Source organism: Archocentrus centrarchus, unplaced genomic scaffold, assembly GCF_007364275.1.
Source record: "Archocentrus centrarchus isolate MPI-CPG fArcCen1 unplaced genomic scaffold, fArcCen1 scaffold_26_ctg1, whole genome shotgun sequence".
In the NCBI taxonomy this organism is placed as follows: domain Eukaryota; kingdom Metazoa; phylum Chordata; class Actinopteri; order Cichliformes; family Cichlidae; genus Archocentrus; species Archocentrus centrarchus.
Genome location: NW_022060256.1, coordinates 7,183,226 through 7,471,583, shown reverse-complemented (window position 1 = coordinate 7,471,583; position 288,358 = coordinate 7,183,226). Strand labels below are relative to the sequence as shown.

Sequence of the window (288,358 nt, the reverse complement as noted above, 5' to 3'; positions counted from 1 at the left end):
AGTGGCTGAGCACAAGCTGTAATGATGCACTTATAGGCCAAACACAAAGCAAAGTTTTCTCCTGATGAGTTTACATTCGCTTCATGCCGCCATGTCGTTACAACGTATCGACTAGGATTCTCCTGATGAATCAAACAATCGGAAACAGAGGAGGAGCTCACTGACAGTTAAATGTTTGAGGGCAGCTGGAGCTGAATGTATGAGAGTGCAGTTGACTCAGAGATGGGAAAAGAACAACAGATTGGGGAAAAGTGAAAGAAATGGCAGGGCTTCATGATAAGTTCTGAAAATGCGATTGTAGCTTAATTCCAGCTACCAGCTGGACTTCTCGTCCTATTGGCTTAGAGCACGTGTCAAACTCAAGGCCTGCGAGTCACATCCGGCCCGCGATACAATTATATATGGCCCGCGAGATAATTTCATACAGCTATTATTAATGGCCCGCGGGTAAATGGGCTCCCACCACTTATACTACTAATCCCACAATGCACTGCAACAGATGCCGCGCAGGCCAAGACCTGTGTGCACTAACCCGTTTTCGTTGCCAATGACAGATTGATCAGTGATCAGCAGGTAAAAACATCGGTCAGCACTTTTTACAGTAACATTTAAGCTGCCTGACCCCCAAAAATGACCCAACGAAAAGCTGAAAACAGGGATTTTCCAAACAGATGGGAGGCAAAGGACCTGATCGCTGACATCAGCGGCAAACCTGTGTGGTCTGCTTTCCTCACCTGTGATGTGAGGGGAAAAGAGCGGATTGGTGGGACAGAGGCGGGAGAAGATGCAGAGGGAGACCTGCACAGGTGAGCTGACAGTGCATCACTGCGTCACACAGCAGGAAACGCTGCGCAACAAAGTCCTGAAGACAAAATGCGTCATAAGCACCTTGACACAGACAGTGGACTTTATAAGAGGCAAAGGTTTAAATTCCCAGCAGTTTCAGTCTTTTCTGGAGGAAATAGCTTCTGAATTTGGTGACGTGCCTTATTACACAGGTGAGATGAGCTGGCTGAGGAAATCTGTCAGTTCATAGAAAGTAAAGGAAAAGTCTCAGCAGGGCTCTGGGGTGAAAGGTGGCTGTGTGAGTCAGCCTTTCTCTGCGACATAATGAAGCATCTTAATGCCTTAAACCTGCAGCTTCAGTGACGGGACCGCGTGCTTACACACATGTATGATGCAGTGAAAGCTTTTCCAGTAAAGATGCACCTGCGAGAGGCGCAGATGCAAAAAGGGAATTTATGCCATTTTCCACGTTGCCAAAGAAAATCAGAGCAGGTCTGCACAGCTGTGTTTGCAGCAGCACTTTTTGCTGAGAAACTGGACACAATGTGCAGTTTTCCCAACTTTGAAGCGCAGAAATTCACGTCACAGTTTTTAACCTGAAAAAAAAAAAATGAAAATTTTCATCAGCTTGAAATATTCTCATTTTCCCTGATGTTATTTTTTTTTTTTAAATATAATTTTATATTTTATTTAATGTGTTGAGGAAAACATTTCTGTTTTCTGGCCATTCAAATTTATATTGCTGATTATAATATTTTCAGTTTTAGATGTTCAATAAAGGTTAACTCTGTTAGACCCGTGACTTAGTCTGTGTTTTCAATTTTGGCCCATCCTGTGATTGAGTTTGACACCCCTGGCTTAGAGGCAAATATTCACAGGTTTCCAATACAAGGGGAAAAGTGAACTCAATTCAGTTTTATTTATATAGCGCCATATTCATTTTTTCTCTGTACTGAGCTGCTGTAATGCGCAAATTTCCCCGTCGTGGGATCATTAAAGTTTTATCTTATCTTATCTCTTATCAAATCACAACAGTCACCTGAAGGTGACAGCCCCCTATGAGCAAGCACTTGGCAACAGTGGGAAGGAAAAACTCTTAACAGGAAGAAACCTCCGGCAGAAACAGGCTCAGGGAGGGGCAGTCATCTGCTACGACCGGTTGTAGGTGAGGGGAGGGAGACAGAGATTAATAACTAATGATTAAATGCAGCGTGGCATGTAAACACAGTAAAAAGAGGTGAATGAAGGAAAAAAAACACCTGAATCCAAGCTGGGAGCTGGTTCCACAGAAGAGGGGCCTGAAAGCTGAAGGCTCTGCCTCCCATTCTACTCTTAAGTATCCGAGGAACCACAAGTAAGCCAGCAGTCTGAGAGCAACGTGCTCTATTTGGGTGATATGGTACTATGAGGTCTTTAAGATAAGATGGGGCCTGATTATTCAAGACCTTTTATTTGAGAAGGATTTTAAATTCAATTCTAGATTTAACAGGGAGCCAATGAAGAGAAGCCAATATGGGAGAAATCTGCTCTCTTTTTCTAGTCCCTGTCACTACTCTAGCTGCAGCATTTTGGATCAGCTGAAAGCTTTTCAGGATGCTTTAAGGACAGCCTGATAAGATCCATCCATCCACCTATTTTCTTCTGCTTATCCTGGGCCGGGTCGTGGGGGAAGCAGCCTAAGCAGAGAACCCCAGACCTCCCTCTCCCCAGCCACCTCTTCCAGCTTATCTGGGGGAACACTGAGGCACAAGATATATAATCTCATCTCTCCAGCATGTCCTGGGTCTACCTCGGGGCCTCCTCCCAATAGGACATGCATGGAACACCCCACCCAGGAGGCATCCTTGTCAGATACCTGAACCACCTCAGCTGGCTCCTTTCACTGTGGAGTAGTAGCTCTACTCTGAGGCCCTCTCTAATGACTGCACTCTTTAACCTATCTCTAAGGGAGACGCCAGCCACCCTTTGGAGGAAACTCCAGGATTCATACACCTTTTCCAGGATCAAATTCAAGATGGTAACTTGGTCTAACGCAGTAACCTGAACTATCCATCAAAGTGACCAATCACATTAGGCTCCATAGGCTCCGCCCAAACCGTGAAAAGTTAGTTTCTTCATGGGCGTAGAATTCAGCTCCACACACGTAGTTTCCTCATGAGAGCGTTAACATACAGCAGCGCGTGCACAGCAGACGCTCATATGCACCATGTTTTTTTGTGCGCGCGGCTGCTGAATTCTACACAAGCGCATTGTTGAATTTCCTCGTGAGCAGTGGCGGATCTAGGATTTTTCTGAGTAAGGGGCCATCAAGGGGCCACAGTAGTCATAGAGGGGCCAAGTATTTGTGGTAGATATACGGACCAATAAAAATTAAAGCCATTACATTACAGTTATGGTAAATCTTACCACCATGAGGTGTAAGAATTCAGTGAACTTATGTGCCATTTCACTAAATAACAATATCAGACATTTCATACATAACAGCATTAACTGTTGTTGCTCTCTCTAAATGATTTCTGACCTGATGAAAAGGGACTGGGGGTGCCCTGCTCTTGACCAGCCTCTGGTCTGCTGTGTCCTGCTGCTCTCTCCCTCCTCTCACCCTGCTCATTTTCAGCTGGCAGACTCACTCTTTTGCTCAAAAACTGCTGAATTCCCACCTGAGACCGACCCTTTCTTTTCATATTCTTCTCTGTCACTGCCAAACATTATAGTTAATGTTAACACACAAGTGCAAATTACAAAGAAGTACATGAATTAGTGAAATGCTAACATTCATGTCCAAACACAAGTAGGGCCTCAGTTAACATTACTCTTAACTAACTTTGCTTCTTAATTTAATATTTGTCAGACTTACGCTATGTGACAGCTGTGAGTAAAAAGGGATTTATGACTTATCATTACCAACAAACTCCTCAAAATGTAGACTGGCATCAGTTGTGGATTAAAAAACTTTCTCTGCAAGATCGTTCAAATCTTCTTTTTCTTCTGTAAGCTTTATTGACGCTGAGCATTACTATTTGGCTCATTAATGCTACTGGTGTTTCAGCATTCGGCATTTCAGGGGGCCAATCAGATTTCAGATGGGGCTAATGCCCCTGCTCGTGAGAAATTAATACCTGCGGTCGTGGAATTACATTATTTGCGTGGATTATGTTTTTTCCTCATGCGTGACTTTTGACCTAAATATAATTCCATACTCGTCTGATCCAGAACTGGAATTTGCAGTTTCCAGTCAGCACTCATTAGAACGGCGACTCTGTCTTTGAGGGAGGGGCGGGGTCACAAACAGACTGACAGGTCACATGCAGACATGCAGGCCAGGCCCAGCCGGAGAAATTTACATTTCAGACTCTTTCGCCATCTCATAAGTGAAGTATAAAATCATTTTTTTTTTAAATTAAAAGAAAAAGGCAGTTACAATTTCAAGCAGTTTAAAGCACTATATCCAAAATTCAAGTACTTTTAAAACCTTGAAAGGATATTAAAATCCAAGCATTTACAAGGATTTCCAGCACCCGCAGGAACCCTGAAACTCGTTTCCACCGCTTTTATCTACAATTGCATTCTTTTTGGTCACTATACAAAGCTCGTGACCACAGGTGAGGGCAGGGACATAGAGAAAAACGGAACCAGGTCCGACTTACTGTCGGCAATATGGACCAAGCTTTTGATACAGTTATGAGCCAGACACCCCCTACAACATTCAGTCTTTTCAGATGAGTCACACCCCTCATCCCCAGACTCTGCTTTCTCAACAGGTGTCAGTGAGATTGAGGTGGACCTCAAAGTATTTCTTCCACTGCCCAACTATATCGTCAGTTGAAGTCAGTGGCACCCCACCTGCGTTATACACAGTGAGTAGAGCACTGCTTTACCCATTCTGAGTCGCCTAATAGTTTGCCAGAATTTCTTTGAGCTGGTCTGAAAGACTTTTCCATGGGAGTTGAAGATCTCATGGACTGGGGCCTCTTATAGGCATTCCCAAACACATCTTCACTATGTTTAGGTGCGCCAGGTCTGTCCAGCATCTGTGCCCAGCACCTGATCTAACTCACCACCAGGTGGTGATCAGTTATCATAATCTGACCATAATGAATTACAATAGTCAAGCCTTGAAATTATAAATGCATGAACAATTTTTTCTGCATCATTCAGAAAAGTGACTACAGGCTTCATGGATAGATAAAGCTGGGTATCATCTGCATAGGAATGAAAATGTATGCAATTTCTTTTTGTAATACTGCCTAAGGGAAGCATGTATAGTGTAAATAGAATTGTCCTAGCACAGAACCCTGTGGAACTCCATAATTAACCTTAGTGTGTGAAGAAGACTACCAATTTAAATGAACAAATTGGAGTCTACTAGAGAGATATGATTTAAACCACTGCAGCACAGTACTTTTATTACATACAGCATGCTCTAATCTCTGTAATAAAATATTATGGTCAACAGTATTGAGTGAGGCGCAACTTCACTTTGTGTTTAGTGTGATCGCATATTAGACTTCGTTTTCCTGTCTGCTCAGTTTTGTTTCAGACAAAGACACAGTGAGTCAAAGAATGAGCCCATTTATTAACCCTCATGTTAATCATCATCATCATCCTCTTCCTCGGCCACTGACAGTCTCGTGGCTCGGGTTCATACACAACTCTATCTGTCAATAGAATCTAATAGAAAAATCTGCAGGTTACAGTTAGGACGTCTGTCCATTAGAAAAAAACAACAGAAACCATAAAACCAAAAAGCTCCCTGTGCCCCCTTCAGGACCGGGATCAGGACTAGGAAAATCTATGCCAGAGCAAAGCGGGCGTCATGTCCGGTTCAGGTTCTGGGACGTCACAAGAACCAGACACCATGTCAGCGTCCACTCTGGCGTTAATAAATCTGGGGTGGGGATTAACCCTTTCACTATAGCTCCCCTGCCTTGGAGCTGCCACAGCAACAAGCTGTGGGACTTCAACACGCCTGTGATGACAACACTCAGCTCATCTGGTCCGATTACAGATGTGTTGAAAAGCAACAAAGATGGCAGCATCCAGACAGAAACAGACAAGGAGAAGAGATAGAGACAGTTAGCCTAGCAGTCTTGAGAATATAACACATACTCAGCTTCGGTTAGACACGACGTGAATTAAACAATATCATCTTTAACAAAGTACATTTTAACTGGAGAGCACCCGCCAGAGTGGAAATTTACACAAACCATATCATCACATCGACAAACTGAATATTCATAACAGATTTAAATAGACCCCTGAATAGGAGAACTCATTATTATCGTCATTATTATCATCTTCAGCATCATCATCATCACGCATACAAGAAGCAGAAGCACTGATTCAATTCAACGACAACTAGATCTCCCTCAACAAGACAAACCTCTCTGTGGTCCGACACACACAACGTTCAGAAAAATGCTCCGCTAGCACGCACACAATGCTGAGCTAACATACAAATCTGAGCCAGTAGGCACACAGTTTTATTAAACGCTCAGCTAACAAACAAACTTCTGCTAACAGGCACACAACACGCTCAGCTACACACTCTGCTGGCATACACATATTAACATGCACACAAAAGTTTAGCTAAATGCTCCGGTAACAAATGTATTAAGTTCTTACTAAATGCTTAGATAATTTTCAGCTAAAGTTCTGCTAACGGGCAAAAAAAAAAAAAATGTTAAGCTAACAAACAATGCTAAGACTCACCCAAAGTTTAGCTAAACGCTCTGTTAATGTGTATAAAGTTTTTCCCAGATGCTTAGCTAATAACTTTCAGCTATCAAAGTTCTGCTAATGGGTTAAAAAAAAAAAAAAAAAAAGTATAGCTAACATACAGACAGGCTAAAATTAAAAAAAAAAAAAAAACATCAATGAATGTGAATTTATACACAAAACAATTTTATTGCTAGCTGCATGCTAATGCTAAAGTAGCTAATCAGTAGATTCAAAATCTGGCTGGGTTAAAAAAAATACATTTACATCTGTGCAAGTATAAAATAGCAACACAACAATTGTGCATTTTTGTGAAGTGTAAACCAGCCCTAATATACACACAACATACCCATGCTAAAACGCACCAGCTTGCTAGTTTGTTTGGCTAACAAACATTAAGCTAATGTCGTATTTGCTAACACTGACAATTATTCATGCTAGCCACATATTTAAACGAGACAGATGGACTTTCAGCCTAGAAAAGCTGTTTATTGCCATTTGCTAACACACCAAATTAGATTATTTAGTATTGACAGTGTGAGTGCTAATAATTCGATGTTTAGAAGTTCCTTATCGTACGGTCTCTAGTCTTCTTGCACATCTTTCCCCTAAACAGCCAACCTTTTTACAAAGTCTCCATCATCTGTCTCAGGCTGAATGTTGTTTGTCATTATTTACAGTCTGTACAACACATCATGAGTGCAGCATAAAACTACGTTAGGCTCCAGCACAGTTATTACTATGTTCCCCATATCTATACAGCACATAATGTAAATCTAGAACACATTTCTTAGCCTTGATATTTGCTATATATGACTGCGAGCGAATGCTGGAACATGTGAAAGGGATTTTCTATTCCCTGTATGGCTTTCAGTTAGACTGCCCGACATTTGGGGGAACTTCTTAAATAAGCTTAATGCTTCCTGAGGTGGAAAGGCTTAGAGGTTAGCTTAACTTTAACCCTAACATCATAGAAGCTTAGGAACTAAAAGACCTAGGGAACAAAGTTGGGAACATATGACCCCGGGAACAAAGGAACCTGAGAACAACATTAGGAGTAAAAGACCAGGCCTGGGGGGACAAATTTGGGAACAACTTTGGGAATGCGTGACCTTAAAAATAAATGATCTTGAGAACTTAGTAGCCCAGGAACAACTTTGGGAACATGGTTATGTACACCTATTACCAAATACACCACTCAGTTACCACATTCACTCTACTAGCTAGCCTGTATAAAATGTGTGTATAAAAAAAAAAAAAAAAAAAAAATACCCCACAGCAGCTAATGTAGCGCTCAGACAGCTTTTCCATTAACTTACATTCAGCTAACAGGCTAACGAAGCACAGCTAACAGAAACATTCGCACAGCTGAGGTAACGCACACTTTTGTTTAGCCAACAGATAATCACTAACAGAATCAATAACTTCATTGATCAGCTCCTGAAATTTCCTCTACGAACAAATCAGAAAATAGAAATGCATACCTACGTTACAACAACAATAAAGTTTCACTCTAAGAAAATAGTCACTTCCCCCCCTTTTGGTAATAAAAGTGGAGGTGGGAAAACGTGGCGTCGACTGGAGGTTAAATCGTGTAAGAACACAAAGTGTTTGACCACAGAGAGATCTGGCTTTAGACAACGCAATATTAATCGCTATTTATTCATCATTACATCATAAAAACCTAAAGAAATCACTATAAGGATACAGGAGTAAGAACTATCATCAAACCAAAAGAAAACAATAACGCGTCATTGCACCTCCAAGATGGCGACTAAACAGGTAAAATTAGAAGAAACAGACCCAGTGAGCACGGATTTAGTACAAAAACAATCTGACGGTAAAACTTTACATTTCCATCCGACGCCATTAAAATATTTTTATGCCAAAATAATAATAAAAAAAAAAAAAAACTGAGTCAACTCACACAATCTGACGCATGCTTTAAAACATTATCATAAACAAAATAATATCTGATTTTCATACTCAAGACTGCTAAGCCTTATACCGTTTTCTTATCAGAAAATAAAACTAGACAAAATATAGATTATACTGGATTTTGTTTGTTCAAAGCCACACAGATACATCTTGAAACTCAAGTCTGATAAAAAATAAAAACGAAGAAAAACCAGGTCTACACCGCGGAGAGACCGGAGGCTAGTCCAAAAAAATCTGCCTGACAAAATATCGACTTTGTAAGGTTAAAAAAAAAAAAAAAAACAGAAAGAAAAGAGTTCATGATTTTTCAGTTAATCCTTAGTTTTTCTCTACAAAAAGAAGGAGGAAGCGGCAGAGCGTTGCTAGGAAACCCCGATTCGGATGCCATCGATGACCATCCGAGGCCTTCGCTGGTGAGGGAGGAGCCTCTAGTGATCCTGAGGAGACAGGAAGTGACATCACTGTTTAGATTATTGGACCAGTGGCAGGTGTGGAGTGCTGTGAAGCAGAAGCCTTGTGTTACCTGTATCTGTGTGGGATTCCACAGGTAGGGCTGCTGCTGTCTGTAGTATTCTGCTAATGCTGCAGTGTATTCTGGCACTGAACTCTGCTGAGACGACTGACCTACACACACACACACACACACACACACACACACACACACCATTTCAAAACTTCTAAAGGCCACCTCTTCATCTCAAACAGTACATATATGAAAAGTTTCATGTGGATATCTCATGAACTTAATGTACAAGCGCTCAAAAATGCTAAAAAAGTAAGAATTAAATTTGGACGGCTGTGTGCTTGTAGGGCCTGAAACTCACTACAAAAGTAAAATCTGGTATGCCTTCATTAAATATATTAAAATTATTATAGAAATTAATCAGCTGACACTGAGGAATTTTTTTTTCTTTAAATAAAATGTTCAATGACCAACAAACAGATCTTACTCTGTTTCTTGTAGTAGTCCTCCCAGGCCTTACTGTAGTCCGTCATCAAGCTCTGAGGCTGGTTCTGCTGACCTACACACACACACACACACACACACACACACACACACACACACACACACACACACACACACACACACACACAGATTTCAGAACTCAGGTACATAAACACCACAGTTTCATATTTGAAAGGTCTTTCTATTACAGGTGTGTGTGTGTGTGTGTGTGTGCGTGCGCACTTGCCTAGCTTCTTATAGTACTGCTCCCATGCTTTAGAGTAGTCCATCTGTCCTGTCTGAGCCATACTGTGACCTACACACACACACACACACACACACACACACACACACACACATACACACACACACACACACACAGAGTCTTACCTGCTGGACTCAACAACTGCAGTGTGTGTTTATGGTCTGCATATGTCTAACAGTTAATGTGTTTGGACAAATTTTTGTGCAGTATGTAAAACAAACTATAGCCTAAAAATTCAGACCCTCCCGACTCTGGCTGTCTCAAACAGCCCATGGACTCGTTACTATATGAATTTTACAGTAAAACCCACAGGAAGTGACGTTTATGCTCAGAGTGCCTCGACGTTTGTCTGAAGTCCTTAAACTCTTATTTTTAGAAGGTTTGAAGAATTAACTTTAGTAAGTTGTTTTTAGATGCCATAGCATGAACAGCGTCATGTATAAGAGCAACTGTGTGTGTGTGTGTGTGTGTGTGTGTGTGTGTTACCTGGGTCTTGCTGTCCTGGGTTCTGCCAGCTGGTCTGGTAGGTGTTTCCCCAAACACCAGTGAGGAAGGTCTGTCCGCTACCACAGCTGCACAAAAACATGTGTTTAGCGCCACAGCTTGGCGAGTTACAGTCTTTCAGACAGAAATAGAAACACCGCAGCCACAGCTCATTCACTCTGACCTGTGCATTCATCATCATGAGGATTACACCAACACTAACATTGGCATCTCACCAATCACACTTCATCTCAGCCTCACACCAAAACACCATGAGGCCGTTTGGTATGAGGCTGCAAGCAATTAATGATCACAGCATTTATTTAAGGACAGTTTACACCAACTTCAAAGCAGACTAAATGAGTTCATACTAACGAACCTGGGAGGCCCCATGGCACCCCAGCCCCACCTTAAACACACATGAAAGAGGAGATACTGCTACCCCTCTTACAGACACATTTAACTAAGCTGCTGGGGTCATACTGAACATGTTGCAGGTGGAATCATTGTCTCCATGTTTAAGCATGTGTATGTGGAGGTTTGATAAAGGACACTGACTTTTTATCCACGAATTTTCATTGTGTTCACAGGAAAATGAGACGTAGTTGTAGCTCCAGATGAACGTGATCATTCACTTTGTGTTCGAGTATCAAAACAGCTGATTTTAATCCTCTGATGAAGCTATGGCTGCTGCTTGTCACGCATTAAAACTAGCTTGTTTTAAAATCAATTGCTCCTTGTTTAGTTAACGAATCATCGTCATCGGAGCGTGGAGACTGCTCTGAAGGTGCTGTGGTGCAGCAGACACGCTCCTAAAACTGTCCAACTCTCCTGAAAGGCGCTGATTACTGAACTATCTGACCTTATGAATATGATGTACGATGGCAGTGTGAGCTAAAATCTGAGGACTGTTGGAGTCTTACTTCTGGTGTGCAGCAGGACCCTGGGTGAAGGGACTGAAGCCGAAACCTCCGTTACTCATAATACCCGAACCCTGCGGAAGGAGACAGAGCAGCAGGTCATCAGACTTTCAAACAACCCGTTTATTCCTGGATCTGTTTGTGTGAACTCAGATGTATCCCTTCACAGTTTGAGTTAGGAGTTTATCTACAGAGGTGTGCTTGTTTGGTGTACCCCGATCTTGTCGTCTATGAGCTGGCGAGCCAGGTCCATCTGCTGGGCGGTGCCTCTGATGGTGAAGACCCGGGTGTTGGGGTCGGTGGAGGGGGGAGGATTCCTCTGCAGCTCCACGTGAGCTCCAGACTGCTGGTTAATACTCTTAATGGTTTCTCCACCTGCACATACACAGCAGGTATCATTTAGGCTGCTCCCGTTAAATGAACCGCTTTCTGGACCCATTTAAGACATTTTCGAGCTGGTACCAACAGCCCAGCTGACACTCTGCAATAAGCTTTTTCGCCTGCTCTTAATGAGAACAGTTAGAAGGACTACAAAGAAGCTAAGAAAGAGTAAAAAGAAGCAGGTAAAGTTCATACTGTTTCACCTTTACTAAATGCTGCAGAATAACTCAGGTTAACTTGGATTTGTTGCTCTCCCGTTGTTAAAGCCTACGTTACTTTCTCTTCATGATGGACGTCACAAAAATAAACTTCCTGCCATTTCTCTGCTGTTCATCATGTATGTTCAGAACCAGGATCTGCTAGGTCAGGGGTGTCAAACATGTGGCCCAAACTGGCCCGCTGGGTGGCTTTGGAAAATGGATTGCTGGGTTTTTGTTAGTTTTACAGACTTCTTTTTTTTTTTAAACATATCTTGATTAGTTTTATGCCATTAATAACACTTCCCAAGCACTCCAATATTGAAGAACTGGCAGTTAAAAAACAAAACAAAACAAAAAAAACCACGCATCAAAACAATACAATACAAACATCCATCCATTCATCCATTTTCCTCCGCTTACCCGGGGTGGCATCCTGAGCAGTGGAGCACAGACCTCCCTCTCCACCAGCCTTCTCCTCCAGTTTACCCCTGATTCAGATTTCAGCTGCTACGACGTAACCTACATAAAGTAGCTGATGTTGTTGCTGGTGTTTATACCTGTGCAAGTGCATTGCGTGTGTTAATTACCTTTCGGTCATGTCCCGGTGTTTTACACGCGGTGTCGGCCGAAAGAAACATAAAATGCTGGGACTTTTTTCCCTCCTGGGTTCTAATCTTTGCTGTGGCCAGATTTTTTTAAGGCGCAAACACATTTGTCCTGCTAGTTTTTCGCTTCTTTGGACAAACTTGGAGGAAGTAGCAGGAAATGCAGGGAAGGAAGGGTGTTTCTCAGGAGATGTGCTTGAGGTTACATTATGGCATTTTCCTATAGTGATGTAAGGGCTGCAGCTCCATCTGGGGGCAGATGGCTGCCTAACACTTAGGACAAACATTTACCAGCACTGGGTTAATTAAAACCTTAATTAGGCTAACCGACTAGCACGTCTGATACCAACCGGTAACAACAGCGACGATTAGTCATCTAGTCGAGTAATCGCGCACATCCCTAGTTGTAAGTATTTGAAAAAGTGTTTCTGTGGCACATCAAACTTAGCCCTCAACTCCTCAAATGACAGATTCTGATCCTTATATACATGTTGCAGTGTTGTTATACCCCTCTCAAACCATGCTTTAAACCCCAAGTCTTGCTGAAGTGTTCATTACCCCAGATTGGTGAGAAAGAAGACAGCACAGGGGTATCGCCCAAACATGTATAAAATTCATGCCACAATAACAGTATTCTTTACAAAAGGGTTAACTATATTTTGCTTTAACTTCTCAACAGGTGTAGAGTATAAGAAACTGCTCAGGACCAGGCCTTTAGAGGACAACTTTTCAATCTCTACCCAGGGCAAGTACTATTTAGAAAACCAGAAATTTGTGGCTCTCACCTGGGCAGCCCAATAATACAACTCTAAGATGGGAAGCTGCAACCCTCCTCTATCATAAGGTAGATATAAAGTGAGAGTCTGAGCCTTGGCTTTCTCTTCTTCCAAATAAAATTTGGAAGAAGCTTCCTGATTTTAGGGAAAACTGAATTTGGGGAAGCTAATGGAATTGATTGGGAAAAAAATATAAAAACTTGGGTAATTCATCTAATTCATCTTTATTATGTTTATTCTGCCCACTATAGAAAGAGGAAGAGTCGTCCAACTTGCAATATCCTCTGACACTTTCGCTAGCAGGGGTTTATTGTTGATTGTACTAAGATTGGAAACCTTTGGGGTTATTCTTATACTCAAATAATTGAATCCTTCTGTAGCATTCACAGATGGGTTGCTGGCTTATGTCTGTCATCTTCATTCAGAAACATTAAGGATAATTTGTCTTTATTCACTTTGAAACCAGAGAAAGTACTAAACTGACCAATCAGGTTTAGGAGAGATGAGACAAGAAAATTTTGGTATTATCTGCATACATTGCTATATGATGATCCAGGTCGCCCAATCTGATACCACAAATTGAGGGGTGTGACCTAACTGCAATTGCCAAAGGTTCCATAGCTATTACAAAGAGTAAAGGCGAAAGCAGAGAACCTTGCCTTTTATCTCATAGGAGCTCAAACCACTGTATTCATTCTATTTGTAGATACCTTCGCAGAAGAATCCACAAAAAAATGTCAACCTAATTAAAGAAATAGTTGCCAAATCCAAAGCGCTTAAGCACCTCAAGAACATACGCCCATTCAACACAGTCAAATGCCATCTCTGCATCCAGTGACAAAATGGCAGTGTCAGGGAACCCTTTTCCTGCTTCTAAATTCAGATAAAACTGAAGTTTTTGTGCTCGGCCCCACAAATCTTAGAAACATGGTGTCGAACCAGATACTTACTCTGGATGGCATTACCTTGGCCTCCAGTAACACTGTGAGAAATCTTGCAGTCATTTTTGACCAGGATATGTCCCTCAATGCACATATTAAACAAATATGTGGGACTGCTTTTTTCGCATTTGCGCAATATTTCTAAAATTAGAAACATCCTGTCTCAGAGTGATGCTGAAAAGCTAATTCATGCATTTATTCCTTCTAGGCTGGACTATTGTAATTCATTATTATCAGGCTGTCCTAAAAAGCTCCCTGAAAAGCTTTCAGCTGATCCAAAATGCTGCAGCTAGAGTACTGACAGGGACTAGAAAGAGAGAGCAGATTTCTCCCATATTGGCTTCTCTTCATTGGCTCCCTGTTAAATCTAGAATTGAATTTAAAATCCTTCTCAAATACAAGGTCTTGAATAATCAGGCCCCATCTTATCTTAAAGACCTCATAGTACCATATCACCCCAATAGAGCACTTTGCTCTCAGACTGCTGGCTTACTTGTGGTTCCTAGGATACTTAAGAGTAGAATGGGAGGCAGAGCCTTCAGCTTTCAGGCCCCTCTTTTGTGGAACCAGCTCCCAGCTTGGATTCAGGAGACAGACACCCTCTCTATTTTTAAGATTAGGCTTAAAACTTTCCTTTATGATAAAGCTTATAGTTAAGGCTGGATCAGGTGACCCTGAGCCATCCTTTAGTTATGCTGCTACAGACCTAGGCTGCTGGGGGGTTCCCATAATGCACCGTTTCTTTTTATTCACCTCTTTTTACTTTGTTTATACTTCACTCTGTATTTAATCATTAGTTATTATTAATCTCTGGCTTTCTTCCACAGCATATCTTTTGTCCTGTCCCCCACCCCCACCCCCAACCAGTCGCAGCAGATGACTGCCCCTCCCTGAGTCTGTTTCTGCTAGAGGATTCTTCCTCTTAAAAAGGGAGTTTTTCCTTCCCGCTGTCGCCAAATGCTTGCTCATAGGGGGTCGTTTTGATCGTTGGGTTTTCTCTGTATTACTGTAGGGTCTTTACCTACAATACAAAGCACCTTGAGGCGACTGTTTGTTGTGACTTGGCCCTAAGCAAATAAAATTGAATTGAATTGAATTCACACGTGAATTATATTAAGAACTCTTCTAATGCTATGAAAGCCCTGGTGACGTTGGACAAATCCATTTTGGTCAGAATGTATAATAGCTGGTAAAATCCTCTTTAGTCTTATAGCCAACACTTTAGCTAAGACTTTTGTGTCCGAATTCAGGAGTGATATGGGTCTATAAGAGCCACTTTCAGTTGGTGATTTACCTGGTTTTAAAATAAGAGTGATCAGGGCTCTTTGTAGTGAGCTAGGAAAGCGACCTGTTTGAAACAAATACACAAATAGATCTAACAATGGACCAATTCATTTTTCGTTAAACAATTTGTATAAAACTATTGAAAGCCTGTCAGGACCAGGTGCTTTACCCCCATTCATACTAGCAATGGCTTTGCAAATATCATCTGGATCTAATTTTTTATCTAGTTCAATTTTTGCATTTTCTGAAATATAGGGAATATCCAGTTTGTCCAGAAAACCTTTTTGTTTTACCAGATCCAATAGACAGTCTACAGGGTTTTGTAGTATGAGACAAAAGTGTTATTAATTTCCTCTGGATCTGTGGTTAAATCTCCCTGCTCATTTCTAATAGTATTTATAGCTCTGTCAGAATCCAGTTTCTCAAGTAAGTTACATGGTTTTTCACCCTGGTCATAAAAAGTTTGGTTCAGTCTTATTATACTGTCTTCAGTTTTTGATAAAGACAGCTCCTCATATTCTGCCTTAAGGGCCCGCAGTTCTTGTTTTGTTGGTAAAGAGTGATCAAATATACTCATTCTTTCTAATTCTCTAATTTGGGACTCCAACTCATTCATTCTTTATTTGAATTTGTTATATTTAAAACTAGTGAAACTAATCATTTGCCCTCTAATGTATGCTTTAAATGCCTCACATTTGATGGCTGCAGAAGTCTGATTTGTATTTAAAGAGAAATAAACCTCAATGTTGCTCCCCTATAAATTTTATAAAATTTGGATTGTGAAACCACTTAGAGTGCAGGTGCCAACTAGAACAGCTTTTGTTTGGTTGTGAGTCAATGTAATTGGAGCATGATCCGACAGAACAATACTAACATACATGCAATTAGTTATATTTAGTAGGTATTAATTGATGAAGAATAACAGGAATATTCCTTTTTACATGGATTCTGCATTCTCCAAGGTTCACAGGATTTTAGGTCTTTTATATACACTGTTGTAATTTCTTTCTAGTTTGCGAATGGGAATGTCTGATCCCGACGAGCGATCAAGCTTTGGATCTAAAGTGCAGTTAAAGTCACCTGCCATTACTGTTTTACCTGGGAATGCAGCTACCAGCAGAAACAGATTTTCAAAAAAATGATTGATTGTCATCATTAGGGCCATATACATTAACCAAATTGATGTTCTCTCAAAAGAGTTCCTTGAACCACTAATCATAATGAATCATAAACAGTATTATTAACTTGGATAGGCACAGAAATATGAATCAACACCATAACCCCCCTAGAGTAAGATGAGAAACAAGATGCCAGGACATTACCAGGCTATCTTCGTCACACTTTCAATTAGTAAGTGTGTCTCCTGAATGAAAATGATTCAAGGATATAAGCTGTTTAAGCCTATTAACAACCTGTATTAGTTTAGCCAGTTTAATCATCCCCTTTACATTCCAAAAGGTAAATTTCAAATTTTTATTACAACCGATCTAAAATGTATAATAAAATGGGTTGTACAGCATTTTATCTGTTGCTAGAAGTGAATAAACCTGTTTTCTATTCCTAGATCTTGCATTGAAGGTGTACCAACTGAAACCATTATAGTGTGAGGAATACAACAAAGCACACACCAAAAAACAGAACCTGCTTTAAATGAATCCCCTGAGCTGTCAACCAGACCAGGACAGCCCGAGCAGACATCAGGGAATAAGGCCATGTCAGGAAGAAGGAGAAAAAACAAAACAAAACAAAAAAAAAAGCCAGATCTCAACATCACCTGAAGCTTTACCCAGAAATTAATATAATTACTAGAGGATGATCAATGTCTAGAAGCTTCTTTTAGTTGCTCGGTGTATCAACAGCACGTTGTAAATTTTGGACAAAGGTTTCAGCATCTGCTTGGGATTCAAACTCACATTTGCCCATGTACTGTCACATGAAGTTTGGCCGGATAGATTATTCCATGGCAAATATTAAGTGATCTCAGGTGTTGCTTTACCCCGTCAAAGCGGCTCCTCCGCAGATGAAGCTCCGTCGATAAGTCTGGGAAAAACATCACCTCCTGTCCGCCGCACAATACGTTGCCTTTAGCCCTGGCTGCTTGTATAACACAGACTTGATCTTGGAAGTTTAAAGATTTGATGATGATGACTCTTGATGAGGTGGGCCTGTTGGACAGTGAGTGGCCAGGTAGCCTATGCACTCTCTCAATGATTAGGGATATTGAAAAAGTTTCAGGTCCCAGCGCCATAAGAAGCCACTTCTCCAGGAATGCAATCAGATCTTTTTCCCCACATTTTCAGGTACATTAACCAGTTGCAGGTTCGAATGACGAGAGTGGTTTTCAAGCTTGTCCATTTTGTTAGTAAGAATAGCCATTTGTTTAGACAGTGCATCGGTCTTGCATTTCTCCAAGTTAATTGTGTCCTCAATATTGGTAGCTGCTTGAACCATACGGCCTGAAAAGTCTCTCACATCTCTCTTAACATCCTGAATTGCTTTCAAGACCCCATCGATCTTAGTGGGAAAGTCATTTCTGATCACATCAAGTATCTGAATAACGTCCATATTACGACTCTTTTCAGCATCCATGTCATCCGGCTGAGATATTGGAGTAGCATTACCTGAACAGCTAGATGGGCTATTAGCATGCATGTTGTCATCGTTGTTCTCGGATGGAGAGTAGTCATATCTGGCCTTGTTCTTCACCTTTTTGGTGCCATAGTAACTTTAGCGAGTCAAACAAAGTTGCCACCACTGTTTGAAATGCCTACCCATGTTGATAAAGGATGTTGTACAGGAATTTAATCACCTATTGCCACGAGCTCACACAAGATACATGTGGTTAGTTCCACGCCGTAACGAGGCCCCCGTTTTACAGACTTCTTACCAACAAAGAAGTCACCCACAGATAAACCAGTTATTCCCACAGTGCAGGTTGTGACCTTCTGCTGGGCCAGGAATGTACTACAGGTGGGCAGGTTGCTTAAAATTAAAGACATTTTGTAATTCAGATGATTAGGATTCAATATTTACATTTTAAAAAGTACTTAAAAGTCTTAGATTTCATACTGAGTTGTGACATTCCTAAGTTTGGGAATGGCTGGGATAAACCAGTAAGGGACAGAAAATTTCCTGTTTCTTCAGTATTTATCTATTTTTTTACAGCAGGGACACAGTAAAAAACAGGACTCTCTAAGAGAAAATTTCTGCTTTTCATAGCAGGACAAAGTCCTGAGCTGCCAGTGCTCCTTCTGTCATTTTTTAAACACTGCTGCTAAGTTTCCTTGATTTCCAGCAGCAGCATTTCTCTGTAATGTGGAAAAACAGACGTGCTTCTAAAACTGCTTATTTTTCCGAAGACGTCTCAGGTGTTCAGCACCATGAGTGGTCTATGAAATGTACTTTAATGTATTAATCTTACTGGCCATGATTTTATCTAATTTTTAAAGACCATCTTTGCAAATTTAAAGTGGTTTCTTTCCTATTTCAGCTTCTTTAATGAACTGAAGGGACCCTGAAGGGTTATTACAGTTACAGTCTGGTCCCGGCACAGAGAGGTCAGGGTTAGAGGGGTTAATAAAGTGAACAGCAGCAGCAGCAGGGTGAAGAGGGGAAACATTAACCAGCTGGCAGAGACAGGGAGTTGCTGGACATGATGAAATGTGTTGACTCAGAGCTGCTCGGTTCAACCCAACCTGCTGCTGTTAGTCTGAAACTCCTATCCCAAATGACCCCAACAAGAAGAGTCTAACACTAAATGTAATCCAGATGATTACTTAGCAAAATCAGGGTTTAAATGCACTCTGCACTGATCTGCATGTGTGCTCTGGTGATGCACACAGCACCAGTGTAATGTGGTTTTATGGGATGTAGCTTTAATTTCATTTAAAACTTACAGGGAGTTGGTCAGTCTTACACGTCTTTAGTTAGTCCAGTTTAACCTTCCTGAGCTTTAAAGGTGACCCATTCTGTTCATTTCCAGTTCTATATTTTCATACAGCGCAGCTCTGCACAATTCACAGTTCAAAATGATCCTTCTTTATCTTATACTTAGCCTTGGTGCAGCCCCGCAGTTCACCCTCTATTTACCTTCCTCCTTTAAGGCAACTTTCTTCTAATTGGCTGCATTCACAAACAGAAGTTTTGAAGAGCAGGTAGGCGTAGTTATGACATCACAGAAATTCAAGAGTATGAAAAGTGTGATAAACAGTATTTAGGGCGGTCTGCAGCCTGAACTTTTGGCTTACATTTCTCAGTGAGGTAAGATATCCACAGGTTTCTGGAAGAGCACACGTAGGCTGCCATGACAGATTGCTACTTCCGCTGTACGATTTTATACTTCCGGTTACCCAAAGTCAGAGCCAGAGTTAATGACAAAATTCGGTTACTTTGTGCTGTAACAGGCGGCTTTATTAGTTGGAACATGAGCTCGGATTCAACTTGTGCTGTTGTCGGTTGACACTAAATTAGTCTGTACATTTTTTCAAATTATTTTATTCTGTAAATTTGTTCTTTTCCCCCAAAATTATACTACCCAGTTGCACATCCTATTACCGTATTTTTTCCTTATGTTTTAAGTTTTCCTTTAATGTACAGCCTCTTATTTTTTTTACGTTATTTTATTTATAGTGTCACACTACAGTACACAGCCTACACAAAGCTTAAACAATGCCTGCCTTCTTGTAAACACGTAGCAGTTAGCAAGATGACAGCTGCGTGTCTCCTCGATCACAGCCTTCGGCCAGTCCAGTGTTTCTGTTTCAGTGATCTGAACACTCTGATATCCAGATCAGTGATTTACCTTCCACAGAATAGCTGCAGCATCACTACATGATTGCCCTAATCCGCGATACAGGAACAGCTGACTGTCTCCTCCGCTCCACTTTCCTTTAGCATGACCCATGTTAAGCGCTTATCTTGGCCAACGCTCTGGCGCGGCTCTACAGCTGCTTTAAGGAAAACAACGTTGCCTTGTTTGTTCAGCATTACTTTATTGATTTTATTGCTTTGAAGGTAATCTGGTGCTCTTATAATTACGTGATTCCCCGCCATCAACATCTTCGGAAAAAACAAGGTAACAGATAATGTCGATGTAGCTGACTTTGGGCCATAATTTCATGTCATTTACACAAGTGACAGGTGAGGCTCTGTTACCTCGCTGCTTTTTAAAACATCCTTGCAATGTCTCCACCTCCGATGTGGTACCATTTAGGCCAGGTAAAAGAAACTGCAGTGTCAAAATGATTAAATGAACGGCAAGTGTGTAAACAACAGCGCAAACGGAAATAAACTACCGGCTTCCGCTATAAATTATGGGTAATGGCGCAAAGTCAGGAATACTGTGGATTTGAATGCTGGTCAGCTGGTTGCAGTGTAAGATCATAAGCCACGCTCCTCCATGTTAGATCAGTTAGATTGTAGCTGATGCTACAAAAACAAGTCATGCAGACCAGTGATTATAGCTTTTATTTACCCAGAGTGGGTTTAGTTCTGGTTTGAAACATTTTTACTTTTGATTATTAAAAAAAAAAAAAAAAAAAACCCTCTCTCTTTTACATATAATTCAGATTATAATTCAGAGGTTCATGGCACGAGGCAGATTTCAGAGGTTCAGAGCAGCTATTCCAATACAAACATAACTTTGTGAAGACTCAGTAAACCTAAGGACACTTCCTCTGCTGTTTACAGATTTGCAAAACTAAAATGCTTAATCACACCTAGTTTTACTTCACTACAGTAACCCTGTTGCAGACCTTAAGGACATGGTTCATCTTCTTGATAGTATCACTTATCAAACCATTAAATGAGCTATAGAGGGTGACACAGTCATAGCTGCAGTGTTAGTTTTAACTAACACAATATTCTGATCTAGCCTTTATTTTGTTTTTCACACATACATGCATGTGTAAAATCAGTACAGCATGGTTTCTCCTGAAGCTGCTCGTTCTTGATGTGTTACTGCATGCGATCCAGATGTTCACTTGCTAGTACTGTGCGTCGGCCAGATTTGTTTACTGACTGCTTTGATGCTGTCTTGGGCCAGGTGTCTCTCAGAATCTTTTACCTGAACAAGTGAAGACTTATACTGTATTTTTACTTCAGTGACCTAAAACGTTTTTAACACCTTGTTTACATTTAGATTCAGTTTGCTTTAATAACCTTGGAGATACCTGGTGTTTTCTGGGGGATTTCCCTCTGCAGACGACTGCAGCAACAAATCTGAGCATGAAGATTTGGTTTGAGGAAATCTGCATGAAATGAACGTGATGTCCTCTAAAGTGGTGTGTGTGTGTGTGTGTGTGTGTGTGTATACTCTGCTGAATACGTAAGTAAGTCCTGACAAATAGACCATATGCCGTCTAAACACACAGTACTTGACATTTTTTTCTTTGTGGCTTTTAATTTGGAGGCTGCTGCTCGACCCTCTTGACCTCCAGCGCGCGCGCGCACACACACACACACACAGAGCAGTTGATGGGTTTTAAGAGGTTTTTAAATAGAGTGAATGAGGCACCTCATGAATGCCTGTTGTTGGCCACTGCGGGGTTAATATCTGTTTTACTGATGTTTGCAGGATGTCTGCTGTCGGCAGAAAAACATGTTCAAGACTGAAAAACAAAAATGAGATGCTCAGCTACTGGATAACAAGCTTTTAATAATATTAATCATCCCAGGGAGTGACAGTTCAGGTCTGAGCACCCTATCTTGCCTGCTGAAATGAGCTAACGAAGCCTCGTTCTTGTGGTTTCAAGTGAATCTTCTCTGTTTTATCAGCTTAGTGTGAGCTCGAAATTATGTGTAAAAATTAGGGAAGGTCTTTTTTTTTTTTTTATTCTGTCTGGAAAAATATACCCATATTCAATCTAATAACTTTGCAATCATAAGGGCAAAATTAACATCACTGGGCTCTGTGGATGGATGGATGGATGGATGGATGGATGGATGGATGGATGGATGGATGGATGGATGGATGGATGGGATAACTCTTCCCATTCCGATCAGGAGGACAGGAGGGGATTTGAAACACTCACAGGAAATTTTTCCATTTTCCCCTCCACTTCATTTAGAGAGTGAATAACAGCCTGATAACACAGTCAGTGAGCACACATTTGAAGCGCCACAGTGTTTTACCCATTTTAGTCACAGTATTAGGTCACCACTTTCTTTAGGACAACTGGAGATAAATCATGCACATAATATATTAATAAGACAGCATACCTCTTTTACATGAATGTAAACACTTGTTACACTTGTAAACATAACTGTTTAATCTTAAGTATATTGTGTAACTGAACCAGTTTAATCTAGACGATTAAAGCATGAATTCAGTTTAATATTTTTAACTTTTTCCTCACCTTTAGTTTTCTAATCGTGCTAACCAAGCGGACTCATTCTCCTACCTTTGCCAATGACCAAGCCACATTTGTCAGCAGGGATGGTATATGTCACTTCCTGTAGGGGACCAGGAGAGCCCATAGTCCAATCGCCACGACCTCTGACTCGCCCGCCCCGCAGGGCTGAACCAAAACCATCACGTTCCTATAAAAGCACCAACATAAAGTCAGTGTAAAAGGACCCATGAAAGTAGCATGTGACTGAAGGTCCCAACACAAAAGGAAAACCAGCATGTGTGTTTGTGTTTTACCTGTGCTGTTTGGATGAGTTCGTTGATGAGGTGGACAGCATGCTGACAGCGGTCCGGCTGACCCATCACCATGGCAACACGCTCTGGACTGATGCCATCATCTGGAGGTCAGATGTCAAATTATGAGTGCATCAACACCTTTAATCTGAATTTCAGTGGTGCAAACAGAAAGCTCTTCGCTTACCTGTCGTTACACTTGAGTTAACAAGCTTTATGTTAAAATGATTAATACACAGACCTGTTTAAATAAGCATTAAACTGCTTTCTTTCTTCTGGTTGACAACCCTAGCTTACCTGCAAACAAAAGCTAAAAGGTGGCTTCACAGAGAATTCAAATGGAGACAATGTTAGAGAGCCAGCAAAGGGTACCAAGCTAGCTGCTAAGCTAGCTAAGTAGTTTTATCTAATAAAACCAGTTTGACTATTTTTGTACAGTCTCTTAAAAGTAGATGGACAAATTAACAGTTTTAAATATAAGAACTGAAATATAAAGAAATACAAGGATGAAAAGAACTCATGAAGTTGTAGCTGAATGATGAAGAGAAAAGTCTAGAGAAGGAGAGAAACAGTTCATGACCCAAAGCATAACATCCTCTAACATGGTGGAGGCAGCGTTATGGCGTGGGCACGTATGGCTGCCAGTTGAGCTGGGTCACTGGTGATCATTGATGACGTGACTGCTGATAGAAGCAGCAGGATGAGCTGCGACATGTACAGGACTGTACTCTCTGCTCAGATTCAGACAGAGCAGATGGAAAATGAGCCAACGCATGACGGTGATATAAACAGACCTGCTTTAAACTGGATTCGGACCCCTGCATCGTTCTGGATCTTCTTGATCATTTCTCCATTTCTGCCAATCACGATGCCGACAGCAAATCTGGGAACGGGAACCTGAGAACGGATGGAAAGATCAGACATGACAACGGTCTCTAAAAATGCCGTGATTCAAGGTGACCTTGTTTGTGTGTCGTACATCCAGGCTGGTTCCTCCCAGTCGGGCGCTAAAGTCGCTGCGTCCTGATCTGAAGTCTCCGTCTTTCTCCCGGATCACCTCCAGCACCAACTCCCTTGCTGCCTGGAGGTGGAAACAGGGTCCAGGATTACATTTAACTCAGAGCATGTGGTCTGAGTTGATCTGCAATCCAGTTTTCGCCAAGAATTAAAAACATATCTAATTATTTACAGGCTGTTAAAACCTTCTGCATGACCTCAAGCATTTAATATGTTCTATAACCTTTTCTCATTAAAACAGCAATAATCTTTGAGGAATTTTCAAATTTCTGAAGCTGAGACAGAGTCAAGAAACCAGAACCAGATTGTTAGTTTGGAACTGGTCATGGTTTTTAGTGATAAATCATCATTCATGCACTGTATGGCCAAAAAAAAATAGTCGCCACCAAAAAAAAAAGGTCTCACACTAATATTTTGTTGGACCGCCTTTAGCTTTGATTACGGCGTGCATTCCCTGTGGCATTGTTTCGATAAGCTTCTGCAATGTCGCAAGATTTATTTCCGTCCAGTGTTGCATTAATTTTTCACCAAGATCTTGCAGTGATGATGGCAGATTCTGACCACTGCGCAAACCCTTCTCCAAAACATCCCAAAGATTCTCAATGAGGTTGAGTTCTGGACTCTGTGGAGGCCAATCAATGTGTGAAAATGATGTTTCATGCTCCCAGAACCACTCTTTCACAATTCGAGCCCGATGAATCCTGGCATTGTCATCTTGGAATATGTCCGAATAACCTGGTAATTCAGTATATTCAGGTAGTCAGCTGACCTCGTTCTTTTTTCTCCAGTTTTTAATAATGTGTTGGACAGTTCTTAACCCAATTTTAGTAGTTTCTGCAGTCTCCTTAGATGTTTTCTCTGCTTGATGCATGCCAGTGATTTGACCCTTCTCAAACAGACTGACATCTTTTCCACGACCATGTGATGTGTCTTTCGACATGTTTGTTTAAGAAATGAGAAGCAGCTCATTGCACCAGTTGGGGTTAAATAACTTGTTGCCAGCTGAAAGATAATCGCCCATGCAGTAATTATCCAATAGGAGGCTCGTATCTATTTGCTTAGTTAAATCCAGGTGGCGACTTTGTTTTGGCCAGGCAACACCGGAAACCTGAAAACTGCTCGCCGTGTTTTGCGTACATACAGCGCTTGTACTGCGTATGTACACAAAAGACGCCAAAACACGCCAAAACATGCCATAGCATACGAAGTATGCCATGGCATCTCCCAGACCTTGCTCCGGCACCGAGGGGAGCAACTATCCATCAAAATACCCAATCATATTAGGCTCCACAAGCTCCGCCCAAACGGTCAAAAGTCAGTTTCTTTATATGTCTATGGTAAAGTTTCCTCACGAGAGTGTGAACCTGCAGCACCATACCCACAGCAGACACTCGTATGCGTGATGTTTCCTTGTGCGCACGGCTGCTGAGTTCTATGTTGTTGAATTTATTCACAAGGAATGAATGCCTGCGCTCGCAGAATGACATTATTTGCGCGGATTATGTTCTTTCTCGCACGTGACTTTTGACCTAAATATAATAACATACTCATCTTATCCATAATTGGAATTTGCGGTTTTCATGTGAACACATTAAAACGATGACTCTCTGTCTCTGGGGGCGGGGTCACAAACAGACTGACAGGTCACATGCAGACGAGTAGGCCAGGCCCAGGCGGAGAAATTTTCCTTTTAGACTTTCTGACTCATTTTATTTCTATGTTTCATAAGCAAACTATTCAATCAGATAGTTTTTTTTTTATTCAAAAAAAAAAAAAAAAAGGCAGTTACAATTTCAAGCACTGTATCCAAAATTAAAGCATTTTTCAAACCTCGAAAGGACAATATTAAAATCCAAGCATTTTCAAGGATTTCCAGCAGCTGTACGAACCCTGAACACATCACTCTTCGAGAGTACTCAACGAGTTACCTGCACTTTGTACGGGTCTCCAGAGATGCGGAGAGGTTTGTCAGCCCCTGTTGGCATCGGACCATCCTGGATCATCATCATCTTCACTCCAGCTCGCTCCTGACATGAACACCAAATAAAACCAGTCAGTCAAAGTGGTTCAGAGCTCAGCTGAAATGCTCTGGTTAAATCTCAGACACCACCAACATTTCCTGCTACACCTGATAAAACCTTGTTACTCCACTCTTCCCTGACCAACCTAGACCTATGTGCGGATGTTATTCATTGATTATAGCTCTGCCTTCAACACTATCTGCCCCCATAAACTCACCACCAAGCTGGACCTCCTGGGCCTCAACACACACCTAAACAGCTGGGTCCTGGACTTCCTCACCAGCAGACCACAGACTGTGTGCATGGGGGAGCAGGTCTCCTCCAGCGTCACCCTGAACACCGGTGCACCACAGAGCTGTGTGTTGAGCCCCTTCCTCTTCTCCCTCTATACACAAGACTGCAAACCCACCCATGAGACCAACACCATCATAAAGTTTGCAGATGGCACCAACATTTTTTTTTCTTTTTTTTCCTATCATGTCAGCACCTGGAGGAAAATTTCATTGTATTGTGCAATGACAATAAAGATATCTCATCATACTCAATTTAGCAACTCTGTCCTGACCTAAAACCTTATTGCTTCCTGATACATGCCCGATTTGCTCTCTTTGTAGAAAAAGGGCTTCTTCCCATCCTTGATTTTATTAAGAAACATATACATACATGCCCTAAACATATACACTCTGAGTTTTGCAGCAGTAGAAAAAAACTCCTGTTAATAAACTAAATAAAACAGCTTACAGGACACTGAAGTAAATTCCAGCAGATTGTAGGGCTTAAATTAAATTTTATTTGTTATGAAACAGAAGAAGATTTCTGAAGATTTCTCATCTATGGCACTTTAAAAAAAAAAAAGAAAAAAAAAAGGAGATTTAATTTTTCCTCAAACAGTATGGATTAAAAGATGCCTATGAAGCCGATCCCATCATATATGAGCAAACAGTTTCAGAAAACTGGACCTCTGACCTTTACTTTGAAGTCAAGGTCGCAGAGATTTGAACTCATCCAAGATTTTTAGTAGATGCATCTATGATGTGAATTTGAACATCGATATGGTGAAAGTTTCTGTGGAACAGACACCATCGACAATCCAGCTAAGAAGAATGATATTTGCTTAATGAGTCATTAAATTGTGAACAAATTAATTTGTTTTTATTTAAAAAATTTTTTAGGTGGTATTGTAAGATAAACGTTCCTTTAAATGACAGAACCTGAGGAACCTGTTAATCTAGAACCTTTGACATAAACACTTTGGCCCAGTTTCCCGTACAGGGATTATGTCTAGTCCTGGACTAAATACTTTTTCCTATTGTGGTCTTCATTGACTTTTTCCTTTTAGTCTAGGACCATGCTTAATCCATGACTGGGAAACCAGCTGTTAGTGTTCTACCTGCAGCTGTTTGATGGTGTCTCCTCCTCGGCCAATCACCAGCCCGACCTTGCTGGCCGGGATCAGCATCTCCTGCACTGACGCCCCACCATCTCCATCACCATGGAAACCTGGACCGTTTCTGCAGCGATCCACGATCTGGGCCAGCAGCCGCTTCGCCTGCCTGAAACCACCCACACATGGAGTTTATCAGAACCATCAATTCACCTGCAGCTTCACCAACTCTGGCTTCAGAAACTCACTCGATGCTTTCTGGAGTGCCAGTCAGAGAACACGGCCGCTCCATTAGACCCCCGCCTTCTGCAAGAACACACAGACACACACGTTTTCAGGTAACTTCATCAGGGCAGGGCTGTTTAATTCAATAGGACCAATGGGAAGAGAAGGAGGCAGAAGTTTGGATTCTTCATTGTCTGAGAGAGAAAAAAAAAAAAGAGGATTTAACTCACCAGGAGCGATCTGGATCTTACAGCCTGACTCCAGCTGGATCCTGGTGATCTGTTCTCCTCCTCTGCCAATAACTGAGGTGGAGGAGGACAGAGACATTCAGAGGAACATCTTATCTGCTGCTTCTGTACATGTAGATGTTAAAGACTGTTTCCAAGTAAAGGATTTTCGTTTTGCTGGAAGGGTGAGAAGCTGTCTGAGATCAGACAAGAAGCTTTCATTTCAGGTGAAAAACAGATGTGGCAAACAAAGTAGGAAAATATGCAGAGAGCACAAAGATCTATAAACTTTCAACCTGATTCAGCTGTTCTCCACTCAGATCCTCAAAGAATTACCTCGTTCTCTTAGCTGCTTCACCACTTAAGCTCTCTGAATTAACGTTAAAAAAATGAGACCTTAACAGTAAAATAATGACAAACTGAGCTGGATGTGCAAAGACATGAAACATTTTTCCTATTGAAATACATCAGAATCCCATTTTTCCACCTGAGATCTATAGTTTCTAGGGAGGAGCTGGAGATGCTTGTTCATGCCTTCATCTCCTTCTGTAATTCTGTGCTGTTCACTCAGTAAATCTGCACTGGATCGCCTTCAAATGATTCAAAATGCTGCCATTAAGCTCCTTATGAGGTCAAACAGACTGCCTCATATCGCCTGATAAAAGTGCCCCGACTGGCTCCCTGTTTAGGATCCAGTTTACAACCCTCACCCTAACTTGCAGAGCACTGCACAGTTAGGCTTCCTTATATGTGGCTAAGCTTCTTCAACTCCAATCTTCATCCTCCTCACTCTGATCAGTCTAAAGTTACAGCCTGTTCACCTGGTCTGAGGACGTGTGCTGATGGAGCTGCGGCCCGGTTACAGGTGCCAGTTCTGCTTTTGTTGAATGTGCACGTTCACCACTTTTATTTTTGGCTTCCTTTGAATTCTGTGTCACCTCACCTTAGCTCATTTCCTTGCACTGTGTGCCTCCTATCTGTGAAGAGCACTGCATCCTTGTTGTCAAATCTGTGCTGAATGTAATGGTCCTTTGTGTCCATGAACAGATGGACTGTTTTCATTCATGTTTTCCAGTGAGACCCAATACCACAGCATACAGTGAAACCACTGTGGCTGCACTGGATTTTAGTAACAATAAGTTTTAGACCCAAATCACTCAAATGTTCAGAATGAACAAGTGTGACCTGTAAAGTCCGGATGTGGTACCTCTGTAGATTTAGAAGATTTTAGAAGATTTCAGGTCAGGCAAAACAGAACCGTAATCGTTCCAGGTCAAATTCAAGGTTCTAGATGTTTCTATGTTACATAAAAATGTTCAAGGTGTTCCATCAGACTGAATCTGGAAACGGTGAGGTGATGATTTAGTCTCTGAGGGAAAAATACAAGTTTTGGGTTCTTGAGTTGAAGCCAGGACTTCCTGTTCTGCAGATGTTTGAAGACTGCATTTTAACAAATACCACCCCCCTCTTTTACCTGCATGTCTGCTCAAATGTGATTGGTCAGTATAAGTCAGCCTACAAACTGAAACCAGGAAGCATGTGGTACCAAAAACCTGCAGATTATATCAAAGCATAGGTTACATCAAAGCTCCAGGTCTCACACACAGTTCTAGTTAAACATTCTAGATCAGTTTCTGGCTTAAAAGTAGTAGACAGGGGCGCCTGGGTGGCTTAGTGGTGAAGCCGGCGACCACATACATATGCCGCGTTGCGGTGCGGGCGGGCTCGCGTCCCGGCCTGTAGCCAATTTGCCCGCGTGTCTTCCCCTGTATCTTTCCCCCATTTCCTGTCTCTCTCCACTGACAAGAAAAGCCGCTGTGGCCAAAAAACGCAAAAAAAAAAAAAGTAGTAGACAGCGGGAAAGATGAGCTGAGCCCAGTGGCCAGCAGGATACACTGAAAGGTCAGAGGTCATACTCACTGAAGCCCACCATCCTGTCAGGGACCTTGTAATCCTCTGTGATTACCCTGCTACAACACACACACAGAAACACACACATTAGCATCCTGGTCACTCGTCGGTGTGTGTGTGTGTGTGTGTGTGTGTGTGTGTGTGTGTGTGTGTGTGTGTGTGTGTGTGTGTGTGTGTGTCAATAAGTGATTATGTTGATGCAGACTGCAGGAGGACAGATCTATAACACTGATCCATCTCCATCTCCACACCCTCACACTCATGTGTATTTGCAAACAAGAATATGAAGCTGAACACTCATTACATGCTGCCCCACTGTGTGTGTGTGTGTGTGTGTGTGTGTGTGTGTGTGTGTGTGTGTGTGTGTGTGTGTGTGTGTGTGTGTGTGTGTGTGTGTGTGTGTGTGAGAGAGAGAGATCAATGTAAGCTGCAGGTCGTACCTTTGATGCCCCATGGCTGCTAGCTGGTTACCTACTGGGAGACAGAGAAGAGACATCAGACTGATGTGAATGAGTTGATAATCAGTGATCAGCGAGCTGCTGCTGCAGCTTCTGAGACGCAAAGAAAACAGCGAGAATCGGGCTCACATTATATATGCAATAAACCACTGTCCAAGCTGATCAACACCAGAAATACTGGCTGACTGCAGCACTACGGTTTGTCCTGGTTTTGGGAGGTGATCAGAACATGCATGCTGTTAAGGCAAAAGCATTTTCACCCAACTTCAGTGTGATATTCCTCAGATATGACACCATGGACCAAAGCCAAACGTGCTTTATTACACACAGCTTCTCGCTCTAATTTCCCCCAAATTAATCTTTCAAATACTCTTTATGTATACTTTTTATGGACAGCAGCCAAAGATTGTTTCAGAAACAGAGCAAAGTGTTAGCTCAGGTTATGCCTCTCACTGACCAGCAAGAAGTGTTTGTTTTGACCAAGAAGACAGTGCTAGAAAACAACTAAAAACAGCGCTACCTTCACTGCTCAAAATATTTTTTAGAAAGCTTATAACAACAGGAAGCTGAAATTTTTCATAATTCCTAATAAGAAGTGGATCAAAATGTGATGGTTGTAGTTCAGGTGAAATATCCAAAAATGTTTGAACCTCTTACCTCCATCCTCTCCTGGTCGTTTCTGGCCGGAGTAGTACAGTGAGGGTTCGACACTTCCTGAGGAGCTGTTGAGGTGGGACATAGCTTCTCCACCCATCTTACCCACCATCTGTAAACATGGGGAAAAAAAACAAACTGTAACACCTGGATTTTCAGAGAAATGCCTGGTTAGAGCAGCGCGACAACAAACTATTATTTTCTCATCATCATGAAGTTCAGAAACACACAATGGATATAATGTCCCGAGCCAAGAACAACAAATTCTAAGTCAGAATCAAAGAACTCTAAAATCACATCCTGATTAAATCCTGAGTTAAAAGCAGGACGTTTTAAGGCTTTAAATCAAAATATATTTTCCAGGTCAAGACCTACAAGTTCTAAATTAGATTCCAAACTGGTCCCAGGTCAAGAGAAAAAACTTTGAAATGAAACTGAAATTCAAGACCAACATCAGGATTCAACTCAGGCCCCGAATATTTCCCAAGTCCAAAGTACAGAGTCACAAATAACGTCTCAAATCAAAACCAAGATCTTCCACATCAAGACCAGCAAGGTCCAAGCTGAAGTCAAGCGGGAACGTGAAACAAAACAAAACTGGTCTCAGACTGTCCATGTGACTGGTACACTGAAATTTCATTTTTCCTCACAGTTCCTCATTCAGGACACTCAAGCTTTTGCATGTGTGCACTATAGTGGGAGAGCGGGCCTACTTTCTCCACACAAACTAAAAATAAGAAAATCAACAACCTATAAGAACCGACAATGGCACCTGTACTGATGTTATCGATATCCATCCCTTAAAGTCTGAACGGCCAAAATTAAGTGGCATTTCAAAAACAACAGGTTTCAAGTTAAAGTTGAGACTGGAAACATTCAGAGTGTAGACCAATACATCTAAAAGCACCAAAACTCAATCTGTCAGCTCACTGTTCAGCAAATATTTTAATATTAAAAATGTTTAAACAGGCCAACAAAGGAAATCAGACTTTTGCAGAAGGAATGAACAGAGTTTTACATGAAAACAATGATCAGTGGAGGGAAAAATACTTTTCTGACAAACGCGACTCATCAAAGTTTCTTCACTTAACTCTGTGGCTTTGTTTTCAGAGTCAGAGTAAATGTCAAACACTCGAGCAGAGCACAGCTCACCCTCAACAAGCTCATCTTTCTCCCCCCTTCCTAAACCAGGAAGATTCCTAATAAGGTCTCTTGTTCGGCTGCAAACACACTTGGTTCCTCTGTGTTAAGCAGGAGCTGCAGATGTTCAGCCTTTCAGATCCTACTATATTGCCAAAAGTATTCACTCACCCATCCAAATCATTGAATTCAGGTGTTCCAATCACTTCCATGTCCACAGGTGTACCAAAGCAAGCACATGGGCATGCAGACTGCTTCTATAAACAGTGAAAGAATGGGTCGCTCTCAGGAGCTCAGTGAATTCCAGCGTGGTACCGTGATAGGATGCCACCTGTGCAATAAGTCTAGTTGTGAAATTTCCTCGCTGCTAGATTTCCACATTCAGCTGTTAGTGGGATTATAACACAGTGGAAGTGACTGGGAACACCAGCAACTCAACCACAAAGTGGTAGGCCACATAAAATCACAGAGTGGGGTCAGCAGATGCTGAGGCACAGAGTGCACAGAGGTCACCAACTTTCTCCAGAGTCAGTCACTACAGACCTCCAAACTTCATGAGGCCTTCAGATTAGCTCAAGAACAGTGTGTAGAGAGCTTGATGGAATCAGGCCAGGCTATTTAAGGCACGCGATCACACTTGCACACCATTGCACGCCGAAACATTTGTTACCAAGAGTGAAAAATTGCAGTCGCACATCACTGTTTATTAGCGCACCTCGCAGCAACCTTTATAAATGGGAAATCCCCACCAGCAATCAGCTGGTCATGCTAAATGAGCGCGCAAACAAAAATCCCTTGTTGTTGTATTGAAAACTTTGGTCATCTGCTCCAGCGTAGTAGCATGCTAGGTGATGCGCAACTGGCCGTTCTGCAAAATAGGCCATTCTGCCTGAACCAGACCAGACACTGTGGAGAACCTCATAATCATCAAAGTGAATGAACATGTGTGGACCACCAAACAGAAGGATGAAATCATTGAGGCAGTGCTGAGGAAATTTAGAGAGAAACAAAGAAAAGAAACCCTTGATGAAGGAAGCAGGTTCAACACAATGAAACCTAGAAAAAAGAAAATGGAGAGCAACTCTGAGGACAGTTCAGATTCTGTTTTTTTTTCAGGACAGTGAACTATCTGATTTTTATACACAACCAATCGCACAGTCTAACATAAGAACTGTGCCTTTGTACAGGAGACTGTTAGGTGCTATGCGCTCAGCTACTGGGAAAATTTACACTCCTCACCTTAAGCCAGTGATTTTCAAAGTGTGTGGAGCAGCTGGGGCGCAAGTGACCAAAGAGTAAAGTCCTGTGGAACTAATGTTTAACATCAGAATAATTTTCATGGCGGAACAAAGAAATCCACCTTGGTTACATTAGCACAGCAACAAGCAACAACTCTAGCGAGTTTTTCCCAGTGACTTTGTCGACTGTTGGGGACAGCCACAGTAGCCAAAATCCTCTGCCATCACCGAGTTTTGTGTACATAGAGGATGAGTCTGGGTTTGGTGGTTGCCAGGAAAGTGGTAGTGTAAAGCTTGGTGGAGGGGGGATTATGGTGTGGGGGTGTTTTTCAGGAGTTGGGCTCGGCCCCTTAGTTCCAGTGAAAGGAACTCTTTATGCTTCAGCGTACCAAGACATTTGGGACAATTTCATGTTCCTAACCTTGCAGAAACAGTTTGGGGATGGCCCCTTCCTGTTCCAACATGAGTGTGCACCAATGCACAAAGCAGGACCATAAAGACATTAATGAGTGAGTTTGGTGTGGAAGAACTTGACTGGCCTGCACAGTCCTGACCTCAACCCAATAGAGCACCTTTGGGGTGAATTAGAGCACACTGTGAGCCAGGCCTTCTCATCCAACATCAGTGTCTGACCTCACAAATGTGCTTCTGGAAGAATGGTCAAAAATCCTCATAAACATCCTTAACCATTTGGAAAGCCTTCCCAGAAGAGCTGAAGCTGTTATAGCTGCAAAGGGTGGACTGACATCATAATAAACCCTGTGGATTAAGAATGGCATGACACTCAAGTTCATATGTCTGTGAAGGCAGACAAGGAATACTTTTGATGTATTTCTGATTGACACCGAGCTGTCCCGTTCATTACATTTTAATCGCAAAGTATTTCCTGTCTCTGTAACAAAAAAGACCCTTTTGACTCATTTTACAACTGGTTTCATATTTAAATGTGAAACAACAAAAAAATTATGAAAGAAAGAAGAAATAGATAGACCGATCAACTTTAAAGGTGAATAACATACATATCAAAGCTCCACCTGTGACGAAGCTGCAGAGCATCATAGTCTATGTTAGGGATGTGCACGACTAGAAGACTGTCACTATTGTCCCGAGAAACACCCTTCATTCCTTGCATTTCTGGCTACTTCCGCCAAGTTTGTTCAAAGAAGCAAAAAAACTAGAGGGACAAATGTGTTTGCACCTTAAAAAACTGACCACAGCAAAGAGTAAAACACCGGGACACAACCGAAAGGTAATTAACACAAGCAATGCACCTGCATGTGCATAAACGCCGACAACAACATTGGCCACTTTACATAGGTTATGTCATAGCTCTACAAAGACCCAGAGCAACAAGCATTGTTCATAATGCATGGCACAATGCGCCACACTTTTAAGTCACAATTTGTTCGTTTTTCGAATGTTATTTTCTCATATTCAATGATGCATATTCAATGAGGCGTAAAATTTAGTTTGATATCTGAGTGTTTCTTAGTTTTAGACTAGTTGGCTATTCTAATTTTTTTTCCTTGGTTCGTCAACTAATAAATTAGTTGCCAGGAACATCCGTAGTCTATATAGTGCTGATGTTGCTACTTCTTAAATGTACCTGAGTAAAACCATTTAACTCGGTTCAAATTATCCTATACGTAAAAATCAAAGTATATGATCTGAGGTTGTTGTCCAAGTGTGCTGATTAGTGGGAAAACAAATCACTGTGAGCATCTCCAGACTTTAACCACCAACACAGACAAACCAATCAGATCGTCTCATTTCTGTAAACGAACAATCAGACCAATGACCAAAGCCTTCCTCATCACCACCATCGGCATCATTGTCAAGGTTTTTGCAGAGCCTTGTGGAGTGCCAGGTGTAATCATTAAATTTTTTTCGACATGAGACAACCATTAAAGTTCCTGTTCTTTCACAAAAACATCCTGAAAAGGTTCACTGAACTAAAAAAAAGCTAAAAAAAAAAAAAAAAGCACTTTTCATACTGTTTTAACACTATTTCAGCTTACAGAGGACCTATTCTCCTTATCCTTCCCGTCATATATCTCCTGTTCCAGTGGTGGATATTCATGTTAAACACGTTCTTATTAATGAGTGTACAGTAACCAATGTGAGCCCAGAGCTCCGCTGCTCTAAATACTCAGTTTATCAGTTTTTCTACTCATGTGACACTCATGTGACAGCAATGTCACTCGTGACATCACAGCGATGTCTCATGAGTGACATTGCTGTGATGTCACATCCTTATATGGTCCTCTCAGGTACATAAGCACCATCATTCAGGAGCTTTCACTGGTGTGTGGATTATACCATTTTTTTTTTTTGTTTTTTTTTTTAATGTAAGCACCATGCACCTACAATTCACAACACATTCACAATACAATTCAAGCCTTCCATTTGTGAGGGGGCAGGCAATCAGGAGAAAGTGGTCATAAAGGGGGAGGAGCTAAAACAGCTTGTTCAGACAGAGGATGAGCTGAGGGGCCGCAGCGAGGCCCAGTATGTGGCATGTAAACGAGGCTAAGGTTGATCTGATGCTCTCCTTGCTCAGACCTGCACTCAGCGTTCTCCTGATAAAGACATGCTCTCTGTAGAAACAGTCAGACAGGATGAGTAAGTCTGCTGATGCACCTGCTCACACCTGTTTATGGTGCAGCCTCGCTCTGAAGACATGACGCACAACATTACCTGTAACAGGTGAGTCAGAGAGCTGCAGGTTGTTAGCAATGAAAATGAACTGATGACTAACAATTTTAAAATATTTCTTTCTCAAATGAAACGTGCAAACTTTAACGGCACAAACAAAATGGATTGAAACCTTCCTCTGCCAATCATCGTACGAATACCTTTATTAGTCCCACAATGGGGAAATTACAGTTAACAGAACACCCATCCAAGAAATACAAACATAGAGACAAACACAAACAGTGGAATTTTAACGTTAAATCATCATATTTTAAAACCTATCCATCCATTTCCTTCCGCTTATCATGGAATTTTGTTACTGCAATGCACTACAGTAAGATATGGGGGCAGTACTGCCTCCACTGTCTGCCAATAACAACAATACCAACAAAGAACAAAGTAACGTGAACAACATGACGATGGTGGAACAGAGAGGAGGGTGGAGAAAATGAAAGAAAATGGAGACAGACTGTCAAAGGTGTGGGAGCATTTGACAGAAACTAAAATAAAGTTGAATGCAGACTGTGCAAAGCAGAGCTTTCCTTCCACAGCAGCATCGCTGCAATGCTGAGCATTTAAAACGCCGGCACCCTGGAGCTGAGACGTCAGCTCTGGATGGGTACATTAATGCATTGTTGATACCTGTTAATGTTTGTACAGGTATGTTTCTGTTTACCTGTCGGAAACAAGCTCTCATGGATGATGTTTGCTAAGCGCCACCATTTCAGTTATGTTAGCTAATGAGTGAAAGACAATAGCAGCAGCTATGTTGGCTCCTATTTTTTTGTCTCACATTGATATCAGCGTTCATTCTGAATAGTAAATCTCTTCATGAACTGAATCATCTGTAAACTTTTCAGGTGTTTTGGACCGAAAAATGTTTTTGATTTACTTTGAAGTCTTATTTGAACTTTTGGACAGAGGCCATTTTTATTTACTTATTTGCACATTATATTTTCATTTAAGTATATTATGATATTTACTCTGATGGTCACATTAATGTTAAAAATACATTCGATTAGTTTCAAATTCGTATTTTTATGGGTCATTACTTTAATTGTGAGTGTAGACAACAAGGTGATGTTAACAGGTGGGCAGGCTTGAACAGGTGAGATAAGATTGAAATAATCGTTGACTAATCGATTAATCGTTAAAACAATTATTATTCGACTACCAAAATAATCTTTAGTTGCAGCCCTAGTGTCACGGTGATGCGTCTATAGCTCAGACAATCTTGGCGAGTGCATTCAGAAACACAAACCGACAGCTGCAGCTTCAGGTTACAGTTTGTCATCACCGATTCGTACACCAAACACCAGCAAGTGAATTAAAAGAAGCCACATACATGAACGCTTCAACATCGGGAGAATCCTTCCCTCTGCGAGTGTGTCCTGTTCCCGCAGCAGGAAACACTCACCGCTCCTCTGCCACCTCTCCTGAGGGTGAACCCTCCATCCCCTCCATCTTGATCTGGTGCTGGCAGCCTGAATACTGCTCATGAACCACTTCCCCACCTGCTGCAGGTTCTGATCTGAATCACCCTCCAGAACAGTACCAAGGCACTATCATGAGCTGCAGCCCAGCACGGAGGAGGAGGAGCCTATGACAGCAGGATGAGAGGCCGCTGATGACATCAAGGACCACCGTGACTTAACCACTTACCAGGGATAGCTGGTTAGCAGCAACTGATCTTTCAAAATAAAAGCGAGCAGACTTCTCTAGGGATGACCACAGCGACAAATTTACTCATCAAGAGAAAAATGCGAGATTCACCAATGAGTCTAAAAGTAAGAAAACACTAACAAAGTAAATACTGACCACACAAACACTGCATGTGTATTTAGGAGTCCCGTTCCCCAGTAAACCGATCGTTTTTTAAATGTCTCTCAGATCTGTGGCACCACATCAACAAGTTAGTAGAGTGTAGCTAACATTAGCAGTGCTAGCCACAGGTTAGCATCCTCTCCTATGGCATCTAACCTGTGGCGGCATCACGGTAGCATGAGCCAAGCTAGCTGTCCAATAGTAACTTACAACAGGCTGGTTTCTCACTGCAACAATCAGTGTCTCTTTTGTTGTGATGTAACCCTATGTCGTCACACTGCACAGGAAACCACCTCGCTGCCTTGACAAAAACACAGTTCAGCATGGTAATACCACTTCCTAGACGAGAGATGAGAGAGTTGAAGCATGTGAAACCTGCCCAAGGTGGCCGGATGACACAAAGGTCCACTTGGCGTAAATTTTATCATTTGACAGAGAGGACGGGGCCCCACACGGTGACGACAAACCTTCTGCCTGACTTGAAAAAAACGTCTAAGAGGAAGTTAGTCCATGCTGTGTGCAGCAGACACCGCAACACTTAATGTGTGTCCACGACTGCTGCATGGATGATAACTTGTCTGCAAACAGTCACCAACTACTCGCCGAGTGAAACTGAAAAATGGCTCACAAACCACAAATGGAGAATGTTCGCTTTCAAAGTAAAAGTTCCAGCCTACCACTAAAACCCATGCGTTTCAAAATGTGTAGCTTTTACTTTGAAGGTGAACATTTTACATTTCTGGTCTGCGTCACACTTTCACAGTTTCGCTACTGCTTGGCGAGTAAAAACCACTGGTGACCCAGCAACTGGCTAGCAATCAAAGCAATTGCAAAGAGGTTTTTGGTCCAGTACCGCTTTGTAAACAATTTCACCTAGCACCAACCAGCAACCACTCACACACATAAGTGCCTTAAGGCGACTGTTTGCTGTGATTTGGCGCTATATCAATAAAATTGAATTGAATTTTCCCTAGTGACCGGTGGTTGCCAAGCAGTTGCCAAGCAGTCGCCAACCAGTCTGTAGGTCTGCGTGATGGAGGACTTAGTGTCAGATTAGTTTGGTCTGCCCGAGGAGAGTCTATGTGCCACGAAAGGCAAAGGCTGGATGTTGGCATGCATTTACCTGCACCAAGTACGCAAGTCACAGCGATGGCTACAAATCAGAGGTCGGTAAATAAATTAGTGTGTTACCTCAGTAACCGGATCCTGGAATATCCACTATTGACCGACTGTCAATGATAAAAAAGTGAATAATGCGGATCGCATTATATGTGGACACTGTTTAAGTGTAACAGGAAGTTACACATATGTGATGTCTGCACCTGTCCAAGTATAATTCCCACCTTGAATGATCTCAGGAACCACAACGGCAGACCGCACAGGACAGGAAGGGCCAGGGTAAGCTGGTTAGCACAAAGGGAACTTTCAAAATAAAAGCAAGAAGATCATTCACTAATGAACTCATTGCACTCTTGTCTAGGACTGAAAATAAATTGCAAAATATACCTGGGCAACCACCACGAGAAAAGTCTACGTGCTCCATGCAGACAGGTAAGCTGCCCGCAACTATGCAGGTGTTACCTGGTTTAAGTGTGTGTCAGCAGGTGTGTGCATGTTTTTGGTGGAGTGTTACAAAAGGTTTAAAGACACAAAAAACACAGCCACAGAAAATAAATCTGAATTCTCCACTCGCCTGTTCAGATCACTAAAAATCCAATGTCACGCAAACTGGATGCAGCTCAAACCTGAAGTCACCACAGTAAAACCTAGAGGAACACACCTGTAGCTCTGACTTGTTTCCAGTCCAATTAAACAGACTGATTAACAGTAAAAACATTCATCACACAAATTCACTGTTATTTTGTGAGCTCTAGGAACCTCAGGTGTGATTTACCTGTCTATGGAGGAGTTTTTCAGTCATTATTGGGGGCACAGGCTGTGAGGATGCCAGGTTGGAGTGGAAGTCAGAGGTCAGGTAAATGCTGCCTATTTACCTGAGTCTGCTTCTTACAGGTGGGAATGAAAACACAGAGCAGGAAGTGCAGAATGAGAAAGCTGCAGCTGGGTGCACGCCGACACGCAGGGGAGGGTAAACCTGTCTGTCTGTCTGTCTATAGGCACAGACACACCTCTTGCCTGTATATGGCTCTGAGGCTGTTGCATAACGCCAGCCTACTTTCTAACCAACTTACAGTAAACAGCAGCCTGTACGGGGGGAGGGGGGGGCCTGATTAACCGCTGGGACACGGTGCAAACACCCCCCGGCCTGCGGGTACCATCCGCGGGGGGAGAAGGCGCAGTAACCCACGGTGACCTGCGTCCTTTCTGCCCCTCGCAGCCCAACAGGTTGCCCGCTGGCGGAGTGACACGTGTGGCCAAACTTCTGTCCGCTCCCCCCTCTCTCCGTCCGCGGTCCCACCGCGGTCCCCTCCGGGTGACAGCTCCACAAACTCCCCCCAAACTAACTCCCGGAGCGTGGCAGTCCGGGAAAAGTTTCCAGAAACGGCCACAAGTCCCACTCCAAGCTGCTTTCCAGCTAGTTAGCATGCTACGGAGTGTGTGTGAGTGTGTGAGTCTGTCTGTGTGTGTGTGCGTGTGTGTGTCCGTGTGTGTGTGCGGTATAAGTTCGGAGTAGCAGCAGCAAAACACGGAGAATTCCAATAAAAGTGCTTCGGCTCGATCTAAACGGCCCGCTTCGACCTGGAACGGGTGTGGGCTGAGCCCCGGCTGAGTTGTTACCTGCCGGGCCCTCTGTAAAACATCGGCCAGGCCCTCTGACTTCAGCCCCGGCTGGTTCATCGAGGCCTGTCCCTGCACCAGCTCCGCCATCATAGCGCCACTAGCAAGCCGTTAGCCGTTAGCTGTTAGCCGGATTAGCTCGCGCTGTTAGCTGCGCTGAAGAGAGAGGTAGAGGTATCACTCCGAGAAAAAAAAACTAGAGCCAAAGCTGCCCTAACCCTAACGCTAATTAACCTCCAGTTAAACTTTTATTAAAGTGTATCTAAAAACAGCAAGGCAGGCACAGTCCATCCAAAGAAACACACCTTTACCCCAAAATATCACAATAGAAGCAGGGCAGAAAATAATGAGGCGTCAGTTATGGATCTTATATTACAAAATCTGATTTTAAAAGCTGAATGTGTCAAATAAAATAAAATAAATGGACCTCAAAGACACACAGCACAGCTAAAATTACAGCCAGAAGTCCCAGATGGCTTTAAAACGATATATATCAGACAACTTTACCCAAAAAATGTCAACACAAATGATGTGCAGAGACTCACAAAATAACACAGCCAGCCAGCAATTAAAGAATGTTTTCAGGGCTTAGCCGATCATATTTTGGAGCTTTGCCACAAAATATCACCACAAATGACCTCAGAAACTCACAAAATACCAACGAGGAGACTTAGTGATGCCACAAACATTAAAAGTCCTACAATTTACCAAATAGGATATCTTTGTGCTTTCTCTCTAACAGTTCTGTTCTCCCGTGTCGCCCACAGACACGCAGTCAGTGGGGTTAGGTTACCTGGTGACTCTAAACTGCCTATAAGTGTGAATGGTTATCTATCTCTCTGTGTCAGCCCTGCGACAGACTGGTGACCTGTACAGGTATACCCTGCCTCTGACCCTATGGCAGCTGGGACAGGATGTGTCGAAAATGTGTTTGAAGCGAAGACTGTTCCAGAAACGTCGCAGATTTCTGTTTAAATCCCTGAAAATATTTTAAAATCATATTTCGCTGTTTCCTGATATCTAACAGCCGATTTATCAGCGATCAGTCAGATTTTGTAATGAAATGATAAATCGCTGTGAGTGTCGTACAGAGTTGGGTCCGGCTGCTCCGCTCCGAGCGGCGCATCATAGTCTAATAGCAGCTATGATCAGCTGCTCAGCTGTGCAGCGCTGCGCTGCACCGTTTCCGCTTCCGCGTTGAATCACGTGTCGGAGCCAGCTCCACAGGTGGAGCGGAGTGAAGTTTGAGCAGCGGCAGAGGAAGAGGAAGAGGAGCGTGTGTGCAGATGATTAGCAGAGGGATCAGCTGTTCCCATGTTTTGTGTGTGTGTGTGTGTGTGTGTGTGTGCAGAGAGATCTCTGACCTTTGACCTGTGTAAACTGTTGCACTGCACATGAAAATATAACGTGGCTTGAGTATATAGTCCACAGAAATGAGGATAAGAATGAAGTAATCAGATTACTGCTCTTGTTGTGAATGACTGAGGCGATGGGGGCGGGGTATGCCACAGGGGTCACTTTTGGAACCCATTTTGTTCTCCTTATCGGTTCCCCCTGCTGGCATGTGATGGTTGCTCACAGGTGTTCCTGCTACCTGCCCTCTGTTGCTTCACACCCCAACCGTCTGCCCATGTTTCACATTTAACACTGAGGCTCAGCGGTAACCTGCGGAGAGTCTTAAGCTGTTTGTTTATCTGGTTAAAAAACAGGAAATGAAGTCATGAAACTTAGATTTTTTTCTGTTTAAAGAACAAAGTTACAGGGAGTTTAAGTGGAACTACAGAAGACGACAGGATCGCTGTTCAGTTTGTTGCTTTATGAAGAAACTTAATTTTATTTTTCACTCACTTAGCTCCTCAAATGCACGCACACCAGCTGAAAACACACATTATACTGTGTTCATTATTATTCATGGTTGTGATTTTTTTTTGTACTTGCACCGCATCAGTTTATTTTTCGCACACATCCTTCATTAAACCCTTTGTGACTTTCAGACGAGCCGTGTTTGTTCTGCACTGCAGACATGAAAAATTTACAGACAATCAAACCCTGAGGAATGATTTATTTATTAGTTGTGACTGTGCGGTTTTCTCACACACACACTTGGCCATTTTGAATTGTAACTGCTGTCATGCCCCCCCCCAGTGTTTTTGGACAACCACAGAAAATGGTCATCCATCCAAACACCAGTGCTTTTTCTATTACACTCGCTATTCATATGAAACAATCCAGGAGTACTCTGATGGTGTACTTGTAACCCATCTATCCATCCATGCATCCATTTTCTGCTGCTTATCTGGGCCAGGTTACAGGGGCAGCAGCATAAGTAGAGAAGGTCAGGCCTCCCTCTCTCCAGCCACCTCCTACAGTTCATCCGGGGAACACTGAGGCGTTCCCAGGCCAGCCGAGAGATATAATCCTAGGTGTCTGAGGTCTGCCCTGGGGCTCCTCCCAGTAGGACATGCCTGGAACACCTCACCCAGGAGGCATCCTAGTCAAATGTCCGAACCACCTCAACTGGCTCTTTTCAAAAAGAGTCCTCGTAACCAATAAACATTTATTTAGCAGAGAAACCCAGAGACAGCCTCATGTTCTGTACATGTGTATGCAGACAACACTAATTTCCAACTCCATGCTCTGGGTAATATGTGGACCTGTTTAAATTTATTGTTGTGTAACTAACAACTGCCTATAAAACAAAAACAAAAATTAGAACCTTAGAAGGACTTCACCGCTGCACAGAAAAGTTAGGATAAAAAAAAAAAACACTCACAGCTTCAATGAAATATTGGGTGTTGTGCTGAAAGGATCAATATGAGTTTCAATAGATGAATGATGATAACTGACACTATGAGGACACTTCCTGTGTGGGACAAAAAAGGTGAGGAAATGTGTGTGTGTGTGTTTTACTAACACTACGGGGGCATTCATGTTAGGACATTTTCTTTTGGGGACAGCAGGTCGCCATAAGGTAAGAAACTCATTCAGTTTAAGATTGTGGGCTCCATGCAGTGTCCTGTGATGATGTAGTGTGTGTATTATGTGTGTGTGTTTTATTTGTGTGTATAAAGAGCTCTGCAGAGTGGAAAATGATGGCTTCTGAAGAGGTTGTTGCTGGATGTCAACAGGAAACACTAATAGCCTTAAGTGGCATTAAGACTGTGTGTGTGTGTGTGTGTGTGTGTGTGTGTGTGTGTGTGTGTGTGTGTGTGTGTGTGTGTGTGTGTGTGTGTGTGTGTGTGTGTGTGTGTGTGTGTGTGTGTGTGAATCAATTGAAATGTTTGCTAGCAGAAAGCTCCAGTTTAGCTCAGAAGTACATGTGGTTATAAATCAAACCTCCTGCAGCTGCTGTCCTTCCTTTATTTAAAGCTCAGTAACATCAGAGCACCTTGAATAATGGCTCCAGAGGAAGGAGGCACCTGGGATTATAAATTCTTTTACATAAATTACTCAGATTATTTACTGTCACGATAATGTCAGAAACTGAAAATACAGTTTGCTATTTACACATTTTGACAATGAAGCTCCCAAATCATGAACTCTGAAACTCTGTAAGTCCATTTAAACTCTTCATTTCCTGTTTCTGCTGCATCAGTGAACCAGATCTGATGATTCTGACATTTAAGACTGTTAATTTCCTCAAACCCTCCCCCCACCAGAGATTCAGACAGAGGAGGAGAAAGCAGGTACTGCAATGAGACATCCTTACCTCTGAGCCTTATTTTAAAGCATATGAAGTGTGGCACAACTGTATCATAAAGTGATTCTTATAGCTCAGCAGCTTTAGCTGTATTTTCAGATCTCAGTTGTAACAGGTTTTATATATTTAAGATTTATATTTGGCATTATAACCTGTATTGGACAGGATTGCAGGAGGGGGAATGACACAATCTAAGTCTGCTCAATTTAAAATAAATGTCTAATTTTATGGTTGTTTCATTTTAATGAGAGAGACAGAATATCAACCAAAAATCCAGATAAACACTTTACATGTAGGTAGATGTGCTTTGTACACATAAGGAGTTGAGATCAGGACAAACTTTGATTGATTGATTGTGGCTGGGTTTTATAACTTTTATGTAATGTGTTTTTTCAGGATTTTTGTTGATATTCTGTCTCTCTGCATTAAAATGAAACAGCCATAAAAATGAGAGACTGTTCATTTCTGTGGAAGAGGGCAAACTTACAAATCCAGCAGGGCATCAAATCATTATTTCCCCCGCTGTAGCCTCCTCTCGCCTCTCTCCTCTAGATGCATTTTAGGAGCTCAGACCTCCTTCAGCAGAAAGTACCGAGACTGGTTTGAGGTCACAGGAAGGAGAGCAGAGGAGACGAGGACGTACAAATGAGAGAAATGAGAAAATCCCAGGGGAACATGGGAGGTCAAAGGCAGAGGGGAAAACCTGAGGGCTCAATCCAAAACTCCTGGGACCTCGACAGAAATCAGGATTAAAAACTCTGAATAAATAAAGAAATGATAAAATAGTGAAAAATAAACATACGTTTTCAAACAGGAACTGGAAAGCAGCGACCAGTTTGGTGCTTCTATCTGCTTTTTAGAAAGATCGTTATGGTTATCAGTTGCTCTGCTCTCTGTTTACCACACAGATAATTTGATTGATAAGATCAACTTTATTTATTATTCTTAGTGTGTCACAGCAGCCAAAACACTAAAGACAACTTAGAACAACATAGCTTAAATAAAGCAGATAGCTCATTAAAATTAAGACAACATTATGAGATAAAAATAGCTCAGTGTGGTAAAATAACACAAGGAGGTTTAAATGATTTACTCCACTGAGCTCCCGAGTTAAAGGACTGGAACTCAGAGATCCTCGAGTGTTTTGACATCTCAGATATTCTGGGCAAAACTGACGGATGAATTTGAGCCACTTTATCATTTAAATTGTGTAAATACTTTCATTTGTATGAGGCTGTATCTTAAAGAAGCAGCAGCATCCTGTAAGTTATTTAAAATCTTTCCATCTGAATGTCCGTACACTTTTGGTCGGTTCGGCTCAGGAGGTGTGTGTCGATGAATCTTATTGCCGATCCCAGCGGGGGGCAGAGAGAGAGAGATGGGGGGTTAAGGATAAGGAGGAGGGGGCGCGTGAGTATTAGAGTCAAATGGTGCGTGAAGTGAAAGCTCGTCTGTCTGAGTGTCTGCAGCTCAAAGAGGTTTCTGCTCTAATCATGTGGATAATTTCTGTTTTTCTTCTTTTCATCGATATTGAACCAACCGAGTTCCTCACAGTGACGACGGCTCTGTTGTTCATGTCTGACATCTGGAAACATGATGACCTCAATATGAAGGAGACAACGGAGGCACGCGGGGATGATCTGTTGCTTCACTGGTGATGGAGGCGTACGGTGGCCCTGAGCCAAAAAACACAAAAACCTTTTGTGAAAAAGTGGAATTTTGTTGCACCCCAGGGTCACCGTGACGCTTCCAGAGGTCAGTATAAACTCCTCCCACCTTTTGACACTCATGGCAAGTGTTCCGTGAGCCAGATGTGGCCTACGACACACCTGACACCTTGCCTGTAGGAGGTGGGCCTGTGTCTGAGTTTAGGTAGCCAGGCTCACCCTGTGCAAAGGCCAAAGAAAACTGTGGGCCACATCATTTAAAGCTCTCTGTTCTCAGTTGCCATGATGATGCATCCCTGCTGGACACCCTACCTGCTCCCCACATCAAATATACTTCAATAAATTCAACACATCAGTTTCAAAGTCGTGCTGGCTCTTGTGCAAACACATGAGAATTTACGTCCACCTACAGTGGGGAAAATAAGTATTTGATACACTGCTGGTTTTGCAGGATTTCCCACCTACAAAGAATGGAGAGGTCTGTAATTTTTATCGTAGGTACACTTCAACTGTGAGAGACAGAATCTAAAAAAAAAAATCCAGAAAATCACATTGTATCATTTTTTAAACAATTACATTTGCATTTTATTGCTTGAAATAAATATTTGATCCAATAGAAAAACAGAACTTAATATTTGGTACAGAAAATTTTGTTTGCAGTTACAGAGGTCAGACATTTCCTGTGGTTCTTGACCAAGTTTGCACACCCTGCAGCAGGGATTTTGACCCACTCCTCCATACAGATCTTCTCCAGATCTTTCAGGTTTCGAGTTTCAGCTTAGTTGCCCTGGCTGTGTGTTTCAGGTCATTGTCATGCTGGAAGACCCAGCCACCACAACCCATCTTCAGTGCTCTTACTGAGGGAAGAAGGTTGTTGGTAAAATCTCACGATACATGACCCCATCCATCCTCCTTTCAATATGGTGCAGTCGTCCTGACTCCTTTGCAGAAAAGCACCCCCAAAGTATGATGTTTCCACCCCCATGCTTCACGGTTGGGACGGTGTTCTCGGGGTTGTACTCATCCTTCTTCTTCCTCCAAACACGGCAAGTGGAATTGATAGCAAAAAATACCACGTGACCTTCTCCCATGCCTCCTCTGGATCATCCAGATGGTCACTGGCAAACTTCAGACAGGCCTAGACATGTGCTGGCATGAGCAGGGCGTCTTTGCGTGCCCTTTAGGATTTGAATCCATGATGACATAGTGTGTCACTAATGGTCAACTTTGAGACTGCGGTCCCAGCTCTCTTCAGGTCCTTACCCCACGAGGTGAGATCTTACATGGAGCCCAAGACCGAGGAAGACTGACAGTCATTTGTGTTTCTTCCATTTTCTAATAATTGCACCAACAGTTGTTGCCTTCTCACCAAACTGCTTGCCTCACCTGAGGATGTGAGGGTGAAGGTGAGGGTGATGGACTGTCTCATATGGGGTCAATATTTTTTTGTGATGAGCTTTAAAAATGATCAGTCAAATCTTTAAATTAATTCTGAAATGATACAGAGAGCTCACAATCAGGTCAGTGTGTTGCCATCTGGTAAAATGAGTAAGAAGTTGGAGGATTGGAAGCAGTTTTTGTTTATAACACGGAGGAGGGAGTCGCCGTAGTCAAGTTTTGAGAAAATAAATGTGTGGATGGCTGATTCTGATGGGAGAATACTGGTTTGTTCTCCAGATGTCTTTATTCAGAGGAAGCAGAACTGGGCAACTTTTTCTGATGTGTGGTTCAAAGCTAAGAAATAAAAAAAAACTGCACTCCCAAATTTCTGCCAACAGGCTTTACAAAAGTGACAAACAGTCAAAGGAACTCTCAGCAATGATGATGATGATGATGATGATGATGATGGCAAACTGAACATTGAGAGTCCTGATTTTGAATAATAACTGAGACAGTTTAAAACAAAAGCTTGACTTTCTCAGAGAACAGAATAAAGATACAGTAGGAAGGTGGGGTGGTGGCAATGCCCCCAGGCATAGGACACTAAAGGTGAAAGAGAATCATCCAGAATAGAGAGCGGGCACCTTGGATTACCTTCTTTATACAGTTAGGTCCATAAGTAATTTGTTTCTTTTTTTGAGTCTGTACACCACCACATTGATGATGGTGTTTAGGAATTACAGCCATTGTTATACACAGTCAGAGGTAAATGGACAAAATAACATAATTTTAAACACAAGGAGTGTTTTTAATATTTGAATAAAAATCCTTTGCATTCAATGACTGCCTGACAGTGGACATCAGACCACTAACGACTCATCTAGGGTTAGAGATTTTTAAAATAGAATTTTAATACCTGTTTGGGACACTCAAAATCTGTATAAGGCTTGATTTAAAAGGTCATCTCTGCTAGTTTCTGAAATGTACCTATTTAGCATGTGGCTAAAACAAAACCCAACTCTGACCAAAGACTCTTCGATGGTGATGGCTGGACGCTAAGAGGAAGTGAATAAATGTGATTTTCTTTATGTGTGGCTGCTTGGAGTTCTTTTTCCACATGAAAATTAGTGTTGTAGTCAAGACCACCTAACCCGAGACCGAGACAAGACCAAGACCAGAGGGTATCGAGACCGAGACAAGACCAAGACTTTTAGGGTCCGAGACCAGTCGAGACCAAGACCGAGGGGGGGCGAGACCGAGACAAGACCAAGACCAGTGCCTGACACTACATGACACAATAAAATGTGAAACATGATCAAAATCACTTCTCAAATTGATCTGAAAGATCCGCATTCCCATAAAATTACCCTGATATTAAAAACTCACAGCTCAAATAAATATAACCATCTTTATTTAATACTCCTGGGCATTAAATAAAGATCATTTATCACAGAATGTAAAACAATTATTCATAGTTCATCACAATAGTCTTAACTTTTCTCTGCCTTTCATAAACAATACATAAAGTTGTGTTGTTTTTAAACCAACAACCTTTGTAAAAATGGGTGCTTTTTCAAAACCACATAGCTAAATGTGTAAAACTGAAAAAATGGCAAACACTCATCAACAGTAAGAACTAAAGCCTTTAATCTTATACAGATTAAAGCTGCAGGATGTAACTTTTATAAAAAATCTGGTTTTTACATATTTGTTAAAACTGTCACCATGTCAGACAGTATGAGACCGATAATCTGCGAAAAAAATGGAGCTCCTCCACCTCCTCCCTGAACCGCTCCCAGTCAAAAACAACCAGTCAGAGCCAGGAGGAGGGTCTTAGCACTGTCAATCCCTCCTGGTGTATGCTGCTCAATGTAGTTGTGTGCAACACTTCATAATTTGGTATCGATCCTATGTAAAGTAAACACAGGGCCATTATCACCGATACTGATACCAATACTTTTTAATAATTATGAAGAATTTCCATGAAGTTTAATTGGTTTGAGATTTTTTTCCTTTGGATCATTAATTAGTTAAAACCCAGAATAGAATTGGGCAAAGTTTATATGTAAGTAGAAAATACTTTATCAAAATAAAAGTAATTGTTCTGAAACAATAGAACAAAACAATTTTCCCCATACATTGATGTCTGGAATTTTTTTTCATAAATTAAGTGTACAAAATCATCACTCAAGAACAAATGCAAACTTTTTTCCAGGTAGATTTTTCAGAAAGTATAATAAAAAAATTTAATAAAAAATGTTCCTTCATTCACTAATTTTCTACAAATTTAAATTTAAATTTGATTTAAATGTTTCATAGCAAAATCCTTTTTTTTCCCAAATAAAATATGTTATGCATCACATGACAGTATAACAAAACACTGTGGGGAGGGGAGGAGCAAAGTGCTCTGTGCTGTGACAGGAGCGACACTTAGACAGTCAGCTCGCATCTTTGATGAAACCTCAGCACTGCATACAGGAGAGAAACTGAAGCCAAAGTATCGATCTCATTACACTGATATTGATCAATACCAATACAACGTTGGCATCCATATTATCGATATTAGGATCAATCTGCCCACCACTAGCTCAATGTACTGATGGCGGAGAAACAACTTACTTACTTCTCTGCTGTTACCATTGGTGGTGGCCATGGTAACTTCCGGGTTCTAGCAAGAAATATTTCTCACCCCAGCACTAATGCTAATGCTAATTAGTAAGCTAATACTAACCACCAAATGCCGCTCCCACTTGTTAATTGAGTGATGGGGCCTAAGACATAACCAGAAAGCAGTAATCAGTTTTTTTGGACGTGTAGTTACATTTCTCGAGGTGCATGTCAGGTTTGGTTCAGAGAGGATTTTCAGTTATACACAAAGGATCAATGCAGAACTCTAAATCAGGCCTTATTAGATCGATAGAATGATCATTTTTGCATATAATCCAGAAAAGTTACATTTATACATCAAGTATTTAATGTGTCCCAGAGTGCCGTTTCCTTCCACTGTGTTTGCAGAAATCACATAAAAAAATACACAACAAAAACATAATCCAGATTCCTCAGCTGCTAATAGCATTTCCTACATTTGAATATCAGCCACCATATTGTGAGCATAAACTATCACGTTTTTAATGCAACAATAGGAAGTGACATCATCTTGCTGGGAACTGTAGTATTTTATTCTTGAAGGCCTCTCATAGCTCTACTGGTGCTGAAAACTAATGTTTGACTATGGCTTTCTGAATACAAGTAGGGCTGCAACTATCAATTATTTTAGTAAACAAGTATTTAATTGATTACTCCGTCAATTAATCAAGTAATTGGATAAGAAATAATTTTTCATTTTAACAATTCATCAGCATATTTTAACTTCCGTACTGCAGATGTTTCTCTGTGTGAAACAAACAGGGTGGATGGAGCAGCTACAAAGTTCTCTGTTCTTCATGTTGCTGATCAGGTGGTTGATAAAAACATTTTGACGGATCCCCTCTGTACTGAAGGGGGTGGAGGGGGCACCGAACGATTGCTAGTGCTAATGGCAGCCCCCCTTTCCCCAGTACACTGTGGTTATAGATCAGTTCTGGTGGCTACAGCTGACGTAAAGAAAAAAATAACAGCTGACATCCTCTGCACAACACATGCGCACATTCAAACATGCGCACTCACAGCACAGAGAAGTAGGGGCGTGAAAAAACATCTCAGCGATCCACTCGCGTTAAAGGCTCGTTTTTGTTTTTTTTGGAAATGCTCCGCTTACACGGAGACACCTGAGCTGCAGAGCTGATACGAAACATCAAAGCCACAAATTTGTGTCGAGGATTTTTAATAATCGAATTGCGTTATTCCAAGAATCGTTGCAGCCCTAAAACTTGCATTAAATTTTTAGTTTGTGTATCAAAATACATGAAGGTTGGTATTTACCTTTCATGCTGGGATTTTTTTGTTGAATCGGAAGCCTGAAATTTTCCTTTGATCGTCATTTTCCCTCTTACTTCTCTTCGTGTTCATGCGGTTATTTCGATTTATGCAGCACACGCATGACCATAGTGAGATCAAACGTACACACTGTGAATGAAACTGTCCGTGCTCTGTGGTAGATTGCAAACTGCGGTGAAATGATACAGGCGTAAGCAGCGATAATAGCAGCGACCTAGCCGGGGCGGAGTCTGTGAGGTGCGCTCCTTTGAGAGGCAGAGGAGCGCAATCTTTGTTGGATTTGAATCAGTACGTTTTGCATCCAATAAAAGCAAAGATGTTAACAAATAAATTGGACAGTATTCTGGCAATTTAGTGATATTTCCACAGCTGTGGTCTTGACTGGTCTTGAAATAAAATCCCGAGTCCGCAAGGTCCGAGTCCATGACAAGACCGAGACCAAATGCGGTCGAGTCCATGACAAGACCGAGACCATCAAAAAGCGGTCTCGAGCCCGGTCTCGAGACCAAGACCGATCTCGAGTACTACAACACTAATGAAAATACCCAAAACAGAATAAATTCAACCCCACTGCCCCCACCTCACGCATCCTTTCCCCCTCATACAGTCCAGCAAGTGGATATTAAAAAACAAGCCACAGTTATGGTGCAATATTTGTTATTGATCCCATGGGGGGACCTTTTCAGTCACAGCAGCAAAATCAGAGTTCAGATTTGCAGAAAAGTCAATTTACTGGTTGATCTATCCCTACCCTCAGCTATGGTCACGAACTCTGGGTAGTGGCCGAAATAATGAGGTCACGGATGCAAGCAGAGGAAATGAGTTCCCTCATTTAAGAGAAAGGTGGCTGGCCTCTCCCAATGAGCTGGCAAAATGAGTGAAACATATGGATTGTGTATATAATCTGTGTAGGATGTATATGTACAGAGGTTAGTGTAATACTGATGTGATCCTCAGTGTTTGGAAGAGAGGCTCTAAATGAACATCTCCTCTCTGAATCACTTTCTCTGACAAACTCCACGCTGCCTCTTTGAGCTCATCATCATTCAAGGAATAAAAAGCTCTTCCTGTTGAACAGCATGTCCACATATTTCTGGCCATGCATCGCTCAGATAAGTCTGATTGAAGTGTGCAGAGGAGGGCTGGAGGCACACACAGATGATCAGAGGTCTGTATTACTGCGGCCTGCTGCTTTTAGACAACTCATTACGGTGGCCTCCTGCAGACTCAATCCATTACACATTACTGAGACAGGCAGACGCCCACTCTCAGCTCAGCACATCCAAATGCAGGGAGCCACAAACTTTCCCCCTGGAACTAGAGATTTAAAGTCATTCAGTCAACTGAGCATGCTCCAAATGTTCAGACTGCATGGAGACTGGAGGTTATTGGATACACAGCATCTGAAGTCTGACGTGAAGAAATGTTTAAGGGTCTTTAATGGATTACATAAAAACTAAATGAGTACTTTCCATGAATGTTGGTGGAAACCATGGTTTCATGGTTGTTGGAAAGGTGACACGTGCGGCAGAGTAAAAAGTCATCAAAATGGTGAAATCGAGCACTGAGCTCAGCTCTGAATTTACTCTCTGGGGACTCTTTTAGTTGTTGTTTTTCTGTCTTTTCTCATTTTTGGTGTTTTTTTTCCTCACAAATGAGATATTAGATCCCTTGAATCAAGTTCAAAGCATCCTATGTGCCTATCTGCCATAAAATTTCAGATTGTCACCAGCCTGGCATCAGGGTGGACGACACCATCATCTACCTGCTGCACAGATCCCTCTCTCACCTAGAGCAGGTGGGGAACACTGTGAGGGTCATGTTCTTTGACTTTTCCAGCGCTTTCAACACCATCCAGCCCGCACTGCTGAGAGGGAAGCTGGAGGGAGCTGGAGAGGACAGGCAGCTGACTGCATGGACTACTGACTACCTCACTAACAGACTACAGTATGTGAGGTGCCATGAATGTGTGTCTGATGTGGTAGTGTGCAGCACGGGGGTGCCGTAAGGCATGGTCCTCTCTCCCTTTCTGTTCAGTCTGTACACTTCAGACTTCAGGTACAACTCAGACCACTGCCACCTACAGAAGTTCTCAGATGATATGGCCATCATTGGATGCATATTAGATGGAAACAACAAGGAATAGAGGGGGGGGGGGTCATCAGTCATTCTGTCGGCTGGTGTGAGACCAACAGCCTCCAAATTAACGCCAGCAAGACAAAGGAGATGGTCATACACTTCAGGAGGAAGTCACCCCCTACAACACCAGTGAACATCCAGGGAAAGGACATCGAGACAGTGGTCTCTTACAAGTACCTGGGTGTTCACCTCAACAACAAGCTGGACTGGACTACAAACACAGACGTCCTGTATAAGAAGGGCCAGAGTTGACTCCACCTGGTGAGGACACTGAGGTCCTCCAGTGTCTGCAGGACTCTGTTAAATACTTTTTATGACTCAGTGGTAGCATCTGCCCTTTTCTATGCAGTGGTCTGCTGGGGGGGTGGGGGGGTGCAATGAAAGGGACAGGAGCAGGATTGACAAACTGGTGCGGAGGTCGAGCTCTGTGCTGGGATGTCCTCTGGAATCTGTGGTGGTGGTGGGTGATGTTATCAAAGCTGACATCCATTATGGACAACCTCATCACCCTCTGGATGAGACCGTCGGTGCCCTGAGCGGCTCCTTCAGTCAGAGACTGAAACATCCTCGCTGCAGGAAGGAGCGCTTTCGCAGGTCATTCATCCCAACAGCAGTTAGACTGTACAACACATCATGATGTCATGAGTCACTTGAACAATTTACTCTACTGTCATTACTTATGCACACAGTGTACCTTTACATATAGTACATATACATTTTATTTATTTACACTCCCACCCATAATGCATACTATGTATGCTATGTACAAATTGCAAATTACTGGCTACAAATGTATATAGTGTTTTTGATATCTGTATATAGTGTTCTGATGAATATGTGTATTGATTTTTATGTATGTAGTGTTTTCTATTTTATTCTATGTTATTTTATTTGATCCTTCTCTGTACTGCTGTAATGTGCAAAATTCCCCATCGTAGGATCATTAAAGTTTATCTTATCTTATCTTATCTTATCTTATCTTATCTTATCTTATCTTATCTTATCTTATCTTATCTTATCTTAAAGCTGGCAGAGATCATCTTGACTTCATATAAAAGCTGGATGTGGCCATCATAATGTCAGTTAGTGGTCTGCATTTTTATTTATTTTTTACAGAAAATTCATTTTTTCCAAACAAAAAGACTATAAAAATACAAGTTTAACATAATTCCATGAATATGGCACAGTTATTTAAAAGATAAAACTGTTAAATTGCAGTTTAAGATTATGAATACATATCTGAAATTTGATGCACTGAGTATAAAATGATTTCTGTCATTTTACAAGGATTTGTTCATTAAATAACAACTATGTTGTGTAATTATGGACTCTATCAACACAAAAATGGTGGGGATAATAGTATGAATGTTTTCATGAGTATATAGCATCTGCAAGTATTAGTAAACTGTCAAAAGGTATAATTATGGTAATTTCACAGATGTGTATTTTATATTACCAAAATTGGTATTTTACAAAAAAGTTATGAAAATAGAAATGTATATACTACTTTTTTCTTAAGGTATCCACAAATTTATTTAATGCAAAGAATAAATATACAGTCACATCAAGACATTCCTGCAGTCGATGTGTGTCATCTGGTTTCATGGATAGATAAAGCTGGGTATCGTCTGCATAGCAATGAAATGGTATGCAATGTTTTCTAATAATACTGCCTAAGGGAAGCATGTATAATGTAAATAGAATTGGTCCTAGCACAGAACCCTGTGGAACTCCATAATTAACCTTAGTGTGTGAACAAGACTCCCCATTTACATGAACAAATTGGAGTCTATTAGATAAATATGATTCAAACCACTGCGGTGCAGTACCTTTAATGGCATGCTCCAATCTATGTCTAACAGGACAAGAACAGAGATGAGTCCACTGTCAGAGGCTGTAAGAAGATAATTTGTAACCTTCACTGATGAATTCTGAAACCTGACTGAAACTCTTCAAATAAACCGTTCCTCTGCAGATGATCAGTTAGCTGTTTTACAACTACTCTTTCAATAATCTTTGAGAGAAAAGGAAGGTTGGAGACCTATAATTAAGACAGCTGGGTTGACTGATGGCTTTTTAAGTAATTACTGCCATCTTAAAAGCCTGTGGTACATAGCCCATTAATAAAGATAGATTGATCATATTTAAGATTGAAGCACGTCACTGAGCAGTCTAGTATGAATGGGGTCTAACAGACATGTTGATGGCTTGGAGGAAGTAACAACTGAAGTTAACTCAGAAAGCTCTATCAGAGAGAGAGTCTAAAAAAATACCAGCAGTGCTGAAAGCAGCTGAACATTAAAAGCTCTTTGAGATGGTTATGAATAATTTTTTTCTCTAATGGTTAAAATTTTGTTTGTGAAGAAATTCATGAAGTCATTACTAGTTAGAGTTAAAGGAATACTTAAACTGACTCTTTGTCAGCCTGGCTACAGTGTTGAAAAGAAACCTGGAGTTGTTCTTATTTTCTACAATCAGTGAAGAATAGTAAGTTTTCCTAGCTTCATAGAGAGATTAAAAAAAATAGAGCAACAAACTCTTTTTCCAGGCTAAATGAAGGTCTTCTAAATGAGTGAGATACAATTTCCTCTCCAGCTTACAGGTTATCTGCTTTAAGCTGCACATTTGTTAGTTATACCAGGGAGTCAGGCCCCTCTGATTTGAGGTTTTCTTTTTCAGAGGAGCCACAGTATCCAGAGTCATACGCAGTGAGGATGTGAGACTACTGACGAGATAATCTATCTCTCTGTGAACAGATTTTAGGTAGCTGATCTGCACTGTCTTGGCACATGGCACTGAAGAGCACAATAATAGAGGAATTATATCCTTCAAGTTAGTTACAGCACTTTCAGAAAGACTTCTACTGACATGTATTCCCCACTGCTGTGTAATCCATTGATGCTGGCTTTTGGTGGTCTGGGAGCACACACAGTCTCTAATGGGGATGGGTTTCTGGGGTGATGACAGGAGGAGAGAAGCTGCAGAGAGGCGTGTAAGACTGCAACTCTGCTTCCTGGTTTCAACCTTGGATAGTCACATTTTGGTTGGTTTCCCCAGAAAGTTTCCCAATTATCTATAAAGCTCAAATTTTTTTTTCTGACACCACTCAGACAGCCAGCGATTGAAGGAGAACATGTGGCTAAACATGTCACTCCTGGTCTGATTGGGGCCCAGCGAAAACTACAGAGTACATTGTTTTTGAAAAGTTACACACAATTCAATATTAACTTTAGTGAGCTCCGACTGGCATAGCCGGGTGTCATTACTGCCAGTGTTAATTATTATTTTACCAAATCTACATTTAGCCAGTAGTTTCAGATTTTTATATATGTCGCCTTCTCTGGCCACTGAAAGACATTCAACTATGGTTGCTGATGTCACTAGCTTTATGTTTCTCGAAACAGAGTCGCCAATAACCAGAGTTTGTTCCTCAGTGGGTGTGTCACCAAGTGGGGAATTACGGTTAGAGACATGAATGGGTTGGTGGTGTACCGAGCTTTTCTTTAGGACTACAATTCCTCCTAACAGTCACCCAGCTGGCCTGATTTCCTGGCTGCTCTGGATCTGCTGGGGGAAAGCTAAACTAAGCTACCTTGGCCCGCGCCGACTACAGCTACAGAGACCAAAGAAGTTTCTGTATCAGGCTGTAAACCTGTTTATTTCTGCTGAAAAGTTTTAAGATGGGAGTCTGTTGGGACTGACTCACTGTGGCGCCTCTGCTGGATATCAGAGGAACTGCAAGCTTTGGTTCTTCCATTTGATTCTTGCTTCAGTCCTGGCTCAGTACTGTATGAATTGTAGATGTTTATCAGCCAATGGAAATCAGCAGCAAAGCTGCAAATCAAGAAATAAATTCACATCGATTTTTAGGAAGCAAAAACTATGTGACCAGAATTAGACTAACCGGGGGCGCAGTAACCAATAACTGCTGATGTCTTTAACTCAAACAATTGTCATGTTTTCTGCCACATGTCACGGAAACGTACCCTTCTTATTTCCCGTTATTGAGGAAATGTTCATGTAAATAAAGAAATTTATCATTTATACATTATTCAGTCCAGATGTTGTCTTCAGTTAAAATTATTATGGTGCTATGCTCTGATGGTTTTGTGTGTGTGTGTGTGTGTGTGTGTGTGTGTGTGTGTGTGTGTGTGTGTGTGTGTGTGTGTGTGTGTGTGTGTGTGTGTGTATCTGTAAGTCTTTTGCATATTGATCTGCCCAGGGACTATAAATGTACACTGAAACTATTAGTTTTGCTAAATCCTTGCATATATATTTATATTTTTATAGAGATATACATTAACATGAACTGTCCCTGTTAAACAAATATTCATGTATTAAATGCATAAAAATGAATAACTTTGTTTTACATATGTTTTATGTAATATCATCTTTAAAAGCGGATCTAGGAAGTGCAACTTTCAGAAAAGTAAAAGAAATATTTTCTAGCAGTTTAAGAAAAAGTAATATGAAAAATACTTCAAACTCATATGCAAGTACTTTACTCAAGTAAATGTATCTAGTTACATTCCAGCACTGCCTGCTGATGATTTTCTGAATCAATGAACTGAATGAGGTGTGAATGTGAGCATGCTGATGGAGTCAGTGTGGAGGATAAAAAAGAGGACAGAAAGAAAAAAGCAGGATGAGGAGTAGGACGAGGTGATGAAGAGGGATGTCAAGCTGAATACAAACAGCCTGATTTCACCCTCCTGTGTGTCTAAGTGATAATAAAGTGCAGTAAAGTCCTTTCTACCTCCTGCTGGGAAAACTCACATCAGCTCCAAACACAAAATGTCATCTGTGTTTCAATCTCCTCCGAACGCTGCCACTGAGAGCCGAGATGGAGTCAATAACAACAACACCGCTATTACAGCTTCAGGAAAGATCTGTCTCTCATTCTGTCTGCTTTCACTTTTATTTATTCTCCTTTCCCAGCATGCACACACAAACACGTCTCACCATTACTGTCATTAACTCCTGCACCAGCTGCTTCCTTTAATTCTCTTACAGTCCCTTATTTTTATCACAAGACAAATGGATCTAAAATTGGGAAAAATGTCAATGAATTCTGGCACAACCTGATTAAAGACTGTATGTTGACCTGCATGTGTCGACAGAAAGAATATGTTTGTGTTTATTAATTTAAAGCCTGTAGAGTTTTGTATGATGTTTGGTACTATAAAAAAAAACCTTTAGAAAGTCAGGTGAGGAAGTATAAAGAGATACAAAGTCGACATTTGGCATAAATGGTTGAGACATGAATCACACTCAGGTTCTCTGACCTATAAAATTTTATAAATCTGTACTTAATCAGGCAGTCTCACTGAAATTTAAATATCTCTTTAAGAGAGACCTGTGGACAGTAACTTAATCAGCTGATGGGAACAGGTAGAGGTGGAGAGTATAAAATAACCAGGAGAGGTGACGCATTCCAGTGTGTACTACCGAGAGAGGGTGTTTCAAAAAAAGAAGCTCAAGTATTTCATATAAAATGCTTTCGTTGCCGGGCGCCTGGGTGGCTTAGTGGTGAAGCCGGCGACCACATACATATGCCGCGTTGCGGTGCGGGCGGCGCGGGTTCGCGTCCTGGCCTGTTGCCAATTTGCCTGCGTATCTTTCCCCTATTTCCTGTCTCTCTTCACTGCTAGCAAAAAGCTGCTGTGGCTAAAAAAAATATATATTTTCATTGCCAACATTTTATGTAAACTAGGCAAATTCTGACAATCAGTGCAGGTCAGGTCCACGGCCAGGGGATTTTTATGCTTCTATGATATTTTTACATATTTAGTTCAGCTTCACTAGCTGATCGGAAACAAGTGGAACAACATTTAATCAATAAAAAAGCCCTTCAAAAAGCCATAAAAGCTAAATAAAGCTCTTATTTCATCATAGTAACAGCACCTACAGAAACACTGGTTATTTAAACCATTAACCAGTCCTTTCGTTTTTTGGTGAGGTTTAAGGAATTGCAACAGCACTGAAACAAAGATCTGATCGAACAGAGTCAAACTATGACTTGTTCAATCAGTTCCTAATAAAGTGATTAATTTCATCATGTAATAATCCACTGCAGTTATCAGACTTAAATAAAAATCAAAGATGAGAGAAAGGTCCCTGACCATAATCGTAAGCACTTGAGCAGAAGGATTGAAGACGTCTCTCAGATAAGAAGGTTAGGGTCTTAACATCTTCGTGAACCAAAAAGACTACAGTGACTTTGATGAATGAGGTCCTACACAGAAATACGTCCGAGATCATAAATCATCTCTCAGATTTATATTGTGGACCTTTAGGGGGGCTTGAGCTGCAGAGCAGAGTGAAGTCTAAATGAAGTGGTATGAACCAGTTCCATGAGTGGACGGTGTGACCTGAGACAGACAGGCAGTTAGACAGTCAGACAGGCAGCTTTAAGCCTCATTCACACTTCATTTATTTTAAGTTTTAATCTAATTATTAACCATTTGGCGGTGGTTGTGTGTGTGTGGGGGGGTGATTCTTTGTCATGCATCAGGCCGGGTGCTTAGGGGGTGTCACTGACAAAGCTCCTCATCCAAAAACATTTAGTCCAATGTTTTGGTGTCATTTAGAGGTGCTGGGGGTTGTTGGCGGTCATAAATACAAGCAGCAGCAGCAGCAGCAGCAGATGGATACCAGATTAGCGCACCCGTCATTCTCCATTCTCCACACCCTCCACCTTTCTTCTCACTCTCCACCTCCACAAAAGTTTCTCTCTTGTCTCCCTAAACCCACCCTCCATCCTCCCCCGACTCCTGTCACCCCTTCCCACCTCCCATCACCTCCCTAAGCCTCTTTTATTGCTCATTTCAGCACGATAAAGACGAGGCAATGCGCCTCCTCGGCCAGAAAGCAGCACTAATGAATTCATGGGCTGTAAAGGCCTTGATCCCCCCCCCACACACACACACACGCACTGCCACCAGGGGAGGGGCGCTATTGTTTAGGAGTATATAGGCTTGTCTATTACCCGCACACACACACACACACACACACATCCACACACACTGCCACTGAAAAGAGCCATTTATTGCCAAAGAGCCATTTCATTGCCCCCCTCCCATAAACACACTTTCATTCATTCACTGTTGCACAGTTACAGAGCATGACAACAGTAGCAGAAGGTGGCAAACGGCGACAAAGACAGGCCATGAAATTCAATTAGCAGTTCTGAATCTTTGGCGTGTGTGTGTGCTCACTTGTCTACCTTTGTGAGGACCACCTTCAGCTTTCAACCAGTGCTGTGAGGACAGTTTAGACAGGCTTTCAGGATCCAGGTTTAAACCACAGTTCAGTTTCAGGAAGAAACATTCAGGTCCTAAATATCAGTGAAAGTTACAGCTATAGTGCAGAATATCTGAATGTATAATTTCATTTGTATTTAATATTGTAAATTTTAAAATTTCTCTTGATGGAGACCGTGAAACTGAGCCAGTGTTGGAGACCGTACCATAAATGTCTTTCCCTATGGACGATATAATGTAATCTGTAATATCAAGTTACTTTTGTTTCTATAGCATATTTAAAATCAACAGGAGTTCACACAAAGTGCTTTCCAGTCTATGCAAAACTATACAGGGTACACAGTAACAATGCTGCATTGCAAAAGATTGAGAGAGACCTACAAAACAAAATGACCACAAATCATGAAAATCACAATAAAAAGAGAAAAAAAATTGCAGGGAAATATATAAAAATAATCAGAAGTGAATAAAAAAACAAAGCAAGATGAATATTAAATGTAAAAACAATTCCAGATAAAATTAATAAGTAGTGCACCAAAGTTGTGACAGTGGGTAAATTGTAGGGTATAATGAGCTTTAGAATAACCTTTCTACTTGGATCATTACGGTTAGAAGCAGGTTTGGGGTTTGGTCTTTGGAAAGCATTATGTTGATCTGGGTCCCCACAGTGATATTAGGACAAACGTGTGTGTGTGTGTGTGTGTGTGTGTGTGTGTGTGTGTGTGTTGCTCAGTAGGTCTGTATCACAACTCTCTTCACCGGCCTCATATCAGCTGTCACATGTGTGCTAATGGGTGAGCTTTTCTCAGCTGCTGACCTGTGGGAGACGCGTTGACCTTCGTCTTTCTTCTTTTTCATAATAATGTTAATAATAATGATTTCAGTGGTGAAAAGAAAGTCCTCTTCCTGAATAGAAGGCTTTCAGGGTGAAAATTAGTGCTCGTCAATCTCCGCCTGGCTGTGGAGGACAAAGTCATGTGGTTCCATAGCGTCACTTTCCCTGAAAAATATTCATCTCTTCTTTTTTGTGTGTGTCGAGGCTGCAAATGAAACTCTGAAAGTGGAAACCTGCTGATTTTAAAGAGCTTCAGGTAACAGCTCAATCTGATGCCTTGACAAGTCAGAAACAATGTCTGAATCCTCACAGGACAGCCTCCCAGGTGCAGAAAATATATAAATATTACTCTGAAGAAAATTGGCTCATTTATTATAAAACTTCTGGTTGTATCATGAGCAGGTTTAAAAAGACTTATGTGATAAATCAATTATAAGGTGCAATCAGATGGTATGTTACCAACCATCACTAATGCTATACAGAGCTCACGGGTTGCCAGACAGTGAAAAAAAAAACACATCTTAACAATGCTCTCTTTTTTTTAAAAATTAATGACAGAATCTCTCGTGTGGACTGTTTACATTATTGGCACTAATATCCATTCATAAACAGCTTATTTGTCTTTCTTTCATTATTTTAAATGTCAATATAATGTTAAATGTTAGAGTAAAAATGTTTTATCACAAAACTAAATATTTTTAAGTTGGCAAACTCTAACAAGTCAAATGGATGCAGTTTGTTTTTTCTCATTTGCTTTATTATTGTCACTCTCTTCACTTCATTGCCCACATTTCTGTATGTGAAACAGTTTACAGGCGCACCACTGCAACTTTTCTAATTTGTCTTTGTATTCCATTCCTTTGAGTTATAAGAACATGAAAAATATTCCAAATATAAAATTACGGCCAAAGCTAGTCTTCAAACAAATAATGCCTTATGATTATTATTTTTCACTGACTAACTGAGTTGACATCCTGAGGTGTGGGACTGCTATGTTGGAGGGTTAATGCCTTCACTAAAACAATTAATTTGAATTGCACAAATTTTCCAAGATGTCCAACGAGCTGCCGGTCAAGAACCCTGAAAACTGAGTGCAGATGAACTCACTTTTATGGACCAAATTTCTTTGCAAAAGAATCCTGCAGTGAAGCTCTGGTGGTCTTTATATGTGAGTAAGGTTTGACCAATAAATGTGACAAATGAGTGTTTTCATTAAATGATCATTAGAAGTCTTGAAAAGATTAAGAATGCACAGAGGCCTCCTCCTCCTAACATGACTGCAGCAGCCACTAAATACCAGCTGCTCTTTGTCCTGCTACAATACAGACTGAGTGCGCCGTGTTGAGGGTCGTCCGGTAAAAACGTGTCCATCTGTTTGCAAGAACTCCCACAGCTGTGGCCTCACAGGGAGGAGCCTGAGTGTTGGTCTTGACTAATGAGGCTTCATTGTGTTGATGTCCATTAGAAGTCACGGTGTGTTAGCTGATCCACAGTGTGAAAACAACTCGGGAGTCAATTATGTACCAGTTACTCTGTGTGTGTGTGTGTGTGTGTGTGTGTGGTTTGGGTCGGGGTACTGGGTAAGTTTTAGCTGTGATGGTCAGCGCTGCGTTCAGGTCATTTTGGAGGGAAGGCAATAATGGAAATATTCCCATGCTTAGGAAGTCTGTTGTCCTAGGCACTGTGCAACACCACATTAGTACATCCAAAAGCTTTAATGACAAAGATTTTACAGAAGAACTGGGGCACATATGTAACTTGTCTGATGACCTAAAGAAGACCTACAACCAGTTTAATACCAGTCTAAAAAATTTAAAATAAATAAACAAAACTAAAATTCTGAACTAAACTAAGTCCAAAACCAGAATACTAAACCGGTCTAAAGCCAGCACTAAACAAATTCAAAATCAAGTCCAAAACAAACAAAAATCTGTAAAAATCTGGAACTCAAAACTTGTTTTCCTCATTTTCCTTGATCAGAATTGGAAAACTATATAAACCTATATTAATCAATAAAATTATTAATTACAGTTCATTAAATATTGATCAGTTGTCTAATCAGAAGTTGTAAGGGCCAAAAAGATGTTTATTCACACTGAATCTTTAGTGAAGTTAAATGACCTTCGTTTGTTTCAACAACGACTCCTCCTCCTCCTCCTCTTCATCATTCTTATTTTTCTTCCATTTGTCATAAACACACCAGAGCTCGACAGGAAGCTCTTTGTGTTTCCTGCCTTTTGTTCCCCCATGATGATGAAAATGCGATTTCTTTTGTCTTCATTCGGTTGCAGTTTGTGGTGAAAAGACCCTGAACACAAACACTACCCTTTCTCTCTGTTTGTCCTGTGCTTCAGATCAGGAGACAAGCGTCTCCTCTCTTACTGTCTGCTTCTTTCTCCACGATAAATATGCTTTGTGTGTTTTCATGGAGAAATCTGTTTATGGCTGATTTTCATGAAAACACATCTGTTCAGAAATAATGGAAGTGCTTGTGCTTCTGTCATCTTCATCAAGATGAGCAGGGAGGAGGACGTGCGATTGGTGAATTACATTTGAATAAATGGAGGTCGTTTTTTTATTTAAGGAAGAGATGATTACAAAAGTTTGCCTGGTCCAAATTTGTGTCCCTGTGGGTGATTAAAGAGATGAGCTGTGTTCAATGGGCATTGCTGTTCATATGTGAGCAGATTATAACATAACTTCAAAAATTAGACCTGCCCCTGAGTCTCTGGTTGCCTCTAGAAACCTGTAGAATAATTTCTGTACTGTTTAACTGTAATCATGATGTTAAAGACTGGTTAACACAGAACTTTCTTACTTTAAATGAAAACAAGACAGAAACTATCCTGTTTAGAGGTCGTGTCCCTGTGGATAAGCTAACTGATATGCTTGGCCCTCTTGCGTCTTACTGCTCCTTGGCTGTCAGAAACCTTGGAGTGTTTTTTGATAGTTTGTTTAATTTGAGAAGCAAGTGAACACAGTTGTAAAGACTGGTTTTTATCAGTTACGGCTAATTGCCAAAGCTAGATCCTATCTTCCTCCAAAGGACCTTGAAAAACTTATTCATGCTTTCATCACCTCTAGATTGGACTACTGTAATTCTCTATATTTGGGTCTTGAGCGATCATCTCTCCGTCGTTTGCAGGTAGTCCAAAATGCTGCTGCACGTCTTTTGACAGGTACTAGAAAGCATGAACACATCACTCCTTTTTTAGCATGTCTGCATCCCCTCCTGACCCTGACCTTACCCACCATACTGCTATCCCGGCTTTATATGTGCAATATGCTTTTGCTGAGGTGTTTTTTGGAACCTCGTAAGGTGTTCTTTATGAACACAGTATGAGATGATTTTTTTGAACCTAACTATCCCAGTGTATCTCTTTCTGTCTTTCTGCTAAAGGTAGCGCCGCTGAGAAACGGCTGCATGACCTCAGACATCTGTCCCCCCTGTCTGTATTATGTTTATGCTTGTTTTGGATGGATGTTCTGTTAACTGCAATTTCCCCATTTGTGGGACTAATAAAGGCATTCTTGATTCTTGATTCTTGATTCTTTACGCTGGCTCCCTGTCCAGTCTCGTATTGATTTTAAGATTCTTTTACTTACTTTTAAAGTCTTAAATGGAACGGTACCCAGCTATTTGGCTAAGCTGCTCAAACTTTATAACCCCAAGAGAGCACTGAGCTCATCTAGCCAGATGCTCTTAGTGCAACCGAGGTCTCATTTTAAACATAGAAGGGATCGGGCTTTTGCAGTCGCAGCCCCTAGACTGTGGAATAATTTGCCACTTTATATTTGTACTGCAGAGTCCTTACAGTCTTATAAATCCTCTCTAAAAACTCACCTTTTTACCTTGGCTTTTAATTCGAGTTCAGTTTGAGTCCCATCAGGTTTTATGTTGTGGTGTCTCTTGTTTTAGTGTGTTAGTTTTAATTTGTTTTATCGCATTATATTTATTTTATTCCTTGTTTTTTATGTTTATGTTTTATTCTATTTTATTCATCCATGGAAATTTCTTGCTTACTTTGATCTTGTAAAGCACTATGGTCAACAATGTTGTTTTTAAATGTGCTCAAGAAATAAAATTGATATTGACATTGACATTGAAGGAATTTTCCATTAAAATATTCAAGTTCCTCTCATGCCCAGGAACTGCAGCTCCTGTGACGGCCAGCAGAGGCGCCACAGTTTGTCTGTCCCAATAGACTTCCTTGTTAAAATTTTCCAGCAGAAATAAACATGTTTACAGCCTGATACAGAAACTGCTTTGGTCTCTGTAGCTGATTTCCCCCTTCATAACAGCTGTAGGGGGGGAGAATGTTTCTATAGCTCACCTTTTTAATTAAGTTTGCATTATCAGGGGCGTGGCCTCTTTGACTGACACGTGGATGGTGAGACAGGCAGCTGTAACTGCTAGCTGTCTGTTAGGCTTCACTTCAGCTAACTGGAGTCAATGAACTGGACATTTGAATCGTGTTTGTGCTTTTGGAGCCTTCAAAAAAGGTCAACAGAACACAAAACAACACAGCAGCCAATATGTGAACACTAATTCCAGAACCACAGTGGTTCTGCCACAGTGGCTACAACCATTTTTTAAAAGATATTTTTTGGCCTTTTGTTAGAAGAAGTGAAAAGAGACATGGAAGTGGGGGAAAAGATATAGGGGAAGACAAAATAAGGTCAACAGGAAAGGGCCACAGGTCAGAAATGAACCAGGGCCACCTGCACCACAAGCACGTGGCATACGTGGTCATCACATTGGTGCCTGCTACATCCATTTTTTAAATTAAAATATGTATGTACAGACATTAAACTGCCAAAAGTATTTGCTCATCTGCCTTCACATGCATATGAACTTAAGTAACTTCCCATTCTTAATTTGTAGGGTGTAATATGATGTCACCTACCCTTTGCACCTATAACAGCTTCAGCTCTTCTGGGAAGTCTTTCCACAAGGTTTAGGAGTTTTTATGGGAATTTTTGACCATCCTTCCAGAAGCACATTTGTGAGGTCAGACATTGATGTTGGATGAGAAGGCCTGGCTCACAGTCTCCACCCTAATTCATCCCAAAGGTGTTTTATTGGGTTGAGATCAGGACTCTGTGCAGGCCAGTCAAGTTCATCCACACCAAACTGGCTCATCCATGTCTTTATGGACCTGCTTTGTGCACTGGTGCGCAGTCATATTGGAACAGGAAGAGGCCATCCCCAAACCGTTCCCACAAAGTTGGGAGCATGAAATTGTCCATAATACCCCCTCCACCAAACTTTACATTTGGCACAGTGCAGTCAGACAAGTACCATTCTCCTGGCTTGCCAGACAGAGAAGTTTGATTTGTTACTCTAGAGAACATGTGTCCACTGCTCTAGAGTCCAGTGGTGGTCTACCACTTCATGGCTGAGTTTCCATCATTCCTAATGACTTCCACTGTGTTATAATCCCACTAACAGCTGACTGTGGAATATTTAAGAGTGAGGAAATTTCATGACTGGACTTGTTGCATAGATGGAAGCAGTCTGCATGCCTAGGTGCTTGGTTTGATACACCTGTGGCCATGGAAGTGATTGGAACACCTGAATTCAGTGATTTGGATGGTGAGTGAATACTTTTGGCAATATAGTGCAGCTGTGAAAAAATGCTGTATTTTACACTCTGGGTATAAAAAATGTGCTGGAGGCAGACAATTTGCTGTGGCAACTCCTAACAGGAGCCGCCAAAACAAGAATAAAAATGTGTTGGATGACACATCCACAGAGGAAAACGTGTCAGGTGGGAAAGACTGGAAAGCATAGGAGACTAAAAACAGGTTAAAACAGATTTTAATGCATCCTTGTGACAGCTCTGCTTTCCTGATGAAGGTTACTGCTGTTGCATACATTATGAAAGGAATAATCAGGGCTGTAAAATCTACTTAAATCTAACTTTTAGTTGATTTTCATTTATTTTCACTTGAAAAACCTCCTGTATTTCAGTCAGTAACACCTTCAAATGTTTGAGGCCACAGTGATGAAACCTTGGGCTCTGAGGCTCAGAGACGCTTCACCATCTCTGAGTCTGCATCACCAGAAAAACTGCAAAAACAACAGAGTTATCAGACAGACACTGTAAAATTGAACACAGCTGAATGCAATTCACAAATGATTTAAAGCATGAAAATAGCACAAAGGTGATTGTCTTGAAAAGAATCTTCTCATTTTGAATTTAATACAGCAACATGCTTCAGTGACAGTTGTTAGAGGAAAACTAAAGACTGTGAAGTTGTGTATTTATTAAAAAAAAAAACAGCTGGAGGAACATCTGCCAACTATTGAGGTTAATTGGTGACATGACTGGGTGTAAAAAGAACATCTGAGACAGGCTGAATGTTTCAAAGGGTTTGTTGGAGTAAAATGATTAGAACTGTTAAAAAAAAAAAATCAGAGAAATGTGAGCACACAGGGAGCAGCTGCAGAGCTGCTGGATGCTGGTGATGTTCAGACCCTCAGACCTCATTATGTGCTGGAAATCACTGCATGGACTCAGGAACCATCAGCAGTGAACGCAGCTCATCACTGCATCCAGGAAGTTCAGAATATACCATGCAAAGAACCAGCAGAGGAACAGGAAGTTCAAACAGAGAAACCAGATCCAGAAACACCGCCACCTTCTTGGACAGCTGTAAAGACCCCATTAATGCTGAACCATATGTCCAGGTTTAGGAGCAACGACATATGTCTCAGGGAAGGAGCAGGAAAAGTGCTGCTTAACTTCACCCACTGAAAACATCTGGAGCTTCATGAAATTAAGAACAGCTGAAGTTCAACACGAGCAGGAAAGGTTTGACTTTAAACTGCAGCTCACAGGGAAACACTCCGTATTTGTTCTGTTTGCTGAAATGAGTCAAACTGAGTAACAGGAAGTGATGTCATGCTCTAAATTTGTCAAAACTGACATTAGAGGTTGCACCAAAAACACTTCATTTAAGTCTTCATCGTTAGAGTGTGGCTGCAAATTCACAAACTAATCATGGACACACACACACACATACATACATACACACACACAGATAGATGGACAGACAGACGGAGAGTAGTCATTTTGCTCTGTGGGGTTCGGTCATTTAAACGGCCTCCTTAGAAATGACACAGTAATGAATTCACTGCCTACCTGCTCCATTAGTAACCCCTACTGTGACACACACACACACACACACACACACACACACACACACACACACACACACACACACACACACACAAAGGTGGGGGTGGATGTTTCTATCGCTCTCAGGGCTCTCAGGTCAATTAGCAGCTAATTGGTGGACAAGCTCTCATGTTTGATTGGATAATTATCCAATTAGCACTCTGAGCCGAGAGGACAAGAAGTGCAGACATCAGCCTGAATGTTGATTATTCAGCTACAAATCAATCAATCAATCAATCAATCAATCAATCAATCAATCAATCAGGTAAACACCAAGGAGCTGTTCTGAGAACAGATTATGAGACAAAGGCTCCTGGACTACATGTGAGATGTTAATTTATGCCGAAATGTTCTCCTGGCGTCTCATACTGATCCACTGTCAGTGTCACATTATGATGCACTCGATTCACTTTAATCAGTGTGCTGCAGTTCAATAGGACACTTCATTGTTTCTTTAGTGTTTATTTTGAATAGTTGTCATGATGCCCTGAGTCAAGAGAATATATCTTCAATCGATCTGTTGTCATCACTTTTATACAATTTTTTTTATCATCTTGCATCTCTTTTTGATTTCAATAAATGTGCCTGAAGTGTAATTATCCAGTCTTTATTAAGATTTGATTCGGTCAGGTTAGCTGCAGCTAAACATCCATCCCTCATCTTCTTCCTGTTATCTGGTCGCAGGAGCAGCAGTCTAAGCAGAGATGTCTCTCTTCCAGCTTTTTCTGGGGGACACCGAGGTGTTCCCAAGTCATCCAGAGACATAATCTCTCCAGTGTGTCCTGGGTCTGCCCCATCACCCCTCACCCCAGAGGCATCCTGGTCCTTTTCTCTCCTGCTGCTTCCTAACAAGAAGCTCCCTCCAAAGTCTTCATCTGTGAAGCCCCGTCACCCTTTGGCCTGAGTCCACTCAAACCTTTCAGCAGTCCTTACTGAACCTTCAGCTGGTTGAAGCAGGTTAACAGCCTGTTCTCTTCTGCTGATTCATTCACGTCTCTTCATGTTGTTGATGATGATGATGCATCAGCAGTGCAAAGAGGCCGACTGGGTACATGTTACTGCTGATACTACACCCATGAACATCATGGATCTGACTCCTTCTTCCTGTATGTCATCAGTACATCTTACACCTTTATTCCTTCACGGCTTATCTGACACCTTCATCACATTTATTTTTCCTCAGCTCTCTCCTCCTCCTCCTCTGCTCTCTCCTCTCAGCAGTGTGTTAATTGCAGGGTAGCAGTGGAGGGAGCGTTGGATTTGCTAAGCGGGGTGTCCAGGAGGAGCCAACCCTGTCATTTAGCTCTCTGGCTCTGAGCTCAGACCGGCAGGGAAGCTGAAGATTTTCCCAGCACGCCATGGGCCAGAGTGGACCGAGCTGCTCTGCGGTGGGCGCCTAATGGCAGCTCACACACACACACATGGTTACACACTGCAGTGGGCCTTAATGACAGCTGCCTTTTAATGCTGAGTGGGGAGGTTACCTTTGCATGTGTGCGTGAACCGCGGGGGGACGTGTCAGCCTGAAGGGGGATCATTTTGTGGCTGCTTTCTCTCTGAATGTGAATGTGAATGAATTCTTTGTGCTTCATTTGAGCAGCAGGTTGGAACCTGACAGGAAACACTCAGAACAAGTGAATTACACCTTTTTCATACGGCAGAGGTAAAAAAAAAAAAAATGATGGCGGCACTTAGCAGAGAATCAGCACGTATGAAATTTGTGCACAGCTTCATTCTAATATGGACGTTTATTACAGATTTCAGGAAAGAGGCTCCACCATCACATGCTGTCATTGATGGATTTAAAAATACAGCTCAGTGGCTTCAAGAGAACTCACAAGAACGTCCGCAGAGTGTTTGAATTAAGAGCAGGTTTAATGTGGACAAAAATGGGGGACTTCCCCGAGTCGTTCACTTCAGCCCAAGCAAATGATTCAGCTTCAGCAGGACGGAGGCGTTCCTCAATGACCAGGACTCGGTTTGAAGCTGATCATCACAGGGTCTTGAAAATGTCTCCATAGTCAAGCAGACCACCCCCGGCTGTATCAATTGCTGATAAATGATTAGTCTGTAAGGCGACCAGATCTGCAGGTAGTCTGATTACTCTGATTTATGTTCCCATCCTTCCAGCAGACCCTGATTACTTTGCTGATGATGCTAAACCAGCTGCAGTATGAACACATCTGCAGTTTTCCAGGACAGATTTCTCCTGGAAAATGTTGACAATCAGCTTCAGAAAAGGAAAGCAGAACCATGACTTCCAGGTGTTTAGCAAAACTAAAAATCCCTTTCCACCAGCTTCACCTGAGCACCAGGTTCCCCCAGTCTGTTTTTGGTTGTTTCTATTAAAATGTGCAAAGCTTGTGGCCTTTTGGTGACTCATAATCAGTGCTGGGTGTAATGTTTTACTGTAATCACATTACATTTTCCAGTAACAGTAATGTGAGGAGTTACTGTAGTAAAAGGAGTAATCACATTATAGTTACTTGCATTAAAAATGTTCTTCAGTTATCTGCAGGCCAGGTGGACAGAAAGAAAAAAAAACATCAAATGTGCTTTTTTCTTCCTGCTACAATCAGCTGATCTCAGGTCATGTGCAGGGAGGAGGACGTGGTGGAGCATCTACAGCTTCAGAGGAGCGGAGACACACTGCTTTTTTTTTATTAGCACGAAAGAACGAGAGGGAGATGTTGAAGTGCATACTGCGTCCAGGACAGAAACAGCTGCACTGCACTTTCAACACATCTGCAAACATCTGCACAGACGGCATGCTAACACAAAGCAAAGAACCCAAAGTGATGTTAAAGCCGAGCGTGCGCTGACCCCAGACCAGCAGCAGAGCCCGACCTTCAGCAGGTAGCAAAGGTGGTGACGAGCGGTCGGCCCAAAGCCTCCGTTTCCACCTGTCGCTCTGAAGTCTCTGCGCTGGTTTCCATCTTTGCTTTGTGTTGTTGTAACTCACAGAAAGCTCGCGTGTGTGTCCTCATTAGGATCGGGGTGTGTGCTGGTGTGCCTCAGGTCTGCATTGTTAACTGGTAAGTCTGGTGTATGAGGTGGTTTACAGAGTAACAATAAGTTACTTTCTTCAGCAAGTAATTAAGTAACGCACTGCCTTGCCTCAAAGAAAAGTGTGATACATGAATTTTTTGAGAAATGACCCCAGCGCTGTGCCCATAATTCATGCTTAGGCAGCAGCAGGTGGCAGTTTCATCTGAGCTTGGTGCATGATTACAGCATGATTGCAGTGCTGAGTGATGAAAGCTAGAATCAGTCGAAATGTAGGGCACTGTCTCAGTATGTGGGCTGAGGGACACCTGGAAATCCTCTTTATGATGATGAGATCATCGTGCTGGATATGGACCTTTTCTGGAAGTGGTTTTAGAGGTGTTGTACTGGTTTTTACTCCACATGTTGGCCCCTGCTGATGGGCTACTGCAGTCCTGAATGCTCCCAGGTTCACAGGAAGGCAGCAGCTCTGAGAGAAGAGCTAGAGGAGCAGCGGTGTGAGCTCCACTGACTGGGATCAGAGGGAAATCAGTTGCTCTCCTGTGGCGGAAAAAGGTGCCTAATTGTGGTTTTCTTGGCTGACGGGTTGACGTGTCCCTTTTCACTACATCCATGAACCTCCTCTGAGGGCTTCCTCTTTTCCTCCTGCCTGGCAGCTCCGTCTTCATGATCCTTTGTCCGGTATATCTACTATTCCTCCTCTGCACATATCCAGACTATTGCAACCTCGCCCCTCTGACTCGGAGTTGTCCCTCTGATGGACTAATTTCTAATCCTGCCCATCCTGATCACTCCCAGTGAAGATTAAACATCTCAGCCTCCTGTCATTCCTCCTATTGGATACATGAGTGTCAATCAGGCTGACTGTAACACACCGCTTTTTCATCAATATTTCGCATTTTCATGAGATGAGGCTGGAGTGTCATGATTCCACAGTTTTACAGTTTTTCACTTCTTATCACCTGTAAATGGACTTTTTTCATCCTAGTTCTGTTTTTGTGGTTTTGCAGCACATACAACTTCGTTCACGTTTCCTTAATCTGTTCATCTTACCACAGTGTTTTTGCTCTCTGATAGAAATGACAGGGAATAAAATAGAATAGAACACCTTTATTGTCATTATACAGGATGTACAATGAGATTGGAGGCACGTTCATGCAAGACCAGGTGGAAGGAGAGCTCTGACTTGAACAGGGTCTGTGTGAAAAAAAATCCTATGAATAACAACTGTGTGCGTTAGAAGTGATTTTGTCTTCATCGGTTACCTGTCTGAATCGTCTGTTTCTTCTCCTCATCCTCATCTCTTCTTAATATTCCTCAGCGCCTCTCTCCTCCCATTTCCATCTTTTCTCCTCTGACTGACAGAATGACATTATAAGGCTGTTAGACACTCAGTGGGTAGAAAATACTGGCTAATTACACACACACACACACACACACACACACACACACACACACACACACGGGCAGGTAGCAGAACAAAAGCTTGTCAGACAGAAATAAAACACAGACAGAAAGTGACTGAAGGAAGAAAAGGAAAACAAAAAGGAAACAGAGGGGAAATGAAGGAAGTGAGGGAAGAAGAAAGGTAAGAAATGAATGAGCAGGAGAGAAGTGAGTGAGAAATGGAGGTATGGAGGATGGGGAAACGAAACATGGCATGAAAGAATGAAAAAAGAAGAAAAAAGACTAAATAGAGGGAGAAATGAGGGAAATAAACGGGAAGCTGGAGGAAAGAAAAACAAGGAAAGAAAGGAAAGACAGCTAATGTTTTGTCATTAATTAAACATAAAGAGCGATTTAATGCCACTTCAGGTTCAGACATTAACACAGACTTAATAAAACTTTAAAAACAATGAAGTGACTCCTGTGCTGAATTAATCTGCTGTGATGTCATTTAACTTTTGATTTAAAGTTTTATTTTCCCACCTTTGACCACCTCAATAACAGCATGTACGTCACTAACATCAGTGAGGCTTTAATGGGATTATTTTATAAACTGCAGCCTTGCTCCTTTAACAACACAGCACACCCACGGTGCACGTGCATGGTTACGTTGTGGCTCTTTCTAAGTCTGTACACACGGTGGTAAGTTTAGATGGATTAATCAGCTAGAACTGAGCAGGTTATCAGGTGTACTGACGACTATCAATAGATCATAAAGTCATCTAACTTACCTCCATCATCTTCCTCCCGTGGATTTCTCTCTTTGCTCTGATTTATATTTATTTTTTTACACTTACAGTGGTGTTTGATGGGGCTCCACACGAGGACCTTTTTAGTTGTACACTGTGAGAATTCCTAATTTTAAGGTAAATCCCCGTTTATATGCAGATGACACAGATTTATGTTCCCATCTTTGCACTGAGAGCTTTATGGACTAATTGAAGGATTTTAAAGGTGATTCTGTGTTGAACTGGCAGCCAGTAAAGTGCCCTCGGTGCTGAGGTAATGAGGTCAAATGTAGCTATGAGGACTCTGGCTGCTGCTTTCTGAATGAGCCGAAGTCGTCCTGCTGATGATTTGGAGGGTCCTGCAAAAAGAGTGTTACAATAATCTAACCTGCTCGATATGAAAGTATGGACCAATTTCTCAGAGTCAGTTTGAGAATTTTTAACATTGTTATAGTTTTAAGCAATAGAAAGCAGTTCTGGTGACCATATTAGTATGGTTATACAAACTGAGATGGCTGTCCGGGATGATGCCAGGATTCCCGACTCACTCACTGTGTCTCAGAGACAGGGATGATAAATATGAACGATTTCTGTCTCTGACTTTCTGGACCAACAACAAATATTTCTGTCTATGTTATGGTTCTTTATGACAGCACCAGGTCAGAGCATGCAAAGAAAGGAGAGGTTGGTTGAGGCTCTAAAAGCCTTTAGTTTGTCCAGGATCAGAAGCACTTCAGGAGTCTGAGCTGACTGACTTCATCCAAGCAGAACAGAGTACGGGGACGATACGATCAATCACAGAAACACGTTTTTGTATTTTTATTGAACAGTTGCAGTAATGAGCTTTTAATGTGGTTTCATTTGTTCTCAGCTTTGCACGAGTGTTTGAAAAAACACTCTTAAAGGCCGGACCTCCCTGTACGCTTTAAGCAGCAGTGTCACTTGTGTCGGTGAGTCAAACCAAGTAAATTAAAGAGCCTCCCTTTGAATGAAAACAAGATAAAGATCCTAGACAGTGTTGCACTGAGGTGACCCCCTAAAGTAAATCTTTTGTAATTATTGCTGTGTTTGATGTTTTGATTCAGCTGGAAGCTTTTAAATCTCCCATGGCATTTTACAGAAACAAAGAACACATGAAACAAGTTCAATATCTGCCATTAAAGAGAGAGAGCGACGTTAGAGAAGCAGAGCTGCGTGGAGGATTGCTATTAGCATCGGGACGGTTTGCTCTCCATTACGGAGTAAAGTGACTCTGAAGGACGACACATCTGAATGTGTGTGTTCTCGTACCACTAACATTATGGGGACATGCATCTGTTTATTTAGGTTACTGGTCCCCATAGAGCATAATGCATTACTGTACAGACACAAGTCACCCCACAAACACAATACATATACAGTGCTTTTGATTTTAAAGAAAAACACTTGGATTAAAAAAAGATGGATGTAAAGGGAAGCAAGCAATGGAGGAAGTAGAAAAGGCAAAGGGAAAGAAAAAACATTTAAGGAAGAAAGATGGAATTATGAGAAATGGAAAAAGTGTAAATAAATGAGAACAGATAGGAGGGAGGAAAGATGGAGGGAAGGAATTAAAGAAAAAAGCCTGAAAAACAGTGATGAGGAAATAAAGACATGAAAGTGAATGAAGAGAATAGTGTAGGTTGAAGAAAAAGAGGCTGAGCAGAAGTGAAAAGGAAGAAAGGTGATCGGAGAATGACAGAAACATAAAAGTGGACAAAAACACAGGAAAGACAGCGTGAATGAGCTGAAGCCGTCCTGCTGATGATTTGGAGGGTCCTGCAAAAAAGAGCAATACAATAATATAACCTGCTCAATATGAAAGTATGGACAGGGTGATGACAGGTGATGGAGGGAATTACGGGAAATATAAGGATCAGAACTAAGGAAAGGAGGGCAAATGTAAGGAGACTGCATAAAGAAAAGAAATGATGAAAAATGTAGAAAAAAAATGTGAAGCGAGGAAGGGGAAAAACTTTGGAAAAAGAGGGAAGGAAAATGAATAATAGGAGAAATATATGAGGCATGAAAGATAAAAGCTAAGAAAAGGATAGGAGGAGAGGGACTCTCACTATAATACCCAAATCTGTTTATTTCTTTGTCCTCCTACAGGATCAAGAGCTGAACAAACAAACCTGTTTCACAGGCACATCATAGGTCCCTGAATTATTAACCCATGTAGGAGGCATTCATACCTGTGCACCCTGTGTCATCAGCAACATGTAGTTAGGTACATTTCAAAGGGAGGTTCAGGTCAGGTCATTTTCTGCTATTATGCACCTTCGACACCTTATGAAACCATCCCTTTGTTTTACTTTCAAGACCAATAGCATGAATAAGGAAAATAATGCTGTAGCATCAGCATGTTCTAGTTTACAGAATTAAGAGAAAGAGAATTAAGTGAAAGAGAAAATAGGTTGTCATATTAAAAGGAAGGAAGGCAGAAAGAAAAGAAGTGAGGAGGAAAAAGTTTACAAGTGAAGACATTATGAAAGTAAACATCATAAGTAGATGAAAAGTAAAAAGAGAAGGAAAATTTCCCCACTGGGAAATTACTGTGAGGACGGTCCCCGCAGAGTGAGAAATCTAAGGAAAAGTGTGTGTGTGTGTGTGTTTGTGTGTGTGTGTGTGTGTGTGTGTGTGTGTGTGTGTGTGTGTGTGTGTGTGTGTGTGCTTCACAAGGCCAACTCCTATGACCTTGTATGTAATTGTTTGTCGTTATTAATGTTCCTCATGATTGGGCTCTACATTTAGGAACAAACAAACACACACACACACACACACAAACACACACACACACACACACACACACACACACACACACACACACACACTTGCACGTTTACCTGCAGGTCCATTCAAATGCAGATAAACCAAATTAAAAGCATCAACGAGGGCTCTCGGCTCGCTCTGGCCTTGCATCAGAGCTGAGCAGCAGGTGGATAAATGCAGCCGAGTTTTTATCTTTGTGAGACTTCAGCTGCAGGACGAGCCACGGGAGGCCAGAACATTCATGTACAGTGTTTTTGAAACAATAAAGTTATTCCATGTTTAACATAAGCAAAAAACAAAGACAACAGCAAACCATTCCTCCTATCACACCCACAATTCAGTTCAATTTTACTTACAAAGCACCAACTCATGACAACAGTCACCTCAAGGGCTTAAAGTAATCCACATCCCAGCAAGCAAAATGACATAAGAAAGAAAGATACTCATCATTCAAAAAACATACAAGCAAACAAACAAACAAACAAAAGCCATATTTCAAAAAAGGCCCTCAACCCCAATTTTGTTTTTCAACATATGGCTCAATGGAGGGTCTGACATATATCTTATCTAGCAGATAAAATTTCATTATTCTTTTTTAATTATTATTTTTTGGGAGGTTGTTTAATGTTTGTTCATTTTTATCCATCCACTCTCTGAACCACTTCTCAAATTCATGGTCGCAGGGAGTCTGGAGCAGTCATAAGGTGAAAGGTCGGACAGGTCAGACTCAGGGCTAACACAGAGGGACAGACAACCATTCACACCTATGGGCAGTTCAGAATCACCAGTTAGCCTGACCCAGGCAGAGAAACAATGCAGACATGAGGAGAACATGCAAACAGGAAGAACCCAGCCAGCTGGATTCAAACCCAGTACCTTCTTGTTGTGAGGCCATAGTGCTGACCACTGAACCACTGTGCCATTTTTGTTATATTTAATATTATTATGATCTTTGAATATGAACCATATAGAAATACAGACCTGAAGGTGTGATATTAATCTGTTATCATTGAATTATATTAAAGTATTCAACATTTGGCAATAAAAATGTGAACATGGTAAAGATGATATTTATATGCAGTCTATGGCGAAATAGACTCTGTTACTGGATAGGTGGTTATTAGTGTGTTCCTCTCAGCATGACGTCTATAACTTCAATATTATAAAGGTTATTAGACCAACCCAAAAGAACCATAATATGAGCATATACTATAATTTGTAATTTTGAAAGTTACAAAAACATATTTTAATAGCCAATATTCATGACTAATTTTTTCAAGTGGTGGGAGGCCAAAATAACAATAAAAAAATCTGGTATCAAGTGAGAAAATGTTTAAATTAACCAAACTCTCTGTCACAATATCTCCCAGAACGGCAATTTTATGCCAAATGAAGCACAGATACCACATTCAAGATCCAAGAACCAACAGCTGCAGTTCCTCTGCCATCCAGAAGAGGCACCACAGTGAGTCAGTCCCCACAGACTCCCATGTTAAAACTTTCCAGCAGAAATAAACATGTTTACAGCCTGATATGGAACCTGCTTTGGTTGGCTAATTTCCCCCTTCATAACAGCTGTACAGAGGGAGAATGTTTCTATAGCTCACCTTTTTAAATAAAGTTTGCATTATTAGGGGCGTGGCCTCTTTGACTGACAGGTGGATGGTGACACAGGTGGCTGTAGCTGCTAACTGTCTGCTAGGTGTCACCTCAGCTAACTGGAGTCACCAGGTTTGTGTTTTTGGAGCCTTTTGGAGCATTTTTAATGCAATTATCTGACCAATAATATGGCTGCTGTGCTCCTCATTGGACTAACAGACTGTCCACAGAGGCTGTGCTCCAGTTTGGTGCACAGTGAGATTCGAGGACTTTATTTGGATGTTTCTGATTAACAGGTATCTGTGTGTGTGTGTTAAACACCTGTACGGTTTATGATAACTAAGCTAGCTAGCATTAGCTGATAGTTTAGGACTCAATGGTCTCGTTAAACATGGCCACCTCAGGAAATAAAAAACAACAACATGGTGGTAGGCACAGTGGTGACATTAAAACTGCAGTGACAGCACTGGTTCAGTCTAACACTGAGTACAGTAGGAATGACCTGAGGTGTCAATGCTACAGATTAAAAATACTTTCAGTGTTCAGATTAAAGTCTAAAACTAAAATTTCTCCTCATCCTGAGCATGTTCCAACAGTGTTAGTGTCAGGATGGCATGGCAGAGGCTCTGCAGGTTTAAAGAAGTATTAAAAACTCATTTATCTTAGTGACCTTATCAGTTTCTTTTGATCTCCCTGTGAGAGTTTTTTGAACTGAGCCTGAATCTGACTGATGGCAGCTCGTCCTGCTGGTAACTTCATAGCTTCACTCTCCAACTAGCAATGAAAAGAAAATCAGAGCGAGAGGCCGATGGGGGAAAGCACCGCCATCGCCGCCCCGCCCTGCTTCACCTCAGCCTCCCTCTGAAAGGACTTTGACAACATTTAGTTCAGTCTGTGGGAGCATCGACGGTCACATTTCATCATCACCATGTCTCCTGTTTGAGAATCAATCAGACACCTTCACAGATCAATAACAGCCGCTCACACCCCCAACATCATCATCATCATCGCTGCACACAATCAGACCGCAGGCAGGCAAATATCTGCAGTGCTCATCAAGAGTTGTCCTTCAGAAGATGTAAAGATATTCAAACTAAAACTTTATTGAATACACTGTGACTCCAGGTGCCTGTTCCCATTGATCAACCAACCAGCAGGCTGAAATTATTAGCTGCTTAATCAATTGGCAGATAATTACATGGAAATTGTCTTGGAAATTGATTTAAAGTGAACATCTAGGAACATAAAGTAATTTAAAAGTAAAAACACTGTAAATAATCTTCTAATATACTCATATTTTAACAGTCTAAATGTAGCTTCTGGCTGTGAAATAAATAAATAACGTCAGTGTTTTGCCTGATTCTGCACAGCTGCTGTTCAACGCTGTACGTCTGTAAACTAACTAAAGCTGTCCGATAAATGCAGAGCAGGAAAAGAACGACATTTCTGTCTGAAGGCTTTTACAGCCGCGAGGCAATCAGTGTGCATCAGTGTGGGAATGCTGGAGGCCGTTCTCTAAGATGCTTTGATTTGCTCTGTCTCCTCACACCTGAGTGCAGCTGAGCTCCGGCAAATTTCACTTCTGCAGAGGAACAACAGACTGACTGCGTCAGTTATTGCTACACAAATTGCCGAGCAACCTGAAATTTGCTGCCAGACAGGAAGCCCTTCCAATTCCCTCTCATTCCTTCACAAGCCCTGAATTGTACACTGCTTTAACGAGAGGTTCTTCAGTCTTAGGGCCGCTCAGCAGCCTCTGAGGCTGGTCAGCTCATGCGCAATACCAAAAATATGTAATGTACAACCTTTTTAATATCAATGAACATTATTTTAAATCCTCTCAAGCTGTGTGAGCAGTACTGCAAGCTGCTCTTCATCAGTTCATGGAGGCTCTGATAGGATTTTTTTAATGCAAACTTATTTTTGGAGGACGTGTATCACCCTGTTTCATTTAGCATTTAGTTAAATAATAATAATCATATTGAACTTTATTTTAGATGTTTGATGGATGTGACTGTATCACTGTTTATCTTTGTTTCTGTTATTATTGCTGTACCTGTTCCTGCCTCCAAATCGACGGGAACAGAAGCTGAAACTGAGAAAATATAAATCATAAATACTGAAATATAAGAGAGAATAAAAACATCATTCTCACAGACCTGACAGACAGAAATGTAAAAGAAAACATAAATCATGCAATGGCAATAATAGTGCAATAATAACTATTTCTAATCCCAAACACTAAAGATTTCAGTGATAGTCCTGAGCAAAGTGACAGTCTGAAACTACAGGAGCGCCATCTGCTGACGACATCTCTGAGCTTGTGCCGCTCACTCAGCCAGCTTCCCAACCCCAGCGTCCTAATCCCAGCGTTCCAATACCAGCTTCCCAGATCCAGGCTGAAATAAAAGCTCAGTGAAGATCTCCTTTAAAGGAGTTTAGGTTTAGTCTTGAAAACTGAGCTTTAAGGTCTGATACAGAAAAACTGACTTCAGATTTCTGAAAGTTACTCAAAAGGCTCACACACACACACACACACACAGATTTGGTTCTCTGAGGATTTAGACTGCTCATAGTCAAATGTCTCAGTAAAAAAACAGCACTGGAATTCTTGGAATTAGAAGAAGTAATCCTGGTAAAATGTTGCAAATAAAACTGATCATTGACAATAAAGCAGCGCTCCAACAAATGTTTTTTTTTTTTCTTTTTTTTTTTAAAAAAAGGGAAGAGCCACGCGGCCACTTGCCTCTCCTTTTAATTGCACTATAGTCATTATAATTCACAACACATACACACATACTACACGATACACATAGGACCTTTGGGGCAGGCATGTTACACAGAGGTTGATGAGATTCAGATCCTCATTTCTGTCTGTCCCCAAATTTTATTTGCACTTTAGACAGGGAGGGTTTTGTGGGGGCAGTGTGGGCGAGCACTGACATCCAGCAGTTGGTGCTTGTGGCACAACTGCACCCTATACACCTCATTCATTCACAACATAAACACATACACTTACAAGTTGGGCGGGGGGAGGGGGGTGGGTCATCTCACACACCGATTTCTTACACCTCGCCCGGGGTGGGGGTCGGGTGGTTCCTTGGGGACCGGGCTGGCATCGTCTTGGGGTCACTGTTGGCCCTGGGGTGGTTTCCACTCGCCCCATCTTCAGAGGGTGGGTAGCTATGGATGAATGTGTGTCTTTGTATTTGTCACAGTCTTCGTGAGTATGGGTGGGCGAGTGGATGTGTACGTATGGTGTATCTATGTTTATATGTGTGTGGGTGAGTGTGTTTGTGCATAAATGTGTACACGGGTGTGCTTGCGGGTGTGCGTGTGGTTGTATGCTTGGCTGGACCTGGGTCTGGGCCTGTGCCTTGCCTCCTGGCTGCTCCTTGCTGGTTGCCTCTCCCCCTCTGCCCCCCTGGGGTGTGGGTACCTCCGGGTTCCTGGGTGGGGCTGGATGTTCTGATGTGGGTGGTGACCTGCTCCCCTGGGGGCTGCGACACGGGGCTGCATTGGCTTCTTCGGCATGGGGGGGGCTCTGTGGGTGCTCAGTCAGCCCTCGGGCTCCGGGGGCCCTGGGGCCCTGCTGCCGGCCGTGCAGGGGGCTGGCCGCTGGGGGGTGGGGGGTGGGGGGGGCTGGCTTCTCGTTGCCTCAGGTTCTCTGGTGTCCTTGCTCCTTGATTGCGGGGACTCCATCTGAGACCTCCCTCCCCCGTCTGCTGGGAGGGGTGTACGGTTGTCTTTGGAATGAGTGGCCGCGGGTCTTCGTAGGTCTTGATGGGCTGCTGGTGGCCTGGGCTTCCTGGGGCTCTCTTTGCCTGCCTCTAGCTTCTGATGGGCGGGGCTGCGGCTTTCTGCCTTCATTGGTAAGCACATTTCATGACACAAACACATACACCCACATAATAACACAAAATGGTTGGTTTGTGTAACTATGCTTCTTCTTTTATTTTGTTTTCCCCACATAATCTTTAATTTTGCAAATATTGTCAGTATCTTATGTTTAACAAGTGACGAACTATTTGGTTTACTTACTTGCACTCTTTCCTGTTTCTTTTTTCTATTTTTCTCTCCTTTTTTTTCTCCTCTCTTCTTTTTTCTTCTTCCTCTTTCCCTTTCTCTTTTCTTTCTTTTCTCTTTTCTATTTCTTAAGCCTGTCATTTCTGGCACAATTTGTTAAATAGCATGTTAAAAATAATTCAAATAAAATAAAGGGTCACACAGTAACAAGAGGAGCCTATAGAGAACCTATAGAGCTCATCTTGAAATAGCAAATATGTTTGGCACAACAATGCATTCAGATCACAGTTCTGTTTGCAAGATCTGCCAGACATGACAGGCTAAAAAAAAAAAGGGAAGTGCATCTGATAGAAAATGGGGGATGTAGTGTTTTCCACGGATTCTTATCCGAAGTAGCGATCCATCAACAAGCTTCAAATTCCCACTCTCACTGGACAAAGCTGGTGAAAAAGACAGATTCAAAAGATGGAAAATGACTTGTGTGTACGTGCATCGTCTGGGTCAGATCTCCACAAAGTAATTTATATCATGGGACTCTTTCTATAAAAGTTTTTATTAGTTTTAGCTTACTTCGACATTTTCTTGTAACTTTTAGCATTTTTAGGCCCGAGCCGACGAAGTCTCGCGAGGAGCCTATTGGATTCGCTATGCGACAAACCCCAAAATGCGCAAAAATCCCCAAGGTCGCATGGGACGCGGTCGCAAGTGACCCCGGACCTCATGGGGACGTGCGTCAGGTCGAGACGTTTCCGAAAAGGTCAATATGAGGGTGAGTGGAAAAGCGCCTAATTGGAATCGTAAGCGTTTGTCATTATTATTTTTTTTCTTCCTTTTCTTGTATATCACCCTGATCAAAAAAGTCAATCAGACCCATGCCTCATTTCGCACGCCACCCCCGTAACCACGCCCTCAATTCCCCATTGGTTTTTCAATGGAAAACCTAACATTTCTGCATGACACTTTATTCACATCTTTTAAGCTGTATATTGACCAAAAACATTTCCAGTAAAGCCCATGATGATGTTACACTGCAGAGGGGCGTGGCCCTGGCACCATGGCGAGCTTCGATCCTTCGCCGTGACATTTCGATTGCCTCTCACTCTCATGTACTTTGTCCAATTGCCCTCAAACTTCACAAGTGTGATAAGGACCCACCCCTGAACACATCCACATAACATTATTGAATGCAGGTATAGCGCCCCTAGTGGAACAAGGAAGTTGCTCTAATTCAAACACTCATTGTCCAATCTGCACCAAACATCACAAGTGTGCTAAGGACCCACTACTGAACACATGCACATGACATTATTGAATGACAGTTGCAGCACCACCTAGTGGAAGCAGGATCCCAACAACACATCCAATCTGCATCAAACTTCAAAATTGTGATAAGGACTCACCCCTCAATACATATGGGGGCTCCATATGACATTTAATGCCAAGTGCAGCGCCACACGTACAATAACAGCTCTAACTCAGGTTTTAGAGCTGTGCCTTGCAAACTGGGGGTTTGCAAGGCTTGCATGCATCTCACTGGGGGAGTACGAGGCTCACAGGCGGCTCGCTGAGGGTTTGCGGGGCTCGCAGGCTGCTCGCGTGGGGTTCAAGGGGGCTCACAGGTGGCGAGGGCCTTTAACGCCGCTTGCGGCTTTAATTAGTTTTGATTTTTATTCTTCACTACAGTCACAGTGTGTTTTATTGATGGCATAGCTCTCATTTTAATAATTTACTGTCAGAAATCTTTACAGGTTAAAACCAAAAGCAGCAAACATCCATCCATCCATTATTTGTTGACTCCAGATTCCTATAATTGCATTCAGTTTAAATCTGATTACTTTGTTTTGTTTGATGGTTGCAGACGTGTTTAATCCCATCCTGTGTCCAGTGAATCTGCGAAGTTTCTATATCAGAGCTGATTTTAACACTAACATGTAAACTTATTATTTTCCTCAGGACGGAGGCTTTCTAAACGTCTTGATATGACAGTTTGCACATTAACGGGAAGCAAACGGCTGTTTTCTGTTGGACTGAATGACCATGAAGAGAGAGAGCATGTGAGACTCTGGTGTTTGTACAGAGTTTCTCTTGTTGTTGCAGAGAGTTTGTTTAAAAGGCCACACAGAGAAGGAATGAAAACAGTTCATTATTCTCTAAAAGCAGGAGAGGCTGTGCAGCACCTGTACTGCAAAAAAAAAAAAAAATTTCTTGACTGGCTTCAAAATATCTGCAACATGAAATGAGCCAAGATTTAAAAATCAATCTGACATCAAACTGCTGAGTCTCATTTCCAGTGAAATTTTTTTTTCCCCAAAAAGAATTTATTAATTCAATTAAATTCAATTAAATTCTATTCATAAAGGGACAAATCACAACAAACAGCCACCTGAAGGTGCTTTATATTGTAAGGTAAAGACAATAATTACAAACATTACAGCCCTTAAAGCTGAAGCAGCATAAAATGTGTATTACTTTTATAGACATCAATAAATGAATTGAACGGTTATCAAAGTCTGCTGAGATGAAAACCTGTCTGACAGATTTGACCAAGACAGCAACAATACAAAAACACAGGGACTCCAAATGCCACTGAAAACATTTGAAAGAGAAAATATTAAATACTGAAAGTGATGTTTCACTGCAGTTGGAAAATATCTTCTTCTTTTGAAGTTCTTATCAGCACTGTGTTTCCCTCATAGCTGCTTCAGCTCTTCTTTAACTTTCTGTGTTCAAACTGAGGAGACCAGCTGCTGCAGTCTGAACTTTCTCTTCTTGTTGATGTGGGACTCCAGCTGCTTCTTTGTGCTATTTATGGTTTTGTGACGCTCCAGATGTTTCGGTGGGTGAAGGTCTGGACTGTATTCAGGTCAGAAAGAACTTCCCTGAAACAGACATCCTGTGGATGGCTGTTGCTCCTACACCTGGAGATATGGTGCAGCATTAATGGGGCCTTCACATGTGGCAGGTTACCCCCACTGTGTGCTCTAATGCATTAGCCTGGAGGAGCATCCATGATTTCCAGGCAGAAGCTCAGCTTCTGATCGGTCAGATCGCAGGACGGTTTCCACCTGGCCTCTGTCCAGTTGAAATTAAAAATTGTCTATATTGTCTATACTGTCTACATTGTTTATACTGTCTATACTGTACACAGTGTATACAGTTTTTTATTTGTATATTCTGTATTTGTATTTTCTTATTTATTTTTATCTTTTCATACTTTCTTATTGTGTTTATAGTATCTTATTGTGTCTCTGTACAATAGCTTATCACTACTACACTGAAATTTCCCCATTGTGGGACAAATAAAGGGATTTCTATTTCTAAATGAGCTCAGATTAGGTGGAGGTGTGTCTGGATCTTGTTCCTCTGTTGGTTCTCTGTGTGGTGGAGTCTGAGCTCACTGAGTCTCATTATCAGGCCTGAGGGTCTGAACACCACCAACATCCAGCAGCTCTGCAGCTGGTCCCTGTGTGCCCACATTTCTCTGAGTCTTCATCAGATCATGAACCGGAGATGATCAATTCTGACAAACATTCCTCTGAAAATGCTGGACTGTTAGTCCTCACAGTCTTTCAGAGCTGAACTCCACATCTTCACCTGTGAAACTCAGTCTGTGTGTGAGGATCTTTTAACACCCAATCACGACTCTAACTCTCATTAATCAAATTTGCAATCACTTTCTTTTCTTTTCTTCTTCTTTTCAGATTCAAACAATTCAGGGATGGGGCTGTATATTTTAGTTTAGTGCTCATATGCAAATCTTTTAGAAGGAGCCGCTCGAATTCTATTGAAATTTATTGTTATAGCATTGTGCATATATTCAAAAAACACTTGCAAGTACTTCATGAGTTACTAACAGTTGCACGGCATGGTGCAACTGCATGATGGGGGGCAAAATAAAATGAGGCTGTATGAACTAAATCAATAAAGGTAAAAAAAGTTTAATTAGATTTATTCACTGACTAATGCAATTATTGCAAAAGTAAATTTTGCACAGTTCAGAAAAAAAACTTTTATGAATAACAAAACTGTAAAATGTGATACTGAGTCTAATTAATGAGGTAACCTGTAAATCAATAACATGAACTATACATAATTTTAATCATGAATTATTCAAAACAAAATGTCCATTTATGTCCCAAGGAAAACACACTTCTTTTGTTTGGAAATGCAGAGAAGGTAAAATAACCAATAAGATTTTACTGGGACAAGTGTAGCATTGGCAGGAGAGTCTGTTTCATTGTTTGAATGTGCAAAGAAGAATAATTTAAGAAAACCCCCACTGTATTTATAGCCAAGTTAAGAATAAAAGATTAAAAACCAACAAAGTTTGAGATATTTACCAGAGCCAGCTGTACAAATCAGAGTCATCAGCCTATAAAATTATATTTGCCTAACTTATCATCATCAAAAAATTTAATAACAGCGGTCCTACTACAGAGCCTTGTGGGACACCAACTATTTGTATATGTGCCAAAACTTGACAACATTGTTTTAGCAAAAGAGATAACTTCATCATTTCATGCTTTTTCTGCTGCCAAATTATCTGATTGATAACACAGAAACTATCACCATCCTCAAAGTTTCTAACAGCACAAAACTACTGAAGGAAAAACCAGACAGGGATGGTATTTTAAGGGTTAAAGAAAATAAAAGTAAAAATCAATCTGAGCTCCATGAAATACGATTTTTGATGTGAAATCACATTCTAATTTGAAATAATTCAGCAGAAGGGAAAAGTCCTTACAAAGTCAACTTTCCCAGATTTTGCTTTTTACAGTGTTGTCCTTCACATTAACACACAGACAGACAGTGACCGGGGCGCTTTGTCCAGCTCCTCTAATAACCTGCAGCCAAGGGCAGCACCTGAACACACCGCGCACACACACACACACACACACACACACACAACAAAAACAAACACATCCAATTATGAGCTATTGATTTCTCTAAAAAGCAGCTGTAGCTGTCAGGTGTGTGTGTGTGTGTGTGTGTGTGTGTGTGTGTGTGTGTGTGTGTGTGTATTGTTGTGGGGACTCGACTTCCTTTTGGGGACAAGTCTTCATAAGGTAAATCAATCAGAAAACTGACTGAAGGTTTGAGGTTGCAGGAAATGAATGGAAGTCACTGTGATGTACTCTAACACAAACATCACTGTGTGTGTGTGTGTGTGTGTGTGTGTGTGTGTGTGTGTGTGTGTGTGTGTGTGTGTGTGTGTGTGTGTGTGTGTGTGTGTGTGTGTGTGTGTGTGAGAGTGGGCATGTGTGCATTTCCAGCTGCTGCCACTTTAATTTCCATCAGTATTGGATTTGACTGAACCTGAAGGTCCACGTTTTATTTCCTCTTTCAGTCCTGTGGAGGGTGGCACTTGGTTTAGGTGTGTTTGCAGCCTGGATGGGAGTGCGTACTATCAGCAGGAAGCTGTTTCTACTCCTGTTTATATTTAATTTGACTTAATTAAGTCCACTCATTACATTTTCTGACTGAGGACAGGAAACTATAAAGACCAGTAAAACAGTTTGTGATTTATTTTGAAAGGTCTACACGTTCAGAAGGAAACTTCTTACTAATTTACATGCAAGCAGAGGTTAGCCATCTAGCTGCTATGTTGGATATCCAACTGTTCACATTAGCAGGTGGGAAAGAAAAACTCCCTTTTAACAGGAAGAACCCTCCAGCAGAACCAGGCTCAGGGAGGGGCAGACATCTGCTCCTGTCACCGGTTGGGGGACTATAAAGAGTGGGCCCTTTTTCTTTTCTTTTTTTCTCTCACCTTCCTATTACAGAGGAGGGGGGAGGGGGCGGCTCGGGAGTGTATGAGTGTTAAGCTGAGATGTCTGTAGAACATCGGGGAACTCTGTGTAGTATACGCTCAAAGCAGGTGTTGTTTCCTCCCAGTCCCGTTGGGCCTATTGGATTTTTGCTTCTAGGAGATCTTTTTTCTTTGTGTGTGTGTGTGTGTGTGTTGTTTTTGTTTATGTTTAGATTTTATTGGTTCTGTTGAAATATGGTTATTTGTTATCACTACTTAAGTTTGCATTGTTGGCAGAATGTTTCGGACTGAGCAAATCTGAGTTTTTCTTTTTTTTATATATCTGGCGGTGGGTGGGGGTGGGGGTGGGGGTTTGACTTTTACTGAGCTAATCAGCATTACCACTTTCTGTTTGCATTGTATGTATGGAATGACTTTCTTTATTATAATACATCAATGTCACAATGAGTGCAACTAAATATATCTCTTTAAATGTCAAGGGAATAAACAATGTTATCAAACGCAATGAGATACTAACCTGGTTACAGAAAGAGGAGGTTAATATGGCCCTTTTACAAGAAACCCACCTTACCAATATAGAGTATGGAAAGCTTAAAAGAGAATGGGTGGTACAAGTATATTACTCATAATTTTCATCTAGCAAAAGGAGAGTAGCAATATTAATTACTAAGAACACACCGTTCATTAAGGATGTGGAAGATAGGTATATACTCATCACAGGACTATTATATGGTGAAGACATATTAATAGTTCTCTGCTATTGCTACAGCTTTTAGTGTCCTAGCAGGTGACTTTGATTGTACCATGGATCCCGGAGCAGACCAGAATCCAGCGACTAAGAATATTTCTAATAAGATGAGAGAGGCCATGAAGGACATGTGCTGAGATTTACAATTATTTGATATATGGAGAATCTTACATCCAAAGGAACAGGATTTTACATTTTCCTCAAATCCACATCAAAATTTCTCCCATATTGATTATTTATTTGCAACAAATACAGTTTTGGATAGAGTGCAGTCATGCGATATTGAGACCCGGGTACTTTCAGATCAGTCAGATGTTGGCTTAGTTGTCTTACTGCCTAATTTGCAACCCACTTCAAGAAGGTGGCGACTTAATACATTCCTTTTAAATAACCAATCCTTTAAGGACTTTGTTGAAAATCAAATTGAACTTTTTATCATAACCAATAATAATGAAGAAACAAACCCATCCATACTCTGGGAGACCCTTAAGGATTTTCTGAGAGGAGCCATAATTTCATATAGCACAGCCAGGAAGAAGGAGCCCCTTACACACCAATTTGATCTTGAAAGAGAGCTTGAAGAGCTGGAGAAACAATTAAAGACTAACTTCAACACAACTTTACATAAAAGGTAGAAGTTACATGAACTGCTCTGAAACAACTTTTGATGCAAGGGCAGAGGCTAGTATTTTTTATTTCAGGCATAGACTATTCGAAATGGGTGATGAACCAGGGCGACTTTTAGGTCGTATAGTTGCAGGGAGATGTGAGGCTCAAGCTAATTCATCTCTTAAGTATGAAAAAGACCGAAATTACTATGAGAATAAAAAGCTTGTTTCTATAATGGCTAATTTCTATAAAAAGTTATACATATTGGATATATCACCATCAAAAGATCATATACACAGTTTCCTGGAGAAACTGGATTTACCATCTTTATCAGTTAAGGATCAAATTGTTCTTGGAGCCCACATAGTTAAAGAAGAAGTGGTGGACGTGATTAAAATTCGAGTGTAAAGGCTGGTGTGCCAGATGAATATGGCCCAAAGTTCTATAAAATATTTCAAGATCTGTTAGTGGATCCTCTGCTTGAAATGTTAAAACTTTCGAAGCAGAAAGGGTCTCTCCCATGTTCCTTGTATGCAGCAAATATTTCGTTAATACTTAAAAAAGATAAACCACCGGATAAATGTAGCTCACACTGCCCAATCAGTCTAATAAATGTAGACAGTAAGAGCTTCTCCAAAAGACTGGCAAGGAGACTGGAAAATTACTTACCTATATTGATTAAGCCTGACCAGACAGGTTTCATTAAGAATAGACTTTCCTATACTAATATGAAGAGGTTGCTTAATGTTATCCAGCATGCTAATTTTACCAAAACACAAGGCCTTCGCTCGGTGCTGAAAAGTCCTTTGATCGTGTAGAATGGCCGTACCTGTTCACTGTCATGGCAAAGTTTGGCCTGGGGCGATCATCTCAACAGAGTGATCCCATATCTCCACTTATTTTTGCATTGGCAATTGAACCATTTGTGGAGGCTATCACGGGGCATCAGGAATTAACAGGTTACCAACTTGGAGCCACGGAACACAAAATCAGACTTTACGTTGATGATGTCTTGTTATTTGTTACTAACCCTGATAACTCCATACCAGCTATAATGTCAGTCATACAAACCTTTGGGACTTTCTCAGGTTACAAGGTTAATTATGATAAATCTATAGCAATGCCAGTAGGTGGTGGTGAGGATCATAATGTGTTGGCTGAGTTTCCATTCTCTTGGTCTGTTTTGGGATTTACATATTTAGGAAATTATATAACTTCAAATATCAAGAATATCTTCAAGAAAAATGTGGACATAGTGTTTATAAACATTAAAAAAAGACCTTGCTTGATGGATGGATCTCCCTGTTTCCTGGATGGGCAGAATAAGTTTAATTAAAATAAATATTCTGCCACGTCTCCTCTACCCTATTTAGATGTTACCTATTTACTAAGAAAGCTGTCAGAGAAATCGAATAAAGTCTATCAAAAATTTATATGGAAAGGGAAAAAATCAAGATTGAGCTTAAAAACTTTAAAATGACCTAAAGACAAAGGTGGCGACTTCTAGTGGAATACCTGCCCTGTGATCTGCAGGATACTATTCAGAAAGGAGGTGATAGGTTGGTGTGGCAAGGACATGGAAGAGCTGCTTCAAAGTAATGAAAAGGAATGTGTATACCCCCCCTTTTTTTCTTTATTGTAAGCTCAGGCTGCTGTATGTTTGTGTTGTAAAATAATAAAAAATTGATAAAATATGTTAAAAAAAAAAGGATAAAATGGGGCCTGATTATTCAAGACCTTGTATGTGAGAAGAATAATTTTAAATTCTATTCTAGATTTAACAGGGAGCCAATGAAGAGAAGCCAATATGGGAGAAATCTGCTCTCTCTTTCTAGTCCCTGTCAGTACTCTAGCTGCAGCATTTTGGATCAGCTGAAGGCTTTTCAGGGAGCTTTAAGGACAGCCTGATAACAATGAATTGCCATAGTCCAGCCTAGAAGTAATAAATGTATGAATTAGCTTTTCAGCATCACTCTGAGACAGGATGTTTCTAATTTTAGAAATATTGTGCAAATACAAGAAAGCAGTCCAACATATTTGTTTAATATGTGCATTGAAGGACAAATCTTGTTCAAAAATTACTCCAAGATTTCTCACAGTGTTACTGGAGGCCAAAGTAATGCACTGCAGAGTAAGTATCTGATTAGACACCATGTTTCTAAGATTTGTAGGACCAAGTACAATAACTTCCGTTTGATCTGAATTTAGAAGCAGGAAATTAGAGGTCATCCAGGCCTTTATGTCTTTAAGACATTCCTGCAGTTTAACTAATTGATGTGTGTCAACTGGCTTTATTGATAGATAAAGTTGGGTATCATCTGCATAACAATGAAAATGTATGCAATGCTTTCTAATAATACTGCCAAAGGGAAGCATGTATAATGCAAACAGAATTGGTCCTAGCACAGAACCCTGTGGAACTCCATAATTAACCTTAGTGTGTGAACAAGACTCCCCATTTACATGAACAAATTGGAGTCTATTAGATAAATATGATTCCAACCACTGCAGTGCAGTACCTTTAATACCTATAGTATGCTCTAATCTCTGTAATAAAATGTTATGGTCAACAGTATCAAAGCTGCACTGAGGTCCAACAGGACAAGAACAGAGATGAGTCCACTGTCAGAGGCTCTAAGAAGATCATTTGTAACCTTCACTAATGCTGTTTCTGTACTGTGATGAATTCTGAAACCTGACTGAAACTCTTCAAATAAACTGTTCCTCTGCAGATGATCAGTTAGCTGTTTTACAGCTACTCTTTCAAAAAAAATTTTTTTATTTTTTTTTTTTTGGGGGGGGGCTCATTTAAACTAACATTCATCCTCTTGTAACCAGGTTTCTGTAAGGCAGAATAAATCAACATGTTGATCAATTATTAAATCATTTACTAACAGGGACTTAGAAGAGAAAGACCTAATATTTATTCATCCACATTTAACTGTTTTACTTGTTGGTACAGTTCAGGATGCTATATTGTTCTATCTTTGTGAATTTTTATGAGTAAATAGTTTTTCACAGGTTTTTGGTGGGCTGGGAGCAGGCACTGTCCCTATGGGGATGGGGTGTTGGGGGGGGGGGGGGGGGGGGGGGGGGGGACAGGAGTAGAGGACCTGCAGAGGTAAGACTGCAACTCTGGTGACACAATACCACAGTGAGAGCGCCACATCACTTGGTGTTACATTAGCTTTGTTTCTGCTCAGTTTATCTTCAGGCTGAATATGGTCACCTCAGTTTCGCCTTAATTCATGTTTCAGGGACAAACACTCCTCTGTTGACCTGGTTTCCTGAAGTCTGTGAGAAAATGAACGCCCTGCTCAGTTGATCTCTGAGCTCAGATGAGTTTATGGTCTTAGTCACTGCTTTCAGCTCTGATCAAATAAAGCTTCGAGCTGAGCCGTTTTAAGAACAACCAACAGGTGACTTCATGGTGGCTGTGTCCATCTTTTTTATACAGTCTGTGTTTAAACTGCATTTTTCTCTGTCGATTCATTCAGCTGCGAGGGTCGAGACTGTTGGCTGATCAACAATTAATCCGATTTTTTCCATTCCAGGTATTTAATAGCTGTAACACTTTCCCCACATTTGCCTGACAGAAGCAAAGTGCAGGAAATATTCTGTAATTTACTGCAAATGATCAGAAAACTGAGGAAGACTTCAGAGAACTGAGCTGGAAATACAGAAACCTGACACACACTGCCTGACCTGCATCTGATGATTTAACTGTTTTCATGTGTACATTTTCTTTCACAGCATTCACATTAAACACGAAAGTCTTCTTAATGCTGCACCATTTATTAAACATCTCCTACAAAAACACAATAGAAAATTAGTTCTCTGTCACAATTTTATAAACACTCAGAGACCGAAGACAGACAGACTCGTGCTGTTCACAGAAAATTGAATCAATTAAAAAAAAAAAAAAAAAAACACACACACACACACACACAATAAACCCAACAGACAAAATAAAAGTAGGTTTTTGTTTCAGCTTGAACATAAATGAGGAAACTGCTCCTCCTGCAGGACACATTCAGTCATTACAGCCTCCTGATGATTTTCAGTATTCGAGCTGATCAGTGTGATCGATTTCCTGTCAATCTGCTCACCTGCTCAGGTAGCTTTATCACCTCTGACCCACCTCAGAGCTGCAAGCATTAAAAAAATAATTTTGCCTCCATTTTTCTCATTTCAATCACAGATTAATAGAGAAACTCCTGAGCAGACTGATTAATAATGAAAATATTTTGGTCCTTTAAAGCTCCTTTGAGTCAAACATTTATTCAGCACATGATTATTAATTGTTTATCTACAAAATACAAAAATTTAAAAATAATTAGGTGACATGTTTTTCTCCACACCTTCCCATCAAACAGGCTGAAACCATCAAATGTTAAAGATTTCCTAAAAATTAAAATAGTTTGATACAGTGGCAATTAATTATTGCAGGAAAAGTCCCAGAATTTTAAACTTTGGGAATGAAATGCACTTCTGTATGAAATGTTTGGTCGTTATTGAACAGTCAAGAATCAGAAAAGCACGACATTAAAGAGGATATAAAAATGGCTCTTCCTGTTTTTAAGAGAGTAAAAGTCTTAAGTCCCTCGTTTCCTGTAGTTATTGATTTAAAAAAATCATTTTTAATAAAATGTGCTTGGAGATCCATCTCTGAAGCTGAAACCTGAAAAACATCATGACAGCAGCCTTCATACAACAAAACATCACGTGACACAAAGATGAGCTCTGATTGGTCGCTCTGAGTGTAAAAAAAAGGAAAATAAATAGAAGAGGCAGAGGTGCGGCTCCTCCTCACCACTCCTTTTTCTTCTCGTCCATGGAGACCCCCCCTGGCCCCAGGGCCACCACCAGCAGCAGGCCCCCGATCACAGACATGGTCTGGAAGAAGTCGTACTTGAGGAAGTCGTGCATGGGCTTGTAGGAGGGGATGCTCCAGAAGGCGTTGAAGGTGAAGTTGATGCAGAGCAGCCAGGCCACCAGAGTGAGAGCGGCCAGCTTCGTCTTAAAGCCCACCACCACCAGGACCATGAGGGCCGTCCCCACCACGTTCTGCAGGAACTAAACAACAACAGGCCATCAGACCGCACGTACGTGGACAGAGCAGCATGCATGCAGTGCTACAAGCTTTAATCACTTTTGTCTCGAGCGTCTGACGCGTGCTGAGACTCACGCTGAGCAGGCTGAGGTCAAAGTGCAGCAGCGTCATGAACATCAGGACGAGGAACACCCGACCTCCGAGCTGCAGGAGGTGCTTCGGAGAACTCTGATGTCCGAGAGAAGGAACTCCTGCAAACACGCTGCGCGCCTCCCCCCTGCACTCCGCCAGGAGGAGGAGGAGGCCTCCAACCAGCGCCAGGTTCCTGCAGAGGAAGAAGAAGTGAATGATTGTACATCACACTTAATACTTTTATATCTTTATAGTCCCAGTTAAAAAAAAATCTTCAACTTGAATTCAAACATCGGCTGCAGAGTGAGTCACTTCCTGTATGTCCTCCTGCTTTTGATACACGAGGTTAATAAACTTATTTGAGAAAAAGATGGAGACTCACCTCATGAGAAACTTGAGGTCCCACAGGATGCTGTAGGCCACCATCTGCAAGTCAAACAGATTCAGATCATCTGAGTAAAACGCAGACAGAACAGCCGGTACTCACACAGCAGCACCCCCTGCTGTGTCAACGCCTCATGTGCAGCTCTGAGTACCAACCAAGAGGCGGGTCTGCTGCTGCTCTGGGGTCAGCACAAGTCTGTTCACATCTTATTACCTTTAAAAAGGTGTTGAAGATTTTCTTTCAGAGACAAAGAAAATCACTGAAAAGTTTCAGGTTTTCATCCAAACAGTTAAAATTCAGTCGTACGTCATATAAAGCGTTGAAACGTGAAGCTCTCATACGTACAAACAGAAAAAGTTAAATCAGTTGTTCCTGGTACCGTCCCCAACAACTCCGGAAATTCTCACATAGCAAAGCCGTTCAGAATTTTCTGAGTTATCCTGCTAACGGACAGACAGACAGACGAAAACATCACCCTCCACCGATCAGTGTGTAAAGTAATAAAAGTGTTTGATGGCCATGACGCAGAACACAGGTGTGTGTACGTACCTGCAGAGCGATGATGCCGAACAGAGTGCCGCAGGCGTACTGAACAAAGTTCCTGCTGAGGATCAACACGCAGCAGCCTGCAGGCACACAGACGCTACACGTTTAATCTCTGTAACTGAAAGCTTTCAATGTTAATATGAACATATATGACAACCGATAATCAGAGACTGGTGGAACAATCTTAAAAAACATAAAGCAAGTTATTTCTGTTAAAGAGACGGACCTTCTGATCTAGGGTCAGTTACAGTTGCGACCCTGTATAAACAGACTCACAGTGAAACAGCACGCCTCAGCTTTTTCTGGACTCGCAGCTACTAAAATGTAAGACAATAAACATCTGTCAATCCATCTGTTTGATTTAAAAAAAAAGCATTTCCTGGTGGCTTGGAGTCACTGTTGTTTAAAGATGATCTGTTCTGCTTATTCCAGCTCCTGATGTCTGTGTAGGTTCTCAGTCATCCAGGTCAGAGTATCTCTGGAGCTTGAAGAAAAAAAAAAGGGCGACTGGACTGCTTTTTGTTTCTTGAAGACGTTTCACCTCTCAAACAAAAGGCTTCTTCAGTTCTTAAACCAAAAGGTGGGGAGACACAGGTATTTACACCCCAGTGGGCGTAGTGCCCTGGAAGTGTTTGTGACTGACTATTGTTCATGTGTATAATTACATGCGCCAAAGTGTGAAAGGAGGTGTGGGGTGATCAGGACCCTTCCACAACAGGCAGGAAATGTTCCCTTAAAGGCAGAAGAGAAGCAAAAGGTACACATGCATGTAAAGAAAGCCCTTAAAACATGTGGTTATCTCAACTGGGCCTTCATCAAATCAGCCAAGATGCTCAGGAAAGGAGGTCAAACACAAACTAGGAAAAATAAGAATGGCAAGCGGAACAACACTGTCATCCCTTACGTGGCAGGCTTGTCAGAGAAACTCAAAAGAATTTTCTTCAAGCATGACATCCCAGTATACTTCGAGCCAAGTCACACTCTGAGGCAAAAACTGGTCAAGGACAAAACTTCCAAACACAAGATAAGCGGCGTAGTGTCTGCAGTTACTCTTGGAGTCGACTATTGCAGCTCTGCATGAGTCACAGATGGAAATAGTCCTCTCTTTATGTCACACTGGGCCTGTCTTAGCTCCTCCCCTTTTAGGCCACCTTTCTCCTGATTGGGTACCCCTCGCTAAGAAAAGCTTTGAATGGTAGGTAGATAGGATGTCTGGGTCTGAGATGATCATATAAGGACATCCCCTCTCTATGACACGGATCCAAGAGTAGAAAAAACTGATATGAAACCCACCACAGGCCAGCAGATACTCCGTCCCCACATGTGCAGAGGTGTGTGTGTGTGTGTGTGTGTGTGTGTGTGTGTGTGTGTGTGTGTGTGTGTTACCCAGCTGTCCCAGCAGGTTGATGAGGACAAAGAGGTTGGCGAGGAAGAATCCACAGTTCCAGGTGGAGTCGATGTACTCGCTCTGCTCGCTCCACTGGCGCCACATCCTGATGCCGTCCTCCAGGAAGGTGCTGACCAGGCAGAGGCGGGCCACGTGGGGGAGGTAGTGTTTGGTCACACGCAGGAACTGAAGCAGGAGGCGGGTACAGATTTACTATAGCACTTAGCTGTCTTACACAAATTAGTTAAAATTAGCCTGTTAAAACTTTCCAGCAGAAATAAACATGTTTACAGCCTGATACAGAAACTGCTTTAGCCTCTGTAGCTAATTTCCCCCTTAATAATAATTAAGGGCGTGGCATCTTTGACTGATAGGTGGATGGTGACACAGGCGGCTGTAGCTACTACCTGTCTGCTAGGCTTCACCTCAGCTAACTGCAGTCTCTGAACTGGACCTCTGGATCGTGTTTGTGGTGTTGGAGCCTTTTGGAGCATTTTTAATGCAATTATATGACCAATAATATGGCTGCTGTGAGCTTCATTGGACCAACAGACTGTCCAAGAAGGTTGGCTCCAGTTTGCTGGGTGAAATACTGGGATTTTGATTGGATGTTACTGATTAGCAGGTGTCAGCGTGTGTGTGTGTGTGTGTGTGAGACTGACGTCACAGAGGACATGTTATATATACTTTTATATACAGTCTGTGTTTTAGTGTAAAGCAGCATTTGCATTTTTAAACTGACTCATTCTCACATCAGACCTCAGCGCGCTCAGAAACATCACAAGAAAAAAACCCCAAATCTCTCAGTTTACTGCAACATGAACATTTATAATTCCTCCTCTGCCACACAGACTGATAAAAATGCAACTTTAAAACAAACATAACAGATTAGCTGATTATCATCGACTCACAGGCTCTGAATGTTTTAATATTTTATCTTTTCCTAACACAGGGATGAGCAGCAGCATCTGACAGCCCGGTTATTTAAATGAGGAAGCTGCTCATCATCATCATCATCATCATCATCGTGTCTGATGGTGACGTCAGCCACACAGCTGTTTTCTTCCTCTGAGTTAAAACAGACCAAAACCCAATAAAGTTCTGTCGAGAAGGCAGTTTTCCTGTTGCTGGAGTTTGAAGGTTTGAACATCCGCTTTAAACGCTGTAATTTACGCCAAATAAGCAACTTTTATTTTTCGCATCGTTTCTGGATCATTTCAGAACCGCTAACTTCCGGTCAGAGCGGCCGCCCGTTCGCCGTTCCAGACTCCATTAAGAAATCTTTAAATTTAACACTTCCTGGCTCATCGCGATGGTTCACTTCACAGCTCCGTCAGAATCCGCTCCTCTGTTCCGCATATGTGTGACCCACCAGAACCCGTTTACACGTATTAATCTAGAACAGACTTAGAGGGTTTTTTTTTTAAAGCAAACTTAAAATGTAATAAAATATTTAAATTCACAACACTTAATAAACTCACAACACCCCTGGAAGTCAAACATGATAAGTCAGAGCTCCCCTGATTTATATCAGCATCTCAGAGAAAAGCCTGATTTCCGTTTTCTTCCAAGCAGCGAGCGTTTCACCAGACTCCGTTCAAAAACATGTCGTTTTTTAACTTTCCTTCATTCTCAGCACATGCCGCTGGTTTGTAGAAAGTATCCGAACCTGCTCATCCATCCTGTAAAACCGCTGCCGACTTCGGCAAACAGGAGAACTCAGTCAACCAAATCTTACTTTTGGTGAGTTAGTGACAATGAACCTGCGCGGCGCTCTTTCCTGTTGCACCCAAACTGCGGCTCCGCTTCAAACTTCATAAAAGTTCCTTTGAGACCAACAAAGTTCTCAAAGAGGGGAGTTCATACTCTGGTTTTCTAGCAGATTACATTTATTTTCTAGCAGTAATCACCGAGCTTTGAACTGCCAGATGTTTGACACATCCGCACCAAGTCCCAGCCCAGAATGTGTCCGACCCAGCGTGCGCATTTCCCGGGGACAGGAGCTCACCTGGTCCGCTACATCCTCCGCCTGGCTCATGAGGTCTCCGTGTCCCATCTCCGGCTCCGACGATAAGGCACTTCAATGCGGACAAACAGCTCCGAGCTCACGTCCCAGTCCGGCCCGCAATGATGATGAAGATGCCCCGCTGATGCTGCTGCCTCCACCGACCCACAATCCACTGCGCTGAGAGAGGAGGCGCCCCCTGTGGCCGTGCAGGGCGCAGCATGCCACGTGGACCCGCTTTAAACGTTCGTCTTGCGTGTGTGTCTCGTCATTTACCTCATCACGACTTTGGTGCTCAAATTCAATGATTAAAGGGTCATATGAATGTTTTATGCATCTCTGGAAATTTGTGAAAAATACTGAAAATGTTAGAAAGCATAAATCCTAAAGGTGGGCCAGCTGTGCCACAAGGGGGCGTTATAATGAATAAATATTTAATGCAGATTTTTAAAGGTGCAATATGAATGTTTTTCATAGTCATAATAGACTGACATCACATATGAAATATTATTTATTATTTTCACGTGTTCTGATCCATGAATGGCAGCACTCAGCCATAAGTATTATTCTTCTGCAATATATAAAAAAAGAAAAAAAAAAAAAAAAAAAAAGTCCTTCAGGAAGCTCAGATGCATTATGGGAAACTGAGCTGATCAGGTCGGAGCAGCGCTGCCCTTTTCTTCATCTCTCTGTCCTCTCCTCCTCCTCTGAGTGCGGTGGCTCTAAAACAACAAGCAATAGTCAGCTGGTTTACCTGTGTGTGTGTGTGTGTGTGTGTGTGTGTGTGTGTGTGTGTGTGTGTGTGTGTGTGTGTGTGTGTGGAGGTATCAGTTAAACCTGCAGGTACAGGTGAGATGTGGTCATTGGGCTACAGGTGAGTTTACTCAGAGGCATCAATGCACCTGTATGAAGCTTTTACAGACTTCAGTGCAGCTTCTGTTCTCCCAGCATCTTTTCTTTTATAGTCATATTTTTATCAAATATTCTCCTCCATCTTCTTCATGCTGCATTATTAAATGTGGGGAAATAAACCAAACGTGGCAGCGCTGAGATTTCAGTCAGAGAATGTGTCCACTTACTTTTGACTGCCTAAGCTTTGGCCTGTACCTGCACTGATGTGAACCTGCTCAGGTTGAAGCCTAGTACTACTTATACTCTGGACTGTTCATTAACACACTTGTTAGGACAAAAACAAAAATGTATGTTTTTTTTTTTTAATTCATTAAAAATATAAAATCCATTTCAATTAAAAAAAAAAAAAAAAAAGCCCCGAATCAGCTCTGAAGCAAGACGACGTCACAGAGGAGTACCACAGCTCTGTGTGTGTGTTACCTGCAGGTGGAGGTAGTGTGTGTGTGTCCTGCAGTGTGTGCGTCGAGCTGCAGATTCACTGTAGAAGAACTTCTTGCAGAGTTGACAAACGAAGCCGCAAACAGGAACCACAAAACTCCTTCCTGTGGAGACACAGACAGTTTTCATTAACGCCTCGTTTACACGAGAACGATCCAGTGGAAACGGTGTCGTTTTCCAACGCGTTCACACGGAAACACAAGACACTGTAATTACCACGCCAGGCCACAAGTTGGCAGTGTGGGTATAGGAGTCGCAGAGCTCCATCAGCACGTTTAATGACCTCCTGAAACGGGGACGTACCGTATGTGGCGTTGGAGTCGTATTCTCCGCTGTCCTCCTCCTCTTCCTGCCCTGCGATCTGAAACCATTTTAACTTGTCAGTCCTGAATCATCTGACTTAACTGGTGACATCACAGAATGTCCAATTTTTACCTCTGACGCCTCCTCCTTTGACTCCTCTGTTCCTGCATCCTCCTCTTCCTCAGCTACATCTACTTCTTCCTCCACTACCTGCTCCTCTTCTTCTTCCTCTTCCTCCTCAAAGCAGCCGACAGCATCCACAGTGATGAGCTCCTCCTCCTGAGCCTCCTCCAGGTGCACCTGGGAGGAAACAGATTAAACAGGTTTGTTCTGTTTGTGCAGGAAACCCCTGCCATCCCACAGAGGAGCGATGGTGCTGCTCCTGCAGCCGTGCAGCATGCTGCCTCCACCGCTGGTGGAGCACAGGCTGAGTGAGGAGCTACAGTCAGGGCCAAACGTTCTGGCAGTGGCACAAATGTACTGTTTCAGACACTTTCAGCTTGTGTTGATGACTTTTACATCTTCTATGATTCAGTGAACAGTATCAAAGACTTCACTGGCCAGTCAGTCAGATGAGTGCAGAGAGGCGGTCGTCGACCCGTCTTCTCTACGGCATGATGGAGCTCAGCTTCTGATCAGCTCCCGATGGATGGAGATCCTCTCCTGCCTCATCAGGAGCTCCAATCTGATCAGTTTGTGGTCTTCTGCTGTCTAAAGCGTGACCAAACCAAAATCATCCTCACAGACCAACATCTTTCCAGCATGATGGAGCTCAGAGATCGTCAAACAGGAAACTCCTCAGATCTGAATCTGATCAAGAATCTGTGGGCGGTCCTTATAAAGCAGGTAGATGAAGGACGAACGCCAGAAACACCGACTCTGGATGCGTTCGCTACATCTGCCAATGAAAGTCTGACCGTTCTTCACGGAATCAGAAACATCTCAAAACCTGAAGCACCTCGTTTGTGCAGTCTCGCAGCAGCCGCCATCGGCCACTTTCACCCGTCACCTGACCCCTCGGTGTGTTTCGTTGACTCCACGCCGCCCCCCCCACTGACCTGCTGTTTGTGTTCTGGTGACTTCATGTGCTCCACAAACTTCCTGGGCGTCCTGAAGTGACGTCTGCACACCGGGCAGAAGGGGCGGCACAGCTGTTTGCACATCTGGATCACACACACAGACAGATGTTAGCTGAGGAGGTGTGCCAGTGCTCATCTGCCGTCATCACGTCACTCGCCTCTCACCTTGTGTTGTTTTGTCTGTCGGTGGATGATGACGTCACCACTGAAGTGAGTCTGACAGGTGTCACACCAACGCTGCGCTTCAGGTCGACACCCCCTGCTGGCAGAGTAGCACACCTGAAGGTTTTCAAATTAAAGTCAGAGTTTCTCTGTTTTACACCCCGTGGGCCAGGTTTATCTACACCCAAAAAACTGACCTTTGACCCTCAATTTCTTACAAACCACCTTGCTAACCTTCTCTTCCAACTCTTGCTGTCTATGAGCAGTCACATTTGTCCATATGAAACCTGTTTCCAGGCACTCCTACAGAGCACTGATGACCTTTGGTGTGTGTGTGTGTGCTTGTGTGTGTATGTACCTGTCCTGCAGTGTGCGTGTATTGAGGTGGATGGAGTGTGTGATCTCCTGCAGCTTCTTCACGTGTTCAGGTCCTGACATGTGCTCCTGAAACAGCTAGAAAACACACACAAAAGCAACATTTAAACACAAACACAGACCCCTGTGAGGACCTGTCCACACCTGCAGACACCGCTACCTGGTGTCACATGGGCTGACGTCCACAGCAGTCTACGTTCACAGCTGGTCTTACAGCCGACAGGTGTGTAGACTGAGGTGTGTGGGGACACTTCAGAATGTGTTTACTGAACGTCTTCTGTCTCCAGGTTAGAGCAGAGCTGTAATGAAGCAGCCTCTGTGGATGAATCCACCTTACTGGTGAGGATTCATACACTGAGCTGCAGGCCCGCCCACACCCAGTGGCCCGCCCCCTCTGCAGGTCATCGCTCATAAACAAAACGGAAAAAAAAAAAAAAAAACACCTGAGAAACCAATCAGACTTCAGGTCTGGGCGGACAGAGGTCTCTGAGGCACCATCAGACTCGGTTTAACAGGTGTGCTGTTGACACCTGACAGGTAACACTGATAAAGGCGGAGAGAAAGAAGTGCCGAGTGTGTTTTACCTGCAGAGAGCGACAGGTATGGTTACAGACGTGACAGTGCAGTCCACCCGTCTGTCTCTCAGCTGTCCTGTCCGTCGGTCCAAACTCTCGACTCTCACTGCTCTGCTGGATAGTGACCTTCAGTGACCCCACACCCTGCAGCTACACAACATCACAACAGGTCACCTGATGGTCTCCATCATTCTCTGGTTCTTACTGCTGATGGAGTCATGCACAGGTGGAACCACATTTAGTCTCAGAAACTGATGGTCTTTGACCGTAATGGGGAGTTTGCTGAGACTCCATCAGAGGGAATTGTAGGACTAACAGTTGGAGGGAGGGGGCTGACCTTTGTGGGCTGTCAGTGTTTTCTGTGAGGAAGTAAATATGTCCTCAGTGTGTCGCATCATTCTTTACCTCAGCTGCTCTGCTGCCCTCGCTGTGATCTGCTGCCCCCTGCTGTTCCAGATGAGGAACATCTGGTAGAACAAACAGGTAAATTTTACTAATCCACAAATCAAAAAGTCTGAACTATGCCGCAGAGACACACCTGTTGCTGGATCACATGACCCGGGGCCTCTGTCTCTGCTGGGTGGAGCAGCCAGCTCCTCCGTCCTGTGAAAAACACCAAAAACACGCCGATTTTACTCAAGTTTCTCAGACGACAGATGGCGATGTCTGTTTGTTTGAAGCAGACCGACCCCTCTGTCCTTGCTCGCTTCAAGTCCGGTTCCACCGAGCCTCCCTCCAGACCCGGAGCTCCGGGCCGGCTCGGCCCATCGGCACCTCTTTCTTCTTCTGTGGTGGTGGAGCTGCAGCGTGGCCGGCTGTCAGTAATCCCTATTCCTGACCCCTGAACAAAAACATGGCATTAAAGCAGTAGACGGACAGGGGAGTGGGCGGAGTTTGTTTTATGTACCTGCTGAGGTGGAGGCGGCCTCCTCTGAGCGGGACTGACAGGGAATCGAACCCTCGCTACACTGCTTCCTACAGCAGGTAGAAAACACCTGCAGAGATAATGGAGCAGGTGGAGACCGACATATAAAGTAGCAGCACCCATAATGCATTTCACCTTTCTCTTAGCGCATCACACCTGAGGAGGGTTAAATCAGTGAAACAACGAAGACACTGCACACCTGACAGAGGTAACAGCAATGCTCACCTGTCTGTCCTCTGTGGCTGTTTGACCATGACGAAGGCTTGGTGACCTCTTGGCACCTGTACCTGTAGAGATGGCGTTTCTCCACTAGCAAACACTACCTGTAGGAAGAAGTAAAGCAGTGTGAATGTCACATGTGCCATATTAAAAACGGGTTTCTGCAGGTTTATCACGTTCAGCAGGTAAACAAACGAGTGATTTTAATGTGACCGACGGGCTTCGGCCGGTAAACAACCCAGCTTTAAATCAGCACATTTTAACTGGAATCTGGACTTACAGGATAAGCAGACGGAAGAAAGCCCGATCCTTTCCAGCCCGTGGCGGATATTAAAGGCTGTGTGGAGGTCGTTCAACGCCGGTAATCGCGGTGAATGGCGTCGTCCTGCATAAACTTTAACAAACAGCAGAGAGTTAAGGTTGTCTGGTACTCAGCATGTAAGCCGAATTAAAAGCAGCCTTTGACCCACTCGTAAAATGTCTTCATTGACTTAATATCAGAAACGTGACTCAAGTAGCAGCGAATCACACATTAAATAAGCAGATTTTTAACAGAAACGTCGCCCGACTAGCTGTTAGGCTAACGCTAACAAGCTAAAATAACGTCTCCAAACAAACGTGGTCTGACTTTAAACTGTTTCTTCTCTCGGCCTGTTTAAAGAGCTAAACGCGGGCTCATAATCAGAGTTTAAACATTTAAATGTAACTACAGATTCATTTAGTTCACCTGAGAGCTCAGCGTATGCTAACGCTAGCTCAGTTACAGGTAAACATGACGCTGTTTGTGTCTTCTGTCGCCCCCTGTTGGCGCGGAGGAAGACACGCGGCGACCTGAGGAGCTGCAGGTTCAGCACATCCAGGTACGTTTGTCACCTGGATTCTCTAAACCTAACATTGATGATCACACGAAGCTGGTTGTCAGCTCTCTAAGGTAACCCAGGGTTTAACGTTTCAGTAACGAGCTGCTCATATAAACGTGTCCCCAAGAGAGTCTGCATCACACTGAGAACGTGCTGGAAGTAAACAAGGCGCTTCCAGCTGATTTTAAGCTGACACTCTGAACATCACCTGCTGCTGACAGTTTGGTTTTCAAAATTAAAACAAATAAATATTTGAAATATATTAGTCTGTGTGTAATGAATGAATATAATATACAAGTTTCACTTTTTGAATGGAATTACTGAAATAAATCAACTTTTTCATGATATAATTTTATGACCAGCACCTGTATGTAGGTCAAAGGTCAATGAGCTTACTAAACAAATTTTGTGTTCCAATAATTAGTGCTAAAGGTATTCAAATCAATAAAACGACAAGGGTGCCCAAACTTATGCACCTGGCTAATTTTGTTTAAATAATTATTGCACACTTTCTGTAAATCCTATAAACTTCATTTCACTTCTCAAATATCACTGTGTTCATCTGCTATATGATATATTTAACTGAAACTGCTGATCTGAGCAACCAATGATTTATAAAGGAAAATCATGAAAATTATCAGGGGTGCCCAAACTTTTCAATACCACTGTATTATACAGCTGGTTTTTCAGATTCTCCTCAGCATCTTTGGAAAATGGTTCCGGTTTTTCTGTTTTTCTATTTCTTCCTAGTGACCAATAAGCATTTCAAAGATCAGCACACAGACTCTGGATGCAGTCGTTTATCAAATAAATTCACTTAACGGTAAGAAAAACAAGTAAGTTTAAGACAAACTAGACAAATTAATTCACTGAAATAAAAGAACAAATAAAACCAGCATCTTTTCTTTTTTTTTTAATTATAGGTTTATTTTATTTTTTATTGATTTTAAATGCTGTGCATAAGAAATAAATTAAACTAAGCAAAGAAAAATAGAAAAAAACTGGTATCCATGTTTCTTTTTTTAGCTTTAAGTTCCTTTTATTGTAAATTAGTTTTTGATGACCCTGGTGATCAATGTGCATCATCCCTTAAAACAAAATCAAATTTGCATTAGGGCTATATATGACTTATATGATTAGAAATCCAATAAATGTAGCAGTAGTCTCCTCTTTCCTTGGCTGTGTTTCCTGGCCTCTGATTGGCCCGATATTTGTGAACCTGCTGGAATGTCCTGGAGCCACAGACGGGAAGCATTCCTGAGATGGTCTCCAGGACCGCGAACGAGCAAAGTGTTAAAGCGAGCGATAATCAGTGCTGACAGTACGGTGGCCCTGAGGGCTCATCTCACAGGGCCACAGACTGTAACCACAGACTGTGACCATAAGTGTTGCTCATTGAGGATCATTTGCAGGTTACTCAGAAACCTTTGCTTATCCTTTCCAGCAGTGCAGGTGGCTGCACAGATACACCCCAGGTGGGGCTCAAGCACCTGCTCTTTAGGCCACTTATTTGAAAAGTGCCCTTTTTTTACTAGTTATTTTATAATTTTACATTTCATTTTCAAATTTGGGCCATAGCATCAATCCCTGCACCATCCACGCCCCAGCACCACATACCCTCGGAGCACCCTCGGAGCAGCATCACATCTCCGACCTGCTTTTGTTGGACTGGACGGACGAGTAACCATAGCATTTGCCCACTTTGTCATCCATCCATCCATTCGCTTCCGCTCATCCTGTTCAGGGTCACGGGGGGGGCTGGACCCTATCCCAGCTGTCATAGGGCGAGAGGCAGGGTACACCCTGAACAGGTCGCCAGCCTGTCGCAGGGCCAACACAGAGGGACAGACAACCTTTCACACTCACATTCATGCTCTCATTCACACCTATGGGCAATTTAGAGTAGCCAATTAACCTAACCCCAGTAAGTGCATGTCTTTGGACTGTGGGAGGAAACCGGAGTACCCGGAGGAAACCCACGCAAGCACGGGGAGAACATGCAAACTCCACACAGAGCGAGGGAGAGGCCTGGGCCAAGGTGGAATCAAACCCAGACCTTTCAGATGTTATTCTGACTGTGAGGCAGCAGTGCTAACCACTGCACCACCGTGCTGCCCACACTTTGTCATTGTTATGAAATTAAAATACTTTGAAATGAGCGGTGCAAGCAAAATGAAAGAACACAGAGTTTGAGAGCCATGAGGGGCAGCACGAGGTGTGTGTCTGTGTGCGACGTCCCACTGAAATATCACCACACATTCAAAACCTGAATGTGCACCTACAGTCAGCTCCAGGTCACTTAGTTTCCTTTATCATTTTTCTCCTTAAATATTATAAATGAGTTGAGTACAGATTAACCCTTAATTATCATGTACAATACTGATTTTGCCAACTGCAGCAAAAGGCCAGAAACAGAAAGAAAGGGATGAGCAACAGCAGCAGCAGCAGCAGCGCTCTGCTGCCCGGGATCAGCCGTCCAGCAGCGAGGACGGGGAGGGAGCTGTTTAATCAGCCTGCTGAGGAACGCCATCGCCTCTGTGTGAAATCTATTCATCTGCTGATGAGTAATCTGTTTGATCTGATAGAGCCCTGCGTGAGTTGACAGAAATAAATTAGTATGTGCACAAATAAAAGATGAGTGTAACTTATATTTTTTTCATGAATACTTATTTTCCTTTTTTGGCTTGATCTCTGCTGTGAGGCGCAGACAGATTCAGACCTGTAACCATGCGCTCACTGAAGCCCGGCTTACCGATGCCTCAGAAACACAGAACATCAGTGAGGACACGCATGAAGATCAACGGCTTCCACCTGAGCTGGTTTCCGGTTAAATGACCTTAAATGTAACACACACTAACACAGACTTCTTTGGGTGGACCGCCGTCCGATACCTGACCCGCACCCTTCAACTCCAGGCCTCGAGAGCCGGTGTCCTGCAGGTTTTAGATGTGTCCCTGATCCAACACACCTGAATCAAATGGCTGAATTACCTCCTCAGTATGCAGTCAAGTTCTCCAGAGTCCTGCTAATGACTTCTATATTTGACTCAGGTGTGTTGAAGCAGAGACACATCTAAAAGGTGCAAGACACCGGCTCTTAAGGTCTGGAGTTGAAGACCCCTGGTCTGGACCATCAAACAGCCCTTTCAGATCGGTCTCAGGCTGAGGACCAGACAAGTCTAAGACTCAGACCTCTCAGACACACACAGTATATGAACCGCCGCCTGCTGCTGATTTTTCTTTCATCTTTCACAAGAAAATCTGTTTTTCATTCTGGCTGCAAAATAAAAATCCTCTGAAGAAGAAACCGATACGCTGCAAGTCCAGAAGTCTGCAGACAGATGCGCGCAGTTTCAATTTATGCCTAAAAAAGTTGAGTGAAAACTGTAGAAAATTATTCTCATGTTCATGTGTTGTAAATCTGGGAAGCCCTCTGCTGCTCTGATGTCCTTCAGTGCAGCCAAAATATCTGGAGAAGCACTTTCTGACCATCGCATTCAAACTCTGATGGCTGCATCTGGGACAATTTGGGCTTCGGTATTTTAGACGAGATCACTTCAGCACGCAGGCTGGAGGTGGTGGGGATTGAACCGCCAACCGTCCTATTAGAAGGCAGCACACGCCACCTCCTGAGCCGCAGCCACCCCGTGATTGGTCACGAAAACAAAAATAGCAGCACCAGAAATCGTGTCCTTACTTGAAAATTCTGCACCTTCAGGAGCAGATATGTTTGCAGAGGTTAGTGTGATGGAAATGTCCTCCCTGCGTTTGATGCTTTCTTCAAACAGAGGGCGACAGCGCCCCCTGGAGGTACTTGCTGGTAAATGTTATGAAATTCATGTGCTGAAATGGGTACTGCACCCCTTCAGCCACAGCCTGTTATGGTTATAGCATTAATGCACACTGTTACTCAACACCTCAAATATGTGATGTTTTGTTTTCACGAACAACCTCATAGCACATCGCTATGAATTATGGGATGGCATTTCCTCTGCTCTGCTGTCTCCTCTGCTAAACGAGGTAATAAAGGAAGCACTGACGCTCCTTCCCTTCTTATTTAGAGAGTTTAACCACCTCTCCCCACGGCTGCAGAGGCTTCAGAAACTAAAGAACTCATCACCCATGACCTCATCTCAGGCACCTCCTGTAGCTCATTTTCATGCTTCTCACAAAGTCCGCTCCATATTTGAGCTGTGACGTCAACTTCAGGAAAAACTTGGTGAGGCGATCAGATTTTTGCATTGAAGAATAAAATTTAGAACATGTAAACACACTTTTAAGCCGTTACATTTCAATTTGGTCTTATTTGTTTCAGTTAATGAACTTATTGTTTCTGGACCATCATGTCAGCTTATGGTGCTGTGATGCAACCACAGCTCACTCAGAGTGATGAGAACTACAGAAGAGGTCATGCATGTGGAAGAGTTTCAGTCACCCTCATCCTGCTTTCCTTCTTACTCTTCTCTTTATCGGTTATCTGTTTCACTTCATTTTGTTCTAACTGATAAAAGGAGAAGATCAAAAGTTCTTGAAGACAAACTTTCCTTTGTTATGAAATCCAACAGTGATGTCCAGCAGAGGGCGATTTCACATCTCCAACATCAGCACGACTTTGACCAAGATCGAGAAAAGTTGCTGAAATGTGTCAATCATGGCAGAAAAGGTTGTTTTGCTGAAAGTGTTGCTGCCTTTTTTAATTCCTTCTCGTATCTCATAAATTATCCTTTGCTCCCTTTTAAATCATTTTTAAAAATGATTGTGTGATCATCACTTCCAGAATGTTGGCCCTCCATGCCAGCAAATCAAAAGATTGTGTTTATTGTCATATGCACAGTAAAGAAACACTGTTTCCCTGTACAATGAAATTCTTCCTCTGCTGCCCACACTGGATATTAGAATACCAAGAAAATAGATCAAATTAAACATGCAATAAGAAAAATGATAATAACAATAATAATAATAATAATAACTAGAAGCACTCAGAGAGCACAAACCTCCGCCAAGGCCATAGGGTCACTGACGCTGTAATACGTGTATCTAAATACTGTGAAATAATCTTTCATCTTTCCCAGACAACAATAACCCCCTATCCCGCAATAGTGAAGAATCCTTAAAAAAATTCCTGGATCCAGAGCGTGATCCGGATCACTGCCAAAATTTAATCACTTCTTCCTCTTGTCATTTCCAACCACTCCACAAAATTTCAATGAAATCCGTTCATAACTTTTGGGGGTAATCCTGCTGACAATCAAACAACCAGACAAACAAACAAGCCAACGCAACCGAAAACATAACCTCCTTGGCGGAAGTAATAAAAATAAAAATAAATAAGTCTCTCTGAATAACAAATTATGTACATTGTGCATATGTGCTATATTGAAATAGTCCATGTAGAAATGGTCTGAACATACAAGTGCAGCTGTATGTAGACAGGTAAACAGTGACAGGAGTGCAGCGGTGTCTATGAGGAAGATTCCAGCTCAGCCGTTAAAGAGTCTAATGGCTGTGGGAAAGAAAGAGTTCTTTAGTCTGGTAGTCCTGCATTTCACACTTCTGTGAAATGCAAATGCTCTCCCACAGAGATGATCACATGTTCTTTAGATGCATTTAAGATGAAACTGCTGAACAATATAAACATGATGTGTAGCTCCTCAGCCTGCAGGACCTCCTCAAAATGAGCCGGACTGAACCAGATTTAGATCCCTGGAAGTTAAAGCCCCTCTGAGACCAGCAGCAGTAATGAAATCCTCTCCATCCATCCGTCTGACATTCACAGGAAACCGAAGCAACATGTGGCGAATCTATTAACCAACAGAAATGCAACAGCCGAGCTCCAGCTGCTCTGACGCCTCAGACTCCATCCACGTTCCTCAACACTCAACCCTTTGTTAGCCTCAGATGGCCCTTCAGCTATCAGACTGTGTCAGGCAGTCCTGCTGTTTCTGCTGCTGCAGATTCAAACCTGATGATGGTGATCGGCTCCTTTATCACCACTCAAAGTGTACTTTACGCTGATCCTATATACATTATGCTGTTCTGCTACTTTAAGAACTCACTACAAAGGAAATTACTAAGAACATGAAACTCTCTAAACCTCCAGGGCTGAAACATGAATCAACACAGCTGCAGTTTCTCTGCAGTCCAGCAGAGGCACCACAGTAAGTCAGTCCCCATTGACTCACATGTTAAAACTTTCCAGCAGAAATAAACATGTTTACAGCCTGATAGAGAAACTGCTTTGGTCTCTGTAGCTAATTTCCCCCTTCATAACATCTGTATGGGGGAGGGTGGTGTCTTTATAACATACCTGTTTAAATAAAGTTTGGTTTATCAGGGGCATGGCCTCTGACTGACAGGTGGATGGTGACACATGGGGCTTTACCTCAGTTAACTGGAATCCCTGAACCGGAACTCTGGACCATGTTTGTGCTGTTGGAGCATTTTTAATATGGCTGCTGTGCAGTGCATTGGACTAACAGACCATCCAAGAAGGATGAGCTCCAGCTTTGCTGAGTGAAATTTGGATGTTACTCTGATTAGCAGGTACACATGTCTGTGTGATGCTCCCATACAGTTGATGAATGCTTGCTAACTTGCTATCCAAACAAGTTAGCATTAGCTGATAACTTAGCACTCGAACTTCTTGTCTATTTATGGCGACTATGGCAGCAGGCAAACTACTCAAATACCCATTTTTACGTTTAACTGGGCAAGCATTGCTTGCCTTGCTTGTCCTGATGGAATGCCACTGCTTTACAGACATCAGAAGACAAAGAGGAGGCACAATCTGGCTGTAACCTCAGTTCTATGAGTAAAAGCATGAAGATCTGTTAGCAGGCAAAACCTCGGGTGTTCTATGTGAACACATTTATCTGTATGTCAATGAAATGTCTCAAAAATCATAAACTAAAGTTAGTTTTTTAAACCTTTATTTATAATAAAAACTTTCACACTGACAGATCTGACAAGAGACTCAGGCTCAAATGCCCATAGAAACACTGAATTTCAATATCACTGCCCCATGTGAGGTCAAAGTAATGTTCGCATACACAGAGAAGAAGAAAAATCAATTTTTTAGTGTTTATTAGCTTATCCTCAGAGCGCTGTCCTCTGGTTACATCACAGACGGCAAAAGAAAAGTCTCTGCGTCATCTCACCGTGATGCAGCATTCACTGTCTGCCGCATGGTAGAAGTGACATGATGAGGGTTAGTAGAAGTCCTGGTCATAGTCTGTGACGTCCATCAGCTGTTTCCTCTCAGAAACACTGTTAGACAGGTAGGACGACAGCTCCTCTGACAGAGCCAAAGAGAGACACATCAGAGAGACAGGTCCAAACAGAGAGAGACATCAGAGAGACAGGTCCAAACAGAGAGAGAGAGACGTCAGAGAGACAGGTCCAAACAGAGAGAGAGAGACGTCAGAGAGACAGGTCCAAACAGAGAGAGAGATGTCAGAGAGATGGGTAGAGGACACAATTTTGGGTGTTTCTTTCAGTTTCTCTTCATTCTGTTTGAAACACCTGTCTCACCTGCTCCCAGTACTCCCAGTGCAGCTGAGGCTGAGGCCATTCCCAGATTGTTACGAGCTGTGCAGCGATAGGTCCCAGAGTCCCCTGGCTCTGCCCCCTCAATCTGAAGCCAACTGGAGAGCTCGAACTTCAGAGGACCACCTCGAGACTGCGAGACAGAGGAAATCAGACGGGTACTGAAATCTGTCATAGAGGGGCGGAGCTACAAGTTGAGGTGTATGTGCACCTGAACAGATATGTGCGGGTCGTCTCCGGGCAGGATGATGTCTCGTCCCTCCTTTGTCCACTCGACTAACGCCATTGGAAATGCAAACACCTCACAGAGAAACACGAGACTGCTGCCCGTCCCATTCACCTGACTGTGAGGAGGGACCTTAATGACCGGGACTGGGACAGGTGAGAGGGAACAGATGAGAGAGACAGGTGAGTCACACAGGATCTTATAAAAGGTCAGAAGTCAAGTTACAGCTGAAGTGTTGGTTCAGGTCTCAGACTCTAATGACCACATCAGGTCCAGGCTCAGTCTGTTCAGGACCCAAAGTCCTCAAACTTCGAAGATCTGACTGATGCACCTCCAGACCCCCTGCTGCCCTCCATCCACTGACTCAACCAACCCACTACAGTGAACCAGAGACAAGAGATTGAGGAAGACTGAGCAACTTGAGTTTCGACATGGCCCCAGCAAATCACGTGACTTCTAAGGCCACCATTTGTATTTGTCTGTTGTGTGGTGTTAGGCTCAGTGTGTTTTGCGTTGAGTGTCCAAATGTTTCCTGAATGTCTGTGAGAACGACCACCAAAGGTGCTCGATTTTGCTGGGTCATCAACTGCAGCAATAACAGCAAGACTTCCACTGACCCCAGGACAGGTCATAAGTACAGATTTCATCAATTTCCTCCCGACAAAGACGTGAGCATCAGTGCTGTGAGTCACTGAGTCAGTGTGGATTGTGATAAACAGAGATCAATCTAATGATGAATGGAGGAAAATATGACCCAAATGAATTGCTCACATTGTTGAGAGTGGGAGCTCTCGTCTGTAGGTATGCAGTAATTATTAGAATGGGTGTTTGCTGATTTCAGAAATGTTTATGACACATTATTTAGATTCACAGGATCACTCTATCAGTTCAATGTATTTATACTCAATACTCCCAATACTGCAATAGCATGTGACTTCAATGCTTGAAAGCTCTGACATAAAACATACATAAAGATGCTTTATTCTCGATATGGTCGCAATTACTGCCTCTGATAAACAGTTTGATTACATTCTCACATCGTATGAGAGTTTATCTGCTCTGTGTCTGAGTGCTTAACAGCGTTAGATCCGCCTCAAATAAAGTTCCATTAACGCTGGCTAACAGCAGCTAACTGTGCAAACACAGCACACAGTACTGACAGAGAAGTCCAGGAAATTCTCAACACCTCACCTCAGCATCGCTATCATTGGACAGATGTGAGCTGCTCTCAATCATCGACCTGTATCGACCTCCTTTCTATGGAAGCTTGTTTCTGCCACTAAAAAAAAAAAAAATTGCCATGCATAACTCAAAATTTCAAGTTATTAAATCAAAATTTTGAGTTATTTTCTTAAAATTTCAAGTCTTCTTGAAAATTTGAGTTAGTCAACCGAAATTTTGAGTTACGTATCTCAATTTTTCACATTAATAACTCGAATTTTGACTCAACGCTGCCAATCAGAAAGCTCCGTGATCCATGCATCATTTCCTTGTTAACCGGAAGCAGGAAGCTGAAGGTATCAGCTGTCCAACAGATTGACATGAAAACATTGATTCCTTACTTTTTATGCAGCTGTTTTTTTGCCAGAAGACATTTTGACCGTTGATTGTCAAAAACATGCCGACAATTTGTTCACGTTTACTAGAAACTGCTAGCTCACTGATACTGTTGCTACCCCATTTTGAGTGTGCATGCACTGGCAGCATCTGCTTCCAAGTAACAAGGAAATTACCTCTTTCTTGTCGCTTCCTGATTGGTAGTGGTATGCCAAAATTTTGAGTTATTAACATGAATATTTAAGATACTTAACTTTCAAGTTATTTTCTCAAAATTTTGAGTTATATTCTTGAAATTTCGAGAAAATAACTCAAAATTTCGAGTTACAGATGGCAATTTTTTTTTTTGTGGCGAAAACAAGCTTCCATACCTTTCACTGAGTTTTACAGCGTAAAACTTACATAAACGTACTTCACAGTATGCCATCATGAGGTAAACTCTGGCAGCACATTATGCCTGCCAGAGTGTTTGAGGGGATTCTGAGATACAAACAGAAAATATCACAAAATATTTTCACATATAAGTGTTGATATTGATAAAATGTTAAAATAAAGTGTGTACAGAAATGCTTTTATACACAAACGGTAGTAGAAACATGCCGGTTGGCCACAGCTGCTATTGGATACAGAATGTTATATAACAGACAGACAGATAGAGACACACACACACACACACACACACACACACCATGAAAGCGACACGAGCATGGCTTCTGCCCTGAAAGAAAACGAGGTGACCTCTGACCTTCCGTACCCAAACAGCCCTGCAGTTTGGTGGTTTTAGGTCAAGTTTGGCATCTTGGGTTTTGGAGCCCTTGGGCCCCCACAGCGCGTCAGTGATGCATCCGTGTGGATCAGGACCATTCCCGAGCAGCCATATCCTGTATGCTCTAAGAGTTTTCCAGGAGGGGAGGCAGAGGAACACAAGGTCATCTCTCACTGGAAATCTGTTGTGTTTCCATTTTTAACTGAATGCCACAAAACTGTGAAAAACACCCGTTTGGGTTTCCACCGACTGAGCTGCATCTCAAAATAGATGAGAAGAAATCAGCAAGAGCCTGAAGAAACCAGCAGACGGCTTTAAAGGGACAGTCCACCACAAAATCCAATGCACACACTTCCTGTCTGTCCTGTGCTGTTCCAGTCTGGAGACGTCAGCCTTCTCTGCAGCATACTGCAGCTGAGTGATGCTCAAAGCACCAAAAAAAGGACCAAACTACACCCATTAAGCTGAGCTGTACTGTTAGCTCCCTGCGTCTTTTGACTGGCGGATGTAGACGACAGGAAGAAAATAGATCCTGCATGAACCTGCGCAAGGTTTCTGGATTCTTTTTTGTTTGTTTGTTTTGAGTAACCAGATCATTATTTCTGCAACGACACATCGCTGATGAGCTTTTCTCATCTATTTTTGGTACTCTGAGCTGCACAAGGCTCCATTACACTGTTGAGAAGGCAGCTGAAATGTCAGCACAGGCGAGAGGAAAGTCTGATTTGGGGTGAACCGTCCCTTCAAAAGTTATTTCCAGGTTGTTTTCTTAGCAACGCCACTGAAACAAAGCAGAAGAAAAAAACACCATTTATAGCTCGCGTTATGGATGGGCGGCAGAAACAAGCGTCCACAGGATGAGAACTCATTTCTGTGGAAATATTTAGATGTTTTTTCAAGTCCAGGTGTTTTTACACTGATCAGGAGGAGGAACAGCTTTGAGCCGGTCTGTGTTCCCTCTGAAATCTGAAGAACTCAGAATATTCTGTTTGTAAGGAGAAAAGACAAAACTAAAGGAAACTCTGCTGTTCTGAGAGGCTCTAAATGGAGAATATGTGATTCATTAATCTCTGTCTCTCTTCCACAGTGTGTCTTTTGTCCTGTTGCTCTCCCTTCAGTCCCAACCGGTCACAGCAGATGACTGCCCCCCCCCCCCCCCCCCCGAGCCTGGTTCTGCTGGAGGTTTCTTCCTGTTAAAAGGGAGTTTTTCCTTCCCACTGTCACCAAGTGCTGCTCATAGGGGGGTCGTTTTTACTGTTGGGTTTTCTCTAATTATTGAAGGGTCTTTACCTTACAATATATAGCACCTTGTGATTTGGCGCTACAGTATATAAATAAAATTGAATTGAATGTTTTTCTTTACAAATGATGAGACAACAAGCTGATTATCAGAATATCTGCTGGTTATTGTCAGCTGATTACTTGATTGGCAGTTAAAGTGGTCCCCATGCCCCACCTAAAACTAGTTCCATCCGTATTTTCAGAACTGTGCTGGAACCAAAGATGAAAGCCAGAACTTCCTGCTGAAATGTGGAACCAGTCCTCGAAGCAGAACTGGTTCCACATCTGCAGTGATGGGAAAGAGACATTTTCTCTCTGCACTGTCTGGAAAAGTGGAAACTGCGGTTCTTGCAGCAGGTCTACAGGTAACCTTCAGCCAGGTGTTCCTACCTGTCTTACATGGCCCCCTCCCTGCGGTGTGGAGCTCCGGTTTAGAGAAGGCGGCCTCTCTGAACTGACACAGGTTCATGTAGGTTCTTCCATCACTGCCGCAGACCGGCTCCTGCTCCTCACATACGCACACCTCCTCCTCCTCATACTCCCCTCCTCCTCTTCCTCCTCCTGCGGACCAAGGGTCCGCCTGACAACGCAGCCCGGTCCCGCACAGCCCGTAGAACACACTTCGGTTCCCGGGGTCGCAAGCCTGCCCCTCCAGGTTCCCGCACTCCTTGCAACAGCCACAGGGGTCCAACACCAGACCAGCCCGGCAGCCGCGGGTCTCCGGGCACAGGTCCGGCTCGCACGGCCCGCAGCCCCCCGCCCCAACGGTTCCGTTCCAGCTCCCAGCGTCGCCTCCCAGCGCCTCATCCAGCCGGTCATAGTCCAACAGCGGGTCGGTGCTGAGGCCGGGTAGCTGCCTGGGGAAGGCTCGGCACATGTGGAGGGTCAGACACAGACCGAGGAGGACCAGAATCCGCATTTTAACCCGCTCCGTGGTTCCACTCAGTTCCACAGACACTGGACCGGTAGTACCGGGTCGGCCCAGTTCTCTGGCCGGGAACAGGACCAGAAAGAGAACCGCAGATCCGTCTGTCTGTCCGAGGGGTTAGAACGGACAGTCACATTCGTCTCAGGGAGAAACAGCGACAAAAAGACGGGAAGAGTCCCGGTATAATCTCGAGTAGAGTGATGGGTAAACGGGGTAAAGGCGCAGCTGCGCCGCTCTGAGAGTCAAACCCAGACAAACTTTATTTCCTGTCCGTCTGCAGGTTTGAACAGCTGAGCCGCTCGCGCTACTTCACTGCGCACACACACACACACACACACACCGTTAGGCGTGTCAGAACAACACGCACAGGTTCCGGTTTCATCTTTCAAAATAAATCCTGCCAATATGCGCTGTACAGAAGCCGCACTTTGATATTCAGGCCATTAAATTTGGAATTTAGCACCAATAAAATTAAATTGTCCAACTTTACAACAATAAACATTTTTACAGCCTGATTCAGAAACTGCTTTGGTCTCTGTAGCTAATTTCCCCCTTTCTTTAAATTCCCCGATGGAATCTTCCTAAAGGGATTAATAAAGTTTAATCTAGCAGCTATAGAAGGATGTTTCTATAACTCACCTGTTTAAAGTTTGCATTATTAGGGGCGTGGCCTCTTTAACTGACAGGTATGGTGACACAGTCAGCTGTAGCTGCTAGCTGTCAGCCAGGCTTCAACTAAGATAACTGTAGTCCCTGAACTAGACCTCCGGACCGTGTTTGTGCTGTTGGAGCCTTTGGAGCATTTTTAATGAAATTGTCTGACCAATAATATGACTGCTGTGCGCTTCACTGGACTAACAGACTGTCCATGAAGGCAGAGCTCCAGTTTACTGAGTGACAGGAGGATGTGAAAGGTGCAAGGACCTGTGTGTGTGTGTGTGTGTGAGTGAGAGAGAGAGAGAGATGCTCAGTACAAATATGGTCACTTCTGGAATGACAAACAAAAACATGGCAGCAGCTGAAGTGTTAAATGGAGACTTCTAAAGGATTTCACAAACCAGCGAGTCACGTGTCAGCAGCTGCGTGTTTGTGTACGCAGGTAAAAAGCAGCATTTGGTTTCACTGACAGAGAATGTCAGATTCAGTCTGCAAGAAAGACTTTAAAGAAACACTCCTAACATGTTACAGCCTTTATTTTGAAGGTGCAGCATTCTGACTTCCTGTCTCACTTTGTCTCACCTGACAGCCTCTCAGCAGCTATGCAGCCAGCCTGTTCCCCCCCATAACACCAAAAACAATGCCAGCTGTTAAACTCATCCTGAGGCTGAAGCTGGAGTTTTACAGTATGGAGGCTCCCAGGGTCCTCCAGGAGGTTCACAGGGAACCCTTCCGGTTCTCCAGGAACCCTCAGAGGTCACTGAAAAGGTCTCAGAAAGCTTTAAGGGTTCTTGAATGTGGGCTTGTGTGTTTGGGGAGGTTCCTGATGCTGCGATCTCCCTGGGTTTCCCCGTGAGTCTGCTCGTTTGTCACTTGCGTGGCTTTGCCTCTTCACAGGGAAGCTCTGAAAATAAACGAGCAGCAGCGGTTTTGGCAGGGGTGTGACGCCAGCCTGTCAGACAGGAATAGTGCAGTAATGGAGGGTTTGAAACAACATGTCTGCAACCTGTTTTTTGGATGCTTGCTCTAACACATTTCCCGAGTTTGTGTGTGTGTGTGTGTGTGTGTGTGTGTGTGTGTGTGTGTGTGTGTGTGTGTGTTAAAATAAGCTTGGATGGCCCACAGTGAACCTGGTCATTACCTGAGCAGGTATTCATATTCTAGTCTGAAGAAGAGGCTAAGGTATGTGTAACCTGTGGGTGCAGCCTTTCACACAGGAACAGGATACTGCGGTGCTTTTACTTTCTTCAGCAGCAGCTGCTACAACAGACTTTATTAAGCCCCGCCCCCTTTAAGACAACTTTCTGATTGGCTGCCCCTCACAAACAGGAAGGTTAAACAACAGGGAGACCGACTCTGTCTGGATAACTATATAAAAACATCCCCTCTCTATGGTATCACATAGATTCCAGAGTATAAGACCCTGTGATAACTGGAGTGTTCAGAGCATGTGAAGCTCAGCGATTACGGAGCAGGAATATGTTTAATATGAATGTTCTCCTCAGGAGCAGGAGATAAAGAGGAAGACAATGTGCTCACCTTAAATTTAAATTTACTTTCATTTACTGACCAGCTCTGATGCAGTAAAAGTAAAAAAAAAAAAAAAAAAATGTTAATGGGAGAGAAATTCGCCCCCTGGTGGCCACTGAACAGAATGCAGATCCATCTTTTATATGCTGCTTTCATTATTAGGTCACAGGCCACGCCCCTTCTGCATAACCTGCATAGGTTAAAAAAGAAATAAAATCTGATTTCTGTCATACTAACAGATGGCAGCATGCATCATTTTAAATATTTAAAATGAGTGAATCTTTACAGCGACATCACATTTTTGAAATTATTCTGTTTTCACAGGTGTAAAATTTTTTTGCATCATAAAAACTGAAAATATTTGATGTGTTTGTTTTTTAATTATTATTAATAACTTGTTTCACAGTGTTGATTTAGCACAGCAGACAGAAGAGGACTGGATAAGTCAGACCAGCTTCCCAGGTCTCCAAGTGTGACCAGGTCACGACCCCATCTCCCCCACATCTCCCCCTTCCTCGTAATCCTCCCCCGGGGGGCAGCAGAGGCCGGAGATGAACAAACAGTGGTAGTTCCACAGCAACAGCAGCACCATCAGCAGCAGACTGCAGAGCAGCAGGACAACCAGCAGGGGGAGACGGCGTGACGCTGACAGAGAGGGGGGGCTGCCACAGCTGACGGGGAGAGGAAGAGGAGGAGGAGGAGGAGGAGGGGGGCCGCAGCGATGGAGCCACAAACAGAAACGTTTGAGTGCTGATGGCTCAGATGTGCTGAGAGATGAAGACATGATCCTGAAGAGACTGAGGAGGTGAGAGGTCCAGGAGGTCCTGCAGGAGTTTGGTGCTCAGGTGGACCTCAGCTGCAGATTAGAAACAGAAACATTAGTAAAAGCCAGAAGCTCCACAATACTCTGCATCAGTGGACTCCAACCTGAGGGTGGGGACACACAGAGGGTCACTCAGTAGATCTGAGTGGGCACTGGAAAGGAAGGGGGAAATATGAATCTGTTCACAGATTAAAATTAAAAACCATCCATGAAAAATGGTGCAGAGAGCACGTTTATGTCATCAGGTGAAGGGCCACAATAATTTCAACCATTACATTATTCAGAGCCTGCAATATGCTGGTGGTGCATTATGTAACTGCACTTTGTCTTAAATTTAAAATATTCATTCTCATTAACAACTATTACCCCCCCACCCCGCCAGCTCTATGTCTGGATGAAGGGATGGGGTGTCTGTGGGCAAATTTATGTTCAGAAACCTGAAGATAAAATCCACCAAAGTTCCAGTAACTGCACATTTTTTCAATCGTATTTGGTGCCCCCCCCTCCCATGAGTCTGAGAGGAGGTCACCTGCCTGATGGTCTCTCTAACGTGATCATTGCTGAAAGTCGCACTTTAACTCAAACTACAACTTAATATCTAAGCCGGTCATAGCAGAAAACTGAAGATAAGAGGAAAGGAAGCCTCTCTGGTTGAAGTGCTGCAGATGAAGTTCTTGCACTAACATTGTGTCGGAGGTTTCTTCCTGTTTTTCTCCCCGCTGTCTCCAGGTTTCTCTGTGACCCCGTCAGGGGTCAGGAGCCCTGCAGATGGATGCAGCCGTATGAAATTAAACTGAACTGAATTGAACTTCTTCGAAGTTGAACTTCTGTTTGCGGAAACCAGCAGCTCTTCCAGCAGCAGAACGCAGGAAGTCTCGGACTGGATTACCCGACAGAGCGGACTGAACTGACACCCTCTGAGTGTTTTTATTTCTGAATTATGGAACTGATTTTACTTTTTTGTTGAAAATGAGCCTGAAGTGACAAAAAACAGAAATAGATGTGTGAGTAGAAACTGCAAGAACTCCACAACAACCTTTAAAGAACATAAAAACCCGTCAAAGATAAGGAAAAACCTGGAACCTTTTCAACATGCTCCATGGAGGAGAGAGAGAGCCTCCTCCTCGTCTTCCTCACTCCTCCGCTTCATTACCAGCTCCAGAAATAACACCGGGTTACCACGGCAACCGCCGAAGGGCTTCAGGGTTACTGTGACGACCACCGAGAGGAGGACAGGAAATACCCCCCCCACACACACACACACACTGTGTCTGACAGGATTATTTTACAGGAACCTTAAACCAGAACAGTCTGAAGGCAGATCCCAATCTGAGGGCAGGCCCCGTGGAGGGTCTGCATTTTTTTTTTGTGAACAGAGTTGCTGGTTTGTTTGTTTAGTTGCCATCTTGCAGACACCAGGTTTCTGACGCAGGAGGCAGCGAAAAGCTCGTAAGTGACCGTTCATATCATAAATTCAGATTCTGACTCACCTCTCTGCTCCTTTTCGTCTTCCTCTGCGCTGGAGACCAGACACCTGGAGCCTCTTCCTCTGTCTGTGTAGCTCCTCACACAGCCGGCCCAGCCAATCACAGCAGGCAGTCAGAGGCGATCGGCTGAGTTTGAGTGGACGCATCACACCCTGACCTTCAGACTGAGAGTCAACAATCAGGCCTCTCACACTAAACACACCTGCTGAGCTTGGAGCTGCAGCCACAGACAGAAACTCACAGCAACAAATACCCCCAGATCCCACACACACACACACACACTCCTAAATCTCTCAAGGCTCCCCCTACTCTTGTCCATTTGCTGCCTTTCTTTGCCAATAAATCCTTATTTAACAACATATTTATGATGATTAATCATTTATCTGAGAGACTACAATACCCACAACCCCCTGCTGTGACTCCAGTTTGAATGCAGAGTCAATAACTGAAGTTAAAGTTCGTGTTGAAATGGAGCCATAACCTGGTCTGACTCTGAGCCCAGATAAACGTGCAGGAGAAACATCAAACAAAAGGAGGAAGGCCAAACCAAACAGTGAGCGGAGACGTGACTGAGACACCGGATCAAACTGGTTTATTACAGTTCAGCCAACTCCAGGACTCAGTCCTGAGATCAACTGTTAGATGACCTTTAATAAAAGTACCAATACCCCACTGCGGGTCAGACCTCAGCAGTGAACATCCTGATGATGAACCCATCCTAATGCAGCTGTCGGCAGTATGCTTCACTGCAGTGAGATGTCCCTTGTGACTGATGATTAGCAGCACTTTCCTCTCTGAGCTGTTTGATCTCATTTATATTCAGTCAGTTTAGTTCAGTGGGCCCCTGATAAATCCAAGAGGCAGTGAGAGGATCAGCTGAACCATGCCAAGAAAAAAAATGGCTAAAAAATATCACTCCTACCCCGACAAAATACCCTTTAACTCCATAACTCCCCAAATACCTCTAAAACTCCCCACCAAATACCCTAAATACTTCTGACACTATGCCAACAAATATTCCTTGAACTCCCCACTAAATACCCCTACAACTCTCAAATAGCACAAAAAATTATCCATCCCCAACTAATATCAGCCAAACCATTAAACTGCCCCACCAGCAGCCCCATGTGAAACCACAAAACCAACCTCCCATGAGTTACCTCCAAAATACTTCCCTACCAATCACTCCCAAATCCCCACCAATACCCCCCCGAGTCAAGATTGAAGTACAGACTTTCAGCTTTAACTGAAGGCGTTTAACTAAAGTTTAACTGTTCAGGAAATACATTTTTATAAACAGCCTCCCATTTCAGAGACTCAAAAGTAACTGGACAAAGTAACAGTTTTAAATATGAGCATTATTTTTAATACTTGATGACAGTGACTGCCTGAAGAACCACGGGCATCACCACATGCTGTGATGCTCTGCAGGCCATTCCTGCAGCACCTTCAGCTGCTGCTTGTTTGTGGGTCTCTGCATTCAGTTTTGTATTTAGTAACTGAAAAACTGCTCGTCTGGGCTGAGATCAGGGGACTGACTCGGCCATTGAGGATCATCCGATTTCTTTGCCTTCACAAACTCTTTGGTTGCTTGTGCAGTTTGCTTTGGCTCATTATCATCTTCTCTGTGGAGCTCTGATCAGTTTGCAGCATGTGTCTGAATCTGAGCAGAGTATAGCCCTGTACACTTCACAGTTCATCCTGCTGCTTATCTCAGCAGCCTCATCATCGATAAACACCAGTGATCTGGCTCCACTATATGCCCACACCATAATGCTGCCTCCACCATGTTAGACAGATGATGTGCTGTCATCAGCTTTATCGCTCCATACTTCTCTTTAATTTTCCTGCTTCATCCTGATCGTCCAAAGATTTTTCCTCAGACCTGTGCAGGGTCTTTAGAGGTTTCGTGGTAAAGTCTAATCTGACCTTCCTGTTCCTGAGTGTAACCAGAGGTTTGTAAACTCTGTGTTTCCATCCATGAGGGCGTCTCTTGGTGGCAGAACTTCACAGTGATACTTCTGCCTCGTCCAGTGTTCCTGACTTGGTTAGATGCTGAAGTTTTCCTCACCATGGAAATAATTCTGCCATCGTGCACTTCAGCTGCCTTCTGAGGGCTGAGGGCCTTTTGGTGCTACTGAGCTGCTCAGTGCAGTCCTTCCAATCAGTGAGTTTCTGCTCTCTGATTGGTTTATTTGAGATGGCCTCCCTCACCTACACTGACTTCATATTTAAAGTTACAGTGAAAAGCTATAAATACCAATTCAACATGTTCAAATCAACTTCAGATATTTTATCTGCTTCATGGATTCACCTGGACATGAAACTGCTGTCAGTCGACGGTCGACTGATTCTGGGGACAGTGTGTAAAAATGGCTGGAACAGTTCATGCAGATGTTTCGTTACATCTCTGAATAAAAGCTAAAGTCTGTGCTGCTGCCCAGAGGCAAGATTACAAAAGCGGTTTCTCTGTCCAGCACATTATGGACCCGACCCGTATTCAGGTTTTTTCAGGGTAATTAACAGATCTGTATATTCAACAATCACAGAAGAATGAAAATGCATGGATCCACAGGAAACAACAGAGACGTTTAAAGTCAAATATTTGTTTATTACTGAAAGTGTCGGCGGCAGATCGATGCTGTACAGGTGTGACGGGTCGGCAGGTTAAGCTCAGTTACACAAACATCGACTCATTTCATGGATTCAAACATGTTCACGTGATGACGCGGCGCTGCTATAATCTGAACCAAACTACACGCCAAGCTTTACAGCAACACCTCGCTTCCTGTCTGACACAGGAAGTGTAACAGAATAAAATCGCTGAATCTCGACTTGACTCGAGTGGCTACATGTCTCAAAATACCTTCAGACAACCAAACACCAGCCGAGCTGAAGGAGGTCAAAGGTCAACAGAGGGGGAAGGGAGGGAAACTTCAACAGTTTCAGTGTTTATGATACAGGAAGTAAAATGTGAACACAAAAAAAGACCCTTCCTCTTTTTGTATAGAGCCGCAGATTATCAAAGTGACCTCCATTCAGTTTACAGGTGAGACAGCAGTGAAGCCATCATCATCATCATCATCATCATCATCATCATCATCACCATCATCTGTACAGTGTGTTTACATCGGAAACAAAGTAAAGAAAGCATCAACAACACAGACGGTGACATCACAGCATGATGTCACCGTCTGTGACACAGTTTAGGCTGAGCTGCACCAACACTGATCAACTTTTTTGTAATATCAACAGAACTGATAAATAAGTTTCATGTTTAAAGTCTTTTATTTTGAAGTTGCTCACCAACTTCAAAATAAAAGATAATTTCTCAGCATCAGCTGTGAGAATATGTTTGTGGCTTTAACAACTTTTAATCTTTTATTCTAATAAATAATATTTAAAATGGTTACATCACTAAAGGTATAAATAATTAAATGTTTAACTGGCATCAAATGCTCCTGTTTTACAGATGTTTGATAGGTTTTAAAACATTACCTAAAGCCAGGAGAACCTGAGCAACAGCTTAACTAATAAACGGTTTTACCTGAAGCTTTTCTGAAAGAGCAGAATCTGTTGGACATCCAGAGTTTTCACTCATTTACCCCTAAATTCTTAAAACATCAAATGATCAACCTTGACAGCACATTATGTTTAATGACGAGGGACAGGAATAAGCGATCATATCCTCGTCTGCTGGGGAACATATTTATTGGAAATATTTAGTTCCTGCTGTCATTTTTAAATCTCAGAGGACTCGAGTCGACAGCAATCTGTGAATCTGTGTCTGTTTCAGAAGTGCACATTTATTGGTGCTGGAAGTCTCTTCCTGTTCAGTGGGAGTTCTTCCTCCCCAGTCAGTTTAAATAAATCAAAATAAAGCGCCTTTATGTTTCTCAGATGTAAACACTTATGTTTCTGGATATTACAGCATCACATTTAAACTATTTTAATCTGTCAAATTAAAGTCTTCAACTGACTGAGAGCCTGAGAAACAATTACTTCTAAAGTTTTATGTTTAGAACTTCCTGTTGTTCTGGATTTGTTGTTGTCTTTGTGTATAACAGTTTGCATATTTTGCTGTCTGCTGTGAGCTGCAGAGCATCTCCTTCAGCAGTCATGTTTCTCTATTTAAATAAAAAGAATGAGCTCATAATCTGGTGACCTGTGTTAAACTCTCATCGCTGAACTGAAACCTGATTTACTGATGCCATTTTACTGATGTGATCCAGGTGTGAAGTGACTGGTGCAGCTCGCCTCTGATTCAGCACTGGTGTGAAGCCGAGCGTCACTGAGAATGACAGCGTGAAGCCATCTCAAACTACAACCAGCGTTTGTTCGACTGCTACGCGTCAGCTGATCAGAGTGCAGAGTTCACGTCGGATCAGCAGATTCAGAAATAAAAGAGAGTCTCAAGAGAATCAGCCAGCAGAGACACGGCAAGGGACAACCTGAGATATACTCTGCTGATCTCTGGGCAGTTTTAAACAGCTGGAAATCAACCAACATGAAAAAGTAGACACAAAAAAAAAATCAGATCTGAGAGCAGAAGAAATGTTCATATAATCCCAGTCTGCTGCACTAAGAGGAACGTTCACATTAAACTAAACAAAAACTACGAGGAACAAAAAGATCTGTACATCTATACGTTCAACTGTTTGGGTTCATTCCTGCTGCCTCACTGCTGTATTAATTCCTAAGCTTTAGTATGTATAATAATTTTCAATAATCCTTCATTTCTGGAAAAAAGGTGTGGCCAAATACAATTCTATCAGTGCTCTTATTGTGAAGGACACAGGAAGTAATTTATGTAGTCTAAATTGTAAAAAAAAAAAAAAATTGTTAAAATTATATTTTCATTTGTTTTTAGAGACAAAGAATTAAAGAAAATGAAAAGGTGAATTAGAGATTTGAGTGACATTCCTTGTGGGGACATTTCTGCATTATGGAGAGCTTTAAAATTAAATTATTGATCTTTATTAAGTAAAAGAGGAAAAAAAAACATGCAAACTTTTCATAGATGAATATTTTTTGTCTTGTTTTAGATTTTTTTAAACAAAATGTGAAACGTAATATTCTGTGACAGTAGATTAAATATCTGTATCTGTAATTAAACCATAAAAACATTTCTCTCTTTGAACTCCATATAAAAACATAATCTCTATAGATGTGATGCTGTGCCATAAATATATGGTCATTAACTGTATATTTGTGATCATGACACAAACATATATATTTTATAAATGTGCTTCTAATACACTTTACACATCTGCACAGAAGAATGGGATGTTGCATAAATGTGTGTTGGTACATGAACACAAGACAAAGTACTTTTATATAAGATATAATGAAATCACTTACAGTGGCTTTTTGAAATGAAATGTATGTGAATGCACAGTTCCTTTATTCATCATTTATTCATGTCACTATTAATTCCCATTAATGTGGACACATGAGACCCTTAAAAATTATCCCTAGAATTAATAAGATGTTTACTTTGTTCTTTCCTTTTTTGCTTGAATATTCTAGTTAAATTTAAAGCTTCATTAATAAATTAATAAATCAATTCAGTCTCTAATTTTTTAGGTTTGTGGCACCTGTTGCTCCTGCAGACTGTTTGTATTCTGGTCAGAAAAACGGAAAAAACTGTTTGACCACAGAGCGACAAACACTGAGACATGAAGTCTCTGCAGGGCGATTCTCAGGCATATAAAATGAAATCAGCATTAACGAAGAAAACGGTGATGTTCAAACACCTGAATGCATTCTCAGTGACACTCTTGGCTGTTTGTTTTTTTCTTAAATTAGAAACAGAATACCTTTATGCGTAATATTATTCGTCTAATGTTACAACAACGTGAAAACCTCCTAACTCCAGCTGGCTCAGAGAGGAGTTAGCAGCTTTCCACAGGACATCATGTTGGAGTTACAGTGCCGTGGAGGTAGACAGAGACTGACATCATCCGCAGGGACACAGTGGAGGAGGAGGCAGTGACTACATTTCCCAGCATGCACTGGGACTGTCAGGGTGGTGGGAGGAGCCTCTGAGTCAGAAAAAAAAATCTCTTACTTATACAGTTTTCAAGATGGTCTCCATGAAACGTCTCTGTATTATGGGGACATTTCTATACTATAAGGATATTTCTGAGTTATGGGTACCTTTCTAACTTGTGTAGAAATTTATGCCTTATAGAGACATTTACAGGTGCTGGTCATTAAATTAGAATATCATGAAAAAGTTGATTTATTTCAGTAATTCAATTCAACAAGTGAAACTTGTATATCATTAGCCTAATAGCATAATTGCCTAAGTCATATTTTGGCACATTTTGAGACACCTACCTAATTCTACTCTGCTAAGAGTGTAGATTCATTTAGATAGATATCTCAATTTTGGCCAAAATATGACTTAGGCAATTATGCTATTAGGCTAACAATATTATATTCATTCATTACACACAGACTGATATATTTCAAATGTTTATTTCTTTTAAATTTGATGATTATAACTGACAACTAATGAAAACCCCAAATTCAGTATCTCAGAAAATTAGAATATTGTGAAAAGGTTCAATATTGAAGACACCTGGTGCCACACTCCAATCAGCTAATTAACTCTTAGTCTAGTTCTGTAGGCTACACAATCATGGGGAAGACTGCTGGCTTGACAGTTGTCCAAAAGACGACCTTTGACACCTTGCACAAGGAGGGCAAGACCCAAAAGGTGATTGCTAAAGAGGCTAGCTGTTCACAGAGCTCTGTGTCCAGCACATTAATAGAGAGGCGAAGGGAAGGAAAAGATGTGGTAGAAAAAAGTGTACAACAATTGTGGAACAAAGGCCATTCAAAAATGTGGGGGAGATTCACAAAGAGTGGACTGCAGCTGGAGTCAGTGCTTCAAGAACCACCACGCACAGATGTATGCAGACATGGGTTTCAGCTGTCGCAGTCCTCGTGTCGAGCCACTCTTGAACAGAGACGGCGTCAGAAGCGTCTAAAGACAAAAAGGACTGGACTGCTGCTGAGTGCTCCAAAGTTATGTTCTCTGATCAAAGTCAATTTAGCATTTCCGTTGGAATTCAAGGTCCCAGAGTCTGAAGGAAGAGAGGAGAGGCACAGAATCAACGTTGGCTGAGGTCCAGTGTAAAGTGTCCACAGTCAGTGATGGTTTGGGGTGCCATGTCATCTGCTGGTGTTGGTCCACTGTGTTTTCTGAGGTCCAAGGTCAACACAGCCGTCTACCAGGAAGTTTTAGAGCACTTCATGCTTCCTGCTGCTGACCAACTTTATGGAGATGCAGCTTTTATTTTCCAACAGGACTTGGCACCTGCCAAAGCTACCAGTACCTGCTTTAAGGACCATGGTATCCCTGTTCTTCATTGGCCAGCAAACTCACCTGACCTTAACCCCATAGAAAATCTATGGGGTATTGTGAAGAGGAAGATGCGACTGTACATGCTCATACTTTTCATGTTCATACTTTTCAGTTGGCCAACATTTCTAAAAATCCTTTTTTTGTATTGGTCTGAAGTAATATTCTAATTTTCTGAGATACTGAATTTGGGGTTTTCATTAGCTGTCAGTTATAATCATCAAAATTAAAAGAAATAAACATTTGAAATATACCAGTCTGTGTGTAATGGATGAATATAATATACAAGTTTCACTTTTTGAATGGAATTACTGAAACTTTTTCATGATATTCTAATTTTATGATCAGCACCTGTATACACCGTAAGGACTTTCTGCATTATAGAGACATTTCTACCGTGAGGGGGCTTTCTATACTGTGGGGACACTCTAAATTATAGGGACATTTCAGCCATGTTATAACATTTCTAGTTCATGGGGGCATGTCTGCATTATGGAGCCATCAAGACATTAGCACTAACAATTAATTAAAATGTCTTCATGTCCACTCACAGCTGCACTGAAGTATCTTGAAAACATTTAACAACTCCTTATTTGACGATTGTGAAGTAGATTAAATGACGGGAGAACGGTTTAAAGAAAGTTTTACCAAATTTTCCTTAACACAGAGCAACAAATTCTCTGAATCACTGAACCAAAATGATGGAGCTTCCTGCTGACAGGTCGCTCATTACTGTTAATTATGGAAAACTACATTACCCATGAGCCTCAGCGGGATGACCCCACACTCTGTGTCAGTGATCCAAGAGAAATCTGTAGTTCTATGTAAAGGAACAACTTCCTGTCCTAGAGGCTCCACCCACCTGCCAAACTGATCAGTAATTGGGGAGCTAATTAATAGATTCCCATTCGACAGACTGTTCCCGTTAAGCAGTGGTAGATTTTATGAGTTCAAGAAGAAAGAAAGGCGTCGCCAGTTATAACTAGTTAAAATGGTTCTAAAACTGGTCAGGACATTTGCTAATTCAGTGCGATCAACAGGAAATAGAATAAACTGTACAACATCACAGACATCCACCAAAAGAAAACCAGTCTGAAAGAGTTCTTTCAAAATAAAAGACCCTCTGGTGGGAGGAGGTGGATGGCTACAAGCAGAGCAAGGCAAGTGTGTTTGTATAGCATGTGTTCAATTTCTGTGTATATGTTTGCTTTACATGGTGGGGGTTAGTGTGACAGATGGTGTGGTTGTGTGTGTGTGTGTAAGTAAAAAAAATTTGTGTGCATTGTATAATATTTGTATATTCTCCTATTGCCATCTTTGTGGGGTCCAATGATTTAGGCAAATTTTATGGCAATGCACTAAAGAGACATTTCTACACTGTGGGGACATTTCTGCATTATGAGGACATTTCTGCATTATGAGGACATTTCTGCATTATGAGGACCCACTTCAGCATTAGTTTTAAGGTTCCAGATCAGGTTTGTGGTCCTTACAAGGACATAAAGGTGTGTGTGTGTGTGTGTGTGTGTGTGTGTGTGTGTGTGTGTGTGTGTGTGTGTGTGTGGGCACTGTGGGATGTTGTCCAAAAGCCCTGCTGCCATTACATCCTCCTTCCTGTCCATCTGTGTGCGTGTGTGTGCATGTGTCCAGAGGGTCAGTGTGTGTCTGTGTGGCTCAGCAGCAGCAGTGAAGCTCGCTCGCTCTCGCTCAGACCACGGTGCTGACGGAGGGATCTGATAGGTTGAGCTGGCCGGTGATGTCAGTTGGGTACGGCTACAGGCAGAGAGAGCAAACACACACGTTAGTCAAACCATTTTCACACACTCTGATTCTGAGTCTTCATTTCAAATTGTCCACCTTGTTTTAGCCCGAGATTTCTGTTTTCTTCTGAAGTAGTTATTAGCAGTGGTGGAGGAAGCATTCAGTGGTTTTACTCAGGTAAAGTTATTCACAGTAACTTGTAATTGCTGTTTGCCCGTGTGTGAGGAGGTTGCGCAGACAGAGGAGTTTTGAAGATGTAAAAATTCTTCCATTTGGAAAAGATGGCTGGACCAATGAGGATCTGATCAGCCACTCTGGGTTTACTGATGCTGACTTTGCATTTTGCACATTTTTGTTGCATTAACTAAGGGTCAAACAAATTTTTAGTAACTACACACTTGGCATCAACATATTTACAGTTGATTTAAAACATTTCAAACTTTAATCAGAGACACAAAGATTCATCAAATCTGATTTTAAAAAGTTTCCTGAAATAAAACCTTTTGATTCACTAACCACCATATGGAGATCTCAGTTTTGCCAGTAATAATGAAGCATATCATTTGACTTCCTTTAAATATCAAGATAAATCAAATATAGTTGAAGTACTTGCTGCATTTCGAGGTCTTGATCAGTGGGGAAAACACTTGACTACCCTGCTATCACCGTAGTTTTTCAAGCATCCCAGTAGTCCTTTGAGTCACCACTACTCCATAAATAAGCTGTTCTCTTTGTTTAATGTTAAACTTTACAGAAATATTTTTTATTTTATTTCCACTGTGAGTTCAAATTTAAAGGATTGTCTGTTTCAGTTTGTGAGCGTGTGAAGGTTTCAGGCTGCTGTGGATGAATTAAACATCATCTTCTATCATGTGAACAGAACTGAAGCTCAGCTCTGCCACAGGCAGCATTAAACTTTCATGTGTGAGCAGCAGCAAGGCAAGGCAGCAGCGCTGACTGGGTTGCTGGTTCGACTCCCAGCAGTGTCAGACGACTGTGCTGTTTTGATCAGTTAGGATTTCCTCCGTGCTGTAGCAGGTTTTATAGACACAGCCACAGCATCAGCATTAGCACAACATAAAATACATAAAAAAATACATAAAAAAATAAACCCTGAAAGTTACATTGATTTTCCTTACAGCACTGTTGAAAAACAAAAAACATACAGGTGATATTTGGCATTATAAAAAAATTAATTAGAGCATTTGTGTTGATGTTAATGTTTTATTAGCAATTAGATTTGTTACACAAACTTTAGTTTTTGATGCTACAATAAGTTCTAATGTCCATATTGTGTTATTAATATCAATTTTCATGTAATGTTTAATGCCAATATGATTTTTTTATGCTAGTATCGATCGTTGTTGCCAACATTTATATCAGTTTTTCATGTAATGGTAGATCTTATTGATTTTATTGATATATTGATATATTATTGCATTTTATTATAAACATTTTGTGCTAATCTTGACATGCTAACTGTAATCTGCTCTGCTCTAAAAACTGTATAAAGTTATTAATGTAATGTCACATAAAAATTTTAGGATAAAATATAGGATGATGCTTCATTTAAAAAAATATTCTTTACAGTACTGTCAAAAAAAGTGCAAAATGTTAATGTTAGTTCTTGTCATGCTAATAATATTTTGCATTTATGCTAACAGTAGTTTTTTTTTTTTTATTTCTATTTCTACACATTTTCAGAAGTGCAACTATACAGTGATTTAATGAAACGTGTAAACATACATGTAAATACAGCATAGGAGGCAAAAACAAAGCTTGTACAGTTCTAACAAGCTTGAAAGTCAGTATTTGCTGTGACCTACTTTATCCTTCAGCACAGCCTGAACTCAGAGGCAGCTTTTTGTCTTTGCTTTAAGCAGTCTTCAGGAATAGTTCTCCAGGTTTCTTGAAGGACATTGAAGCTCTTCTTTGGATGTTTCGGCCTTTTGTTCTGTTCTGTGGCAGGATGATTTCACACTGCTTCAATAATGCTGAGGTCCTGGCTCTGGGGAGGCCAATCCATCCACACCTGGGTTCTTCTGTGTTTTTCTATCCAGGGATGCTTTTACTGCATTGGCAGTGTGTTTGGGATCATTGTCATGCTGAAAAATGAAGCTGCTGCCAATCAGAACCATTCCAGATAGCACTTCATGATGGTTCAAAATCTGATGGTACTTTTCTATGTTCATAATTCCATTAATTTTAATGAAATCTCCAACACAACTGGCTGAGATGCAGCCCAAACCAGAGCCTCCACCGTGTGTCACTGATGGCTACAGACACTCACTGTTGGACCTCTCCTGACCTCCTCTGTACATACTGACAATGATTTTTAACCAGAAATGTCACATGTGGATCCATCACCCCATCAGACTTGTTGCCACTGATGTTCGGTCCAGTTCTTGTGTAATGTGGCATACCTCAGCCTTTCCTCCCTGTTTCCTTTCCTTAAGAATGGCTTCATTACAGCCGCCCTTCCACTGAGAGATTTCTGTTAAGGCTTCAGTGAACAGTAGATGGATCATCGGACAGTCCAGCTGCATCTCTCAGGTCCTGTGTCAGGTCTTTGCTGGATTTGTTCCTGTTTCTTAAAGATGCAACTTTCAGATCTTGTTGTTTGTTGGTTAAAATTGTTATTCAGTTGTGCTTCTCTTTGGTTAACCAGGTGTTTTTTCATTATACTATTGTACTTTGGGCCTGAGTACACACTTTTACACCACCTTGCAATGTCAGGAAAGGGAAAATCTTGTACTATTCAGACGCAGCTAAAGCCGGGCTTATTGGCCTCGGCGTCTGAGCCGCTAGCTCCGGAGGTCGACCCCGCTTCAGCGCAGGTGAATCCGGATGCCGAAGCCCTAACACTCGAGCTTATGACTTCCTTGAAACAACATATCGCCGGAATTATTAAGAAGGAATTGCAAGAGGTTCTCGGAGATCCGTTGCCATCCATTAAAACTGAGCTACAAGCCGTGAAAACGCAGTTAGCGAGTGACTATGCTGTTACCGATGCTAAGCTGATTAAGCTAACCGCTACAGTGGGGGATGTGGAGGAGGCGCTCACGGGCTGTACTGATGACATCTCCGGTATGAAAACAACTCTCGAGCAGCTTACGGCAAAGGTTACCATGTTGGAAGATAAGTGTGAGGACTTGGAATCAAGATCTCACCGTAACAATGTCAGGATTATCGGGGTAGAAGAGGGCGCTGGCTCCTGCACCCCTACCGCTGTCGCCGCACTGCTGAAGGAAGCGTTCGCGCTGGAGAAGGAACCGCTGGTGGACCGGTCTCATCGCTCTCTTCGACCCAAACCTAAGCCCGGTGACCGACCACGAGTAATTGTGTGCAGGCTTCACTACTATAGCGATTGTTTAGATATTTTATGGCATGCGAGGGAGCGCCAGCGGATTAAAGTCAGAGCCGGGACTATTTCGGTCTTTCCGGATCACACTGTCAAGGTTGCCCGGGCCCAGGCAGCCTTCAACGAGGTCAAGCATCTACTTCGGGACATCGAAGGGGTCAGGTATGGACTTTTTTACCCCGCACAGCTACGCATCACTTACAAGGGGGATGAGAAGGAGTTTACCGCACCCAAGGACGCCAAGCAGTACGTTCAGACTTTGATTTCTGGGTGAGCTTGACCCTGACCAGAGACTGTATGTTTACATAAATATATATTTGTTTACTGCTGCTCAGGCTTATTTGTATTACTCAGACATTAAAGGCCTGACTCTTTATTTATGTTTGGTTAAATATTAGTAACCCTTGGGAGCGTCTATAAATTCCACTATCACCTTTTTTTTTTAATGTAACATATTTCTCTTTATTATATAGATGTATTCCTATTCTCTGTTTTGTTTGGATGAGGGTTACAATATAACTAAATCGTTTTGAAGTAGTGAAACGCACACACTATTGTTCTGATTTTGAAAATTGGTAGGAGTTATTAACCTTTAACTTCCGCATCTGTTCACTCTGCTTTCTCTCCGAGTTGCTCACATTTTATTGTGGATAACTGTTTCCCGTGTATAACACTGCTATCCCCATTGTTTCATGTTTTTATGGGGACTCTAGGTGTTGTTCTGTTATGGGTTTGTTTTTTGGTAAAGGGGGGGGGGGTGCATCTCAGCTCTTTATGGATGTTCTGTTTTTGTCTGTTTCTTTTTTTTTTAATTTCTTAAATGGTTAACACAACTGTAGACCCTGCCATGGCAGGACCGGGCATGGGAGGACCAGGCACATCTCTTCGTTTCATTAGTTGGAATATCAAGGGTATGGGTCACCCGGTCAAAAGATCAAAAGTTTTTTCCCGCCTGAAACAATTAAAACCTTCTGTAGTGTTCTTACAGGAGACTCATCTTTGGATTAAGGACCACAAAAGGTTGCTCTGCCCTTGGATGAGTCAAGTTTTTCATTCAGATTTTAATTCCAAATCAAGAGGGGTTGCTATTTTGATTAGTAAAACAGTACAGTTTTCACCCACGGATGTCATAGCTGATAAATACGGTAGATATGTGATAGTTGCTGGAATGTTAATGCAGAAAAAGGTTCTTTTGGTTAACATATATGCTCCAAACATTGATGATGCCGAGTTTGCAAGTAGACTATTGAGCAGCCTCCCGTTTTTGAATTCTCATTTGCTTATTTTAGGGGGCGACTTAAATTGTGTTATTGATCCAACATTAGATAGATCCAATTCCCGTAATCTAAATAAATCTTTAATGGCTCAAGCTTTTTCTGATTTCATGTTGCAGAATGGTCTTATTGACCCGTGGAGATCCCGAAAACCAACCAGTAAAAAAATTTTCTCTCTTTTCCAAGGTGCATCATTCTTACTCAAGAATCGATTATTTTTTTATTGACCAGACTCTCAATTCATGTGTAGTTTCTTCTGATTATTTGAGTATAATAATATCAGACCATGCACCAGTGGTATTAGATAATACACGCACTCTTTTCAATGTAATCTATTCAAAACACTCTTCTGATTTACCTGAAATGGTAATTTCCCTCAATGCTGAAAAAGCATTTGACAGGGTGGAGTGGGAGTACTTGTTTATGGTTTTGAAGAAGTTCGGATTTGGTGATACATTTGTCTCTTGGATTCGCCTCCTCTATACATCCCCCAAAGCTAGTGTTCATACTAATGATACATTCTCGGACTATTTTCCTCTTGGACGTGGAACACGCCAAGGCTGCCCGTTATCGCCTATGCTCTTCGAGCCTCTTTGAGCCTTTATCCATCGCATTGTGTGCTTCCCCCTCATTTAGAGGGATTTTCCGAAATGGGACTGAATATAAATTGTCTTTATATGTGGACGACCTGTTGTTATATGTATCAAATCCTGTTAATTCTATCCCCATTGTCTTAAATATTCTAAATAATTTTAGCTCCTTTTCAGGCTATAAATTGAATTTGGAGAAAAGTGAATGCTTTCCCATAAATGCTGCTGCTTGTTGTCTCCAACATTCAGACTTACCTATCAAACTTAGTCTCACAGGATTTAAGTATCTTGGTGTAAATGTGACACGTTCTTTATCTGGCCTCACTTCAGCTAATTTCTCCCCTTAAATTACAAAAATAACTTCTGATATCCAGAGATGGAGCAATCTTCCTCTCTCGCTCTTGGGTAGGATTAATGTGGTCAAGATGAATATTTTACCTAAATTTCTTTTTTTGTTTTAGTCTATTCCTGTTTTTCTGCCAAAAACCTTTTTTGATTCTTTGGATAGCTTAATTTATAGTTTCATCTGGAATAGGAAACCACCTCAAGTTCGAAAAACATTACTGCAAAGATGCAAACTTAGTGGGGGGCTTGCTTTGCCTGATTGATCAAGCATACTATTGGGCTGCTCATATACAAAAAATTAGTTATTGGTTAAAATCTTCCAGTTCCCCTTGGTGCAGATTGGAACTATCATCTTGTACTGGGTCTTCATTATCTGGTCTAATATTTTCTTCTTTACCTATAAAACCCTCTTTATATATTAATAATCAAGTTGTTCTTAACACACTGAAAATCTGGTTTCAGTTTAGAAAGCTTTTTAAATTTGTTGCTGCTTCTTCTATGTGTCCTCTGATTAACAATCATTTGTTTCCTCCATCTCTCTCTGATCCATCATTTTCAGTTTGGTATGACAGGGGTATAAAACAAATAAGAAACCTATACACATTGGGGGTATTTAAAAGTTTTTCTAATTTATCTTTTGAATATAACTTACCTGGTACACATTTGTTTCGTTATTTACAAATTCGGAATTTTGTTTCTAAATGTTTCCCAAATTTCCCTTCTGTACCCCCTGAACAGCCCTGGGAAAAAATGCTCTCATATAATCCACGTCAGAAAGGTCTGATATCAAAGATCTATAATTTCATTTTAACTTTAATATTGATTCAAGTATTAAACAATCTTCTTCCTCTTGTGCTCGTCTTAGCCTGATTCAATTTAAAGTGGTACATAGGGTTCATTTCTCTAAATCTAGGCTCTCTGAGATTTACCCTGAAGTTGTGGATATATGTGATAAATGTAAAGGCTCTCCATGTCATCTGAGCCACATGTTGTTTTTCTGTCCTAAACTATATCACTTCTGGTCCAGTTACTTTTCAATTATTTCTTCTGTTCTCAAAGTGAATCTGCAGCCTTGTCCACTTGTTGCTATATTTGGTATCCCCAACTCTTCTTTAGTATTAAATCCCACTCAAAAGGATATTATTGCTTTCACATCTTTAATTGCTAGACGTTCTTTATTGTTACACTGGAAGTCTGATAAATGTCCCTTAATATCTCAGTGGGTTAAAGACATGATGTTTCTTTTAAAGCTCGAGAAAATTAAATAAACTTTACGTGGTTGTACACAAAGGTTTTACAAAAAATGGCAATGTTTTCTTAACTATTTTTCAAACTTGGAGGCTCTGCCCAATTGAATTTGTCTGACCCTCTAATCTTTTGCTTTGGTTTCAAATATGGGCATATATACCTGATGAGGTTGTATTTTTTTTGTGTTTTTTTTAGTGTTGACCTTAGTGAGCTGAGATGTACGGGGGGTGGGGGGGGGGGTTGTTTTGTTGTTTTGTCTTCTAGTTATATATTTATTTATTTTATTTTTTACTTTGATTATTTTTATTGTTTCCTTTTGTTATAAAAAAAAACTAACTAGTGCACAGTATTGAAATTTTTGATGCACTGTTTTGTCAGTTTTTTATTAAGTGTGGCTATAGGTGCATATGTTAATAAGAATTATACATTTATTGTAATTTCATTGATTCACTCTAATAAAAATATTTTGAAAAAAAAAAAAAACGCATACCAAAATCAACACAAAATCAATCTATACTCTGAGTAAAAATACTTAGTTACTTTCCACCACTGCTAATGTGACTGAAGCAGGTCAACTGATGGAGTTTGCCTGCAGAGAGGCAGGGTAAAACTGGAGGTCTGGTTTTGAGTGCGGGTGTGTTTTAAGCCTACAGTTGGTCGTGCTTGCAGAGGAGGACAGAGGCAGTGTGTGTGTAGTACAGCATGTAGTCTGGACACCATTCAAATCCACTGAGAGAGAAAAACACTCATATAGAAAATAAAGAAAGATGGTCACAAAGAGAAATGAGTCAGATTCTGCCCCAACACCCACTTCAATATGCTGGGTGTGATCAGCGGCTGTTTCTTCTGTCTGCTGCTGAACATTAAAGCATTTTAATGAGCTCTCCTCACTGAAACGGTTTAATGTGCAGCAGCAGTTTAAATCCCTGAGATGACACACTTTGGCACCATTTTGACTCCCTTTACATTAAAAAACAGCATATTTGGATTGAGAAGGGATTCAAAATGTGCCTGAATGCTGCAGATTTTAAGACACATCACAGAAGATTTGGCACATTTCAGATTGTCTGACAGGAGAATCATCAATGCTGCAGGAAAACAAACCTCAGAAATCCTGCAGTTTCACTCAGATCTGAAGTTGAAAACAGTGAAAGAGCGAAGCAGCCACAGACAGTAAAATTATCAACACTGATGACAGAAGAGATTAGGATTTATAGATTTTTAACAGAGCCAAGCCTTAGACTGGAGTCCTGTGGGAACAAGAGTGGTTAATTAGCAGAGAGAGTTTGAAAACCCCAAGCAGCCAGAGAGACGCTGAAACAGAGATGATTTAGAGGAGACAAACGAGTCTCTGCTGGTTGACCTGTGAGGCGAGAGGTGGCGGTTAGTGGGAGGAAAAGACAAAGTGTGTGGGGATATTTGGAAATGAAGGGACAGAGAGATGACAGGACAGGAAGGAGAGGAAACAAACAATCAGAAAGACAGACATGACGAAGGACAAGACGTAGGACAGGACAAAGGACAGGACGAAGGACAGGACAAAGGACAGGACGAAGGACAGGACAAACACAGGAGAAAAGAGACCACACAGTCTGACCCTCTTCACTTCTCCTTTGCAAGAGGACGATATGAACGGTGTGAAAGGAAAACCCAACAAACGGAGCCCTGACCTGCCTGGGCGGATCGAACTGGACGTTTCTTTCTGTCCTCAGTCTGTCTCCTTTTGTCTGTCTGTCTGTCTGTCTGTCATAGTGGGACAGATGAGCTGATGGAGGCGGGAAAGCAAAGATGGCTGACTGACAGGCAGGCGACCATGATGAGTCAGCAAGGAGATGATGGAGCTGGAGATGAGAGGGCGAGAGAGACACATGACAACTCAAAAAAACTGGTGCTGATGGAAGAAACCAAACTAGAGATGAGAAGAGTGAGAGAAGAGAGAAAGAATAGGAGGAGACAGATAAAAGATGGGGTGAAGCAGAAGACACATGGAAGACAGGAGGGAGGAGGGTTGGTGGTCTTCATCTCCTTACCGTGGCGTCCCCGGAGGCCCTACGACGTTTGAGGTCGGAGGTCGAGGTGATGGACCTAAAAGAGGTTTTCAGTTTGGGCTCGGGCTCTGCTCTACCACTTTTCCTATCCTAAAATAAATCATACGATAGGTGCACACACACATTAACACGCAGCAGAGACACTCAGCTAGCTGCATGAAGACACACCTGTGTGTGGAGGAGGCTGTCAGGTAGTATAATGTAGAGTGAGTGTGTGTGTCTGTGTGTGTGTGTGAGATGTAGAAGACGCTGATCAGCCACATCATTAGAATCACTAACAGGTTGTATTGTATAATAATTTAGTAGAAAATAGAGTCGATAGAAAGCTCTTTGTTGGAGTAAATAGAAGCTGATCTGCAGCTTATGTACATTAGTGATTTGTCATGCAACATGAGCATAATGAGGAGAAAGTCAGAACTACAGCTGCGAACGTTATTGTAAACTTATCAAGAATCAAAGCTGCACACTTTGAACCGAGTCCCTCCTCTCGCCTCAGGATTATATTTACTTTGTTTCCAAAGATTGGAAAAGACTTCAAGATGATAATTTAGTACTGAGGAGTTATGTTGCCATTTCTCAGTGGTTTCTTGTAAGTCTATTCAGCTTATCTAATCTAATCAGTAATATTATCTCGTCACAGCAGCACCTGTCAACTAGTGGGATTTAGCAGGAAGCAGGTAAAGAGACACTTCTTACAGTTCATATCTGTATCTGAAATCACTCATTCTGAATGCTGATTAAGTTATTTTCTTCACAGTGTTACATTCATTATTGTTGCAAAATTTAAACATACCAATATAAACAGCAGCTAAATAAATACCAGCAAACCCTCCTGCAGCCTTTCTAGTCTCATTACTTTTGGATGCCTGAAAAAAGTCAGGCTTGGTGGAGCTTTTAGGAGCATGACCACCTTCCTTTTGTTAAGCTCTGTTTGTTTTGCTTCTATGAAAGGCCTCAGTAACAGCCTGGAGGCTTGTTGATTCTGTTTCCCTTTTCATCTCTGTCTCATAAGATATTGTTGCATGAGGAAATCAAACATTTCCATAACAGGCCCTTGTTAAAGGCGGTATAAAGGATGCACAGCGGTTGAATCAGTGACAGGGTCGTGAGTGCCTGAGGCTCATCGATGCCTTTGGGGTTTAAGGCCTGGCCATGTGGTCAGATCCCACAGAAAAGCCACTGCAGCACAAGCTAATGCTGGCTCTGATGAAGGAGACTGAACACACAAAGCATCACAGCTTGCTGACCTCCTTCCACAATGTATGAACTAACTTGATGAAACAGATGGTTTCTTGTCCAGCACCATCTGGGAAATCATCCTTTGAAAATGTTGGAAGGGATGTCGCTTTCAAACATTTAGCACGTAATCAGGACACTTAAAACTCAACAGAAGCTGCTTCCTTAAAGCCCAGTACTTCCTGGGTAAGCGCTTTGAGTGCTCATATCTGAGTAGAAAAGCGCTATATAAGAACTAGTCCATTTACCATTTACCATTCCTCATAGGATGCTAACTGAACAGCTGAAGAGTTTAAGATCTGATCCATGGAAGCTCACCTCGCAACTATCAGGACTTAACTTCAGTTATGATTTTGGCTTCCAACTATTAGAAAAACTAGATCATTGTGATAAACTTTCCATTTCTCTGGAACTTGATAAAAATTGCGACTGGATTTCTTTGAGTTTTTGAAGACGTTTCCCCTCTCATCTAAAAGGCTTTTTCAGTTCTAAAACCCAAAGGTAGAGAGTCCAAGGTATTTAAACCCTAGTGGGTGGTATCCCCTTAGAGTGGTCACTGACCCAGTATTGTTCATGTGCATCATCACATGAACCAAGGTGTGAAAAAAGGCACGGGTCATTGCCATCAGGAGTTTCGGGTGAAACCACTGTGAGACCTTGCCCTACCCTATCTTGTGACCTATTGAGACCACCTGAAGTAAAATTGTGAGTGGGTCACCTGGATGATTGAGAACCTACACACTCTTTTCCAATCATTTTTGCTATAAATCTCTCATTTTGATAGCTTTGATGTTTCCCAAGGCATGCCAGGCAGCTGTCACCTGGGCTCCTGTTGCCCCCATCTGTCCCTGCAGGCATCCTGCATTTGAGACCAGCAGGGACTGGTAGTTGCACTTACAAGATAGATGGTCAAAAACATCTACAAGCAATGGTCCAACTCCCTACCGCCAACACCTCTTATTATTTGAGTTATATTTAATATTTAAATTGAAATTGGTTAATTTAATTCATAATTGTGTTCAACATACCAATTACTGACCTGAGAAGTTCTGATGATGTCTCGGTACCAACAAACTCCTCCAGAATTCTGAGGGCTTAATGCCTCAAAGAGTCAGAGCTGTTTGGGTGGTTTTAATGTTGTGGCTGATGGGCGTATCTGTGTTATATGTATAAGTGGTGGTGTTCTTGGTGCCGCAGGTAAGTCACTCGTTCAGTTCAGTTTTATTTCTATAAAAACTGTCTCAAAACGCTTTACAGAAGCCAGAGCCTGAACCCCCTACAGCATTCACTAAGATTCCTGTTTCAGATGAAGTGATGTTTCAGTAAAACAGAGGAGCATCGTCGTGTTTTACTGCCCACACAAACACAGCAGCAGGGAAACAACAACGTGAGGCTCAAACACGGGAACACGACAGGAAATCAATCTCATAAAGCATAGGAAACATATTCGGTGGGGGGGGGAGTGGGGTACAGGGGAGGGGAGGAGCGTGAGGAGGGGGAACAAAGATGGCGGATGAGACCTGAATGAAGTCGGGAGCACATCGGATCATTATACCAACACTCTGCTGTTATAATGTCATCTCTCCTGGAGAGGGGTGGGGAACAAAAAACAGAACGGGGGAGGAGCGGCGGCACACGGCTGATGATCACATGATGTCTGACCTCTAACATCATATAAGGATGTCATAAGTTTGACCTTTGACCCGTTACAGTGAGTTCAGGTGAGAGCTGGGTATCAACATTGAGCTTCAGATGTTTCTGCTAGTGGAGTTCGGTTCCTCTTGCTGTCAACAACCCATACAAGGCAGTAAAAACCGACAAGCTAGAGGCAAAACCAGAAACCAGAGTACCAAGAACCACTGATGTCAGAGGCTGGGGGCAGGACAATTGGGACCAAAAAGACAAAACGTAGTGGCCACCATTTTTAAATGAAAAATCTAGCAGAAAATCTAGTTTGCCCATTTCAAAGAAAAATAAGAAAGCAATGTTTTTTTATGATAATGTAGGTTTGCAAACCCCAGCACAGCACTTGAAATAGTACAGATTGCCATGGTGGTAAAATCAAGACATAGATGTACACATACAGTCAGGTAATGATGTGGCTCTACGGTGGTTTGTTTGTTACAGAAAATCCATCAGTTCTTAGAGAGTTTGTAAGTTGAATTCAGGCCTGCCTAGAGATAACAGCTGATTAAAGGCTAATGCTAATAATATGCAGCTGATGCACTGCCAAAACATCACAGATAAAACCCTATGCTGTAAGTTACACTGTAACCTGACATACACCTCTGTAGAAATGAAACTACATGTCCCATCAACGCAGCTCCCAATGACCATGATTGGCCCATTCACTGCTGTGATATAATTCTAAATATACATTTCCAACTACTTCTTCCTTTGCCAGCATTTTTTGAATCAACTGGAAAAGACTGGATCAGCTCAAAAAGAGAAACTCTACCGCCAACTAGGGTTTGGCAGTGGAAGTGCAAAGCAGGCGCACTGTGCACAGGTAAATTGTGGCAACAGTGTCAGTCACATGCTACATCGTGTGCTGTACAACGTAGAAGGATAAATCACACATTATGTTGCATTTACAATAAACGTGAAGTTTGTTGACAAGAAGAAAAACTGAAGCACATCAAATGGGAATTTATTTAAATTTCTAACAATACCCAGCTCTCATTTGGATTCTCAAAAACTGTCAACACATTCAGTTCAAAACAAAAAAACCCAAAATCAATAGAAAAAAATAATCTGACATTCAGGTTCAGCCTAAGGCCCAAACTGGGTGTCAGACTGGTTAAACTAGACAGAGATGCTGGTCCCAGAGAGATTTTTCTGGGCCCATTAGCAATGACAGAACAGTGGAAGACTTGGATCATAGCAGCAGTCAGTAACAGCACATAAAAAATAAAAAAAACGCTATCATCACGGGTTTGAACTCATTCAGTCATTAAAGTCACTCACCACAGGACTTGAGCTGCTGAATTAAGGTAACCTCTAATGCCAGAGTGCACTTTAATTGCACTCTAGTCCCCCCCCCCAAAAAAGGAAACAGCATTAACCACACGAAGGAAAAGCTGTGCTCATATTAAGTGTCAGCGTAAAAGATTTTAAATCACTGATTATGTGCACATTTTCTCTTCAATAAAAATTGTTTAATTAGACTCCATCCTAGTGCTGTTATTCAAAGTAATGAGTCATTTTATGCAGATGACATTTCGCTATACTTTCCTAAATATTTCTTCAGCTAAATTTTGATAAAACCGAACAGCTGAATTTAAAAGCTGTCATGGTTCCAGGGTTTATTCTAGTGATGACTTTCAGGTTTTGTGATATTGTGTTTCAGTTTCTGTCTTTCTGCTCTTTTCCTTTGTAACATCGCCCTTCTGTCTTCCCCCTGAACTTGTTCACTGATGTTTAGCGTTTGCTTCATTTTTCACTTCCTATTTTAGTTGTGTGCTCCTGTGCCTTGTTTTTGGTTTTACTTGCTCTTTTTAAGACCATCTGCCCTGTCCTCATTGTCTTTATCTGCACATTTTGCACCAGCTGTTCTACTACGGTGATCAGCTCAAAGAGGCAACCACCATCGGCTTCATCACGCCTTGAGGTGACTGTTTGTTATGATTTGGCGCTGTATAAATAAAATTGAATTGAACTGAATCATCAACTTTGGACAAACTTCACATACAGCTGTTTAAAAAGTCCCACCCCCCTGAATGAGTCTTGTTGCCCTCCTGTTTCTCATTCTCACTGTCCTAAGTTCCACTTTGTCAGATCATCTGTTTGTCTGCCATCCGCTCCACTGTTTGTTCTTACCAGCTAAATTTAGTTATTTTTGTGATTTAGTTGAACTGTCATTTGGGGCCTCTTCAGCAAATACTCAAAATTTTAAAATTTTCTCAAAAGTTAGGTACAAACTTGTTTACAATGAAAAATATCTGGAGAAGATTTCAGGATAGGGAAATAGTCAGGGGAGTCCCCAGGATAACAGCAGTAAGATGTGGGCACCCACACACACACACACGCCCCATATCTGCCACTCTCTTCACTCTATAACACCCCCCCCCCCCCCCCCCCCCCCCCCATCCCCCATCACCAACTGCACCACCATAGCCCCACCCTCACCATGCCATCATTTCCCATCTGGTCTCTTACCACTTCACATCGCTGCCTTTTGCCCCAGTCACCACCTTCTCCTTGACTGCTGATCAGGTGAGAAAGGAGCTAAACAAGCTCAAGACCAGAAAACCAACAGGCATCAGCTCCAGACTGCTCAGGGACTGTGCAGATCAGCTCTGTGGGGGTGGTCATGAACATGCTTAATCTGAGCCTTAGTCTGGCGAAGTGGACATCCGTGGTTTGGACAATGCGGTGGTAGAAAGGTACTGGGTGTTCACCTTAACAGTACACTGGACAGGTCGGATAACACTCAAGCTCTGTACAAGAAGGGCCAAAGTCAGCTTCATCTGCTCTGCAGGCTGAGGTCTTTTGGGCATTACTGAGGACCTTTTATGACACGGTGATGGCTTCTGCAATCTTATGCAGCTTTCTGCTGGAGAGGTGGCAGCACGGAGAGGGACAGGAAATGACTCAACAGAGTGGTGAACAGGGCCAGCTGTGTCCTGACCAGTTCCCTAGACTCCATTGAGGAGCTGAGTGAGAGGAGGATATTAGCCAAGCTAATGTCCATTATGGACAACACCTTTTACCCACTGCATGACACTGTGGAGGCCTTGAGCAGCTCCTTCATCAAGAGGCTCTAACAGGCTAGGAGCGCTATTGCAGGTCCTTCATCCTGACAGCAGTCAGACTGTACCGTATGCACACATGATAAATACCTGTTAAAAATACGCGTGCATATATTATCATTCCCACTGCACTTTATGTACATATAAAAGATCTCTGTGATGTGTCTATAGTTCCATTTGTACATAGTACAATTTACTCTTATACAGTAGTTTATTGATTCTGCATTTTTAGCAGATCTGGCTTTTTTTTTTTTTTTTGTACATTATTTTTCTATTTTTATTGTTTTCTAATATACCTCTAATTCATTTTTTCTTTCTGACCCTTATGCTGCTGTAACGCGCTAATTTCCCCAGTGTGGGATTAATAAAGTCTATATTGAATATCAGTCCGATTTCAAACACCTCTGAGGTAGCTGAGTCGTCTCTCTGCCAGCTTGGGATCAAAGGTAGAACCTGCATTTAGTTTTAGAGACACTAAAGCTATTACTCTGTAATTCCCTATTCCTACAGATGTCTTTATTGCCACTAAATCAATACTGGATGGGTATTACAATTCAAAAAGAATTATGGGTATCCTCAGCAGATTAAAAAAATGGTCCTCAAAACTGGGTCAGAGGGTGTGGTCACTGAACTTCAGGCCACACTCACCAAAGTCTGCTTACATGCTCAAGTCTGCTTAAACCATATAAAGATGCATCAATATATTTTAATGCTAAAATATAATTATTGTTATCCATGAATTTTCAAAGCTGTTTTACAAAAAAAAGAATAATATTAAAGTATATTAATATTTTTTGATTATAATGCTAAATTACAGTTATTTACTTGTTTCCCGAAAAGAACACAGAGATTATTTACTTGACATAAAATATTTAAAATCAGAACAGAGAAATCTGTTCACCATGTAAAAAAGAAGAAGTTACATTTCAGGAGGTGCATGATTACATGAACAATGTTCTCTCTGTCAGAGCCCACGTGAAGGAGCTGGTCAGGTGAAGATGCTGGTCAGGTGAAGATGCTGGTCAGGTGAAGGAGCTGGTCCATGTGGACTGTGTGAGCTGCTGGCTTAAATCTTGCTTCAGAGTCTAACGCCTCTGCTAACTCTTTGCCTTCGGTCAGAGCTGTGTGAAGTGCTAATCATCCTCAGCTAGCTGCTCGCCTGTGGCGGCTGGTGTTTGAAGTGCTAATCCCGGCAGAGGAGCAAGGATTATTCATGTGACGGCTGAGCCCAGCTCCTGGCAAGAAAACATCTGGAACAAAGGAAATGGGGAGCAGATTTCTTCTGCTTTCTGATAATGCAGACGGAGAGCCAGTGTTCTGTGTTTAGGATGATGAAGAATATATTTATGAGCTCATTTTAATCTGTTAGCTACAGAAAAACTAAATCAAAGAATATAGAGGCAGACGGTTGGAACTGTAACTGAATTAATCATGAAGGGGACAGTATGAGCTCAACAATATTCCCTTTTATTTTGATATCAAAGCCTGTGTTGCATCTTTAGTATTCCAGGACTAATTTTAAGTGCAGTGAGCTGCAAACACACCACATATTCTAACTCTTACATCCTTTTACATTCAGCATATGTAAGCAGGCCATTTTATTAACACTGGACCTACTTTGTACATCTTTTGGCTTTGAAACATATTGATACTGTTTAATCGTACAGTAATATGAGTTCTGTGTTAATATCTGTTATTCTAACCCAATTCAATCAGTTTATATTTTGAGGGAACCAATTTACATCGACAGTCATCAGGAAAAAAAATCCCTCAGTGCAGCGCGGCCATGTTTCACAACAAAACTCACCTCTGAATAAATGAAAAGTAATTTTTTGACCCAGCACAGTACCCTAAGATCAACTTTACTGCTGTTTCCAAACACTAGATCAGCTTAATTACTTTATGTATGGTCTTAAGCTATGAAAAATACAGCCCAATTAAGTAAATTTATATTTTATGCTATAAATCTCTATATGAAAATAATTATTTACTAAATGGAGTAAATGCTTTGTCACATTTACATGTTTCTCATCATCAAACACATTTTAATATTTGACAAAGATAACCTAAATAAGTACAAAATTCTGTTTTTAAATGATGATTTTTATTTATTAAGGGAAAAAAGCTATCCAAACTTACCTGGCCCTGCATGAGAAAGTAACCGCCCCCTCATTAAATCATGAATTAACTGTGATTAAACACGGTGAAGTGAAGTAGGCTAAAACATCTCAAAGAGCAGCACATCTTGCCATGATGAACCAGCTGAAGAACAAAGTCACTGACATCTATCAGTCTGGGAAGGGTCACGGAGACATTTCTAAGGCTTAGGGACTCCAGAGAACCATAGTGAGAGTCATTATCTACACGTGGAGAAAACTTGGAACAGTGGGGAACCTTCCCAGGAGCGGCCGGCCTACCAAAATTACTCCAAGAACGCATCGATGACTCATCCAGGAGGTCACAAAAGAACCCAGGACAACATCTAAAGAACTGCAGGCCTCACTTGCTTCAGTTAAGGTCAGAGTTCATGATTGAACAAAAAGAAAGACTCTGCAAAAATGGCCTCCATGGGAGAACTCCAAGGAGAATCCCATTGCTGACCAACAAGAAGACAAAGGCTCGTCTCACTTTTGCCAACAAACATTTCGATGATCTCCAAGACTTTTGGGAAAACATTCTGTGGACTGTCGAGAAAAAAGCTGAACTTTCTGGAAGGTTTGAGTCCTGTTACATCTGCATAATCTAACACAGTGTTTCATAAAAAGAAAATCACACCCACAGTCAGATGTGGTGGTGGTAGTGTGTTGGTCTGGGGCTGCTTTGCTGTAATGGATGGAACCATGAATTCTGCTCTCTACTAGAAACTCCTGAAGGAGGATGTCCAGCCATCAGTTTGTGCCCTGAAGTTCAAGAGCACTCAGATTATGTAGCAGGACAATGATCCGAAACACACCAGCAAGTCCACCTCTGAATGGCTACAAAGTCAAAATCTGGACTTAAATCACATTGAAATGCTTTAAACAGGCCATTCATGCTGGAAAACCCTCCAGTGTGGCTGAATTCAAACTATTCTGCAAAGAAGAGTGGGCCAAAGTTCCTCCACAGTGACGTGACAGACTCACTGCCAGTTATCACAAAAGCCTGATTGCAGTTCTTGCTGCCAAGGGTGGCACAACCAGGTATTAGGTTTAAGGGGCAATGACTTTTTCACACAGGGCCAGGTAGGTTTGGACAGCTTTGTTACCTGAATAAATAAAGCTATCATTTAAAAACTGATGATCTGAAACATGTAAGTGTGACAAATATGCAAATCAGGAGGCAAATACGTTTTCACAGCCAAAAATGAAGCCTTTCGTAGTACGAATCTTTCACTCGCCCTGACAGTCTCTAAGGTGTTAGGGCTGATTTAAAGGCTTTATTAAAAATCCCTTAATGACTTGGCTCCCACACAGAGGCAGACTGTGTTTTAAATGGCCTGTTTGCCATGTAAGGTCATCAGCTCTGCAGCACTCACAGTAAAACCAAAGACAGGGTTTTACGATCCAAAACTGTGTCAGACAGAATTAATCAGCAAACAAATGCAGACTCTTTAACATCTGCTGTATTAAAGATTACTGCGCGCTTCAGGAACATTTCATTGTTTAAAATGCTCTCATTTGCTGCATCAGCAACCTCACCCACCTCAGATCATGTGACGGAGTAAACTGAACATTTGCCAGGAATCCTCCAGATTTGTCTTCCTGTATGCAGGTGTTCATGTATCTATGATCAGGACTCATGCTCACAGTGTCCTGATGTTTGCAGATTTCCCCGCTGAGTTCAGTTCCCGCTGCCCTCCGTTCACCCTCAGAGAACAATAAAGTTTGATTTGAAGCTTAACAAGCTCTGAACCTGCAGCATTTTAACAGCGCGTAATCACTCTTGAAGGAGATGGAAGGTCATCTGGAGAGCCTCAATGTGCTCTAACTTTCCACATCGCTGTGAAGCTGTACACTGAACAGTTAACATAATACTATATGCAACATACACAGTTATACTATAATACACTGTACAGTACTGCATTATAAACATTGTGAATTGTACTATACTATTTTGTTATACTGCAGTACACTATGTTGTACACATCATACTTTACTATATTGTACACAATTGTACTACATGCAATTTTTACAGCATTATACAATATTTTACTGCATTACAGTACATGAAATATTATCATATACATCACTGTACTGGATGTACTGCAGTTTATCCTGCAGTGAGTGCAGTAGCTCTGTGTGTGAGTCATTGAGGTGCTGCTCTGATCACACGTCAGTCTACAACAGTAAGTCATTAAAGTTTAACAGGAAACAGAAATTAATCCACGGTGAGTCACACACAGAGCATCCATCTGCCATATGGTAAAGCCTAGAAATTCTGTCTGTAAAAATAATGAACAGAATAGGTGACACAGGGGAGCCCTGGTGGAGCCCAACACCCACCGGAAACGCATTCCACTTATTGGAGGCAATGCAAACCAAGCTCTCACTATGGTTGTATGGTCCATAACAACAGGCCAGACACCCCATACTCCCGCAGTACCCCCCCACAGGATACCCTGAGGAACGCGGTCGAATGCCTTCTGAAAGTCCACAAACACATGTAGACTGGAGGGGCAAATTTCCATGCACACCCGTTGAGAAGCTAAAGAGCTGGTCCAGCGTTCAGTGACCAGGACGAAAACTGCATTGTTCTTCTTGAATCCGAGGTTCAACTAACGGACAAACTCTTCTTTCCAGCATCCTTCCCGAAGAGGCTGAGGAGTGTGATCCCCCAATAGTTGGAGCACACCATCCTGTTCCCCTTCTTGAAAATGGGAACCACCACCCCAGACTGCCAATCCAGTGGCACCGCCCCAGATCTCCACGCGATGTTGCAGAGGGATGTCAAACAAGACAGCCCGACAACATCCAGAGCCTTCAGGAACTCAGGGTGAATCTCATCCACCCCAGGGGCCATGCCACTAAGGAGATGTTTAACTATCTCAGTGACCTCAACCCTACTGATGGATGAGCCCTCCCCCTTGTCCCCAGACTCTGCTTCCTCTACGGAAGGCGTGTCAGTGGGATTAAGGAGGTCCTCAATGTATTCCTTCCACTGCCCGACTATATCCTCAGTTGAAGTAAGCAGCACCCCACCCACACTATATACCATGTATGCACTGCTTTCCTCTCCTGAGTCACCTGACGGTGTGCCAGAATTGCCCTGAGGCGGCCCAAAAGTCTTTTTCCATGGTGTCACCAAACTCCTCCCATATCCCAGTTTTTGCTTCAGCCACCAACCAAGCCACTTGACCTGGTGGTTCCTGTCAGCTGCCTCTGGAGTCCGGAGTCTGGAGGATGCTGGACAGACCTGGTGCACCTAAATGTATAGTGAGGGTGTGCTGGGAACACCCGCAGAGGCCCCAGTCCATGAGATCTTCAACTCCCACCTTCGGCAGAACTTTGACAGCATTTGGAGGGAGGCAGAACATACATGTGAAGGTAATTCATCCTGAGAGAGGTCGCTTTAATGGAACTTTCTTTTTTCACAACATTATAGCAAAATGAGCTCATGTGAGTTGAATTAGGTCTGTTTAATCTGAATTCAGTCTTGAAGTTGATCAACACAAAGAAATGTGTTTTTAAGGTTAGTTTTTTTTCTTAAATAAAGTCCTTATTCCAGTGGCATGTACATCATCATAAATATATACAGTAGCTGAATAATGGGACAGCAGCCAAATTAAATTCACTTTTTGTTTTAGGAAACAGCTGCTGAACTTTTATCACTGTAGAAATCAATAGACCAAATTTATAGTGTCGTAATGATGATTTTATGCGCCTAGTTCCTTTCAGTTTTACCTCATATGCTATGACACATTTTTCATTACAAAGGTGAAGTGGACCTGTTCTTTCTCTGATTTCCTGTCATATACCCATTCATATGAATGTGAGAGTGTGTCCAAACTTTTGACTGGTACTGTATCTCCATAATAAACACAAAGTTTCTTATAATGAGCTCAGTGTGTGTGCAGTAATCCCTGCAGGCTGCTCTAACCACTCAATTTCACAGTTTTTTATATTCTTGTATCTGTGTCATAGTGTGGGGATGTCCTTATATGGTCATCTCAGAACCAGACATCCTATCTATCTATCATTCAAACCTTTTGTTAGTGAGGGGTAGCCAGTCAGTAGAAAGTTACCTTAAAGGGGGAGGAGCTTAAACTGTTTCAGAGGATGAGCTGAGAGGCCCAGTGTGAGATAAAAAAGGATTATTTTAAGCTGTGAATCATGCAAAGCTGTGAAGTGAGAGTCCAGGAATAAAAACGTGGAGCTGGAAATGAGCAGAATCTGTTACTGTTAAAGTTTGTTAAAGCTGAAATCATCACTGAATTTATTAAGTCTCACTGGGAAACTTGTCACGTTGATCTATTTGTGTTTTGATGATCGTTAAATAAAATTTTCCATCAAGCTTGCTTCAGCTTTTCTAATCTGAGGATTTCCTGCCTTCTTCATTTTTTTGTAGTGACTAATTAGTCAGCTGACTTTATTTTTCCAGGAAAATTGAATTTGCAGCCTCTGAAACAGGAAAATGGCCCACTTTTATGTGTTTATGGGGATCTAGACTATAAAGGTGATTTTTTTTTTTATTTCATATTTTGGTCATAGTAACAGAATAGACCACTAATCAGGCAATCAGAAAACAACCTGAGGTTTATTGAGCCATCGGATTAACAGAGTTCAGGTTTATAAAGGATGTAGGTCAGCCTGCTGGAGACTCTGATAAGTTTGTAAAGTCTGCTCACGTTTGATTTGATTTAGGTGATAATAAACCTAAAATCTGTCATTGTCATCTCTATTCTAACCAAATGCCAGTCCAAACAGGCTCCCCACAGATCAGCAGATCAGTTTAATGATGACTGTTTGAACAATCCTTCATCTTGTTTTCTTCAGCAAGCTCAAAACGTCTTTTTTTCTACGTTGAACAACAAAGACACCAAATTTTTCCTAAAAAAAAACGTAAAAACAAAAGCATGAGCCTGAATTTGTCCTGAACTCAGCCCTTCTGCTGGCTACAGCCACAGCCGAGCAAAGCAACAGAAAGTTCATGGTAATAAACCCAGGAAAATGAACTAATTACAGGTTACCAGTGCCCCTCCCTGCGAGGTTCAACAGCTACCGAGTATTGTTCACTTGAATCATTTGCCTCCTAGAAAATAAAACAAATCACAAAAACCAACAGGAACAGCAGCGCAGAACAGAAAACGAGCAGAGAGAAGAGCTGAGCGCGTTAAAAACACACAGATTCAGCGGAGTTCAGGAAACTAAAGTAGCAGAAAATAGAGTAATGTAGAGTCGTGTACCTGCAGGTTCTTCCTCCAAACGTTCACAGCAGCGAAGGCGAGCTGCATCTGTTTCCTGCGGGCGTCTTTGTGCCGTTTGTAGGCGATCTCGATAAAGATGAGGAAGATCCCGGCCACAATGCCACCAGCAACCAACATGAACACACCTGAAGAGGACAGGTGACGAGAGGCGGCGTGAAACCTATTTCACTGAGGTGTACAGTATTTTTAAAAAAAAGAGCTTAACAGGTATTTAATAATTAGCTAAAGCAGACATTAACATCTGTCAGAACCAACCATCAGCCTACAGGGATGAAGCACCAAACCTGCAGTTCCTCTGCAGTCCAGCAGAGGCACCACAGTGAGTCAGTCCCCACAGACTCCCATGTTAAAACTTTCCAGCAGAAACAAACATGTTTACAGCCTGATACAGAAACTGCTTTAGTGTGTGCAGCTAATTTCTCCTTCATAACAGCTGTACGGGGGGGAGGATGTTTTTATAACTCACTTCCTCGGTCAAGTCCCTCTCTCTGTGATCGATGTTTCCCTGTCTTATATTTAGTCTTACTTCCCTTGTGTTGTTACCCTTGATTAGTTTCAGCTGCTGTTGTTTCCCAGGTGTTTCCACTCCCCCTCATTGTGTCTCTGTATATACAGCCCCAGCGTCCCTCTGTCTGAGTGTCTGTTTCCCTTTCCTCTGCTAACCTACCCTCCTGTTTTCCTGTGCTGTGTTTCTGTTCGGGATTTTTTTCTTCATTTACGGACTTTGGCATTCCACCCAATAAAAGGTTGATTATTCCTGTGTCTATCAGTCCTCTGTTTGGATCCTTCCTGCCCATCCTCGACAGATTTGATGGTGTTTTAATGTAGAAAATAAAAATATGGTTGTTTGCAGGCCGTATCTCTACCAGAGTGTTGTGTAATTTCTTTCACCCTGGAAAGAATGCAGGACTCTGCTGTTACTGCTGCTAACTATAGCCACACTCTGATTTTGCTTCCTGTAGACAAGTTCATTAGTTTAAATCTAAACGTCCACACATGCCCGTCCACAGACTGTTGCAGGAGGAGCAGAATCCTCTGAATCTGAATACTCTTTTTTTTACTAGTTACTCTTTTTTTTTAAATTGAAAATCAAAACTTTGGACGATACCATCCAAGCTTAAGCAGATGTTCCCAGAAACAGACTCCTACCTGCCATGTTCTCGAAGGTGAGGGTGGCGGGGGCGTTGCTCCTGGAGTCACACTCCTGGTATCGAACCCACGTCTTATCGAGATCCTCCATGAAGCCGTTCTCGTGAGAACTGTGGAGAGACAAAGAAGCGTGCGCAGAACAATATTCTATCATTCAGATGTTTCTTTGTTGCTCAGGCGTGTGGAAATGTGTCTCTGCCTGACATCCTTCCCACCCACAGCAGTGATCGTTTAATGTGTGTAAAGCTGAAATCAAGAATATGTTCAGTGCAGTAAACTGTGGGTGCTCAGGAGGTGAAGCAGGTCATCTACAAATCAGAAGGTTGGTGGTTTGATCCCAGGCTCCTCTAGTCTGTGGTTTGAAGCAGCCTTGAGTGTGTGGGAATAGTAACAAAGCACTTATATCAATGAATGAATGTGTGTGAATGAGTGAGTGAGGATTAAGTGATTAAACAGAGTAGAAAAGTGTTATGTAAGAGCCAGCCCATTTACCATGCCAGGAGGTAAGCTGTAGTCAGCAGGGTATCAGGGAGAAATCAGGGGTCACGGCAGATGGCTGCCCCTCCCTGAGCCTGGTTCTGTCGTAGGGGGTTGTTTGGATTGTTGGGTTTTCTCTGTACTTATTGTAGGGTCTTCACCTTACAATACAATGCGCCTTGAGGCGACTGTTTCTTCTGATTTGGCGTTATAAATAAAATTGAAATTGAAAGTGAAACAAGACCCCACACCTGATCCTAACCTGGCATTCTTAGGCCGAGCTCTTTGTACAGTGTCCTTGGGTTTTTTGAAGGGCGCTATATAAATTATTATTATTATTATTATTATTATTATTAAATCATCAAAGGAAAGCAGAAAATACTTTTTTGGAAAAAAATTAAATTTTTATCAAATATGCACCAAAAAAGGAGAGAGCTTTTGATAGCGTTAGGTCATCACCGATGATTGGACTGCAGTGGGTTAAACTCAAATTTGCTTTAAGTAGACGTTTCAGTACCAGTGAAGTCTCACTCAGTTTACTTTGATCTTCGCCCCTCTATTTGCTCCAATTCAGAAATCAAAACATTAGCAGGAGAGTGTCTGCTAGGCTGCAGCCATGGCTGCATGTAGATTAGCACTGCAAAGACCAGGCTTAGTTAAGACGAGGCTTTTAACGAGTAAGTAGGGTATCAGATTGTTTTTGGTGGGGTATTAGTAGGGCACCCATGAGTGGGAAGATTTAACCTTGTAACTTCCACCGTGTTGCCACTGACATGTTTAGGGTTAGGCCCTTTTATATGTGATTTTCATCTATTCGGCATAATGGAAAAGTAACAGGAAACCTGTGATGCCTAAATGTACATAAGATGATTTCAGACTAGCATCTTCTAGTTTCTGAAACTCTGCTAAACTTGGTTAGCACGTGGCTAAAATTTATGAGGTGTGGGGCAGACACAGTTCCAAAGGAATAGGAGAGTGATCTTCACCTGTGACAGCTCCATAACGCTAACCATAACTGTAACTGCAACCGCAGTCTATCGGAATGGGTCTTTGGCAATTTGGGAAAAAACATGAATAGTTTTGTTCTGTGTCACTTACAGTGATTATTTTCCCTAAGAGTAGATTTGGTCTTCTCACAAATATCAGGCTGGAGTTACCACCTGTGATGACTTAGACCTCAGAGTGTTTGTGTCCACCGGGTCACTGGCAGCCCACCTAGGGTTAGGATTAACCCCAACCCCCTTTTATAGAAGTTATGAATGTTTGGAGCACACAGATGAAAAAACTTAGATGAAAAAATGTAATACCAAATTTCAGAGGTCTGAAGGGTGACATCTTTTAGCAGGGGGCAAAAACAAACCCATCCTAACCCTAACAGGATGGACTGCTGGTAGAGTATCTGAGGGTTTTCGTGAATGTTTTCTGTACCTGAGAATAGCCAGAGACACATTCTGTTTCCACGGGCTGTCTTTCCTCATTCCAATCCCGAATCCAGAGCGGAAGAAAAGCTCTCCTGTCGTCACCAGATCGCACTTCTGCGACGCCTCAAACTCCAGCACAGCGCTGTCCCAGATGAAGGCGTGAAGCTTACTGCATGAGGACAAAGACATGTTGACAGAGAGACACTCCATAGTACGACAGGTATATTCATGACAGGTATGATGGCTGATCTGTGCTGCCTACTTGTCTCGGACAGCTTGGATGGCCTCAGCGGCGCTCTCGTAGTTGTGTTTCTCCATATGCCGGTACATGGTGCTCAGCTCCACCTGCCGTCTGAAGTAGATATCCACCGAGCTCTGCTTCACTGTGGCGTAGATGAACTTATCTGATGGGTTACGCAGCTGAAAGCACCAACAGATGGCAGAGGGTCAGAAATTCAAAATAATACGTGGATTATTAGATTCGTCTAACATCTCCTGTGGGAGGATCTCTTCCACACCTGTACTTCAGCTCATTAATCCAGAGCTGACGCAGCTTCACACAAACAAACCGACACGAGTAAAGACGTTTTTTTTGTTCCTAAATTCATGAACAAAACAATTTAAAAAATGCACTTATCGTACAGCAAGAGGAGGCTCAAACATAAGACTGTAATTCCTCTGTGAATCAGGTTTGAAAAAGCAGCAGCTGTCTTCTGTCTCATGCAAGGAGGAGGGAAGGATACGACTGCCTGTGCCACGTCATTCCCAGAACAGCCGATGGTAAAAATCGTCAAGGCCAACGGGAGCTCTCATACTGCTGAATATGTGACGGTCACTCGTAGTCTGATAATACTTAGCTATAACCAGTCTGCCCTACAATGAAACCGGCTCTCGGTCCAATCCCTTAATCCACCGATCCCATAAAACAGCACAGAATCACACACTGAAATGAAACTGATCAAACCTGTGCCGTGTATTAACATCACAAAGACACCTCTTTCTGTCCTTTACTCAGACTACATACAAAAGCTCTCAAAGAAATGGGACTTTAAAGATGAATTCAGCCAAATGTGGGCCTCTGAATTTACTCCAGAGTGAACATCTTCTCTAAGAGCAGTTAATCCTGGAAACGATCCTCAATCAGAGGTGCTGGAAGCCTTCCACAGAGTACAGCTGGATGGTTTCCAGGTTTGGTGAGTTGTTTTTGGCCTACCTGGATCCAGACTGATGGCAAACTATCAAATGACAGACTGTAATCATGCTGTCATGAACAGTCACAGACCAGGAAGTGGCCACTTGCAGAGACTGGCCACTTCCTGGTGTGGAGCACCCTGGTGAGTGTGAGCCATTTGCTTCTGAAGTTTGACTTTACAGACTTTTTAGAAGGTCCCCGGAACACTGGACCAGAGATCAGAGACCACAGACAGATTTACTGGATTAGTGCTCTTCTTCTTATCGACTATGATGTCATCATCTGAAGAGGTCCTGGTTGATTTATGTCCTCACCCTGGGGTCGTTGATGCCAGTGATGCGCTCCTCAGGCCGGTCCAGCACCAGGAAGGCTGCCAGGTTGGCAGTATACGATGCTACGATGATCATGGCGAACCCTGCCCACACCATACCCAGAATCCTGGCTGAGAAACTTCTGGGAGCTCCTGCACACAGAGCAGCGAGGAAACACCGCAGTGAGTAGACAGCAGCACACCGCTGACAGCTTTAACTTCAGCTTCTTCTTACCTTCTCCTATCCCAGAGTTCAGCAGTACTCCCCATGAGAACCACATGGCAGAGGACAAGGTGAGGGCGTCTTCCTCTTCTTCTTCGCTGTTCACTTTAAACCTTCCAAACGGGCTGCACACACACAGCTGTATTAGAGTCTGAAGAGTTCACTGATACACCACTATTCAATGACTTTAGCAGTGCAGAATAAAAGCATCAAATCATCAAAGAAGAAAAAACCCACAGAGGCAGAAGTATTATGCTTCTTATTCAGACTCAATAATGGTGCAGAAACGAGAATGGAGCTTTATGCTGTAAGTTAAAGACCCTACAATAACAGAAAGATATTTTTATACATTTAATATATGAATATACTTTTAAGAGATATAAAATTCAGAAATATTTACACTGACATTTGATGACGAGCACTCTTGGCTCTGCCCCTGCTCTTAAGCCCCGCCCTTTACCTGAATGTACCAACACTGAATAACACATCGTGATTAATGAACAGTAACAATAACTACAAGTTTTGTTCCATCCATCTATTTTTTAACTGCTTATCCAGTTCAGGACTGCAGGCGGGCTGGAGCCTATCCCAGCTGTGATAAGGCGAGAGGCGGGGTACACCTGGACAGGTTGCTGGTCCACAGAGAGACAGACAGCCATTCACACCTGCAGCTAGATCCAAATCGCCAGTGAACATACTGTGGACTGTGGGAGGAAGCCAGAGTACCCAGAGAGAACCGACATAGGCACAGGGAGAACCTGGTGGGTCCAGACAAGGAACCCTCCTGCTGTGATGTGACAGCTCTGATCCGCTACACCACAGTGCTGCTCTAAGCTTTGTTTTATAGATTAAAAAACACAAAAAACTAAGTACACATTACTTTAATGTTAGCATTAAATGTGCAGTAAGAGACCACCAGTTTGTTGAGTGATGCAAACAAAACTCTCAGAAGGAATCTTTTTTTTTTATAAGCTTTAACGCATTTTTACAACAACCCTCACACTCCCATGATGAGGGGCTCAAACTTGTGACAGAGCAGAAAAACAAGAACATAGTTCATGCTAACAACAGCTACTAACGAGATTTGTGGATTTTTGTGATTAACTGGGTGAGGATTTCTGCAAAGTTTTTTATGTATTTATTTTAAAAAAGTGAGCACTATTCAGGTCCATTATACTGGAGAGAAGACGGACGCCTCTGCAGCTGATACATGTTCACACCAAAACAACCTGTCTGGACGAACAGCTGCTCGGAGGACACGGACGCAGTTTGGATCGGTGACGAGTGGTGGGACGTAGCTGTGGAGCTGTCGGAGCAGTTCTGGAGCTGCTCAGTGTCGTGTTGGTTTACCTGAACCGGTCTAGTAGGTAAAGCATCACTGCCACCACGTGGACCGACAGACCGACTAACAGCCACAGTGTGCTCTGGAACGGCTGCATGAATGAGTCCAGAGTGCTGCGAGGGATTTCCTGGAAGCACAAACAGACAACGTGCATATTCACACCTCAGTCAAATCAAGTTTATTTGTAACACACAAGATTATGTGAGACACAGTTAGGAGCAGGAACCTTTGTCTTTTGTCTGCTGTTTGTCAGAGATGGTTTAGCTGGTAAGCCACCAGCACCTTGAATGTTGTCGTCTTCTTTTTATTTAAGATGTTTTCTTGAAGGTCTTATTTTTCTATGAATAAACGGATACACTGAAAGTTCCTGCAGGGAGAGCTTGTTTGTGGCGTGGCCTCGTATCAGCACAGCCGGTGTCGGATACAGAGCATCATCGATCGGTGCGCTTCTTCTCTGAGAAGCTGATGTTTGACATCAGCATGAAATCAATAGGGAGTTCTGTCCTGAACTGTGCTGTTTGTCTGGCTCAGCTTACACCATGTGAGAACGAGAACATCGTTAGTTCACATGCTGATCGGCCGGACGGTAAAGCCTCTGATCCCCCTGAATCTGTAATATCTGCTCTCACAGAGTGGAAACATTCACGGAGCAGCTTCTCACTTCAACGGCCAATCATAACTTTCTCTTTATTGAAATGACAAATGTGCCCGCTGGCGGCTCATATCAGCTGCCGCTAATTAACGAGGATTCGTGTTTTTCTGTACAACACTGCGACACGTCCGCTCTTCAGTTCAGCTGCTCTCAGATTAAGAGAAAGAATCACAGATGATCACATCTGAGCTTTTATCCACATGCTAAACAAACACGTTGTGAGAAACTACAAGATGTTAGCTGGTACGAATCCTCCTGCAGCTGCCGTTGAGCCACACAGAGGTGCAGCATGACCGTCTGACCCAGAATAAAAGCGGAGCTCCAAACACAGCATGAAATCAGAACCTGGATCAGCTGCAGGAGGCGTGATGGAAATCATCGACCCGCTTCCCGTTTCTGTGAACTGGGTCGATCTGACCAAAAATATCCCAGACACCCCGCAGAGCAGCCGGACCCTCCACAGACAGCACAAACCTCTTCCTCTCTGCAGCTTTTAGTTATTTTACCTCAGTTTTTCTCAGTGATGGTTTACTCTCATTTTTTAGTTTTTATATCTTCAGAGCATTTGGCGATGACTGCTATGACTGCTGTCTCCATCAGGTTAATGTTAAAGTATCAGTGTCCGTGTGAGCAGGGAGTTTCTAAATACCCAATAACCCACTCTCTGGAGCTCCAGTTTCATAGGGGGCGCCGTGTGTTTAAAAACTCACAGTGTACTGGACACCAAATATCTGAATGTTTCAGAAAGAATCCGGCTCAGAGTGGACATGAACCTGAGGAACAGCACTTTTTCACACCCAGTACTCCAAACCATGCAGCAACAGATTCCCTCCTGCCATGTGATGGCGTTTGTCTAGCCTAACCAGAGCTGGCCTGAGGTATAAGCAGACTAAGCAGGAGAGCGCAGGAGTCATACAGGTCATACATACTCAGCTGATCCTAGTGCCGGGCTGATCCTCATTTGTTTGAAGCACAAGTTGTCTTTTGTAGACTTGGCTCTGATGAGTGTTACATTATGAACATTCATCACTTGGGCCTTTTCTTCAGCTGACCCTAACCCGGCTCAAACACTACACATCAACTAGCCCAACTTCACTAACTCTCCCTACACTGTCCACCATTTTGATTTGAGGTGTGAAGCGAGAAGCAACAGAACACGTGTAGCAGCAGCATCCGGATAGCATCACCTTCAGCCACCAAAACCAGCTGCTCCTTCTGGAAGATCCTGCTGGGTTTTAACTCTCCTAACGTCTGCTGGAGTCGCTGCTGGGATCATCCAGCGAGTGGATCATCTCTGGAAGGAAATTAATCCCTACAGCGTGATAACAGAGCTTCTCTTGAACTTTGTCGCTCACTCACCTTCTTGACGAGGATGGTGAGCCCCTGGTATTTGAAGGGTTTGGAAAACTCGATGTACTGTGCGCGCTCGTTGTTGATGGTGAGCGGGGCGACAATCATGTCGGCGAGGCCTCCCAGTAGCTCCCCCATCATCCCGTTCCACTCTTTCTTGTTGCTGTTGTTCACCTGCAAGAGGGAGGAAACACGTCTGTTTATTGCACGTTGTTGTGCCAGACTGCGATATGTCACATGATCTTCCTCAGCACGCTGATTATTTCACACGACATTTTATGTTACAACATTTATAGGGGCTAAAAAATAACACAGTCTGTTTGGTTAAAGCAACCTTTGGTGTTTTTGTCGTTTCCTGCAATCCTGCCAACAAAAAGACAAACACAGCTGATCACATGACCTCATTGCTGGAGGTCATCACAAATGGCAGATGAAAACGTAAAAGTCCACATCAGCTGCAGGACTAACTGATGAAGACTGTGAGACATGCTCTGAGAGAGCACGACACATTACTTTATTGATTTAGCTTCATCTATCCCAACTTTATCTATCCATGAAGCCAGATGACACACATCAATTAGTTAAACTGCAGGAATGTCTTAAAGACATAAAGGCCTGGATGACCTCTAATTTCCTGCTTCTAGATTCAGATAAATCTGAAGTTCGTGTACTCGGCCCCATAAATCTTAGAAACATGGTGTCAAACCAGATACTTACTCTGGATGGCATTACTTTGGCCTCCAGTAACACTGTGAGAAATCTTGGAGACATTTTTGAGCAGGATATGTCCTTCAATGCACATATTAAACAATTCATTATTATCAGGCTGTCCTAAAAGCTCCCTGAAAAGCCTTCAGCTGATCCAAAATGCTGCAGCTAGAGTACTGACAGGGACTAGAAAGAGAGAGCAGATTTCTCCCATATTGGCTTCTCTTCATTGGCTCCCTGTTAAATCTAGAATAGAATTTTAAATCCTTCTCCTCACATACAAGGTCTTGAATAATCAGGCACCATCTTATCTCAAAGACCTCATAGTACCATATCACCCCAACAGAGCACTTCGCTCTCAGACTGCTGGCTTACTTGTGGTTCCTAGGATACTTAAGAGTTGAATGGGAGGCAGAGCCTTCAGCTTTCAGGCCCCTCTTCTGTGGAACCAGCTCCCAGCTTGGATTGAGGAGACAGACACCCTCTCTATTTTTAAGATTAGGCTTAAAACTTTCCTTTTTGATCAAGCTCATAGTTAGGGCTGGATCAGGTGATCCTGAACTATCCCTTAGTTATGCTGCTATAGGCCTAGTCTGCTGGGGGGGTTCCCACAATGTACTGTTTCTTTTCATTCACCTATTTTTACTCTGTTTATACCCCACTCTGCATTTAATCATTAGTTATTATTAATCTCTGTCTCTCTCCCCTCACAGCAGATGACTGCCCCTCCCTGAGCCTGGTTCTGCTGGAGGTTTCTTCCTGTTTAAAGGGAGTTTTTCCTTCCCGCTGTTTCCAAGTGCTGCTCATAGGGGGTCGTTTTGACTGTTGGGTTTTCTCTGTATTATTGTTGGGTCTTTACATTACAATATAAAGCACCTTGAGGCGGCTGGTTGTTGTGATTTGGTGCTAAATAAATAAAATTGAATTAAAATTATTGATTATCCACCAGTGCTGATCACCTGGAGAGGAACAGGAAAAAAACACTGAAATACTAATTAAGATTTGTAGCTTCTCATTTTGAATACTAAAATAGGATCAGGTTTTTCTGAACTGGGCTCCGAATTTAATAAAACATGATGAAGAAAGATGCTTTTGGTATGAAATATGTCAGCTTTTATCGGATCAGACAAACAGGAAACAAATCATCCATCAGGAGCTATTTATATGTGGAAAATAAAGCAGATTTCAAGTGTGAATAAATCTGTAAGGAGACGTGAGTGGAGGAGGAGGAGGAGGGAGCTGACAGACTGGAGGGAATACAGAGCAGAGAGGAGGTGATGAAGGAGAGTGAGCAGCAGCAGAGAGAGAGATGAATAAACGTCTCTCGGCTTTGGCAAGGTCGGAGTCAGGGACAGAGCGGTGGTCGCCATGGCAACAAGCCTCGGCGACGTGCCGCCGGTGTGGGTGAAATCAGTAAGCAGGTCAGAGAGAGCGAGACGGCAACATCATTGGACACATAATGACATCATCGGTCCGCGGATAAACACACGTGAGACGGAAGCTGTCTGCTTACTTCTGAGATGTCCTGAAGCGTTGAATCAGAGTCTGAACTTTCATTACATCCTGATGTGTCGCTTCAGATCCACTGTGACGGTGCTGAGAGGCAACGTTACCAAACTAAATGCCACCATCCAGTCACCGAAAGCCAGATTTCCCCTTTACATTAAATCACTGATAAACATGGAGTGTGCAGTGACTCAGCAGGGAAGTGACTCAAAGCTGTGAATGATTCCAGAGACCAACAATACACGATGAGCAACATCGGCCAGGTGAAATCACCTGAAGCTACACATTCATGACAGAGAAACCCCCCTCAGCAAACAATAACTGCACAGTCTGTAGGTAAAAGATGGACAGAACCACTTAGCCGTCATCGTTGGTATTAAGGTCTCAACGTTTGTGTTTTGGTTGTTGCTATATCATTTTTTGGTTTCCAGAAGTGACCATTTTTGGATCAGAGTTATCATCTAACGCTAGCCAGCTTAGTTATCAGTCTGCATCCACAGACTGCATGCACACAGATACCTGCTAATCAGTAACATCCAATTAAAATCCTCAAATTTCACCTACCGAAACTGGAGCTCAGCCTGTTAGTAAAATGAACTGCACAGCATCCACATTACTGGTCAGATAAATGCTTAAACTCCATAAATATGAGTATTTAAAAAAATCACAATGAACAGAATGGATCTAATAATGGATCTAATATGAACAGAAGCTTGCCTTTTCTAATGAAATTCACTTCAATTTGGTCCATGGAGTCAGACCTGAGGTGCATCATCCTGAGATTGGATGGAAAGGTGATTTTAATGTGTGTGAAACAGTCAGCAGGTTTGGACTGTTTGAAAGAATATTCTGGAAATCAAATTTCAGCTCTGACCTGCAAACTGCGGTTTCTGCAGACCTCCAGTCATGCTGTCACAGATCACACCTCCATCATCCATCAGACCGAGCTCACCTGAGCTCCACGCTCACCTGAGCTCCACGCTCACCTGAGCTCCATGCTCACCTGAGCACTGCTCCTCAGAGCCCACGCTCACACAGCCACATATTCAAACAGCTGAAGGACCGAGCTCCACCAGTTTTCTCCATAATTGGATTTTAAAACCAACCCTCAAAAAATGATATTGGAAAATGTCCAGAATCAGCCCAGCCTTCATCCCTTACATTAGAAAACTAATGACAACCGGGAGCTGGAATTTTCCATATTTAATAGGTTAAGAAGTGGATCTATCTTGCCTCTGGAGCTTATTCAGGCTAATCTGGAATGGTCAGGTGAAATGGTTCCAAACATTCAGATACACTCAGAGCCTGTATATTAAAGATCAATGCAGCTTCTGTTTCAAATTTTGTTTTTAATTAATTTCTTCTATATTCAGTCCTGGAGATTTTATGGTATTTATTTAAATAATAACTTTAAATTAGGTTTTTATTTTAATCGTGTTGTTTGTTTATGTGTGTTTGTATTTCTGAGATTGGGAATGTTTGGCTTAGGTCGACTCCTTTTTTAATCTGCGATATAAATAAAGGAACTGAACTGAAAAGTGAAGCTGGTGCTGAAGCTTCTTCTATTATCCAGCAGGGGGCGACTCCTCTGCTCTGATTGTATGGAAGTCTACGGGAAAAGGAGCGTTCAGCTCAGCTGATCTCGGAGCTCAGTGAACTTTTTCCTGATGAGTTTCTGGTCTCAGTCTAAAATATGAAGTTCATTTGGGAAACAACGGTCCTGTTAGCGTCACAGAGGAGTGGGAAGCAGGGGAGGGATTAGGGCGGGGTTTCACACTGATTGACAAGTTGCTACCCTATGAATACGCAGTGTCCTCAGTTTCTCTGTCAGCTCCACCACTCATCGTCACATCTAGTTCCAAAAAGACTGAAATGCTAAACTTGACAAACTGGTGAGTTAGGTTAGGGTTGGTGAGGCAGATCAACTCAACACTTCTGAACAGGAACAGATTTAATAAGAATGCACAACGTATGACAGCAGAACGGGAGTCGGACATTTTCTCCTGCTGCAGTGAGAGAGTGAGGGAGTCACATGACACTTACTCGCTCCTGCGTGCCAAACTTCCCATCAGCCACCAGGTGAACCTCATAGGTGAAGTTCATACTCATGGCCAGCTTGATGAGCAGGTCGATGCAGAAACCATAGCAACACTGAGGGACAATGGGCTGACCTGGACACACAGACAGCCTCATGTTATTAATTAAATTCAACTTTATTTATACAGCACACACACACACAGTAACACTCCTCTTCAGGTGCTTTATAAACCCAACGATCATGATCACTATCAAACCCACATAACTGACCGGCTGTCGTCCTCCCACACCACAGACGTGTCTGACCTCATACGAGAACAAATCACATCTTAGGGGCTTTTCAGGGGCTCACCTTGTCTCACTGGCATCTGACACTATTCACCATTTATTTTGGTATTTTCAGCTTGTCCTTCAGGACAGCAGCAGTGTTGTGACATCAACTATGCTGACACTTAAATTAAAGTCAAAAGACGGACCATCGAAAACAGGGGGTCAGTGTCAGGTAAAATCTGGGTTTGGGAGGATAACGCGTCAGCGAGGGTGCTCGGTGTGTCTGTGTACCTGGTATGGTCCCGTTGGGCCCAGTACAGATCACCTTCTTGATTAGGACTCCGTTCACAGTGTACTCCTCTTTACACGTCCCGTCGCTCTTCGTTGGCTTCACGTAAACAAACGGCTCCTGATGAATCGTCACAATCTGAACGCACAAACAGCAAACATTAGAGACTGATCCGACAGAGCCACTCTGAGACACGCCCATCACAGTGGAAATAAACGTTATTACAGCATCTGAGGGCTAAATTGGAACCACTTCCTTCATTATTATTTTCTGGGGGGGGTTAAACGTGCACAGAAACTCCTTCAGTTTTGCACATGTTAGAAGTGGTGAAAATTTACATATTTCACAGGTCTTGGTCATGAGGGCTGCAAAGTGGCTCTATAGCGCCCCCTACACTCCTTATCTACACTGTTGGACCCACGTTCCAAACCCAGGATGTCTGCCATTTTGAATTTGCTGTTCTACACTGGTGCCATTTTGCCATTTCCAGGTGATGCAGTACAGTACTTCAACAAACTCCTCCTACAGAATTCATCAGACGTCATCATCGTCTCGTCATCATTAGTTTCACGGATCTTTGTGACACTTAATTGCAAAGCTTTTGATTTTCTGTTTAATTGCTTGTATATCACAGTGTGGTGATTGTTGATGTTTTGCCAAAAGGTTGTTTTAACTCAAGTGCACATTTTGTGACGTATCCTCATCTGTACATCCAATACTACAGTCATAGTACCACCTAGTGGTAACAGGAAATTAATTTATTTATAGTGTCTCCAACGTGTTACACTTGGAACAACGAATTAAATATATGCAGTTTTTTTGTGTTGGGACCTTTGGACTGTAGTTTTTTTCCACAGACAGATTTCTCCCAGATTTTTCCAGAGGTTTTACTTTACTGATTACCAAAATCCTGCAACTTGTGTGATCCTAGAAAAATTGGCGTAATTTCTTTTTAGAGTTTGGGTCAAACCCAGACTTTGTTTGCAGTAAGTTGTTATAAGAGGAATGACTTCTTCATTTTCTTTTTTCTTTTTTTAATTACTGCCGCAGAGAGGATGCTAAACTGCATTTCATTGTTTTAACATTGTTCTTAGCATTGTTTTTTTTAACAGTGACAATAAAAACGCTATTCTATTCTTTCTAAATTTTTAAAATAAATATTTCTTTTAATGAAATGGGAATATCTCTGCTTTCTAAGAGCAGAGATATTCTAACATGGGTTTAACAAAGAGGCTGTGATCAAAGTAATCTTTAATAGGTGCTTCATGGGTGAAAAATATTCTCTAAAATTAGGACACTCAGGTTGACTTTAAAATCTAACTGACAGGTTGCTTGAAATTTTATTGGCACAGGAAGTGATATCTTGTTTGTTTGTGGAGCAGCCAATAAGAATGCAGGCCTTAAGGCATCCACATGCCCGTAGAAACCCCTCAACGGAAGCACACCTTGACATGTGCCCAAGTATCACAGCCTATTTATTGCTTGCAGATAACCTTCAGCACTTCCTTTCAAACTCTAAATTTAAATGTAACCCTGAAACCCAAAAATCTAGTTTTAAAACTCTTCACTGAAATCTGAGTGTCATCTGCACAGAAACTGACATTTGTCTTACTTCATTTAGGATGTTACCCAGTGGACCATATATGCACACAAGGACCGAATACAGACTCCACCATTTGTATAAATAGAAAAAATAAAAATTTACAGAGCAGAATATGAAGCAGAAAAGATTTGAAAATCCTTTTTTTCATGCTCTGGTTCTGCTTTACATGATCTGACTGATAAACCACACAGCAACAAACCCCTACTCATCATCATCTGCAGATCTGAGATCATCCAAACCCTCCAACATGAAAGAAAGTGCTGCTCTGAACTTGACCTAAAACCATCATATTTCTGAGACGATAAACCGAACGGACACGCAAGGCTGTGGTTCCAGCAGGAACAGTGCTACCTTCAGTCTGGTTGACATCTGGTATCCGACTGGCTTCTCTGTCTCTCCTCCAGGCCAAATGATTTTCCTCTGAGGGTTCATCACAACCTGAAGCGCACACAGAAACACACAGTGAGGAGCAGATTCAGGTTGTAATGTTGTTGCACGCAGGTCTCGCTGTGACAGGCTGACTAAATGACAGCATCAATACTGCATCTGTGCATTCATATTTAAAGAGGCAGGAGGCTCAGAGACTCACTCACTACACCGTGTTTCTTTCAGCAGCTCAGCTCTGACGGGCGTCGTACTCGTCACTGAACTAAACATTCACCTCATCTAATCAATAGTGAATTACTACAGAGGCTGTAACTGCAGCACTTACTGATTAAGGTGAGATTTGAAAGTTTCAATGTGCTGTCCTCTCTGTGTTTTATTCAGTAACGACCAGCATTAATTTTTGTGATATTTTGAATAGTTTTGCCCTTCATGTAGATACACACCAGTTTTCTGGGCTGACTCTTATTTTTGTTTTTAGATTTTTTAAGTCTGATCTGCTGATCTCTCTGAGAATTGTAACTATAACTGATAGTTCTTCTGTAATCAAAAACATAATAGGGTGCTGAGAGAGGAACTGTGGTACTGCATGAGGAACTCAGGAGTGGCAGAGAAGTATGAGAGGGTTGGTGCAGGACATGTATGAGGACAGTGAGACAGGTGTGAGGTGTGTGGTAGCAGTGACAGATGGGTTCAGGTGAGGGTGGGATTACATCAGGGATCGCCTCTGAGCCCCTTCTTGTTTGCAGTGCTGATGAACAGGCTGACAGATGAGGTCAGGCAGGAGCCTCTGAGGACTATGATGTTTGCAGACGACACTGTGATCTGTAGTGAGAGTAGGGAGCAGGTGGAGGAGAGCCAGGAGAGGTGGAGGTATGCTCTGGAGAGAAGAGGAATGAAAATCAATAGCAGCAAGGCAGAGTACATGTGTGTGTGAATGAGAGGGAGGCAGGTGGAAAGGTGAAGCTGCAAGGAGCAGAGGGACTGAAGGTAGAGGATTTTAAATACCTGGGGTCAACCATCCAAAGCAACGGACAGTGCACAAGAGATATGAAAGAGAGAATGCGGGCAGGGTGGAGTTTAAGAACTTCACTGGGAGTGTTCAGGATGGACAGGATTAGAGTCCATCAGAGGGACATCTCAGAGTCAGAGAGGCTGAGATGGTTTGAAAATGTGCAGAGGAGGAAGAGTGGATATACTGGACAAAGGATGTTGAAGATGGAGCTTCCAGGCAGGAGAAAAAGAAGACCTTTTTCAGAGGAGGTTCGTGGATGTAGTGAAGTAGGATATGCAGAGGGGTGGTGTGACAGAGAAGAATGCTGAGATAGGGTAAGATGGAGGCAGATGAGCCACTGTGGCACCCCCTAAAGGGAGCAGCCTAAAGAAGAAACATTCACTTTCTTTTAGTTTTTCCCTACTGGTAGCTTTTCCCAGGCAGTTAAGTAGTGTGTACTAGGTGTAGCAGGTGTATAAACAGGCATAGCAAGTGCATAAACAGGTGTATAAACAGGTGTATCAAGTATATATACTGATATACTAGGTGTATAAACAGGTGTAGCAGGTGTATAGACAAACAAAGCAAGTGCATAAACAGGTGTAGCAGGTGTATAGACAAACAAAGCAAGTGTATGAACAGGTGTATAAACAGGTGTATCAAGTATATATACTGATATACTAGGTGTATAAACAGGTGTATCAAGTATATAAACTGATGTACTAGGTGTATAAACGTGTAGCAGGTGTACTGTACCTGTGTTCCGTTGAAGACTCCAACCTGGACGAGGCGACCTGGTTTCTGCTGGTAGTTAAGAATGCTGTAGGTAGCGAAGCGTCGGTCGCCATCGTCGTTAAACTCAATACGTCCTGTCAGGCCATCGGGGTACTTTGATGACATCAGCACCCTGTGGAGCCAATCAGTGCACAGAGGAGTCAGAGTCAGCTCTCAGGGAGCTGATTTTGGTTTTTATTCCTGTTTGGTGTGACATCATCTTGTTGATACATAAACCCATCAGGTGTCTGACTTCAGGTGACACCAGGTCACATGATGCTGCAGCAGTGGATGCAGCATCATAAATAATCCTGATTCAGAGTGACTGATGGTGTATATGGGTCACGCAGAGAGGAGGAAGACAGCCTTATTATCCCAGTTGTGTCACCCAGACTTGAAGATGAATCCATTTCAGCTCAGTCAAGCGTCGCCCTCCAATTCTCACTTTCATCCTCAGCGGCCCGCTCTGACATCATCAAACCCAGACGGGTTAAAGTGGGACATGCACAGCGGTCACGCAATGCTTCTATCAAATTCAAACAGGACGGAAGAGCGAGGGTTTCACCGGACAGCAGCGAGAGACCCAAGTAAAAAAAACAAGCACATCTCCATCTCTAACTACAACACAGTCTTTGACCTCTGACCCTGCAGCTGTGGGTGGTACTGACCGTTTGAAGAGTGGCCCGGTCCTCCAGATGTTGGTGTTTCCCACACAGCCCCGTGGTGGTTCTGTAATGTTCTCCTTCTCAAACAGCTCCTGCAAAGACTGCGCCACCACAGCCACTGCGTCCGCGATGTGCGCCGACTCGTTCTTACCATTAATCAGCTGGAGGCCCAGCAGGCCTGCGCCACACACACGCACACACATGCACACAAAGCAGGAAGTTAAACAGGCTGCAGACTGAAAGCTGCACTCATTCACACACACACACGTTAATTAAACACACACACACACACACACACACACACACACACACACACACACTTTAATTCAGCAGAGGTAATTACACAGCGCATCAGTGTAATTCAAACACACACACTTGGGGCTTCAGGCGGCAGGTCAGTGTTCACTGCGACCAAACTGCATGCTGGGAGTTCACTCTGACAATCACAGCCGCGTGTCTCCGCATGAAAGCCTCACCGAGATGTCATGAAGAGTGCGTGGTGTTTTCCTTCAGCACAAAGTCATCATGCGGCGGAGCAAAGTGTCTGCACCTGTCCCCCTGCCGGGCCCAAACACCTGGCTAACACTGTTAGCATCCACCCAAAAAAACTACACAACAACTAACCAACAGGCACCTAAAATTGTCTGTACCCCCCAAAAAACTACACACAACAAACAGGTAGCTAAAACTGTTAGCTTTCCCACCCCCAATTTCTAAATTTTCTAACTAATGGCACTGCCAACAGGTAAGATTAGAAACTGTGCGTTAACGGTGCGATGTGATGTTTTTTGGGAAGCCAGGTGAGGCTGAAGCTCCAAAGGGACCTGATGTGTTTGGTATCGTTTGAGGTTTCCAATAATGAGGTAAACGTGAAGCTCAGGCTTCAGGGTGCTCTCAGTTCCTTCCCTCTATTCTCAGGTCTGTTTAAATGCTCATTTTACACATACGTCCTCCAAGTCTGCAGCATACTTATGGGTGCTGCCCCTCTGCAGGCTTCCTGAAGTTGGCCAACCACAAGAAAGCCATTTTTCAGGACATGGGCCTTAAAGAGCCAGGAGCTAAAGCAGTTGGGGTACACAGATGATGGACTGAGGAGCCAGCAGATTTCTCTAATAGATAAAAGCAGAGCTGGAAGTGAGCAGATGAAGCTGTTTTTGACCCTAATGGACTCTGACAGCAGCATTATTGATCAGAAAGCCCAACGTGTCCATCTGTCATTCCTAAACGAAGCTGAAGGTAACAGCATCTGTGCTGAGGAACACCGCCTGCAGACTGACGAAGCTGCAGATGCAGAAACTTTTCCCTCATAATGCGACAAGAGTCCGGTGAAGGAAAACACCAACACAATCCAGAACGTTGCAGTACTGCTTCACAGGTTTCTTTGCAGGGGATCGTTTCAGGGGGGGTGGACACAATAATGGGAACACCTGTGCCATCTGATGTAATCCTACACAACAGGCCTGCAGCTCCAGCCTGGAGATGTTCTCACTCTGTTATTATGGGTGGTGTTACATCTGGGAGGCTGTGCCCTGAGCTCCATGTTGTACTGGGTTATATTTTAGTTACAGCTGTTCACATTATTCTGTCCATCTGTGTGTGTGAGGGGCCGATGATTATAGTAGCTGCGCACCAAGAATTTCATATGAGCTCAGGCTCAGTGCGAATGCCATAAAATCTATAAAGTTTAAAATGAACCCTTTCTTTGATCTGATTTCAGTGAGTTTCAGCAGCGAGCAGAGGGTCTGTACTCCCACAGTATGAATGTTCATGCTGCTACATGGGAATAAAATCACTGACACTTTATTTTACAGCTCCTGCATTTCCACACAAACTTTTCTTACAATTTCCAATAAATTATAAGAGTATTTCCAGAAAATGTCCTACTCAGCTGCTAATTTCAACAGAAAATATTCCACTTATGAAATTTTTATTTACTTAAAGAAAGCCAGGGGTGCCAGTAGATCCACCAGACTCCCCTAACATTTAATTTCGTCATTAACAGCTAAACAACAGCTGATTTTTTTTTTTAGAAATCAAAAGAAAGCTTTCAGATAGCTGCTTCACAGAGACATGACCTCCTGACTATTTCTGAAAAAAATGAAGCAGGAATAATCCAGTGGCTTTGTTAGACTGAAGCGGTCTCCCTCAGAAAAGAAACCTCCACCCTTGTGCAGCAGAGACAAAGCGGCTGAGGATCGTTTCAGAGTGCGGGCTCGCTGCACTTTTAAGGAAATGATGGATCATTGTTCTGACACATCTGCCGCTCAGAGGAGGGCGGCGATGTGCAGAAAACCACGCATCGTTTTTAAGAGTGCAGCAGCCGGCCGGTGAGGATGTTTGTATAAACAAAAAGCCACAGCAACAGAGCGGGGAGCCGATTACCCAGCAGCCAGAGGGGACCGCCACGGCCATGATCCCCGCGTTAACTACAGCATCATCAGCTGGAGTGTGCACGGGAATGGTGTCATCACTGAAACGTGTTTTTGGGTTTCATTTATTTATATTTATGAATACAATTTTCAAGTTCGTGTTTAAACTAATGCAGATCGGGGTTGGTCTGTTCGAGGGTCGTGAGGGTAAAGCTATGTTTATATTATTGTATCTGCTCTGTTTCTGTCGTTTTAGCTCTTCAAGGCTGTTAAATATCTTTTAGCAACTAGTTAGAGCTGTCACGACTTCAGATTTTCACTCTGATTATCTTAAATATTGATCATATCACATTTTATATATACATATGGAAAATGTTGAAGAACATAATGCTATCAGTCAAAATCATCCTCAACTTTATTTTATTTACGTAACTTTAATTTAGCCTACTAATAAGACAAATGCTAAATTTACAAAATAAATAAGAAGTTGGTGGACCAGTATGTGCGTCAGTCACAAAACTCCAAAAACCAGCACCAACAAAGCACATGTAAGTCAAGGTGCAGGAGAAGACACCATTAATTAATTAATCGCTCTGACCTGAAGCTTCCTAAACCTGCATTCTTTCTAATGTCCAGCAGGAGGCGACTCCTCTGGTGTATTCATTTATTATTCTAATAATTTTTTATTTAATCATGTTTGTTTATGTGGATTTATATTTCAGAGATGGGGAATGTTTGACTTTGGATCGTCTCATGTGATTTTTACATTTTAAATCAAAGTGACGACTAAAAATCACAGACATGGACGCAGTTCCTGATTGGACAAATGAAGCCAGAGCCTTAAACCTGTGTTCTATCTGAAGGCAACCAGATGGCGATAGCTGTGGTTGCAAAAACACTTCCGGTCCTATAGAAGTATGGGAAAACGGCTCTCTGACCTCTGACCTCTGTAAACACTTCCCTGCTGAGTTTCTGGGGTCAGTCACTCAGTTTGCGGCTCTGGTTACAAACAGACATCTGTGAGAAAATGATTCGACTGCTCACCTGATGTCTGTCCTGCCAAGTATATGGTCTCAGTCTCTTTGAATAAAACACGATGTTCATTTTGGAGGGCGTGGCCTGTCAGAGGCTCAGAGGAGCAGGAAGCAGGGGGCTGGGCTGTGCCCATCTACTATATACAGTCTGTGCTCTAAAGGGGTGTCCACATACTTTTGGTAAAGATAAACACGCAATCTGGCTGGCTGAGTAATCCGCTGAATAAACCCCGCCCCTGGCTCCACATTGCTGTGGGCAGGGCCTCTATTGGCCATTTGCAAAGGGCAAAGCATCAAGCAGGTAACAGGAAGCAAGGGCGGCATCTTACCAGTTTTTGACTGGACACACGTCACGGTTACCGCAGCAACATTTGCTGTTTTTTAACCCCCCCACCCCACCTCCACCCGCCCACATTTGACTAATAAAGCCCCGCCCCTCCCACCCCCTGTCTAGTAGCATGTTATTGTTACTGTGAGAATGGGCAGACGGGCGGGCGGGCGGACGACACACACTATAGAAATGAAACAAACAAAAAGATGTTAGACACATTTAAAGCCACACAGTTACAATGAGCCCGGAAAGAAAGGAGCGGTTAGGAACCTTTAAACATGTCTCCACCTCCGCCCTGCAATGTTTAAACGTTCAACCGGCACTCCGAAGAAACCAGAGAGAGAAACACACCAGGACGCTGAGAAGCTAACAGACTGTGATGAAGAGTAGCTTCCTTCATCCGCGACCTACCAGAAACCGTGCCAGAGAGAGAGAGAGAGCTGCGCTTCCATCCAACCGTGTTAAAAATGACCTTCATTCTACAAATCTGCTGATGCTCTTAAATGCTTTTTATTTCCAACGTCTGCACAGCAAATCAAAACTGAGGCCTTCCTGACTCCCTGCCTGCCTCTAATGCTCTGGGGACCAATTTCTATGTGAAGGACTCAGGATGAATTTTCCACTGAAATCCAGACCATGTAACGTTGACGCGCCGAGTGCCTTAAAGCCTCACGTCTGCTCCCAGTTCTGTGGAACCAGCAACACAAGACTTTTGGTCGTGAACAACTCCTGACTCAGCGCTTCACGGACAAACAGAAAATCTGCCCCTGGATCGCTGACATGCTGGAGGAAACCTGAAGCAGCTTCTGAACGGACTTTTTGTCCGTTTTCTAAGGATATCTTCAGAAGGTAAAAGTCACAGAGAATCTTTAAAAATGTTTCCTGTCTGAACTCAAACCCAGCTGAGCTTTTTAAGCTAAGTGGAAACGGGCATCCCAAACACCCCCTTCACCTCCCTGCCAGCATCCCAAACACCCTCACAACCACTGCCTAAAGTCGGAGCAGCCTTTACGGACAACAATGAAGTGAACCTCTGCTGTGCTGCTGATGTGGTGAATATTTATGTCGCTTGACTATACTGCCCCTGTTCCCGGATAATAAAAGTTTGGTGTGTTTTTGGCGTCTTCTTCCTGCCATACGATGCAGATTGTCTCTGTCATCAGGGCCCCTCAAGACAAACATTTAATTTAATTGACAATTTGGACCGTTTTTATCTCTCAGAGTTTGATTTTCTTGGGAAATGAAGGACCATTTGGTCCCAGCAATGGTTAATGATGTCCGACTTGAGCTGACAGAAAAAAAGAAAGAGCCTTTTGATCTATTTCCTCTCTGCAGGTGACAGGTTTGTTTTGATGCTTCATGCCTGCTATCTGCACATGTGTGAATTTTCCTTCTCTTCAGACTTCAGTTTGCTGGTTGGATGGAAGAAGAGCTGCTGACAGATAGAGAGGAAGGAAGAAGAAAGGAGAAAGAGGAGGTAAGGGCTTGACGTACCGTCTGGAGCTTCACTCAGAGCCTTGCCGGTCATCTCTCGCTCTCCGACCAGCCAGACGTAACCAGAGCCGGTCATGTTGAGCTGCCGGGCTGCTTTGTACACCAGCGCGGCTTCATCCTCACTGCAAACACACAAACGCACAGCAGGTAAACACTCACCCATGGCTTCTTGTCCTGGATGCCATTACAACAGTCTAGAGACCAAAGAACCGGTTAAAAAAAAAAAAAAAACATTCAGTAAACAGTCGGGAACCCCTTCAACACTAAATTCACCAAACAAAAAGGCACCTAAACACCTAACTACCCAGTCACCACATGGGAACTACTTACTCAGGTAAACACACTAGTTTACCCAAGTAACCTTTACCCCTTTGAGCTCTGCCCCACCTCAGGGTTCCATTAGGCACATTTGGGTTATTTGGCTCACTTTGTAGTTTCATAAAGGAAATAAATTATTCATACTGTCACTTATGTGCGCTCACTCCACAAAAACAGTAAAATACACCGCAGGAAACCTGTTAAATTTACATTTAAAAACAGCAGTGTGAGAGGCAATCTTGTATAATTAATAAACCTAAATAAAGGGCCCCAACTTCCAGGATTAACAACCTACTTTAAAGCACATCACAAAATTGTATGCATAATTGTATTGTATGCATACCTAATGATATTCATATCTTAAAACCTGTCTCACCATATCAAACATTGCTATGGACGCACAGTCTGACCCGTGCTCGGGGCGCTTCTTTCTGAGTTTAAATCTTCCAAGCATCTCTTTAAAGACCCGATGAAGGTTTGGCTGATTCTCATTTAATTAAATAAGTCAGTGCAGCCAGTCCATCAGACCTTCGGATACCCCGGCAGCTCCACAAAAACACCACAGATCAGCCTCGAAGTCGTTTTCAGTTTTGGACTCGGCTGCAGATGGTTCTTACAGAAGAGTCAGAATTTAACTAGTGATGATACACTGATACGTAAGGCTCAGTCACAGTAAAAGGTTTTTGCCAAGTCGTGGCAAGAACAGATTCTAAAAGCACACCACTATAGGGACACGCCCTGGGGTTACAATTTCTTTTTGTTTTAATCATTGCTGGAAGTCAAAATCTTAATTTAAACTAAGATTTGATCAGTCTTTTAACCCTGTTACAGCCTAACTTGGTCTACATCCAGTGGAAATCACAATCGCACAACAACAATATCCAATCAAAAACCTGGTCATGGAAACCACCTTCCAGCTACCATGGTTGCCTTGAATATTGCACAAACCTGGCAGAGAGGATGATGACTCGGGCCTCCAGGTCTTTGGCCTCCAGCAGCAGGGCCGTCAGGTTGGTGTCCTGGCTGAAGAGCAGCACTTTCTCAGCCTGGAGGACCACCAGATGGACACGAATGGACGGACGGGTAACACCGGAGAACATTGAGAAACACGGCAGAACAAAACACCACAGAACACATCGTAGGACAGGCATCGTTAGCTCTGAACATCCAGAACCCCCTCCCCAACCGCCCACAACCCCAACCTCGACCATGCTCCCTCTCACCCACGCTACCACCGGAGGAGGGGGGGACGGGAGCAGAAAATGGAGACAAAATGTGTTCAAGATCTGCTGAACTAAAAAAAACTCAAAGTCGAAGCTGGAATACAAAGAAGGAGGGGCAAAAAGTTGTGCGTGGTGTGGTGGCACATGCAAACTGAGGCGCTTTCAAGACTCCAACCAACCAACCAACCAATCGGGGACGTGCATGTTAGAGAGCGCTGATGCAACCGCAAATTAAAAAAAAAAAAGATTCAAGTGAAGAGAGGGAAGAAGGGGAGGAAGAGGAGGGGAGGCGGGGAGGAGAAGTGGTTCATTTCCAAAAAGAAAAAGAAAAGAGGAGTGAGAGGATCCTGGTGGGCGGTGTTCCTCAGAAATCTGCAGACAGAGCCAAGCGTCAGCCTGGCCGCATGCAACCCTTCACAGGGAAAAAAAAAAAGGTGGGGGGGAGGAGGAGGAGGGAGAGGAGTGGAGGAGGAAGAGGAAGGGCGTCTCTCCTGCGAGTGTAAACCCATTCCCGATGTGCAGGAATCATGAAAAATCAAAAGAAAGAAAAGAGATGGTGGAGAAAAGACGTGCCACCAGGATAAGAGTCTATCTCTGGAGCTGGGTTGGATTTTGGGCGGGCGGGCGGGGCTGACTGGTGTTTGGCTACTACTGGGCGAGCTCAGAGATTGGTTGGGCGGCGTGCATCATTTGACCATGCAAGTTTATACCTTGGGTGTTCTCCTGAAGTCAAAGTTCTGTTGGTCGAGGTTTTCATAGTTCCTGTTTTTAGTCTGATGGGTAATGTGCACAGAGAAAATATGCAGACACAGAAGAAGATTATAGACAGTCAGAAAAAATGGGGGGGTGGGCAGCAAAGCATCCAACAAATGATTGATTTCTTCTGCAGGAGTCAGACGCAAACACATCGCAGACTGTCCACCTGTCTGTCCACCTGCTTTCTGATTTTTCTTCTTATTAATAATAACCTCTGTTTGTAGCGCCCCCCGGTGTGTGGATGACAGTTAAACCACAAGTTTATCAGTACTGCTGTGATTTGAAAAGTCTTCTTAGGTGCCATTAACCATGGTTGTAAAACAATTGTAATTATTATGTTATTAACACATTACGCATTTAAAAAAGCCATTATCACCTGAAAAGCCATGATCAACGAGCAAACGACTAATAAAGACTCCACATATTCACGGGTGGAGTAATTTCCAGTCTAAAGCATCTTGAGATGATTATGGTTATGAGTATAAACTACAAACTTTTGGTTTTTATGTAAAGAAATCAACAGATATGAAACTGCTACTACATCTTAGCAGGAACTGTTCTGCTCATTTAACTCGGCAGACCAGCCTGAAAACAAGCTGCTTTAACTCCTGCCTCTTTAAACCCCCCTCCATAAACAAGCCCACTCTTTTCCTGATTGGCCAGCTTCTGGAAGCCTGCTGAGCGGCAGCTGAACTGCCTGGACTGGGTTGCCGTGCTGTTTCCCTTTAGCAGCCGATGGACACAGCTGTGCCCACAGTTATGGAAAACTATGGGCACAGCTGTATTCATCGGCTGCTAAAGGGATAAAGCTGTCCCCATAGTTTTCCATAGACGATGTATTGGCTAGGATATATAAAGATTTGAAAATGTTCATCAGGAGTGCTTCATGTCTAATAACTCTGTTAACAATATAATTGTAATAAAATAAATGTTTTTCAATCTATTGCCTTTGTAATAGTTTGGAATATTGCATGAAAAGCATATTTGAACAAAGATTTCAAATGTATAAAAGTCCAGTCTTATCTGAAACAGAGTTTTCAGTATGAGGGTGACTATCTTTACCTTAACAGACAAGAATTTATGAAACAATATTTTTAAAATCGTTTTCAGGTTCTGGAGTACGGGTAAAAGGGTAGCACCAACCACAGCACACAGCAGCTGAAACATCTCATAAAGAGTCCCTTTAGATTCCCGAGCTGGTCAGATCTCATTTTATGGTTTAAAATTTGTTTTTCTTACCCGCACAGACGCTGCATTTTATTACCCGAAGATCCTACAAAGCTGTCACTTCCTGCCACCGGCAGCTCCACCCACAAAATACGTCACTAAAATGTTAAGAAAGGCGTATAAGGGCCCCTGTAAACAAACAGCATTAACTCTAATCACAGCAATAATACTAACATCATCATTAGTGCTTCTCAGTAGAATATAAAGAGAAGTGGTTCATGCATGAAAGCTGTGATTTTCAGATGTGATTAAAGAACAGGTGCTAATTAACAGCCAGCGTGGAGTCTTACGCTGTGACCTGTTCGGTTATATTTAGTCTGAGGTGTAAATCTGCTCCTGAAGCCTGCCTGCAGGCGTGAACACAGACGGTTTATTTTTAGAGAACAAAGAGACGCTCTGACTCAGAAACCTGTCAAACTTCGCAGCTCAGCGATGATCAAACAGGCTTCACTTCAGCCCCTCACAGGATGAAACGTCTGCTGAAGAATTCAAACCTGAGTCTGAACCTCAGCACAAACCCGTGTGATTTTATCCAAACTGAACCGAGCTGCGACTTCCCTCTCTGCAAACTTCCTGTGATGTTAATCCACTGTGGCGGCGGCGCGTCCCATTAGTCCTCCACTCGATCCGCTCCAAATGTTAATCTCATTAAATTTACATCCAAGCACAAAGTCCCCGAACAGCACAGACTCGCTGAAACTGCTTCGCTTTCTCTGAACGCTGCTTCAGCCACGACCTGCCAACACCCCAAGGTCACACACATAACCCGAAGAAACGCCCACTTTTTTACGCCTTCAAAACTGAGTCCAGTCTGCACGGCTTCATCCTGCTGCACAGGTTTTATATTCACAGCTTCAGACCCACAACTGCAAAGTACAAAATACAAATGGAGTAATCTGGAAAGCACCGACAGCTTATATTTCCCTGAAACTATATTGTGGTATTTTCACGTTTTTACCCCTGAGTAATCTCAACACTCTGACCGCCATTCATGTGTAGTGAGTGTTGGCTGTCAGTCTGCTGTTTACCTCCGATGTTAATGTGTGTCCACATCTATTTACTCTGGAGGAGGCTGTAAAACTTTGTGAAAGAAGTCCGACACGAGTCGATGAGTCACTTCTGTCCGGTGACAGCGATACTGAGCCGAGGACATCCTGAACTTTTCTGTTGGTAAGTGCTGCTGTTCCACTGGTCTCTACCCACATACATAAAATGTGATTAGGTGGACGACTATACCCATCTCAGCCACTGTATTCAAGGTAGTGGAGTAACATGGTGGCTTCCACAAAGCGGCGTTGCACCTGTGTTTTTTTTAATAGATTAATTCTAAGTTCATGAGAATGCATCAATTTGTGGAAGATGTAATTACACACTAATCAATGTATGTGTGAGTAGTTTTTTTCTATTAAATAACCTCAAATAATGCCTGATTGTACTTCTGACTGACCCTACAATAATTACAGAGAAAACCCAACAATCAGATAACCCCCTATGAGCAGCACGTGGTGACAGTGGGAAGGAAAAACTCCCTTTTAACAGGAAGAAACCTCCATCAGAACCAGGCTCAGGGAGGGGCAGTCATCTGCTGTGAGCAGTTGGGGCTGAGGGGAGAGAGACGGGACAAAAGACACACCGTGGAAGGGAGCCAGCGATTAATAATAACTAATGTTTAAATGCAGAGTGGGGTATAAACAGAGTGAAAAGAGGTGAATGAAAAGAAACACTCAGCAGCCTAGGCCTATTGCAGCATAACTAAGGGAGGGTTCAGGGTCACCTGATCCAGCCCCAACTGTAAACTAAGAGTAAAAACCCCAAAACATATGGAAATAAAAGCTCAAATATTTAGTGTTTAAGGTAAATCTGCAGTTTTACTCAAAAATTTGTGACCATAGTCTGAAGAATTTCCACAAACTTTTTCTTTGGAATATTTCCCCCTGTTCTGGTGTTTTTTTAAAGGTACCAAGAAATAGCTGGATAAACAAGTTCTGGATCTGGTTGCATGCAGGTAAACAGTCAGTGACTGAAACCACATTTTAGTTTTTCATTCGATTTTTTACGTTCATCTGTATCCATCAACAGCGATCGGCAGAGGAAACAGGAAGTCCTGAATTAAACATCATCTATCCAGATATCCTGGCTACACTGGAAGTACGGCTGCGCGATTATGGAAAAAGTCATAATTGCGATTATTTTAGTCAATACTGAAATGACAAATATTTAACACGATTACTCACTCACTATAAACACACTGCATTTATTTTACTTAAACAGTGAATACCTTGAAATCTAGTGCATTTCTATGATCTCTTGAAAATAAATACTAAATTAATAAACAAAATATATAAATACATTATAAAAATATTTATATAACTAAATTGCAATATAAATAAATATATTATAAATTAAACAAATAATAAATACATAGATAAATAAATAGAAACGTAATGACAGTCATCACGACTAATACTAGGAAGAAACCAAGTTATTTAGAACAAATGAACTGGCTCACATTTTCATGCCACAGCAAACTGACAGATCCTGTACACGTATTCAAAGGGTTTGGTATTAACACTGGTAGGGACGTGAGTCAAATCGGTTTCCGGGGCGGGCTCGATGACGAATCAGGGTCCAGTGCAGTGCTAATTACACCCGTGGAGCAGATGTTGGTAGGGACATCTCACTACCATCCCTTGCTAATTGTGCCCAGTGATTGGTAGGTACATAACGGAAGTTATTTGATATTTCTCTGGAGGTACAGGTCAGGTTACAGCGTAGATTTACTGCTTTGTAATTAATGATAATTAATTAATGCACCTGCACAAGCATAAGTGCCAACAACTTCACTGGCCACTTACGTAGGTGACTCAGCGCTGCAGCATGAATCAGGGTTAGGAGTAGGTGGAGCGTAATCTGATAAAATAATTTTAATAATAATTGTTTTTTTTTGTCGATTGCACTGTTTTTGTGATTGTTTGGAGTCAAAGTCGAAATTGAAATCAAATTTCGATTAACTGCACAGCCCAAACTGGAAACCCTGAAAGAACTGCCCAGTTCCCCCAAGAAGTGCCTCTGATAAACCCTCAAAGCAGTGTTGGGTAGAATTTAACGTGAAACAGAGAAGTATAACAGACACTGTGAAGAAGCTCGATATGATTTTGTGGACTATATCTCATCTGTGAATAATTTCTCACACATAACCAAAGCATCAAAGAAATGTCTTTAAGTTTGGCTGCAGCTTAAATGTCGGTCAAAAGCGACTAAGCTGAAGTAACTTGATGTAATAACAGAAAAAAAAACAGTGTATTTCAAAACAAGATGCTTGGTTTCAGGCTTTTATTTTGAAATGTGTGTGGTATATAGCAGGTTGTTGGTGCTGCTGCTGGTTATTACAGGATGAATCTCATCAGCTGGTTATTTAAAGCAGGAACAACACACGGCAGCCGCTGCTGCTCTGTTCACCTACTTTAACTAATGTGCTGTAATATTCATGCGTCTCCCACTTAGAAAAGTCTCTCCTCTAATATTCATGAAGGTCTTTGACTCAAACTGAGAGGCGCAAAGGCACATTCAAACTTTTCTAAAGTCTCATTTGGACTCAGGAAGATTCATTTTTCTTCCTCACTAAACTCAACATTTCTACTTTTTTTATTTTGTACTATAATTAGGCTGCAACTAAAGATTCTTTTGGTAGTTGACTAATCTGTTGATTATTTTATCGATTAGTCAACGATTATTTCAATCTTATCTCACCTGTTTAAGCCTGCCCATCTGTTAACATCACCTTGTCTTCTCACAATTAAAATAATGACCCATAAAAATACGAGTTTGAAGCTAATCAAATGTATTTTTTAACATTAATGTGATCATCACAGTAAATATCAAATAAAAATACATATTAAAGTGACCGCAATTTTTATTTTTAAATGAATGAATATGCGCTTATAAATAAAAATGGCCTCTGTCCAAAAGTTCAAATAAGACTTCAAATTAAATCAGAAAAGTTTTTCCATCCAAAACAGCAGAAAAGCAGATGATTCAGTTCATACAGAGGTTTCTAATGCTAATGCTAATGGATGCTAATATTAATGCGAGAAAAAAAATAGGAGACAATGTAGCTGCTCCTGCTGAAAAGGTGCCGCTTAGCAAACATCATCCAGGAGAGCTTGTTTCCGACAGGTAAACTAACAGAAAGATTAACAGGTATCAACGACGCACTAACGTACCCATCCAGAGCTGACGTCTCAGCTCCAGGGTGCCGCTCAGCACTGCAGCGATGCTGCCGTGGAAGGAAAGCTCTGCTTTGCACAGCCTGCATTCAGCTTTATTTTGGTTTCCTGTCAAATGCTTTAATGGCATTAATGGCAGCTTTAATGCTGAAACGCTTCTCAAAGTCCAAAAATACAAAATACAAAACTCCCAAAATCCAAGGTCATACAAAAAAAAAATGACACACTTGGAAACTAACAGGGATGCACACAGTGGGCAGAGTACACAGACAAGGAAGCAACAATGAACAGAAGAAAACTGAGGGCTTAAATACACACAAGGTAATTGGGAGAGTGGAGACAGCAGGGAACAACAGGTGAACCAAATGAAACTAATAACACAAAGGAAGCAAAACCAAACACAAAGCACAGGGAACACAGGACACAGGAAACAGGAAGTGACCAACCACGACGCACATGCTGACTTGACAGAACACGAGGAAAAGAATGCACGAGACAAGAGACAAAGAGACAACCAGACACCTGAACACAGACGTGGGAAGGACAACACAGGGAGCAGGGATTCAATATAAATACCAGAAACTAATAAGGTCTATAACCTAAAATAAAGTAAGAACCAAAACCACATGAACACTAAAACACAGGAATCTCAAATGAAAACAGAACCTAAAGAAACACAACACAAAATGCTGGGCATGAGGCCCGGGACCATGACGAGTACGCGGTTTTAGAATATGATGCGTCAACATTAAAATTCCACCTCAACTAATTTTTGAAGTCGATGAATCGTTGCAGCCCTAATTATAATGTTACGATGTTCACACTACTCATGAAGCAAACTCCATCTTACAAATTAAGCTCTCAGAAATGTTACAAACATATCATATTAGAAGTTTATATGCGCTATTGCTGGTTTGCCATTAATTAAAGTATCCTCTCACCCCGCTTTGCTTACTCTACTTTTCATTTATTGTGTCCTATTTCCTGCCTTCAGCGGTTCTTTGCCGTTTTGGGTTGTTGTAAACATCACAGCACCACAGCGACCGGCCTCATCTGAAGGAGAAACGACTAAACACAATTACAGAATTTCTCTACCTGCCTAAAAATTGAATGCAAAACTGTACCGTTTTCTGCTTGATTTAGTGTCTTTTTCGGTGAATTACAAAATGCACGCTCACCCTCTCACCACGGTGCCAAGTCCTGCCCGAATGACAGGCTGAAAGATTCTGAAAGGCTCAAAAATGTCAGACCTCACAAAAGCAAACAAACAAAAAAAGGAAAAGAAAAAGAAAAATGATCAATTACTTCAGGGGCTTAAAAACAATGTTAACCTTTTACTGTTAGCAGAGCTGTTTGCAGTGTCCATCCATCCATTTTCTTCCATTTATTCAATTCAGGGTTGCTGCCATAGGGCGAGAGGTGGGGTACACCTGGACAGGTCGCAAGTCTGTTGCAGGGCTAACACAGACAACCACTCACACTCACATTCACACCTATGGGCAGTTTAAAACTCCAATTAACCTACCCCCACTAACTGCAGGTCTTTGGACTGTGAGAGGAAGCCGGAGAACCCGGAGAGAACCCACGCAGACACGGGGAGAACATGTAAACTGCACACAGAAAGGCCCTGGCCAGATGTTGGAGTCAAACCCAGGACCTTCTGGCTGTGAGGCTAACCACTGTGCCACCGTGCTGCTTTTTCCATTATTTCAGGTAAACGAAGGTTGGCCCGTAATGAAAAGTGTAGAGTGCGCAGAAGCCTTGCCTTTACAAAAAGAGCTCTTCATCATCACAGATCAACTTTAATTAATTTCTCTGTATGTGTTGCATAATAAACATATTAAAATGTCTGTCAAAACACATCTATATACATGTGCTTCAGACACATCTGAAGTCTGTTAGATTTCACAATAAAAAACTGAGGATGTTGCAGAAACACTAAACCTCTAATGTCCAGTTTGCTTCCCACAGATGGCGGCGCTTCAGATTCTTTCCTTTGACTTTAATGAATTCCTACAGCTTCAGAGAGCCTGGATGAACAGCTGCAGTTTTCTTTTTCTTTTTTTTAACAGCAGCATCTATTTAAATAGAACAATTTGTGTTTATAAGTGTAACTGTCTTCAGATTTATCCATTATCTGTGATGTTGTGATATTTACATTAGGAGCTTCTTAAACAGTGAAACCAGTTTATGAGGTTGCAGATTATTTGCCAGTTGGCCTGAACTCTCGTGTAGAAACTCTGTACATCAGTCACAGAGAGCGACACGAGAGGGGACAGTCCCTTTGACAGTGAGTCAGGTCGACAGCTGTGACAGTAGCAGCTGAGATGTGTTTGCATGATTCCGACTCCGATCTCCGTCAGAGCCAAGGCAATGTGAAACCAGACGGAGGTGAGGAACCAAAAGGATGACATGGACGGACAGATAGGAAGAGAGAGAGAGCGACAGGAAGAGGAGAAGAAGAGGAAATGAACTCAAAGTTAACTGAAGATAAAACAAAAGAAACTAAAAAAGTAGAGACAAAAATAAAATTAAAAGCACCGAAACCTCCACCAAGACAGAAAAATATTCCAACAATAGAACATTAATTTTCTAACAATACAGAATGATGGAAAACCATGAGACATTCACGAGCTGCAGCTCATCAGCAAGTCCAGAGTCAAGACTACTAGGCCCAGCGTCATGACTGTGGGCCCAGAATTAAGAATGGCAGGTCCAGAATCATGACTAACAGGCCCAGAGTCCAGACTAACAGGTTCAGAGTCAAGACCAGCAGGTCCAGAGTCAAGAGTGATTGGCCCAGAGTCCAGACCAGCATTGTTTAGAGTTAAGACCAACAGGTCCTGAGTCAAGACTGGGAGGTACAGAGTCAAGACCAGCAGGACCAGAGTCCAGACCAGCAGGTCCAGAGTCAAAACCAGCAGGCCCAGAATCATGACTAACAGGTCCAGAGTCCAGACCAACAGGTCCAGAATCAAGACCAGCAGGCCCAGCGTCATGACTGTGGGCCCAGAATTAAGAATGGCAGGTCCAGAATCATGACTAACAGGTCCAGAATCATGACTAACAGGACCAGAGTCTAGTCCAACAGGTTCAGAGTCAAGTCCACTAGGTCCAGAGTCATAAGTGATTGGCCCAGAGTCCAGACCAGCATGTTTAGAGTTAAGAAGAACAGGTATAGAGTCAAAACCAGCAGGCCCAGAATCATGACTAACAGGTCCAGAGTCTAGACCAACAAATTCAGGGTCATAAATAACATGTCCAGAATCAAGACCGGCAATCAAGACTGACAATCCCAGAGTCAAGACCAGCAGTCTTGAGTCAGGACTAGTAAGTCCAGAGTCGAGACCCAGAGCCAAGACTATCAGGCCCAGAGCCAAGACAGTCCAGACCAACAAGTTAAGAGTCATGACTGGCAGGATTGTGAATCTCCAGCAAGTCCAAAATCAAGCTCAGGACCCCAGGAGAACTAACCGGCAGGTCTAGAGTCCAGAGTCAAGAAATACAGGTATTTCCAGAATAGAGACTACCAAGTCCTGAGTCAAGACCAGCAGGTCCAGAATCACTTCCAATACCTCAAAGGTAAAGACTGCCATGTCTAGAGTTCAGAATCAAGACTGACAGGCAGGTCCAGAGTCCAGACCAAGAGGTCAAGAGTCAAGACCAGGAGGTACAGATTCAAGACCAGCAGGTCCAGATTCAAGACATCCAGCTCCAGAGTCAAGACCTACAGGTTCAGAGTCAGGACCAGGAGGTCCAGTCCAGAGTCCTGATTCACAACCAGAAGGTCCAAAGGCCAGCGTCAAGGCCATCAGAGCTGAGCCTAGAGCTACTTGAATTGTCATCATTTTAAAGGAACAGTTACATCAAATTAGTGCAGACATACTTAAAATCTCACAAAACAAACAATCAAAGGCAAATGATCAGGTCTTCAGGTGTGAACATCCAGGTTCAACAACATTTTATAAAATTTGACTCTTTTATTAACTTTCTTCAGATTTCAACAGAGGATGGTGATGTGAAGATGGTTCCAGCTAATGTGCTCATTACAGCTGTATATGAGATGACGACACACACACACCTCTTCCTCATGATGTAGCATGATTTGCATTTTATGTTGGAACCCAACGGGAACGATGCCGAGTCAGAGTCCACTAAAGTCAAAGACATAACTCCAAGTCATGTGACTGAGTCCAAACCTCTGTTGTCACAGGATTTAGGAATGATGGAAGTCCTGGATCCACACTCATTTCTACACACATGGGTGTCGTGTTTGATCATGTTTGCGATTCTTATCCTGGTTTGGATCACACGTGGGCTCAGATGTTTATTCAGAACATAAGAAACCCGGGTTAGTGAGCAGCTTCAGGTATACATGTTCTAAAATACATATGTAAAATATTAACAATAAAAACCAGAGTAATCATTCTACTTTATCTGTTAAAGTCCTGAATGCAGGTTTCTTTATGGTCCATGTAAACAGAAAACCTGTAAAACCTCTTGGTGGAGATAAAAAAAAAAGAAAAGGAACATAATAAAAAAATAATAAAGAAAAAGGAGTGATGAAAGAGTAGCTGCTTTGAAGCATCTGGCAGAAAGAATATTAAAGCCAGGACCATGTAGGAGCGATGAAGACGTAATGAAGGAGCAATAATGGAGCAATGAAGGAGGGACGATGGAGGGATGAAGGACTAATGATGGACGCATGAAGGAGGGATGAAGGAGCAATACTGGAGCAATGAAGGAGGGATGATGGAGGGATGAAGGCCTCTCACACACACATAGCTCATTATGTTGCATGCAGTTAAACTACACAGACCTGAATTTGAACAAAGTGTGCACACACACACACACACACATGCTCACAATATGCAGCACATGTATTTTCATACTTTGTGTTTCACACTGTGTTTGTGTATATCTGTGGTTATGAGCCTATATGTGGCCGTGTCCAGGCTGACCTTGGTCTCTCGCTCCTCCAGCAGGGTCTCCAGTCGTTTCTGGGCGGCTCGACCCTCGTGGTCGTCGCTGACGATCAGGATGATGTGGTTCCACCTGAACTCCCTCATCAGGTCAAACCAGACTTGTGCCTGGTGGGAGTACGGAGGCACTGTCCTCAGAAACGACAGGTGGATGCTCTGCAGAGGTGGAGGTGCAGGTTAACTCAACAGGCTCTTCCATTAATGTACCTTTATTTCATCCAGAAACATCCATCCATCCTTCTGAACAGTTTATTGGTTATATCATAACCAACCCTTTGGTACAGAGAGGAGGCTGTTGTTGACAGTCAAAGAAGACCAAAAGCCAAAATACAGATGATGTGATAATGTGTGGGAGCATAAAGGTACTTAAAAAAACAGAAAGGTTATATAAACAAAATTATGTATTTTTTAAAAGGGAACCAAGATTTCCTTAACAAATGAACATAAATTCATCAAATACTATACTGCTGAGTAAGTCCAGACACCTTCAGCAAAACAAATGTACTCTGACCTGCTGCAGCTGCCTCCACCTAAAACATGTAAATATTTCATCTCTACTATAAATCCTGGAGCGCTGCTCACTGGGAGTGGTGGGATATTCTGGGACTGATGACACTGAATGATTTCATTAATATTGTAAACCTGAGAGGTTGCTGGTTCAATCCTAAGTCTAAGAGTCTCTGAACTGGGACAAACAGAACTAAATATTACTACAACCTGCACTTACAAGACCCTGGAAGTAACACAGGACAGTAGTACAGAACATAATGTCTAAGGACACCTGTGGTGGTTTGTTTCCATGTAAAGAAACTTATTCAGTAACCAAAGCTGAGGTCTGTGTCATACATGTCATACATATGTGAATACAACTGATTCTCAATTCAATTCAATTTTATTTATATAGCAACAACTCACAGCAACAGTTACCTCAAGTCATTTTATATTGTTAGGTAAAGAATCGTAAATGACTGGTTCTTGTGCAGCGCTTTTCTTCTCGACTTGAACACTTCATACAGCACACACACATATTCATACAACATTCACACTCCGATGAACACATCGCAAGTAACTCAGGGTTCAATATCTTGCCAATGTATATTTTGACACGCAAATTGGAGCAGCCAGTGATCGACCCACCAATTTTCCGATTAGCAGATGACCTGCTCTACCTCCTGAGCTACAGTCACCTCCAGGTCCATACAATACCCTACAATAATTACAGAGCAAACCCAACCCTCAGGGAGGGGCAGCCATCTGCCACGAACGGCTGGGGGTGAGGGGAGAGAGACAGGACAAAACACACACTGTGGAAGAGAGCCAGAGATTAATAATAACTAATGATTCAATGCAGAGTGGGGTATAAACAGAGTGAAAAGAGGTTAATGAAAAAGAAATACTCATGCATTATGGGAACCTCCCCAGCAGCCTAGGCCTATTGCAGCATAACTAAGGGCTAATAATAATATAATAAACTGATAATACTGACTTACAATAGTCCAGCCTAGAAGTAATAAATACATAAATTAGCTTTTCAGTATCACTCTGAGACAAGATGTTTCTAATTTTAGAGATATTGTGCAAATGCAACAAAGCAGTCCCACATATTTGTTTAATATGTGCATTGAAGGACAAATCCTGCTCAAAAATGACTCCAAAATTTCTCACTGTGTTACCGGAGGCCAAGGTAATGCCATGCAGAGTGACTATCTTGTTAGACATCATGTTTCTAAGGTTTGTAGAGCTGAGTACAATAACTTATGTTTCATCTGAACTTGGAAGGAGGACAAGCGGAAGATAATGGATGGACGGAAATTAGAGGTCATCCAGGCCTTTATGTCTCTAAGACATTCCTGCAGTTTAACTAATTAGTTTGTGCCATCTGGCTTCATGGATATATAAATCTGGGTATCATCTGCATAGCAATGAAAATGTATGCAGTGTTTTCTAGTAATACTGCCTAAGGGAAGCATGTTTAGTGTAAATTGAATCGGTCCCAGCACAGAACCCTGTGGAACTCTGTGACTTAAGAAGACTTCCCATTTACATTGAATATGTTCTCTGTCTTTATTACACACAAATCAATATATAGATATTTTTTAGAACCAAAATGAAAGGGTTCATGTGTACATTGTGCTCTAAGTCTCTAAAATCTCTATTCTATGATGGGATGGTCACGTTCTGCATCTGTAAGATGAAAACAGATTAACGACCTCTTATTCCACGTCAGTAAGACCACAGCTGCCCAACTGTTTGCGCTTTTCTAGGCTCACCTCTGGAAAGGTGAGGAGGACACTACTTTTTTTTCCTGCTCTTAAGGATGAGACTTGCTATCCCCTCTCCTCTCCAAGTTCTTCTCTATGTCTTCTGCAAACTGGCACCAAGTACTCCCCCCCCCCCCCCCCCCCCCCTCCTAACATTAGTGCTACTCTGTTGAGATGGCAGGTTAAGAGGTTCACTGAGATGTTTTGAAGCAATTTGTGTTCAGCCATTTCATGCTCCAAGTGTCTTCTTTAAATCACTTGCCATGATGTTTAACTGTGCCCTGTTACAGGGCAGGAAGCCTGGCTAAATGGTTTGCATGGGTGTAAATACATCTTTATCGAACTGATATAATTTTTAGCATGTGTAAGAAAACCACGTAGCCTATAGCTGTTGTAGTTACCACAGCAAGAGTCCTCATTAATAATGGGACTGTTTTGCCTTGTACACTGGCTACAAGTAACATTTCTGTTTGGACTGAACAGACTGAGTGGAACTTTTTGTGATTTTTTTCACTAATTCAGTAGATTTGGATGTCATCTGCATAAAAATTAAACTTTCCTGATTTTGACCCCAGTGGAAGGATATACAGAAAAAAGATGAAAGGATGCTGATGGAGCCCTGAAGAACATGATAATAAAGATGGGAAAGCAGAAAGCTGTGTGAATAATCCAGATTCAGATTCTTATGTGAGTGTTACAGCTAACACTCTGTACTCAGCATTTTGCTTGGGCACTGTAACAGGCCGATTGAGCCAACCTTGTCAGAGTAGATGGACATGCGTGTCGTCAGGCCGACCACAGGGATTCGGTAGAAACCGGCAGTGTAGGAGACGGGTGTTGGAGTCAGGTGGTCATTGGACTGTGGAGGATGGCTGACCAGGATGGCGTACACCTGCAGAGGAGGAAAAAGACAATTCAGTCCAGATATTCATGTCAGTCTGTGGTCATTTTATTTCCCATTTATAATGTAGAATGGTGACATTGAGTAGAACTAGATTATATAGTGCATTTTTTTTGACAGATTTTTGTTTTAAATCAATGTTTCACGTTAGACCTCTACAGAAAAACAACAGTGGACCATGTTACTTCACCCGGGTTAAAGTTACTGGGAAACCACCCTGGAGCCAGGCCCGGGATGGATAGATGGATGTTTCATGTAATAGTGACATGACAATGTAAATGCCTAATTTCAAATGACTGCGGCTATAAAGTAGACACAGGGTTTTACCTACAGTACAAACACGGCACACATTGCAAAGCAACTTAAACCAAATGGGAAAGTGGCCGCAGAAATTTTTATTCTTCATAAAGTGGTCCACTTTTACCAGTGTGACTTGTCATGGAGGATGTGTGTGTGTGTGTGTGTGTGTGGGGGGGGGGGGGGGGGTTGGGGGGGGGGGGGGGGGGGCAGAGCAAGATGTATGTTTTTGTTTCATTACAGATGCAGCAGTTGGTGAGCTGTTCTGCTCATTTATTCCAGCAAATGAATCTTGGACCTTTTCTCCCCTTTCTTTTCTCACTCTCTCTTCTCCTTCCTTCTATCCTGCCAGCTCTGCCATTGTTACACAATACATATATTAATGTGAATAATAAAAAAAATAATAAAATAAATCAAACTGACTAGTGAAAGGTACCTATAGAAAGTTTATAAAGATCTTGGCAAAACAGCTGTGTTTGCTACAACAGTGCTTCCAGATCATGATTCTGCTTGCTAAAGCTGCCGGACAGAACAGTAAATAAATAAATAAATATCAAATCTGAATTTCAGAAGTCATATTGAATCAGTTACATTTTACCACCTTCATTATAATCTCAGGGATCAGAGTCCTTGATGTGAAAACATGCTGCAGAAAAACTTTTAACTCCTGCAGGCTGTTTGTAGGTTTAAGACAAAAATCAGACAGCGTGAGCTGATCCCAGAAGATGCTAACACTGTTGGAAGAACGCTTCATTTCTCAGATTACTGCACCTGCTACTGATCTCTCTCAGAATAACTTTGTGCTGAATCACTGAACAGTTTCGGGTCGTTTGGTTCTGGATTACAGGCAGTAAACATTATAAAGATGTATTTCATTTAATGTTTCATGTCTGCACCAAACTCATTTTTTCTAACTTCATCTGATGGGAAAACCTAGAAAATACAGCCTTAAGTAAATGAAGTAAACACTGGAAGTGTCTTAATTTGGATACTTCTATTATTACACTTGTATTGTACTGTATATATCTGTGTAGTGTGTGACAGGGTAATGTTGTCAACCCTCCAACTAAACATTTTAAACTCTTCTATATTGAAAAGAAATTATATTTAACACACAAACACTGTACAACGTCACATGACAGCACCTCTCCATCAACCAAGGTAATTGCCAAGGTGATCAGAAAGAGTAAACATATCTTTTAAGATGGCAAAGTGCTCATTTACTTGATCTTTCTGAGATAATGTCAATAGTTAGTTCCTCCAAACCATCAATGAAGCCCAACCATCAACTGATGCTTCAATCTTAAATATGATCAATCAGTCTTTATTAGTTGGCTATGTACCACAGGCTTTTAAGGTGGCAGTAGTTAAACCATTACGTAAAAAGTAATTAGCTAATTATAGGCCAATCTCCAACCTTCCTTTTCTCTCAAAGATTCTTGAAAGAGTAGTTGTAAAACAGCTAACTGATCATCTGCAGAGGAACTGTTTATTTGAAGAGTTTCAGTCAGGTTTCAGAATTCATCACAGTACAGAAACAGCATTAGTGAAGGTTACAAATGATCTTCTTAGAGCCTCTGACAGTGGACTCATCTCTGTTCTTGTTCTGTTGGACCTCAGTGCAGCTTTGATACTGTTGACCATAACATTTTATTACAGAGATTAGAGCATACTATAGGTATTAAAGGTACTGCACTGCAGTGGTTTGAATCATATATATCTAATAGACTCCAATTTGTTCATGTAAATGGGGAGCCTTCTTCAGACACTAAAGTTAATTATGGAGTTCCACAGGGTTCTGTGCTAGGACCAATTATATTTACATTATACATGCTTCCCTTAGGCAGTATTATTAGAAAGCATTGCATAAAATTTCATTGTTATGGAGATGATGCCCAGCTTTATCTATCCATGAAGCCAGATGACGCACCTACAAACTGCAGGAATGTCTTAAAGACATCAAGGACTGGATGACCTCCAATTTCCTGCTTCTAAATTCAGATAAAACTGAAGTTCTTGTACTCGGCTCCACAAATCTTAGAAACATGGTGTCAAACCAGATACTTACTCTGGATGGCATTACATTGGCCTCCAGTAACACTGTGAGAAATCTTGGAGTCGTTTTTGACCAGGATATGTCCTTCAATGCACATATTAAACAAATATGTTGGACTGCCTTCTTGCATTTGTGCAATATTTCTAAAATTAGAAACATCTTGTCTCAGAGTGATGATCCAAAATGCTGCAGCTAGAGTACTGACATGGACTAGAAAGAGAGAGCAGATTTCTCCCATATTGGCTTCTCTTCATTGGCTCCCTGTTAAATCCAGAAATGAATTTACAATCCTTCTTCTCACATACAAGGTCTTGAATAATCATAGTACCATATCACCCCAACAGAGCACTTTGCTCTCAGACTGCTGGCTTACTTGTGGTTCCTAGGATACTTAAGAGTAGAATGGGAGGCAGAGCCTTCAGCTTTCAGGCGCCTCTTCTGTGGAACCAGCTCCCAGCTTGGATTCAGGAGACAGACACCCTCTCTATTTTTAAGATTAGGCTTAAAACTTTCCTTTTTGATCAAGCTTATAGTTAGGGCTGGATCAGGTGACCCTGAACCCTCCCTTACTTATGCTGCTATAGGCCTAGGCTGCTGGGGGGTTCCTATAATGCACTGTTTCTTTTCATTCACCTCTTTTCACTCTGTTTATACCACACTCTGTATTTAATCATTAGTTATTATCAATCTCTGGCTCCCTTCCACAGCATGTCTTTTGTCCTGTCTCTCCCCCCTCAGCAGATGACTGCCCCTCCCTGAGCCTGGTTCTGCTGGAGGTTTCTTCCTGTTAAAAGGGAGTTTTTCCTTCCCACTGTCACCAAGCGCTGCTCTTAGGGGGTTGTTTTGAATGTTTGAATTTTTTCTGTATAATTGTAGGGTCCTTGCCTTACATATAAAGCACCTTGAGGCGACTGTTTCTTGTGATTTGGTGCTATATAAATAACATTGAATTGAACCGAATTACTTGCTAAATCAATTCAATTTTATTTTATTTATATAACACCAAATCACAGCAAACAGTCACCTCAAGGCTAATGCTAGCCCTGTTACAGATGGTTACTGATCTCAGAGCAGTGAAAGCTGCAGCAGCTTGTCTGATATGCTAGTCTCCCATCAGTCTCTCATAAAAGACCAGAAAATGCTGCTGCCTTAGCTTGATAACTTCAGACTTTTGTTAACACAAAAACTTCACTCAAAATGACAGAAACCATAGATTCCAGTGGAATCACAGTTAATCACAGCCTGCTACCAGAGACAATAGCCAACAGTGACCACAAGATGGCAGCAATTTATAGGATGGATAGAAACAGTGAATATGAGCATTTTTACAGGACAGAATTTTGTTGGACCTGTAAGAAGAGAGATGCCTATTTTTTAGACTTTACTGGGCAAACACTGCTTGCCTTGCATGTCCTGACAGAATACCCCTGTGTCTGGTGGTACCTGTTGAAATGTGATCTGTTCTCTGCATGTGTGAAAGTGCTCATACTTCTTGTGTCATGGTCCCCAAAGCTCTACCTGGCTGGCCACCGGTTTCCTTTTGTTTTTCTTTGTTGTCCTGCTCCCCTCCCTGTTCTGTGTGTTGGTGGGCATATTTTGTGGGCGAAGATGTCCTTCCTGTGGCAGGCTTTCCAGCTGTGAGAGATCACCTAATCGGTGCACCTGTCGCAGATGGAAGCTCATCAGGAGTGGACTATTTACGACGGGAGAAGCTCCACAGTCACTTCCAGATCGTTATATCCGCAAGCTGCAGTACTCAGGCTCCAGCTCAGTGATTTAAATTCGGTTCAAATTCCCTGCTCTAATCCTTGTTTCCGTGCAGACCCAGCCCCTTCCAGAAGATGTTTGAGCTAAGGAAGTTTTAGTATGTATGTGTGTGTGCCCACAGATCCTCTGACCCAGTACCAGAGGACACCCCAAAGGGAAACTGTCTTTTCTTTCTCCCAATTTGCGTCTGCCCCACAATAAACTGTTTGTTTTTCTGGATTCTGTGTTCTGCAAGTGAGTCCTTCCTCCATTCAGTTCATGACATCTTGTCACGCTACAGTTTCAAATAATTATTTTTTTCTCACAGGTGTTGTATTAAAATTAAAGTTATGGGACATCTCTATACAGTGTTCACATTGACAGCAGTGTTACATAGAAAACAAAACTCAATTTACCATGAACATTTGAAGTCATAGTTTAAGTTAATAATCGATACATTTTTTTGAAACACATACTGTCCTACAATCTGGTGCAAACTACTTCAGCATCCTGTTGTTTCACCAATTGCTTCCTTGTACTGCAAGAGTACAAGACAATCTAGGGCTTTTACTGTGAAAGGCATGGAGAGGAAGAGGGCCTTTTTGCACATGGACAGAATAAATTAGGTTTGTGGTTCAGACAAACAGCCAAGACAGCGACCACTCAGGGTGAGTAATTCTGCTTTACGGGTACTCTGTTCGAGTCCTCGTGGAGAAGGTATGAGGTCTGAGACACAGTAGTGGATTTTAATCCAAACCTCAAGATGTTCTCTCTAACCTGCCCAAACAGCAACTGAACATGAAAAATAAAAAGAATACAAATGTAGTTTCCCACTTCCTCTCTGCTCTGAATAACTTGTTGTTTTGACAAACTTGAAGCCAATTTGGACCCATGTTCATGAAGCAGTAAATTCAATTTCACAGCCTACCCTCAGACTGTGCTGGATATAAAGCAATGTGTGTTGATTTCCACAGGGAGACCTGAACCTGTTAACAGCTTCTTTTCACTGTGAACGATGGATACTGACGTCAGTTTATCACATTTTCACTTAACTAAAACCAGTAACTGCAGCGAGAAGCACTTTTTCCTTTTTCTTTACAATCAGCACCAAACACAGGACCTGCGACCACATGAAACCACCAGCAGCTGCTCAGAGATCACAGAGACGAGCCGAATGAACCGAACAAGCCTGCAGCAAAACACACTGTTAAAGGCCTGTGTGTGTCTATAATCCCTCCATCTCTCTTCGGGCGGATTACATCTATGTTCCTGCAAACAGAGAGCGAGAGAGAGGATGATAATCTGACGTCCATCTCTCTCTCTCGCTCTCTCTCTCTCTCTCTCTGTCCGACACATCGACGCCATGTTGGCCTCATTTCTCCACAAAGGAAACATGTTACAGGGTTGATGTTGGATGAATGGTCTTTTCTCTGCTGGTTGAACATAAGAAGATGTGAATATTTCTGTTCTAACACACTCAGTTTGTCCATGAATGACTGAAAAATTTAACAAAACCTGTTTTCATACAAAGTGCAGCTTTTTACTGATAATCTCACAAATTTTTATTTTATTGGATATGTTTAAAATTATTTTTAACACCTTTTAAAATGCGACAAAAGCCTCTACCTCTTTATATCTGCTCTTTATTTTGAGATGCCTAAATGTACTATAACGGACCACCACGTGCTTCCTTTACATGAACATATTTAGAACAGGAGGTATCGCTGATGCAGAGTCCTAGGCCATCAATGGCAGATCTAACTGAGCGTGTTTTTCGATGGTGCAGAAACCACGAGAAACATGCAAATCTGCCCGGGTTTGAACCCAGGGCTGTCTTATTATAAAGTCAACTGATTTCTTAGCACAAAACAACAGATTCAGAACAAAGTGCTGCACACCTAAAGAATGAGACTGGATTAAAAGAATGAAAAACATAAAAATAACACAAAATCCAAGTAGAACTCAGACTGGTTTGAAAGGCTAAGAATAAAAACGGTCAAACATCCTGATGTGAAGATTGACCTTAAATTCGAAGCTGCTGAGACTGGCCTCAGGATCGGTGTTGATAAGTCAGAGATCATGAACATTCATGTCACGACCCAAAGAAGGGGAGTGACGACTGAACCGAAGCAATTGGAAGAAGTGGACAGATTCACCTGCCATCCATCTCCCTTAAAGATGAATCTGCACCTCCTTCCTTCCGTTGCGATGCCTTTGAGCATCTATGCTTGGGAAACCTGGGAGTCAGAAAGTATCAACAAGAAGCTTGATGTCTATCAGCAGAGTTGCCTGTGCCAAATTCTCAAGATCTGATATGAAGATAACAAGACCAGCAAAGGAGTGAATGGTGCAAACCCCACACCGCAGTCACTCACAGAAAACTCCAACTTGTTGGATACATCCTTTGAAGATGGCAATGACCCGGGTGCCACCCAGCACCAAAAACAAGAGGACACCCCCGAATATTTGGAGAAGAACATTCATACGAGACCTAAACTGAACATCAGCTGGGATGAAGCCAAGACCTGTGCCAAAGACCAGGACTAGAAATGTTGGAGAATGCTTGTTGTCTGATATCCTATGTAGCATGGGAGGACCCAAGTCTGAGTAAGTCTGATGTGAAGATGCAATAAGACAACCATGAACATGACCTCCATGATCAATGAATTAAAATCAAGCGAGAAAATCAATTCTGAAGCTGACTCAGAGCTATGTGTGGTCCTGCTTTGGTGAGTCAGTTACGAGCTGTGAAACAGACTGATGACAGCTGAGTAAAAACTGTTATAGATGTCCTGAAGACTGTGAAGGAAGTCTTTGAAGGATAGCAGCACCTTCAGCATGAAAGAAGCTACCGTTAACATTATTTAATCAATCAAAAAGAAAATCTTAACGATCACTCTCCAAAGGGTTTCATGTAGATCCTTAAAGGTCGAGATCACAACCATCATGGAGGTTAGATGTTCCAGACAATCTAACTTCTGTTTTCTCCATCCATCTTCTTCCGCTTATCCTTTTCAGGGGAGCTGGAGCCGATCCCAGCTGACATATTGCGGGTGGGGTACACCTGGACAGGTCGCCAGCCTGTCGCAGGCCCTGTGTGAACGTTAATGTGAAAATCCAGCACAGTCTTACAGCAGTTCATGAATAGTCAAAGCCTTTCATCTACAGATTTGTGTCCCTGAACACGATTTTTCATCAGACTACTTTCATATCATCTGATTTGTGTCCATTTACACAAAGTGAAGATTTTCCTCCTTTAAGGAAGGGTGGGGGGGGTTCACATTTGGAGTGTTTGCCATGTTGAAATATTTCACCACTCACACCAGACACAACAGTTTGAGTCCAGCAAAGTCCTGGGTTAGGTTAAGAAAAAGATCAGTTTGGGTTCAAATAAAATGGATACTATTTGAAATACAACACGCTAACTGAAGAAACTGGACAATTTGTGTCCATGAACAAGAACAAACAGAATATTTTATCATGAATACTTAAGATTTTGTTGTGAGACCAGTCTGAAAAATGTGGGAATAATCTGGAATAATCCCTTATGTTCACGTTTTATTGAGCTGTCACCTGTTTTGGTAGGTTTTTTTGTTTTCCTTTTATAAATAAAAACAAAAAACTAACCAAATGAAGGAAATGAGATGTCTGAAAATGACCAGGAGGAGAACCCCAGAGCCTCTGAGAGAGCTTCATGTTCTCTGGTTTCTGATTATTTACAGATTTTCTACACATATTAGCAAAGTCAAATTACATGATTTTCACATATTAAAAATGGTGTTTGTATGAACCCAAAGAGCTGAACATCAATATAAAGTCCCCAAAGAAGCCTGCCTCCATCGTTTGCTGTTACCTGACGCAGACGTGGGTGAGATGCCGGTGAGAGGCTCTGAAACGTTAAGCACGGCCAGTTGCTCAACAATCAAGAAAACCTGCAATTTCTGGAAAAATTCAACTAAACGAACCTTCTTATAAATCATATTTATGAATTTATATGACGAGTTCACTGTAGTCTGACATGCATTTGTAGGTTTTTACAGTTGTTAGAGATGTTAAATGAATTGATGAAACAGAAACATTAAACTGAGGTCACTTTAACTCAATAATTAGTGTTCTAACATCAGTGAAATTAGAGAGTTTTTCATATTAAAAGGCTTCCTTTTCTCTGGTTTCAGTTTATTTACAGATTTTCTTCACGTATTAGCAAAGTCAAACTAGATGATTTTCACATATGTTAAAAATGATGTTTGTATGAACCCAGCGAGCTGAACATCAACATGAATATTATTCTGATGTTGCTCTCAGTTTACTCTCACTCTGATTATAATTATGAAACATGAGGCCATCCAACACGAGCACATCCACCCCCACATTTCACTGCACATACTGAAACGATCAGTGTGAGATAAATAAATCTGTGACCCCTGAAATTTGAGGTTGGAATGAAAAAGAGACGTTTAACCAAACAGGACTGGAATCAACAGCCACAAAACTGAAATTCAAAATGCATCAACAGCCACAAAACGTGAAAATAGCCAGAAAATATTTAAAAATTTTGACATTAGAACCGCCAAGATGGTCATTTAATCCCTTGGCATTTAAAAAAATCCTCATCATCTCATGTTTCCCTAACTTTTCCTGAAACAGGTTTATTCATCATAGTGATGTGAGTGATGTTTTGGTGTGGGGGGTAAGATGTAGATAAGATGCAGAAAAAACTACGGCCGTTTATACCTACAACCACTGAGGACGTCACGCCGGGCTCCCTAGCAACATGAATTTAGATATGAAGGCTGCGTAACAAGGATCGGTGGTGTAGTGGTCAGCACCGGCATCTCACAGCATGAAGGTCCTGGGTTTGAATCCAGGATGGGTTCTTTCTGTACGGAGTCTGCGTGTTCTCCACCGGGTTTTCTCTGTGTTCCTCCCACAGTCAAAGACATACGTGGGGTTAGGCCGACTTCTAAATCGACTGTAGGTGTGAATGGTTGTCTGTCTCTCTGTGTTTGCCCTGCGACAGACTGGCGACCTGTCCAGGTGTGCCCCGCCTCTTACCCTCTCACTCAAAGGTGAAATCCAGGGCAGCTGAACTGGACGAGTTTCAGGAGGGCTGTGGAATGAGGGGGAAATTATGGTTCAGCGGTGGTAATGCTTTGGCTGCCCTCGGGCAGCTTAGGGTGTCCCGTCTACATGCAGAGAACATCTGTTGCCAGATGGGGGCAGTGTCAAAAACGTGCTACAGCCCGTGTGTGGGTTGTGCACACTTGTGTTGTTGTTGGTCCTTTAGTCGTGGAGAAGAGTGAAGTTCCAACATCCAAAGAGCTGAAGCAGAGGTGAGTTAAAAACAGGGAAAAGTGTCCAGCCTGTCTGATCTTTGATACGTTTTTCCTGCTTCTCCTGTTCATGGTGAACATCGCTGTTGCTCCTTTCCCCGTTCGGTCCACTTATCAACCAATCAGCATTCGACCAACCCACAGCATCATCCACGTCTAGCCCCTTACATCAGGAAGCACGTCTGCAGTGGCTGAAAAACTTGGGCTCTACGCAGGGAAATACCTCGGCAAACAGACACCAACGCGGTGCTGGAAGTTCACCGTGAGGTGGAGCAGAGTGCACTCTGTGATAAACTCTCACTGCTCCACTTTCACGGTAATCAGTGCATTAAAATGTGTTTGTCATTGTGCTGTAGCGGCTGTGAGGCCAGTTTTAAAATGCAGACAGTGAGCTGTTCGCTCTGCTTCACAGCTTCAGGCTCTGGTTTGTATTTTAGTGTAATTAAAACCATGCAGCATCCAAAATCCACTTATACTTTTCTTCTTCTACAGTACTTAAACTATTCCAGTGCTGTTGCGTTGTTTGTTGCACTCTCTTTCTATTAGTGAATTCTAAAATATAGTTTAACTTCATGATCTGTAATGAAATGATGGAAATCATTTGTAAAACCAATCAAACACCTAAAACTTGAATATTTATTTTGTCAAATCTTAACTTGAAATCATTGCAGTTCATTTTCATCTACTTAGAACAAGAAGACCAAAATTAACTACTTCATTTCTTCAAGACATGATTTCTTTGCGGTTGCTGTTGTTGCAGGATGGGGTCATGACCTTATGCTCAAATCCAGTCCTCGTGGCCCAGTGTCCTGCAGGTTTTAGATGTGTCTCTGCTTCAACACACCTGAATCACATATAGAAGTCATTAGCAGGACTCTGGAGAACTTGACTGCATACTGATTTGGTAATTCAGCCATTTGATTCAGGTGTGTTGGATCAGGGACACATCTAAAACCTGCAGGACACCGGGCCACGAGGCCTGGATTTGAGAACCACTGCGCTAAGCTAAGCTAAGATGCTGCTGATTCAGAGAGACAGAAGATCAGGTTCGTGTGACAGTCATGTGACAGCAGGGGTGCTCACCTGGTTGGAGATGAGGTCCTCGCAGACAGACAGGGCCATCTGGATGGCGTTGGGCTTGTGTGTGACGGAGATGGCGTTCATCTTGAACTTTTCCTTCCCGTACAGAGCGTTGGCCTGAGTCACCGCGTCCTTGAACACCTGCTCGTAGCGCTTCTGACTCAGGACGGCGCCCACGTTCACCAGCCGCGGCTCGCAGCCGCACAGCGCCACCGAGCAGCACTGCAGCACGGCCAGCAGGAGCACGCCGCGCAGCTCCACTGCAGGGAGGAAACAGGAAGCGTGTTAATGACAGTCAGGACGAGCCAATTCATCTACAGTCAGGCGGTTTGGTCCCAACGTGGGGCTCGGGTCCTTCAAGAGGACCCCCAGATACACCTGAGATTATTGATGGTCAGATTATTGATGGTGAGGAAAGACGATCCACAAACTGTCATGCTCCCGTTTTCTGCATTTAAATTACTGATGTAAAAAAAAAAAAACCTGGAAGAAATCACAACATGGCGATTTCATCTCGTTATCCTGACTTCAGCTCATAATCTAGATTTTTAATCCCATAATCTACTTTTTTTTCAACAGATTTTTATGTCATAATCCCACTTTTTCATCCTATTATTAAATCTGGATTCTTTTTAACTGGTTCGCCATCAGTTATGTCATCTTTCTTTTCTAACAATCATAAATGGATTTTTTCTTTCTGTTTCTTTTAACTAATAAATGTGAGTTTTTATCCCACATACTGGGTTCTGTATTTCGTTATGCTTTTTTTTTTTATTAATTATGCAGAATTTTAACATATAATATTGAATATATTTAATCCCATATTCTAGTTTTTTAAATACTCAAAAATGTGTTTTATTAGTTTAATTTCTCATAATTTATAGTTTTTACCCCATAATCTGGATTTTCTACCTCATGCTGAGTTATTTGAGCTCTTAAACTTTTTCATGCATCATGAATTTTTGTTTTTTATTCAATCATTTGGATTTTTCTCTCATGAAAATTTGGACCATTTTTTTCATAATCAGGACTTTATTCTCATAATCTAGATTTCTAATCTCTGAACACAGTCTTGTTTCATCTCAGTCTGAACTTTGATTTGGACCTTTAACCCGATAATTTTTTATCTCATGACTTTTTGTTTTTATTTTGATCCTTTTAATTTGAATTTTGAATTTATGTTTCATAAATTTAACCCATTTGGTGAAAAACTGAATGACATGAAGAAAAAGTGAAAGCTCTCACTTGAAAACACCGCAGATGAATCAGCGCCACAGCCTGAAGCAAAGAGTCTGAAGGGCAGAAACTGATTTTAAAGTGAACAAATGTAGAAATCTGTCAGCGAGTGCAGCGAGGGCAGACCGGAGTGAAATCTGGGACGCTGGGACATGAAGGTGTGAACACTTTGAGGCTGCAGGTTTATTCTGGGCTTTTTTGTGTGAAATCTTTGACGTTCCCTCATCTTTGAGCCTCAAACGGGTTTTTAAGAGGACGAAAACGGCTCTGGTGAGGATTTAAAAAGTGACGCGTCACCAGGTGAAATTAAGGTGAGTCGAGGTTTGTCGTGTGCGTTAATGACGGAAGGAGCAGAGCCTCTGACTGAGGTCTGACTGCTGCAAATTCAATCAAATTACTGTAAAGACCCTGAAAAATAGTCAAAATAAAAAGGCAGAGTGACAGGAAACAGCTGAAGGGGGAAAAAAGAGAGAGAAAGCAGAGGTACGACACAGACTCACACAAACACAAAAAAACGAACCTGAAAAAAACAAACTGACAAAAACAACTGCAGAGTCACAAAATGGCTCCATGATGAGAACGAGACCAAACTAACACAAAGAGACACAAAATGTCTCAAACTAGCGATGCAAAGAGCATAAACCACAACAACAAGGAGACTGACGTGCTGAATAAGATGAACACAAACAGGTGTGAAACCACAAAGAGACCAACAAACCACAACAACTGAGAAGCAAATGAAATGTGACACAAAGAGCCACAAAATGATGACTGCATGCTGCAAAACAAGACAGAAAACGAAAAGACCCTCAAGAGACACAAAGATGAACACAAACAGAACTACAACAGCTGCAGAGACGCAAAGTACACACACACAAAACAAGCACAAAGAGGCTCAAAATGAGACAAAAAGACACAAAACTGTCAGAGACAGAAAAATGAAAATGAAAAAATGAAAACAGAAGAAATATCTGAGAGAAAGTGAAGAGAAATAAGTGACACACAAAGACACACAACAGCATGGCCAACACAAAGGAACAGACAAATGCATCAAAACACAAACACACAAAACAACCAAAGTAGCTCCAAACACCCAGAAATCACCCCCGGTCCAGCTGTGAGTCCACCCCGAGTCTACCCTGGATCCACCCAGGGTCCAGCTCTGAGTCCAGGACCCCTGTCTCATGGACCGTCCACAGTATTTGTGTCAAACTTCAGCCTGAAGGGGACTTGGTTTCCTCAGAACTGCACCAACAACTACTCAAGTATCTCTGAGGATTACTCAAGTAAAAATACTCAGTTACTCTGCAGCTCAGAGAACAGGAGACTCTCTCTGTCTCTCTCTCACACACACACACACACACACACACACACACACACGCACCATAAAAAAAGCAGTCAAATGTGGGTCTAATATAACACTCACTGATCGGGTTCTGTAGGTTCTGTAAGTTCGGGTTCAGCTGCAGGTTCTGGTCCTGGGCTCCTCTGGTTCTGGATTCCGTTACAGTCTGCGTCTCCTCGGCCTCCTGTTGATTTCACCGTCTGTTTCCTCTTCCCTGTGTTTCCGGTCCAGCACCCGGGTGCTCTGGCCCGGTTCGATGTCTCGTGCCTGTCTGTCGGGTTTGGGGCTCTTGCTGTTTCTTATTATTATTTTAACACGAATCACGGAGACCCGGGTAGAACCCGCGGCTCCGCTCTGCGGTCTGACTCTGACACCGGGGATCACTGAGGTCCGGGTTCGGGTCGCGTGTTGGGCCGACGAGAGGTGGTTTTCCTCGGGTCTGTGAGTCAGGACACGCGGACTCGGTGACGCCGCTGCCGCGTCCTGTTGATTCAGCTCCGGCTCGGTCCCGGTTCATCAGCCGGAGACCTCCCCGCAGGTCTGGGTCTCCTGCGCTGGGTCCGCCTCGGTTCGGACTCGTGATGCTCGCAGACTTCCAGGTGACCTGATGCTCGCGCGCACCGCCGCGCTGTCCTTGGATCACTGACGCTCGCTCCCGGCGTCTCGCGCGTTCACTGGCGGAGGAGAGGAGCGCGCGGTCACAGGAGTGCGGGCACGAGCGTCAGAAAGCCCGCCGCGTTTACGTCTGTCTGTCCTTCGTCCATTCATTTATTTAAACTGTTTACTGTGACACTGATGCTAAATAAAATGACAACTGTGACGTGTCACCACTTTATTGGCTCTCAGAGGCTTTTTTCATCACATGACCTTCATCAACAGATGGAGCTGCTCCATGCTGAGCTTCAGGATGGCATTAAACAGGCAGACTTGCTGATTTTTATGACGGATGATCACAAATCAGCAACAGAACACAAAAAAACACCCCAAATTAAAAAGAAAACCAGAACCAATCAGTACTGGTCCAGGACTGACACAGCACCAGATGCAGCATGAGCAGAGTGAGAGAGAGACAAGCCCTACAGCAATAATCAATAATCATCTGTAAAATATTTGCACAGCCTGGATAAAAAGGATGGACACATTGGTTTCCCATTGTGCTGAAAGCTGTACAGCCAGAGCACCACAGGCAGCGCTCTGCACTCAGGAGCAAATCGAGCTAAACGACTAAAACAATCATTTCCAGCTGCTTGTATTTCAGTTTCCATAAATCCAGCATGGAAAGCAGGAAAAAAGCGTTCCAAACTCCAGAGACAGTCTGTGCATAATAACAGCAGAAGAAGAAACCCTCTCACTCCTTTCTTCTTCTGTGGTTGCTTCTTTATTTTAAATCTTGTTTGCATCTCTGTCAGTGTGCATGACAGTTACCGCAGCAACACAGATGCAACTCCAGACCTTTAATGTGGTTTCCATGGAAACATGCATCTCCAACCCCTCATTAACCCCCCCCTCCCATAATTAGTAACTTATAATTAACATGCACGTGCAGAGTGATGTCATCAGGTGTGTTCGCATCAGTCCATCTGCTTCAGCAGCTAAAATCGTCAGACAACCGGTGACTGTGCTGTTGAAGCGAAAGCCCTTGGATGCCTTTCCATTAAAACTCACTCAGGTGCCTCCCACCTGACCACTTCAGAACCTGTCAGCAAATTAATTTCACACCAGCAGCCAGAGTGTGGAGACCAGCGCTGGTTCTTCTGAGCAGCATCGGTGTGGTGGTCCGCCACAGTCTGAACGATCCACAGCGTCTGGATGTTCGATCTGCTTCTGATCATTCACTGCAGGAAACGTCACAAAGTGCATTCTGGATAAACTTTCAGGGCTCCATCAGCATGTGAGATCGCTGCTCAGAACATGTTAGAACATGAGAAATGCTTTTCACCCACATTTAATACCAGGCTCATCTTTGAGCTGTGATTCCTTCTGTAGTCAGAATCATTTTCTAATATCATGAAGGTGAAATGTCTGCATTACTCTAGAAGAAATATCAGGTGATCCTGAGGAGGTCAGGTGGGAGCCTTTCTCCAATTTGATTGAATTAATATGGAATGATCCATATTATTTATTTATGTGGAGATTATGCACACGCGTTATCCATCCATCCACACACTCTGTCGCATTAGCACGAGTCAGTAAGTGCTTAGTAGAAGAAGAGTGATAAGAAGCTCCCGTGGCGAGCAGCCAGCCCCTCGCCTGCTCACACAACTCTGCTGCTTGTGCTTTACGGGCATGTCAAATATGATTTCACAGTTTAAAAACAAGGACATTTCCCAGGACAGCTCCAGCAGGGACAGGCCATCCATATAGGGATGGTCCCCAAATAACGTGATAACCTATGTGAGTGTAAGCCTCTCTTTTGGCTACTACTCTTTGTGTGATGTCACTGACTGGTCCTTGGAGTCTGACCTCAGCTGCAAACACAAAGCTGACCTCAGTGTTTCATTTTCCTCTCTGGTGTTCAGGATCGCGAGGAGGCTTCCCTTCAGCTTCCAGGCCACTGAGTCCACACACACAGACACACACACACACACACACACACACACACACACACACACACACCCACCCATGGGGACCCAGCGGGCTACAAAAGAGTCCCAGCATGCATCTCTCTGTTAAAGTCAGCTGGAGTGTGTGTGTGTGTGTGTGTGTGTGTCTGTATTATTGATGCTGTGGGGATATAAATCTGTTCACACACTCGCACTGTGGGGACTCAAGGTCAAAAAGCTGGTCCCCACATTGTAAATCATGTATTATGAGGGTGAAGTTTGGAGGTGTGATTAACTCTCTGAAGGCTGACTCACGGCTCAAACTTCTGTCAGAATCCACAGACTGAAACTGTGCTGTGACCTCACAGATTATCACACCGAAACATGTTCCCGTCTTTTATTGCTAACAGGACAAAAATCACTGTGCTCAGACTGAATGTCCATGTTTATTCTGTCCTTTGGTGAGATTAAATGTTCATTTTAGAAACAGCATCCATCAGTCCATCCATCTCCTTCTGTTTATTCCATGGTTGTGGGGGGTGGAGCCTATCCCAGCTACCACAGGGTGAGAGGCCATCCTGTCGCAGGGAGAAACAAGGTAAAAAGGAAAGGAAAGTAGGAGAGACCTGCAGCAAACAGCTCCAGACCAGACTTGAACCTGAGACACTGGAGTTCAGTCCTGAAGCCTACAGTCACCTGCTCACCATATGAGCTAATTTGGTATTCTTCATGTACCATAATCTGTTTATTGTATTTTGTTAATGTGCATCTTTTAAATCTCATTATTTCCATTTTATATTCCATAATCTGGAATTATTAATCTCACCTCAGGTTTTATCTATTAATTTCAAGTCCATATCAAATAATCTGGAGTTTTGCATTTAATAATTTGGATGTTTTTAACCCATAATTGGAACCAGTTAATCTCATAATTTTGATTTTATGACTCATTAACTGCCATTTTTAATCTCATAATTTAAATATGTATCTCATCTTTGACATCTATGACTTTTTAATGTCATAATTCCCACTTTACATTCCATAATCTGTTTTTTTTTTTCAATCGAGGTTAATCAAGAAAAAGTATTTGTTCTCTGTGCCCTCTGAAACCTTACATAGACCAGGATCCCCACAAAGACAGCCATACCAGTGTGTGTGTGTGTGTATATGTGTGTGTGTGTGTGTGTGTGTGCGTGCGCGGTCCGAGGTGTCAGGGAGTATCAGTCATACGACCGCCCAGGGATGAAACACCGAACCAGCTTCCTGTGAGTGTCCTGTGCAGGTTAGCGCTGATGCAGGTTTTCAGTTCACATGAAACTGCTGCTTTAACGTCTCCTCTTCTTCACAGTGTGTTTGTGTGACACATCTTTGCATAATTACACACAAAAACACACTGAGGACAGCTTTTATGGTCCGCTCCTCTTACCCTCACTTAGACTTTAAACATCATAACTTAAACCTAACCTTAATCCAACCTCTGTTATAATCTCTGTTCACCTCCCAGTTTTCCTCTCTCGCTCACTGCGAGTTCTTCATTCTTTGTTTCCTTAGATTATCTTTAGCTGCAAGCTTTTATTTTCCACTCCCTTTAAGTTTGTTAAAGATTTGTGCTCATTTGACCTGCCTGACCCCAAACCGGACTCTTACATAACCTAAAACTCATGTGAATCCAACCTTAAACTAACCTCACCAACCGACTCCAAAGAGTCTAAAAATCTGCATTTAAATCTGAACAAAGAAACACACACACACGTGCGCACGCGCGCGCGTGCGCGCACACACACACACACACACAGGGAAGTAACTGAAACTAAAGGCTTCACACAGATTCCTACATGGGAGGATGAACACACATGAGATTCAGCACATCCTTCTGAGCACCACTCTGATGATGATGATGATGATGATGATGAGCTCTGTGATGATAATAAACCAGGTGATGTGCTGCCCCCTGTTGAAGAAAACTGCACATCACAGCTTCATGTAAAAGAAAAATAAATCCTGATCTTATTTTAAGATGTACATAAATAAATACATAAATGGTGCCCATGGTGCTGCATTTGTTTTCTGACAGTCAATATTAATTTCAGAGACAGCAGGAAGAATCACCAACGACCAACTATTGAAGGTGACTATGCTGAAGCTGGACATTATGGACAGAGATGAAAACATTGGTTTCATACAAGAAAGGATGACCATCGGTCTCTATCTGAGCCTCACATAAATCCCTGTGATGTCATTTCCTGTAATGTTTTTCCCTGTTACCTTGAAAAGCTTATTCCTGAACCTTCTAAATTTATTACTTTCCATAATGCTCATGTGTTGTATGGAGTTGCCCAAAGGCCTAGCAGCAGACACTCATCTTAGCTCAGTCAACTTTGACCTCACATATGCACAAAACGAGGAATGATTACCTCATGAGGGGTAAAAATTTAAATGTAGAGTTTTCGTGTGATAACTAATTTTTGTCAGAATATGATGAGAGGACCCAACACAGGATGCAGTAGGCAGAATAATTCAACAAAAAGCTCTGACGTCCAACAAACCGAGGCGGCAGAGGGTTAGCTCCGGTTTCTGTTTGAATAAAAAATCATAGTCATCATTTGGATGCTACAGTTTTATTTTATTGACCTCACAATAATACAGCTGCAAATATTCCAATATATTAAATTGTGAAAAAAGGCCCCAGACTTGCTTCCACTAACACCATCACAACAGCATCCAGCATTCAGGTAAAAGCAGAGAAGACTGAAGAAAAGTGAGTCACACGAACCAACAGGTGAAAACTAGCACAGAGCTCAGAGAGATGCGTTCACACTGAAGAAGGTTCACACCGGTTGGAACTGTATCGGTTCCACAGCTCATAATTAATCTTCACAAAGTGCCCTCAGGAAACATAAAAAGATCAATCACACCATGAGCAACAGCTCATATTAAAAGTTATTACTTATAAATAATTCTTTAAAATTAACTTTATTGACCTTTTACAGATTTTCAGACATTTCTATCTCGTCTATGCCATTTTTACCATCACATTGTTGTACGGTGAATCCTGATGCTGCCCTCTAAGCTCCTCCCCGAATTCTGGCTCCTCTTCACTCTCCTCCACCTCCTCCTCCTCCTCCTCCTTGTCTTCTTCTTCTTCTTCATTGGTGTTTTGTGTGGCAAGAAACGCCCTCTGGGCTTGTTTGGGCACAGCGTAGTCATCAACACGGGGGTTATACGGGTACTCGTGACCTTTGGGGTCAGCGGCTGTACCCATAATTCTCCAGGCATCTCCTCTCATCTCCTCGGGGTCATCGTACACTGAGGTGAAAGGGGTGGAGTTCTGTCCTTTGGGGGCAGCACAGCCTTCAGGCTCATCATAGATGTGCTCCAGTGTCTTCGTAGCCTTGCCTTCGCTTGTGAAGACATTTCTGATCTTCATCTCGTCGATGCTGTCGTACAGCGGGTCGGCACCCGACTGGCTACTGTCAGTATGATGGCAGTTCAGGATGTCGGTCATGACGTTCTTGGCGATGGTGTCGAAGGGCAGTGAGTAGTCCGGGTCATTGTTGATCACAGGAGCGGCACTGGGCGCAGCCACGTTGCCGCTCCTTTTCTCCCTCTTAGTGCCTCGCTCGGTCGACATGGTGATCTGCGAGTACGTCTGATCCGGCTTGGCGCTTGGTTTGGGGCTGAGGCGGGCGCCGGGGGCTAAGCTGGGACCGGTGCCCAGATTAGGGCTGGAGTCGGGGCTGGCGTTGGGCAGGGGGCAGCTGGAGATCATCTTGACCTGATTCTTTCGAGGTGCCGGGAGACGAGAGTCCAGATTCAAACTTTTCACTCCAGTCAGAGTTTTGTCAACTGGAGGCTCAAGACGACACTGAAAACATGACAGGAAATCAGTTAGTGATCAATATTATCTTTCTTAATCATTTAATTAAATAGCGATCAAAATATGTGATAATAACATGAAAGGGCATCATGATTTAAGGAAATCATTCGTTTTTAAAAACAAATGGAGCACTATAGCCACACGAGGGATCAAATAAGTAAGAAGGTGTAGTTGTCAGGTGCAGTCCAGAAGAAGCTGCAGATGATTCAGAAACATCTAAAAACACAGAATGAAGGAAGATTTCAAACTATTTCTTGTTCTGCAGTCAGACTGAATATGACTGGCATCATAGGATCGTAGCTGTAGGAGAAAACATCACGGTTGTTTTCTCCCTTTGAAGCAGCGTTCAGGTGACACTGCTCAGAGGCTGGTTCAATAAATCCACCTGCGGCTGCTCACCTGTCAGAAACATGACTGTGCCTCCACTCTGCAGCAGTTCCTCATGTTGTTTTGGCTCTGTTACATTAATTTGATGCTTTTTAAAAAAAATAAATAAATCTTTTGTTGCATTCATTTTATCTTGTGTTTGACTTTGTGTCATGCTTTACCATCCAGGTGTTCAGCAGCAACTGTAAGCACTCAGACAGCCAGCGGATGGAGCTGTCTCACATTAAAACACATTTCTATCCAAACCAGCACTGAACGTACCCACCAGCATGTGCCCTGAGTGATCCGCTCCATAGGAGCATTAATCTGCTGCTGAATATAGTCCTTTTCACTGAGCAGCTGTTTTAAGAAATAACCTAAAGAAATTTCATAATACAATCTGTGACTTATGGGGTAATTTCCCAACCTTCAACATGTGATTTTACTAATAATTTATTTATGTGGCTCTTTTAATTGAACTGAGACTGTAATTTATAGTACCTAAAATGACCTAGTACCTAATAGTACCTAAAACACTGTAATCATACAGTACACACTGCAGGCTGTGGCAGTGATCATGTTCACAGGTGCTGGAAGCTCGTAAAGGATGAGGGTTCGAGCCTGAACCATACGTTTCACATGTGAAAAGATTTCTGGAGCCGTGCTCTGGTCTAAAGAGCAATAATAATCAGAAGTGACTTTCTTCTTCACCGGGGTCACTACAGCAGGTAGCTCCACATGTTCGATTTGACAGCTTTGCACAGCGGACGAGCTTCCCGACCCAACCCCACAGGGATTCACGGCTCCTCTCAGAACTGAACTGGGATCTTTCAGTCGTGAGGTAAATGTGTAAACTACTACACTATGGAGCCAAAGGCAATGACTAACTGACTAAATGAATAAAATAAAAATAGTGGGGCAAAATATGCCCATCACACGGTATTAACTCTGTTCACTGTCACATGAAAAAGAAAGTTTTAATAATTATGTGACCTTGATTTTTGACCTTGACCTCCAGGAGAGGATTTCTGCATAATGTCTTCATGTGGAAAATAATCGTAAATGGTTTCATCAGAATCCTTCATAATACTTCTTAGATATGAAGTGGACATAAATGAAATAAAAATGTAACCATATGACCTTGACCCCAGAGACCCCAGTGACCCCACATACAGTCCCAACCTTGCTTTGGTCATGAGCTATCTAGCCATGAAGTCTGGTAAGCGTAGGCCGAACGGTTCTCGAGTTATTCACCAAACACTTGGATAGAAGCCGCCCGCCCGGCCTCCAGCGGGATCCCACTTCCAAAGGCCGTACAATAACACGAGTAATCACCCAAACCAACATCAGTTTTTCAGCAGACTTATGGAAACAAATGCTAAACAGATGATTAATAAATATTTTTCTTTACTCTAAACTTTTTAATTACATAATGAACAGCTAAAAATAACCGGCCATAAATCCTTAATAACAATCTCAAAACTAAACAGTGTTAAAGCTTCAAAAAGTGAAATTCCGATATTGTTTTTATTGTTGTTTACGTTGTAGACCAGGGCGGGACTGAAACATGCCGTCAGTGTCGTCCCTGAGTGAGCAGGCACACCAACGCTCGCACCTTAAAAGCTGTCAACACAACTCAGTGTGTGATATAATAACACGCCTTACGATAATCTATAACACAGCCTAGACTGCAAAATAATGTGTAATTAATCACGTTATAAGGTGAGCAGGTTAAAATGGTCTTTAATGCAGTGTATACCCTAAAACTACAATTATAATATAAAGGGCTGATTAGGTTGCTCTGTAATACCTAGAACACAGCAGTGAGTTATATGAGTAACTTGGTAAATTTGGAAAATTATGCCATAAGTCACAGATTGTATTAAGCTGTCCGAAATGCTACCAACAAATAAATGAGTTAACCAATTAAAGCTGCTGTTCAGTTTTATTTTAAATTTGAGATATATAATTATTTAATGTTTTATTTAAATTGATTTTTATTTTTACTTTATTGGCTTTATTTTGATTTCAGAGGAATTTTTATCTTTCAGTATTTTTCTATCATATTGCATTACTAACATCCATCCATCCATCCATTTGCTTCCGCACATCCTGTTAAGGGTCGCGGGGGGGCTGGAGCCTATCCCAGCTGTCATAGGGCGAGAGGCAGGGTACACCCTGAACAGGTCGCCAGCCTGTTGCAGGGCCAACACGGAGTGACAGACAACCTTTCACACTCACATTCACGCACTCAGTCACACCTATGGGCAATTTAGATTAGCCAATTAACCTAACCCCAGTAAGTGCATGTCTTTGGAATGTGGGAGGAAACCGGAGTACCCGGAGGAAACCCACGCAAGCACGGGGAGAACATGCAAACTCCACACAGAGAGAGGGAGAGGCCTGGGCCAAGGTGGAATCGAACCCAGGCCTTCCAGATGGTATTCTAACTGTGAGGCAGCAGTGCTGACCACTGCACCACCGTGCTGCCCAACATATTGTATGTTTTATTGAGCCGCATATTCTTTTACTTATTTAAGGTGTTTTGTTTTATTTATACCTGCTTAAACAAAAGAATGAAATTTAGCTTCCTTTTGTATGAAGTGGTTAAAGATGGCTAATCATTAGATTTAAATGTGGCTTATTATTTAGTTGTCTTACTAATTCTTTCTTTCTAATGTTATCTGAGCAGTGTTTAGACTGTTCAACTTGTATAAAAGGTGTCATGTAAATAAAGTTTGACTTGTTGAATTAAATTGTGGTTCAGCAGTAAAGAAATGTGTCTCCTTTTTATTTATTTTTTTACCATCTGGGGGCGTTGCTGCTGTTGCTGTGAGGCGTTGCCGCTCTCTTTGTCTTTGTGATGAATCATCTGAAGGTTTGGAGGTTCAGCCACCATGCTGTACACATCGTCTACGGCCTGCAGGCAGAAAGCAGTGAGGTTTTAACAGCACTTAATCATATGGAAGTTTGATATGATATGATCTGTAATCTGTGCCTATAAACATTTTTAAGAACTGAGGAGTGAGCTTACCTGAGCTGCAGGGGGTTGTGGCATCAGGCTGCGGGGCTGAGGATGTGGCAGCGTCCTGCTCTGGGTAGGCAGCAGGTTGAGTGGTGGGAGGGGCAGGTTGAAGGTCTGGGGGGTGTCCGGACTCGCCTGGCCTCCCCCAGAGGTCTGTCTGGGGGGCGGGGAGATCTTCTGCAGATTGATGGCAGCTTCCACCGCCTGGAACAGGACGTTCCCCTGTTTGGTGTCGAATTCAAAGCTTCCTTCCCCAGAGTCACACCGCCGCCCCGCCTCGAAGGAGAAAGTGGACTGAAGGAAGCAAAAAGATCAGACCAGAGGTCGTTCATTTTTCTCTCAGTTAAGCTTTTCTTTTAGCATTTTCTATCCTTAAAGTCCTGAATTTAAAGGCACGCCGATGTGTGAAAACAACATTGTGACGTTTCAGGGCAGGTTGAGTCAGACTATTTCCTGGATCTGAGAAGGTGAAAACAGCAAACACATCAAGAATGCGTCCTCTGTAATAATCGCCTGCAAAACCACAGCATTTCACTTCTTACACCTTTCACATATGAAGTGAAATTCAGGAGGTACATTCAGACCTGTTGCTCGGTGAAACTGTCAGCATTAAGTCCAGTTTGGTGTTTGTCTTGAATTTTCGGGCAGGTTTTCTTTACATCATTCTGCAGCTTCTGGCTTCATTTTGATCATTTTGATTTTATACTGAATTTATCTAAAAAATCTTAATTTATTTAAACAATCAAACAATAATTTCCTGACTTTATTCTTAAAACACAGATGTTTTTGAAATCTACTTTTTATTAAAATGATGATTGACTTTGAAAATCAAATTTTTATTCAGACTGCTTTTTATATTCACACTCAAAAATCCTGATAATTTCCAGGCTTTACTTTCAAATCTTTGGCTTGATTTGAAAATACCCAAATTTTGAATTGTTCTGAGAGTTTAATCAATTTATTTATTGTTGACAAATGTGAATTGTTTTTATTATTCTGGCTTTGTGCTAAAACTGATAAATGGACTAGTTCTTATATAGCACTTTTCTACTCTAGCTGAGCGCTCAAAGCTCTTTATACAACACGTTTTGTATTTACCCATCTGCACACATTCATACAAGCACTGGTTTCTATTTCAGAGTTTTTTCTATCTAACATTCACACTCTGACGATTGCATCAGAGAGCAACTTGGGGTTTGCTATCTTGCCCAAGGAAACTTTGGCATGCAGAATGGAGCAGCCAGGAATCGAACCATCAACTTTCCGATTAGTAGAAGACCTGCTCTGCTTCCCTACTGCCTGTGTGTGTGTGTGTGTGTGTGTGTGTTTGCGCGAGAGACAGAAAGAGAGGTACCTTGTCACGTCCAAAGCGCCGCAGGTATCTGTATGGCCAGGTGTACAGAATGTCTCCTGTCTTGTCCAGCAGGTGGAGAGCGTCCATGTCAGCCCGCAGGACGCCGTCCCCTTTCAGCCTGCAGCGATCGGATGCCTCTGTCCTCCGAATGGACACTCTGAAATCACGCACTGGAATAAAAACATGGACTGAATGAGTATGCATCAGCAGAACAGGACATTATTTGAGAAGAGAGAAGGATAATAAATGACCTGACTGCTGTTGTTTAATTGTCTGTTGGCATCACTGAGTGTCCAACATAAAGTGGCAATATTGCAAAGTTGCTTATTTGCAGTTTTTCATGTTCAGTACTTATATTGTGATGTGAATGTGCAGCTGTGGTTGTCAGTATTCATAAATGTCCCAGTGAGAGATGAAATGATATCATTTCCTGCATTTTTGTTTTTGGTTTAATGACCACATTTCACTGATGAACAGAACAGTCCCAAAGTGAAGATCAGACAACATGTTCTCACTTTGCACACAAGTCCTCACATGGTCTGAGACCTACACAGGTCCCCACAAGTATACATGTACCCACACACGTGTGTGTGTGTGCGTGTGTGTGCGTGTGTGTGCTGCAGGTGTTGGAGGATGTGGGACAACAGTAGCAACTATGGGAGGTGCTCATTACAACCTCAGTGATACATAAAATGCTCCAAATGTGGTAAAACTACTGCAGCTGTAAAGTACTATTTATAGTCACCTTGCTTATATAATGCTATTTCCTGTCTCTGCTGTTGATCCAAACCACTGTGTGTTTGAAGATCAGAACTTTATTTACTGTACGTTTTACTGAAACAAAGCTCTCTGGTGCAGAGCAGTCTTACTGATGCCACTAACAGGAAATATCAAACACTGCTGTAAAGTTAAAAATAAAAAGGTTCTGCAGAGGGAAATGATACTCGCAGCTGCCATCGTGCAGTGTTTTTCTACCTCAGAGAATCTGACCCACATAACAAGATCTGTGGCTGACTCATCCTGAGATCACACTGTCAGGGGTGACCAGATGAGACCCAAAGAAAAGTGCAGACACGGATCACATTTAACCAACGATTCGTGTGCTGAACAGATGATGAACGGCCTGAGATATCTTAGGAAAAGGTTTGTACCTTAGGTCAGTTGGACCAAAATGCTGTGACTCGATTAAGTAGTGGTAAGTAAGACAGTTTATGGGGGTTATAATTTATTTTTAAACATTTCTTCTTCCTCTCATGCACCTGTTGTTCATTCAGGTGTGCAGATATTTTGAACCAGTTTTAAGAAAAGTGATTGAAATCAGGTTTGGGTATTTTCCCCAGTTTCTCTCATGCAGCTCTGAATATAAGTGAACTGCAGGGAAAGTGTGAAAATAGCTGAAGACCATGGTTAATCCATCCATCCATCCATTTTCTTCCGCTTATCGGGGCCGAGTCGTGGGAGTAGCAGCCTAAGCAGAAAAGCTCCTCCTCTCCAGCCACCTCCTCCAGCTTATCTGGGAGGACATATGTGATGGGTGGACGCTGGTGGACCGATCCCCGGCTATTGAGGCTGTTTGTGAAACTAAAAACGTCTGGACTTGCAACATTTTGGTGTAAACTACAGTGAAAAGTCCAAAAATTCAGCCGTCTTTTTCTTCACAGTTTGCAAAACCGTCCCGATGTTCTGGCCTGCAGGACAGGTGTCTATCACCCTGCTGCAGGGCCACAATATGTAGGAATAGGTTGGAATGGATGACCGTGAAACATTGTAAATGGACAAAAAAGTCCTTAAGATTCTACAGTTCTGATTTCAGCTCACTGTGATTTTTTTCTTGAGGCAAACCAACTGTTTCTTAACCAGAACAAAGTTTTTCTCCTCTTCATTTTTTAGTTTATTTAAGCTTTTTTAACCAGGATAATCTGACACTTAAAATACTCCTTTACAAGAGTCCAACAAACACAACAGGGAGTAATTAGGGGTATCTGGGTAGACTAGTAACCCACACACAAATACACACAGCAAAAATAAAAGAGATAAGTATGCCAATGTAAAAGATTAAAACAAAAACCACCCAAACTGTATGAACTTCCACACCAACAGAGCCTGCAGGTCATTTAAAATGAGGTGGAATTCATTCAGATGTGCAGCTCCTTTCAGCCGCTGGCTCCAGGAGGAAGGAGCTGCAAAGCTGCATCCAGTGAGAAGGAATGAGTCTGGAGAGCGAAGACAAAAACCTCCTGCACTTTTCTGATGAGTGACAACAATAGCTTGTAAATAAAGATATGTCGTTCATTGAGTGTTCCTTTTGTCTGCCTGCCAAGTGCTTGCTCATTTTGATTGTTGGGTTTTCTCTGTCATTATTGTAGGACCTTTACCTTAAAATATAAAGTGCCTTGAGGTGATTGTTTATTGTGATTTGGCGCTATAGAAATGAAACTGAATTGAACTGAATCCTGTGTAATAAGAGTAGGCCATCAGACCGGAGCATACGATGGTGGGAAAGAGCTTTAAGTTTAGTGCTTCATGATAGAATCCAGTGTATGAATAATCCAACACATCTCTGTCTCCTCAGAGGACTGACAGGACCCAACAGTTTGAACTGTTTCGTGCATGGATTTTGAGAGAGTGTTTTATTCCTCTCTAGGCATGAAAAAAACTCCAATACTATTGAGATTTTGTTTATCAATCTATTTTTCATGGAGTTACAAACATGTCCGCTCAGCTGGATACCATGTGTTTGACTTTTAAACTACAGAAATATGTATTTAACAAACCAATAACAGAAACTGATATTGTATCCTGTGACCCACTGTCACTACTGCTAGCACTGACTAATCCTGATCCTGTTAATTACATTTAAATTACAAATAAAAATAACAAAAAAAAAAATGCCATGACTGGCAAATATGTAGCAGTGTATGGACTTTAGTTCTGGGTGGAGTCTTCCTCTATTAAACCGCTGATGTGATTCTGCGTGTACAGTTGAACTTAAAATAAAGAACAAACATTCAGTGCAGACTGCTGGTTGACCTCAGCACTTTATAGTCACCACCTGCTAAAAAAGAAACCCAACAACCTCAACTGCAGCTCAGGTAGAAACCAGCCAAAGATAAATAGAAACACCAAGTGTAAAACCAGAAGTACTTTCATTCAAATACATGACAGATTTCAGCTTGTCCTCTCATGCAAATTTCTATTATTGGTAATTAGTTGACCTGAGAATTCAAACTTTAAGTTGCTAACTTGAAAAACCTGAGAAAAGAGCGAGTCTCACACTTGATTTTCCCTTTTAAAATCTTATTTAACTGGCAGTTATTTCTTCACCCTTGTCACAAATGTATCAGTGTCTAATGGCAGCAGGTATGAAAAAACTTCATATTGACATCATTATAAATGCTCAGACTCCTACTATATACTCCATGCTCATTCTCATACCTGTTATGGAACCCCACAGGGGACGTGGGAGGGGGAAAAAAAGAGGAGGAAAAAAAAAAGATGTACTTTTGTGAGCGCTCACAAAACTTTTGCGAGATCTCGCAAACGTTTTTAATTTTAGGCCACGTGCTTCCGCGTTAATCTTGATACGGCAGCATCTGTCAGGACGTTGAAAGGATCGACAAGAGATTGCCAGCGAAAGTCACCTTTAATTTATAATTCAGTGGTTACGGTTGCGTTTACCTCACCAAAACTGTACAGGCATGAAGGAATGAACCTGACTGACTGTCTCGCTCTCACACCATCACTGCTTCAACTGATACCCCCCCCCCCCCCCCCACACACACACACACACACACACACACACACTGAATATGAATCTCTCCAATGGGTACGTGTCCTCCATCACTGCGGCTGTTTATGAGGTGAGTGGCTGAGAAAAGAAGGGGGACGGCGCAGCGTTGTGTGTATTTGTGGCTTCAGTATTAAGGTGCTGCACCAGCCCAGAAACATCACTGCAACTTATTGCTGCTAAAGGAGGCTCTACAAGCTGCTGAGTCAGGGGGTGGACTCAGTATTTACAGGACTGCAGAGAGTCACATGATGATCCAAACCAAACCATGTGAGATCCTCCGGTGTTTCATTTTATGTTCCAGTCAGTCCTCTCAAATAGTAATAATGGACGTTTATAGAGAGCTTTTTATGGCATGTTACAAAGTGCCTTAGACATAAAACGGGAAGCTCACAGGATCTAATAAACTAAACAAACCTGCTGGAGAGCATTTAAACAGAAATGCAACAAATTAAAGCAGCTCAAAACAGCGAAGGTTTCCCAGTAAAGGATTTATGGGAGGTCACTGACTCTGTCGACCTAATTTCCTTATTAAAATTTGCCCATGCGAGCAGGTTGTATTGCCCTAAACCAAAAAACAACCAGACTGCTGATGTCTGAACAGCTAATCTGCTGCCTTTTGAGTCTTTTCTGTCCCTGTAGATCATTTTACTTATAATTTAATTTTTCTCATCAAAGATAGAGTAACAAAGTCATTCAATTATCAGTCTGCAGTAAGGAAACTGCTGAGTTCCCTTACTGCACTGCTCTGTGTGAACTTCTTATCTGAAGCCACACACATTTTAATTCTCTCTCGCCACTTTTCTCTGTTATTAAGAAAAACACGAGGCAACAGCAGAGACGAATAACTCAGTTTTAAGACTCTTCAAATTTATACGAAGCTACAAAAATCTGAGCCTTTGTCACACTGCTGTACGGTTGAGTCATTAACTTGTATCAGGAACACCTTTATGTTTATCTCTATATATGATATGATGCTATTTTTACCTTTATATCATCTTGAACTGTGCAGCTTTTTTGTATCATAGTTTCCAAACTTTCTTTTTAAATAATTGCACCACATGATCCACAGCAGTATTTACCTTTCACTTTGCACGTTAAACTGATCCACTGATAAAAGACATAATGCATTGCTACAGACTGCGACTTAAACCCTTGATCAGGTAGTAGGACCAGCCGGCTCTACAGTCATAAAAAGGATTTAGGTGTTTTAGCTCGCTGGCAGCAGCTTCCTGTTTGTCTTTATCTTGTGGACACATAAAAAAGACATTCACATGTTCAAAAAAGAAAAAAGGTGGAAGGAGCAGATTTAAAAGAAAAATAGAAAACCCACAAGCAAAGTAAAAAACACTAAAGAAAGGGTTGTTTTGGGGTCTCGAGCTGAGACGGCCGAGGCTCAGTTCACCGCTGCCCAGATGTCGCGCACTTCCTGTTGAGAAACAGCAGAAACAGGAAGTTTTGTCCTGTGAAGATAAAAGCTGAGGTCGTCCTGCAGCCGCTGGTCACTGCAGCGATGCAACACCCTGCGACACTCCTCACCACAGCAGCAACCCGCATGCACAAGTTTCCACTACACAGAGTGTAATCATAGCGTCAGAACGAGCTGCAGAACCACAGTGGAAACTGTCAGGGCCAATGAAACAAGTTCACACAGAGCTGCACAAAGAAAGATTTTAGCACGAAACTGTTGGTCACGCGGCTTCCTGCAGGCCAAACCCCAGAAGACAAATCAACACATTTTAAAATAAATCGTACTCGCACAGATATTTACTATGCATGAAGTCCACTCACTGCAGTCAAAAACTGAACTCAGCTCTGTGATGAAAACACAGTTTTGCTGAGGTGTTCTGTTTGCACAGGAAAAAGCTGCAAACTAATACAACGCATTTGCAGCAGATGCCATCGGCTGCTTCTCTATCACTCATTCTCTATGCATGTTTGTGCTGTGTCAGATAATCCATAAACACAATATTAATTTCCACTGTTTTGCAGATGACAGGTTCAAGCAGACCCATAAATAAACCCTCCAGCCTTTAGGTTTGTCTCTCTGGTGTTAAATGCTGAAATTAGAAACATCCTTTCTCAGAGTGATGCTGAAAAGCTAATTCATGCATTTATTACTTCTAGGCTTGACTATTGTAATTCTTTATTATCAGGCTGTCCTAAAAGCTCCCTGAAAAGCATAATGCACTGAGTGTGTCTTCTTCACTCATCTCTTTTTACTCTGTTCATACCCCACTCTGCAGTTAATCATTAATTACTATTATTAATCTCTGTCCCTTCCCCTCAGCACCATCCGGTCACAGCAGATGACTGCCCCTCCCTGAGCCCGGTTCTGCTGGTTCTTCCTGTTAAAAGGGAGTTTTTCCTTCCCATAGTTGCCAAATGCTGCTCATAGGGGGTTGTTTTAACTGTTGGATTTTCTCTGTATTTTTGTAGGGTCTTTACCTTTACCTAAAGCACTTTGAGGTGACTGTTGTTGTGATTTGGAGCTATAGAAATCTCCCCATAGAAATTGAATTGAACATCATGTTGTACAGTTGTTGTTGTACAGTTTATTTTTATTTTTTATCTCATTCAGACAAGTAAAAGTTCTCTAATTCCCTCTGATCGGGTTCATTTCCCACTTCTAGCTTGTTCAAAACTCATCTGCCAGACGGCTGACACATTTAAAGACACAAAACCACATCACCACCTTCAGTATACAAACCCTACCGGTTAATCATAGAATCAGTTTTACACAGCAAGTTATTGCTTACATGTTATTTTAAAAAATAAGTTCCAGGTCATTAAAGAATCTCAAGCATTTATTTAAAAATCCAGTAAAGGAAGTGATCTGATATGAAGCTGTGCTTTGAAAAAGCTCTATTCTTTGATTTGAACCACAAACATCAGGTCAGATGATCTGGAACATAAACTTCCAAGAGTTCTGCAAGATGTAAGGATTTAAGGATCTAAAACAAACTTTAAGATAGACTCTAAACTGAAACGGGTGAATGAGAGTCACATTTTCAGCTCCCAGATAAAGGTGCTGCTGCTGTAAATATCATGAAACATCTGTGTGGCAGGCAGGAAGGAGGACCCCAAAGCAGGACACGCCAGGCAAAACGTAAAAGGTAATTCCGCTTTATTACCGGTGCTTGAACAAAAGGCCGGACTAGGAAGCGCTAGTGGCAAAACTCAATACGAAAAAAATACCAGACTTAAGCAGAACAGGACACACAGCAGGAGACGTAGATGACAACAGGTACTGAAAACACTGGACTTAAATACACAGGAGGACTGATGAGGGAAGAGGAAACAGGTGGGAACACAGGTGATGCTGATAACGCTGACGAGACCAGGGGAAGCAAAACTAAACACAAGAGACCAGAATTGGACGATTATCAAAATAAAACAGGAAGTAAGACGATGGAACAGAGACGCAGACCTGACACAGAATACAGAGAGAACACCAGGGACTAGAAATAACAATTAAACCTCACAACCAAAAGAAATCCCGAAACAGAACAGACAAAATGAAGCAAAACAAAAACACACGGGGTCCTTTGGACCCCGGACCATGACAGTAAAGGTGCGACAGGTGACATTAAGATGAACACAGAGCGAACAGCAGTCGAGTCAATGTAATGAACTCATGGGTGACTGTCTGCATGTCATTAAGAGACAAATTGTTTCATGTTAGATGGACTAAAATTGCACCTGGATTTCTTAATGTAGATTTAATATGTTAATGTGTTTAAGTTCCAATCAGGGGAGCTTTTACTGATGTTTAGGTTCTGAAGGTTTAAGGACATGTTCCAGGTTTTTTGGAGCACGCCTGCTGAAAGTTTGAGTTGTTGGACTTGTGAATAAAACCGTATCATCTGCATGGCTTGTAAAAGCTTTCTGAACAAAGATCCGAATGGGAGCAAATAAGAAAGAAAGAGGACCATTCCAGTGTCAGGGGAGTGGCTGAGAAACTTCTGTTCTCCAAGTAAGATGGAAACCACCTGAGTGTCTTAGATCTACGACGTGAAAATCGGCAGATAAACAGAGAAACCATCATCACAGCATCCCTTGTGTCAAGTGATGATAAGGTGTTATGAAAACCCTGTAAAAGAGCAGACTCTGTGACGGAAACCAGATTCAGATTGCCACCAAATTATTGCAAATTAGGAACTGATTGCAACTTCACAGTCTCAGATCAAAATTATGGCTTTGAGAGGCCTGAAACGGCACAAAACACACAGCCATGAAGAAGGCTTTAACATATGAAATGACTTTATGAGGATCAAGGCATGTGGAGAAAAAGTGGAGGCTTCATTTAAGAATTAATCAAAGATTTCTCATGCTTAACCTTAAAAAAACTCAGCAGAACTTTCTCAGACTTTCTGAACTGTTTTTCCTAATTAAAGAGGGTGTTCGTGTTCATTTTCCCAGTCGGAGAAGAGATTTTCTGATTATTCCAACACTGAGTGAACGAGGATGACGTGAGAACGAGCGTAGCTCAGCATGGAGCCAGGAACCAGATCAGCTCGTGTTGAAATCAAAGGACTTAAGATGTGAAGCCTCTAGTTTGAGTTACCTGTCTCTCTCTCTCTCTCTCTCTCTCTCTCTCTCTGCATGTGTGTGTGTGTGTGTGTGTTGCAGCAGCTGAATGTGTCATTTCGGTTGCAGGCTGCTAAATTTAGCCGCAGAGGGAAAAAAGAGTGGAGGAAGTGAGGTTTGGCTGAAGGTGCAACAGAGGAAGTCCTGACAGAAGGTCACACTGAAAAAACTGCTGTAAGAGCTCGGTGAACACCACAAGAAGGAGGAGGAGGAGCATATTTTAGAAAGCTGACTGTCTGTTTTGTGTTTTTTTTTTGGTCTGTCCCATTTTTGTTCTTTTTTTTTGGTTGTCCTTTTCTAAGCACATGAAGCAGCAGATTTTTACCAAAGTGCTGCACAGCTAAAAGAATAAGTTCAGAATAAAACTACAAAACACACTGAAACATAAAAGTTATGTTTCTGTACAATGTAAACTATCCACATGAGGTTCCACATTCTTCAGAGCAGTCACGATGAGTGTGAGTCATCTGCATAGAGAGGAAACTACATGCTTTTAAAGACTGAACTCATGGGAAGAACAAGACGGAGCTGAGAATGGACCCCTGAGGGACCCTGCCTGCTTCTGCCAGGTAACATTTAAGCCATCGTTTCATTGCAACACAGCGCTACAACCAAGAGACAAGCAATCATCCATCCATCCATCCATCCATCCATTCACTTCCGCTTATCCTGTTCAAGGTCGCGGGGGGGGGGGGGGGGGGCTGGAGCCTATCCCAGCTGACAGAGGGCGAGAGGCAGGGTACACAATCAATGCAATCAATGAAAGGTAATTTCAAACTTTTAAAGGTGCAGTTTCTGCACTGTGATGTGTTTTAAAACCACTGAAATATTTGCAGTAATTTGCGTTCTTGAACAAAGATTTTAATCCCACAAGACTTCCTCCTTTGTGTCTGTTAATGGCTCCAGCAAAAAAAAACATTTAAATATACATGTTTGAATGACAGAATCATCTGATTCCATCAACACCAAGACAGAAACTGTGGCTGTGTTTGAGAAGAGATGGTGCTTTAAAACAAGGCGGAAAAAGAGCAGACAAACAGGTGGACAGACCTGTCTCTCGGCCGCTGTACAGGGAGTTGTCCTCCATTCCTTCATCTTCATCCACTCTGTTTCCTCTCTGCAGGCTGCCTCTCTTCACAGCCGGATCTACCCAGTTCATCTGCACATTCAGGAGAATCAAACCGTTAGAGCTGCAGCAAACGGCCGTTTTCATCACCGATGATTCAATGACAACACGTAAAAAGTTCAAACACTGGCGCATCTTAAAAAAACCGCCTCCTGCAGGTTCTTTATGAACTATAGGAGCTTCAGAGTTCACTGGGTCTAAATAAAGTTCGCACAAACAGGACGAGCTTCTAATGGCAGCAGCAGAAAAACAGCGTTTTCACTGGTCAACAAGTTAAAAGACTTTAAAAATTAAAAAGCTGGCATGCCTTCATTCTCAAGGAAGGCTTTGTCAGGTTGAACAATGCTGTGCAGTGAGTCACGGCAGCTATAGTGTTCATAGAAACAGAGGCCCTCAGAGGTTACATTTATTTATCTGTTTTTTCCAAAAGTGATTGAATCCAGGAAGCTCGAATATTTTCCAAGATAAAAGTCTTTTTTGATCTGTAAAGCTCCATTTCATTTAAAGCTGTCGCAGGAGGACAGACGACGTTCAAACCTGAAAACAAAAGGCTTTGTTCCATGAAAAGTGGGTCAGACATGTTCATCAGCAGCAGCATGCATTTAAATCCTCACTGCACATAATGGCTCAAAACATAGGCAACACACCAGGGTGGTGGGTTATAGCTTAGTAATAACGCCAAGCAAAAAGATCAGACTCAGACTGAGACTCAGCTTCACTGACAGTTTCTCAGGTCTCAATGTAGGACAAACATAGGATTAATAGTAATATACTATAGTGTAGTAATAAATAAAATAAAATTTAAATAAGTACAGAAAAATAAATAAACAGATAGGTAAATTAGGATAAGTAAAAATAGAATAAAAATACACTAAACAAAAACTAAAAGCAGCTACAGCAGCATAGCAGAAACAACTTCAAATGGTCTTGAGGTTCAGTGGTGAATAACAAATAGAAGCTAAATAGCAGGATGGATTTTATTTATTTATAAATTCTAATTTAAGATTGAAGGGCACAGCTGTCGATTTGTGCAGTTATTAATGACACCCTTTTACTGGGACTTTAATCCATGATTTAAAGTTTACTGTTTTTTTTTTTTTTATCATAACGTGTACGCACGCAGTGGTCTGTGGAGGCCACGTGTTAAAGCTTGGCTTAAACTCTGGTTTAATGGCTGTCACACGATGATTTTGTCTTGTTTTTTGTTCCAGGAAGTGACCATATTTGGAAGATATAATGCTAGCTAATAATGCTAGCTAGCTTTGTTATCATAGACTGCACATGCATCACACAGACTGCGATACCTGTGAATCAGTAACATCCAATTAAAATCCTCGAATTTCACTCAGCAAACTGGAGCTCAGCCTTCTTGGACCATCTGTTAGTCCAATGAAGTGCACAGCAGCCATATTATTGGTCAGATAAAAAAAAAAGGCTCCAAGAGCACAAACACGGTTCAGAGGTCCAGTTCAGGGACTCAAGTTAGCTGAGGTGAAGTCTAGCACACAGCTAGCAGCTACAGCCGCCTGTGTCACCATCCACCTGTCAGTCAAAGAGGCCACACCCCTAATAAATGCAAACAGGTGAGTTATAAAAACATCCTCCCCCCTACAGCTGTTAAAAAGGGGGCATTTAGCTACAGAGACCAAAGCAGTTTCTGTAGATGGCTACTTTTCCATGTGTGTTTCTGTTTTCCTCCTCCCAGAAGCTGCTCTCTGATTGGCTCTTTGTGTGAGGACTGTATTTCCTGTCACACAGAGCCTGAAAAAGGAAGTCTAGCTGTGAGTCAGGACAGTCAGCTGTCTGCGATCGTGCTGCTATTTATACCCACAGCATCAGCGTGCAGCAGCAGCAGATGGCCGCTCCTCTCTTGTTTGTCAGTCCCTAATCGGCCCTTGGTGTATAAATGCAGACCATTTTCCCCTCAGTCTCTGACGCAGCGTCTGTTGTTCCCTCTGTTTGTTCTTCACGAGCAGCCCTGTGTTTCTCTTTTCTCTTCATCAGTCATTTTGCCTGCAGTCTGCTGCCACATCTCTACACTCCACACCCTGACAGGTTCCTGCCCATCACTGACATAACAATCAGCACACTTCAGATGCATCTTACTCCTCTTTCATGCTTTTTTCCTGTCAGTTTTTGTGTGTTGTGTGTCTTCGTGTAGCATCTGAAACAAGCTGTCCATTATTATTTTCATTGTTCTTTGTGACAAAGCAGTAAGTACAGTTCAGTAATTCTTCAACAGCAACAGAAAGCCTGTTGACCAAACGGCATGTGATAAAGCGTAAACAGACAAAGACCTTAACACACTAGCGGAACAAATCAGAGCCGGGCCCGGGGCGGGGCAAATGACCGGGCCCTTTATACCCAAATAATAAAGCTTATCATAACATCATTTTACAACATACACATGCCCAGAACAGTGGGAATGTGTATGTTATGAAGTGCCACTCATTTTAGCTAGAGTGAAAATGAAGCCAGTCATGCAGTCCAACATCTTATTCAATATTTTACACCAACTACATCACTAAAGTCAGTCGGTCTTGTAAAGTTTTGAGCAACCATGACTCAGTCCTGACTGTGGCAACCTTTCAAACCCCCGTGTAAAACATGAATGATGGGTGATGTATAGTGGGTTGTATACTGTGCACATTGAGCCATGCATATTGCGATATAATCAAGAAGAGGCCCTCCTTCTCCACCTCACCTCGGACGTGACAGAGGCCTGGCTACCTGAAATCTTATTCTCCTCTCTCCCATCCGGGCCCCCTCTAGCCCCGGGCCGGGTGAGAGCCACCCTCCCAGCCCCTCCAGAAGCTCCGCCCCTGCCTTAACACATTTCATGTGTGGCGTCGTGGCATACAGTAAGAGGCTCGGGCTAGGGTTAAGCTCAGAGTTGGGGTACTGCTGGCAAAATGCATGTAATGGTCCTGGGCCAGTGGCCCAGTGTTTTGTGTTCTTTTTGTGGTATTCTGTTATTGTTATAGTTATCATTAATTGGTGGTTATTCTGATTTCCCTGTGTTCCGGTCTTCCTGTGCCTGTGTTTCTCTTTGTGTCTGTCTCCCCGTGTCTTGACCCCTGTTTAGTTTCCTGTGCGCCAATCCTCCGAGGTGTTAAGTGTACGTGTACCTTGTCAGGTTACTTTCTGTTTTATTTTGACAGTCCCGTGTTCCCTGTACTTTGTGTTTAGGTTTGCTTCCCCTGTGTTATTAGTCGATTTGTTTCACCTGTTGTTCCCTGTTGTTTCCACTTGCCCCGATTACCTAGTGTGTGTGTATTTAAGCCCTCAGTTTTTCTCTGTTTTTTGTTGTGTCATCGTCAATGATCCCTGTGTGTCACCCTGCCCTTAGTTCTGTTTAGTTCTGGCACCTGACCTGCCCTGTTACAGGAGATGTAAACTAGGGTGTCATCAGCATGTCTGTGGTGAGAATGACGGAGGAGCTGTTTAGATTAAAAGTGGTCCTGAAATTGATGCTTGAGGAACACCAGGTAACTTCAGAGTTTACTGTAAAAAGGTAAAACTTGGGGACTCACCTGGTAAGTTACCACACAAACTAGCACCATTCTCCTCACGTAAACTCAAGTAGAAATACTTTAACAGTCAAGAGGTAACCTGTCGCCCTGCACGTATGACAGTAAAGTTTTTGAACTCGCAGACTGATTGGCTCTAATTACAGCTGACAAAGAAAATCAAAATTTGGAGAGAATGGAGAAGTTACCTCGGGTTAACAGGAGGATGTTATGACATCAGGATTGAAAAAGTTTGCGGGTGAATATAAATTTCTTAAAAGTAAAATGGAAAATGTTGCACAAAAACATTCACATATGTGATAACTTGTGAAAAACAGGAACTGTTTTGCTCGCCGTCTGAGACCTGCTTTCAGCCTTTATGCTGCAGTTCCTTTTGCTGTGTGCAGCTACAGGCACCGACTACAATCACTCGTCTTTGGTTTGACTCTGACCAAACTCGCTCAGTCTGCTTCTGTAGTTACGACAATATTTTCCACTAAATGATCACAGGTCAGGGGCTAAGGTCTTTGCGAACACAGTGCTTCATACACATGGCGATCAAACAGCTTTTAGTAAAAGCAGTTCACTGATCGACCTCCAGCCTTCCTGTTGTCTCTGTTCGGTTACAGAAGAGTCCGTTTTCACAGCGCCGCTGAATCATCCTGACATCGCACCTTCATTCAAGTGGCCAACATCTTCCTTCACGTCACCTGGTCAGGACTTTTTTAAGAAACCCACCACCCCAAACGAGCTAAAACTGACATCTGCAACAACCCAGCTCATTACACACTTCATAAAAACTCTGACAGAGGCAAAATGCATGTTCAGTCAAAACAAAATGAAGCCAGTGGAAAAGTGTGAAAAATGATGGATAACATCTTTTTGTATTCTTGTTTTTAAGAATGCCGTAATCCCTCGCTACTTCGTGGTTCGCTTTTCGTGGACTCGCTGTTTCGCGGGTTTTCAATCAATATTAGTGTAAAATATTTATTGTGGTATTTTCGCTGTTTCACGGGTTTTTGCTGTGCTCGTTCTTCACATGCGTAGTACGTGTTGTACTGTAATGTATATATTTGGTGTATAAGTGTGTGGGGAGGGTTTATAAAAACTTAAAATAGTGTATAACTACTAAAATAGTGTATAACTACTAAAATAATGTATAAGTATTAAAATAAATATAGCGTCCCTACTTAGCGGATTTTCACTTATCACGGGTGGTCCTGGAACGTAACACACGCAATAAGTGAGGGATTACTGTATCTCAGTTTTTGTTGTAGTTGTCAGCCAACATATACTCCTCTGCCTGTCAAAGGGTGTACTGGGACCATAAACCCACCCAGCCTATGGTCTCAGTGTCAAGTCTTACTCAACAAAACAGTTCAGTTTTCCAGAAGGTCCTGGAGGACCAGGAAGCAGGGGGTAGTTTAGGGCCGAGCCAGCCATCACTCACCTGGTTTTTAAAGAACAACACCAGGCAAATTTTCACCGTTTGACTTTGAAGGAAACCAAAAGTTTTAGATCCTATAATCAGATCCTATAATCAAATCCTATATCAAACAAAGAAATATGGAAATATGGTTCATTTGACTCTCCTATAACCGATCATTTTTTGATTGTGTATATTTATTGCAGTTGCTCTCTGCACTTTTAGTTTTCTGTAGCTACTGTGAGTTTTCATCAAATCACTGCTGCACAAAGGACTTTATTGATAAAGTTTATAACTATATTACACGTGTGTGTGTGTGTGTGTGTGTGTATGTGTGTGTCTCAGTGTTAATTTTGTTGACGAAATATTTTCGTCATAGTTTTCGCCAACGACCCCTTTTTTTCATACAAAAGCAAGACGATAACTAAATAAAAACCACCTAAAAGGATAAAAACGATGAGGAAATTAACTGACACTTTCGTCAATGAATGAAAACGAGACGAAAACGCTGGGCGGGGACGAAATCCAATCAGAACTGATTTAATTTTGTGACAGGGCGGGACAAGTTAGGAAAACATCCCATCAAACGCACAGTTGCATAAATTTGCTCTAAACCCGGGAAGGACAAACTAGCCTGTGATTTGTCGTTACTTCCGATATAAATAAGTGATGTAAACAATGTCAGCAGGGAGAAAGAGAAGAGCCGATGTATGGACACATTTGTCCTTTGACGTTGTGACAAACAAAACGATGTGTAAACCATGTGGGGCGACTATCTCGGGTAAAAACACGACAAATCTTAAACGACATCTGCAAACCAGTCACCCAGATCTCCATGCAAAGGTCAGCATTTTAATGTCATGCAGGGTAAAGTGTTTTTCCCAGTTTGTGTTTAGAGAAAATCTCCACACCGCGGTGGATTAGCCTTTATAATCTTAGTCCTGAACACTGCCCTGTACCTTTCAGAGCGTCCTGCTGTAAAACGCTCGGATTATCTCAGTAAGGTGGTGTTAATGATCAGGTGTGTGGAAGCAGGTGAAACACTGTTATTAATATTCCATAACTTTTAATGTTTAATTTTGTGTGTATGACTAATTCAAAGAAACTGAAGAAAAAGCATTTACATTTTACACCCTTTAAATTTTAGTCGACTAAATCAACTGTAGATTTAGTCGACTATATTCTTACGATAATTTGTCAACTAAAACTATTCAGATGACTAAATTATGACTAAAACTAGATCAAAATTTGCTGTGAAAATTAACACTGTCTGTGTGTGTGTGTGTGTGTGTGTGTGTGTGTGTGTGTGTGTGTGTGTGTGTGTGTGTGTGTGTGTGTACCTACAGGGAAGGCAATCTCACACAGTTTCTGTGTCCAGTCGTCCAGCTGGTGCCTGTCAGCAGCGAACACATAGATCTTCTCTGTGGTCTCCATCAGGAAGGACCCGGTGTCTTTGGGACACCCCTCCATCTCCACCTCCGTCACCCGGATACAGTCTGCCAGACGGATCACCTAGGAGACACAGTCTCTTATCACCTACATAACAGCATACATTATCCCTATGGCAACAGAGAAGAAGTCATGGAATCAGGAAGTTAATGTTGAGCTGACAAACTACTGATGGATTGAACTCGACAGGAAGTAAAACAAAGATGAGTGAGACTACAGGGAGCGCTGCAGGAGAGTCCAGCAAAGTAAAGCAGAGAAGGTTATAAAGGGCAGTGGTGCTTCAGGAGGTACAGTAGAGTAAAAGAACATAGTAGAGTCCAGTAGAGTTCACTGCACCTTCTTGTGCTCCTGCTGTTTGCGCAGAGTTTTGTCGTTCTTCTCCACGTTTCCTCCATCTTTGCACTCATAGAACTCCAGTCTGGAAATTGAACAGGAACTCTCTCTGTACAGGACGCACCACACGCGCTTCCACTTCTGTAAACAGGCACATTACACAGCTCAGCACAGGGAGGAGGCTGCTGACAGTGCAGATAGAAGAGTGAACGTAGCTAATTTTGGAAATGTTTTTTCTGTTCAGGATTTTATTAAATGAAATTACCGATTTTAAAAGTTTGTAATGTATTTGACATTTGAAATTCTTAAATATTACATGTTTGGACACACGAAGATTAACTGCTACATTTATAATGGCTGCTGGTGACCCAAATGGCCGATAAATGAGAAGTACTGCAGGGTGAACCCTGCACAGACACTGGGAACAGTCGTCTCTGATGTGCAGCTGAATGATCTGCTGTGTGACGGGGTGCTGTGTCGGGGCTGCTGCTGGTACCTTTCCAAACCTCTGCTGCTGGAGGTAGAGCACCCCCTGCTTCCTGATGTCCTCCTCCATAACGACACCGCTGCTCCACCTCTGCTCACCTCGTCTTTCTCTGCTCCACCTTTGTCGATGTTTGCTTCTCTCCTGTCTTGCCTCCTTATATTTCTCCTCCACCTCCTCCCCTTCACCTCAGAGTCTAGCCTCTGGTTGTTTTCTTTCTTGTACTCCCCTGTCCTTGTCGGTGGCTTTTGCGACTCTATCTCCTCTGCGTACTGTTCACGCCGAACTTTGGTGCAGCTCCAAACTTGTCTTCTCCTCCGTGCTCCTGCTCTCCTCCAGTCTCGTTTGTCTTGTTTTCTTTAAAGGAGCTCGAGTGATCCAGACTGCAGGGTTTCAGCGTCTCCTCTGCTCCTTCTGTGGTTCACCTCCTCTTTTCTGCCTTTCTCCTCCCTCCCTCTGTGAGTCTGTGGTATCAGTGTGATGCAGAGAGACGTTGAATGTGTCATCTGTGTTTCCTGCCTGTTGCAATGTGTAATGCAGAAGTAACAGACTGTGTGAACCTTTGCCTCAGTACTGCTCTGCTTCCTCATCCTCGCACTGTACTTTTAGCTATAATGAAGCCCTTATGGTAACTTCACCTTCTTCTTTTACTTTAAAAAAAAAAGTCTAACTTTTTAACCACTTGTTCATCTACATGCTGATACAATGATTTTAAAAGCATCCTTTAGTTGCATGCACCCCCTGGTGGCAGCCTGGCATCCTTCAGCTGACTGTTTCTGTTTTTCTTGACTGAAAACTAGTATGGAAGCATAGAAAACAGTACTCAGTGGTTTCAGTTCAAGATCCGCAGATTTTGCGGTGTTCCTGCAGCAGTTTGTTTTTTCCGCATTTTGGAACTTACACTTTTTAAATTCAGTCTTTTCTCTTGATTTCCAGTCCTGTGTGTTTGCTCTAGACTGCTATATTTATATAGCACCAAATCACAACAGTCGCTTTAAAGCGCTTTATAGTGTTAGACGTTTCTACAAAATTAGAGAGAAAACTCCAACAATCAGATGATCCCCTGTGAGGAGCTCAGTGGCAACTGTGTGGAGGAAGAACTCCCTTTTAACAGGAAGAGACCTCCAACATAACCAGGAGCAGGGAGGAGCAGCTATCAGCTGCAACTGCTTGTGGGTGAGGGGAATAAGAGAAAAGGAGAGCACAAAGAAAAGTATAAAAAACTGTGATGACCTGAGTGTTCAGAGCAGTCTGCAGCCTGAGCTTTGGGCTCACGGGGATTTCTGCACACACACACTGAGCTCACTGGAAACTTTGGTCATTTTTAATACGAACATCTAAATTTTATCAATTTATGTATGTCAGAAAATAAAATAACAAACAATATTTCTCCTTTAAACTGAGGAAATTCAGCAGAGGAAAATAAAGCGCACTTGCTGACTTTTGACCGCAGAGCTGACCCGACTCTGTCAGTTTGAACCAAAGGAGGAGCGCTCGGTGCAGGTGCAGCAGGAAGTTTTCGGTTTCAGTTTGTCAGCAGGTGGAGCTGCAGCTGTGATGCAAAGATCAGCGAGGAGATTAAATCCCTCTGCAAGTCAAATAGGGTCACCGTCATCATTTGAACTCACATTTAAAATCTTTACTTCGGGATGACTTCCACATCTCCAGAGTGCTGTATCTTAAAAACTAGACAAACCGTTCAGAAGCTGTTCGAGAATCTGTCTGATTGCAGGTTTCCTTCACTCTCAATGCGATCCGCTGACATCCTCGATTCACTGAAAGCTCGAGCTGCTCACAGACGGTTCAGCAACTAAAGCATCATGGGAACTGTAGTTCCAACACACAGCTTAAATTGAATTAAATTAAAAACTATTTGCATTTACTTTGAAATTCACACCTTAAAGTATTGCTAAGTCACTGCAGTAAATGCGTTCCAGTGTAACCAGTTTCCACTGTGACATAAAAAACTGATCTGATCAGTGATTGGCTGTTGATTTGGGCCCACAGGTGATGCTGCTGCTCTGATCTCCAATAGAGAAATAAAACATTCAGAGAGCAGATTAAAACTTAATTTATTAGACCAGCACAGTACATACAGTACACATAGTACTGCCATCAAGCAGTGTTTCCATTTCCTATGATTAGTACTACTTAAATTTTCAATTAAAATCTACACAGCTGTGTTACTATCTGTTTTCAGTTTTAATCCCTATTTTTCTTTCTGCTCATAATTCATCATCTAAATCTTTCAGCAGCTTTTAATTCAGTGGGTCAGATTTCCACTTCCTGTGTCTTCACTGACGGCAGCTTGCTGTAGGTTTCGGTCCAGTAGTCAACGTAGTAAGATCTCAGGTCGTAGCTGCACACATAAAATCACAATCACTGGTCTCTGCATCGTCACCACCATCTGCACTTATTCATCACTCAGAAGAATAAAATACAATGAAACAGATGGCAGGTAGAAAAAATAGAAATACCAAGCAGTTTTGTAGTCCAGCAGAGACACATCATGACAAACAGAACAGTACAAAGAATAGAATAGAAAACAGAGAAGTAGAGCAACAGTAGAATGTAGTAGAGTGCAGCATACCTGACGGAGGACTTGGACATCTTGTGGTTGATGGTCACGTAGGGTCGACGGTATTTAGTGAAGGTGGGCCAGGGAACTGGGACTCTACTCTCGCCTCTGTTGGGATCTCTGGACAGAAGGACAATGAGACTCAATGCCCAGTTATCCCAGTTAATGCCATTCAGACCAATTCAAACCAGTTTACATCAGTCTGAAATCAGTTCAGCAATGAGCGAATAAAGACATTATTACCAAACTGAATGAAACATGTGGCCACAGTTTTATGAGGGAGGCGTTATCAGCCCCAGATTGATACCTGCTAATCAGTAACAAATAAACTCCTTGAACCCACAGTTAACCCCACAGCAGCCGGATTATTGGGCAGATAATTGTATTTTAGTATGGGGGACTGACTGGCTGCTGGTGCCTCTGGTGGACGTCAGATGAACTGCTGTGTTGAGCTGTGCGTGTGTAGTGCATGCTGGGTGTTTACCCAGTCCTGGCGAAGTTGGTCCAGTACGCGATCATGTACCCAGACAGGTCTCTGTGTCGGGGGAAGTAGACAAGCGGGGTGGAGAATGGTTTACCAAACAGGTACTGCAGGTCCTCGGCGTGCTCCGCCTCCACCCATTTGGGAAAGACAAAGATCCGCGTCTTCATGTTGAACAGGTAGGAGTAGGTATTGGCTCCACTGAGGGACAAACAGCACAGGTGGGTTGGATTCAGAGCTGGCCCAAGCCTTGAAGGGGCCCTAAGCAAAATTTGATTTGGGGCCCCTCTAGCCCCTCTATGGTACTCTAGCTGCAGCATTTTGGATCAGCTGAAGGCTTTTCAGAGAGCTTTTAGGACAGCCTGATAATAACAAATGACAATAGTCCAGACTAGAAGTAATAAATGCATGAATTAGCTTTTCAGCATTAGTCTGAGACAGAAATATTAGAGTGTAGCCAACTCAATAAATTAGTGTTGTTACAAGAGTACAAATCTGGACAGTTAGAATGGTCTCTTCTTTCTTTTAGGACATTGGCATATGTAAAAAATTAAAACAAACCATAAAAGTTTCATGACAAATGTGGGTGAGCTTGGAGTTCCAGATTAATTTCCCAGTTCACCAAACAATTTTGTTGTTTGTTTTCAAATACATTTGACCATTTTTAAATAATTTTTTTAGAAACTGATTCAAGTTTGATGTCTTTTTAAAGGTAAATTAATATGGTAAATGGACTAGTTCTTATATAGCGCTTTTCTACTCTAATTGAGCACTCAAAGCACTTATACAACATATTTGCATTCACCCATTCATACAAGCACTTCCATATGTAACTAAGCTAAGTGCTTATTATCTAACATTCACACACCAACACTTGCGTGGAGAGCAACTTGGGGTTCAGTATCTTGCCGAAGGATACTTTGGTACGCAGCCCAGAGCAGCCGGGAATCGAACCCCCAACCTTCCGATTAGTAAGTGACCTGCTCTACCAACCGAGCCACGGCCACCCCAATTTATTTTATTTATTTTTTTGCTAATTCTGAATTTCAGCTGTAAAATTAAAAATGTACCCCACTGATGGTTTTAACTTGCATTTATACAGAAAGGTAGCACTGATAGAAAAGAAAACATGAAGATTTTAAGGTAAAGACATTTCAATACAGTGAGGACAGTTGGATGACCTTTGACCTTCTGTTGATGAAGCTGGCTGATGCTCAGGTTTTCCTTGAAGTGCTGAAATCATCTTTTACTGACTTTGGTAAAGTTACTCCGGACGATTCGTTCCACCCAGATTCAAAGCAGAGCTGCAGTTTGTGCTCACTGAAACCCGACCAATCAGAGCTCACCTGGAGTTGTTGGCGTGCAGCTGGAGAGCGATCTGAGTTGGGACCAGGAACAGGAAGTCGGTCTCAATGTCGGCCACAGTCTTCTTTACCAGTGCCTGCTCCGGAGCCGAACCCCAGTTAGACGAGTAAACGCTGAATGCTGAGTCGATGGCAGCATTGCCCTTTTCTTTGGTCAAACCGGCCAATAGACCCTTCACCTGCTCTCTGAGGAGGAAACGGGACCTGTTATACACCTGCAGCTGCCTTTGTGCTAAGCTAACAGTCGGCTGGCTGCAGCCTCAGCAGAAAAACAGGATGTTTAATAAAGTGCTCAGTGAAGAGATTCACCACGTGTGAGTGGAATGACTCTTCACCTTGACGCACTTGTTTATACAGTATTGCACAAACAAGTGTTTGTGCAATACTGCACATACTGCAAATGTTTCTCTTACTGATTTAAAGTGAATCATTTCTGCTTTTTTCCAGCTCCATTCTTTAACTATTAGGTTTAATCAGAGCACCATGAACCACAGTTCAAACTGACCTTTATTCATCCTGCACTGTCTGTTACTCAGCCTCCATCTGAAAGTGTGATTCTGTAACCCTATAAATCCTTGTGTCATGCATGACTTTCTGACACTCCATTAGCATAATCCAACCTGACTCCTGCCCTCCGGTGAATCATCTGTGTGCCGCAGATCCAAAATGAGCCTTGCATGACAAATTTCACGGTACATTCTTATTAATATATCAGTTTGAATATTCATTGCATTGAAGCCACTTGCCTAAATTAAAAATCCACAGGGTTTAATATGATGTCACCCACCCTTTGCAGCTATAACAGCTTCAGCTCTTCTGGGAAGGCTTTCCACTGGTTTAGGAGTGTTTATGGGAATTCTTGACCAGAAGCACATTTGTGAGGTCAGACACTGATGTTGGAGAGAAGGCCTGACACTCAGTCTCCACTGTAATTCATCCCAAAGGTGTTCTATCGGGTTAAGGTCAGGACTCTGTGCAGGCCAGTCAAGTTCTTCCACACCAAACTGGCTCATCCATGTCTTTATGGAGCTGCTTTGTGCACTGGTGTGCAGTCATGTTGGAACAGGAAGGGGCCATCCCCAAACTGTTCCCACAGAGTTGGGAGCAAATTGTCCCAAATGTCTTGTTATGGTCAAGCATTAAGAGTTCCTTTCACTGGAACTAAGGGGCCGAGCCCAACTCCTGAAAAACACCCCCACACCATACCCCCCACCACCACCACCACCACCACCACCAAATTTTACACTTGGCACAGTGCAGTCAGACAAGTACTGTTCCCCTGGTAACCGTCAAACCCAGACTCCTCCATCTGATTGGCAGATGGAGAAGTGTGATTCATCCCTCCAGAGAACACATCTCCACTGCTCTAGAGTCCAGTGGCGGTGTGCTTTACACCACTGCATCCAACATTTTGCATTGCACTTAGTGATGTAACGCTTGGATGCAGCTGCCATGGAAACCCATTCCATGAAGCTCTCTACACACTGTTACTGAGCTGATCTGAAGGCCACATGAAAGTTGGAGGTCTGTAACAACTGCCTGCAGAAAGTTGGTGACCTCTGTGCACTATGACCCTCAGCATCCACTGACCCCACTCTGTATTTTTACGTGGCCTACCACTTCATGGCTGAGTTGCTGTCATTCAAAAAAAAGAAACAAGGACACGCACATCCAAAATGAAGGCTGGGTGCTGGAACAAAAAAATTTGTAAAGAGAAAAAAGGGGTCATTCCCAATCACTTCCCCTTTGTTATAATCCCACTAACGGCTGACTGTGGAATATTTAGTAGTGAGTAAATTTCAGGACTGGACTCTTGCACAGGTATCATCCTATCACGGTACCGCGCTGGAATTCACTGAGCTCCTGAGAGCGACCCATTCTTTCACAGATGCTTGTAGAAGCAGTCTGCATGAATGCTTGGTTTATATACCTGTGGACATGGAAGTGGCTGAAACACCTGAATTCAGTGATTTGGATGGTGAGTGAATATTTTTGGCAGTATAGTCGATGTTGAAATATGTGTAGAAAACTTTGTAGAAGATTTTGCATAAAATGGGATTGAAATCCAAATTTATGACACCACCCAGCACAGCTTCATTCTGGGTAATAAAGTTTTTAAACTGTAAAGTGATTAAAATCATGAGGACCAACAGTCATGTTCATGATGAAAATCAAACATAAACTACTAAACACTAAATAATAAAACCAGCGAGCCATCCTTCAGCCAAACCGGGGGTGTTTGATTGTTGAAATGAAAGGCTTGTGTAGCAGTCATACTGCAGGTCAGCGTTTTATTTCAAAATAAAAGTCTGTGGTGCGCCAGAACTCACACAGTTGTGACGTGCTTTTCACTATTGATGGAAGGAACATCAACTCCGGCGAAAATGTGTCCGTCCATGCTGTTGACCCCGGCCATGTAATCGAACTGCGCCGCATTGTGAAACAGGCGACTGGGATCGTCCGGGATGAAATCACCGTCCACCACTGGAGCAAGTTCGAGAAGATCCATGACCGTGCCTGCAGAGAAACCAGAAAGAGTTTTTTGACTTCATAAAATCACAAATCTCTGCATTCACCATTCCCTGAGTTCAGTCTTCCATGCAGCGCCTCCTGATGAAACTGCACAAGCACAAACTCAGCACATGATGCTTTTTCTGACCTTTGCCCAAAATTAGCAGCACATCAATTTTTCCCGCCATGGTCAGACCAGCCGGGTCGCTCATCTTCAGACACATTATCATCTCGTCCTCGTTGCTTCGCCAGCAGCCGACCTTCCGAGCGATCTGCAGAAACAGAAGCAGCCTCAGACCGAATATTTTTACCGTGGAATTCAGGGTTCCTGCTGGTCCTCGGACCGCGGTCTGCGCTACACAGACTGATTATCCAGTTTGAGTTCTGAGTTCAAGAAATTTAAAGACGAGGAACGGAACCATGTCCCTTCTTTAAAATTGGATCCTTTTTGACCAGTATGGGAAACAGAAATGCTGGAAGAGAAGACAAACGCACCTTCAGGGGGAACACGTAAAACTAGGACCATGAAACAGATTCATCTTTAATGCTTAATAAGAGTTCCTGCAATTAGCAAGGTTCAAAACTACAACTCGATGTGAAAAAAACATTTTACTTCACTAAAATAAGAATTTAAACTTGACTTTTGGAAAAAGATGAGAACTAACTAAATTAAAATGAAACTCATTTAGTCTGTTTGGTCAAATGTGTTCTCACAGCCAGCCTGATGAGGCTTTCCTGAGACTCTGGGTGTCTTCGGGACTCTGACTGCTGATTTCAAAAGCTTCTGTGTTTTTGTTCTGCGCTGAGTTTCTGAAATCTTGCCTCTGCTCTGCACACACACACACACACACACATATACATATATATATATATATATATATATATATATATATATATATATATATATATATATATATATATATATATATATATATATATATAATGATTAGAAAGATTCAAACTAAACTAAAACATGCAAACCTGCTCTGCAAATGGACTGAAACTAAAGAAAAAGACAAAGAGAAATAAAAATAAAATCACTGCATGAATTACTTAGAAAAGGTGATTTTGTTTTCGGGATACAGACATCTGTATGTAGAGTATATGAAATATCACTTTCAGCTGTATTTATAAAATGAGGCTGCAAAGGATTGGTGGACCTTCTTGGTGAGAGCCATGGGGTTCCTCTGCAGAGCCCAGGGACTGAGCGCCACCCCGCACTGTGTGATCGCTCTGCGGAATAACCCTTTACTGTAGGGAGACAGCATCTGAGACAGACAGGACAAAACGGAGCATGAGCAGGATTATTCAGGTGTGTCGTTACCTGACTGTACCTGCCAACCAAGACCAAAACCTCCCAATCATGCAAATTGAAACTCACCTTCAGCACAAACAAATGATGAACACAGTAAAACTGACAAAGTTAAAATTACGACTAAGTAGACATTATGACAAAATGTCAGTAAAAGTTTATTTGCAAATAGCGTCCAGATGTGGCCCACATCTGCTAATAATTTGGCAGTTAAGGTTTTCTTCTCAATGGGACACCATGACCCACATTTTAAATACTAAACAGGGTCTAAATATATCAAACTTTGCCAAAAATGGCCCACATTTTTCTTTTGAAACCACAGCATTCTGGGCTAAAACACAAAGCTCAAAAGGTGCAGTTCCTCTGAAGTCCAGCAGAGGCGCCACAGTGAGTCAGTCCCCATAGCCTCCATATTAAAACTTTCCAGCAGAAATAAACATGTTTACAGCCTGATACAGAAACTGTTTTGGTTGCTGTAGATAATTTCCTCTTCATAACAGCTGTACAGGGAGGATATTTCTAACCCACCTGTTAAAGTTTGCATTATTAGGGGCGTGGCCTCTCTGACTGACAGCTGGATGGTGACACAGGTGACTGTAGCTGCTAGCTGTGTGCTAGGCTTCAGCTCAGCTAACTGACATCTCTGAACTGGACCTCTGGACTGTGTTTGTTGTGTCTTTGAGCCTTTTGGAGCATTTTTACTGCAATTATCTGACCAATAATATGGCTGCTGTGCGCTTCATTGGTATTTTTGTCTCATGATTTTGAGCTTCTAAAATGCTTCAGTCTCAGGTTAAGGATCATTTTTGAATGAACGTTTATATATTTATTTTTTTATTGTTGTATGTATTTTGTAGTGTTTTTATTGTTCAGTGCTTCTGTTGTTGCAGTGTAGTTGTAACACAGTTTGACTCATTCAAACATGCACTGACTGCTGTGTAGCTTGAATATAAAGTTTATACATCTCATATCTTTTTTTTTTTTTACTTTTTGTCAGAAATGGGCTTCCACACTATGATTTTTGAACTAAAATGTATAAAATGTTATTGAAAATATACCCTAGTTAATACCATTCTGTATATCCCAGCCTTCAGCCTTACAGTCTTTGTTTCCTGGTTTTGACAGGTAACAAAGACCTCTGAACTTTATTTGGTTTATAACCTTCCTGAGCTTCCTATTGGCAGCTATGTTTTAACCTCTGACCTGGAAGCTGACGCTGGCGGCTCCTGCCGATTGGCCAAAGATGGTCATGTTGTCGGGGTTTCCTCCGAATGCTGCGATGTTCCTGCGTACCCAGGAGATGGCAGCGTGCTGGTCCCAAAGACCATAGTTACCTGAGAGAGAAAGGAAGTCACCTGGTTACTGTTTTAGCACCAAAAGCTATACCTCAGTGTTACAGTGCAGCCCGCATAACATGAAACCTTGTGTATGCTTTTTTGTTCCAAAACAGTTCTGACCCAGCTTGGACTTCACTTTTTATTTTATTCACAATAGAAAATTAAAAACATATGAACTGGAGAAATGAACCATTTTAATAAAAATATGAGCTCATTTTGCATTTGATGGCAGCAATACATCTCTAAAGGCTGCTACAAGTCCGTGTTTCCCGCTGTGCAGCATCCCCTCTACTTTAACAACAGTCCGTAAACATCTGGGAACTGAGAAGAGCAGCTGCTGGACTGGGTCTGCTGAGGGAGCTCGAGGGAGAGCGTCTGGTGGCCGGGCATTAGCCCGTGGTGCCCAGCCAGGCGCAGCCCAAAGAGGTTACATGGGCCCGCACTCCTGTAGGCCCACCACCCGCAGGAGGCGTCGTAGGGTTTGGGTGCAGTGTGTGTCAGGCGGTGGCCAAGGGCGGATGCCCTGGCGGACCGATCTCCGGCTATCGAGACTGGCTATTGGGACATGGAATGTCACCTCTCTGGTGGGGAAGGAGCCTCAGCTAGTGTGTGAGGTTGAGAGATACCAGCTAGATATAGTTGGGCTCACCTCAACGTATGGCATGGGCTCTGGAACCAGTCTCCTGGAGAGGGGCTGGACTCTGTTCCAGTCTGGAGTTGCCCTCGGTGAGAGGCGGCAAGCAGGGGTGGGTATTCTTGTATCCCCCCGGCTTGCTGCCTGCACGTCAGAGTTTTCACCAGTGGATGAGAGGGTTGTTTCCCTGTGCCTTCGGGCCAGGGAACGGGTCCTGACTGTTGTTTGCGCTTATGTGCCGAATGACAGTTCAGAGTACCCACCCTTTTTGGAGTCGCTGGGTGGGGTGCTGGAGAGTGCTCCATCTGGTGACTCCATAGTCTTGCTGGGAGACTTCAACGCTCATGTGGGCAATGACAGTGAGACCTGGAGGGGCGTGATTGGGAGGAACGGCCTGCCCGACCTGAACCTGAATGGTGTTTTGTTATTGGACTTCTGTGCAAATCACAGTTTGTCCATAACTAACACCATGTTCGAACATAAGGATGTCCATAAGTGCACATGGCACCAGGACACCCTATGTCGCAGGTCAATGATCGATTTTGTAATCGTATCATCAGATCTGCAGCCGTATGTTCTGGACACTCGGGTGAAGAGAGGAGCTGAGCTGTCAACTGATCACCACCTGGTGGTGAGTTGGATCAGGTGGCGGGGGAAGATGCTGGACAGACCTGGTGCACCTAAACGTATTGTGAGGGTGTGCTGGGAACGCCTGGCAGAAGCCCCAGTCTGGGAGATCTTCAAGTCAACATCAAGTGTGGGATTTACCAAGGAGATGCCCTGTCCCCACTGCTGTTCTGCATAGGCCTGAATCCCCTCAGCCAGATCATCAACAAGACTGGCTATGGATACCGACTATGGAATGGAGCAAACATCACCCACCTCCTGTACATGGATGACATCAAGCTGTATGCTAAGACTGAACGAGATATCGATTCACTAATCCACACCACCACGATATACAGCAATGACATCAGAATGTCATTCGGACTGGAGAAGTGTAGTCGGATGGTAACTAAGAGAGGAAAAGTAGTCAGAACTGAGGGGATTGCACTACCAGAAGGCAACATTGCAGACATTGAGGACAGCTACAAGTACCTTGGAATCCCGCAGGCAAATGGGAACCATGAAGAGGCCGCTAGGAAAGCTGCAACCTCAAGTACCTGCAGAGAGTAAGGCAAGTCCTGAAGAGTCAGCTGAATGGGAAGAACAAGATCCGGCCTATCAACACCTATGCCCTGCCAGTTATCAGATACCCTGCTGGGATAATAAGCTGGCCAAAGGAGGAGATGGAAGCCACTGATGTCAAGAAAAGAAAGCTCCTTACCATGCATGGAGGGTTTCACCCCAAATCCAGCACCCTGAGACTGCACGCTAAGCGGAAGGAAGGTGGCCGAGGACTAGTGAGTGTCAGAACCACTGTCCTAGATGAAACAACAAAGATCAATGAATACATCAGGAAGATGGCCACAAATGATCATGTGCTTAGTGAGTACCTCAGGCAGAAGAAACCTGAGAAAGAAGAGGAGGAAGAACAGGAACCATCATGGAAGGACAGGCCTCTGCATGGCATGTACCACCGGCAGATAGAAGAATTGGCTGACATAGAGAAATCCTACCAATGGCTGGACAAGGCTGGACTGACAGACAGCACAGAGGCACTAATCATGGCAGCACAAGAGCAAGCTCTAAGCACAAGATCGATAGAGGCTGGGGTGTACCACACCAGGCAAGACCCCAGGTGCAGGCTGTGCAGAGATGCCCCTGAGACAATCCAGCACATAACAGCAGGGTGCAAGATGCTAGCAGGCAGGGCATACATGGAATGCCATAACCAAGTGGCCAGCATAGTATACAGGAACATCTGTGCCAAGTGTGACCTGGAAGTCAAAATGGGACATGTCCCCAAGGGTGGCTGAAAACTGGTTTTCAGTCACCACACATCGTAGTGGTGGACAAACAAAGGAAGAAGGTCGTGGTGATGATAGACGTTGCAATACCAAGTGACGGGAACATCATGAAGAAGGAACACGAGAAGCTTGACAAATACCAAGGCCTCAGAGAGGAGCTGGAAAGGATGTGGAAGATGAAGGTAACAGTGGTCCCCGTGGTAATCGGAACACTCGGGGCAGTGACCCCCAAACTGGGAGAGTGGCTCCAGCAGATTCCTGGAACAACATCTGAGATCTCTGTCCAGAAGAGCACAATACTGGGAACAGCTGCGCGGGACCCTCAAGCTCCTAGGCCTCTGGTAGAGGACCCGAGCTTGGAGGGCAAAAATAGACCACCCGTAGAGGCGAGCTGGGATTTTTTATATTTATATAAATATATATATATTCTAGTTTATTTTCTGTATATTCTTAGAAGTTTTATTTTATATTTTTAGAAAGTGTGACTTTCTACTGCATGGCAGTGAACAGAAGTGTAAGAAATTACATAAAAATGTACAACAAATGCATTTAAGTGTAAGCTGCGTCCACACTGAAAATGACATGGTGACCACAGACAGCGAAAGACAATCTACGATGGGAACGGGTGACAGGAAGTGGGTGGGACTTAAGATAAACTATTCTCAACTTCTAGGGAGCGACCGAAGCGGCTGCCAGTGAGACCACTGACTGACATCTGACCTTATAGTGACTACATTAGAGGGATGCTTAGGCAACCGGAGCTTAGAACATCTGCAAGTGGCCAGCTGTCAGCCTCAAAGTGACCCGCGACCAGCGCCTGTAAAGTGTGAACTTCCCCAGCTTTGGCCAAAAAGCAGACTAAGCCATAAATAAATATACATTTTCACCTGTATGCAGATGATGTGCTGGTATACACACTCCCATCATTATATTCCTATGCAGTATACACATTAGAATATAACATACATCCTCAATGAGTAAGAAAATCGGTGAGAATCTGCCCTGCTAAACTGCACTTAAGTACTTGAGTTGAAGGCAGCTGAACTTCTTATCAAGTTCATGAAGATGTTTCGCATCTCATCTGAGAGACTTCTTCAGTTCTAATAGTCCCAGGCATTTAACCTGGGGTTGTCTTCTTGGCGGTGGTCCTGAGAGTTATTAACCCATCCTGCCATCACATGAGACTTTCAAGAACGCTTCACAGGTGACAGCCACACTGGAGGTAAATATTTGGGTCTCACCATCAGCTATTTAAGAAACCTCAGATGGGAGGTGAAACAACTACATGAAGTCCAGTTGCCTTCAAGTCAAGTGCTTAAGACTACCAACTGAGAGGTCCTACTAAACTCTGGTTTACTTACCCACTATTTTTACCATTTACATTTGAACACTGTAAATACGCTCTGTGAGACAGTATTATTGTGTACACAAAGTCAGTGTGTCATTGTTGTTCTGGTCAGACCTGGCAGTCGGGAGTCTCCGGTGCTGAGGAAACCCAGGGTACCAACTCTGTAGTTAACTGTCACAATAATGACCTTGCCCCTGTCGGCCATCTCTTTCCCGTCATAAAGAGAGTCTCCGAGGATCGCCAGATCATTGGATGCCCCCAGCAGGAAGGCTCCGCCGAACAGATACACCATCACGGGCAGGTTGGTGGACACTGGAGGCAAACAGGGATATCTGAGAGTTAGGGTCAGCTCTCCTAAGGGTACCAGAACAAAAGCCTAAAAAGCCCTTGACAATCTAACACTATATTTGTTCCTAATAAGGCAGACAGGAAGAAGAGCTTTCCTTAAGTAGGCTGGCTAAATGTTAGCACAAAGCTGACGTGAATGCAAAGTGGGTGAAAACCAGTCAGTTCTGAGTCAGTGGTTTGGGGTAGGGAATCAGATTTGGGTTTAGGGAAGGGGTCAGAGCTGAGTTGAATGGCCTTCAGACTTCACAGGGTTAAACCTACTGATCTGTGTTGCCCACAGATTGTTGTGTGTTTGAGTCTTTTCTTTGACTGTCACAGGATGCTGTCAGATGGTTAATAATATTCCCTGTTCTTTCACATGTTCAACAGATGAGGTGTTTTAAGTTCTTTAAGACTTGGAAGGTTTGGGTCTTATTTCAGAACAAATCAGTTCTCCTCCAGCTGCCACACTTTGGTCTTCATCCAGAGAGAAATTCATAAAATCTACACTTACCCTGTACATTTGTTAAATTACATTAAAAAGCTGCTGCTAGTTTGAGTTTCTTTATTAATTTGTGTTTCTTTAATGATAATGATTGCACATTACTGAAATTTATCTCCTGCATTTGTGGTCCAAAATTGGCTCATTGTTTATAGATCGCCTGCACTTTTTTGAGTTGCAGCTTCACACTCAGTAAATCTGCCCTTTAGCATTTTATTCAGTGAATTGCAGTTTCTCTAATGTCCATTAGCTGCTGCTGTGATCAAACTCAGACTGTGCTGAAGCGAAGAGGAAAACCTAAAACGTCTGTGGCAGGGGTATCCAATTCCAGGCCTCGAGGTCCGGTGTCCTGCAGGTTTTAGATGTGTCTCTGCTTCAGCACACCTGAATCAAATATAGAAGTCATTAGCAGGACTCTGGAGAACTTGACTGCATACTGAGGAGGTAATTCAGCCATTTGATTCAGGTGTATTGGATCAGGAACACATTTAAAACCTGCAGGACACCGGCCCTCAAGGCCTGGAGTTGAATGCCCATGGTCTCTATGACGGCTGTCAGCTGGAGAGCAGAGAAAAAATGTTTAATTGGTCATATTTTCTGATCTTAGAGGGGACTCCCATTTAAAAGGTGTGTGTTACCTACATGAACTTCCCTGTGGAACAAAGATGTTCAGGTAGAGACAGTCCTCGCTGCCCTGGGTTTTTGTTTGCAGCAGCGTCACCTGCAGGCAGCGATCGCGATACTTTGTAGCCTTCAGAATTCCTGGAAACAAAGAAATCACCTGAATTACAGTTTATTTATTTCAGAAACATAAACCTCCACCTGAGCTGCACCTGTGACATGACTGCAGCCATGTGAGTGACTTACCGCTCCAGCCAGGATGAGGTTTTGGTTTCTCCCACTTTCCAGGGACGTCAGCGAAGGGGATGCCTTTAAAGACATCAACAGTCCTGAAGAGACTCATCCTGTAACTCTGTCCCTCCACCAGGCCACCCTCCGTCTCCACCACACCCAGCTACACACACACACACACACACACACACAAATACTGGTGTGAGAATTATTAATCATGTCTCCATCTCTGTAATTGTTGACATGCAGTGTTGGCATTCTTTTTTCTTCATGTTTATACAACTTGATTTAATCTAAACATTGAATATAAACTTTAATAAATGCAGAAAAACTAAATAAAAATTCACCTTTGCAGCTGTGGCTGAGTTGAGCCCGACTCCGAGCAGAATCACTAACAGAAGCATCACCTGTCTGCACGCGCACCTGAGTGTCAGCCGACTGCAGCTCCTGCTACTTTTTAAACTCTGCCTGAAACCTCTTATCTCCAACACCTGCTGCTATTTTTCCTCTTTCTATCAGGTCCCTGTGGAAGGGTGGGTATATGTGTAGAATGGGAGGCAGAGCCTTCAACTTTCAGGCCCCTCTTCTGTGGAACCAGCTCCCAGTTTGGATTCAGGAGACAGACACCCTCTCTATTTTTAAGATTAGGTTTAAAACTTTCCTTTATGATCAAGCTTATAGTTAGGGCAGGTGACCCTGAACCCTCCCTTAGTTTTTTTTTTTTTAAGAGTATTTTGGTTCATCATGCCAGATAAAAGAAAACCTAACATAACTCAGCATAAGAAACCAGGATTGCACAAATGTGTGAACATTTATTTCCATTGTGGTCCCAGAATACAACTGACAACAACAATGAAGAAACCCATAAAACTTACACAGTTACAAAAAATAAAAATAAAAAATAAAAATATCTTGCTCTTGACACAACTTATTCAAAAAGTACCTTTTTATAGCCTCCTTAAAAACAGTCAAATCACTTATAAATGCAACTCTGAAGGAAGACTACTCCATGCCAGAATGCCAGTATAAAAAAAACTAGATTTTCCAGAAGACTTGTCCCTGGGTATCTGCAAGGATGATGCACTAGATCTGGTATTAATTGAATAATGCTTATTAATAAAATTAAAGCCATCAGCTAAATTAGTGCTGTTCAAAAATTTAAAAAACAAGAGTAAGCTTCAACTGAGCAACATGCATGACTAATTCAGTAGCACCAATATGCCTTCTGGCTGGTGCATTCAAGATATACCTAATTAATTTATTCTGGGATACCTGTAGTCTATTTTGAAGATTTTTTTTATATCCCAGAGTACCATGAAATACTGGCATAGCCATAATGACTTTGAATAAGAGACAATGTCAACATTCTCTTTGTTTTTTGGGTCACATGATTTGCTTCCCTATAAAGAAACTTAAATTAGCACTGGATTTTTTTAATTATCCCATCCACAATGCTTCCTCCATTCAAATATTGACCTAGGCTGCTGGGGGTAATTCTTTTTTGTTTACCTCTTTTCACTCTGTTTATACCCTACTCTGCATTTAATCATTAGTTATTATTAATCTCTGTCTCTCTCCCCTCACCGCCAACCAATCGCAGCAGATGACTGCCCCTCCCTGAGCCTGGTTCTGCTCGTTTCTTCCTGTTAAAAGGGAGTTTTTCCTTCCCACTGTTGCCAAGTGTTTCCTCATAGGGGGTCATTTTGATTGTTGGTTTTCTCTGTAATTATTGTAGGGTCTTTACCTTACAATATAAAGCACCTTGAGGCGACTGTTTGTTGTAAATTGAATTGAATTGAAGTGTTTCTTCCATTGTTCTGTGTTCATTTGAATGTTGTTTATTGTAATATTTGTGAGACCAAATGCAAAAAGAAAAACAGTGCAGAGCCTGAGTGTCCGGAGGGTCCCGCTCATTCCAGGTGTCCCGAGCCAGAGCCGGAGGGTCCGGCGAGTCCCATCTGATCTGAACCTGCGTCTGAGGGTCCTGAGTGTCCGGCTCAGTCCAAGCCTCATCCAATCCAAGAGGGGTCCACTTTGTCTGAGCGTCCCAAGCCAGAGGTGTTCCATTACTTCCTTCTCCAGCCCCCTGTCTTGTCTCGCCTCTCTCAGATCATGGCCGGCCTCCTGTTTCACTTCAGCACCGCCACTGGCCCCGTGGCCAACCACTTGAACTGCTTTGTTATTACTGCTGGCCACACTGGCGGCTTCATGACCCAGTTCATCTCAGTTGTTGGCCAGCTGGGCGGCCTCGTGGACTGTGGTTGACTGTGTTATTGAGACCCATGACCAGCTCGGTTCCTAGAACTGTTTTTCTTTTTGTATTTGGTCTCGTGCCTCGTTCCTGGTTGTCCCCCTATACCTGCCCGATGCTAGTGGGGCTTTAAGGCCGTCGGGAGCCGGCCGTTAGAGGGGGGGCACTGTCATGGTCTGTGGATTTGATCCAGAGCTTTTGGGTTTGTTATCCTTTGTGTTTTGTGCTGAGTTTGCCTCCCTGTTTGGTTGTTGCTCCCTTGCTGTTTTGTTTTGGTAATACTTCTGCTCTGTGTTTTTATGTCTGGGTTAACGTCCCCTTTAATAATTATGTTGGTTGTTCTCAGTTTTCCAACCTCTCGTTATCCTGAAGTGCATTTAGTGTCTCAGTTTCCCTTTGGGCTTTGTCATGTTCTCCCTCTTGTTGTGTGTTTCCAGTGCAGTTTTTCTTTATTTTATCTTCTTGTTTCTGTGTAGTTTGCTTATTTAGTTTGATATTGTTTTGGTTTTGACTCCAGCAATAAAGCTGTGAAAAATCAGTTCTTGTTTGTTCAGTCCTGCAGTGGGGTCCTAATAGTGATGAGAAATTCGGCTCTTTTCAGAGAGCCGGCTCTTTTGGCTCAGCTCCCAAAGAAGAGCCAGCTCTTTTGGCACCCAAATGGCTCCTCAGATTGTAGTTTAAAAAATTTGTAAAATTAATTACTTTTCCTCACCATTCCTGCATGTAGTCTCTATGTGAAGCTCAACTTCCTCTTGCTCTTTCCGGTCTCTGAGCAAACTTTGCAGGAGCCGCTCCCTCTGTGTTTGATCTGTGTGGACTCACTGTGTGGTGCGTCTCTGCCCTCCCCCTGCCCTGTTGCTCCGTGTAGACATGCAGATTCTGCCACACATCTTAGCCAATCACGTAAGGGTTCCACAAAAAAAAAAAAAATAACCAAGGAAAAGAAACGGCTCACTATCAGGAGACAGCTCCCATCATTCACTTCAAAGAGTCGGCTCTTGGAGTCGGATCGTTCGCGACCGACCCATCACTAGGTCCTAATCCTGCCTGCCACACAGCGGTGTCACTGAGAGAGTTGCTGAAAGACCATACAGCAAGTTTGGTACTCACTTCCTGTTTGGCAGCTTTGCCACTGATGTGATGGACAAGCAGTTTTAAAAATCTGAAACCTTCTGATAACCAACCCCGAACCGCTGAGGCTGAAAAACAAAGTTGCACCAACAGCTGCAGTTTTGTCTGCAGTCTAGCACAGTTGCCACAGTGAGTCAGTCCCCATAGAGTCCCATGTTAAAACTTTCCAGCAGAAATAAACATGTTTACAGCCTGATACAGAAACTGCTTTGGTCTCTGTGGATAATTTCCACTTTCATATCAGCTGTATGGGGAGGATGTCAGAAGTTTGATGTTTTTCACATGGTTTCAGCTCTGAGGTTAATAATCGATGAGCTGCAGAGTTTTTATCAGCAGCAGCCTGAGAATACGTACAGCTGCTGTTTGCAAGCATGCGTGCACACACACACACACACACACACACACACACACTGATCTATCTCTGTTTTTGTAGCTTTCCTAAAGTCTGATCAGTGTTCCTTAACTTGTTTCAGTGTTTTCATATAATCATATAGCCTCATATAGCCTGTATTCACACTCAGTGAATCCCACAGACCTGCTTTATGCTTTTATCATTTTAACTAAGCAGCATTTCTGTTGCCAGACACTTTTCAGAGCTCAGCTGATGAACTAAATACTTTAAACAGCTCAACAAGTAACATATATGCAGAGAAAATGAAAATGTCATTGATTCCACTGCTGTCTGGGATGACTGCAAATAGTTGAGGTGACCTACTGAGAGGCTGAGCGTGCAGCACCAGCAGCCTCTGGGTGACCACTTTTGCACAGGTCACCTGATGGAAGGACTCAGACTGACTGCAGTTTCTGACAGAATGGCAATGATTTACAAATAACTGCAGTCTCATTTATAAGCACAGAGAGACTGCCCACATGTTGCAGTCAGAGTCAGTCTGTGCTGGTGAGCAACTCACCTGCCCCACCACTTATTTCTGCACCTCAGGATGCAGTGGTGAATTACACAAACTGAGTTGCTGAGGTTTGTGGCAGGCTCAGGATCTGACAGTAAATACCGTTTAGTTTTCGGAGTTTACGGAGGAATAGTTTGTAATAAAGCAGCTTTACATCATGAACACAATGACTCTTCTTCAGCCTCAGTGTGAAACCTGAGTTTAGGCTGGATTATTTTTTAGTTCCTCATTTTTAGCTGCTAATTTTATGCTGCTCATTACTGAAATGAACTCGCTGTGTCTCTCTTTGTTTATAAGTGTCCATCCATCCATTTTTTTCCACTTATTCCATTCAGGGCGGAGCCTATCTCAGCTGCTATAGGGTGAGAGGCGGGATACACCTGGACAGGTCACCAGTCTGTTGCAGGGCTAAGAGACTGGTGACAACCATTCACACTCAAATTCACACCTATGAACCATCAGCTAACCTAAGTCCACTGACTACATGTCTTTGGACTGTGGGAGGAACCCAGAGAGAACCCATGCAGACACAGGGAGAACATGCAGACTCTAGTTTATAAATGTATAAACTGTAAATATGGTCCAGTCTGCGACTGAGATTCTGATACAGTGCCATACCTCCGACGCAGAGTTAATCACCGTATTATTGCAAAGAGCTTGCATGTCAGTGCCAGCTTCACCTTATTCAATCAAAAACAAATAGCAGACTGACTCCATTGTATCGCCATCTCGATGCACCAAAGTCGGTTTGAAGACGGCAGCTGACTGTGAGTGGTCACAGACTGGGTCTCCATCTTTGAAGCGACCATTTCAAAGACACTCAGATCATAAGCTGATTGCACACTGGTCACAGAGCAGTCTCCAACCACTGTCTTCCTAACCAGTCAGTCAGGAACAGTTATCAGCCACACCCTTTAACAGTGACCTTGGTGAATCCAACCTTCACTGTGATACAATATGGAGTCCACAATTCAGTCTCAGAGGATGTTTGTTTCAGCGGGGGCCAGTCAGGATGTTGGAGTCCCAGGAGAGACTGTCTGCAGGTTTACAATGTATTACAAAAAGATAGAGCAGCAGTTTATTGTGTTAGCTGCAGCAGCAAATTCACACACATTACAAACCCACAACCAAAATATAAGACACGAGGTTGATAAACACAAGAAAATTATACAAACTACTCTGTGCACAATTTAAAAACCCCTAACTATAATCTAAAAAAAATTATCATTTCAGATCTTTCCAACTGTGGAAGTCAGAAGCAGAGTGCACTTTGTCTGTCAGAGGAGGGGAGTCTTCCTCCCGCACACACAGGAGCCACACAGGTGTGCAGCAGGTAAAAATGTGCAGCATTTTACTGAAAATACTCAAAGACCTAAACCAACTCCAGAAGTAGTCTGAAGCAACTCTTTGAGGTTGAGGTACTCACACGGTCACACACACAACTCCCAGATTGAGGGCTTTGTTGTTCCTGCACCTCTCTCGCTGCAGGTGCAAAATATCACAGTAACAATGCTGAGGAGGAGCAGAGAGGACGGTGGACGAGAGGCTGCAGGTCCGATGAAGAGGAGGCAGATGATAAACTTAAACTGTTGTTCTTTACAGTCATTTATTTATGCAAATGTGTTTCTGATTTTGTTGAAGCCGGCTGTCAGTTTTTAAATACAAGCAGTGAGCGCGTCACTTTTATACCTTCTTTATTTTAGTGTCACTGATGCTGCCGCTATCCAAAATTCATTTAACCTCTCCATAATGTTCATCTTCAAAAATTAAATAATTGGGATGTGTTAGCTGTTGTGTTGTTTGTTGCACTCGTTGTGCAACAAATTGAATTTTAACATTTATTTTATTGTAGCGAAATAAAACTAAGAAAATGTAATCTTAATTACTGATTTTGTCCAAAAAAAAAATTGTGTGTGTGTGTGTGTGTGTGTGTGTGTGTGTGTGTGTGTGTGTGTGTGTGTGTGTGTGTGTGTGTGTGTGTTTGAAAAATACATGCACACGCAGGCTGAGTTTGGGTCAAAGCTTCCGAGCATGAGAGAAGCAAGAGAACGCACAATAATAAACGTCCTTTTTCCCATCCTGCTGTGAGGTCCTGAACGCCTCCTGTGTGTGTGATTGGCTGCCGCGGTGGGCAGGGCCTGCAGCCACTGAAGATGGCCGCACCGTGCTGGGCTCGGCGGGTCTGAAGGTAACTGAGCTGCTGCGGCTCTCTGTTCGGTCTGAGCGGTTGCTCGCTGCTCCGCGCGGGAACCGGAGGCCCCTCTCCGGGGCCGCCACGGGCTGCATCTCCCCGCGGCCGGCCGCTCAGCTGCTTGTTAGCAGGTTAGATTAGCATTAGCTGCTAACAGAGGGCTAACGGTGACGTCACATCAGCTGTTACACAACAGGTGTGAGGTCAGAGGTCGCGCAGGATTATGGTCGGGGTTAATGATTAATTACAGTTTCAACTCCTATGTCACTCAAAGAAAGTAATATAGTGACGTCAGCGCAACGTTATTGTGACATTCAGCTTTGTGTGTCAGCATTCGTGATGCGTTCATGTCTGTGTGCAGGTGTCCATAATGTCCAGGGAACAGGTGAGTGTCAGTGAGCTCCTGCTCTCATTGGACAGTTCAGAGCTGCGGGAGGCAGAGCAAGTGAGAGCTGCAGTCAACCAGCAGCTGAGTACAGGTGAGCTCACCTGCGTGCATGTAGCTACCCTGCAACCTGACATTTACAAGTGTGACCGCAGCTACTGGAAGCTGCAGTTCTTCTGCCGGCTAGCAGAGGCTCCCATATTAAAACTTCAGTTCAGTCTGACATCAGCCGTGACAGCCAATCAGTGCTCCTCCTGCTCTGACCTGTAGTTTCTTCCCTCAGACAAAGGGAGCACCGTCCTCTCCTCTCTAGTGGACTTTTACCTGGACTCGTCATCATCTCAGGCCGCACTCCTCCTCTCCTCCATCAGGGAGCCACATCACAAGGTGAGCAGCGCCTCCTCCCTGAACCCCTGCTCCCTAATGCTCTCTTTGTGTCTCTGACACCTGTCGGCCTCGCCCACCAGGTGCTGCTGGAGAAGCTCAACGAGTCTCTGGGCCGACCCGGGACCAGACTGGCCACCCTCACCCTGCTGGGTCACCTGATCAGGAAACAGCCACCATGGATTCATCTCATCAGCCGCTCGGCGCTGCTGTCCTCCCTGCTGCGCTGCCTCAAGGTAACACACATACTTACACGGTCACACGCACAACTCCCAGAGTGAGGGCTTTGTTGTTCCTGCACCAAAATCCATTCAAAGATTGTTCAGTTTTACAGTTTTAGTGCAGCTCAGAGTGATGCTGTGAAAACCACACAGGACTCCGCCCATCCTCGTCATTTTATCCTCCTCACTTCGGAGGCATCAGGTGCTGAACCACCTGATGCCTCCTGAAGTGTGGGAGTCGCTGTGCCGGGCTGAGGTATCGTTGCACCGGGCTGAGAATTTCACCGGTTCGCTGTCGGAGCTGATCACTATCACCACAATTAGCAAATGGTCAACCCCAGTCATCCAGTCCTCTGATACAGCTGGGGTGAGAATTTTTCCTGGCTAGAACCCCGCTCACTCCTGACCAAGACCCCTAGACCTCCTCCATGAATTACTACCTTCCTGTGGTCGCTGAATGATCCAGGAGCTGTGCTGTTGGTAGGCATAGGCTCCCCAAAGGCAAACTGGTCCTCGGACAGAGTACTATGACCCCTATGATGATAAACCCAGCAAGCTCGCCCGGAGCAGGCACAGCAGGTCCCAACCCCTGAGCACGGTCTGGGTGAGGACCTCGCTGCCAAGCCTGAATGAGTCCTGATGCTTCCAGCAGGGGGAGGGTCGCAGGTCTGATACCTGCTGCTTTAAACTGACTTTAGGAAGCTCTTCTTCCTGTTTTTCAGACAGATGGCGATGTGCTCATCCTGATCACGGGGGTCCTGGTCCTGGTCACTCTCTTACCCATGATCCCTCAGGCTGGGAAGCAGCACATCAACGATTTCTTCGATGTGTTCGGGCGCCTCACGTCCCGAAGCTGCAAAAACCCAGGTAACACCCACACAGCAGGGGGCGCTGCAGGGCTTATCATTCAGGTCTTCCACTGCAGTAGTGTAGTTTTCCTCACCGACATATACGTAGACGCCGCATTGAGCACCAAGTTGTCCGTCAGCGTCGCCGCCATATTGGATGTGGCAGAATCAGCAAACATAACATGACAGAGACGCCTCACTCTTGTGCTGCGTGGAGTTCTTCGAACCACTTTACAATCGAAACCAGATCACATGGGATTACCTTTCACAGGTAAGACTAAATAATTGTTTTTTTATCATATTTGGCCATTCTAACATTTTGAGAACAGAATTTGCTGACGTTAATACTGTGAAGTCCCACTGATGGTACTGTGAATTGCACGGTGAAGCCAGCCTCCAAACAATGACAAAGTCAGTCTTACTTAACTGAATTACCCCGAACTAACTACTCTGATTGTTAAGTGCTTGGCCAGCGTTTCTGATACTGTGCAGGTTTCCCAAAGATAAAGGGCTGTGAAAGCAGGGGGAAGCAGCTCTCAGAAGGTTTCTGCTAGCCATCATCCATGCTCTGCAGTGAGCATTTCAGACCTGAGGACTTTAACAGAGCAGGTCAGTCAGGGTCAGAGATGGAGCTCTTCACTCAGTCTCGTTTCCCAGCTCAGCTTCAAAGGGCAGGTTTATCACTAGGCTGCAAACATTGGATAAGTCAGTGCCACTCTCTGCTGAAAATATTATTTACTTTCTGAATGCGAAGGAATCAGTTGTGAATTTTGCATTACATTGTCAGATAATGTCAACATTTTACCCATAAATTCAGGCTGTGGCTACCTGGACATCTCAGACCTCAAAGAAGCCTCTAGAAGCCTTACCAGTCGACTGTTCTCAGCTCATCCGGCTAACCAAACCCCTGCCTTTGCACAGTGTTGTGACTACTCTGCTTCATACAGCTGGGGGCATCATGTCCCTCGTTATGTTCAAACCTCATGTCACTCCTACCCCCTTCCACCATCTCCCACTCTTTCATATATGCATTTGTACACACATGCACAACCCTGTAATGGACTGTGACTATAATATTTCATCCTTGTTTCTACTTGGACCCCTTCTATACTTTGCCTTCATTACCTGACGATCTTAGAGCCAGAGTCAGTGGAGCCACAGGTAAGGTGGAGAGTCTGGAAAGAGAGAGGAAGAAGAGTAGAGGACAGAGGAAGAAGAGTAGAGGACCCCGTGTGGCTTTCTGGAGGATCTCAGAGGGAAGCAGCTGATAAAGAGCTGAGAGAGAGCGGCTCGATTTATACTATACTACAATTTATACTATGTTGTGATTTGTTGCCATACAAATTGATTGATTGACAAATGTTTGAAATAGCTCTCTGTTTTAACCCTTTTAACCATGAAATGTGATTTATTTATAATAAAACAAGGATGTACAATTTAAGTTTATAGTTTCACAGCTAAAAGAAAGTGAAGTAAATTATTTTGTTAAGCAAATTGTGTTAATTTTTTGTCTCAAATATTGCTGTTATTATTACTATTTAAATTGATGATTGTTGGAAAAAATATATAATTTTTTTTAACTGAGTAAACCTACAGATGTTATCTCTACATGTCAGGATCTGGTTATTGTAGACATTTATCACCAGTATATGTAAACACACATATGTAAACATATAAACATTAGAAAACTATGTTGGTAGTGGAGTATTTAACATTTATAAATATCAGAATATTTTTTGTGCCTATCAGTTTCCCACAATATTATTAGAGAATGTGTGAATGAGGCATTAACTTAAATAACTTTGTGGAAAGGCGCTTTAGGAAGTTCAGTCCATTTACTTCTATTACTTTAAAAGGCAGATCTGCCACATCCAATATGGCGGACGCACTGACGTATTGCAGCAATGGGCCGACCCGCTCAATGAGGCGTTTACATATATATGTCTATTGTTTTCTTTGTCTTAAATGAAAGGGGATTTAAATAAATGTGTATTTAAATATAAAAATATTTCAGTGCTTTCTGATTGGTCAGTGTGCTGCTCTGATTGGTTTGTGCAGGTCATGTGCCCATGGTCTACATGGTGCACCTTCATGCAGGTGTGTACTCGCTGTTCCACCGCCTGTACGGAATGTTCCCCTGCAACTTCATCTCCTACCTGCGGCTGCACTACAGCATGAAGGAGAACCTGGACACCTTCCAGGAGGTCGTCAAGGTCAGTGCAGACCCGCCGAGGCCAGCACACTGAAACCAATGAGTAAATATGAATGCAGATACATTTTTGGATACTGATCACTTTTTAATACCAAATTAAAAAAAGAAGCTGTCAGATGATTTGGTAAACACCCTCCTTCTTCCTCTCCACATGGGCGGTTTACCTGTGTAGTACTGAAGCCTCATCAAACGCTGCTGGCCAATAAAACTTTGGCTACCAGACGACTACAAATGGAAACCAAAAATTTGGTCCTTTTCCTGCAGAATCTTTTTGTATAGATAACAGAACAGGATAAGTTAAAAAAAAAATCCAGGAAGTTTCAAATGATGCTGTTTGTTTTCCATAATTAGTTCCTGACTGGAAAAAGTGTAACACGCTGGCCTGGAAAAAATAAAGTATAAAATTGGTAAAATTTTGAATGTTGTCTGGTTCAGTTTGACCAGAGAGAGAGGAGTGTTAGCTATAAAGCATTGTTTTGAAATTTGCTACTGCAGAGTTAAGTTGAACACTTAATCTGCAGCGTCAGTCCAGGTTAGGCTGCTGAAGCTCCTGACCTGTCTCCAGGATGCTGAGACACAATTGGCTGATCGGATGAATGCATGAATACAGGTGTTCCCTCAGTTGCAGTTCACACTCTTCTGTCCTGTCTGTTTACCAGCCAATGTTGGATCATGTCCGGGTTCACCCAGAGCTCGTTACAGGGACTCAGGACTACGAACTGGACCCGTCCAGGTGAGTCGAGCTTAAAAATAGAAACCAGACTTGAACCTGCTGAACCTTTTTAACCAGTATGAAAAACAGCTCCCACCATAGTAGCTGTTCTGCAGTTTCCAGTCTCATCATATGACCTTCATCAACGGTTTGTTCAGCTGTTTCTGTGGTGAAGAACAAACTTTGCTCCTGGAGCAGCTACTAAATCGAGCTGGTAACAGAAGAGAAATTAAAGCTCCTGTGATCTCAAACAAAAAGCAGTCCAGACCTTTAACAGAGTGAAAACACTGCTGAGATCAATCCAAAATAAATAAACATAATAGAAACACAAAATTACTGACATAGGGTTTTTGTTTTCTTAAAATAATATTTTCACCTGAGTCCACCTCACGCCCACAGGACGCGTTTACTGAAGCTTCATTTTTTTCAGAATGTTTAAGATCAGAGTTTCCTTCATCCAGTGGAAGCCTGTCAGCTGACATCAACCAATCACAGTACAGAACATCATGCAGAAAAAGATGCTCAGGGTCTTTTAGAGATGGTGGGCTCATACTCCACCTCTATTCAGGGATTGTCAACAGGGGCACTCTCATGATCTGCGTGAGCTGCACTAAGAGCATCCATGAAACACATTTCATCTTTATTTACATTTAGAGCAAGCTTTAAATTTAACAGGGAGGTCTCCAGGTAATCCGAAGCAGTTGTTTGTTTGAAGAAAGTCAGGCTGCTTTGGCAGTTTGGTGATAACATACAACATGATATCATCAGCATAGAAATGCACATAACAGCGCTAATTTGGTGGAAAATCAATATTATTTATGTATAGATTAAATAACAACAGGTGTATGAAACCCAGTGAGTCTCCTTCAGCAACCATCCCAGGATTGAGGATCAACATGATTTTTCAAATATTCCAATTAGGGATAGCACCAGAGCTGATACTATGATACCAAAATTCTGAAAACACTGTGGTGCTGTAGCCACTGCATGTACTGAGCCTGCAGTTCTTCTGAAGCTGAAGTGGGCAACATGTAAGGACAGAACACTTGAAGCTGTATGGTGCCCACTTCAGCTTCAAGTGTTCTGTCCTTACATGCTGAAGAAGAAGAAGAAGAAGAAGGCCACCTACAACCACAGAACCTACACGCAGGAGATGGCAGACCCAGTACTGAGCCCTGTGGAACGCCTTTTCCAGCATGTTGGGACTTTATCTGAAGCTATCAGTGAGCAGGAGTAGCTGATGGTAGAAACATGGGAGCAGCTTCCTTAAGAGCTCAGACCATGACTTTCCCTTCCTCCCGCTCAGGTGGAGGTGTTACGAAGTCCACGATATTGTGATCGAGTGCTCCCGAGTGTCCCTGGATCCTCTGGAGTCTTCCTGTGAGGAGGACTCCTCATCCTCCTCTTTGCTCAGACCTCCCCCGCTGTCTCTCCTCCCTCACCTGGACCTCACTTGCAGTCCTCAAATCACAGATGCTGTCAGCAGCTCAGGTGAGTAACAGCAATGTTAGAGTTTATCAACATTATGATGTCCTGTCCAGCTCACAGCACAGTTATCACTTTATTAAGATTCGATTGTGCAGTTTGTAACAAAGGTCAAAGTTTGTGTTCGCTCACAGGAAGTTCAATCTATCCTTCACCATCCGGACATCTGCCTCAGCTGAACCTGAACACTGCCTACATGCAGGTAACTCACCTGTCTGTCGCTCTGTCCACCAGATGAGCTCACACCAACACTTCCTGTGCAGGCTAATGATGTCACATGGAGCCCTGCCATACAGTGTGGTTTGTCGACTCCCCCTCTTGAACAATCTGCTTTAGGCTCCGCCCACTCACTGAGCCGGAGCACCTGTGTCTCAGGTGAGATGACTTTTATGTGTATGTGGGCAGGTGTGTGTGTGTGTGTGTGTGTGTGTGTGTGTGTGTGTGTGTGTGTGTGTGTGTGTGTAGCTCCAGAATAATAAAGCTCTGTCTGTGTGTGTGCGTGCGCGTGCTTGCAGGTGAGAAATGGCCCTCATCAGGCTCCGTTCCCGTGAGCTCACTTGCTGAAGATAAACCTGGCAACAGCAGCCACGTGAGATCTGGACTGCAGGTAAACGATCAGGTGAGTTCTTGTCACTGGGAGGCTTTTATTGTGAAAGAGCAGAAGGATGAGTGTGGCTTTGTCTCCTCACAGGTAAAGATGCTCACAGATGGTGAGGGGTCAACCTTTCAGCCAATCACAGAAAAGGATGAGAGAGGCCTATATGATGTCATTAACAGCAACAGTGAGGGTGAGCTGATCAGTTGATCAATCTTGGTGATGTCACTGCAGATGCAGATGTTTATCATCTGTTTGTCTCCAGATCTTAACCCTGAGGAGTCCCAGCAGCCTCCTCCCTCCTCTTCCTCCTCTTCTTCTCAGCCCCGCCTCTTCACCTCAACCCCCAGTCGTGCTTTTTCTGCCTCAGACTTCCCCCCTGCTCCCTGCTTCACTCCTCCTCGCCCCAGCTCTGAGGAAGGTGACCCCGCCCACTCTGACTGTAGTCCCGCCCTTCCGTACGAGCCGCTGTTTGAGTTCGCTCTGCCTCGAGCTGCCATGCTGTTCATCGAAAAGAAGACGCAGGTAAACTTGTGGACTGAAGCACAGGAGGGTTTTAAAGTGAGCATGCTCAGTAACCTGCTGTGTCCTGCAGGAAGTGCTGGAGAAGAAGGAGGGAGGAGTGAAAGGAGAGAACAGAGAGGAGGGGGCTGCGACCTCTGTCTCTCCTCTGAAGGTTCTGGACCAGCTGATCATCCATGGACACGATGCCCATGTACACCTCAGCAGGAGGTGAGACGCAGGAAGTTTTCATCTGAGATTTTCAGGCTGAGGGGTGACGCGTGTCAGACGTCCAGAGGTCAGAGGTTGCATTTAGGATCAGCTGGTTTGCAGCTTTCTTGGTTCAGTTTCTTTGAAACTTGTAGGAGCCTCAGAGTTACCTGCAGCAGGTGGCAACAACAAACTTTACCATCTTTTATCTCACGCAATTTAAACATTAAATTAATGTGTACCTTCAAACGGCTGATTATTATTATTCCAGCTCGTTCTTTGAGGTGTTCCTGATTATTGGCCCAGAGCCGAGTCTCCCCTCTGAGGGAGAGTGAGGTCCATGTAAACAGTGTTATTTAGTTCTGTCTTTGAAATTGTACCAGTATAATTTTAAACGTCCGCATATAAATCATCTGTAGAGACCAGTTTGATGTTCAGCTGTTGGAAATAGAATATGTTAATGTGCGTTTCCTCGTTCTTCTTCTGTGGTTTTCACAGGTTGTCAGCTGGGAATAAATCAGTGGATCGGAGTCATTTTGGAGGTAAACAGCAGAGCATGAAAAGCAAAGGTACCTGAAACTAACTCAGACTCACCTCATCAATTTAATTAATCTGATTAACCTGATGTGCAAATGATGCTGTAAACTTTAAATCTTCATGTTAGCCCCAGTTTTCTATAAAATGACTCTCAGGTTTTATGCTTTGTTGGTCTAAATATATGAAGACTGGAATTATAAGCTGACTTCTTCTTGTAGTTTGGTTCACCTGTCCTGGGTTTAGGTGTAGCATGTTTGGTTCAGACGTAGGTTGGAGCTGCTGTGATGTCTCAGGATGAAACAGGTGGTACATCCATCCGGCAGGCATCGCTGACGAGCTTCAGAGCTGATCTGTTTTCCTTTCCTTTTTTTTTTATTCTGGGAGCTGCAGAACCAACTCAGGTGCTTCAGCTCTGAGCAACTCTGAGCTGCTTGAGCTTCTGCTGAAGTTCAGCAGATGAGTGCAGAAACACTAAGAGTCTCACACGGTTTGATTTGGTTTTCACATCACGATGCTGATGTGGAAATGATTCCCGCTGGGATCTGCACTGGTTCTGGTTCTGGGAACCAGGAACAGCCCACCTCCCGGTCTTTTTATCGAAAGCCCAGCACCCCACGAAGGAGAACCGAAACAGTTCTGTTTTTGTCCAAATGTGTTCCATGTTCAGCTTTTCAGAAGCTTTTGGACTCCAGTGCCTGCACGTGCACGATTTGACTGAGGTGTCCAATTTCTCTTAAATTTGTTTGTTGATGAGTGGAAGTGCTGACCTTACTAACCACACTGAAGGATTTGCTCACTGGTTCTGGCACCAGTGAGCACGTCAGGCATCGTAAAGCACAAAAGGCTGAGAAGTTCAGAACTGGAAGTGGACAGCAGGGTCTGGACCCGGGACTTAGGGCCGGGGAACTCATTTGTGTGGGAAGCTGCCGGCTTAACACCGAACAGATCAAAACAACTGGAATGAGTCAGTTTCCATAGCAACTCGCCTGTTCAGCTGCCGTCTGCCTTTTCTCAGGATGTGCGGCAGGTTGCGGCTTGTTGTTGTGATCGGGTTAATCGTGTGTGTCTGTCTGTCAGGCCCCTCCCAGGAGGAGGAGCTTCAGTCTCTGAGGAACCAGCTGCTGCTCGTCCACAGTCAGCTGCAGTACGAGCGCTTCAAGCGGCAGCAGCACGCCATCCGAAACCGCCGGCTGCTGCGGAGAGTCATCAACGCCACGGCGCTAGAGGAGCAGAGCGCTGCCATGGTAACACGCACGTCAACCCTATCCCATAATGACGCTGACCACCATCCACACTGTCTTCTGTCCGTCCTCTCATTTATTTTTGTCTTTTTGTGTCTTTTGTTCTTTACGTCCCTTTCTCCCCCGTCACTGCTCCCTCACTCCTCCGGGTGCAGAAGTCTCAGCTCGGCGTTCAGGACGACGAGATTCGGAGTCTGAGGTCGAGTCTGGACGAGGAGCAGCGGCGGTACTCTGTGCTGCAGCAGGAAACGCACACACAGAACAAGCAGCTGCACACACACATCGCACAGCTGCTGCAGCTGCATCGAGATGAGCAGAGAGAGAGCCAGAGACTGCAGGTCTCACACACACACACACACACACACACACACACACACACACACACACACACACACACACACACACATACACTCACTCACTCAGACACACTCTGAAGGCCATTACACACCGAATGCGTTGCGAAACAAAACAACATGAAATTCTGAATCGTTCAGTTGTAAACTTGTCGTGTAAACTATACACACTGAACACGCTGCATTTTTGTGAATAATTTGTCCTCATAAAATGCGCTGTGAAAAGAACTGAAGTTGACATCAAGCAACGATGTGGTGATTTCCTGATGTTTCTAAACAAGAGGAGATTCTGGGTTCAGCCAACTCCAGCCAAGAAATAAATTTAGTGGCTCAATTGACTTGCAGCAGCGTCTAATATAATTTTACTGTTCCCACATCACTGTATATTCAGCATATCGGTGCAAGTTTTGAAATATGACCTCACATTGCCAAATGCAGTGGTCTGATTGGTCAGATTTGTTTGTTTGCAGGAGACATGTCAGAAAAATTGAAGTTGATCCAAAAAAATAAATGCCGCAAATTTGTCCTGTGAAATGACGCAGTCGGTGTGAACGGCTGCATTAAGAACAGTCCGAAAAATACTTTTAATGCATGAAATATTTGCACATATTTTACGCTTCCAGTGTGTAAAGGCCTTTACTCACACTCTGACACACACACACACACAGAAAACACTACATCATCAGCAAAGAGCTTTATGTCCCATTCTGATTGGTGTTATTAAAGCATCTGTGCTCTAATTGGTTGCTCCAGGGTGAGCTTCAGGAGTGTCAGAACAGGCTGAGAGATCTGGAGGCGGAGCTTCAGAAAGCCAATAACAAGGCATATAATGCTGAACACCTGCTGACCCAGCTGTCACTCAAGGTAATGAGACTCTTGATTGGCTGATGGAATCAATAGATGAACCTGTTTATTTGAGGAAAAAAAGTATCCTGTGTATATATATATATATATATATATATATATATATATATATATATATATATATATCTCCTGTATATATGTGTGTGTGTGTGTGTGTGTGTGTGTGTGTATTAGCAAGCTGTACTCCGACGTACTAATGCTGCTACCCCCCAGCGCTAAACGAGCCAGGCTGAAATTTTTTTCTGGCTAGACCCCTGTGTTCTGAGGTTTAAAACCACGGGGTAGAAACACCTGAAGTCCTGAAGCAGCTCCTCTAACCCTGTTCCTGCTGTACAGATGTTTTTGTGCCTCTGTGTTTCCAGCTGTGCAGCAGCGAGCAGCTGCAGCAGCAGATGTTCCTGCTGAACCAGCAACTCGTCCTGCTCAAAGAAACCAACGGAGCTCTGAGAGAGCAGCTGGAGGGGGGAGGGACGCAGCGTTGCACCGTAAGACCCAAACACGAGCTCCATTCAGCGTCTCTCTCTCTCTCACACACACACACACACACACTCAGAGAACCCCCCTCAGAGCCGGGACCCTCCACCCCACATAATGGCAGTCTATATACAGTGGACGATGCTGTTTGGGTCCTTCCATCTTCATTCATCAAATTAAAAACAAAAAAAAAAAATCCCACCTGGTGGTCTCAGATTTACCATGACAGCAGAAAACCAGTGAACCTTAGATTAGAATCTGCTATAATCTAATCTAATATAAGCTGCTGTGCATAAATATTTCAGACATTCATGTTGGGAACATTATCACTAATTTTGGATCTAATATGAAAAGAAAATTGCTGTTTTTAAAGAGGTTTATGTGGATTTGGTCCATGGAGTCATGTCCAAGGAACATCAGCCTGAGGTTGGATGGAAATGTGATTTTAATGTGTGTGAAACATTCAGCAGGTTTGGACTGTTTAAGAATTTTCTGGTGATCAAATCTCAGCACCGACCTGCAGATGGTGGTTTCTGCAGACCTCTGAGCCTCCACGCTCACAGAGCCACAGGAGCACAGCTGAAGGACTGAGCTCCACCAGTTTTAATGGAATTTTAAGATGTTTCCTTAAAGAACAATGCTGGAAAAATATTTAAAAAGAACCTCACCTTCATCCCGGATTTTGGGCCCAGTTGGCGCTCTTTGTCCTCCAAGCTCGGGTCCTCTACCAGAGGCCTGGGAGCTTGAGGGCTCTGCACTGAGTTTTTCAGTTTCAAGACCCACTTTGTAGGCATGCCCAGGAGGGGTTTGCTGATTGAGGTTAAGTTATGCTCAGAGGCATGGAAAGAGAGGCTTTTATCTTTAATGTTTTTTTGGGATGTTCAAAAATGGCTGCAGCGCGTCGACCGACCAAAAACATTCTCAGGAAAATATATCTTAAAGTTTTTGATATATGAAGCTAAAATTTAACTGCAGTCATTACATACATCCAGACTTCAGACCATAGCATTTTCAGGCAAATCAGAGGTGGCTGAGCAGAAGAATTTGATGATTCGAGATGGATGACCTCATGGAAAGCGACATGCGCTGTGCTGTGCTCTGAAACCCTTCATTTTCTAAGGCTTGGGCAGAATAACAGTTTCCTCCTGCACTGAGCGAAGTGCGACAGCTGGCGAGCACTTGCATGTGCCGTCAAAGTTCAGCTTCTGCTTCACAAAAGAAAGTATTTAGACGTGAAAAACACAGGTTTTGAAGACTGAGGCCAGGACTGTTATGCACTCAGCTGCTGCCCCTCTAGTAGCTTTCATGGACTGCCTTTTAAAAACAGACACCGAAACAACAGACATACGGCCAGGGCCGTAACAATGGCCACTGTGATGTCACACGCTTGTGAACAGCTCCGGTTCACAGCTCACCTTCATCAGCAGGACTGGAGCCAGGTGACTTCAACAGCTCGCTGAGCTCAGCTCTTCACCTGTACATACTGCCCTCTGCTGATATTTTAGTGTAATGCACTACAACACATGACCTCGGTTTAAATGGAAGGAGTTTCTGCTTTTAATGCTATGGAAAATCATGCCATCAGGATTTCTGAACATCCTCTGCTGTGTGTTAGGAGGCGTCCATGCTGCAGTGCAGTGTCGGTAAGGAATACCTGAGGCTGAAGGATAGCGACGTCCAGCACAGACAGAAGCTGGAAGCGGCCAATCATAGGATCACAGAACTGGAGAGCCAGCTGGTCAAGAAAGATCAGCTGCTCCTGAACCAGAAGAAACTCCTGGAAGACACCAAGAACCAAAACAGGTCAGAGTCCAGCTTCACCTTTGACCTGTTAAAACCTTGGATAAGATAAGGTTTATTTGTCACGTGCAGTTATACACAGTACAATGCACAGTGAAATGTATTTTGTACCTGCAGCTGAAAGTAAGTGGTAAAAATAAGTAATTCACACATTATAAAATATATAAATAAGAATAAAGTATGTAATTCAGACATCATTTCACACAAGATAAAAATACATAAATATCTAGGGTAAACATATGAAATTCTAGTTGCTGTTATTTACACGAGGGTATGTTACTGCAGCTGTCAGTAAGTGTTCAGACTGTGTTTGTTGGTTTCAGAGCGGAGCTGTCAGCCTCAGACAGCCGCTGTGCCGCTCTGAGGAGCGTTAATCTTACGCTGCAGACCGAGATGCTTCACCTGTACAGTCAGATCCACCTGGACACACATGCGGGAGGCGGGGCTAACCCACACGGCCAGCGGCAGGACATTAACAGGTAAACCCTGGTGTTCTGAGGACGCGACGTTAAGAAACAGATGAAAGCTCCTCAGTGCAGACGCACGTTACTGCGGCCGGCCATCACGGCGTCCTTTAATCTCCGACGTACAGAAATGATACCTCGCCCACAAAGAGGCGGCGATGGAGAAAGATTTGTGCTCCCCCCCCCAGGGGGCGACGCAGGCCTGCATGAAGAACTGCTGTTGTAGAAGGTTTCTTTACTTTATGCATTTTTTTAAATTGTCAGTTAACGTTGATGGAAACAATTCTATTTTTCCGCGTTCATTTTGCCACGTCAGTTCCTGCTGGTGTTAATGTTGTTGTGCGTAACTGTACTGCCAACAAGTTCAGTTGAGTTTCACTCGGTTTCCAGGGAGAATTTCCTTATCATTGTGTTCATCAGTGCTAGTTAGACTGTTTAATGATTCTGATGTGGAGGTTAACAGGGGCCGATTCACATAGCTCGGAGTAAATATGACAATAGAAACAACGCTTTGTGGAGGCGGTTCATTCTGACATGTCAAACACAGATGGCTAAACTTGAGTTTCATAAAAAAAAAAACAGAAAACCCTTTAGCTGTTTGAGAAAAGCCTTTTTATTTTTCTCTTTAGCTCCGATGTTAAACGAGTAAAACAAGAATCAAAGTGTTCATCAAAGAGGAGGAGAAATAAATAAAGTGTCATCTGCATAAAAACACATCTGAGCTTTTCATGTCGTCTTTCTCTCCTTCAGCTCAGATGGCGACACCTTACCTGACGCTCAGGGCAGCCCAGAGTCCTGCCCCCTCTCTTCTTCTGCTGTCGGGATTGTGAATGGAGCAATGGAGGCCCTCTCCACATCTCCCATCTCTCTCTCACTCTCCCCCATCGACTCCCCACTGGCTGTCGGCTCCTTCCTGGAGCAGCAAGCTCGGCGGCTGTTCGGACCCACGGATCAGCGCCAGGAGGAGGAGGAGGAGGAGGAGGAGGAAGAAGACCAGGAAGAGGTAGTGAAGGTCCAGTCAGAGAGCCCTCCACTGGGTCAGGAAGTGGAGGAGGCCATGCTCCTCACAGGGAGTCCTCAGACGGAGCCGAGCCGAGCGGCAGCCCCAAGCGTGGCCACTGCAGACCTGACACCCGCCGTCCAGCAGAGGAGACACGAACTGAGCATAATGGACTACGATGAGATGCTGCCCGACATCTGAGGGACGAGGAGGAGGTGGACACAGAGCAACCAGCACCGAGAAGTCTGAAGCTGCTTTGCCTCACCTGAACCCAGCAGGTGGGGTCCTTGAGGCTCCGCCCTCACTCTGATAATCAACTATAAACACAATAACGGTAATACATTAAGCAAGGTTCTTCACCTGGATCCTAGATCGGCCTTGATCTGATTCATTAGCAGTTAATACACTTTCCAATAAAGTTTTTTATTTATATTTTGGGGACAAAAGTCTCTAGCTAGCTTGGCTAGCATCCACAGACTGTATGGGAGCATCACTCATACTGGTACATGTTAATCAGTAACATCCAATCAAAATCCCAGAATTTCACTCAGCAAACTGGAGCTCTGCCTTCTTGGATGGTCTGTTAGTCCAATGAAGCACACAGCAGCCATATTATTGGTCAGATAATTGCATTAAAAATGCTCCAAAACGCTCCAACAGCACAAACTCGGTCCAGAGGTCCAGTTCAGGGACTCCAGTTAGCTGAGGTGAAGCCTAGCAGACAGCTAGCAACTACAGCTGCCTGAGTCAGCGAATGAAATTCCAGGATTTGATCTTTCTTCTCCACCCTCTTGTCTAAACGTGGCGACCTCTGGAAACACAAAGCCAACATGGCAGCAGCTAAAACACTAAAGCTGAAGCTTCAGAGCGGGTGACGTGCCTTTGTCCGTCTTTTATCTACAGTCTGTGTGGACAGCTGATTTTCTTCTTTAAGCCAAAAAGTGCTTCATGCCAAATCGGCTGCGACCAATGATTGTTTCCATTATGGATTTATTTTCATTGAGGCTTTAAAAACCGCTTCTCAGCATTAAAAACGTGAAATCAAATATTTGGCTTCATCGTTGAGTCGCTGATCGATTACTGATGCCAAAGAGTTGTTCTTCAGTGCTCGCAGACAGGCTGCTGTCAGATGTTGCATTGCTCCTGAAAGTTGCTCAGCGTGAGGAGACGAACGCTGTGAAATAAAGATGTGAGCGCTCTGCGTGCGTGTTTGTGTGTTCATTAAAGCCATCGCTCACCTGCTGACGTCTCTGACACCTGGAACACACCTGCACATTTTTTACCTGTTGCTTTCTTATGAATGTTTTTCACACAGTTTTTAATGTTTTTGGAAACATTTCAAACTTTTTTCCAACATTATTTTCAGACACGTTTTTGGAAAATTGTGAAATCTGTTTGATTTTATTTAAAATGTTCATACATTCATCCTCTTAACACTTTCTAGGCAATTTCTAGGAAGCGCGGATATGCTCAGTCACTTTGATTGGCTGCTTCTTGTGTCATCGATGTTCTTGTTCAATACAGGAAACAACCCCGAGACTATGGCAGCCCATTTTAACATAAAATCTGTTTCGTCTGACTCTCTGTAATTACATTTCTGATATCTAAAAATGCATTTTGACTACACAAAACTACATTTTTACTATCCAGAATGGTAATTTAAGATACCTGCATTTACATTCTGACAAGCCAAAATTCCTTTCAAGATATGTCAAATGACGTCACCGGATTCATCATTTGATGGGTCACACATCCGTAATTACAATTCAGGATCTCTCAAACGTAATTATGACTAGTCAAAATTACATTTTTAAATATCTGAATTAAGAGATTGCGTATAAGCCCCCTTGTGCTGTACTGAGCTTTCCAAATAATTGCCTGTAGTGTAGAATCATTGGCTGCAATAGTGCTGGCCGTTCTGGACAAAATTGTAAGAAAATGCCGTCTAATTCAAGACATCTCTAATTCATTTGGAGATATGTTAAAGGGAATTTTGACTAGTCAAAATTACAGTTCTAGATATCTCTAATTTAATTTGTCTAGTCGTTTGCTTTCAAGATATCTAGAATTTAATATGCACTAGTCAAAACTATATATCTCCTATCTAAAAATACATTTAAAATATCTTGAATTACAGTGTTATTCAAGATATCTTTAGAGTTATGACTAGTCAGATATTTGGAATTAACTGACTATTTATCATTTAATTGTAGATATCTGAAATATGTTTCAGTGAGTCAGTAATTCATTGTAGCTACAGTGTATTACAAAAGTGATTTACACTGTTACAAAAATTTACACTGTTATATAAGCTGCACACTGATTACTTTTCTTTGTGTCAAAGTCATTTTGTCAGTGTTTTCCCATGAAAAGATACTTAAATATCTGCAGAAATGTGAGGGGTGTACTCACTTTTATGATACACTGTATCTTGAATTGAAGCCTCCATACAACTCAATACTAAATCTGACGTCATTTCTACTAGTCAGAATGTAATTAGAGATATCTCAAATAGGTATTTTGTCTAGCCAAAATATAATTAGGGATATCTTAATTTACTAATACGTCTAGTCATAAATCAATTTCAGATATCTGGACTGTAAAGTGGTGAAATGGATTTTATGTTAAAACGTCCTGCCATACACTGAGCACGTACGTCAACGTCGGCGCCATATTGGATGTGGCAAACATAAACACAGAGCTGCATCACTGTCGCTGCTGAAGATGTTCAAACCGTTTTACAGTCGAAGCTGCATCACATGGGCTTACCTTTCACAGGTAAGATGAACAATTATGTTTTATTGTATTTGGCCATCACAACATTTTGAAAACAGAATTTGCAGATAATACTGTAATACAGGATCTGGTTATTATAGACATTTATCATCACAGTAACAGTGTTACAAACTTTAGTAGCAGTAAACACTCATAAAAAACATCAGAAAATACGCTGGTTTGATAGCTGCACCCTAACGTACATGGAGTGTTTAACATTTATAATTATCAGACAAAATTACGTTATTTTTTGCGCCTATCAGTATCTCAATGTATATTATTGCATCGGGCGGACCGGCTCAATGCGGTGTCTACTTCACACTGTGAAGATGTTCTTAAACCAGAGAGAAACTGAAACTGGATATTTTATGTACATTTTGTGGAAACATAATGAAACAGTGATGCATCTCTTTAGGAACTGCTCCCTTATAAGAGTCTTCTGGATTGATATGATGAACTTTTTTCATAAATCATGTATTGGCATCTCTTTACAGGACAAATTTATGTTGTTTAGAATAGATAGATAAAAATATATTATTTGTTGTTAATTTATTTTTAATGTTTGAAAAATATCACATCCATACCAGCAAATTTTCACACGTAAAACAAAACTCTAACAGATTTTATGGCTGTTTCACTCATTATATGAACAACTTGAAATTTAGCCTTAAAGGCAAGGCCCAAAGGACACACTCTGCACTTAAAAAATAATTTTTCCATAAAGTAAACCCTCAAGTATAGCATCTTTTTTTGATTGTTGTTTTGTTTCTCTCTTGGTCTGTTTTACATGGACTGTCTGTACTATTTGTCTTCATTTGTCACATTGGTACTCCGCTCTCTGTATATTGGTTGTGTTCGAATAAATTAGAAAATAGATAAATAAATTGCGCGTCTACGTATGCATATATATACGTAACAGGAAACCGTCCTCGTGAACTCTGCACGCACTGATGACGTTCTTCCCTAGCAACCAGTGAACGCTTGGTGGCGACCGTCCCGCGGCGGTAAACATTTGTCCTTTTTTTTCCCCGCCGTTTTAACATCGTTTTTGTGCCGAAGTTCGTCCCGCAGCGGATTTCGCCGGATACGAGAGAGAGAGAGTCGGCGGGAAAAGGTGAGACGTGTTTGGACAGGTGAGGAGAAACTGAAGCAGCTTTTATCGGGCGCGGTCACCGGTAAAATCACTGTAACATTTAATTATCTGTTTTATGACGTCACCCAGGTGGTTTAGAATTTGGATGTGACTCATTTTTGAATTATTTTGGGCCTTTTCCAAACATGTAAACGATATTTGTCCTTATGTGTCGGGTTTGGTTGTTTTTAACTGTTAGTGCAGAGAGTTTGTGAAATTAATCATTTTTGATCATTTTTTAAAAATCAAAATGTCGTTTTAGATTTTTTATTTAATTTTTTTTCATAAAAATGTTAGGATCTGATGTATGAATATTTTTCATACATTTAAAACATCAGTATTTGAGGGTTTTTTTAGATAAATTAAGTAAATGAAAAATGTTTGCATATTGAATATTTCACAGATTTTTATGACTTTATTTCTGGGAAAACGTCCCTGTGCTGCATTCAGGGTAATTGGAACACACCACCACTGTATGATCTGGTGATGCTTTCAGGGACCTCCTGATGGATGAGACACTGAAGCCTCTGAGGATCCCTCCTCAGATGTTCGTCTACGCTGACAAACACAGAATCTCCCAGCTGGTGCAGGTGAAGCAGCAGCCCGCAGGTTTCACCTTTGTGAAGCTGTTTCACACTCACTGAGTGTGTGGTTGTGTGTTTCAGAGCATGGTGTGCAGCCTGGTGATCGATCAGCCTGATGATCCAATATCCTACCTGATCGGGCTGCTGCAGAGGAGCAGCGAGGACAGTAAGGATGCTCCCTGAAAGCTTTTATCTTTCCTGTTTTTTTTTTTTGTTTTGTTAGATTGAATCAAATGAAACCTTTGAAAATCTCATAAAATCATCTTTAAACGTCTCAGAGTGTGTCAGACCTGACAGGTGAGATTTGGTTGGAGGGCGTTCCTTTGCCTTCATACCAAATAAAGTATTTTTGTTTTGAGCTCAGGAGAAGCTGAATTTTTAAATATGCTGTATGATTTTATACAGTTTGATGTGTTACTGTGGAATAAGCAGCCCAACAGAATACACCAGCGGCACAATGTCACGCTACAGTATGAAGAGACAAAAAGTGTCTGCAGGTATGATGTGGTGCAGCTATAACCACAGAAACCACACGAGCTGCTCTGACATCAGATACAGTTAGAGTTTAGCTTTGTTCTCTGAGCAGATCTCAAAGATAAGATACAATTTATTTATCCCAAATATGGGAAATTCCTGTTTCTGTAAGAGCAATAAAAATGAAGTCAAACATGCCAATCATATCACAGCTTAAATAAGCAGAAACTAATACTGTAGTAAAAACTGATCTGAAGTCAAATCAAAGTAAAATAAGTATAAGGTTATATATGATTACCATATCCTTTTAGTTAATCATCCCTGGCTGTCAGTGTATCAAAACCTGTGAGCAAATATGAATATATATGTAAAAAAGTGCAGACAGAAACAGTAAATTGTGACAGTGCGGCCAAACTCAAAACTGTGCGTGATTCACATGAAATAAAGACTGCTGTAACTGAGGCTGTAGGAGAAGAGGTGGAAAACTGATGCAGAGCTACCTTTAAACCCTTTCGAAATCAGCTGATGGCTGAAATGCAGCTCAGCTGCTGCCAGCAGATGGCGCTCTGACTCCAGAAACATGGTGTCCGTCTCCTCCTCCGAGAGAGGCGATGAGAGGCTGATTTCAGACTCAGGTGTTCAGATAAACCTGCAGCTTCAGACTCCAGCAGTGAGGAGTTTCCTGCTCACTGCGCAGCGTGCCCACAGCCTGAAAACTCTCTTTTTTAAACTAATAAGGTTCTTTAAAGTGGTCCTTTTCCTGGATGTTCAGATTAAACATGACATTTCTAATTGTGAGCTTAGTGTGTGCGCAGTGCTCCCTGCAGACTGCTCTAAACACTCAGTTTATCACAGTTTTTTATACTCTTGGCTCTGTATGATGTCACAGAGCCCACACCCACTTGGCATTTGTGAGGGGCAACAAATCAGAAGAGAGTTGCATTGAAGAGGGAGGACATAAAAACCGCTTGTTTCAGACAGGATGAACTGATGGGCTGCACTGAGGGCCCAGGATCAGATATAGAAGGATTATTATGAACTGTGAATCATGCAGAGCTGCTGTGCCCCCGATTGGTATTTGGAGTTATGGGCAATATATAGAATGTAATGTAATCATGGTTTCAAAGCAGGTAACTTCCATCTTGAAGGAAGTTTTATTCTGAAAAGACCCGACATGTTAGTGCTGCAGAACTGAATTCCTTTAAAGCTGTCGTCGTGTTTGAGAAAAGCTTTAAGAGCCGCATCTCCATGAGGACATAATGCAGCGTGTTGTGTTTGAGGACAGTGTGACGTTGCGTTTCTTCCTGTCAGAGGTGAACAGGAAGCAGTCAAACTCAGTTTATGTGATGAGCTGAATGAGAAACGGGGTTTCAGAGCTGAACGGGCTCAGAGCAGCACAGCTTTGCACCCTCGCCTGGTTTTCTGATGTCTGATCTGTGTCAGTCCCCAGGGTGATGGTGCTCGGGCCGCCTGCCGTCGGCAAACACACCGTGGTGAGTTCAGTGAGATTGCGGGACAATTTCAGCTGACTTCCACTCACTCGTTTACGTTCTTTCTTCTTCTTCTGTGGTTTGTTTTCAGGCCAAAAAGCTGAGCGAAGAGCTGAGAGCCGTTCATGTGACTAAAGACAGTTTACTGCAGTACCAGTCAGATCTGCACGTCCACACTGAGCAGGTACACCTGATCTTCCTGTTATCACCTTTATTACGAGGCTGCCGCAGACACCCGAGGGCTGCTGCGTCTGAATCAGCTGATTTACAATAAATTCAGTACATTTAATGAAGCCTTACAAAGTTTACCCTCATTCTGTGAATATTTTCAGAGTTTCAGGCCAATTACACGGGGGTGGTGTCCCAGTTTGGTAGAGATTATTTTATTCAAGCATTTTTGAGTTTTCATAACTCCAATAGCTGCAGAGATATCCATGTGAAAAACACTGCAGTTTTACACCCACTACAGGAGTCGCAGTCTAAAGACTACATTTTACTGCTCTGAGCAGCTGTGAGCCTCAGTGTGATGGATCATCACACGCGTGTGACGCAGAGGAGCAGAAACCAGCACCGGTACCCTGGATCAGTTTATGATCGTGTGACGCCGTCTGTGGTCAGAGTAATTTTCTACTATAGTCATATTTTACCCCTGGAGCCATCACTGCTTGTTGCTCCGATGGCGTTTTATCAGGTTGTGCTGTCGGCTCCCAGAACAGCGATGAAGTGTAATCTGAGTATTCAACAACTGGTTGGAGAAAATAATTGTGCAGGACCTTCAGCTTCATGAGGGTTGGATGAAAATCTTCATTCTCAACATCTAGAACGATTACAAAGGGTTTTATTGTTGAAACTGTGAACCCTCCCTGCCTGCCTCTATGAAGTCACCTGATGCTCATGTTAACCTGGGAGGTCATGTGACCTGTTCTTCTATGTGTTTAGGAGCTTTCGGAGGGGCTGCTGGTCAGTTTGGTTCAGCAGAGGCTGAAAGAGATCGACTGCTTCCACAGGGTGAGTCTGTTCAGAGGTTCCCGTCCTCCACCACACGTTCCTCCTGAAGATCAACCTGAACATGTCAGAACAGAAGTCCTGAACTTCTCTCCAGCAACATGACCCAGACTACCCTGAAGTTCAGTTCACTGCCAGAAAGAGAGAGCTTTCAGGTTTCTTTAGGAATGTTTAAATGTTTGGGCGCCTGGGTGGCTTAGTGGTGAAGCCGGCGACCACATATATATGCTGCATGGCGGCGCGGGTTCGAGTCCTGGCCCGTCGCCAATTTGCCCGCGTGTCTTCCCCTGTATCTTTCCCCCATTTCCTGTCTCTCTCCACTGCCCATAAAAGCCGCTGTGGCCAAAAATATAAAAAAAGAAAAAAAAGTAATGTTTAAATGTTTATACTCACAAACAGTTTGATGTGACAGTGAAGAAAACCTCAGTCCAATGTTTGCTAGACCCTGAAACATAGGTCATTGTAGGTCATCGTGTTTTGCCTTATAAGAACAGTCCATGCCACATTTCAGATGTGCTCTCACTGAGAATTGGGTCAGACCATGTTTACTGGTTTGGAGGATTAATGATCTTTTGGGGTATCATAGGTGCAGGGATTACTCACAAACCAGCGGACACTCACGCAACATGAAACAGCAGATGCTGGAAATGAGACTTCTTCTTTGTTGATTTGTGTGATTTGAATTCTGTTCATCTAATAAACTTAAAACGGCGAGTGAGGTCAGTCAGTTCAGACCAGCAGCAGATAATCTGTAAACATCATCAGTGATTCTGAGTATTTTTCTGAGTTACATAAAACCCGCTGAACATTAAAACAGTACCAGCGAGTGTTTCTACCTGTGATGGAGGATAAGATCATCTCCGTCTCGCGCCGTCTGTGTCTCTCTGATGAGCCGCTGTGATAATGATAATTAGCGCTCTGGTCTCCGCTGTGTCTTACTACGATTCCCAGCAGGCCGAGCAGCGTTCTCCCCAGAGATCAGCTGATCAAAGGGACGCACTGCTGTCACATCATGCATGTTATTTTCACACAGGCTGGTCCTCTCCGCCGCTCCTCGTTAGCATCACGTCCCTTTTCCTGTCGGCGTTCATCAGGACGCCGAGGGCTGCTTTCAGATCAGTTTAAGAGAATGAAAGACGGAGGAGCTGCTGTCACAACAACAGCGACACAAACTGAGCGCCTGAACTCCTTCAAACAGCCTCACGCTCAAAATGCATCCAGACAGCTGACAAATAAAGACTCAACCTGCAAATGAGACTGGCCGTACCCGTCTGGGGGCCAGCTACAGTCTAAAGGAGGTTTTTCCGCTCAGTCAGGAGGTCTGGGAGGTTCTGGCTTTCACAGAGGTGGTTTTAGTACTCCTGTAGGAGATCTGTAAGTCTTCTAGTTTTCTAGCTTTTTTTAGGTCCTAGTTTCTGCAGTTTTTAACAGGTTCTAGTCAGAACTGAGGACTTAGGAGTCCATTAGGAGGTTCTATGAGTCCCTTCATTAAGTTTTTCGGGGTCTTTGGGGAGTTCTTCTGGCCACTAGGGAAGTTTAGGAGACTCTAGGTTTCAGTGAGGTGAGTTTAGTAGTCCGCAGGTCTTCTAGTCTGCTTTCTTTAGGAGGACCTAGTTTCTTCAGGTTTAACATGTTCTAGTCACAATTGAGGTTTTAGGAGTTTATTATTAGCTCTGCCGTTTCAAAGAAAAGGTCGAAGTATTGTCACAGCCTTGGTGGCAGCGGCGGCGTCTATTCCACAAAAACTTTAACATTGACCGTAATTCCAGAACAATGTTCAAATTCACGCCACAGATGCATTCTGTTTAAGCTAAACCAATCAAATTTCACACACTTGTTCTTTACTATAACAGTACTTCCGGTCACTGAGCAGTAATGGGTTCTAAAGTTTGCTGAGGTGGTTTCAGTACTCCTCTATAAGGTCCTGAGGTCTATAATTTCCTCACTGTTTCTTCTTTAGGAGCTCCTAGTGGCCGCTTATAAGGTCCTTGATTCTGCAGGCTTTTACAGGCGCCAGTCATAACCAAGGAGTCTGTTAGGACTTTCACTTAAGTAGGTTTTTCAGAGTCTTTAGGGGCTTCTAGCAGGAGAAGCTACTGAGAGAAACACAGAACAAATGGAAGCTGTGTTTACACCACAGACTTTATGGGAAAGATGAGCACCGTGATGTCAGTTAAGTCGTGCTGTTTAATGTTGAAATAATTGTCAGGAGATGTGGGATCTGCAGTTTATGAGCCAAAGTTTTAGTTCAGTTCATCTCTGCTGTGAAATCTGAAAGTTTTTCAGATCTGAGATTTACTCTGTTTAACTCCTGCGAGGATTTTACTGAGACAAGAAAACATGTCTGCCTTCAGCTTCATCTGTCAGCGTGTGTGTGTGTGTGTGTGTGTGTGTGTGTGTGTGTGTGTGTGTGTGTGTGTGTGTGTGTGTGTGTGTGAGGGCAGCAGCCTCAGTGATCAGCAGTAAATCAGCCTTCAGTTTTTGTCTTTTCCTCTAAACTCTACAAACTGCTTCTTTCAGGCTGCAGCCAATAGCATCTGTCTGAGTGTGTGTGTGTGTGTGTGTGTGTGTGTGTGTGTGTGTGTGTGTGTGTGTGTGTGTGTGTGTGTGTGAGAGAGATTAGCAGCTACTTTGATTTGCTAATGGCTGTTTTTGGCTGCAGGCTAAACTCATCACGCACACACCAGGGACCGTCTGCGTGTGTATGCGTGATGTTTTTGTCTGGTGTGCGTTGGTGTGAATGGCGGATGATTGACAGGTCCCATCAGGACACCGCCTGCCGCTGTCGCATTAAATACTGCACCTGTCTGTCGGCCGGGGACGTGAATAGACCTGGTTCTGCAGTGAAAGATCAGCTCATTGAAGCGGAGCCTGAAAAATTATGAAAAACACGTCCAGTTAGTTTGTCGTCAGCGCGCTGCTGAAACAGCTCCAGCAGCACAAACGCACTCCAGAGGAGAGCCACAGCTACAACCTGTGTCGCCATCCACCTGTCAGTTAGAGAGGCCACGCCCCTAAAAATGCAAACTTTACCTCAATCATTGTTATTAATAACAGCGCGCCTCAAAGGCCCATTAAACTCGCCACTGTCGTCCTCGCGAACACCAAATGTAACATCACACCCGCTGGTGTGAGCAGTGCTACTGTGTTGTTTCAGCTGGTCGTGCACCTCTCAGATTTTTGTACCTACCCGCGGGTGTAGTGGCTGGTTTGGCTGGGTTGAAGACACAGGTCCAATTGTTCTACCACCATTTCACTGACACATCAGTACAGAAGCTCAGAGACTCCCACATTAGACAGATTAAAGTGATTAAACAGCGGAAGACACTGCAACAGCTTGAAGTTGCAGGACTTTATGGAGAAAACTGCCCAACACGACACTCCCACAAACAGACTGACACAAACAGATGAGGACAGAAATGAGCTGATGAAGCTTCATATAGCATCTAGATAGAAACATCTGGCAGCAGGCTGGAGATCCTGAAAACCAAATGATGCCTTCATGAAGCAATGCTGATGGTGACTCTAGTTTGTCCTGATTGGTCAGGCAGGCCTCATTAGATGAAACTATAAGCAGTGAATCATGGCTGCCAGCATTTGTTGAGCTCATCATATTTGGTTGAGTTTTTAGAAACAGTTCAATAACCTCAGAGTGAATTAGACTGAAGGCCTCACTGACTGAGTTTCTGAATATTTTCAGGTGGAACGTTTAAAAGAAGCTTGTTGGGCTTCACTGGTCTGACTGCTCTGAGCTTTATTCTGCAAAATACTCCAGAAAACTGACCAAAATCTAAACATATGTATCCAGATCATCTGCTGGTTAGTACCTGTAACAGGCTTCGTGGCTAATCAACACTAAACCGGCTCATGCAGCACACACAGCCTGATGTACGTGTGTGAGTGCTGCTGTCAGTTGTCTTTATTCAGCCTGGCAGACAGCACTGAGGGATTCGTAGCTGTGATGCTGTCAGCCTCAGATCACTTCATCGTTCACGTTTTAATGAGCTCGCCTCACCAACAGCAGCAAGTCTAAACAGTCTCACATTCACACAACCGAAAACATAAAAACTCACAAGACGAACAGCATGAGGCGCATGGACTCACCTGAACCAGAGATACACCTTTAACCTGCAGTGTGTGTGTGTGTGTTACAACAGGGATGGGTGTTGGAAGGAATCCCTCAGACTCGCCTGCAGGCTCTGAGTCTGCAGCAGGCCGGCGTCATCCCCGAGCATGTTGGTAAGGAGCAGGAAGCGAGCTCACGCTTTATGTCCTGTGTGTCTGTTTCCTGTGTAATGTCACGCTGTGATGTGTGTCATCAGTGATGCTCGAGGCCTCAGATGATGTGTTGATGGAGCGGAATCGGGGGAGGCTGGTAGACCTAATCACTGGAGGTGAGTACACGCCAATAAACATTCAAGCATGAGCGAATACACTTATTCCTCATGACATCACTTCCTGTCTGCAGATGTCTACCATCAGACCTTTATCCTGCCGGATGATGACATCATCAGTCAGCGTCTGGAGAAAGGGCGGAGCCTGTCAGAGCAGCAGAGATTGGCTAAGCTGCATCATTACTGCTGTGAGAGCACAGGTCTGAGATCCGCCTATCAACACGTCCTAAAGGTCATCAACAGCGACCAACCACACGCAGATGTCTACCAACAAGGTACAGACGCAATCACAGACTGTACAGACCGAATGGACTGTACAGATAGACAGTACAGACAGATGGTACAGACAGACAGACAGTACACGTCTGTGATTCAAACTGAGACGAGGGCAGATGAATAGATGAATAGTACGTTTCTGTCTTCCGTTGCATTTATTCTGGGCCTGTTGGCAGTTATTATTTCACTGACAAATACCAAAGATTCAGTAGATTTATATTCATTGATTTTATCTAGTGAATCTCATGTTTCCGACACATACAGTACAGATTACTCGTGCAGCTCTGGTATCAGATCAGTGTCCGCAGACACCTGAAGCTGGGGTATTGAGGTTCAGAAAGAATCAATCTTGATGATCGGAGTTTTTGGAGAGCTCCGGTGATATGCCGATGACTCACTGCTTTGTGTATCAGATAATTTCTCAGCGTGAATATTTCAGGTTCAGGTATGTGTAACTCGAGTCCGTCCTCAGTGCAATGTATGTTGTTTTTCTCAGTTTGGTGTGTTTGTCTTCACTCATTCTGAAACTTAACCTTTCAGCCAGGAGTTTTATCAGCATCATCTTTCCATCTTACCCAGCATGTTTCTGACCCCACACACATCAAAGGACACACACGGGACCTCGTTTTCACTTTGGGCTGAAATATTGACATTATTTGTTCTGAGGATATCTTTATTTCTGATCATTATTGTGTTCTTTTTAACTTGTGCCTCTCTCTCCTGTTCACTGTGGTTAGCTCTCCCATCTTAAATTCCTTTACTACTGAGAAATGTTCTGATCCTTTCAGTTTATTTTTATTCCCTTCTAATGATTTTGATGTCTTAATGAAGCTCTTTAATTATCATTGTCTTTCCATTTTAGATGATGTCTGTCCTGTTAAAAGGAGATGAGCTCCAGTTTTAAACTCTTTTCCTTAGATAAATGAAAGTATTCTTGCTGTTGAGCGCTTGTGGGAATCAACTCATAAACAGGATCATCTCCTTCATTTAAAGGATCTTTTAGTTTCTTTTAACTATTCAGTCAGACAAACATTTACACCTAAGGCTAATTTAGAATCACCAGTTAACCCCACTAACTGTAACATGAGGAACCCGGAGAACATGTAAACTCCACACAGAAAGGCCAGATGTTGGATTTGAACCCAGGCAACAGTGCTGACCACCACACCAATGTGCTGCTACCTGCGTGCTGTTCAAAAATGTCTTTCAGTCTATTGGGCCCTGTGTGCTCACTATAATTAACAGCTCATTGCTCTCTGGTCAAGTCCCTGCTTATTTTAAGAGTGCTGTCATCCACCCTCTTAAAAAAAGAAAAACAGCTTGACCCTTCTCTTCTTAGCAGCTACAAACCAATTTCAGATTTACTGTTTATTGCTAGTATTTTAGAAGAGGTTGTAGCCCCTGTAGGTTACAGCTGTTTCAGACAAATACAGGATTCCTGATCAGCGTTTTGTTCTGCTTCCACTGTTGACTCTCACATTTTGCTCGATAGGCTGAAATACTGGGCGGGTGGTTCAGCTCTGGAGTGGTTTGTATCTATCTGAACGATGCTTTTCTGTGGCTGTCTCTAAGTACAGGTTCTCAAGGTTGTGTTTTGGGGCCACTATTATTTTTTTTTTTTATATCTGCTCCCTCTACCAGCTTGGTTCAGGTAAAGTATTAACAGATGTGTGTGTATGTGTGTGTTCCCTCAGTGTTGGCCTTCGTCCGGACTCATCAGCGCTCCAGAACTCCCAGAATCCTCCTGCTGGGTCCAGCGGGGTGTGGAAAGAGCCATCAGGCCCGGCTGCTCTCAGAGAAATACAAAATGGTGGACGGTACGCACACACATTTAAAGAGTCAGGTACAGAGAGGCGAATGTTTCAGTCACGATGGGACTGAAGCTGAGGGGGAACCAACAGCACAGGCTCAGGAATGCATTTCAGGCTCATTTTAATTCAGCATGGCTCTGGAAAAAAGTGCAGCCATCACATGGACAACATCATATTCCATATTCAGCTCATCATATTCCTGAGATGTCCAACAGGGTCGGGACAAACAGGAAGCTCAGTGTGAACTCCTGACATTCACATCATGTGCAGCATGCAGTCAGCAGAAATCTGTTAAATACAAAACTACCAACATTTCTTTATAGCAAAGGAGCACATGCCAACAGTTATGGATGCATGAGACCATGTGATCATGTTATTTGACAAAAGTCTTAAAGGTAACTCAGTAGGTCAGAGTTCAGTCTAATGAAAAGCACGTCCTGTCAGGTAATCAGTAGATCAGGGTGAAATCTGAGCTTTTGAACAGATGGTGATGAAGGCTGTAGGTGACATAATCAGAACAGCTAAAGATCCAGATCACATGACCAAAAACAGGTTTTACCTCCTGCTCAAACACGTCTGAAGAGCAAGTCCAAGTGAAACTAAAACTTTTAAGTGTGTCCAAACTTTTGACTGGTATGTGTGGGTGTGGGTGTGTGTCTGTCTGTCAGTGAGCTGTGGTCAGTTGCTGAGGTCTGTAGCTGCTAGTGGCTCCAGTCAGGGAGAAGAGATCAAGGTGTACCTGGATGATGGACGTCCAGGTGAGCACGCACTCCTCTCTATCGAGTCGATCTGAAACCGAAATCACAGCTGTGCTCCGACACATCTTTAATAAAGTCCTTATGCAAGCAGATTATACCACTTATTGGCAGTCATCCTGGAAGATCAGACAGGTATTTTGAAGCTGATGTGTAAATGAATATGCAGCAGTTGTTTGACCCAGGATTATTTTCTCCTACAGGAGGCAATAAAGTGTCTCCTGTAGGAGAAAATAGAGTAATCTTATTATCTGAGTAGTATGGAGTCACTGCAATATGAAAACTGCACAGAAATCAAATCTGAGAAAAATGCTCCAAAACACTGGTGACTTTGTCCCAAAAAAGTGTGACTCTGCTGTGAGTCAATAAAACAACATGATTGGCTCATATGCTTTCCAGCTTGCCTGCTGATTGGCCCTCTCATTGCTGAATTTCTGTTTAGGATTCTTTGAGTATATCTGTCTGATATCATCCCTGTATTGAATCCAAGTAAAGAGTAAAATTGACTGCTGGTGTCGGTGCAGTTCCAGACTCCCTGGTGCTGCGGATCCTGGAGGAGCGTCTGAGCCGGGTGGACTGCACCAGCAGGGGCTGGATCCTGCACGGCTTCCCCTGCGACCTGCAGCAGGCCAGGAGTCTGCAGGAGCTCCACCATGAGCCCAACAGGTACGATACTCACTGCTGAAACCCGGCTCACAGATTGAGGATAGACCCCAATCCAAACTGAAAAAACCTTTATTTATTCTCCAGGAAATTCCAGACTTTAAGCTTTTTAAGCTGCTTTGATTGTCTTCATTTTGTTTGCTCTCAGGGTTTTTTTCCTGGAGGTGATGGATGACACTTGCATGGAGAGACTCACTCTGAGAGCCACAGACCCGGTCAGCGGTCAGAGGTCAGAAACCGTTCATGTTTGTTCAAACTACACTTTCCATCAGAGTTTATGTGAACATACGCAGGGTTTAAAGTTGTCCAGCATTCTGCCAGAAATCATTTCGATTTATCTGTCGATGGGAAACATGGCTGCACGCAGTCAGGACAAAATAAAAAAATCATCAGGTCTTTAGCACATCCTAAAATGATTTAAATACAGCAGATGAACAACAACTTATGGTGTGTCATTATTTCTTTAACCAAAGCAAAACCAAAATACAGACTGAGCTGCCGCCTCTGAGCCGGGACGCTCACACAGGAAAGAGTCACTCAGAAGCACTTTGAGCACTCAGAGTAGAAAGCACTATATAAGTGCTTTTATGGTATTGTTACATTAAAAAAAAAACACATGAGTATGTGTGTGTGTGTCTGCAGCTTCCACACCGTGACTCGACCGGCTCCGAGCGCTGAGGTCCAGAACAGACTGAAGACCCGACCCGAGGACAGCGTGATGTCTGTAACACAGAGACTGAAAGAGTACAGGATCCACAGCGCTGCCCTGCAGGTACACACAGCATCAAACAAGCTGGGCTTTATTCAGCACGGGTGGAAGCACGGAGGGTGAGATCAGCAATAAAGCAATAAAAATAAACAAAACAGCCACAACAGGAGTGCAAACTAATAAAAGTCATAATTTAAATCCAGGAAATAAATCAGATTAGACAGACCAAGCATCAAACACAACCTATAAATACAGTTTAAATAGTTTCAAAGTTAGAATAGCTCAGTGCAGTAAAATCTGATTTATAGGTCAAAATTAAAAAGACAAAATAAATAAAATAATGGATTGAAATAAAACTGAATTTAATACAAGCAGCTCAAATTCAATGAAACAAAACAGAATAAAAATGTTTTAATAACCCCATTGTGTGTGTGTGTGTGTGTGCATGTGTGTCAGTCTGTGTATCCTGATGCAGTTCACATCGATGCCGATCAGGACCCTCACTCTGTGTTCGAGGCCATGGAGAGCAGACTGACCTTGGACTGACACCCGGACTCACCTGAACAGGAAGAGGTCGCATGAGCATCTCTGAGGTCTTTCCCTCTGTGTGAGAATAAAGTGTTTGCTGCTCCTCATGTGTTTGGTCTCTTTTTCTCTCCACTCTGAGGTCCCACCTGACCCATCCTCAGTGACTCCGCCCACTCATCCCAGTGTGGCTAAACCTGAGTGCCGCTGTAGGTGATCCTCTGCAGACACACCTGAACGTTTAGACTGTCCACCAGAGCTGCAGCTTCACTGTGGAGCTGTTGTGATGATCAGGTGAGAGGTGGACCACCTCGAGAAAACATTGTCACGTCTCAGAGTTCAGCTGCTAGCCGCCATTTCACACATGCCAATTTCACTCCATGAAACTCTGAACACAGTTAAAGACGTGGACTAAACTGTTGGTCCTTCTGTTAAAGAAGGAAAAACCCACAAAGGTCACTGAGCTAACATCTGTGGAAGGAGCTGAAACAGACTAGAGAAGGCACCCTTCAAACCTGACACAGCTGGAGGAGTGGGACCAAAATACCTGTCAACAGGTGCAGAAGTCTCATCGGGAGTTACAGAAATGGCTTGCAGTGATTGGCTCAACAGGCAAGACAAGTTAAGGGTCCCATCATTTTTGTCCAGGCAATGTTAATTAGTTTGCTTTTAAAAATAATTCTGTTGATCCGCAATTCAAAAGGACTGTCTGATTTTAACGAGTTAATTTACAGTAATTTTTATTTATTATTACTTTTGTCAGTTTCACATTATTTCAGTAGCTTTTGTGGGTTTTTCTTTCTTTAATGGAAGGGTAAGAACAGTGTCAGAAGCCATTTCCTGCAGTAACACCGCCCTCATGTCTCAGGTCACTCACCCACAAACACTGCTGAGAAAAAGAAACCAGGACTGCCTGGTGTGGGAGTTAAGAGAAGCTGCACTTTTGGCTGGAAAACAAAGTCAGCTGAGACGCTGTTGTCAAGTCATGTGACACGGAGGACAGAGGGTCCGCCTGAGGGTGGGAGGTCATCTTTGAGGGTTGAACAGGAGATTTAAGGAGCTGCTTTCTGACTTTAGTGCTCATGACGCAGCATCAGTGAACTTACAGGAAGTCCAGGAGCTGACTGTTCTTCTGCCTCTGAAGAATTTTCCTTAAACCTTGAATTCATTGACAGACACCTGGACTCACCTGGACACATGACTATGACTGAACATCCTAAATGTTCAAATTGTCGTGGAGCACCTGAAGGTTTACTAACTCTAACCCTGCAGAGCGTCTGTGTGGCAAACATAAAAAGACCAAAGAGGAAGTGTGTTTTCCTCCTCAGGTGTGCTTGCTCTGCTCAGGTAACCAGGAAGTACCCAGAGAGGCAGCATTAACCTGAAGATAACCTGCAGAGACGTGAGAACGAACTTCTCACAGAAGGACCTCGCTGGACTCAGACCTCCAACCTGCGAGGCTGCTGTGGTAGCCACTGAGCCACCGTGCCGTAAAACCAGGAGGGAAAACCTCTGAATAAAGACAGGCTTTTAGTTCAGAGGGACAGAGTTGTTAAGAACAACAACGCAGCGGCGGATTTAGAACAGAAAATTAAATTTAGTGAAATACGCGCAGGACTCAAAGGTCTGGCTGTGGCACAAATAGCTTCGTCCATTTTGTCACTTTCAGTTTTTTTTTTTATGTTTCTGTGATTCAGTGAAGAACAGTTCAAAGACTTTACTGGGACGTCAATCAGATGTGTGCAGAGAGTCTATTTACAGCAGCGACCCATCTTCCTCATAACGTCTGCAGCACGCTGGATCTTAGGTTCTGTCAGGTCCTGATGGATGGAGATCCTCTCCTGCCTCATCAGAGCTGCAAGCTGATCAGTCTGTGACTTCCTCACAGACCAGCGTCTTCCAACCATCCAGGAGCAGTTTGGTGACAATCTGTGCATTTCCAGCAAGATGGATCCACAGCCAGGAAACTCCTCACATCTTCATTCAGCTGACAGTCTGGGCAGTCCTTAAAAAGAAAAAATATTTGATTCGTTCTCCAATAAAAGTCTTTGAAACATATCTGACTAAATCACAGAAACATGTTAAAAAAAAATAATCTGAATAAAACCTGAAGTAGTAAAGCGGGAAACACAAAATTTGACCCTGACTGTGAAGTGAAAACAGAAACGCTTCTGTAACATCGCTCAGTGAACGGGAGGATCTCTTTCTTTATTACAGCCAATTAATGAATTATGAGCTCACACACAGGCAGTGGTGATCTCAGTCAGCTGCTTCTCCTGACAGTGTTATAACCATGATGGAGGTCTGATATCAGGACAGTTCTACAGGTTCTCACCAGAAAGGAAGAAATGAAGCGTTTGATGGACACGGACACAGAGCCTAATGTGTCCCACCCCCCGGGGCTCAGATGAAACCTGCAGCCACGGGTCAGCTGATTTCACAGAGGAAAAACAAAACTGAAAGTTCAAACCTGGAAATGGAAACTTTCAAAGGCATGTATACCCTTCCAGACCTGCCTTTCACCCATCTGGGGGTCAGTGCTCACCGTGATGTTACAGGAAGGAGGAGACACAGTACCTGACGTGCTGCAGTACCTCACAAAGCTGCATCAGTACTGTCAGTGTCAGTATCAGCTGTGTATCAGCAGTACCAGAGTATCTGTAGCACGACTACTATGTAGTACAGTAGTATATGAGTAGAATGAGAGCGGTGTGCGTGACTGACAGCCGCTGGTGTTTCTCTGTCAGCTCGCCGCCGTCTCCTCTCATCTGAAAGCAGTAATCACAGTTTAGGATGCCCTTCATGTTAAAATATCTCCGTTTACCTCAGAAGTCGCTGATTGAAACCTCGCTCAGACGCTTGCCGACATTTCAAAGCCCTGATTTTGGTAAATGACTATAATTAATCCTCCGTAGCGGCGGTTTGAGGCCCCGTGGGGCCGGCCGCAACGTTTGATTGACAGCTCTATTTTTAAGCCTTCCTGCTGACAACAGGAAGTGGAGCGGGAGGGAACAGGGACGTTTGATGGATGATGGATGGTTTGTCCTCGTTTCCTCTTCATGAAGCCGCTGAGCCGTGAAGCCGCTGAGCAAGGCACCGAACCTCACCTGGAGCTGCCTTCCTGATGGCAGAAGGTCACTGATTGGAGGAAAGTTCTCCCTGAGAATCTGGGGCTCAGCAGGAAAACTTTAAAGGTTCAGATGGTCTCTACAAACATGAGATCCTGTCCACCCAGGGCCTGGTTTTGTGGGGGTCACGTCCTGTTAAAGGGGGGTTCTTCCTCCCCGCTGTTGCTTCATTGGGGTTCTCTCTGACATCTCTCTAAGTCAGGGATCTTCAAGTGCAGGCCTTGAGGACCGGTGTTCTGCAGGTTTTAGATGTGTCCCTGATCCAACACACCTGAATCAAATGGCTGAATTACCTCCTCAGTATGCAGTCAAGTTCTCCAGAGTCCTGCTAATGACTCCTATATTTGACTCAGGTGTGCTGAAGCAGAGACACATCTAAAAGTTGCAGGACACCAACCCTCGAGGCCTGGACTTGAGGATCCCTGCTCCCTGGAGATTGTTGTTGCTGTAGAGATGCACCAAACTCCTCAGGGCTTGACCTTGCTCTTGTTCTTGGGGG

General features: G+C 42.7%; 9 protein-coding genes and 1 long non-coding RNA gene across 30 annotated transcripts; 2 read left to right on the top strand and 8 right to left on the bottom strand.

The window, feature by feature from the left end:
* Positions 1 to 8,132: 8,132 nt before the first annotated feature.
* On the bottom strand, positions 8,133 to 40,550 carry LOC115775994 (far upstream element-binding protein 3-like). Of its 4 annotated transcripts, none has more exons than XM_030723559.1 (19): positions 40,418 to 40,550; positions 30,786 to 30,894; positions 30,111 to 30,144; positions 29,680 to 29,729; positions 27,763 to 27,834; positions 27,556 to 27,613; positions 27,314 to 27,476; positions 25,831 to 25,929; positions 23,865 to 23,966; positions 23,680 to 23,782; positions 22,889 to 22,989; positions 22,644 to 22,782; positions 11,271 to 11,431; positions 11,060 to 11,130; positions 10,140 to 10,225; positions 9,636 to 9,704; positions 9,393 to 9,464; positions 8,966 to 9,066; positions 8,133 to 8,879 (listed from the first exon to the last, which is right to left on the bottom strand). In XM_030723559.1, the coding sequence occupies exons 1-19, from the start codon at positions 40,508 to 40,510 to the stop codon at positions 8,871 to 8,873; spliced, it is 1,692 nt and encodes a 563-aa protein (XP_030579419.1). In that variant the 5' UTR covers positions 40,511 to 40,550; the 3' UTR covers positions 8,133 to 8,870. The 4 variants fall into 4 exon arrangements, with proteins under 4 accessions (XP_030579419.1, XP_030579421.1, XP_030579422.1 ...); XM_030723561.1 differs by having other exon boundaries at positions 29,680 to 29,726; XM_030723562.1 differs by having other exon boundaries at positions 30,111 to 30,141.
* A 52,466-nt stretch (positions 40,551 to 93,016) lies between these two features.
* LOC115776101 (surfeit locus protein 4-like) lies at positions 93,017 to 99,160 on the bottom strand. 2 transcript variants are annotated; one of them, XM_030723731.1, is made up of 6 exons: positions 98,754 to 99,160; positions 96,745 to 96,931; positions 95,362 to 95,438; positions 94,810 to 94,853; positions 94,395 to 94,620; positions 93,017 to 94,318 (listed from the first exon to the last, which is right to left on the bottom strand). In XM_030723731.1, the coding sequence occupies exons 1-6, from the start codon at positions 98,799 to 98,801 to the stop codon at positions 94,052 to 94,054; spliced, it is 849 nt and encodes a 282-aa protein (XP_030579591.1). In that variant the 5' UTR covers positions 98,802 to 99,160; the 3' UTR covers positions 93,017 to 94,051. The 2 variants fall into 2 exon arrangements, with proteins under 2 accessions (XP_030579591.1, XP_030579592.1); XM_030723732.1 differs by having other exon boundaries at positions 94,431 to 94,620.
* Positions 99,161 to 99,330: 170 nt separating this feature from the next.
* On the bottom strand, positions 99,331 to 104,630 carry ciz1b (cdkn1a interacting zinc finger protein 1b). Of its 6 annotated transcripts, none has more exons than XM_030723612.1 (15): positions 104,612 to 104,630; positions 104,019 to 104,132; positions 103,745 to 103,842; positions 103,502 to 103,589; positions 103,284 to 103,435; positions 103,133 to 103,197; positions 103,000 to 103,061; positions 102,604 to 102,744; positions 102,003 to 102,097; positions 101,648 to 101,744; positions 101,462 to 101,566; positions 100,536 to 100,703; positions 100,404 to 100,461; positions 100,083 to 100,204; positions 99,331 to 99,472 (listed from the first exon to the last, which is right to left on the bottom strand). In XM_030723612.1, exons 3-15 carry the CDS (start codon positions 103,771 to 103,773, stop codon positions 99,404 to 99,406), a joined length of 1,251 nt encoding a protein of 416 aa, XP_030579472.1. In that variant the 5' UTR covers positions 103,774 to 103,842; positions 104,019 to 104,132; positions 104,612 to 104,630; the 3' UTR covers positions 99,331 to 99,403. The 6 variants fall into 6 exon arrangements, with proteins under 6 accessions (XP_030579472.1, XP_030579471.1, XP_030579469.1 ...); XM_030723611.1 differs by lacking the exon at positions 104,612 to 104,630 and adding an exon at positions 104,466 to 104,579; XM_030723609.1 differs by lacking the exon at positions 104,612 to 104,630 and adding an exon at positions 104,209 to 104,552.
* A 6,921-nt stretch (positions 104,631 to 111,551) lies between these two features.
* kazald3 (Kazal-type serine peptidase inhibitor domain 3) lies at positions 111,552 to 117,211 on the bottom strand. The gene is made up of 4 exons (XM_030723619.1): positions 116,363 to 117,211; positions 112,354 to 112,514; positions 112,128 to 112,275; positions 111,552 to 111,891 (listed from the first exon to the last, which is right to left on the bottom strand). The coding sequence occupies exons 1-4, from the start codon at positions 116,889 to 116,891 to the stop codon at positions 111,806 to 111,808; spliced, it is 924 nt and encodes a 307-aa protein (XP_030579479.1). The 5' UTR covers positions 116,892 to 117,211; the 3' UTR covers positions 111,552 to 111,805.
* A 2,236-nt stretch (positions 117,212 to 119,447) lies between these two features.
* Positions 119,448 to 121,553, bottom strand: LOC115776032 (uncharacterized). Its single transcript, XR_004019414.1, has 2 exons — positions 121,401 to 121,553; positions 119,448 to 119,943 (listed from the first exon to the last, which is right to left on the bottom strand). It is a non-coding gene; the product is annotated as an uncharacterized LOC115776032 (long non-coding RNA).
* Positions 121,554 to 129,035: 7,482 nt separating this feature from the next.
* Positions 129,036 to 205,001, bottom strand: grin1b (glutamate receptor, ionotropic, N-methyl D-aspartate 1b). 5 transcript variants are annotated; one of them, XM_030723582.1, is made up of 23 exons: positions 204,428 to 205,001; positions 201,769 to 202,025; positions 191,110 to 191,244; positions 188,071 to 188,247; positions 177,611 to 177,673; positions 176,626 to 176,723; positions 175,360 to 175,481; positions 170,135 to 170,309; positions 169,449 to 169,599; positions 167,666 to 167,752; positions 165,714 to 165,849; positions 165,159 to 165,286; positions 160,911 to 161,075; positions 158,908 to 159,026; positions 157,570 to 157,682; positions 157,339 to 157,487; positions 156,095 to 156,252; positions 155,840 to 156,001; positions 153,935 to 154,044; positions 152,765 to 152,910; positions 139,379 to 139,486; positions 139,019 to 139,189; positions 129,036 to 130,542 (listed from the first exon to the last, which is right to left on the bottom strand). In XM_030723582.1, coding segments are annotated over exons 1-23 (2,997 nt in total). In that variant the 5' UTR covers positions 204,429 to 205,001; the 3' UTR covers positions 129,036 to 130,476. The 5 variants fall into 5 exon arrangements, with proteins under 5 accessions (XP_030579442.1, XP_030579445.1, XP_030579444.1 ...); XM_030723585.1 differs by lacking the exon at positions 139,379 to 139,486; XM_030723584.1 differs by lacking the exon at positions 177,611 to 177,673.
* Positions 205,002 to 209,506: 4,505 nt separating this feature from the next.
* Positions 209,507 to 232,708, bottom strand: dok2 (docking protein 2). Its single transcript, XM_030723601.1, has 8 exons — positions 232,228 to 232,708; positions 231,735 to 231,872; positions 231,294 to 231,461; positions 224,939 to 225,047; positions 215,512 to 215,681; positions 214,167 to 214,451; positions 213,939 to 214,052; positions 209,507 to 210,754 (listed from the first exon to the last, which is right to left on the bottom strand). Exons 1-8 carry the CDS (start codon positions 232,285 to 232,287, stop codon positions 209,903 to 209,905), a joined length of 1,896 nt encoding a protein of 631 aa, XP_030579461.1. The 5' UTR covers positions 232,288 to 232,708; the 3' UTR covers positions 209,507 to 209,902.
* A 1,599-nt stretch (positions 232,709 to 234,307) lies between these two features.
* On the bottom strand, positions 234,308 to 247,834 carry LOC115776017 (bile salt-activated lipase-like). Its single transcript, XM_030723602.1, has 12 exons — positions 247,719 to 247,834; positions 247,387 to 247,534; positions 247,162 to 247,281; positions 245,805 to 246,002; positions 241,665 to 241,795; positions 240,310 to 240,417; positions 239,298 to 239,421; positions 238,969 to 239,155; positions 236,621 to 236,824; positions 235,278 to 235,475; positions 234,806 to 234,913; positions 234,308 to 234,574 (listed from the first exon to the last, which is right to left on the bottom strand). The coding sequence occupies exons 1-12, from the start codon at positions 247,773 to 247,775 to the stop codon at positions 234,487 to 234,489; spliced, it is 1,671 nt and encodes a 556-aa protein (XP_030579462.1). The 5' UTR covers positions 247,776 to 247,834; the 3' UTR covers positions 234,308 to 234,486.
* Positions 247,835 to 253,765: 5,931 nt separating this feature from the next.
* Positions 253,766 to 269,337, top strand: tsc1a (TSC complex subunit 1a). 4 transcript variants are annotated; one of them, XM_030723580.1, is made up of 21 exons: positions 253,766 to 253,849; positions 254,214 to 254,331; positions 254,521 to 254,624; positions 254,705 to 254,857; positions 255,565 to 255,709; positions 257,749 to 257,903; positions 258,562 to 258,635; positions 259,921 to 260,105; positions 260,334 to 260,474; positions 260,615 to 260,706; positions 260,791 to 260,887; positions 260,960 to 261,219; positions 261,290 to 261,426; positions 261,904 to 261,974; positions 263,020 to 263,186; positions 263,339 to 263,521; positions 264,290 to 264,400; positions 264,763 to 264,885; positions 266,490 to 266,677; positions 266,998 to 267,153; positions 267,889 to 269,337. In XM_030723580.1, exons 2-21 carry the CDS (start codon positions 254,223 to 254,225, stop codon positions 268,337 to 268,339), a joined length of 3,102 nt encoding a protein of 1,033 aa, XP_030579440.1. In that variant the 5' UTR covers positions 253,766 to 253,849; positions 254,214 to 254,222; the 3' UTR covers positions 268,340 to 269,337. The 4 variants fall into 4 exon arrangements, with proteins under 4 accessions (XP_030579440.1, XP_030579441.1, XP_030579438.1 ...); XM_030723581.1 differs by having other exon boundaries at positions 260,615 to 260,718; positions 261,904 to 261,947; XM_030723578.1 differs by having other exon boundaries at positions 260,615 to 260,718.
* Positions 269,338 to 271,874: 2,537 nt separating this feature from the next.
* Positions 271,875 to 285,233, top strand: ak8 (adenylate kinase 8). Of its 5 annotated transcripts, none has more exons than XM_030723607.1 (16): positions 271,875 to 272,027; positions 272,449 to 272,635; positions 272,711 to 272,795; positions 274,547 to 274,596; positions 274,685 to 274,777; positions 275,533 to 275,601; positions 279,756 to 279,837; positions 279,921 to 279,992; positions 280,067 to 280,267; positions 281,963 to 282,085; positions 282,748 to 282,837; positions 283,359 to 283,500; positions 283,646 to 283,726; positions 284,140 to 284,269; positions 284,663 to 285,025; positions 285,169 to 285,233. In XM_030723607.1, the coding sequence occupies exons 2-15, from the start codon at positions 272,552 to 272,554 to the stop codon at positions 284,750 to 284,752; spliced, it is 1,392 nt and encodes a 463-aa protein (XP_030579467.1). In that variant the 5' UTR covers positions 271,875 to 272,027; positions 272,449 to 272,551; the 3' UTR covers positions 284,753 to 285,025; positions 285,169 to 285,233. The 5 variants fall into 5 exon arrangements, with proteins under 5 accessions (XP_030579467.1, XP_030579466.1, XP_030579465.1 ...); XM_030723606.1 differs by having other exon boundaries at positions 271,875 to 272,046; positions 272,542 to 272,635; XM_030723605.1 differs by having other exon boundaries at positions 271,875 to 272,046; positions 272,496 to 272,635.
* Positions 285,234 to 288,358: the final 3,125 nt, after the last annotated feature.

Bases quoted from the DNA above. Each gene is read 5' to 3' on its own strand.
- ciz1b (XM_030723612.1), bottom strand. From the start codon at position 103,773: ATGGTCAAACAGCCACAGAGGACAGACAG. The intron at 102,098-102,603 runs GTAAAACACACT...TGTGTTTTCTAG, and splicing joins ATACCTGTCGCTCTCTGCAG to CTGTTTCAGGAGCACATGTC. The intron at 100,704-101,461 runs GTCAGTGGGGGG...GTTTCCTCCCAG, and splicing joins CACCAGAACACAAACAGCAG to GTGCACCTGGAGGAGGCTCA.
- kazald3 (XM_030723619.1), bottom strand. From the start codon at position 116,891: ATGCGGATTCTGGTCCTCCTCGGTCTGTGTCTGACCCTCCACATGTGC. The intron at 112,515-116,362 runs GTAGGAACACCT...CACCTGTCCCAG, and splicing joins GAGGGGGCCATGTAAGACAG to TCCCGGTCATTAAGGTCCCT. The intron at 111,892-112,127 runs GTGAGACAGGTG...TGGCTCTGTCAG, and splicing joins ACTGGGAGTACTGGGAGCAG to AGGAGCTGTCGTCCTACCTG.
- grin1b (XM_030723582.1), bottom strand. The intron at 177,674-188,070 runs GTCAGCCTGGAC...ATTACCCATCAG, and splicing joins TGGAGGAGCGAGAGACCAAG to ACTAAAAACAGGAACTATGA. The intron at 154,045-155,839 runs GTACAGAAAACA...GTCTCTCCACAG, and splicing joins GTGTCTCTGGCTATTCTCAG to TTCTCACGAGAACGGCTTCA.
- ak8 (XM_030723607.1), top strand. From the start codon at position 272,552: ATGGATGAGACACTGAAGCCTCTGAGGATCCCTCCTCAGATGTTCGTC. The intron at 274,597-274,684 runs GTGAGTTCAGTG...GTTTGTTTTCAG, and splicing joins CCGTCGGCAAACACACCGTG to GCCAAAAAGCTGAGCGAAGA. The intron at 279,838-279,920 runs GTAAGGAGCAGG...GTGTGTCATCAG, and splicing joins CGTCATCCCCGAGCATGTTG to TGATGCTCGAGGCCTCAGAT.
- LOC115776101 (XM_030723731.1), bottom strand. From the start codon at position 98,801: ATGGGACACGGAGACCTCATGAGCCAGGCGGAGGATGTAGCGGACCAG. The intron at 95,439-96,744 runs GTAACACACACA...GTGTGCCTGCAG, and splicing joins CAACCTGCTGGGACAGCTGG to GCTGCTGCGTGTTGATCCTC. The intron at 94,319-94,394 runs GTGATTAAAGCT...GTTGTTGTTTAG, and splicing joins GTCAGACGCTCGAGACAAAA to TTCCTGCAGAACGTGGTGGG.
- tsc1a (XM_030723578.1), top strand. From the start codon at position 254,223: ATGTCCAGGGAACAGGTGAGTGTCAGTGAGCTCCTGCTCTCATTGGAC. The intron at 264,886-266,489 runs GTAAGACCCAAA...GCTGTGTGTTAG, and splicing joins GAGGGACGCAGCGTTGCACC to GAGGCGTCCATGCTGCAGTG. The intron at 266,678-266,997 runs GTCAGAGTCCAG...TGTTGGTTTCAG, and splicing joins GACACCAAGAACCAAAACAG to AGCGGAGCTGTCAGCCTCAG.
- dok2 (XM_030723601.1), bottom strand. From the start codon at position 232,287: ATGGAGGAGGACATCAGGAAGCAGGGGGTGCTCTACCTCCAGCAGCAG. The intron at 231,873-232,227 runs GTACCAGCAGCA...GCCTGTTTACAG, and splicing joins AGCAGCAGAGGTTTGGAAAG to AAGTGGAAGCGCGTGTGGTG. The intron at 215,682-224,938 runs GTCTGTCCACCT...TTTTTATTCCAG, and splicing joins GTACAGCGGCCGAGAGACAG to TGCGTGATTTCAGAGTGTCC.
- LOC115776017 (XM_030723602.1), bottom strand. From the start codon at position 247,775: ATGCTTCTGTTAGTGATTCTGCTCGGAGTCGGGCTCAACTCAGCCACA. The intron at 247,535-247,718 runs GTGAATTTTTAT...GTGTGTGTGTAG, and splicing joins ACTCAGCCACAGCTGCAAAG to CTGGGTGTGGTGGAGACGGA. The intron at 240,418-241,664 runs GTCAGAGGTTAA...TGTCTGTCTCAG, and splicing joins CCGCCAGCGTCAGCTTCCAG to ATGCTGTCTCCCTACAGTAA.
- LOC115775994 (XM_030723559.1), bottom strand. From the start codon at position 40,510: ATGATGGCGGAGCTGGTGCAGGGACAGGCCTCGATGAACCAGCCGGGG. The intron at 22,783-22,888 runs GTAAAACACAAA...GTGCTTTTATAG, and splicing joins AACTCATCCAAACAGCACAG to GAACGTGATGGTTTTGGTTC. The intron at 9,705-10,139 runs GTAACACACACA...GTGTGTGTGTAG, and splicing joins CCCAGGACAGCAAGACCCAG to GTCACAGTATGGCTCAGACA.